Source organism: Nymphalis io, chromosome 16 (genome assembly GCF_905147045.1).
Source record: "Nymphalis io chromosome 16, ilAglIoxx1.1, whole genome shotgun sequence".
In the NCBI taxonomy this organism is placed as follows: Eukaryota; Metazoa; Arthropoda; class Insecta; order Lepidoptera; family Nymphalidae; genus Nymphalis; species Nymphalis io.
This window is the reverse complement of record NC_065903.1, coordinates 3,535,796-3,761,719: the sequence shown is the minus strand read 5'-3', so window position 1 is coordinate 3,761,719 and position 225,924 is coordinate 3,535,796. Positions and strand designations below refer to the sequence as shown.

Genomic DNA, 225,924 nt, shown 5'->3' with positions numbered 1-225,924 from the left:
TTATTAATATTTTTGACGACTTTATTTTACAAAACAGTTCTGTTAAAATTTGCTTTATAGTAAGCATTTAAAAAAAACTACTTCGTAAATCGCTTCCTCGTCCTCTAATGGCCTACACCCGAGTCTGGGAACAGGGTCTAACCCGCGAGGACAAATTGTAGGTGTCATTACGTGCTGTTCAAGTCCTCAGTGCGCCGCGATTGACGGGGGCCGTGTATCTAACATCTTTTGCCCAGGATTGTTAAATAAAAAAAAACGGTTTAATATGTGCAATTAAATTGCCGGGAATGAAGTAACGAAACACGAAATTTAATTTTTAAATTAATTGAAGTTAATGGTGGTTAATATTATTTTGAAAATATGATTTATTATTATTTTGGGAATAAATTTAAATGATAATATCGTGATATTTTGTTTGTGCTTTTAGAAAACTTATTACGTTTTACTTAAACTGTGAGTATACATTTTTCTAAATGATATATTTTAAGTTTTTTTTTTAATTTAACTCTTAACACAATTTTTGATACATTTACAATAATACGATGCTTATGATTGTTAAAATATTTCGCACATTAAAAACTTTTGAAAATAAGTACCAAATATTTCATATTAAAAATTTCATTTCAAATGTGTCATCCCGAAACCATCTTGAGACGCTATAGCACTTGAGTCAATTTAGCTGCACGCAACGACCAAAGAGTCTTGAACTCAGCTGTTACTTTCAAATCCTTCGCCTTCACCCCATTTAATTAGAAATCGCGAGATCAAGACGGGTCAAGTAATACTGGTCATATTTAGCCGACGCGATGTAGTGTGTGTGCACTCTGATTCCATATTTCCGCTGAATACCCTTTGCGAATATTGGGCTTTTAAATTTGGACCCTACATAAATATAAAATAGGTTCAAATTACCATAACAGTTCCTCAAAGTATCATTCGGGACCGGAAATAATTTTTTTTTAGAAATCGTTTAACTCATGAAGAAGTATAAATTACTGTTTTATAAAATGTTTGATATTTTTCAATAGACAAAAATATTGTTTTATTTAACAATAGAAAATTTTGGTTTTTTTAAAAGGTTATTTTTTATTTATTATATCCTTTTATATATTTATTACATTAGGACTCGCGAAACTGTAGTACACAATATAAGTTATGAATTTCGAATTTCAAAATTTGAACAAATTGATTCTGATATGAACATATATTTTTTTATTCGGGTTTCGAACTCGATTCGATTTTCTAAATTCGAATATATCCCATTTTGTACTCGTGAAATGGTCCTTATAAACTTCTATATTAATATTAGTAACGACTAAAATTTCGTAAAAAAATCGTCATAGATGTGTATTGCAGGAAATAGTATGATACCTACATATTAAATAACTGCGTATAAAATCAGTTGATAAAAGTGTTATACTTACAAGGATTTTTATAATTATTATAAAAGATTTTTATATACTTTAATTATAAAAGGAAAACTCCTTATGCTATGCCATAAATGGATTCAATACGTTAAGCCACAAACAAATGTAACTACGTATGAAAAAGACGCGCGGCTTCTATCTATTATCACCGTCTAGATTGTCTCCTGACGTAGAGATCAATTGTCGGCCCTAGATTTGATTGACTGTATTACTTCACATTTGGAATAAGGGTCACTATAAAACGTGTATATTGTAATACATATATACAATATATCGAGAATTTTACGTGGCACATGCCAGTTAAACTACCAGTCGAGTCGGTATGATTTTTTCCGACATCTATAACATTTACTGAACACCTAATGTATTATATACCTAAACCCTCATGAATCACCCCATCCATTGGTGTAAACCAAACCGTATGAAAATCCGTTCGATACTTTTAGAGTTTATAGCGTTCAAGAAGACAGACGCGTTTTTTTGTTTAATAATGTGTATAATAATAAGACTTATAGTATTAAGCATAGAAGCATTAAGCATTCACAAGTAATTTATATTAAGAATATATTAAACACTGACTTGTCTCTTTCTGTCATTATTGATTTGACATTCGAATGAAGAAGACAAAGCATTCTTTAACTAATAACCCGCTAAACAACGTTTATAAGGAAGGCCGATATTTTCCATATCCTAATTAGAAATATACAGCTATGGAATTGTATATGGTTAAGGAAAAAGAAAGATATCTAGATAAGATGCTTTTATAGCAAACATTGAATACGGAATAAATTGTTGTTTAATAAATAATAATAATGTGAATATATGAGTTATTAGTTGAAACTAATAAATTTATATTTACTTATAAAACTCTTAGATACTTCTAAGTTCATCCATACTGATTTGGCATTCACATTTAAAAACGAAGTAACAAAGCGGTACTCCCAAAGACTCGAACGAACTTCGGTAAAAAAATGATTACCTTCGAGGGTGCGCAGATTTATAACAAATTAAATCCTCCAATAATCAAAAATTGTAACTCAACGCAAATGTTTAAATCCAAATTCATGTTATAAAGACCTATTTATAATTTTAATTATGTACACACCTATTACTAACGTATTGTTTACCAGCTTAATTATTATTATTTTTCTGTTTATATTCGTAACGAGATTACCTTTTTTTTATAATTTGATTAATATTATATTACTTTCACAAAATTATTAATAGTACAAGAATGACGAACCTGCATAATTTTCTTTAAAATTGTAAACATTTCTCATGTAAGTGACTGTTTTGTCTTTTTGAGAAATAAATGTCTATAAACTGTGATACCGACATTTAAATAATAGCGATAATATAAAAGTATAGATTGTATTTCAATAAGTATATTTTGTAATAAATTTCAATAGCAAAATCGCTTTTTTTAATAGTTAAGACGTGAAAGCGAAACAAACAAACTAACTTTCATATTATTTATAATATTAGTAAGGATTTTGGATTTTGCCAATGTCTATGAGCGGAGTTAAGTGACAACTTACCATGTACCTTTCAACGATTAAATCATCATCTATGTTCGAAATTCAAAATTCAGTGTGCGTATCTATGGCATATATATTTAGTAAAATTAATAAGTTTCTATCCCCCTTCTATATTATATTTGTAAGACTATTTTCGTAGTTTACACATGATAATCAGAAACAGACTTTTTAATTCTTACAAATAAAACGTAATACTGGTTACGTTAATGTAACTTTTTCATTACTAATAAACGCTGCAACCCGTTTTTCGACTTTCTTAACAAGTCTGCTCGCGTAAACTTAAAGCCTAGTGCTCACTGGCGAACTGTAACATTCGCAAATATGGAGGCAAGATTATACTCATAATGATCGTAAAGACAATACCCAAGAGGTTTCAAGCGCTTCGGTCGCTTTCTGTAAGTATTTAATAGACGAAGTATACTGACAAAATTACATTCCAAAAAATAACGTACGCTTGAGACAAAATCGATATCAGATAAAATGCACATATTTGAAAAACGTGTCACAATAGACTTTTCATGTTATCGTTACGTGAACGCAATTGTTTTAAGCTGTTTAAGGTAAATCCATTCAATGGGTAAATTGTACTTACCAAAACAATTATTGGGTAATAAAACAATATGCTCGTTTGGTGTATTTTAGCTATATTTATAATGTCATGTCTCATAGTATATATATATACTTCAGACATCAAAACGGTATTCTCTCTTACGGTGACGGTGTACTCTTCAAAAAGGAGATGTTGGCACTATTTTTAATCTTAGAACTAAAGACTAACGTCGGGTTGTTTTTGGTATATATATCGACATTAATGTTTTTTATAGAAATTGTGAAACATTATATAAACATGAGAAGTAAAAATAATATTATAACACAAAGCTTAAGCCAACAATTAAATTAAAAACTCATGTATTTTTTTTTAATAAATAAGTCTTATTATTTATGTTGTACAGGATTATATTAAATAACAAAGCTTGGAGTACTGTTCGTCGATGTTGCTTGTGAGAGCGTATTTGAATAAAGTATATTTTGGCTTTGAATAGAAATAATCATAATTGTTACGTAACAAAACAATACAAAGTATTGATGTTTGATGGTAAAATTGATGAATGACCAAGAGCCGGGCGAGCTTAATAAAGCCATTGGTAAAAAATATTTACGCCTTAAAAACATTCCTCTAGTAAAAACTCGCTTTAAAATATATTCAAGTCATTTAATCGCTCACGTAAACTTTATTATCTTATCAACTTTTGTTTTTGCTTAATTATATTAAACATAACTAACCTGACACATTTTCTCCAATAAAATTTAATTGTTTTTAATTTTCTACATATACAATTATATTTATACATGTATATTTAGGTGTTTTGGTATTACAGTAATTGACTCTTGATTGATCTACGTATAACAAAACAACTATTATTAGTATTGTATAATTTGATGATGAAAGGAAAATAATAATTATGTTATTTTGAGGTTGGGAAATAAAGCCTTTATTTTATTTTGTTATTAAACATATTTTATCTCGATTTACGAATATTAAACTTAATGACGTTGATAATAATCATTTTAAGTAAAAGTTTTTAATTAGGCAGAAATAAATAGAAGAAGAAAGGGGGGAAGCAAAACGTCATTGCACGTCATCATTAAAGAACTGAATTATTTGATAATTTTTAATCACATTTTCATATCATGCGAATGATTTATTTCAAAAAGTTTTTATATTTTTCGATAGTACGAGTATATTGCTCTTAATATAATTTTATCAGATAATATTTTACAGATAAATGACATTATTCGAGCAAAATGGGATTGCGGGAAAGACGCGGAATATACATAGCTGTGATATTGATTTCATATGGAATAGCTGATATTGATACAAGTCTGCCAGTAGATTTAGTTTCTGAGGAGAAAGGTAACACGCTTAATAATGTCCTCCAGAACGATTTCGCCCACGGCGGCCAATCTCAAGAGAGATTACCCAACTACGCAGGAGATATTACAGTGCACAAGTGTGCGCGCAAACACAGGTGCACTCTATTCCCTCACTCTCATAATCTGATGGGATGGCAATCCGACACGACCGGAAAGAGTTCAGGCGCAGGACCAAAGGCTTTACGTGCTTTTCGAGGCACGGGAGAGTACACACTTCCAACTTCCAGACTCCGGGCTGCTACTGAGAAATTTCTAACAGAAAAACCCCATAACTTTTTATTGGCCCGACCTGGGAATGGAACCCAGGTCTGCGGCCTTCCTTCGAGCTACTAGACCAACGAGGCATTATTATTACACGCTTAAGATATAACCGAATAAATTAAATCACTAAAATTAGTTTTCTTTATCATATTTGACGATTACGGTTGAATAGATCATAACCCCTATTATTTGAACTATGTACAGTAAAGATTCAAAAAGAATTTTCATATTTTTTTGGTTTATTTAAAGCCTTGACCTTTATAATAATTAAAACCAATTCGAAATCTTTTATTTCAGCGCCACTACAAACAACGTTACCCTTCACTTCGACGTCACCCTTACCTACAACTATAAACATTTCTACCTCTACATATGCTACTGTTATACCACCGATACCACCAAGTGATAGGGACAGGTTCCTAACCTTCGCTGAATCTGGTCACCATCAAACCTTCATGTTTGCTAAAGACAACACGTTCATACAACTTGATGGGGACATCATACAAAGATTTCAATTAAGGTAAGTCGATCGAAGTAGCAGCTTTACTAGTACGTGTAACCGTAGCATGAAACTTTGTTATACTTAAAAAACTTTGTTTTCCTGTGGTTTTAAATGTCACTTCGTAACTTTTGAGAAAGATACCAACAAAAATTTCAGATTATGCCGAGAAATATCGTTCAAGTTTCGTACGAGACTTCCACATGGTCTTTTAGTTTATCACAACGTTAAGAATCCGGTTTTCAAAATGCAACCTTATGCGTTATACGTCATTGTGGAGAAGGGAGAACTTAAAGGTAAATATGCTAATAAAATATCCAATTAAATAAGAAATAATTAGGTTTACTGCAGAGTAAGATTGCAATTTTATTTACAACATTTAAAAAAGATTTAAAGCGCCAATAACGCAATGGGCAAACCATGGCTGCCCAGTGTTTTAAAAGTCGCTGGTTCGATCCTGGCAGATTGGGTTATTGTCATCCCCATTCCTAACACTGCCTGTAGCTTCGCTTACTTGGAATTACGAATATTCCTATATACCCCTATAGGAGTATTAGTAATCCCTTATATACGAACATTGTTTAAAATATATATACATATTTAAATTATTATCGATTTGATTCTAGTGGTCCACGTGTTTGGGAAGCATCTCACTTCTGTAACAGTAGGAAGAGGTCTTAACAGAGATAATTGGCACAGTGTGGTTGTTACTATTGATGTTCATGGAGCGAGGCTTATCGCTAAAGTCGATCAGCTGAAAGAAGAAGTTTATTTGAAGGTATGTTATATTGTACATGTTTTATAAATGGGATAAAGTATTCTGGGTCTTTTGTAAAAATGGGTGTTCCACAGCAATTTTGCGTTATGGAATGATCTTCCAGTCTATGTTAACGGTATTTGTAATATTATATTACTTGTTAATCATACATCATTTTCTTTAAAGTTGACTGGAATTGGTCTAATTATGACGATATTCTTATTAGTGTCTTAGTAAAGCAAGGCATGATACAAGAAAATAACTTCTACGAGAATTATCAGAAACACATACATATTTATAGACAAGAGCTGATCGATCATTTTGATTTGTTTAAGGGCCTAAGCTTCGATACAAATTATGGAATAACGGACAACTTAACATCAGTTATTTTAATAGGAGGTGAGGGTTAAATTAATTAATTTTAAATATTTAAGACAATATCCTGGTATTAACATATTTATTTTGATAACATTCATATAAACTTTTGAGAGCAGCTAGTGCAATATATAGCAATAATTGAAATCTGGGTGAGACTATTAACTTTCCATGTGATTTGACTTTTAGGTCTCAGTTCAGAAGAAAAGCTTCACGGAGTAAAATACATTATAGAATCATTTGTTGGTTGCATCAGTGATATGGTACTAAGTTCAGGCAAAGCCGCTTCAGATCTATTACCAATAGTTCCTCTAATTGCTACCAAACATGAAAATGTAAAAGAAGGTTGTATAGACAAATGTAAGACGATGGAGAATCTCTGCTTCGAAGGGTCTAGATGTATTAATGAGTACAACGGGTACAGGTGCGACTGCTTCGGTACTTTGTACGAGGAACAACTCTGTGATGTTTACAGTAAGTTTTATATCTCTTTATACTATCTGTGACGTTTTTCAATTACTTTTCTTAAGAACATTTTTACTACTACTGAATCAATATAAAGAAATATCATAAAGTTATCATATCCTGCAGCTGCAACAATACTAACATTACGAGGTTCGAGCTACGTGTCATATCGCGTCTATGATTGGAAGGATCGCGTTCACTCCACCAACACAAGAGTCAGCTTACATTTTAAGGTAAACATTTAGATCATCATTCCTTCCAGATCATAAATTTTCTTGTTTGAACGTCATTATGTAAATATCAGGTATATTAATATTAATATATGTCAATTAATATTTTTCTTTATAAGGAAGTAAGATTTTATCGAATAATTCAAAGACAAATAAAAACAATTAATATTTTTAACCTTTAATAATGAATTAATAAATAAAACCATATTTACCGAAATGTTATCGAAATAAAACAACGAACAACGTTTTAATGCAGTGAAAGGATTTTGAAAGAATCGTAAAAATATAATATATTATTAAGTAGTTTAATTAATGTATATATTAAAATTTTTATAAACGCTACATGCAATTCTTTTATAAAATTTAAATGAACCAGAAAAAAGACAATAAAAATGACCTTTAAATAATGATAATAATAAAGCAATTAAAACCGTCGAACAAGTCTCAATGTCAAACGACAAAAGGTTTCGCTAACAAGGCGTCTAGTGATATATTACTTTCAGACCCGTTTCGACGACTCAGCTTTATTTTATGCGAGCGGACAGATTGACGACAAACATCACTACATAGCATTATCAATACATTTAGAAAAAGTAGCTTTCAAAATAGATTTAGGGGACGGTCAAGTCGAAGATTATTTGGGTAAACGAGTCAATAATAACATGTGGCACAATCTAACAGTTATTATACATGAAAAAACAGTTATAGTTTATCTCGATGATATAACCGCTACATACGAAGTACCAGGTGATGCTAAATTCGTCTGTATAGACCCTGAGATTTACATATGCGGTGGACCGGATTTACATAAAATGAAAGGTCTAAAATCGTTCAACAATTTCGCGGGGAATCTTAAGTACGTATATTACAATGATGTTTCGATACTCTACGAGTTGAAGCAAAATAACCCCAAAGTCCACTACATAGGAGTACTCGATCCTGAATTCGTTGATATCGATATAGAAGTTATACCAATCACGTATCCTTTCGCTACGTCCCATATTTGGTGGCCTTTAAACCAGAGCAACAGCATCAATTTGATTTTCGACTTTAAAACCAGCAAGAATATGGCGGTTTTGGCTTATAGCCAGATTACTTCAGGACAAGGCTACTTTGAGGTAAGTTAAGACAATATTTCTTGTAACTTGTATTATTATTAAATAAATCCATTAGGAATGCGAATTTTTTTGTGAATAAAATATCTATGAGCTTGAAAAATTAAAATACATAAATATGGTTGAGTATATCCAAATGAAAATTGTTCATTAGTACCGAAAGTGGTACTGGATATTCAGTAGAATTCTGAACTATATATCCAAGTATACTTACATATTTCTAATTAGCATGATTGTACGGCATTCATTGTGAATAAGGCCCAATATGGCGACGTAACTTTGACGCTGATATTCATAAAGTAGTAAGATAATGCCGTCTAATATACATTAATACAAGGTAAAAAATATATCGTAATAGGTAAATAAATATCGTATAAAGTTTACATATCTACACTGACTACTGACTTTGTGTTACCATACTGAAAAACTGAACGGGCACCATTGGCTCATATCATATCATATTGGCTCACTCCAATTGCTCAATCGTTTGGTTCGAGGCAATTTGGAAGCGGATTTCAAATTATTGTTTGTATTATAAATAAATCAATTAACTTTATGCATTCTAACTTCCAATTATAACAATATTATATAAACGTCTTATAGTGGGTGGGTGGTTATTATTTTATACCATTTTAAAAATATTATCCTCAATTTTTTAGGTATTTTTATTTTTCTTAAATAAAATTAATCATTTTCCTTTTCAAATATTTCCTCAGTTTCATTTTACTACAATTAATATTCTTGACGTAAATTATTTTTTTTATTTTACCATAGCTTAATTGTATATAAAAATAAAAAAAGTAAAATTAATTATAAAAACTAATATTGCTACCATTATTAATTTTCGAACGATATTTATTTAAACAAAATCTAAAGCCTTAGTGTGTTACCTTTCAGGTAAGAATGGTTAAGGAAGAAATAAGATTCGAGTTAGTGCCTGATGTTGGTAAGAATGTGACGGTATTGAAGTCGGTAAAATTCAATGTCAGTAATGACTGGCACACAGTCGAACTCGACTACAGGAAAGGAAGAATCAAGTTGACTGTCGACTATCACAACAAACATGCGCAAATGTTTGGTAAGTTATAGTCATTCTTTTTTTTACAAGATACGTAGAACGGGTAAATAGGCCACCTAATGGTAAGTGGTCACCGCCGCCTGCTGCTGTCGGAAATATTAACCGCTTCTACATCCAATGCACCAACCTTGCGAACGAGGATGTTATGTCCCTTGTTGGTACTCGCTCACTCACTCTTCAAACCGGAACTAAGCAGTATAAAGTACTGCAGCTCGGCAATATGTATTGCATTCCTCTTTATATCTACTCATATCTTTAGTTATTCTTCTTGCACGGACAACATGTGTTACACAGATTAAATGAAAGCTTATGTAACAAACCAACATGGCACCTAAATATTTTTTACTGGTAATTCAATTGCATGACATGATATTAAATACTTGAAAGTTCCAGTCGTCGCAGTCACTTATATTTTCCAATGTCACATTTTAAATGCAATTATAATTACTTTGAATCTGTGATCGTGACGTCAGCATACTTTCGATTATTATGTTTTTGACAATGAAATATTCGCGATATGATCTGTAAAATTCAAAAATCTAATATAGCTGACAACAATAATTGTGTGTGTGATAATGGAAGAGCCTGTTGTTAATTAAACACCATTTTACCGCTAAACAGCTAAGCTACTAAAAATATTTTTTAGTATTATTGTTTTCCGCTTAAAAGGTTTGAGAAATAAACATTAAAACACCACATCTTAAAATAATTTTCAAGGCCATAAAGTATTTGCATTATTATGATATTGTTTATAAGAGTTCCATTTAATTATATTAGCGACTGTTATTCTACATTTTTATTTGATTATAGTATATTATTGTAATGTACTTTCTTACAAATTATAATTTGTAATTAGCTAAAGACACAGTAATTGCTATGACACAGACGATACATAATATTGCATCTCGGTTTTGTCATACCCATATTATTTTAAGTGGAGAGTTTAATTTGTTGTTCTTTATTTTTATGTACATATAATATGTGTTGTATGTATAATATTAAAGTATGTTAATCTTGTTTTCTCAAATATTAGAGTGGATTGTATTCCTTTTTAAAAAATAAATTCTTAAACCGTAAACCGTGAAATAGTTTAACCGTGAAACTGCTAATTTCTTCTCAAATTCCTTAATTTGCTCATAAATAATTCATTTCTTTGAAAAGGTTTAGATTTCCAGCTTCAGGATAAAATAGTTATAGGAAGTGGACTGAAATCAGCTAATTTGGGCTTAATCGGATGTATGAGAAACATTAAGATTAACGGACTGCTGATTGAACCAAGGTACGCTTAGAGTTACCTTTTACTGAGAATCAGACGTCATTGTTAAAATTTATTTAATTATATACATATGTTGTGTTTATTAATTTAAGTTATCATATTTCATATAAGTCCTCTGTAAAGGAAGCCTGAAAAAGGCCTTAGCGATAAGGCCGCCAATATCTACATTGATACATAATTATTGAAGTGTAATAAAAAAATATAATTTCTGCTTGTCCGAATTCGAAAAGAGACTCGCTTGGTATATTTTGGTGCGCAAGTAAGTACGAAAACAAAAGTGCACTCTCTACTCCTTCGCTGTCATAACTGATGACTACAATAAGATAGAACACAAAAAAAAATACTTACTTTTCGAGGCGAATAATTAACCCACACATATTCACAAATAAAATTAAATAAAAGCTTGTAAAAACGAGTCCTCTTACCTTTACAAATGATTACGCTTCGTTTAACACCACTTGCTCATCAAAAGCTAGTCAAACGTAAGATCCTTAAAAGATATTCTTTATTATCTTTGTTAATTTCGTTTTATCTAAATAGTAGCTGTTTATTTTGCAAGCAATTCAAACTTGAACATCAAAACACCCAATTATCATGTAATTTAGAATCATCAAAGGCCAAGTGAAATGATAATACAAATTTTATTATCGAATTTTCTAGTTTACACAAATTTACAAGAACCTCGGATGTTTTAATAACACATAAAATTTCAAAAATTGCTATTTATGTTTATTTTATTAAAGCAGCAGAGTAAAATTATAGGGCCACCGTATCTCAACTGGATGTATCGAAAACGTTTTTTTACTAAGCATCCATCACTCTGGTCCGTATTCGCCCCATCCAATTGCGTGGCGTGGCTGGTCCATCATTAAAAATATTACCACGCCAACTTTGATTTTATATGCGAATAAAAACATAAAAATAATAAATTTTTGTCAAGGCCGGAAATACAGATGTTCCCTGAACGAGTTGAGTAATAGTAGACCGAAGTTTGAAAGTTAGCAGTGTAGAAAGTTTACACTTATATTTGGGAGGATTTTTTTTATATTTGCCGGGAAGGCAAATGACTCTACTCCACCTGATGGTAAGTGGTAGTAGAGACAAAACGCGACGACTGCCAGTACAGTCGGGAAGAATGTTCTTCACTAGCCGCCCCCGCCTTGCCGGCCCACAAGGTGCCTCTTCACGCCTCGTTTGAAGGAACCCGGATGGTAAAAGAAGGGGAACACGTGAGCTGATAAAGAATTACATTTTTTGGAAGTATATGTCATTGGTCCTTGGCTTGAATTCTCTCTAAGTTTTTCGGAAGTCCTATCAGCTTAAGAAGATAAGAGAATACTGTGCACTATACTATATAATATATCCAACGTAGTTGCTTGTCTCCTTTGATATTGGCCGTCTTGACATAAAAAAAATACTATATATCCAAATTTACTTCAAATATATCTCCAATCGGTCCAGATTCGTGATAAACACGGAGCGAGTTGTAGGTGAAGTCGCAATAGATGACTGTCGTTACGTAGACCCTTGTACGCGACCCAACACTTGCGAACACGGCGGCATTTGTTCGATCCGAGAGGATAGAGTGATATGCAACTGTGATAACACAGGTATGTTATGTAATGTACGAACTACATTTAACGTCATTATTTTCATTTCCGTTATTTTTAAATCAACTTAAATATTTTGCCTAGATGTATTCCTGTATTTTGGGACAATTTATTGTTGAGATAAATTGTTGTGCCTTCTACTTAATTCTATAACAAGCTTTTTTATTTATTTGTTTTATTTATTTTTGTTTATATGATACAAAAATTAAAAAATATCATACTGTATTATGTTTTCTTTAAATATGCATTATTGAAATGTGTTTGCAACTATTCGCAAGTTGTACGTATCCAAGAATTACACGATAAAATATTTTTACCAAAAAAGGTCAGGTCAGAAACCAAACCAACGTGTGTCGACAACAGTTTACATTTTTTGCTTTTATTGAGACGATATATACATTATTATTATAAAATATTTTCATGCATTAATGATAGAAAGCGAAAGAGGCGTGCGTACATACATAATATGTATGTGTTAATTAGAAAATGAATTTATTAATTCTCACACATTTCATCTGCAACAGAACAATACTAACAGAAGTCTCAAACAATATCTACTTATCTTCCATATTTCTCAAGGTTTCATGGAATAACACTTGCTATTACTTTCTTACATTACGTTACTTTAAAAGTATCATGGATATTTTATAACTCAATTTCAAAATTTTCCAATTTTTAAGGATATATTGGCGAAAACTGTCATTTCGCTACATTCAGAAAGACTTGTGAAGAACTAGCACTCCTTGGCTATACAAGGAATGATGTGTATTTGATAGATATTGATGGTAATGGAAAGTTTCCACCGGCGCATGTGAAATGCGAGTTTCAGATTGAAGCTGATTCCTCCACAACTGTTGTGGAACACAATCTGCCGAGCCAAGTGGTGAGCATCATTTTATATATTAGGACTGTAACGTCTGACGACAGCTATTTATTTTATATACTGTTATAATTAAAGTCCATCCAATTCGAACAAAACGAAACATTGTTATTTTCAGGATATCGAACTAAATTAAAGTTTTCCTTTGAATCTTACTTGAATTTATCACAAATTGTTATATTATTATGGAAACCTGCATGTGTCTAATTTCATTGAAATTATGCCATATGTGTATTACCATATGTATATTCTACCAATCCACATTGAAGCAGTATGGTTGAATAAGCTCCAAACCTTCTCCTCAAAAGGGAAAAGAAGCCTTAGCCCAGCAATGGGACATTAACAGGCTGTTACTGTACTGTTATATATATATATCTAAATTGCATCTTATATGTTTTCAGGACGTCCGTTCGGCTTCCGGCCAAGACTTCAGCTTTAACATCAAATACAGAGAGTTTACCGCAGAAATGCTCCAAGAATTGATTTCTCATTCGCTTTTTTGTCGTCAGTACATTAAATATGATTGTAATATGGCGCCTTTGGAGTTGCACAGCGCTACTTGGTTCATATCCTCTTCGAATGACACCGTTGATTATATTGGAAATGTAAAAAGGTAAGCTTAGAGTCGCGGAAATGAACTCTACTATACATGTATACAGGCTCTAGTATATAGGTTAAAGTGTTTTAATAAATTCCTAGTTTAGTCTTACTTTACTTTATATATTATTGTACACCACACCACAAAGAGAAAAATACAAAACATGTATGCTGCCTAAATAAATTATGGCGACCTTATCGCTACATAGCGATCTCTTCCAGGCAACCAACGATGTAAGTACAGATAGGATAAGGTGCTTCCATCTGGGATCTCATATAATTGTTTTATATTTTGGTTATTTTATCGAAAAGGGGTTTAAAAATGTTCACACAATAAATTTTTGTTAGTCATTAAATTTAATTAAGGACTAATTCGAATCATACGCCTATCCTTCGTGAAGAATACACACATTTTCATCCATGAAATTTAACAAGAAAATTTCAATTTCAGACGATAAATTATACACATTTTAAAGAACCTGACCCTTGAGAGAGTTAACGTTCAATAGATTACGGTGGGATTAGAAACCTCTATACATTAAACACGTTGTTCCCTAATTCATACCTTTTTGCACATTCATTTCGACCTTAGCTGACCATTTTAGTAAATTACTTTCGAATCCAACGGCCTTTTATTGAAATTTATTGAACGTAATAAATCAGCGTTAATGAGATACCGTTAGTGCCCCAGTGCTGATTTTATTAAATCTTTAAAGTGTATTATAAATCGTTACATTTCATTCAGGCGACGATTATTATTTAAGATTAAGGAGATTTTTTGTCTCATTCTACTAATTTCTTATATTATAGAAATTATACGTAAATATAAATTTGAAATCAGAACTTGGGACAAAAAGCTAGTAACTATCTATGGTTATTAGTTAAACAATGATGTGTCTTTTTTTACAAATTTCAAATCCATAATGACAGAAAGAGGAAATCAATGTCTAACTAAATAGCCGCTAAGCAGCGCTTATAAATAAGGACGTATATACATGTACATCTCCATATCAAAATGAAAATATGCGGATAGATAATATAACAAGAAGAGAGCTGGGTGGGAGTGGCTTTGATGATAGAGCAAGAGGAAAACAAAATGAATAGATTGTTCAAGAAAGGTGTAGATGAGGATTTAAGAACATATAGAGATTATTTATAACAAATATATATACAATGCCCGCATTAAATTAATAAGATATGCTTCTCCTGTCTAAATATATAATGCAATAACGAATAACCTAAGAACTGCTTCACCATAATCACATTTAAAACATATGGAAATAACTTTTTATAAGCCTGATAAATGAAAAATATGTAATAGTAATGGATTCTCTAGCGAAATGTTTGATGAACAACTTAATTATAAAAAAAATCGTAAAATAAAATGGATTAATTTTTTTTTATTGAATAGGAAGTCGGACAAGCGTATGGGCCCCCTGATGGTAAGTGGTCACCAACGCCGATAGACATTGGGATTGTAAGAAATGTTAACCATCGCTTACATCACCAATGCGCCACCAACCTTGGGAACTAAGATGTTATGTCCCTTGTGCCTGTAATTACACTGACTCACTCACCCTTGAAACCGGAACATAACAATACCAAGTACGTTTTGCTTGGTATTGTTATGTTACTTGCTGTTTTGCGGTAGAATATCTGATAAGTGGGTGGTACCTACCCAGACGAGCTTGCACAAAGCTCTACCACCAGTAATTAATAAATAAATAATATTATATTAATAAATATATAATAATTGTAATATTTAAATCTAGAATTCGTGTTTACAGAGGCTATTGTCCTTGTGGAGTGAACGCTACTTGTGTGAACCCAACACAATCGTGCAACTGCGACGCCAACGAGAACAAGTGGCATTCAGATGAGGGTACCCTTGTGGATCCTAAGAGTTTGGGTATCACTGAGATGTTCTTCTTGCAACAGAAGGATTTAACTGAAGAAGCACAGGGCAGGATTACTTTGGGACCGTTGGAATGCGTTGAGACAAGTTAGTTCGGCCCTTATACATCACTATATCATATTTAGAAATGATAATATTCTCTTGTCCTTTCAAATAGTAAAATATAGAAATGTTATTTTATCACAACTTATTTACCAATCAGCTCTTCTATTTGTTCCATTATAAATTCATAACGTAATAAAGACTGAAATTATAACAAATATTTGCTTTTTTTTCCTAACGTCTAATATGGTTTTAGGATCGATTGCTGCGAAATGAAATAGAATAATGTTTCTCAACATATCTGTGATTCCTTTTATGTTTTTTTTTTGTCTAGATATAATATTATTATATAATGGTTCCTCATGTTCTTTTCAGACACACAGCGCTATGTAGTGACGTTCACGACGTCACAATCGTACATCGAAGTGCCAGGATGGAGGAAGGGAGACATCGCGTTCAGTTTCCGGACAACCGGAACAAGTGCGATACTGCTGTTTCAACCGCCAATACGGCCGAACTATCCGTCCTTTATGGTGGCCTTGACGAGCGGTAAATATTTATTAAGATCGTTTAAAAATTTTAGAATTTATGTTTTAAAATGAACTGCTTAAATATGCAGTTAGAGGGTGATGCTTAATTAATGTGATAAATGACTTTAGAAGATTAGGAGCCCAGTGTGCCGTTACTAAAAAAATTAATTATTTATCATAATATTTAATCAAGTATTCATTTTATTTTAGTTTTTTATTAAAATAGGTAGGCAAACGGGCAAATAGGCCACCTGATGGTAAGTCCAGGGCAAATACATTGGCTCTGTTAGAAATATGAACCATTTCCAACATTGCCAATGCGCTGCCAACCTTGGCAATCTAGATGTTATGTCTCTTGTGCTTGTAGTAGACACAACAATACTAAGTATTGCTGTTTGACGGTAGAATATGTGATGCCTTTTACAAAGCCCTTATACCATTTTCATACAATAAAGAATATATGTTCGATTCGAACATAATAAGTATCACACATTTTCAGCTAGCGTATGCTAGGACAAAGCAATGACAATGGGAAATACTTCAATTTTTATAAAAATAAAATTGGTAACTTTTTGTTGGTAATTTGGAAATATTATAATAAATAAACATTTCTTGTTCTCCAATTATGTTTATAACTTCTATTAATCAGCTTTTTTAAACATAACTTCAACAATTTAATTTAAACTAACTTTATTAAGGAATCTATATTTTATTTGTATTTCCGTTCGGATACAACATTAGCGTTTTAATTTTTAATAATATTATTCTGGTAGTAGAAGTTATGAGTAAGGCTTTGTACTTATCTGTTGTTCTCTGTCGCTTAGAAGGGTGTCAGCTTCTATGATTTGCGGCATATTGACGATGTTTAAAATGTGTAATTTATAAGTCAATGTCTATGTATATGTCTAATTATAGTTAATGACCCATTGTGGACACTTACGACCATCTGCTGCATTTGCCCGTCAGCCTTCCTTCTGCAAATAAAATAAAAACTAACTTCATAATTGGTTACAGAACACGAACTAACGTTTAACTTTACTCTAAACACGGGAACTACCAGGAAGTTAGTGATTAACTCTAAAAGGAAACTGAATGGAGGTGAATGGCACAAAATCTGGATAGACTACAACTTCTATCACGTCAGATTTATGCTTAATACTGAGTACCAGATGTTGAATTTTCTCCTCGAGGAAGAATTTGGACCGTTCGAAGGGTCTATGTTTATTGGTGGGGCGACCGCGTGAGTATTTATATGAACGAGATTATATATTTTTATTTATATTTTGCGTTACTTGATGAGTTTGTTGACCTTTCACACAATTTCATTAAACTCAGAAAAACTAGATTCATTTTTGTAAAATGATAACTTTAATAAATATGCTTTGAAATTCCCTATCGATCTTAAACTTTATATAAAATTAAATCCATTTTTATTAAATATTAATAATAATATATTTATCTAAGGAAAACCAAATATAAACCAAACCAAAATATAGTTCACGATACTCACTATTTTGTTACGCAAATAATGCTTAGATTTACTCAATATTATCCTATCCTATCGTTGCAGAATACTGTAAATAAATAATTACGTCATAGGAGTTAAGTAAAGTTTTAAATTTCAGAGAGCATTTAAAAAAGTCTGCAGTACACCAGGGTCTGATCGGTTGCTTCAGAGGGTTAGTAGTGAATGGGGAAATTCTGGATATATATAGTTACATGTCTGTCCATCTGTCTGAAATAATTAAAGATTGCAAGCCGTCCTGCGTCCCCAATCCATGTCAGAACAAGGCTACATGTAAGGAGCTCTGGTCGAGCTACGAGTGTATTTGTAAGAATCCTTGGGCGCACTTGGGAATGCATTGTGAAGAAAGTAAGTTTCTTATATTATTTATTTATTTTATTATTGTTATTTATTTTTATCATATATGATATAATTATAATGTTCGTGTGTTGAAATATTAAATATATTTTTTACCTAAAGTAACAGGTCTATTGTCGACTCAATTATCCAAAACTATAACGCTTAGTAATATTTCAATTATCATAATTTTATTTTCTACATTTGTAATAAAGAGAACTCGAATGTTTAAAATTACAAAGGTTTTCGTCGCTTATGTCGCCGTAAGTTTTCACGATTGTCTTACAAATAAGTAAGTTAAGTAATCTATTAAATAGTATATAATTAATTAGAACAACGTTCGTATATAAAACAAGAAATGAAAGCTCAATAATAATTCTAGACATAAACGAAAAAGCGTTAACATTCCAAACGAAGGAGTCGTATTTGAAGAAGAACTATCTCGTCGACAACGTGACGGACGCTGAAAAGGCGAGATTGAAGAAGATGATGACGGAAGACGTCCTCATGAACCTCCGGACGTACGACGACGACGCGCTCGTGCTGTACGCGAACGACAACCTGAACAACTTCATACATCTATTCATACACAATGGAACGGAAATCATCTATCTGTTCAACGACGAAGATGAAATCGTACAAATGAATGTTACTTACGAGAGAATCAACAAAGGGGAAAGTGTTCAGATTGCGATCATAAGGTCGGACAATACGACGACTTTGCATGTGAACGATAAAAACACGACTATCGATAAGGTTGCCAGGCTTCTGTCTGATTACACTAACAAGCCGTGGGGTAATCCTGAACTCGGTAAGTTCTATACAAATAACAAATTAAAAAAAAGTTCATTTTATTATGTTTACCGTACTTAGAAAAAAAATTATATTGTTGCATTGACGAGAATTATGATGTTGACTGATTAAAGTAATAAAAAATCAAATAAAAGAAGTCACCTTCGAAATCCAATTTAATTATCTAAACAATATGCGTTTTCATCATCTCATCATGTCATGGTTTTTTTAACTGCCTCGTTGGTCTAGTGGCTATATAATTTTAAGTAAGGCGGCAGACTCGGAGGTCCTGGGTTCAATTCCCAGGTGTGGCCAATAAGAAGTTATTTGGTTTTCTTGCTGAAAGTTGGAAGTATGTACACTCCCGTGTCTCGGAAAGCACGTAAAGCCGTTGGTTCTGCGCCTGAATTATTTCTGATCGTGTCGAATGCCGTCCCATCGGATTATAAGAGTGAGGGAATAGCGAGCGCATCTGTGTTTGCACACACACTTGTGCACTATAATATGCGCAGTTGGCTAATCTCTCTTGAGATTGGCCGTTGCGGCCGAAATCGGTCTGGAGGACCTTATTACTATTAATAACGATTTCGAAGAATAAAAAAATACCTTAATTCTCAATATTTGTGTCTATGTCTATTAACTAACTACCTTCTTCTCAAACGTAGAGGAGTTCTTAGCCTACAATATTGTAACAAAATTAAAGTGTAAAACATTTTTATCTTCAACAATATAGCCAGAGATTTATTATGCATGCATTTCATTTAATAAATATTTCCATTAAAGTCTTAAATACAAATAAAAATTAAAAAAAGATTACTGTACAAATCATGACCGCGTGGAATGGTGGCAAGAATGCTAGCAGCATTTCCCGTTTGAATCACAATTCCGGTTCTTTGGGCAAAAAATGAACCAGCCTGATATATGTAATATTATAAATAGTTCCTGAAACTCAAGTAAAGTTAGTTCAAGACTTTTATAACAAAATTTGCGGCAAATTACTTTTTAAATGAATTCTTATTATATTTTAGCCGCATAATATTCCTTTTTCAGAGGTAATCCGGCCGCAGAGGCCGCCAGCCCCTCCAACAGATTATTTCCAAATGAATCTCGGCGGCTACGACCCCTATTCCTTACATTTAGCCCCCCGAGCGATTCAGCTCCCTCAAGGAGGGTATGTGGGTTGCGTAAGGGGTTTCAAGATAGCTGATCATGTTGTTGATTTATCAAAAAAGGCGCAACAAAATATAGAACAAGGTACGAACATTTATTTATTAATAGATAATTCCTTCGCATCTTCTTGGAAGTCATTTGAAAAACATTATTTATTATTTTTTTATTCGAATTTAAATTTTGTAAAGAAAAAGGCAAACGTAGTGTAGGACGCCCTGTGACAAGATGGGCCGACGATTTAAAAAAGGTGGCAGGTTCGGGATGGATGCGGACTGCCCAAGATCAGGATGGTTGGCGTTCTATGGGGGAGGCTTTCGTCCAGCAGTGGACGGCAAAAGGCTGAAAAAAAAGAAAAAAAAAAGAAAAAGAAAAAGCAAATAGTTTGATATACTATTAATTTAAGATAGTTTAACTAAACTTTCAGGTATTATAGTGTATTGACAAGTTAAGTATAATCTATAGTTACTATTAGGCCCTCATCCAAATTGAAATATCATATAAATAATTGTAACACCACAAAAATTAGTAAATACGATATGTATTAAGAATCTTCATCAATTGAACTGACGAGTTTTCGATAATATTTCTTAATATGTTTTTTTTTTTTTAATTTAAATATCGCTGTGTTATAATATTTTGTGAAAAACTCTATAAAATAATGCTCCGGATTCATACAATTTTCATAATATTCAAAGAAACATTTGTTTTGCTTACGAATAATGGCTTTTTCTGCGAGGCTTATTTCAGAGCAAACAGAAAAGTCGCCCAAATACTTAAAATTAAAGAAAGGAAACGAGTAATTGAAATTATTATTATTAATCTCGACAAATTTTCAACATGAAGATCGTAATATGACCTGAAAAATTTCATGACTTAAATAACGGTTTTTTGAATATATAATTAGTAGCAAATATAGAATACATTAACCAAACTTAAACTATTTTAATTCCTTTAAAGGTTTGCCAAATTTAATTTCCAACCTTTATACTTATTTAATTCTACTTCCTTTATGAAAAAAAAATATGAAAATTCACAAAACATGACCAAACAGTTAATTTTTTTAACAGATTTGACGGGCGTCTTACCAGAATGTAACATGAAGTGCGATTCCGAACCTTGCAAGAATGGAGGGATTTGTACGGAAGACTTCACCAACCAAGAGAGTAGCTGTGATTGCGAACTGACGAGTTACTTCGGAGAGTATTGTATGGAAGAGAAGGGAGCTGATTTCAACGGGGAGAGCATTCTTCAGAGGAAATTCGTCTTAACTGGACCGATATTGACGGTAATTCAATAGTATTTATAAAATAATTCAATCCTTAGCTTCTGCTTAATATATGTATAGAAGTTTAAAGTTAGCATTTTTTAAAGACAGTGACAGCTTGTGAATGTCCCACTACTGGGCCATGGCGTCCTCTCCTTTTTTGAGCAGAAGGTTTGGAGCTTATTCGATCACGCTGCTCGAATGCGGGTTGGTGGTTGTGTATCACATGTGGCAGAATTTTAGAGAAATTTGACACATGCAGGTTTCCTCACGATGTTTTCCTTCACCGTCAAGCACGAGATGAATTATAAACACAAATTAAGCACATGAAAATTCATTGGTGCTTGCCCGGGCTTAAATCCACGATCACGCGTTCTAACCACTTGGCCATCTCGGCTCTTAAATAATAAAAATATATTTTTAAAACAAGGCATAATTTACATAATATTTGACATTATCTCCAGTTGAATGGTTTCGTTAACTGTACGTGATATAACATTCAGCTTAACTTCTATCACAAAACTTTAGTAAAAGCCATATATGTAAATATTTGACCAGACACGATCTTAAAAAGCCAAACATTCAGCCAAAGCCGAACCACTGAGAACTCCATGTTCAAACATTCTTGATCAGCGTCAGTAAGATGTCTACTTATAAACAATCATCAGGTACACCCACTTGTAACAAACCCACCTACCACCACCCACCTACCACCAAACTCACTGTCCACTAACCACTATCGCTAGATACAGTAGTGAAGAGTTAAAAGTATATTATATATTAACGTTTGGAAATATTATTTTTCAGGTAAAGATCAAATTAGCATTTTCAAGCAATGACCTTCGTCAAAAGAACACCGTCCTATTGTTAGTCCAGACCGAGAACAAGTGAGTAACTTTAACTCTATATATATATATAGAGTTAATAAATTAAAGTTAGATAATAAATATAGAGTTAATAATTATATATATATATATATATATATATATATATATATATATATATATATATATATATATTAACTATATATATATATATATAGTTAATATATATATAAATATATAAGTTAGCTACCGCTCAATCGATCTCCTAAACTAACAGCCCGATTGATTTGAAATTTGTCACAGTGACTCCTTACCCGACGTAGACGCTCATTAAGAACGGATTTTACGCAAATCCTATCCAAAATACATTTTTCTTCTTATCTACCCGTGTGAAGCTGGGACGATTGGCTAGTACCTTAATATATTTTGAATGAAAATTATATTATAAATGAAAAAAATATGCCAAAATGTTCATCGCCTATCGCCTAATTCACTGTAAAATGAGTTTCAAGAAGCAATGAATTGTGTAAATATCCCATCAGAGCCTGAGTCGCTTCGTATCGTATTTAAAATTCCTAATTTTATTCGCATGCGTAGCTTAATTTAGAATCATCTAAACATAAGTTTAATATACGCTATTATTTAATCCAACTACGGATCCATGACATGACTTTATGCATCTCATCTAGACGTAATTGAGTTTTTCTCTGCAATGAACAAAACTATTATTTTTGGGCCTTATTTATTCACTGATCACCTGTAAGGAAGCCGCCTAGAAGGAGTATTTATTTATATATTTAGAATTACCAACATGATATACAGTAATAATAATTATAAATTAACAGATTACAAATTAGATTTATGGGTACAAGTCGCCTCACTTTGCAAAAGTATGGATAAAAAATAATGCTACAGTTTTCTCTCAATGTCAATATTGCAGATTTAGTCCAGCTAAGTGGGACCTAAAAAAAAAAACAAAAATACTTCATAGTAATCAATAAGATTATTGTTTTCAGACGCAGTTACTATTTATTGATAGCAATAACTCAAGACGGCTATTTAAAATTCGAAGAGGATAGAGAGGATTCGGCTTATGGAGCTGAATTTAAGAACAGGAATTTTCTTAACGGTGAAAAATATAATTATTTATTTCAAAAAAGTCAACTAAACAACAAACTTAATAATTTTATCTAAAGTTGTTATTAAAAACATTCAAATTCTCGTTCCAATTTTAAAACTATTTTGTTTCTTCTTAGGCGCCCGTCACACGGTGTACTATACCAGAATTGGCCAAGACGCTAAACTATTAATTGACAGAATAGATGTACCGTTAGAGAAGTTACCGCCTCAAGGACTTTGGGAAGTGCTGGATGTAGGCTCCAACGAGGTCCAGATCGGAGGTTTGAACACCACTGATCCGAGACTCAAAATATACAAAGGATATAATGGATGCCTGTCCAGTAAGTGATAAATAAAAATGAAAAAAAATTGTCACAAAGGTTAAAACTTAAAATAAATAAATACTGGACTGGTTCAGTCACCGAGTGAGTTCTAAACTTTTCGCAACAGTAACGTCCGCGAACGCGTCTTCCAGATATCTTCGTGGAAGTAAACGAGCACGTGATGAAGCCGCTGGAGGAGTACATGCTGTTCACGCGCTCCGACTCGGAGACCGTCAACGCCGTCAACGCGCAGGGCGTGCGCAGCGCACAGTGCTCGGCCGACTTCGACGAGGCGTGGCCCGACCAGCTCGGCGCCGCGCACAACGGCAGCTTCCTCATCGTGAGTACAGTCAGGTGAACGCGCACTGCTCGGCCGACTTCGACGAGGCGTGGCCCGACCAGCTCGGCGCCGCGCACAACGGCAGCTTCCTCATCGTGAGTACAGTCAGGTGAACGCGCACTGCTCGGCCGACTTCGACGAGGCGTGGCCCGACCAGCTCGGCGCCGCGCACAACGGCAGCTTCCTCATCGTGAGTACAGTCAGGTGAACGCGCACTGCTCGGCCGACTTCGACGAGGCGTGGCCCGACCAGCTCGGCGCCGCGCACAACGGCAGCTTCCTCATCGTGAGTACAGTCAGGTGAACGCGCACTGCTCGGCCGACTTCGACGAGGCGTGGCCCGACCAGCTCGGCGCCGCGCACAACGGCAGCTTCCTCATCGTGAGTACAGTCAGGTGAACGCGCACTGCTCGGCCGACTTCGACGAGGCGTGGCCCGACCAGCTCGGCGCCGCGCACAACGGCAGCTTCCTCATCGTGAGTACAGTCAGGTGAACGCGCACTGCTCGGCCGACTTCGACGAGGCGTGGCCCGACCAGCTCGGCGCCGCGCACAACGGCAGCTTCCTCATCGTGAGTACAGTCAGGTGAACGCGCACTGCTCGGCCGACTTCGACGAGGCGTGGCCCGACCAGCTCGGCGCCGCGCACAACGGCAGCTTCCTCATCGTGAGTACAGTCAGGTGAACGCGCACTGCTCGGCCGACTTCGACGAGGCGTGGCCCGACCAGCTCGGCGCCGCGCACAACGGCAGCTTCCTCATCGTGAGTACAGTCAGGTGAACGCGCACTGCTCGGCCGACTTCGACGAGGCGTGGCCCGACCAGCTCGGCGCCGCGCACAACGGCAGCTTCCTCATCGTGAGTACAGTCAGGTGAACGCGCACTGCTCGGCCGACTTCGACGAGGCGTGGCCGTCACTGTGTGAGCGGAATGTACAGAACATAAAAATACCATCAACAATCGTACCGAATAATTTGAAGTTACACTTTTTTTCAGAGTGTCGATAAAACGTGGGTCGAAGATCCACCGTCAAGGGCGCCTTACGACTCTCTACACCAGCAACCTGACGCTGAAGAAGAGAACACCGACAAGTTCTTTATAGCGCTAATTGTTGTTTTCCTACTCGGATTATGTTATACCGGCTCTCATGTGAGTTTTTCAATACTGAAATATTTAATTTAAATACCCTGAGGTTATCTAATAAAACTCGTTGATCTTACCAAAAAGCAAATCTCAGTTTTTGCGACAGTCAATCATCAGCCAATTCCAGTCTGCTGCAATTGGGTATTCGGCAACTCTAACTTTCGCCTTTTGCGCCAAATCAGATATCACCGATATTTTCAAGTCATACACTTTTAAAGTACTAAATTTATTTTATAAGTAATTTCGTGCTCGGTGGTCAACGAAACATTAAAGAATGAGAAAATCCGCTTACGTCAGATGTCCTTAAAAACAGGAACAGAAACATGTCCTTAAAAACAGAGAGATCACCTAGCAGCTAACATTTCATATCCCGTATGAGATTGCCAGCTTAAAATCACACCCGCTTCAAGGAGACTAGAAGAAATTAAATACCTAAACAGACGTTTAATTTCCATAGATTCTTAAGAACGGCAAAACCTTAGATCAGCAAGACGTGGCATTCATTTAATGTAAAACTTAAAATGTTTTAGATGTGGCGAACACAAAAAGCCTACAAACTGAGACTAGAAAAGGAAACCGATGAAAACATATTGAGAAACAAAGAAAAGGCAACGTTTTTCCAAGAGCCTTCAGTTTCATTTTTACAGGTAATGTATTGTTAAAGATGTATACGCCCGAAGTAATCGTGGAGACCAAATGATGAATGAAATAAGTACTATTTTACACTATTCACGAAACTTTAATAATTTCATGAATGTTGCATATGCATATCAAAACATACATACTTTTACAAAAAAAAATAGACATCGCGATTTAGAAACTTCAAAATAATAATTAACGCCATCTAGTGACAGGCAATAAGAAACATGTATTACTTAACATTGACTCAACAAACAATCCGTGGCTGAATATTAGTTACCCATGTAATTTAAATATATGTTTTATATTCTTTTATGATATTCTAGCTAATTTCAGTCATGCAAAAACTTTATTATTTTTTTTGTAAACAATATTTACTACGTCAGTAAGCTTGAATAAATTTCAACGACAACTTAATAAAGATTCACCTCAAGCGAATGAATTATAAACGAATACGGGACACACAAAGAAAGGTAGCATATTATATTGATAATATAAGAAACTCAGTAGTAAATCATCAATTAAATTACATAATGGTCAGAGCAACTAAATCGTTTTTCATTTCATTACCAATACAACCTATTTCAAAATAAATTTAAATTAATACTTTGTTATTCAGCTCAATAAAGAAAGTGAAGAAAATAAGGATGGTGACAAGAAATCGAATGGTGTCGTCATTGATGTCGTTCCAAGCATAATCATAGAAGCAAATGAAGAAAAACCAGTGAGCAGGCGAGGGTCGATTAGGTTTAGAGGTATTTCCAACTTGCTAAAACCAAATCTTCATCGCAAGATACGATATCGCAGCGTTGCTACATCGTCGATGATTCGTGTCTATGCGTTTTGGCTCTCAAAAATTGGTGATATTGCTCATTAATTGACTCACTGCATTGCCTATTCACCCACCTGCCTTTTATTTATTATTAATAATTCAAATAATCTTACATAAAACAAACTTCAGGTTCGAAAATTGTATTATCGTATTTAAAATGGCTACTACTCAGAACTGATACGTAACTAACTGGTGGGGCTTTGTGCAAGCTCGTCTGGCTAGGTACCACCCACTCATCAGATATTCTACCGCAAAACAGAAGTACTTGGTATTGTTGTGTTCCGGTTTGAAGGGTGAGTGAGCCAGTGTTATTACAAGCACAAAGTACATAATATCTTAGTTCCCAAGGTTGGTGACGCATTGGCGATGTAAGCGATGGTATAACATTTCTTACAATGCATGTATATGTGCGTTGGTGACCACTTACCATCAAATGGCCCATATGCTCGTCCGCCTACCTATACCATAAATATTTTAAAAAAAGTCTTACAAAAGTATACCATAAATAATAAAGTATACCATAAATATTTTGAAAAAAAACTTATTTTAATACTTGGTACAGATATGGTAGATAAAGAAATAGCATGGGAGCCATTAGAAGAGAAAGATGAAACCCTAGAAAATGAGGAAGAAGAAGAAATTGAAGAGAGCTCATCGGAATTCGAAACCGATGATGAACATGAAACAGACGGAGAAGACAACACGGTACTATTTTAACTAAAATAATTATAAACAAAGCAATCCAGGTATAAAATCCTGGTAAAAACCAGCAGGTATAAAATCCTGGTTAAAACATGCAAGTGTGAGAATTTTATCTTATCAATTTTTTATTTAATCTTTATACTTTATCTTGTAAATTCACACTACTTCATGTTTTTACTAATTTTTATAAAAGTAAAACAATCGAGCATTCCTTGACATAATCTATATACTATGGAATACAATTACTATTCCACTACTAAGTCCTAGGTGTTCAACGGACGTACTCCAGTATATAACAAACAATAGTATAAATGTCGCCAATTAAAAATAACTTGTTTGATGGCTGACACTGTCACTTCAAACAAAACTAATCCAATATGACATTAAAATATTCTGAAAAATATATATTATTGTAGCTGAAGATCGAGCATCATCAATCAATGGCATCCATTGGAGAGGCCTATGTCCAGCAGTAAACGACAAAGGATTGATGATGATAATGTTTTTATTGTGTCTTTCAGAGTTCTCCCGTGATCAGTCCAGCCAACGATCAAAATTCGATACAACGAAAGTTGTCAGAGCAAATGCCATATAAAGTAGAGGAAGAGAATACCGTTGAATTAACATCTATTGCATAATTATTAATAAAAAATATTGTTTTTAATACTGATTTCTTATATATAAGACCTATCCTATTTTTATATGAACCGATTATAATTTACATATTTTTCACTTATATTATTATTATTTTACAAAACTGTAATTTAATAAAGCTAATCATATAAATATCAAGCATATCATAATCAAAGCTTGTTTGATACATCATATTAAAAAAAAGTTAGGAGATATTTTGATCCATACAAACAACTTTTTAAGAAAATAAGACGCGCGCTAATTATAAGCCGACATTTTGACGTTGGACAAAAAGGTAAATTAATTAATTATCGGTGCGACTTGTGATTTGTTAAATGTTTTCAAATGTGTTATTTGAATTTTTTAAAAATTGAGTTACACACTCATTTACTTTAATCTATGATTTGGTGTTCTATTTTTAAAAAGACCAATTCGAGTTTCACTTATATAGCATCTACTGGTTGCTAAAAATATTAATAATCATAAAAATAATAATTAAAATTATTGAAATATGGAATGTAAGACAAAATTTAATTGTTTTAAGCCTTATGTACTATATTTGAGTTAACGCAGATTAATATTATAAATGCTATAATATATAAATATAATTTTACATCAATTTTTAGTTTGAAATTAAATAAATACTATAATTTAAATATACGTCACACAATTCTTGCGGCCAGTTTTTTTATATCAATATGAGAAATATTTGATACTTTGTAAAGAATATTTTTGCAGTATTCCAGTGATAACCTGTGAATGTCCCACTGCTGGGCTAAGGCATCCTCTCCTTTTTTATGTGGAGAAGATTTGCAGTATTAAAGTCTTACAATAGCCAAGTTTTTTTTTTTTAATCTTATCTCAAATGTCTGTAGCTGAAAATCATAATGTATCTGTGAAACCTATAAATTACAATATTGACTCTGTATTTGTTTATGGACTAGGATCATTCATTTGTCAGTATTTGATTTCGGAAGTAGGTCCTTGAAGTTTTTCATAATATGGACGAAATTGACAAGGAAAAAGTAGCAGCTCTGCATTCACAACTACTCATCACAACAATATGTCACCCTATGGAGTATGCGAAAGTGCTCATTCAACTGGGATACGAGCCTTTACCTCCGCGGCGTTCAACAACTCTGTTCGGTCGCCCTGCTATGATATTACCTAACGTCTTTCAATATATCAAATATATCAAGAAGTCGGACGGTTTCTTTGGATGCTACAGAGGCTTATCTGCCAAAGTGCTTGGTTTAATTGCGTCCAGTCAGCTTACTTCTAAGGTAATATATGCCTGCGGTATCGATCTGCCCGAAATCAATGATCCTCCTAACATCGTTAACGACGACGAACCTAAAATCGAAGATTATTACAAGCTGTGTCGTCGAGATATGATCATGCACACTGCATCTGTGATAGTATCATATCCTTTCCATGTTGTTTCTGTTAGGATGATGGCTTCATTTATTGGTAAAGAAGAAGAGTACAGTTCTTTATTGGGTACAATTATATCCATTTATCGGGACGATGGTTTACTTGGTTTCCTGCATGGTATTGTGCCTAAACTGCTGGGAGATTTAACTTGTGTTGCCATCACTGGCATAATGGCCTATTTTGTAAACAAATATTTGGTAAAAACGAAAGACCTACGTTATTATACTGTACCATTACTAACATTTGTTACAAGTACTGTGACCTATCCACTAGTGGTTGTGTCTACTTGCATGGCTGTTGCGGGTAGCACCCTACGAGCAGGCAATCCTCCATTGATGCCTGTTTATCCTTCATGGTATGCATGCTGGCGAGAACTTGGTAGAAACAAGCAACACAAACGTGGTTCGTCACTTATCTTTAGGTACTACATTGCTCCAATTGCAGCTATGCAGTAAAACCTCAACCCTAATATAAAATTGCATTTATCCATTTGCGTTTATTTGCTAAGTGTTATTCCACATTCACCAAAGTAGAGATTTTGACCTCTCGTAGAAACAAAATGTGTAAAATGTTTACTGTAAATAATTTAGTATAAATGGTGTATCATGTGGATTCGTTTTGCTAGATTGTTGAGTACAGGAGTGGTTATATTTAATAAATATATTTTGTTCGACACTAGTAGTATTATTTATTTTTTACTATCATAAAATAAAACATTAAGTAGCTGTCAATTTATTTTAATTTTGCTAAAGCTTGACCTTTAATAAAATCATCAACTAAATTCTTTTCTAACATTCCTATAGCTCTTCTATGAATAGCGGGAACAGCTTGAGCGGCACCATTTTGTTGTTCAAAATTTATGTAATCCATCCATACTTCAATATTATCTTTACCATGATGCTGTACTAAGGCCTCGTAACATTTCCTAATATATTTTTGTAATGGCTTGTCTTGAGACATCTCAATTTCTATCATAATCTTGTGAATTTCAGCTTGCGTGGGAGGAGTTTTTATAAAATCTTCATAAACATTTCTTGCAGCTTTTAGTCCATTCTTCTCATATATTTTTTGCAAAAGTTTTGGTTTTAATGACATCACTGCTGCATGGTCACATGCTTGAAATTTGTCGTAACAATTTTTTAACTGAAATAATATATTTATAAAATAAACTAAAATAATATATGAAATATATATATCTTAATTATACATTATTCAAGAAGGCAAATAATTTCAAATTTTATTACTCTATTAAACTTAATATATAAACATATAACTATATGTTATATCCAGTTTGTAATAACTTATTTCATTAGATTCAAGATAAACTTGTGTGTCCTGTAAATCCAGCAAGGAAATCAAATATTTACTTTTTTATCATCTATTAATAATAATATACTACAAAAAAAAAGTATGTCTCAACAAGTTTGCATGAATTATATACAGAATTGTCCCCAAAAAGATTATACAATTATAGAAAAATATCTACTTACCAAAACACTAGACTTAACATTATCAAACAAAAAGTTCCACAGTTCTATTAAGTCTTCAGACTTCAATTGTTTTGAGGCATCTTTAAGTATAGATAAGACTTTATTTTCATCAGATTTATTCAGCAAAATTTTCTCTTCCCACAAAAGCCTATACTTTGGATTTTTTGCCATTGCTTCATCAAGAATCTATAAACATTTCATAATTAGATGCATAATTTATATAATGGGTTAATATATAATACACATGTATTTAAAAGATAAAATAAGATAAATAAAGAATAGACAAAAAAACCTTTTAATACCTCAGTGTATTCGTCTTTAGATATTTCATTTTCCACTTTCAACATTTTAATACCAAAAGTGTACATTTCTTTTGACAGTAGTCCATTATCATGTCCATAGTACCAAGCTCGTTTAACAATATTAATTTTTTGCAACTCTGTACAAAGTTCATCTCTCATACTAATAGCTCCATAAATATATTTCGTACAAAGTTTTTCATCTGGAAACTTCATAATAAACTATATTAACATGTACTTATTAAATAAATATTTTAAATATATAACAATATTGTTATGTAGTATTATTGAAATAAAATATAGGAATATTTTTGTTTCTAATTTTTATACTTTTACTATACATACTTGTTTCAAAGCCTCTTCATATATTGCTATGTAATTATTAATTTCAGTTGGATATCTTAATTCTGCATCAACATATTCTTCAATTTCTAACCAGTGGTAGCCCTGGGGGACAAAGTTAATATTATATATTAAGTATTTTAAAATATTAATACCAGTTCAGAAATTATAATTCATACTTCCAACTCTTTCATGGCTATGTAAGACCACACACCCTTTTCTGATCTTCTTTCCCAAATTTCTTTCTTGATAGAATTTGTAATCTCATCATCAATTCCATATTTCAGTGCTATGTCGCATAATTTAAATAAAAATGCTTCATCTTGTATATTTTTCAAGCCATTTCTCCAAACAACATCCGCCCTTTTGATATATTTCTCCTTAAAATAAAAAAATCATTTAAGTACTTTTTTTAATTCAATTACATTTTTTTTAGATAAAATACCTTTTCGTCGACAGTTTTACAATAGATATAAAGTTACTGATACATAAAACTATACTGTTTTATGGTTTAGTGATTTGATTCTATAGTGGATACTACAACTACAACAAATCTTGAAGCTCAATAATTTCTTTTTTTTTCTTATAATAATTGTTTTACTTATTATGTTTAGAATAATTATATTTATAGTATTATGTTATGATCTTAAACATCTACAAAAATATTTAAAAATGTATACATATAAAGCAAATAGTAAAAAAATAAAAATGAACATCTATATTTAATACCTTTTCTTCCTCATTTTCTGCTTTAAAGGCAATCATAAGCTCAATATCAAATAATTCTAAATAAAGAATGTCAGATTCAGGGTGCCTGTGAATTCCTTTAAGAAGGAATCCTCTAGCATTTTCTAAATTATTTTGCTCTTTGCTCTCCCATTTGCTGGCCATCTGCCACATCTTCGGCTTATCACCGTGAACCTAATAAAACATCGGCACCATGTCAATTTTTATATAACTAACAGTATAAGAACTTCATTGTATATGGTTGTTGAATTTATAATATAATTATACACCAGCATGAAAACTTGAATCTCTTAAAGAGAAAGAATGTGCAAGTAGAATAAGTTACACACTTTGTTACATTAAAAAAAAAATCCTTAGAGAAATCTAAAGATAGAAGAATTATAACAAAAATATCTTTGTTGAGGAATTGTAGGCAATCTGGCTTAGATTTAAGAATTAATAAGATCAAATAAATTAATTTACTATTCATTTTGAAGTATTGCAAAAACATACCTGTAACATCTGGCCTAAAATAGCAGAAACAGCATAATCAAAACCAACACTCCTGCAAAACTTTATATATTCAAAGTATATAGCAACATCATTTTGATATCTATATATGAATTGTTTAAATACTTTATTTAAACGCTTTGTGATAGCATACTCAATATCTTTTTTCTTTTCCATCATTTTAGCTTGTTTTCTTCTGAGTGAAATATCTTCTAGAAGAGTTAGTTCGAAAGCTATATATTGAACGAAGTCATCTTTTTCTTTAATTTTGCGCTGTATTCTATATTCAAATTCTTTACGTTTTCGTGAAATTTCTCTAAAACAATAATTTTGTTGTAGGTGTTTGTTTGTGTCGCAAAGTACAAGCTTTTATCTGCTTGCCAGTTTATAATAGTATTATGAAGTGGCATTTTTGCTTATATATGTATATTTGATAAATAAGCTACGTTATTTATAATAAATCGAAATACTTAGTTATTTAAGTGATTTAAAAAGTAGAATATGCCAATAAATTATAGAAGAAATTTAGAATAAATTACACTTAAATTATATTTTCAAATGAATTTTACTAACTTTATTTCTTCATCCTCGTATAGATTTGTACGTCGCATTTGTTCTAATTCATTTATCATGCCCTCAATACGTTGATTTACTTGTTCCGCCATCGTTAATAGTTTCTATTTAGCAACTTAAGTAATAAAAATGATTACACCTTAAAAAATTAACTGTTACAAAATCCACAATAACAAATATTATAAGCATGTGAAACTGAACTGTCAAAAATTAAGGTTATGTTTATATATCCGTGAAGATCTACTTTTTGTTTGAGGTACTTTGATCAAGGTATAAATTAAACTGCCACAGCTGCCAGAAGCAAAATATTCTTTTATCGATTAAATAAATCAATTATTTGAAGGTTTACTTTCTTGTTATTTTATTTAATATTTTCGACTCAAAATATGAAATAATTAAAAAACCAAGTTTATGACAAAATATTTAATTACAAATATTTACACTAAAAAAAGTCAATTAATATAATTAAACCATTCATATAATATAATAAAAATCATTACAACATTTTTAAATTATTACGGAAACATTATTTTATAGTTACTGAGGCAAAGAGTAGAGCCATCGATTTTCATAAATCCCTCTCATATAATGATTTTATGAATAAAGCTTTAACTTAATGTATGGGCTCAGTTGAAAAAAAAGAATATTTCCAGTCAGCAATTAAAAGCATAGATAGATAACGCTAAGTAGTCACCGCGTCAATTTATTATTATTAAGAAGTAATATTAAGAAATGAAGTATTTTTCCGTTACTACTTTGTCTATGGTGTAAGTTTACAAAATGATTATTAAATTAATTTAATTAAGTTGGGTAACTTGCATTTAGATAACTTGAAACTTATTTGACACTAACATATCAACATCACGATACATTTTAAGATATATTATATCTATAATATTTATTACAAATAGTACACATTTAAGTAGCTGACAGTCAACATTTAGATTTAACAGATTGATATCAGTCAGCCAGTCAATCCTGGTTTCAAAACTACCTTGCTGTAAACTTTGTAACACCTCCCTCGCCATGTTCAATCATACCTCTACCTTTAAAACAATTTAACCAAGTTTTAGAAAACAATTTAAAGCTCTCCCTCTCTTCGTCAGTTTTTGATATTGGAGTAACATTTATTTCTGGAACACATCTTCCGAAGTCGATCGCAGGTAGCCAAACTTTGAAATCGGAATCCGGGGAATATTTGAATATGTCATGGCAGCCCTCAAGATTTATTACCGGCACTGGTGGCTGGCGTTGAAGTAATTTTTTCAATGCGATAAATGTTAAATGATTTTCTTTCAATGTTATTGATTGTAAATTCTTGGCCCGACTGAGACATCTGAAAAATTCAATATACATTAAGATAAGTCAACAATATAAAGCAAGTGTATATTATCATTACTTAAATTGGATAGGAAGCTATTAAAACATTTAACTACTTAATAGTAGTAAGCATACATATAATCTGTTTTACCGAGCTCATGTATGTCACATACTTAAATGGATTATTTGTGATACATTTGATGATATGAATATGTTTTTTATCAAAATGAAGATTAAACTGTATGTGTATTTAATATTTTTAATATATTAAAAAATCAATAAAAAGCTACGAATATTAGTTAACGATAATTTTAGAATGATTTTATAATAAAATGGAAAATCAATAAATACAATAATTCATAATACAAACCTGAAAATTCGCATAAATTGTCCATCGACTAATTTACAATTTGAAAGGCTAAATCTTCTTATTTTCAAATCCTTCGCGGTATCCATAAAGCTAGCTATACACCCAGCCACGTTACCTTCAACTCCCACATTGTCCAACTCTAAATCCGTCAAAACATTTGGATTTAACGCTGACAACAAACAATTAACCATAGCGTGTCTTACTGGGTTATTACTAATATCTAGAACCTCCACGAAATCAAAGTTCACTTGCAACTTATTTGATTCAGACACAGAATTGTGAGTTATATTGCAGCTATTTAACTTCAATATTTTCAATTTTAAATACTGGCTCAATTTCAATATTGCTTTAAATCCATCATCACTAATAGAGTTCCCACTCAAATCTATATCTTCTAATGTTTGACAAACTGGTCTTGTTGCTTTTTCGTATGCGTTTAGTAATATTTTAATACCATCGCCACTTATGTTATTTCTACTAATATCTAATATTGTCAAATGCTTCATTGTGCACATACTTTCTGTTAAATATTTCATGCCTTCATCTCCTATGTTGTTGTTAGGTAACATAATGGCAGTGATGTGAGTTTGGTGTGTAAGGGCTCTGAATAAGGGACGAATTTGTGATGGGGAGAGTGTGTCGGATCCTAATGCAAGTCTTCGGGTGGTATGACTCCTTCCGACGGCTTGCTGAATTTCTTCTGATGGCGCTGTAATGAATATTTATCTGATATATGATATTTATAAGATACCCATAGACCCAAACGTGTGGCTTAATTGTTTGAATAAGACAAGTTGACATGTTACTTTAAAAACAAAGTACTCATTAATCACTTACGTATATCCAAAGCATCACAACACTCAAGGTATCTCTCTTCAGCGGGTGAAGCTTTGAAAGTCGTGATACAAGTATTTAATTCAGGAGATGCAAGAACAAGGCTTAGTGGGTCTTCCTCTGAGAGAATCGCCCCGTCAGACGTCATCAAACTAAACACCGGACGGACCCCTGTTATTCTGAAATATTAGGCAAAACAAATTACGGTCAATTAAGTATAATAAAAGCGAAAGTGTGTTTGTTTGTTTGTTCCGCTTTCGCTTCTTTACTACTTAACCGATCACTATGAAATTTTGCATAAACGTTATCAGAAGTACAGAAAAGAATATGGGGTACCTAATAACTCCCCCCTCCCCCTATATACTTAGGAATTTAAAATAACTTACTTATAATATCGCGATTTAACTTCTTCAACCAGCCAGCTGATTGTTAATTTGTTTATCATATCTAACTTCAATGATATCAGAAGAACTTTGTCCTCAACTTTAACTTTAACAGCGGCTGGAGGCAAAATTTGGGTTTGCATCGCTCTACCGTTTTTAGACTGCATTATACTTATTGGCTGTATCACATTCAATGGTTGCACTATATTAGGATTAATATTTTGCATGATACTGAAACCATCATTGGAATTCGAGTAATTGAAGTTCTCATTCGACGAATGTCTAGAAAACGTTCCCGTTTGGATTCTTTGTTTTGTTTTTTTAGCAGAATATTCTGTATCGCTGCCGCTATTACTTGATTGGTCAATATCAGATTTCTTTCTTTGAAAACCTGCTTTTAATAATGTACTCTGTCTCTTCCATCGTCGTCTCATATTGCCTCTCGTATCGTTTAACTTTGAATCGTCGAATTCTCGAGTTACAATTCTCATTGATTCAATCGATTTCATTGGACAAATATTTTCATTTATTTGAAATTGGTCGGAGTCTGAACTGTTCTCACTGTGATCTATAATTTCACTTATACGCGATTTCTTTGTTGAATGACAATTGTTATCTGTTAAGGGACTGATTTTGTTAATATTGTCTATGCTATCTTTTATACTATCTATTGATGTTTTTTTGGCTATTATAGTTAATGGATCACTAAGTTTTCGTTTCTTCGTCTTGTTCATTATTCCAATGTCATCATCTAACCAATCGTCACCGACCTCGTCTGGATTTAATAAAGCTGGTTTATTTTTGGACTTTTTAACATCGACTTCAGGCAAATCTGCGTTTCTATTTCTCAATGCGGATATCGCACTTCTGTATTCTTGGACTCCTGATGTTTTACTGTTTGCTTTCTTTGAGTTTTCTTCTTCGTCGGAGGAGTTGGAATCCGATGGAAAGGCCGTTTGGTTTCTTACGTTTTGTGATAAGTTTATTTCGTCATCACTTTCGTCGTCAATAATATTACGTCTTTTAAATGCTGGCGAATATAGTTCTTTTATTCTACTAGTCATTTTAGAAGTGCTTGGAGGAGAATTATCTTGTATGGCCTTAACGGGGGTTTTTGATTTCGATCTATTCATTATTATCTCTGAAGGATTAGTTTTGTCTATAAGATTATTTATTTTATTGCATATATTATTATACAATATTTCTTCATCTTTTGTTAGGATCGTTCCTGCTCGCCATTTTTGTAGTACCTGAAGTGGTGTTTCACCGAAGTCTGTTTTAAGGGTCGGTATGGCTCCGTAGTCCAGTAATAGCTGTACGACTTCTAAATGACCGTTACTAGCGGCGTCGTAAAGCGGTGTTATACCTGAAATATTTATGAATTAATTTGTTACTATCATGATCAGACTTTTAAGCTGTTACAACTAACCACAGCAACTAATTCAAAATTGTACAGTGGATAAACTGGCTAGCAGTGGGAGATATGTGTACAAAAGTATCTAGCCAGAGTTTACTCTATGGTAGTATGTGTGAGGGGTCGGTAGCTATTAAATTCATCTCGTGCTTAACGGTGAAGGAAAACATCGTGAGGAAACCTGCATGTGTCTAATTTCATTGAAATTCTGCCACACGTGTATTCTACCAACCCTCATTGGAGCAGATTGGTGGAATAAGCTCCAAACCTTCTCCTCAAAAGGAAGAGGAGGCCTTAGCCCAGCAGTGGGACATTAACAGGCTGTTATTGTTATAGTAGAAGTAGACCGACCGTCGCAGTTGACGCCGCCCCTGTCGTTGACGCTGGCCCCGCGCTGCAGCAGCGCGAGCGCCACGTCTCGGCGCCCGTGTATGGCGGCCTCGTGCAGCGGCAGCCAGCCCGCGTTGTCGCGCACGTTCACCGGGTGACCCTTGGCCAGCAGACGCTCCACCAGCAGTTTATTGCCGGATATGCATGCCTGCAACCATCCACTGTGATTAAGTGCCGATTTGAGGACGGCTTTCCTTGCTGTGGAGGCACACAACAAGGAAAGTCTTTTTATGGTCGGACAGATTAGTCCGACGCCGCGTAAGGTGAGGGGTGTCACGGGGGTCAGTTTTGGGACCGCTCCCGTAGAACGTCGGTTTCGACTGACTTCTGCGAGAGCCGTGCATACCCAGTATTTGCAATTTCGGAGAGGCTTACATATGTGTAGAACGAAAGGCAACTATTGGAAAATACAAGTTATAACACATATACTTACAACATGCAACTGTGTCTCCCCTTTCATATTCTTCTTGATTGCGAATCCTTTGCCTCGTCTGCGAGTTTCGTGTTTAGTTTCCTTCAAATCCTCCTCATTGGTATCAGACAAATCTGAGTAGAAAGTATTAATTCATTTTAAATTGACGTCAGACCGGCTCGAAGGACCAACAAAACAGGAAGTCATTGACATAACATTTGTTTTCAAAAATGAAACTTTGGAGACAAGTTGGATAAATAGAAAAAAAATTTAACGGGCAATAATTTGAAGTAAATAGTCCAACCTGTCAAATCTTCAAGGCATATATCATCTCCGATGTGTGTGTCTTCGTCCCCTCCGCCAACAGAACTCTGTTCATCTTCCGACTGGTCCAGATTATCTAAATCTTCGTATCCTAACGCCCTTAACTCAGATTTCGTTTCCTCCATCTTGTCCGTCTCGCTGTATTCATCTTGATATTTCAAGAGATTCTTTAGGATTCTGATCTCATATTTCTTCTTGTTCCAATCTCTCGCCTAAAAATATACTTATCTAAATAATGTTTAGCATATTGCAAAATTAGCAGGCTGAAGTGGCAGTGGGCTGGTCACGTATGTCGTAGGACCGATGGCCGTTGGAGCAGACGAGTCCTAGAGTGGAGACCACGAATCGGCAAGCGCAGCGTAGGGCGCCCTCCAGCCAGGTGGACCGACGACCTTAAGAAGGTGGCGGGCACCAACTGGATGCGGAAGGCGGAGGACAGGGAGCTTTGGCGCACCTTGAGAGAGGCCTATGTTCAGCAGTGGACAACGATTGGCTCTTGATTGATTGATTGATTGATAGTGCTCGCTCCAATATAATCAAATATTTCCTTTATATATATTTTATTATTTATATTTCATAAAGCAAGGGCACAGCTGATAGCTACCAATTTGTAGGGTTAGTCAGCCACTGATACAGGCATGATTAATATGAAAATGTAATAATACATTCTTTTATTTACAGTTTATAATTCATCTCGTGCTTGACGGTGAAGGAAAACATCGTGAGGAAACCTGCATGCGTTTAATTTCTTTGAAATTCTGCCACATGTGAATTCTACCAACCCGCATTGGAACAGCGTGATGGAATAAGCTCCAAACCTTCTCAAAATGGAGAGGAGACCTTAGCCCAGCAGTGGGACATTAACAGGCTGTTACTGTTATTTACAGTTGTGATATCTTATAAACCAATACTCACGGCATTTTTAGCATCATTACAAGCATTCTCGATCTGATCATAGGGTCTTTTAGCGAGGAACGACACTTCGGCGATATTGTATAGTGTTGTGTAGGCTTCCTTTGGAATATCTTTTATAAGTTCATATTCTTTGTAGTAATATTGTAACGCATCATTGTAGTTCCCCATGTCTTTGTATGTTTGATACAAACTGTAAAAATTAAATAATATTTTCTATTTACTTTATGAAACTTTATATGATTTGCACTTGGTGGTCGTTGTGGAAGTCCATCTGGGTAGTTACAACCTACTCACCACATATTCTACCGCCAAATAGCAATGCTTACAATTGGTGAGTACAAGGGTGAGTGAACCAGTGTGACCACAACCACAAGGGATATAATATTTTATTTCCCAGGATTGGTGGCACATTGATGATAATCGTTTACATTTCTAATGGTATCAATGTTTATGGGCGGTGGTGACCACTAACCATTAAAAGGTCCATCTGTGTGTACATACCTGTATTATAAAAAAATATCCAAGTGATAACTATTGAATTGTCATTTATACAAAACTACCTAGCTGTCAAAAAATTGTTTAGATACAATTCATACAGATTTATCCTTTCTATTTTCCCCTTACATATAAAATAAACCTGTTCTAAATTACAGCTTTCTAGACTCAGTAATATTGGCTGTTATAATATAACTATTTTATAAGTATAAATAAAAAAAATAAATGATTTAAACTTTTTAGATGAGAGGATTTTTTTATAGAAATCCCTCATAAATAATGTAAAAAAAAAACTTAGTATATAACTATAATTATAAAATGTGCCAAGTGACTGCAAAATATTCTATTTAATAAATTTCATAACACTGTGATGCTAAAATATTTTGGATATTTTGGTACCATAACGTACTTATTCAAGAACTAATAATGATCTAATAGTAATATGCAGCTGACTTTTACAGCCAGTCGCCTGCCTGATGCCAAAGCTCCTCCGAAATATGTGGGTTGACAGGTTTCCTATAGCTAATTTGTAGTTAAGATGAATTTGTGATTATAATTCATCTCGTGCTTTACAGTGAAGGAAAACATCGTGAAGAAACCTGTATGTGTCTTATTTCACTGAAATTCTTCCACATATGTATTCCACCAACCCCCATTGGAGCAGCGTGGTGGAAAAAGCTCCACGCATTCCCCTCAAAATGAGGAGAGGAGGGCTTCAGCCCAGCAGTAGGACATTCACAGGCTGTTACGGGGTTGACAGGTTTCCTATAGCTAATTTGTAGTTAATGTGCTTATATGGTCGATGTATAATGGTATGGGACTTGATATGGTGACTCTATATGCACTATGCTGGAATCACATGGCTCCTTTCAATATTATAAACATCTATATACCTGACGTAAATAGGAATCAACGTCTTCCCACAATCTCCAGCCATTTCAGCATGATCCAACATCTTCAAATAGTACTCGACAGCTCCGGAATAGTTTCGCAAGTGGCAAGCACCGTCTCCGAGTTTCTCATAGAGCATCTTAAATGTTTTGTGGTCTGATGGATCCGTGGATATTAATAAGTCCTCAGTGTAACATATTGCGGCGACTGTGGTAAGAAAAAAGATAATTATATAGATAAAATAAATGTAAACAATGTAGTAACAGCTAATATAAGATATTATATATGGCTCCAAGGTCCAGGATTCCAATCAATTTAAATTTAATTAAGTTAACATAAAACATACATACATTTACATATATGATATAGAAATAAGATTAATATATCTTACTTACCAACTTTAAGATTAGATTCAATGTTTTCCTTCTCTTCTTCATCAGGTGTTTTTAATTTCCAGGCTTTAAGGAGAACTTGCTTTGCACTTTGGTAATCCGACATTTTACACAAAATATCTCCCTTAGCAGACAAAGTTTCACATGATTTTAGTATCTGAAAAATATGATTATAAGTCAATAAAGGCAGGCAAGGTCATCTAAGTAATGTAGGAGTTGTAATGCAGGAACCTGCAGTTTTTACATCGGTGGTCGCTTCAACTTTCCACCAGCTAAGACCTATTTACACATTTGCCTTATCTGGATATTGCGCCTTTGACTACCTCGTTGGTTTAGTGGTTTGATGTAAGGCCGCAGACCCGGAGGTCCTGGGTTCAATTCCCAGGTCGGGCCAATAATAAGTTATTGAGTTTTTTCTGGCAGAAAATTCTCAGTAGCAGCCTGGAGTCTGGAAGCGTGTTTACTCCCGTACCTCGGAAAACAGGTAAAGCCGTTGGTCCTGCACCTGAACTCTTTCCGGTCGTGTCGGATTGCCATCCCATCGAATTATGAGAGTTAGGGAGTTACAGAGAGTGCCTGTGTTTGCGCACACCCTTGTGCACTATAATATCTCCTGCATAGTTGGCTAATCTCTTTTGAGAATGGCCACCGTAACCGAAATCGGTCTGAAGGACATCATTATTATTATTATTATTATTGCGCTTTACTAGTTTACAGATCATTCAACAGACAAATTTCTCTAATTGGGACTCCTCTAACATTACTTTTTTTGGTCAATTGGTTCAATTGATTGCCCGAGGGCAAGCACCACTGAAATTTCATGAGCTTAATTTGTGACTATAATTCATCTAGTGCTTGACGGTGAAGGAAAACATCGTGAGAAGACCTGCATGTGTGTAATTTTATTGAAATTATGTCACATTTGTATTTTACCAACCCACATGGGGCAGTGTGGTGGAATAAGCTCCAAACCTTCTCCTAAAAAGTCAGAGGAGGCCTTAGCCCAGCAGTGGGACATTCACAGGCTGTTACTGTAACTTTACTTGATCTTGAGGTCTTGAGGTTTTTAATGATTACTTGGTAAACTTACATTAAAAAAGCCTCCAGCAAAGTTTATTCTTTGCTTTAGTAGAGTGGAGAAGAACAATCTAATTATAACCACAAACCTTGTCCTCGAGTCTACTTGCAACTTCCAAAGCCTTATTCAAACAGTGTAAAGCTTTGGCATAATCTTTTCTTTTATTACTATGCAATAAAGCTTCTGTAGTATAACAGTTGTGTAGAACTTCATAAAGATCCTGATTGGAACAAATTGTTATAGCTTTATGTATGCAGTCTATTGCTTTGTCTAGATGTCCTAAGTGCTCTTGCACAACTCCAATGTTAAGTAGTAAACGGGCTCGCATATCCATTAGTTCTGTTTTGTTTATTTTGCCATTTAACCTGAAGAATATTTTGTAATGAAAAAGAGAGAGTTGTAACTCATTTAAGACTCAGTCACACATTTGATGCAGAATGGTTACTGCAATTACTCTTTAAAAATATAAATAAATTAACTTTAATATAAATTCATTAAAAAAAAGAAAAGTCTGTCCTTTTTTTAAAATTCTTATGTCAATTAGCAGACATTAGTTTCATTAAATGTATGAATTTAAAAATATTTACTGTCTTAATATAGAATCATTTCATATTTTATTAAGAGAGGTTTTATACATAAACTATACATATAATTATTGTAAATAATAAAATTAGTAGAAATACTTTATATTAGAATGAAAACATATTTACTTTTCACAGAGCACTAAGCTCTTCATGAACGCTTTCTCTGCCGCAGTCAAGGATTGTTTAGCTTCCCCATCATCTGAAGAGCTTTGCCCGCGCAGCAAATAAATCCTGCCAAGTGTAGCCATTGCTCTTTGTTCCTCAACCAAATTATTTAATTCTTTTGCTACAGCTGTAAAGTAACAAGTTCTTCTTTTAAAGTGAATTAAAAATATTTTAAAATAAATGGTATATTAATATTTAAACAGTAATTAATAAAATGCATTTTATTAAAGCAATAATTTCCTGTTTAGAATTAGAAAATTTAGTTTAGATTTTATAATCATTGGATTTTATATTAGGCTATTGCAAAATTTACCTAAATGGCGTTCTTCATACTTGAGTGCTTTATCAAACTCAGCCATAAGCATATACATCTCTCCTATCATTCTATTACAAGTGCCCCACTCCATACGAAGCCCGAGATCTTTACAAACAGCAGCCTCATTTTTATATTCTTCTAAAGCGTCACTATAGCGAGTTTGTTTGTAATAATAAGTTGCTAAATCATTGTAAGCTTCAGCTAAAGTACGTCTATTGCTACCATTTAATGCTTTTTTCTTCTTCCTTATAAGTTCTGAAAGAAAATCAAACTTTTAACTCGAGCCAAACTTTTGATTTAATAAAAGTGCGTTATAAATAATTACTTTCTTCTTCCATGACTGAAAAATATGAACTTATTGCATTATATTTAATATTATTATTATTAAATTAAATAAAGCTTCGATTTATTGCTTAATTGTTAAATAAACTTTAAATCTTAAATTTGCGCTTTTTATTGACAGTATTACATGCATTGACTTGAATTTTAATAATGACATTGACAATTTGACAGATGATTTGTTAAAATGGCGGGCGCTATTTTATAGTTTAGTTTAAATCTAAATTCTTACATTGTTCAGTTAAAAAAATGTTTGTTCAATATAATTATATCAAAATAAACAATTAAATTTATATATTTTATATGCAGAGTTTATTTTAAGAACTCTTTTACAAGTTCAAAATATGTATTTTTAAGTATTATATTAGGTTTAAGTAGTATATTAGGTATAAATTTTACAAAAATTAAAATATTTTTTTATAACCATAACTTATATATTTTAAGAAAAATAATTAACGCTACAAGTTTTCTATTTTATGTATTCTATTTTACATATTTGTTCTCTGTGACAGTCTTATTGTCTATGTTTTCACAAGTGAAATGTGAAACTTGCTATTAAGTCGAGGATTCAGATGTCAATTTATAAACACTGTTGTTATTAAAATTTATGAATTATACTTAAACTTTATAGTAAATCTATTTTGATCAGTAGTTTAAAATTTTATAAACTTTTAGGTCGTGTTATAAGTTATCATTTGCAAAGCTGCTGTCATAATAATCATCAAAAGCAGTAAGTTTGTTTATATATAATATTTATTATTTAATTAAGACTTAAAATATAACGGTATTTTGTAGTTTTGGTCATGAACATAATATAATTTAAGGATGAAACATTTAATTTCTCTGTTCTTTAAATATTTCATTAATATTTTATTTTTAAATATCGAATCTGTAAACTATATATACTATACATTTTTTTTTAAAAAAGAACACCTTATTGCGATTGTAGATTTGTCATCTAATAGCTATTTAAATAAAAATGTCAGTGAAAGAATAGTAAATTTAATATAAGTATTTATATTTTATCTATTTATTACTAATAAAATCCGTTTGCTTAGTGTTAAAACGTGATCAAAATTAATTCAAATATCTTAATAAATTCCTTACTGTCGTCACATCAGTTACATAAATATACATATTTATCGTTTTATTCATAGACTTAAGAATATAATACTCGTGGATTTATTATATTAGAAACATTTTACCGAAATATGTACCTATTCAGGGTTATAACAGTAAGCTTCTTTTATAAATATGTTTGTTCTTGGTATGAAATGGACTCGTTTTATTCATATTAGACTTTTTATTACATTGCGCAAATAGGTCGATGACATATCGTTGTATCCTTGCATCTTCTACATTCCGTATCCATCTAGCGACGCCCTGGCGCCGTAAAAGGCGCCACATCGTGACCTTTAATTTTCTATTTATTATGATCACGTGGTCATAACAAGTATTTTTTTTCTAAACCTGGAATAGGAACCGTAAATAATACGATAATTAACCTTGCGATGGTAACTTTGAAATATTGCGTTCAAATGATTTCAATTTAGATTGTTCCGTTTTTAAATACTATTCGTTTATTATTGTCATTTGTCGTAATTAATGCTAAACATTAACTTCACAGTTGCTTAGAGGAGATCTAAAATGGTACAATAAATAAAAATGTAGCAAAATTTTTAGTTTTATTAATTTATTATATTCACGTTAATAAAGAGGAAAATATAAATGTAAAATGTCGTAAAAAGTTAATATAATACCCCATAAATGTCTCAATGTTGCACGAACACTTTCTTATTCCACCACAATGCATCATTGAAGATGGGTATTTGGTACATGGTATATTATATAACAAGTATTGTTTGAATTTAGAAAATGAAAGATAAATACCCAATAATAAAGAAACATATTATTTTATTCATGTAGAGGTATTCTTTCCATGTACTTATAAATATTGTTTGTGAGCTGCAGAAATAGAAAAATCATTCGCTTTTAAATATATCCTCGAATCGGAAGCGACAGCTTCAGGCAAACTTCACATACGATCGACGAAGCAATCCGTTCTGTAATAAACGCGAAAATGGCCGACGAACCGGCAAAAGTGGGACAAGAAAGCATTTCCTCTGAACATTTTCTTCTACACGTTGAAACGTTTTGAAATCTAAATAAAATTTCAATTTTAAATATGATCATAAACATAATACATGATTTAAAATGTTATCTTTTTAAATAAGCGCAAAACCACTAACGCATTAATCCAATACGCTTGTAATCTATAACATCGCTAGCTAATTACGTTCTAATCAGTTAAGTCGTTTAATCTTCGCCAGGATTATCACACCAAGTATCAATTCTACGAATTGATTTTTATTTCCCTAATATGTTTATCAAATTTTAAATGAGCTACCTTCACACGTAGAATGTCCAAAATAGCGAAAGGTGTTTAGCTTAAACTTTATATTGATTGCTATATAAAGCACCAGTTTATGTTGGTCTCTGAGAAGTATAATGTCGAGTGTAAACTTTGGTAAACAAAAGATCTCGCAACAATAGGTGGGTGGGCGACCGGCCATTGATTCACGCATCGGAGTTTAAACGATGCATTCGTGGAACAGTACGCATTCGGTTACATGGAGAGGTGTCCGAACGGTACCACGATTCCGGTTCTAATTAAAGAGGAATGATTCAGCGAACTCGGCTGACGTTGATTTGATTAAAATTTGCATGAGATCTAACAGTATTGTATAAACGATATAATATTGTTTATTACAGCTCAAGTAAATTATTTCTGATTAGTAAATCATAAGAGAACCATATATAATAATGTTATAAGTTACAGTCCTGGCAGCGTTTATTGTTCCGGGATAAACAGTATCCTGTGTGTTACTCCAAATTATACCGAATTTCTTTGAAAACAGTTTCAGCATGCAGAACTTATTATTGGATAACACTACTGATCTATCCCAAAGGAACTCATTTTTCCGAGATAAAGCTATTTTCGGGTAGCATAAATCACTTCGACTTTGGACCGATCCATAAACTATCTCCATGCAAACAATGACGTGGATCCGTTGATCTGTTGTAGCGGGAATAACGGGCAAACTAACGAATACACACTTTCGTGTTTATAAATAAATAATATTTTTAACATTTTAATAAAAACAGGCATTGGCGGTAATGATATTGTATTCATATATTTCTAGATATTAAAAGTCATAAGGCAAAATAATGTAAAATGTTGGAAAACACAACATTGCTCTTTAAATCTCCATTCATTCGGTTATAAATGGCATATCCCAAAAATATTATAATGGATCAATGACCGGGAAACTGAATGGTCTTATTATAGACCTCATCTATTATGCATTTGTTGGTGCCCAATCGCAAGCTAAGGCCGTAAACGAAAATCGTTATTTGTAAAAGTAGAACAGGAGGAACGGGGACGTCGACGAAATTAAACCACATTACGGGCTATGCAAAATGCTTATCAACCCACTCAGGAACTTTAAACCTTTGCTCTATATAGAGCCTAATAGAAATCAGCTTTTTAAATTTAAATATTTCTATTTTTAAATCCTGAATTCGGTCTCCGGGTTCGAGTTTGAATATAGTTTATTTTTCTGACTGTTTCTATAATATATTTATCGTCGGCAACAAAATAAAATATCCTAAAGATCGATGAGCCAAATGTTACTATGGAAACGAACAGCCCATTTTATAAGTTGTATGGTGGGTCTACCCACGCTCGGTGCGTTGGTGGTATACGATGGCTGCTCTCTTTGCCTTCGTCTTCATGACGTATGTTTTCCATAATCATACCTTATTGTTTAATATTTTTTGTTTGTTATATAGCGCTCTAGTAATTTAGAATTTAAATTTTAAATTTAATATAAATAATTGTTGTAAAAGTAATGTATCAGATGTTAGAAAGGAGCGATGCAGAAATTATAAGATAAGATTATTCTACTTTCTAAACATATATTAAGAGTGTTCTGATGCGTTTGTGCAATTATTTTTTAATTACATATTACATTCGATTTTAATTTTATTTTCGTTCAATTTATCTAACATTTCGTAATTAACACTGCTTTTTACTAAGTAAAAAATTTGCAACAAAAAAATAACTTTATATTAAAAATTTTAGCAATATGTTTGTACTGGTTATACGTGTTAGTTATAAGACCTCCAAATTTTTGGAATGCATTCCAGATTTTAATTTAATTATTTCTTGATGTTAAAAATTATTTAAAACATACAGAGGAAAGATGTTTTAAAACTTTCCAATTTATAATACGATATGGGTTCTAACGAATATGAAGTCATTGACACCGCGAAATAAGATTTTGATGCAGCTAAGCGTAAACATTTAGCAGTCCACGAAATTCTTTGCGATTTTACTGCTATAAGAGCAACGGTTGTTCCAAATTTAAATATAAATGATATTGTAGGTCTATATTTCTCTGAGCTATTTAATGCTAATTTATGTAAATATATATATGAAGGAATTGTAACTATTTATTAGTAGTAGTATGTATGTATGTAAATGTATGCACTCGTACTTAATTCACTACCTAACCATTTCTTTCTTCGCATACTCTAGCCTTAAGGTTATCGGAAATAAAACAGTATTAAGCGATAAAAACACCTTATCCTTTTATATGTCTGTTTTATAAAATAGTATAAATTTACTTGACAAAAAATAATACTAAACATTATTAAAATGTTACTGCGGTGTTGTGTGGAATTTTATAATGATAATATTATACAATAATTATTATCAAAAAGGCAAAATTGTAATATTATTTAATATTACAGTTACTCGATCGCTCTGCTAAGGGTACTTTATTTTTATTAGTAATAATAATAATGAACAAGTACCCAAGTTCATATATAATATCCTATACACATATGTCAAAGCAATAACAAGTGTGTACAATGCCCTCGTTGGAAGTCAACTTGAGTGTAATACCGCAATATAGTTTCCACATGAAATAAAACAAGTAAATATATTGTTTAAATGGCTAAACGTATACAAAATAAATTCGTCAGTTATTTGTACTGGAAACTGTATAGGTCCTAGCCTTTCTATCCTCTCTTGTATTCCAGCCTGTTTGTTCTGGGTATGGTTAGATATAACACAGTAGAAACTAGAAAGGACTTACCGCTAGGATATTTCTTCATAAGTATCTGTGCCCGACGAATATATTAATCGTCGGAGACGGCAGTTATTTGTGGGTTAGACTAACTTGCTCAAAAATTCCCATTACTAGGACTGTACACGTCCTCAATCGGATTGCCGATAAATTGTTTATGATTTTTCAATTTGTTCTGAAAACGAAACATAATGTATCTTATGTTATGTTATCAGACTACTCTATCGCATTGGGATTTTTCAGTAATGATAATTGAAAGAAGTAAATAAATAAACAGTAAAAAAAATCTGTCCTGTTCTTTCGTGTAAATTTACATACTGAAGCGATTGTAACTTAATATAATCTTGAAAATTACTTTTCAAATGTGCTTGCAAAAGCATGTTTGATTAAAATACATTTTGATTTTCATGTCAAATTTTAATATTTTAAAATCCATTCGAGTGTGATTGGGTAACAATTATTCGAACACACTAGTTTTCGCATTTCTTGAATGTGAATATTAATGTATTTGAACGATGAATTATAATTTTTTTTTATTTATTTTATAAAATATATATATTTAATATAAATTTATTAATTTATATTTAATAAAATTCAAATACATTAATATTCACATAAAACACATACACTAATTTTCGCATTTCTTGAATGTGAATATTAATGTATTTGAACGATGAATTATAAAAAATAACCTAATTTAGTTTTTCCACTGAAACACTAGGCAATTTGCTTCTGTTGCTTCTGTTTGCAATTCATTAACAATAACACATCTTTACAACATTTTTTGTTATCAATTTGAAAGTTTATAGTTTACCGTTTATCAATAAAGTGTGTTGCTAGCTCATAAGTTGCCAATCTTCCATTTATGGAGACAGCTTAATATGTCATTGAAGTATGTCAATAATACTTTTTTAAACCATTTAAAACATGTTCAATGACCAGATGATGTTTAAAGCACTAACTGAATTGAGTTACAGTCAATAAATTCTCATATCAAAATTTACTCCCTTGACATGAGTTTTTTTTATTATTTGTGTGTAATACTATACGATACAAGTTTAAGAGGCAATGTCATGACTGATTTACTAAATTTAAGGAAATTTCTTCGTCACAGGACGCCCGGCATATGTGAAACATTGAAATTGATGGTTATTTAAAGTATTTAAACAACATCTATACTTTTTTATTATTATAATAATATATAGCAACGGAGTATGTAGTATACGAGCTACGCTAACAGAGGAGAGCGTAATGCCGTTTGCCGTACAGACGAGTCGGTCTCACCCCCAAGACGCTCCTCATCCGTTACATTTTGATGTAAACCATAAAATTGAGAGAAAGCCTTAGGAGAAGAATATATTTATATCATTAATAGACTAATTCCTATTTATCTTGAACTTCTCATGTATAAAGTTGTATATTTTAATCATGACTGGACTATTTCCTTTGCTCAAAAAATAAATCAGTCTTAAGCTATAAGGCCGTCTTTTGATCTATCTATTTTGTTTTCAATATAAATGTTTGTCTTGGTTTGCAATTAGATGTAATGTAGTCGTGATGTTATATTTATAATATTTAAACAAGCCGCAACAGTTTTAATCCCATGGTAAAACTAACTTTGACAATGGTAATTGGTTAATGCCTTTCGTAACGTTAATATATATGACTAAGGTTTATTGTTCCGTTTCTGGAGCATATTCCAATAGCAGGATAAATAAACCAATTTTACTTTGAACTGACACGATATCATTGGTCGAGATCTAAAATATATATGTCATTATGTATTAAAAACAACGTTTTGCACGTCGGCGTAGTTGTTGTCGAAATTTTGGAAGTAAAATTTTTGTTGTTGTTATAAGATTTATATAAGTAGTTTAGTGGAATAAAGACATATTATCAAGAACTGTTTATAATGGCTAATATATGTAACATAGCATTAGTAACTTGCACGAAATATATAAATCTAAGTTTTGCTTAACACTATTTCATCTGTCATTGCACTATATATGCAATTCATACGCTAAACACGGTTATTTCAAATGCGTTATATTAGGAAAACTCAATTTTTTTTACCTTTGAAATCAGAAACGCTATATTTTCTATTTATGACTGTGAACATCGCAAGCATAAACTAGGGCAGACTTGAAATTGTGACGTCATCATGAAACTTTGAGGGCCTTTTAAAAAATCGTAAAATGACTGTATTTAAAGTAGAAATTATAAATTCACTTGTCGTAATAATTTATACCTTTGATATTCTACTAATGTAACACGAATGTTATGCTATATATTATTTCGTCATTAAAACTATGTTAAGCTAAAAGGATAAGGAATGGATATATAATGATTTATACTACACAACGCATTGTTTAAATTTTGTCAATTTCCTAATAGCTATTATATAATCTTATATTATATTATATGAAATGAACAGGTAATTGAGAATTCATACTTGAATAAATCTTATTATTATTCCCAACCTTATCATTTTATACACTATTAATGTAGTGGAATATTCATGTGCTTAATTTCTTTAGTCTTTATAATTTATCTCGTTGTTGACGGTAAAGAAAAACATCGTGAGGAAACCTGCGTGTATTCTACGAACCTGCATTGGAGCAGTGTGGTGGAATAAGCTCCAAACCTTCCCCTCAAAAGGGAGAGGAGACCTTAGCCCAGCAGTGGAACATTAACAGGCATAACAGTTCTTTTCCACTACATTACAGTAACATACTGTAATGTAGTGGAAAAAAACTTACTTGCTGTGTCTTCTCAGTAGAATCTATAGTTCAAATCGATGGGAATTTTACACTTTAATTGTCTTATTAAAATAATTAAGATAATTAAGTTGTCATATTTCTTGATTGACTGATTCGACGGTTTTGTGCTTTTAAGTGTCCTTACAACAACGATTACAATGACCTCAGACCAGTAAATCATTGTGTTTTCTCGTCTAGAGTTTGTCAATAACAACTTGGAGTTTGGAATTTGAGAGAGCCCACATAGTGCTTGCACTTGAAATATTTCAGGTCGTCACGATTTTTCCGTTCCATTGGATTTGAGGGAATAGTAATAGAGAGTGCCCTTGTTTATATGTTACATATTTGTGCACTGTATGTGTCCTGCTTGGCTACTATCTCTTGATAATATCCACCGTGATATAATCGGACAGGTGGAGATCACATATCGTAATTTTTAAAGTCAGTTTTTTCAATATTTTTATAATATAAAAAATATGTTTAATATTTTTCTTTATATTAATATAATGAGTATTTTCAACGAGTAACGACTAAGTAAGCACTTCTAACAGACACTACTATGTAATTCTCGGCAGAAAATCCAATATTTTTTATTGGTTCGTTTGATTCGAATTCACGGCCCTGGGATTTTCGGCCTTATAAGATAGTCAATATGCCAAAGAGGCTGTTGAAGGATGTTAAATTAGTCGTTTGAAAGCAACTTCCAAATTAGTTAAACTTATTTTATTTTATAATCAGTCATCAATTAATAAATTTAAAATATAGGTCTCCAAAATTGCTAATACAATAACGCTTACTCTGTTTTTAATCGATGTATCGGGGCCATCTGTATAGCCCGGTACGAACTTGCATGAATAATCAAAACTTTTACCTCCAGCCGATCAGTTAATCAAAAAATTCTAAGCTGGATTCTGAAACACCTGGCCAAAAAAGCTTTAAAATCGCGTAGCTGAGGTATATAATACGTATGCATTCGACTTTTCTAATATATTGATTTTATCATACCAAAATAGTAGGTACAATATGTCCTGGAATATGTATTGCATTATGAGATTTTATTCTACTTTTTAAGCTTATTGTATTACTTTTTTTCTATGCCTATAAATAATTAATAGTACAATTAATAGACAATATTGAATCACACCAAAATATTATTTAAGTAGGTACTATAAAATTCTAATTAAATTTATAGCTACCAATTGAAAAAAAAATACCCGACAGTGACTTGTTTTTTTTTTTTTTTATAGAATAGGAAGGTGGACGAGCATATGGGCCACCTGATGGTAAGTGGTCACCAAACGCCCTTAGACATTGGCATTCTAAGAAATGTCAACCATCGCTTATAGCCAATGCGCCACCAACCTTGGGAACTAAGATTTTATGTCCCTTGTGCCTGTAATTACACTGGCTCACTCACCCTTCAAACCGGAACACAACAATATCAAGTATTGCTGTTTTGCGGTAGAATATCTGATGAGTGGGTGGTACCTACCCAGACGAGCTTGCACAAAGCCCTACCACCAGTAAAGTTTCTCCTAATTAAAATACAGAATACCTAGCGGTATCTAACCCTATTCCAGCTAATATTATAATTGCTAGTGTACGCTTCTTGTATGCAGCAACAGAGTAACGGATAAACTTGATTTTTTGCGTAAAAATATTATATACGCAAAGATAAGATATCATATGAATTGAAAAGTGACATAAGCTTTTTATCCCAAAAAATTCACGATGTTAAAGGTATTTTTCGAAGTCCTGTAATTCCTACTTCATAATACTTGACGATATGCATACCTATACAGGTGTATTTAAACTTTATACGAATTGGCGTATCATTTATTTGATGAGCCGGTTGACGTGGTTGGTAGATACTTGTCTTTCACGCCGAAGGTTGTGGGTTCGATTCCCACCCAGGACAGACATTTGTGTGCATGAACATGTCTGTTCTGTGTCTGTCTGTCTTTGGTCTGGGTGTAATTAATCTATATAAGTATGTATTTATAAAAGAAAAGTAGTATATGTAGTATATCAGTTGTCTGGTTTCCATAGCACAAGCTTTGTACAAGCTTAATTTGGGATCAGACGGCCGTGTGTGAAAAATGTCGCAGGATATTATTATTATTATTATTATTATTATAATTATATTTGATTGTGTGGCAATATTTTAAAGATAGATTTTTGTAAAACGGTGACATCATACATGCTCATATCAATACCTACCGCTTTGATTAGTGATAATATAGTTTAGGTATATAATTTGGTTTTACTAAAGTATTTGTGGAACTATTTCTTAATTTTCTCAAGATTTCCTAAAGAAAATCTTTACAAAGTACCGTATACATACCCACAAAGATACTTATATTTAGATATTTTTATGTAGGATGTAGATATTTGCCAAAATTTTGAATTCCTCAAATCAAATCTATGACTTCAAATAAGCAGTTAATTATCTAAAAAAAACACGCAACGTTACTGATTACGATTTCACATATGTTTAAAACACAATTAAGGATTCAAGCTTCTTCAATCAATGACACACGATTACACTTTTCATTCATTTCGTTAAAAAAGTTTAAAGAAAAAATTGTAGACGTAAACTTACATTAAAGCTCATAAAAATTATTAACTTTGAAATTATAAAGTAGTATGATTTACTGATGTATTAATGCGTCATAAAGTTTCCAAACACAAGATTATACTGGAATAACAAACTTGATTATGATCATATCAAAAGCACTAAGTCACAAAAAAGTTTGGAAAGGTAAGATAAATCATTTAGCTTACTATGCCATAAAGTTTCATCTTTCGGTCATCAGATTATGTCAGATGGTACCTCTTCAAGCCTCACTGATTATGTTTACTCTTAGACCTCTTTACTTCATTCATTTCGCTAAAGAAGAATTACTTTCACTGGACGCTGTTTGTACAAATAGAATTTGCAAATTAAAAAAATGAACCTTAATGGTAATAATTGTATTTTTTAGATTTTATGAGAAGAATATGGCGTCTGTAGATGGTACTGAAGTAACTTTTATGGTGTGATGTGACAATAAACGTGTCAACCTTTTTTCCACTTACGTTCACGAGTAACCAGCCAACACGATGACAAACTTTGATAAAACAAAGAGAAAAAGTGCTATTCCATGCCCTAAGGTTATCCGAGAATATAACGCTCACATGAGAGTAGGTCTATTATATTCATTAATGGAGCGCTACCATATTACAATGAAAAGCCACAAATGGATGGTCTATTTGAGGTTTGTTCACTTATTGGACCACTGTAATTTAAATTCATGGATAATGAATAAAAAAATGCACCAGTTAAAAGAAAATAATAAGCTTCAGTTCACCGAGTGCAAATTTTGCTTCGATCTTACATTGTTTTATATTAGACTACCTACAAATGGTTCCAACTGTAGCCATCCTGTTGGCCGTAAACAAAACGAAGTAAAGAATATCCGTTCCTAAATCTCTTCTGCATATGTTAGATTGTATCAAACATCACATTTAGCAGTTTAGATTTACAAAGATCGAAAGGTATTGAGAACATAGTGAAATGTAATTGAATGCGTATCACATTACAATAGAGCCAAAAATGCCAAGTGTCGTATGTGACACAAAAGAGCAACTGTTTTATAAACATCAAAATTAATAATAAAATCATTGTAGTTTTATTTAGGCATATTTAATAAAGCTCCAACAATGCTCTATGTCGTACAAACATTCTCATATAAAAAAACTAACTTTAATTGTAACTATGTACTATCGTATTATGTAGCATTTTAGATATCCAGTTCGATTAATTATTATCGTAATCATTGTGCCATGGTTTTAATAATACTGCAAGGTTTTGGACATTGAATTAACATACAGATGAGGGATGAAAGTGCATTTTCATTCGCTGTAACAATATGCAAATTCTCTGCACGCGATGATAATATTAATAATATTAAATATCGTTGGAGCTATATATGTAAGCTTTGCACAATACTGTAAAGGTTTTTATTAAAAAAGTTAAAGCTGTATATAAAATATTTAACACTTTGGGCTAGGGCTTTGTGAGGCCCGTCTGAGTGGCTACCACCAACTCATCAGATATTGTTGCATTACGGTTTCAAGGGTGAGTGAGCTAATGTAATTACAGGCACAATTGACATAACATCTTAGTTCCCAAGGTTGGTAGTGTATTGGCGATGTAAAGAATGGTTATTATTTCTTTCATTGCAAATGTCTATGGGCGTTGGTGACCACTTACCATCAGGTGTCCCATTTGCTCGTCCGCCTGCCTATAAGAGTAAAAAATAATGATTCAAATGTTATATTTTAGTTTGTGTTTTACATTCGTAATTTTTTCATTCAATCCGTAATCTTCCTTTTTGTTTCTTTCTAAAATTTTAAATATAAACAAGTGAACAAATCTTATTAAATTAATATCTTATTAAAGCGAACGAAACCGCAAGCGAATGTTCGTCTGTCTTGATTAAATCATAATATTTAATGATCGTTTATATTATTGCAAGAACGATGAGTAATATCAAGTGTCTCACTGATGGGTGCTCTCAATAAATTTACTCGTTTTTCTGGGTCAATAAGTTCGTACCTCTTAGTGCCTTCTTGAGATATTAACCTAGTTCCTACTTTAGTGGTTACTGGTTACCGTTTTGTTGCCAAATATGGACTTGAAAATTTCTTACAAGTTTTTTTTTATAATTATTAAAGCTATATGTTATATATTACAATAAGGGAAGAAACACATTAATTGCTTAAGAAGTCTACATTGAAATCCAGTCGTAAATATCTAGTCTCTTAACGATTCACCTATCGCGATCAAAATTAAATTCCCGTTGTGATTGCGGTATTGTCCTGTAGGCTTGAAATGAAATGTCGGAAACAAGCGGTGTTTGTGAATTTTCCATCAGAGCTCATTGTCTGTGAACGAGAATATTATTTTAAAAATCAAGTTTATTGTACAAGGTATTAAAAAAATGTTTTGTAAATATAAAATGAAGAAAATCATCATTAGAACATTATTTGTCTCAATGTTACCTTAATGAGCGTTGTTATTTCTAAGACTGTCTTTGTTTGCTACAAACCAAGTTGCCCGTGTCTGTAGTGTCAGTCTAGACAGAACTGTTTGTATTTATGCAGACTTTTAAAACATATATCTGCTGGTATTTTTAAATTTATTCGTCTCTTTGTTAACGCTATAAATAGTAATTTTTTAGTAATATCAATAGCCAGTAATTTCTTTTGTATCTGTTTCTCTACGCAAGTTGTGAAGGTCTATTTTAAACTTTTCTATTAGCTTTATTAATACGATCGTATCTATTATCATACGTCATATAAAATCATTATAAATCTTATTCCATACATCAAATAGATCCAAAACATGGAGATTTAAATCTGAAAGTCGTGAAATTGTTTTGGAAAATAATGACAATATTACCTCAAGAAAGGAACTACGATAAATTACTCGCTAATTATATAATATCTTTATATGTCTAAATTGCAACTGAGATTAGACGGAATTGCATCCATCATTATATTCTATCTAAATATATATAACATCTTCTATATTATCTTATGAGCTATAATCTCAAATCGCGATAATTATATGTAACGGTATTTCAGAGCTAAGAGTAGAAGTTTGATGAATATATTGTTTAAGCCCATAATCCCATTAGAAACAGGTGGAGACGAAGTTTTGCTGCCGGCGCTGCTTACTGGGTCAACGGGTTCACTCAAGTACTAGCTCGTGGACTCAGTCTCTCAACCACTTGCTTAGAAATTCCATATATCTAACAACATATAAAAAAATCTTATATCACGTTATGTTACAAAGGCATTCTTTTTCCGTGTCTGCAGGTAGGCTTTTGCAAGCTAGTTATTAATCAGTACTCGTTGTTAAACGGATGTCAGATGATCTATTGTCTATGACAAATACGTCTGTTAGAGCGTCTGAGAATTCTGTCTGCATAACGCTGTTTCTCAAATACCTTTTTATTTTTTAAATCATACATCTTTTTGACGTACATGCTCTTTGTTTCATTGTTATTTACCGACCATTGTCTTAATGGAATTTGGATTTCGCCAGTTATCACGCTATCAATATGTAGTGCTACAATGGTGAGAATAGTTAATTTCGTTCATGTTGAGTTGCTGCGTTAGCCCGTTCAGTGTATTGATTTTTGTTATTTGCATCCAGTCTGCTCTCGTGTATATCTGCAGCTATTGTTGGGATGTCCAATTACATCTTTTTTATTATTATTACAATTTCGAATAATGTGCAATATACCTTTAAAATTACTAAACTTTCGTAGAAATTAATGATTCTAACTTGCCATTGTAAAACTTTGGACAATACTCACATATCTAAATCAGTTTTCAGTTATTTTATCACGTAGAATGTAATCCCATTAAAGCGAAAGATTAAAAATAAGCGAATTCTGCTATCATTATATTTAGATCCACTTAAAAAACAATAAAACAACACTGAATATATAACCACGGTAATGCAGATTGAAATGGAGGTGCTATTTCGAAAGGTACCTGACATACCTTCCCGTTGTCTGGAAATAGTCGTTCACGTGTGTCAGTATTTAGGTCGCGTCCGTTCCATTTATAATTATCTTTGCTGATGTGACGTTTATCACCCATAAAATATATATCTACGGATGAGGCCCACCATGCTTATAATAATAATTATTATTAGCAAATGATAGTTTAAATTGACGATGTGGACGATCAGGTCTTGACCAGGTTATTACTAAGTGTGACAATACGAAATAAAACATTACTGTATCTTTAACTCTCAAATTTATTTATATTAAATTTATCTTTAGATAGTTATATTGCTAGTAAATCACAGTAATTAATCCTTGAAAAGGCTTCATTAAAATATGGTTTCGGAGCGTGTTAAATAGTCATCAACCTTGAATCCTTGATGTACATGCCATCCTTAATCGCTAAGTGGTTATTTGATAATATCACCTAGTCTCAAGTAAATTGAGCAATTACTTGCTGAGATAACTAGGTAATTTAAGGGGCAGATATCGATCAAGTTTGTAAACATACGATCGTTATATATATTTAGCTACCTTGATACCTTGATACAAGACATCTACGTTCAACAACGTGGCCATAAAAGGATAGATATGTATTAAATCAAGATAACTAATTTTTACAGTTCATTAAATACATGGTTTAAATGCTTTCTCCTGCTTAACAATAAACGGAGATGTTTTTTAATATGTTTGAATTAATTATTCTCCGAATATTATTTTGGTCTGTGTATAATTGATAATAGACGTTAATAATGCGTATACTAGAACCGTAACGGAGTTTAATCGCATTATATTAATTTGGTTATCTGTGTTTTGAAATTAACAAAAAAAAAATTGATTTCATTTATGTAGTAGATCCTTTTTTGTTTGTTAAATGTTTTCACATCTGTGACATTGCATCTAGAATAAAAATAAAAAGATGTTGGTGTAAACCTTCGTTAATCAACATATTTCCTTGTTTAACATTTGATACTGTACATGACCGTATCATTTTCATATTTCGTTTACCCTTACTGATATTTGCAAGAAGCCAAGTAGTTTGAAATATAAGCACAGAGACCTTACATTTACATTATATTTAAGAAAACCATATGGTAAATGTAAATAATTTGCCGTCAGATGCAATATGCCGCTACGTAAATGCTACCCACATCTGTTTGTATTAGTTTCGAACATACTTGTCGTGGGCCCTTCCAAGGGACCCTTATTGAGCACGTGCTGTTTTTATATCGTATACTTAAGATTAATGATTGATATTTGTATGCAAACATTAGTTTTTATGGATATTATTAAACTAAAAAAAATCAATAAAAATTTCTTAAATGGTAACATAAGTTTTAGAAATATTTTTTTTTATGAATATTTAGTTTTACAAAAGTTATTTCTTCTGTTTACTTTATTGGGGTTCATACATTTTACGAAATACGTGACTTGAATATTATTGTGCTGTTTCTTATGATTAGCTCTTTACCTCTCAGTGCATAATTTCTATCTTATAATAGCAGCTTTTACAGCGACCCATTTTCGTACTTAGTGCTCTTATAAGTTAGGTTGTGTCCCACATTTTCATATCGTTATACTTTTGCAACTCTACTTTTATTCTTACCATACGGCCTTAATTATATTATTAATTATAAATACATGTATAATATATTAAATAAAGCAAAAAAAACCTATAAAAAAAGTTGTTAAATTTCATAGCTTCTACCTAAAGACTAATTTATTATAATATATTTGATTAAAAAATCTCATCAGTATTTTTGAATAATAATGCTACATAAACAAATTAAATATATTTTATTTTGAATGCGTTAAATGTTTTCGTACATGTCGTAGGAATATAAAGTGCACCGTGCTAAGCATTGTTGCCTGCCACACACACTGAATGCCTATAAATCTTAACGTTTGCTTATCGAATGTCGTCTGAAAATACAACTTACTAATTCAGGCGGAGGATCGACACGTTTGTGGTGTTCGGGCGTGGCTCTCGGATATTTTTATTACCATACTCAGCCATTGCACGGAACGTTTAACTTTTGCACAACGCCCAATTCTATTTGTCACTTGTTAAGTTTCAATATTTTCAAGTTTGTCTCGCGAGTTATAAATTTAGAATATGAAAAATAGAAATGTCTAACCTTTTTCTTAAGTCGCTGTGAGTGTCGGTTATTTATTGCCGTTTTGGTTCCATTCCATCTGCGTTAGTTGCTCTAACTAAAGTCTTAATGGCTGTGAGTCAATACGTTGAATGATTTATATATTTTGTGTTTTAATTTTTAATTATTCTTATTAAGCTTTGAATATGTATAATAATTATACTAAGCTTTTTTTGAATGTATTATCTATCCACTACTAATTATAATTGTTGCATTACTCACCAAAGTCATTTGCGACTCGAGCAGACCGCTGATTTAACGATCCAGTTTATGATTCAGCAACGACGCATTCATCGATAGACATTACTTTAATTCTGTATAAATATAATAATTGGTTTCCGTACCGTGTAAAATCTGTTTTCTTTTTAACACTTAATATCTGTTCTATTAATATCTGTTGACGACAACGTTAATTCGAAATGACAAACAATATTTATTTATGAAAACGAACTGTGAATACTTATTAATTGCTTCATATGAAGAATTTCTGAGACAGTTATTACGAGAAAAGATTCGATGATTAAAAATTGTTTATGTTTAAACCCATCATTCTACTATAACTATCTGACATTACACAGTTATTTGAAATAGGAACCATATGCTACTTAATTACGTAAGGCGTAACAAAACTATGTCTTATTGTTTACTTTGGCACGAGTCACGATCTTACAGAATGAGGGATCAACTTTTCAGCATTGATCAAGAGAATTAGGAGTTTGTTTTCGGTATCTAATGTAAGCTTGATTTCATTTATAAACATCTTAATGAATACATTCCTATAAGTTATGGTAAGTCTATAACAGCACTTTGCATGTACGGTGTTAAGTCTGAGTGAGCTGGTATAATTAAAGGCACAAGGGACATGACCCGAAAGCTCGACTGCGCTTTACCAATAAAAGGTATGAACATTTACAATGTAATGGTGGAAAGGAATACTAACCATTAAGTTCCTTATTTATGAATGCTTGTAATCCATGATGAATAAATGATAGAAGTAAAGCTAAGGATAACCAACTATCCGCAAATAGCAGATTAGTTGAATTAAACATATATTTCTTAAACCTAACAAACTATTCTTGAATATAAAAATAGTATTGTTAAAATATGTTTTAAGAACAAGTTTATGGATAAAAACAATAATAATAAATCAACGTCCTTGCCATGAAAATAATTTTGTCTTAAATTAAAATGGCCTTTTGTCGTTTAGCAAAAAGTTGTTTAAACTGTAGATGGTACCTACAGAACTTTTATTTTCTTATTTTGTACCTAATTTTTGTTCATATTTATTTAAATCTTGATTTGTTATTAATGTTAATTTTTAAACGATGCTATTACGTTAGTAATATGTGTTACATTTAATTCTACTAATAGCTTTTTGGGTTATTTGTTTGTTTTTTTTTCCAAGTTTAACGAGACTTATGATTTCTCAAAGTTATAAAACCTTATTAGTACACTTGTTACATTAGTTTTTTAGAAATTTTTATATAATAGGTACTTAAAATTATGAATAAGCAATCAACCTAACGACTTAACGTTAATTCTTAAAGACTTCGCCGTCATGTAATTAAGAACCATTTAAATAATCGTATTCAAAAATGAGCGCTAAAAGGAATTTAATATGTATGAATTAAATAAAACTTTTTCAAAGTATATTTTTATAACTGGATTTAAATAAGTTTATAATAAATAAATTTATTTACATTTCTACAAACCATTTGTGATTTAGTATGTTGATATTTTCTTTCCCTACGTTGCATATCGCAACCTTTGTAAACATTCGTTATCATATCAGAGACATACAAAGCTGGTTCGACGCCTCCAAGCGAGTGCTCGACGCGCGCGCCCCCTACTGTGTCGCCCCCCGCGCGTCCGCTGCCCTCGTCTAATGCAGTCTCCATTGTATCGTCTGTCGGATCGCTCGTCTTTTAAGTAAAATCGAAGCTTTCCGATTTCGAGCTTGTTCGTCTAGTTTATAATGAAGTGTTTAATAAATATTTATAATTTGAATTTTATTACTTAAACTTATAACGGCTTATATTTAACAGTGTCAGTGATATTGTGAATGCACATTAAGTTATGTATTTGTCGTTGAACCGTCAATGTTAACGGTAAACTTGTGCGAATATCGTTAATTTAACTAAGTTCGTGACAGTGTTTACGTCGTCGGGATGTTACAAAGTATTTAGTAACTTGGAAGATTTACAGGTTTGTTGCATAATATAAACTTTAATTTTATATTATAATACTAATTTTAGATTTCATACATGACAATGGGCTATTGTTGCGAGTGTTACGCATTCTCTTAGTTCTTTTATTTTTCATTTGTATATGATTTAGTAACGGTATAAAGTTTCCGACCAATTATCTACCTAATTATGTATTTTTAATCATAAATTATTGTCTTATGTTAAATTAAACTTTATTTATGTATATTATATTTCTGCCATCTGTGATGACATAAATATTTAATTATCCCACGATTTTATTAACGGAGGGTGGGACTTGTGATGTGAGGAAACGGGATAGGCATATTCCAATACAGGGGTTGCCACTGCTTTACATTACTCGGATACAATAGGGATATCCAAGAGAGTACTCAGACTGGCATTTAGCGGATTCCTTAAATATCCGATCATATAATATGATGAACCGCTTAGAAATATTCAACAATAAATTAGGATAAATTATGATATGGAATGGTCAATGAATTTGTCGGTAGAATGTATGTATGTTGTACCAAAACTTTTTTCTCTTTGTGTTCTCTCTTGGGGTCTTCCTGTTTAACTTATCGACGTTGTGGGACCCGTATCATGCAAGTTTTATCTTGACTGTACATGTTTGAGCGTTTTGAACAAGTACTGTTATCGTGTGTACCTAAACAAATACAAGATTAATAGTTTTAAGAGGAATACTTAATAATTTGGTAACTTGCTCTCAAGTCATTTTAACTATATTATTAGTAGAATTATATTCAAATGATTATTATGTTATAAATACTTGCTCGATAAACTGTCGTTATATCTTTATTCTTTTATTACTAATTTGCTTAACAAATGACGTCAACGATGTAACATTTGTGAGTAGTACGTAAAATTTCTTTATTCTCTTCGCGTGAAGGCTGAATAATATAATAATTTTACAAAATCAAAGTGATTGCGACAATCGTTTTCTAATCATTATAACAAATTATCCCAAGACGTAAATGTCTTATCGATTAATAAAAATATTTGTACATAATCCTATATGATAATATCTATGCTAACAAAGTTCTAACACAAATTATCGTGTCGATTGTAAGCTGATTGTTAATTGATCTAATTTTTGACGTAATTATAAACATCAAAGAAACAACTACGCTACTGTAAGATGTATAAAAAATATGTCCGACTAACTCACTTATCCCTTAGTAAGATACTTTGAAAGCTAGACTGAAAAGATTTTGTAATATGATATATCTATTTCCAGAATGTATTTTAAGCTTTATTTTATTTGTCTTCATGGATGAGTGCCTTGAGGGGGGTACTCAGTAACTTTAACCTAGTACTTCTAGCGACTAGTTTGTTATAATATAATTGTTATCAATAAATATATTGTTTTTTTTTTTTAATATATTATAATTCAGAACATTAATCAACATTGAGAAAGACACGTATTCAAAATATGAAATTATCTAAATATATATAAAATTAATTAAAAATAATGTTATAAGCTGGTAATAATGAAAATTAATAAAACCGTTCTTTTTATCCTTTACCAAATATGGCTTTGTGTGCAATAAAAACATTGCCGGTGGAGAAAAAGAATATAATTATACTAATATGGGTTTCATCCGGTGAAGCAAGGACAACTTTATATGCACACATTTTTACATTTAATTCTATAGAATTAACGGTCTTGTCCATTTAAATTATTTCTGTTAAATGTTATAACCTTTTAATCGAATAAATATAACAATAATAAACACATATGTATATTTTTGGTTTTATTAATTTGTAGTTGATTTTGTTTTAAATTATTAAACATATTTAAAAAAAAATTCTAAAGCCAGTACACAGAAATTTATATATATACGCGAGTATTTGTTAGTTATCTGTATAAATTCAAATTAACTATGTAATAAAAGTAAAAAACGATAAATTAAATTCAATCGTTTCATATTGATGTAATAATGACGTAACTACAGTACGTAACTCTAGATGCGATAATGTTGATAGATTGAAAACTCGTTGTATTTTTTTGAGCTGAATTTCTCTTAATTTCAATAGTTGTATTCTGTAACGACCTTTTAGTGTACCGTTGCTGTTTAAAGGACTCTGTTCCGAAGAAGATGTAGAGCTTATACCACCACGCTACTCCGATGCACTTGTATGGTATAGTATAATAGATAAATGTATCCATGTGTTATAATTTATTTCATTCTATTTACAGTTATAGTTTTCCTCATTATGTTTTTCTTCAATGCCTAACATGAGAAGTAGGCAAAGTAACAGAAATTAAGCAAAACCTTATTACCTAAATACCTACTTTGTATAAATTCAAATGATATTTTGTGATGTTTAATGAAAACTTAATACCTATATTCCTAATGTTAGTATACTTGCGAACTCTTTGTGTTTAAATGTTTTTTACCAAACACGTTCGCACGGCGTAAATCAGCATAAACATAAGATAAAAATAAACCATTACAAAATCTTTATTTACGGGAAGCTGGGATGGTGGGTAGTGTTGGTGTGAGCACGTTAATCAATATTTTGATTTCAAATCGTGTTTGTCAATTCATAATAAACATCAATTTGTTTTATTGACTTGAGAGCAATCGCTTATAATTTATAGGACATTGACCTAGTATATCTGTACACATTTGCAGTTGTCACTACTCTATATAAAGATATGAGTTCTTCGAATAAGGAAATACAGAAAAACAGTTATTAAGGTCGTTTTAGGTCGTTGTATTTTCAATAATATAAAAGAAGATGAGATAAAAACTATAATATCCAAAGGCCCAAAAAAAGGAGTAGATTTTAACCCAACGTTGTAAATCAGGCTGTTGCTTGAATTTTAAGACGAGCCAAATAACCCAACTTAGACAATTATAATTTCAATATATAGAAAGCTTGCTTCTTTCTATATAATTAAAAAAAATCAACTGGGCGCAAATAAGCCACCTGATAGTAAGAGGTCACCGATGCCAATGTCTGTTGCATTTGCACTGTAAAATAACCATTACGGCCATCAATATTGATATACTGACTATTGGTACTAAGATATCGTCCCTTGTGCCTGGTTACAGTGGTTCACTTACAGTATGAACCGGAACACAACAATACTTTATTGGCGGAATATTGATGGTAGAATAATAATAATAATAAGCGGGTGGTCGAAGTTGCTGGTTGTACATGATCAGAATGTTTTAGATATACCTTATCAGTAGTAGGCTATAGCTTATACTAGTAACTTTTTCTTATTTTGTCGTCTAATGTTTCAATTAAATAATTGTTATTTTAATGTCATTTAATAAAATATAGATTAATTCTTATTGCAACAAATGCTTAGTCATTCAAATTTCATGACAATTTGTGGAAATTAATGATCCTGTGAATGTTTTAAAGGTACCTTAAGATAAAAATTGAAAACTACGGGTGCATTAGCTATGTACATCAAATTATTTAATCCAAGTAATAAGATTTTCAGTGCTGTTAAAATTAAGTCGCTAACTAAATGCAATAAATTAAAAAAGTACATCATATATACTATCCAAAAAGCTTATCTCCATGTGCCGCACAAACTTGAATTCACACAATTATCTTTTTTGCAAACTTACCATGAAATAAAATATCTAAGCATATTTACGGAACACCGAATATTCAATTTTATACACAAAATTTTCTACAAATACTACTCAATACATATAATATTATAAAATAACAGAAAGTCGTCCATATAACGATGATATAATTATTACTTCAGATTATATTGATTACACGTCAATGTTTTGTAAGCTGATGATTCATTTATCAAACAACTTTTAGAACATCTGATTAGAAGTTTTAAGATTGTATGACTCAAATATAATATGTTAAATAAAAAAGAAAGAAGTTAAAGAAGGCCTATCATCATCACGGTAGCATGCGCGAGCGATTACGTGGCGCTCCTCGTTAAGACTGTAAGGGTACCGCTGGTTTTTTACTTGGGTAGTATTTTAGTGGTATTCCGATGTCTGGGATCGACGCCTTGGACACCGCCGAGCGTCACATACCCCGTCACTGTTCCCGTGGGGGAAAAGTTTTTCCAGCGATAAAAAAAAAACCGATCATCATGTGAAGGTTAACTTATTAGGGAAAACCCGTCTGGTTATGTTCCATCCACAAATTCACACGCAAAACAATAATGCTTCGTTTCGCTGAGTTTATATGAAGGGTGATCCAGTGACTAACACCTGGGTAACGTAGCGTTGTTTTTTCTCTCTCAAATAATCGTATCTTAGGTATATCTCAGGCCTTGAGTATATCTTTTCTGTTATTTGGATTAAAATCATTTCGGTGTGTATGCATATTTTGAATCCAAGGCAACGTCAAAATCTTTATTTTTAGATTATTGATGATTACAATTTTTAATTGGACTCTTTATTTACTCGGAGCGTTGTGTGCTAGTTGTTTTCTTTAAAAAGTGATAGGTCTTCGCGTGGTTCTGGTCTCCACGGCTTATCTGGATGGTGTACAGTCATGATCATTTCTATTATTATAGATCGCTAATGTTAAGTTGTTGTCCAGAATCTTGTTAGTTTCCGTTTAAGCCGTCTTAGCCAGTTTTCCCAACGCGTCTTCGCTTTAGACGGTATAATATACGTTTTTTGTGTGATGAAATTTTAAAATACACCGTGGTGAGGTATTAGTAAGTGGCTAGTGCGTTTACGGTCTCGTGTTAAAATTCCGTTCATGATAAATATTTTTATAGGTCATGTGAGTGTTTGTCGTGGTTTTGGTGCTCGCGTTTGTGCTTTTCGTGTTTCTATGCCGGATACTTACAACATTTCCTATTTTATTTGGCGTTTTATAAAATAGAAGTACACAAATATTAAACAATTGTATTTACCTACTGTTGCTATACATATTTTTAGTGGTTACTTAAGGCGCTACTTACTTTATTTTTCATTTAACCTTTTGATTGATGAAATGTTCTTCCTTTGCAATCTGCTAGTTTTTTCCCTTATTCACATTTTAGAGGTGAAACTTGGTCTTCAAATTGATTTGAGAGATATAACTGATCAAATAAAAAATTAAAAAATTATTAGCGTTGCTATGTATTAAGACTCCTTGTTTTTGGAGTCGGCTAATAAAAAATATTTTTTTCTGATTAAATATTTCTTTCACGTTTCCTGACTATGTTATGTTTTATTCATAAGCATAACATGTCTTAAGCATATTAGGCATTTCTAATTACGATGGAGATATGAGCATCGAACAATCGGATCAAAGGCCGCTGACCTTTTTGCGGGTCTACCATTGAGTCGGTGTTTGTCATTAATATTTATAGCTCGCTCACTCTACCATCTAGCTCTTCGGGGAAACTGAGAGTGTCCGTGAAGGCTTATTGATTACTTAATAAAGTTATCATAATTATTAAACAATGATTAAATAATACATCAATCTGTATAAAACTCATGTATTGTAATATACAAATTTTATTTATTTCGTTTTGATACAATAATTTAATATTTTATATTTATTCTATAATTCTATAATCTAAACATTATTTATAGAGAAGTGTTGCATCACAAAGAGGAGTTTTAATAAAATAAAATTATTGCTTTTCCCATCACGCATCCCACTATTATCATGCACGGTCCTTTTTACTTTAATTATTAAACTTAAATTAACTCTCACAATTATAGATTATATAGAGGTTTCTTATATTTGCATGATAGATAGATAGATATCAGTTTCATTGTCACCATTTCCTGCTGCTACTACATCAATTTCGCATGGAAATGATGCTTAACGCAATTGAAGACTTGCGCTTGTCTAAATTCCCCTGTATCGGTTTCAATCAATACTTTATTCAATGGACATAAGGTACAAAATGATTTAATCCTCAAGTTTCATTAGCGATCTCTGTCATATTTGTTTTCTTAATGTGAATATTATAATTATCATCTTAATATTTGACTGACTAATATTGATAAAAATTTTGTTTCTTAATTGTTGAAATGTTCTAAGAAAATTATTAAAGTTTTGTTTGAAATAACATTTACAATCGAACGTCTACGTCTCTTTTTAATGAAGGATAATTTAAAAAAAAAATTTATACAAATACAGTAAAAACATGACTCCTTTGTAAATCTGCGTTTTTGCAAGTATGAAAAGTGAATAAGCGCTTCATTATAAAGAATCAAGACGAGTATTGTCAAGCGGACGTGGGATGTCAGTAACTGTTGCGAAACGAGCTTCCACGAACCATCCTGACCCTGTGCACGTCGTCGGCATAACTAATATTGATGCTTATTGACAAATCAATAAATACAATGTCTTAACTTCGTGAATATATACATATAATTTTAAAACCCATTCCAAAAATTCACAACTGTCGTCAATTTTTTTGTTCTTAAATTAAAAAAAAATATATCCAAAATATTTTTGACATCAAATATAAATAATAAGGTGACATGTGAATTGTTGTTATTACAATTCAATTCAATTTAGTTCATAATAAACGTGTCTAATGATTTTTATACAATAGTCTACTAAGCAAAAAAGCTCTTGCTGTTTGGATATATGAAAAAGATGACCTAAAATCGTCTGTCAAAGATATGGAGCCAAGGCTTTAAGTATTATTGATGTGCTGTCGATTGATTTGGTACACATCATTAACTATAATGTAATGGTTAATGTAGGTCGATCGTATGAGGTCGTTACGGTTCAAAGTTGGCATTGAACACATCGTCAATTCAAATTGTCTGTTGTTCGTTAATTACAAACAACCAAGTCAAAATAAAATTTTTACAAGAGAAACAAATGCATTCAAAAAAAAAAACAGCAACCATACATTTATATGATTAAATTGTACGTGATTTTAATTAGGCTGGCGGTATTTATTCACCGCCCAGAAATCAATTAAGCCGATAAATTGAATTTTTCGCTGAATTCGATACTTTGACAGTTTTTGCACGTTTTCTATAAAAAATATCCAGCAATTAGGTATGTCTAATGGTTTTTGCAAAAAAAAAAACAAGCGTGAGAAATCGTGTAACATGAACATGATGAGATAAATATTTTATATATTGAAGGGCGAATTTTAAACCATTATGTTTTTTTACTGTAATTAAACTGGCTCATTCACCTTATAAAACCAAAGCACTGTAATACAAAGTATTGCTTTGTCTCGGTTCGGCGTCAGAGATAGCGGTATAATTATTGATGCGTTCTAGCATCATTGATAATCTTCTGTTATTTGAGATAAACTCCATCTTAGTAGAGAGGGAGTAAAAGAACTACCCTAAATATAATGCCTAAAGAAACACGTACGAATATGAAACATAAACAACGGAAGCCGGGTTTCCTATTGCACGACGAGAGATTACTGCAATTAAATGTTGATCGTGATGACTTTAGGAACTACAAACAATTACTAGACGCTAGTTAAGCAAATATGATAGTACTGAAGGTCACTATAATTTGTATATCAAGATATAATTAGGTAATTATAATTCATAACCATAGAGAAGCAGTAACCTCTAGTTATACTTTATGCTTAAGTCATGTGTGTATTTTAAGTTTGATACTTTGTTTAGTGATAGAGACATGTTCTAATAATACTGTGAGTAGATTTAAATTACTCATGATTGCGATATAATTATTTTTTCTGTGATCTAAATTCAAGATATAATGTAAAATACTTACTAGTTAAGTCTTATAATCGCGTACACGAAATAACTAAAATATTATATATACTCTGCTAATTTATGGACGTATAAAATGTTTTCAGTGTCCAAAATATGTTGCCGAATTATTTAACCTTGACGGACACAGGTAGTTATTAACCTATAGCGTGATAATAATTTCGCTCCTTGTATATTTTTTTTTTTTGATAAAATCAAAAAAACTACGTAATTTGCTTTGTTAAAGGTTAAGGTTTTGATAAGGCCTCGAAGAAATCGTTCGTTCACCAGCATGCGTAACAAAAAAAAAAACGTTGCTAAGCGCGAACAATAATGGGCTTGTCCATTTCTCCATAAAATGTTTAGAGGCCAACGGCATCATGACTCACTTTGGGAATTGATGTGTGTCAAATGATTCTATCAATTTCTTTCTACTTAACTGCCCGCTCTTTCGAATTTACATAGAATAGCAATAAGTACTTAATTGAGGAAGTTGTTGCCTTCCAAGACGTTTTCTGTAACGCACACTCAAAGGGGCTAAAAACGATGCTACGTTAATATGAAAATCATCAGTCACATAGCTTATTTACGGGTACGGATGTATTTTCTGAAATGTCGGTAAATTGTTGCTAGTTTTATCCATAAACATGGTAATTACTGATGATAAAACGTTCGCCGTGAAGCGATTGGACGCTAGGGCGTACAGTTTCGTTCAATTAACGCTCCAGACACACCTATTAGTTAATCCAGACATCATTAGTGTAATAAAATCAGAATTACGTATGCTGCTGTTTTTATTGGAACACTTTTTTATTGTTTTCATTTTATTACTTACAGTTACAGACAGTTTATTATTAGATGGTTTATAAAACAAATAATTACATTTACTTTAACACTACGAAGATTTTATAAATATTTAATAAATATCGTTTACTATAAATGTTATAAGTATGTATATTCCCAATAATCGACTATCGGGTATTATAAGTACGTTTGACAAGCGAATTATGAATGCTTCTTGGCTTTGTATATTTGGGCCGCCGCTGCTCACAGGACAATCTCAACTACAAAAAATTATGTTCCGGCCTGGTTTACTTAGAGTAGGCGCTCTTTAATAAAGGCCATTGTATATCACAGCCCCCATACTTTTGTTCTTATTATTCAGATGATGTAGCTTAAAACAGCTGCAGAAAATTAACTGTGCATTAAAACAAAATTTTTATCATTTTCGACGTGTTACATTTAGATATATTAAAGGATCGCGTTCACCAAATAGAATATAGTAAATAAAATTTAATTATAGCTTCATCTGAATTTTACCACCGGATCTTGGTAACTTAAAACTGTTGTTTTAAATCCCGTATTGTACTTCCAAAGGGTTTAAAATAGATGCGTTACGCTCGACAGCGTGTATATTAAATGAGAGACGTTAAAAAGAGCCCACTATTCGAGTCATACATCATCTTCGTAAGCCCCACATCAAAGGAGCTGAACGGTTCGAACTATTACGTGAGCGGAGTCGAAGTGCCGAATATTTGCTTGCCCGTTAATTAATACTGCTATGAATGAAACGTTACCATTTCGTTTGATGTCCCTTAAATAGTTAAAAGTTCCAAAAATAAAGAGATGGGGGAGAGTTTTGGTCCCACGAATGGTTACATTAAAATAGACTGACGAATATTTATTCGTTAAATTTAGTGTAGCGGAAAGGACGAAATAAAACTAACGTCTGAACGCTATCTTGATAAGATACCATAAAGTTGAACGACAGTCTGATGTTTGCGGTGCGCTGACCTCGTCAAGTGGTCGTTAAATTAACGAATGCTTATATCGCGGCCCATCCCTTTTCTTTGATTTACAATTTCTTAACCTACAAGAATCTGTACACATGTGCTGTTTTAATGGTGATCTTATTAAAACCGCAGATATTAAAAATATTGCCAAAAGTATTTATAAACAATTCCTATGATTGATAAATAAAAAAATGTAGAGGCTTATAAATAGATAAACTAAATGATTCAATGAAGTAATGGATATAAAATTGTTCGTTTCGGTTTATTAAGCAAACTGTTTCGATACGCATGCAAATTGCACAAACTAATTTCAAAATTAATAAGAACGTTAATTTTGTAACTCGTATTTATAATTTTACTAATATCAACTAACGGAGTTACCTATTGTTTAATAGGCATTTTAATAGTTAGTTTTTTTTTTATTTCGTCGAACTTTTAGAATTTTCTAGAACCTTATATGTTATCTTTCTTCTCCGTTAGCAATGTTTGTGAGATCTAGTTAAACTATGAGTTAGGTAAGCGTTGAATAAATAAAAGTTATTCTGTTTTTTTTCCAAGTTCGAAACAGCTAAGGTAAAAAAGAAACTGTGTAAAATAAAAAAAGCCAATCTGTAAACTTTACGGCATTTATAAAAGTTTTCAAATAATAACGAAGAACTCAAAGAAAACCAGTGTTAGGAAGACCAACGCCTTAAATTCACGACAGTATTAAACGGTTCTAGCCTTTTTATGATTCCTGCTCATACTCATTACGCAGACCTAAATTATATACTAACATTATATACCTTTACTTGCTGTTTAAATAATATGAATACAGTTTTAATGTTTTTTTTTTAATTTCAGGTACGAGTCATGTAAATTTTGTCTGTAGTTGGTAAGTTCTAAGTTTTTGCTGTATACGTAAGTAGTTTGATCATCAAAATCGAGTACGTAAATAAAATTATATTGGTTTTGAAGTCATTCAATCGAATCATATCGTCTTTTTGTGGTTTCATTTTATAAACTATAAAATAAAAAGAAATGTAAGATGTATTCATTTACATGGCAACCCTTGCATGACTGAACTTAGATCATTGACCTTTTATGGTTATAGAAAACCTACGCGTAACTACAATACATGGATATTAGCGGTCTTTGACCTTGGATATTTTTGGTGTAATTATTATATAAAAAAATAAATAAAATATTCTGAATATGGTAAAATTGAAATTGTTATAAAGCTTGTAATTTAACAACATGAGTAATTTATAGGTGACGTAGCACAATTAAAGTAGTTACAATTTCTTTGATCCGGTCGAGGGGTGATACATAATGAACGCCTGTGACGCTGTTGACAGTGTCACTGTTCCCCGTTGGGCGATACGTTTCGATTTAATTCCAGTTATTATGCAACAGACCTAACATTACCTTACATTATTATTAGTTCTTCAATAGAGTAGCTAAATACGTGAACCTTCGTCCCAAAGATTTCTCACATCATGTTAATAGACTCCGAAGTATTGTTTATAGACCTACTTTAGTTGATATTTTTTTATATAATGGAGATTATTCTTTGTATTTTCTATGTTTGTGTTAGCATGTTGGAATCGATACAATAATATCTTATTATTGGCTTCCAAGGTTTTAATGCAGCTTACCTCGCACTCTGCTAAAAGGATTGCTTCACGCCTAAAGACTTTTATCAGCTTAGTATAAAATTAGCACTGATACGACAGGAACGCAAATTAAGCGATATTATATGGCAAATGTTATTGTTATAACTTTTAACTTTTTTATGCCTGAATTACTTAATCTTCTAGGCTTCCTCCTGTCTTATTAAGATATTTAGTCTACGTGGAATACAGCTCACAAATACTGAATATAGATTACAAATTCATCTCGCTGAACTTGTTAAACATAGGCCGAGTCTGGCAGATCAATTGGTCAGGATAAACTTTTCGCCGTACCATTAAGCTGTGAAAGCCCGTTGAGACTCGTTGACCGAATATCGAGATGCCATACGCACAGGCCGCCTCCGGTCACGAACCTTGGTTTGGAATCTTTTCATGTAATTTGTTTCATATTGAGTTACTGGATTTGACTACTGTTCTATTCGGTAAATTAATGTACGCATATCATATGCATGGTGGATATTTTAGGATTTTTTTTAATGGTTAGGTAGACGGCCACCTATTTTAATTGACCACAACTGCCCCATAGATGATAGCACAGAGTTCATAAAATAAAAGAAGTGGTACCTCAATTACAGGTGATAACTGCATGAACAATAAGGCAACATATACATTATAGCGCAAAAAAAACAAATAAAAGACAAATCAAAATTTCAAGTTACAAAACAAAAAAAAATTCACAAAAATTTAATAAACTAAAATAAAAATAAGTATTACTTATTAATGGCATTATGGACCTTCTAAATTTAAGTATATTTTTGGTAAACATGTTTCCATCCTTGCCCATACCTATATTTACTTGTCATTATTCATTTATATTAACCCTCCCAATTACATCGCTAATGCGCCACCAACCTTGAGAACTAAGATGTTATGTCCCTTGTGCCTGTCATTACATTGGTACACTTACTCTTAAAACCAGAACACAACAATACTAAGTATTATTATTTAGCGGTCATATGTGTCAGAATACGACACAAAAGCTGGTAAAGTGTTCCACACCCTATCAGTGCGTAACAGAAACATTAAAAAAAAACAAAAATCAAATATATTTAAATTTTACATCTGTAATGTCAAAGATACTATGTTTTATAATTATTATATTGTACAAAGTCATAAACATAACGTCGATAAAAACGATTGCGAAATTACCATATAATATGAAATGAATAAAAGACATTATAATGAATTTCTCAAATAATTAACGAACACAATCAGTTATTTCAATTCATTTAATTGCATTTAGTCTCACCGTTTCGTTATGACTCACTCTCAAGTGAGGGTATTGTTCGAATATATGAACACCTGTCTTACTAACTTACAAAAAATGAATACATAAATAACTGGGCCAATCGGATGCTAAAGAATGCAGCTGAGCCGCGGTTTGGTCATCTTATATGCTGACGGCATTCCATATCTCTGACAATAAAGGCAAAACTTTTTTCAATCCAATGCATGTTTATTAAGAGTGTCGATCACAATCAGCAGCCAGTAACGTTAGTTTTTCTCCATTTTTTTGGAATTATAATTATATAATAATTACTCTTATAGTTTATGTGTAAATATTTGTGTTGATAGTATGACAGTTTAAATATATAGAATTTAAATTGATGCGAAGGTGAAATTTAACGAAAATTATCGAAATCGGTTCAATTTTCAACCAGAGAACTAGAGATGTGGTTCTACGGAGAAATTACTACTAGCATTAATGCATAAAATAGTGGCAATTCTATCTACTTTATACAGCGGTTGTGGTGGTGGCTTTAAAATTATTGATCTCTATACTAATAAAATGTAAATAAATAAATATATATAATTTTTGATATCATTTTTTAAGAAAATTTAATGATACAATGTTAGTAGACTATGTTTGATAACATTTTATATTAAATATTATTTATTGCACAAACTTTTATTTAACTTAACTCGTATATGTGGGTCAAATCTCGTAGTCGTAACTGAATTTAAAACCAGTTTCACTCAACCGATTGAGCTGAAATTTTCCACACCCATTTTGTTTTAATGAAATTTGGTATACAATATATCGTAAATTGTTTAAAATTGTCGCCAAGTCTTGGACAGCGTTGTTAAAAATAAATTTTCATGGTTTTGAAACAGTTGCAACACGCTCAATGTTTTACTTCCTAGAGTTAATTATCTTTAAAAAAATTGTTTTATTTTATTAATATGACTATTTAAATTTTCACTAATGAAAATTCATTTCTTATAATATATTTTGTATGACAACATAATTTTATCTATATTTCGTGAGGTGTTCCACGAACTTGGCCGATTTTTTACGATAATAAATACCTTTTATTCTTATTTTCTGATCGTTATCAACAACTTTTGAAGTTAATATTTCTATATTATATATCTGTCTTCATTTCAGACTCATGCATTCGCTGAGAGCACATATGCTTTAGTTTGTAACACGCGCAGTGTTATAAATACTTAAGTAATTTAGTCCCAAGTTCAAGGACCTAATAATGTATGACCAGCGCCGCTAAGTCTAGCAAGTCTTAAGTATTTGAATCACTGCTATATTCATATAGTATCTTAAAAAAAATCTCCATGGTCATCCGATATTTGCATAATAATACACACCCAATATTTTTCATAAGATTTAGGGACATTTTGTAGAAAAATCTGTAACTACATATTAGGATTGCGTTGTTTTTTTTTTAAAGTAAAACTGACTTTGTCTGGATTAATCCTACATTGTAAAACAACAAAAAAAGTTATCTTTTAAAACGTTCGATTTTTAAAACACTGTTAAAGCAAAGGTATTAAAAAATCGCTCGTGTTTTAAGCTTAAAACAACCGCGTCATTCCGAAGCCTTTGACAACGTAAAGCTAAAATGTTTCACTGTAGTACCTCACGAGGAGATTTAGCCTGCATTTGCTGACAAAGACTCGCAGTTTTCGAATTTATTTTCAACAAATTTTCATTATTGCCTACGTAGTTTGAATTATTTTCACAATGTATACTATCAGCTGCACAAACGGTTTACGTTTTTATTGTATCAACAGTAAGCTGGTTTCAATCGTCCCCACTTTTTCCCACATTTTCTGAGTTACATGCATAAAATATCTTGTCCTGTTATGGCGAAGCGCTCGCAAACAAGATTGTTAGCGATTTTGTTTCTCGGTACGCAACTATAAACATCATTGAACATATAATCGTGTTGCATATTTCCTTTACGTTACAAATTTTTACAATTCAAATCCATACAATTACGTAAAACAGTATTCGTGCTATTGCGAGAAATTTTCAAGTCAATTTATTTGGTAACAAAAATTATGTATAGCTAAACTAAACTTGTCTCTAAAATGGTGGAAAAACTCTAGTACTCTATATATTAAATAAATTAGTATATACGTTGAAATAAATACATTTCGAAATTGAAGACAATCATCATTATTAAATACATGTTCCCCATGTTGAATATATGAATAAAATTGAGTTCTTCAGTCTTCAGACTTTGTCCAAGTTTATTATTTTGTTTATGTTCAGCCGATCTATCTCATTAGTTTCTACGATGCATCCACAAAGGTTGCATCACGAGAAGGTCTAATCCTCGGGACTGAGGTCCGCGTCGCAAGTGTAATTGAGCGTATGATACGTGCACTGACCGGCTGTGTTCACCGTCTGCAACAGATTGCAGGGCCAAGTCTTACTGAAGTGAAAATCGATTTTATACGTTCACTGTACCTGATAGAGAGCGGCGTAAAAAATCCTTTTGTCACAATAACTATTGCTTACGTTATGTCGACTGTTTGCAGCTCAAAACGACAAGTGAAAATATAATATAAAAATATATCTCTCACTTGTTTATATAGTTGAATGCTATTGATGATACCTATTTGTTTGTTTGGGGCAAAGCCTAATTGTAATAATGTACTGTGTTAACAATATATCTACGTGTGCGTTCAATCAACAGCTGCGCATTGTTGCAAAACACATAGATATGTTTAATGTTATACTGACTATGTTTAATAAGCCAGCCGTCACCACTAAACACGTGTGGTCACGTTTGTTTAGAAATTATATATACGCTTCAGTTTCCATGTTCAGGTAAATGAGCGTAATAAGCACGTAGATTCAAAGGGTAATTATCTCGGACGTTGCATAATTTGTAGATGCTTTGCAGTTTTTCAATGGAATCGACCTATTTTAAGTTACATTTTTACTTGACGTTGATTTCTTTGACGTCTATATAATTTTGTCCCATCAGGCTATATAAATATAGCTATTAAATCTTAAATACTCAATCATGTCATGGTCCTATGTAATAAAAAAATAACGGGGCGTAATAATATAACAGTTCAGGTGAAATATTTGGACCTTTTTGTTGCTTCGGGCACATATATTCGACTTTTTTCCGGCTTCTTTTTTTTTAATTAAAAAAAAAAACTTTTTGATATACAAATGAGTTCGGTTACGCTACATATAGTTATACGCACGATTGACCATAGAAGTAGGAAGCAATAAGCCGTTTGAGTTAAAAGCGTACTGGTTAGTCTACAAAGAAAATTGCCATATCGTCTCATCAATCACTCCTGAGCTGCGGAAACATGATGGAAAATATTGTTTGTATACAAAGATTGAAAGAGTTACATACTGTTTACTAACCACTCAGGCTATTGCTTTTCTGAGATTAGAAACATTTCATTTCATTCTCTTATATTACCATAAGCTGATTTTGTTGAAATGGTCTCATTAATCTAGATCGTTATTCGTTGTCACGTTATCAGCAAACCGTCTTCAATTTGCAAAGTACTAAATGCTATTTGCTTTAATCTTTAAATAATTTAGCTCAATCAATTAAAGTATATGAATTTTTGTTCTGTATTATTATATAGTAGCATAAAAATTATATCATATGTCATTACACGTTTTACATTTAGATACATTTTGCATTACAAAATCTTTTATACTCTTATCTGGCATGTTTGCACCGGAGCCCGACTTGGTTGGTCCACTAGCATTTTTTAAGTTATTCTTTCGCCAAACAGCATTACTATGTATTGCTGTAAAAGGTGACTGAGCCATTGTAGTTCCAAGCATATTTTTTCAAAATTTTAAATCTCGTAGTCTATAGCATTGACATTGTGAGAATTGCGTTATATTTTTATTAATGCTAGTGTCTATGTGATCGGCTGACCACTTACCAGGTAGAAAATTTACTCGTCTGCTACTCCGAAATTTATTAGAAAAGTTAAGTATTATAATTTATTAAATATTCATAAAGTAGTTATTTACCAAGTCTCTAGAGAATAAATAAATGATAATCACAAAATCCTATCTAAGTCCATTGTCATTGTTGTCCACTCCCACGCCTTCATTACTAATAGATTTACGACGTTCAAGCAATTTGAAACTTGTAGTTTTCCATGCATTCATTATTTAGTTTAAAATCTCGTAAACCACCCTGCACTTGTACTGTCATTATAATATGCCTCGTACAATACTGCCTTAAATAGTCTGGAATCATCTCCTTTTTACGGAAGCGCTGTTCTTTTTTAAATGTCTTTTTTAAATATGGAAGCATTACACTTACTTTATTTGTCAAAAATCTATCGGTTCGGAAACACCTCGTGAATTTAATTCCGAATTTAAACCAAAGTCATTCACTTGATTAGTTAAGACGAACTCATTATCGACGCTCTAACCCAAAGGTACTTAAACATATTTCATTATATACCTCTTTTGTAACCATTAATAATGGCGACAGTTTGAAGCTAGTTTCACTTTGCCACTTTATTGCGGGTGTATATACAATTGGTACCATTGGTGAATTCCCATTTCATCTTACACAATTCCATTTCCTTGCGTTATTTACCCACCTTATTAACATGAACCTTCGATCTTCGTTTACTGTCGTGTACTAATCTACTGATCCATCCCAGACTGAAATACGGAACATATCTATACATATTTGACGGGCCGGTTGGCGTGGTTGGTAGATACTTGCCTTTCACGCCGAAGGTTGTGGGTTCGATTCCTACCCAGGACAGCATTTGTGTGCATGAACATGTCTGTTTGTCCTGAATCTGGGTGTTATTATCTATATAAGTATGTATTTACAAAAAAAAAAATAGTATATGTAGTGTATCAGTTGTCTGGTTTCCATAGTACAAGCTCTGCTTAGTTTGGGATCAGATGTGCCGTGTGTGAATAACGTCCCATAATATTATATTATAAAAAAAAACTATATATTTTTTATATTACAGGTATTTTCGTGTGACATATATTACAAGTTTCCGCGTTGTCTCTTTCTGTGCCCCCGATAAAATGTATGCAAAATTTCATGATGGTCGGTTGAGTTAAGAGATAGTTAAGACGTGAAAACAAACAACCAAACTCACTTTCACATTTTCAATATTAGTTGGGTTTTATATTTTAATATAATATATTTAACGTTACGAAAGTAATTCGAACATTTAGTCTGCATTCAGCCGTAATACAATCGCATGACTTACTTCCATAAATGTAACAGACACGTTAATATTGCGTATAATGTAATTCATTATTCATGGTATTGGCCATTATGAAAAGGTTACTTTACAAAAACTGCTAATACTAATGAAACGTTATTACCAATTGTATTCAAATAATTCTGTTATTATTGTAATTTTTAGTTTTTACGAAATTTACATAATTACCGAAAAGTCGTGATGGCTCAGAGCGCAAAAACATAAATAATAATATACGCGCACTTATATGAAGGTCAATGTCATTAATATCGGTATAATAAAAGTTAGTTACCTTAAAAACACATTTTAATATAATTCCTTAATAATAAAATATCTACATTTGTGGATGTGTACCAGATGTAATGCAGATCCCGAGGTCCTGGGTTCAAATTCCCAGGTCGGGCCACTTCAAAGTTATTGGGTTTTTCTGTCGAAGATTCTCAACAGCAGCTTTGGGTTTGGAAGTGTGTACACTCCCGTGTCTCATAAAGCACGTAAAGCCATTGATCCTGTGCCTGAACTCATTCCGGGCTTGTTGGATTGACGTCCCATCGGGTTACGGAATAGTTCATCTGTGTTTGCCCACACACTCGTGCACTCCTGTCGAGATTGGCCGCTGTGGTCGAAATCGGACAGGAATACATCATCATCGATCGCTACGAAAATCACATTTGTATATACACAGGCAGTCAACGCTCGCCAGGTTTCGCTCGTTGTTTATAAATTTAAAACAAGTTTTTAATTGAAAATCAAATAATATTTATATGTTCGCAGTAACGCTTATCGCAATCCTTCAAGGCAAGGATCTTCCTGGTAACCAGAAACGAATTATAATATCTAGTACATAAGTTTTTTGAGTTTATCGATACTTAATAATAATATTGATTATATTTAATTAACAACTTCCGTCCTCCATGTTTCGGTGTTCGTAATTTAAAAAATAAGAATATTATATTTAGTTATTTTTTTTCTATTATAAACCGAAAATTCTTTGAAATATTTGGCATTTTACAAAAAAAAAAACCAAGATGTTTTTAAATCGCTTCCTAGCTATTCATTGTCGTTTACGTCCTCACATAATTAAGTATGATGATACTTTTTGCTGCACCTCCATTTCAACAAAAACCTTTTTTAGTTAATTAACAATGTGCATAAATGAAAACCAGTCGAGTTACATACACGAGCGAAAGTTAAATTTACGTAACGCTATGAAATTGTAAAGGTTTTTTCTTTGCATATGAGAGGTTTGCCTAATTGGAGCATAAAACGCTTTCGACAGCTCTCTAGTATATCACAATGGGTGTTTATATACGGACGAATTAAGGACGACTGTTGTTTGTGTACATTAAACGCTGACTTGAAGCTATTTATATTCTCGTAGATTAATAGGGAAATGGGGTTCGGTATGAATGTGTTGAACGTTTGAATGGTCTTTTGTTCACAGTATAGAATATATATCAAATTGATTTATTCACGAATATATCAAAGATTTTTTTAGTTTATTTATTTACCTTTTTATATAGAATTGGTGGGCGGACGGAGAAATAGTCCACCTGATGATAAGTGGCTACCACCGCCCATAGAGATTGGCATTGTAAGAAATATTAACCATCCCTTATATCGCCAATGAACCACCAACCTTGGAAACTAAAATGTCCTGCCCCTTGAGCTACATTGGCTCACTCACCCTTCCGTAACAGCCTTTGAATGTCCCACTGCTGGGCTAAAGGCCTCCTCTGTTCTTTTTGAGGAGAAGGTTTGGAGCTTATTCCACCTCGCTGCTCCAATGCGGGTTGGTGGGTCACTCACCCTTCAAGATTGAAGGGTGGGTGAGTGATATTATCTAATATATATGTATCATAAAGAATATTAACATATTTTTTAGCATTATGTTCACTGCAGGGCATCTTTTGCGGTGAAAGGCTCGGTGATAACAAATAATTCTTTCACAATATACACATAAGTTTTTAATTTCATTAAAGTTTTGTTTGTTATCTTTAAATACATCTAAATTATACGGTTTAAAGAAGTGTCATATAAATATTGATAATATTTTAAAATGTACATAAGAAATATTATCGTTCCTGCATTTTTGAGATACGTATCATGCAAATGAACCAACAATATCAAGGCTCTACCGAAAAATACATATACAAGATCTTAAATAAATGTGGGAAAGTATTTATCTTTTCTGCATTTTACTGATTAAATCTAATTTGAAATAACGTTTTTACTAATTAATCGAAATATAGTATCGAAAGAAATAATTATGAACTTGTTTTTCGATACGCAGGTGTCTTCGAACGGATGTGTTTGCTGTTAATGAATTGCTCTTATCCAAAACCATTATGACTTTAATTTCTATGTAGCGACATTTAGTTAAAATGATAATTTGCTGTTGCTTCATCAGCTATTGATGCCATTACCTTTATTACGTGTTCTAATTAAATGTACATATTACGGCTAATTAATCATCATTACATAATCCATTTAAGGCAATACTATTTTTTGTTTGTCGCTTAATCAAACATTTTTTATACTCGGTTTAAACGGACGCCAAGAATTCATTTTTAATTATTTTATTCTTAATAAGAAGAAAGGGAAGAAGGCGCTTTACTACACCAAGTTTAGAGGTCCATAAACCTGGAGGAACTTATATATTTCAATGTTAATTTCAGTAAGAACCAGTCGGATTGTTTTTTTTTTCATAAATATTTCGTTTATTGTGTCAGTCTATAAAAGTTCATAATACGACCCCCGAATATAGCAAAATGCATGTCTAGTCTAAAATCGTGGCTGAAATAATGGGGCACAGCTAGTTTTGATATATAACAGAACTTTAAAATAACAAATAACATATCGAGTTTCTTCTTTCTTCTCATGTTTGATTAAACTTTAAGCACAGGCTGTATTTTTAGAATTAAAACTAAATAGACAGATATTTTTGTATCTGTTTAAAAAATAAAAACCGACTACAAATAAAATACGAGCTTATAAAAAAATCATATTTTTACCCCAAGCAGTGTTATTTTCTTTAAATTTAAGTGAGACCTACAAGATTTAATGAGATATACGATATACGAACAGAAAAATAATTTACCAAATTGGTTCCCAAATGACAGAGTTCTGTGGTAACGAATATATATATATATACATAAAAGAAATACAACCAAATTGAGTGCCTCCTCTTTAGAAGTCGGTTAAAAAGAATAATAGTCAGGTCAGATATCTTAAATAAAGACGCAATTCTTTTAAATTTTAAAATATTTCCGACTTCTGCAATGCGGTTCCTTGGTATTGGTGTGACCGAGATTTTTTTTTTTTTTGGCTTCTGTTATTAAAGACAAAAAACCTTCACTGCAATTCTTTCTTCCGTCCGTTCTAAATGAATATAATTACAAGCGGAGTAACTCATTAAAAACATATAAATTATGATTTTATACATTTAAGAATAATTTAAAGACACGGTAAAACCACTCTAAATTAATTTTTTCAAATATCATAACATTTTCCATTATGAAAAGGTGCAAGAAAAATTGTGAACTAGAAATTTCTACAAGTGAATTAGAAACGGCACTTATTCTAATTGTTTTCATTATTTTAATTAATTTATTATTCCAAATGCTACGGGTATTTTTTCTTAATTATCTACTAAATGAAGGTGATGTTCTACATTTGTCTATAAAACTGTCAGAGATAACAGTATTTTGTCGGAAACCTTTTTTTTATCTATAATCGTAGTATTAGTTTACCGTTAAAACTTGTTTTGTATTTCGCGTTTTTGTACTTACGTCGCATTCTTTAGTTCGCCTTTAAAGAACCTTTATACGAGCGTAAAGGACTCTTACCTATACACTAGCTTTTATCAAACTACCCTCCGTTCCCGTCGATACTTCAGACACGTCAGGAAGGTGTAATAAATAGTATGCGCGATACTATGCAATAGGTTTTTTACTGTGTAATTGATATATGATAAAAAGATTTTAAAATAAAAATATATATTTGATCTATTTATGTAAAAATACGAGTGAAAAATTATGGTAATTCTTACTTGTTGCGTGTAAATTTTAGGTTAGGTATTGTAAATATTTAAATTATACTATTCCTTACAATACCTTTCTTCCAAATTTTGTTCGAATTACGTACGTAAACGTATTTCTGATAGACATAAGACTTATTAAAAAAACAATAAAGTATAAATTGATATATTATCTTTCATCTGATTCTTGTACTTCATCTCAATTTTTGGGACTGACAGTAGCCCTAGACAACAATGTATTGGGGATAATTCCAATTCACTAGTTTTCGCCTTTACTTAAAATATTTACAAAGTTTCTGCCAGGACCTAAAAAACAGTAGCCCTTTTAAGAGTAATTCTCACGAGGAACGCGTTACTTTCGATCCAAGTAAAAATACTAAGAAACTTCCGAACGAACAGTAAGTCTCGACGGAAGAAGACGATAAATTTTAGAACTTTCCTCCAGCGACGCCTTCCCCCATGTTCCTCAGACTTTAATTACGTAAATAATTCTCGCTGAAATAATTCATATGGATTAAACCGTGCTAATTAGAGTTGAATCGATTCATGCTATATCACATAAGCAAATTTTTCACTTATCTGAATAAAAATCCATTAGACGTTAGAGTTATTGCATATGTATTCCAAAAAAGTGGAGCTAGCCACATGTGTATTACACATACATTGTATGTATGTGTATTCATAACAAACATATTTTCAAACAGAATTATTTACTTCTATGTAATGCAGTAAAATTTATTCCATAAGATTTGCCCTTCCTTTTTTTTTTCATAGAAAAAAAAAACATAATATATTTTACGTGAGTCGGTTACCGAGTTAAAAAATGAATATTCGATCTTATATAGAAATAGTTTTTGTAGTAAATATTATAAGTGATAGTTTGTAAGAAATCGTAGATATTGCGTAGACTTTTACCACCTTTTACTTCTTTCAATGTTATGAAAGTAATGTTAAAATATACGTGATTCACGTAAGGATTACGTAATGTGCTATTGACGTCATAATAAATAAAAGAGCAAGCAATGATGTGAGTTATAAACATTCTAGAAAAAAAAATCCAATATTTTACTGTTTGTAGGGCTGGTCTGGATAGGTACTACCCACTCCTCAGATATTGTATCGCAAAACAGCAGTACTTGGTATTGTTGTGTTCCGGTTTGAAGGGTGAGTGAGCCAGTGTAATTACAGGTACAGGTACAAGGGACATAACATCTTAGTTCCCAAGGTTGGTGGGGCATTGGCGATGTAAGCGATGGTTTACATTTCTTACATTGCCAATGTCTATAGGCGTTAGTGACCACTTACCATCAGGTGGCCCATATATGCTCGTCCGTATTCAATAGAAAAAATTAAAATTTCTTAACTTAAATATTATAAATAAACTTTTATATAGTACTTATCGTTTTATATAGTATTTGTAACGAGTCAAGTAAGCAATTCACATACCAACTATCTGAACCTCAAGTGAAAATGGTGCTACTAATTTTAATCCTAACGACGCCTCGTTTCCGCAACGATCGCATTCCGAGTCATATTCAAAGAAGATTCTTTCTTTTAATCAATAACATATGAATGCATGACTTAACGAGGAGCTGAATACTACATTCAGTGATAATGTCTTGAATAAATGAGATAAATTGAAGCCAAGCTAGCTCAGTGGCTAGAACATATCAATTTTAACAAAATTCACCCACTCGCATTGGAAAATTACTTGGTGGTAGGGCTTTGCTTTACCCATTCATTACATATTCTACCGCCAAGCTGCAGTACTTAGAATTTGTTGTGAAGGGTGAGCGAGCCAGAATAACAATAGGAACAATGAATATAACATCTCAGTCCCCAAGATTGGGGATGCCCTAGGCGGTAACCTGGTATATTTTAATTAATTACTGTTAATAGAGAGAAGAAGACAAATAACAGAAAGCAGACCTCATTTGTTCGTAAATAAAACACTCAGACTTACATTGCTTAACGGAACAAGCTCTCTTAAGCATCAGTAAAAATGTGTCAAAATGAAGTTTTCTAAAGCAATTTTTTCTCAGTTTTAGTGATTCGAAAACTGATTCAAAACTGACGATCGTGTCAATGCAATTATCTGATATGAACTTCATAGCGATCTAGGTCAGATTCGATGACGCTTTTTCATTGACAGTTTCAATCAGAACCTATTAATTAGAATAAAGCGATGTTTTGCATTGCAACAAAGGTGAAAACCATATATGAGGACAAAGATCTATAGCGTTATTAATGGGATCAGATGTCATAAGTTTAGATTGAATTTTGTGATTAATTTAATGATACGAGTACGCGATGGCACAGTGGTTAGAACGCGTGAATCTTAACCGATGATCGTGGGTTCAAACCCGGGCAAGTACGACTGAATTTTCATGTGCTTAATTTGTGTTTATAATTCATCTCGTGCTTGACAGAAAAACATCGTGAGGAAACCTAGCATATGTTTAATTTCACTGAAATTCTCCCATAGGTGTATTCCACCAACCCGCATTGGAGCAGCGTGGTGGAATAAGCTCCAAAACCTTCTCCTCAAAAAGGGAGACGAGGCCTTAGCCCTGCTGTGGGACATTCATCACACAGGCTGTTACTGTGATTAATTCAAAAGAGTGACTAGTGTTCGCTCACTATTCGAAATAAATCATGGTCGATAATCGTTATTAAAAATTCGAGATTTCATATTTCGAACATTTTTTTATTAATCTTATTTTTTTTTATAGTTCTTCACTGTGTCAAATTAAAAAAAAAATCAATCGACAAATAGACGAGTTTTTTTACTTATTCGATAGCGTTGAAGTCAACTGAAATTAGAAGGAATGAAAACAGCGCCGTCTAGTGACAATAATCGTTACTCCATACAAATTAAAGTTAACGTAAACGCTAATAAATAAGTAAAAAAACACACACTAAGCTCGTCTCGAGTAAATATCGCTACTGTTTATCCACTAACCTACATCGGAGCAGCATGGTGAAATATACTCCAAATCTATTCTTTAAAAATGAGAAATAGTTACTTTTTACTATACGTGGCAATAGTTTATTATATAATTGGAAAAACCTAATTTTGTAGATAAATGTTCAATATTTTAATATTAATATACCGTTATATTATATTGTATGTCTGATATACGCCTCCCCTCACACAAGCTGTTATGCCAAATGTTATTAAGTGGAAGGAAAGTTGTATCACAAAGAAACAAATATGAATTTCCTTTCTCGAGCCGGAACGATCCGTTATAAGGTTGCACCTTCCTTTATAAGCCCTCGAATAGCCGCATGGCGGAGGAATAAAACCGGGGATCCGTCTTGAACAGAATTCATCACGTCACTTTGAAACGCGCACCGCATATCCAAGTAATATACATACATATGGGTTGTTTTTTTTTTTATACGCAAAATTCCGTTTTAATTTTGGAATAATGTTTTTACGCTAGAGAAGTACATATATAATAAGAATCCGTGATGGTTCAAATGGTAATTTTTATCTTAATCAAATGTAGCGCGTTTGAAGCTGGGTAAGAATGAATGAGTTCCTTTTGTGCCAAATATATGTCGGCGATAAATGAAAATGTCGTTATCGATTCTACAGTTGTCGAAGAAAACTGTGACCTCTAAAGCTCTTCCCCCTAAAAGCAAAACGGAGAATTAGTCTTAGCCATGCGTTTGTCAAATTAAATGAAACAATTTGTTGAACGTGTCATACATTCGTTATTGTTAAGAGCTAAAAAATACTACAAGAAAATTATTAATAATTAACTTGCGCGATAATTTTTAAATTTAACCGCCAACCTGTTTGTCTATCTTTAAATAATGAATACGATTACGAATTATCACAATTCTTAAAGTCAATTTCAGAACTGACAAAGAGTTTTAACGATACGTCAAAATAACTAAAGTAATTAGGTTAATTTCAAGTCTATGACGTGAAACAAAATTGATCAAGTTGAATTGAGCCTGTTTATGACATAAACTGTTTGGCTAAATTAATTAATTAGCGTCTATTGTTATTTATACTATAAACGTTGAAATTGTTTTATACCTGGAATATGTACGAGTGTTAATTATTTCATTACTAATATTATATGCTAGTAATGCTAGTCAGTTTGTACGTTGTCAGCAGTACCGAAAAGGATTTAAGGTACATAACACCTGTGAAACCTCCCCCCCCCCTCCTCCGCTAATCCCTTACATGCGGTAACTTTTTAATTATAAAATGAACCAAAATTTATAGTTTTAGTCCTCTTTTAAGAAGTGTATTTAAAGCGTCGGAAACCTTACATATCAAAACGTTGGACTGAAATTCGACCTTTCCTTTCTTCCTATTTCGCGCCCAAAGAAGATTTCTTGAAAAAATATATATACATATATCATACACCAGCTTATTAACTCCAGGCAGACAAATAAACTATTTGACGCTCAGGGAATGGAAAACCTGATATTTCTTTCCACAATTCCATTTCAAATGATTCTTAATACATACTTTGTTATTTCTTCATTTCAATATATATAATATACATTTTGGATTAGGTATTTCGTCATAAGCAAATATACTACTTTGAGTTTTTTTATCAAATCGCTTACGTCATTTTTATTCGTTAAAATACGCGTAGGTACATACTTCTAGAATTTAAATATTGTAATTATATGCGTGTATTATTACCGAATGCCGCTAGGGTTTTAAATGAAAAATTGACATTCACGTGTTTACATTATATATGAAAACTAGTTATTTTATAGTATAATGCTTTAGACGCATGCATATGTGTAGACGTAGTTATCTAGTATGCAGACATGGTCTCCGCCAAAGGCATGTTCCTCGAGTGAAGAGCTCATGGTAACATCACGATTATCATGAAGCTAGCGTCGTGTTTTCAATTTTAAATTCATTTATTTATATTGGTTCGCCAAAACTATTTAAAATTTTTTTACAACATTACACCATTAAAAATTTTACAACATTAAAAATAAAATAAATAAATAAATACACCTTAATAAAAAAGAAAACTTTCCAGTAATATTAATTGTTTTCGTTTCATTATTATTTTGTGTTTCAGATTGTTCTGTATAATTTCTCGGATTCCTTATATAAATTACGTCTCTGGCACAGTTTTATAACTTCAAATTCAAAAACATGCTTAAATAAAACTTAAATAAAAATGATTGAAGCTGAATAGCAATTAAATATATACAACAATTTTATCTTCTATTTACACATGTATCAATTATTTTCACAATTGTATCAAATTCACTTTCGTCGCCCATTAAATTAATTCTATTAAATTCTCCCCTTTATTTCAATTAAATTTATTGCGTATTGTTAATATCGGATCCCTCCCATAAAATAAATGAGACAAAATTCAATTAAGTGTGTGAAAATGTATGCGACATTGTTCCCTGATAGCGATTGCCATTGGACATTTATTTTAATAAGCTGGCTTTGTCCTTTATTATCATACAACACTCAATCAACACGAAGTAACCTAGGCGTCGTTGACAAAAGGTCTTACACGAAATGTCTATTCGTCTGAGTCTGAGATATGAGACTCTAACATGTGGTGAAGAAAGTCGTTAATATTTATTGCAACCAATAGAGATTAAGCATTACAGCAAAGAGCAATAGCTATTATGTAAGAACAAACTTGAAATTCATTCATCATTGCCTATAATTTAAATGTAACATACACGCATCAAAGTATTTGCAGTATTGTCATAAGTAAGTTTTCAACATTTCACGAGTGAGATACTAAATTAGTTCTTAGAGAATTAAACTGCTGTTTACTTTTTTCGACACAAAGTTTGTTGACCTGTTTTGACACGTACATCTATATTTATTTTTACTATTTAATCTATTTGCTTACTCCGCAAAATGCAGTAAACTTGTATGGGAATGGGTCACAAGTTTACAAGCCACTGCGTTGTTCTATCAATTCTCATGGCCCGCGTAACGCCAGCAGGGAAGCCCTGCCGTATTGATCGCGCGCGCCCCACGCTTATGACCACCGGCGACAGGAGGGCGCTCCCGACCTCCCGTAAACATGTGCACTGACAGCTGAGCGCTAAAAATATACCGTTTGTTATGGCCTTATTGGTGTCTATAGGATTAGTTTAAGGAACTCGATGCATGATTGGTTCATGAGTTTTGTAGTAGGTAATTCATTATTATTTTTCGTTTTATTTAAATTATTTGTAACGTGTTTATCTCTTTATTTGATGTTTACAGACATTCTAGGTTACCATATCGTACTGTTATCATTCCGTGAGACAATAATATTTGCTTGTACCAGATAACGAATTTCGTAACATTCAGTACAAGTAATACGACGCCTGAACCACATTAAATTAGCCCTGTAACCGAAAGTATAGATTCAAAGTTGCCCGTAATGTAACTTAAAAATTCCCCGTTTATTCTACAGAAAATTTACTTTCAAAGGATTTTTTCTCATGACATTGGCGTCTCATTTAAAGAAACATTTAAAACTAAATACATAAATAAAATATAAAATGTTAGAACCGTCACTAAAACCACACGAACGCAAATACGGTATGAGTAAACAGTCGTAAGTGAAGAATACGGTTTGAATACAAAACTTCTGTTGCTGGCCATAAAATAATGACGCAAATGAGCGTGGAACAAAAGTAGTTTTGCAAAAATTACTTAGTGTTTCCTCGGTGGTGTTATGTTTGCGCCAACAGGTTTATATTGTAATTCACTGTGAATCTCATTCACGCGTAACAACTTACTTGAAAATCGGTGCAGTATTATGAAATAATATAACTGGTAATACTATTAATAATAACAATATTATTGGTATTGGAAGTAAAAGCAAGCCTGTCTGAGCATCTGTCGCCTATTTATCAACCACCCATTTATTCTATTCTAAAAACTGCAAGTGTAATTACGGGTACAAGGGGTATACGTCTCAAATCAATTGGCAATAAGTATCAAAATTGCCTGTAAATAACTTTTAACTTTAACGTTTCTTCTTGAGAAGGGTTGAAGTTTATTTCTCTAAGCTGCTCCAATGCAATGGTGAACTTAGTACGTTTGTTGATGTCATCATCATAATATCATTCATTTGAATTGCCAACTGACGATAGTTTCTTTAAGTAGAATCGGTGTTCTATTGCTTCAAATCAAAGTGATTAAAGTCGATGAATTAGTCTATATGAACAATCTTTAGGTTAACAATATGAAAACGCAGATAAATATTGCAATAAACGTAAAACTAGCTTTTCTAGCCGGTTGGCGTGGTTGGTAGACACTTGCCTTTCACGCCGAAGGTTGTGGGTTCGATTCCCACCCAGGACAGACATTTGTGTGTATGAACATGTCTATTTGTCCTGAGTCTGGGTGTTATTATCTATATGAGTATGTATTTACAAAAGAAAAGTAGTATATGTAGTATATCAGTTGTCTGGTTTCCATAGCACAAGCTCTGCTTAATTTGAGATCAGATGGCCGTGTGTGAATGATGTCCCAAAATATCCCAAGAAGATACTTTTAGGTAATTTAATCTGAAAAATATGATAAAATAATAATAACTGTTAACAATAGAAACTGTTTAGCTGTTGTGGCGACACTAGTTTCTTAACATCTCAATAGATGTCACACAACCGTTTCAATCTTCTTAATGGTGCCTTGTTCTAATCGACGCGAGTGTGGATTTGTCGTACGCTCGTTTTGTATGTTAACATTGCATCGTGCGTTCTCACATAAACATCCCGTGTTTGAGGAAATGGGTTAACCAAATATAATTTAATCAGTGCGTACATAGGAAACGAGTTTACCAAATAAAATCTAATTTACACAAGCGCATACCGTTTATGTAACCGTTGTGCTAGTAATTAATATAGGAAGCACGTATTAATCATCGTTACGTTTATGGTTGTTCAGTGATGGCATCTTTCGTTTATAATTTAATTATTCGTCTCAATGGTTTCATTGTTTAAAAATAATATTTACTACTAAAGCCGAGATGGCCTAATGGTTAGAACGCGTGAATCTAAACCGATGATCGTGTCGTATCGTGTCGATTAACCGTGAATTTTCATTTGCCTAGTTTGTGTTTATAATTCATCTCGTGCTTGACAGTTAAAGAAAAAATCGCGAGGAAACCTGTATGTGCCTGATTTCATTGAAATTCTGCCACATGTGTATTCTACCAACCCGCATTGGAACAGCGTTGTGGAATAACCTTCTTCTCAAAAGGGAGAGGGGGCCTTAGCCCAGGAGAACATTAATAGGCTGTTCCTACTACTAAAACTAAGCAAATTTAAAGTTCGATTTCAGCAGCGCTATTCTGTAAGAACTCAATGACTGTGATAACGCTGGTTTAATGTGATATATAAGTAATTAATGTCGCATATTACTTTCTGACATTACACGATCGTTCTCAGGTGACTGTGTTGTTCTTTACAAAATAGCGATTCCGTGGAATGTTGACTTTACGATCGTTGTTCCTCTTGTCGTATCGGTTAATGGCTTAATAGGACTCTCGCTATGTTTGTGAATCAAAGGACAAATACAGAAGGCATTATTGCTTGAGAACCTTGGAATTGTACATAACCGCCCATAGTCCGAGTACATCTTTGTTATATCAATACTTTGTATTATTGTGTTCCGATTTGAATGGTGAGTGAACCAGTGTAATCAAAGGCACAAGAGACATCATAAAAAGTGTCTGATGTTCGTACCAATCATGCTCCGATCCGATATATATATTAAAATATTTTTTAATTTTAATTTTAAGTAAAATATTGTTTATTATTTTATAATCATAATGTCTGATAGACAATGAACACGACGTAAAGATCTAATCTTAACTCATAATATAATTTTTGATACACTTACGTACATGTAATTTATCAGACGGTTGTTTATGATTTTAACGTTTCCTCTATATATCAATTATATTTTATCGCTTGTTTTTTTTTATTTTTTTTTATATAATAGGAAGGTGGAGAGCATATGGGCCACCTGATGGTAAGTGGTCACCAAACGTCCTTAGACATTGGCATTGTAAGGAATGGCAACCATCGCTTAAAGCCAATGCGCCACCAACCTTGGGAACTAAGATTTTATGTCCCTTGTGCCTGTAATTAGACTGGCTCACTCACCCTTCAAACCGGAACACAACAATATCAAGTATTGCTGTTTTGCGGTAGAATATCTGATGAGTGGGTGGTACCTACCCAGACGAGCTTGCACAAAGCCCTACCACCAGTAAAGTTAACAAACTGAAATTATATCAAAACATTAACAATATATTTCATGCTATTTAAAACGTGCAATCGTTTAAATATGTTATTTAAAACGGGCAAAGCCAAATCACTAGTCTGTTAAGTTAGATTCAACCACGAGTTAATTATTTTGTACTGGCTGGTCTAACCCTACTTCGAACGCGTAAAATTCTGGTTGTAAATGTTTACGTTCTAAAGTAACCTATGTTCCAAATTTCAGCTTCCTAGGTTTAGTAGTTTAGTTTTTAGTTTCAGTCAGGATAAACAATTTTATATTATTTGTATAACTTTAAATATATTAAAGTCTCTAAGGATTCAGGAATATCGTCAATTGACACTTTAGATAACAAGAATTTTTCTTTATAATTCTGTCCGTCAATATAAAAGTTTTATATAGAATCTTATTCTATTCGTGCGTCAAAGTAATAATCACATATGACAACGCCCTTATTCGAATAAACAGGATGGATATTTGATATGGGGCAACAAGGCTAGCTACCTTAACGGTTACGGTTACAGGAAAACGGAAAAGAGATAGCATATAAATTTTGAAGATGTTTTTGTTGTTAGCATTGCTTCGCAATCACAAACATGTATACAGATTAAAAATATTATACAAATCATGATCGAATGGAATGTAGCAACAATGCTCAGTCCCATTGTATCACAATTTGGATTGTTTGATTAATAATAATGTTTTCAAAACAAATCCATTTAGGTTAGTATTTATACAATACGGATTGAACGGTATCAAATATGAAGGCAACGTCGTTTAGCGACGAGTTAAAAAGATAGTAGATAGTATAAAAAGTCTCCTCAATAAAGAAATACATATATGTATGTCCTATATATAATAATACGATATTTCGTAGCAATAATTTCTTCAGCGGAAATCATTAATATTATATGGGTAATATCTTAAAATCGTAAAAATTAATCAAAAAGAAATTATTTTATTATATTACGATAAAATCTTAATTATCATGATCTTCACGATAATTTGACAATTGATTGAATCACAAAAAGTGACTAAAGTGAGATCTTGATTGAAAACAAAATGGACAAACCGTTTGGATTAAAAAAGACGAGGAAAATTGAATTGAGAGTGATGAAAGAAAATAGTACACAGCACGCATGCCAAAAGAATGAGATAATGGCAAGCAATATAGTTCTAACTTAAGCAGTAGTATCAACACGGTATATAAAAATTGTAGTCTATTCAAACTCCTCTTTACATTTATTTATCTATGTTATATTCAGTCAATCAAATCATCATTTCTAAGTGTTCAACAACTAAACAGGACATACACGAACTACAAACAATCTTCGAGAGTGCTATTGTCTTGCCAACGTGCGAAAACTGAATGTTTTCTTTGTGGTAATCAGAATACAGATACAAATACCATTAGACAACATTACATTACAAACAAAAACTGCAATGCAAGAATCGCTCTTTATATTAATAAATCAATTGAAATGATTCTACATAATCGCTGCACATAATAAATAAATTCAAATAGCAAGAAACATTATCAATAGTTCACATAAGCATTCAAGCATTATCTTTCAAACCATGTACACATTTATCCCAATTGTTAAATCATTATCAATGAAAATATAAAGAATGTCTTACAGATAAATACAGACAAACTTAAATAAGAAGAAGACCATTTACAAGTAATACAAAATGTTATATAGCGACATGTATTGTATTTAACAACAATATACAATTATGATCCTTAAATTATAGTGTAATAGTACTTATATTTGCGAATGCAAGCAATTCGCTTAACAAAAACTTCAACTGATTGTGTTATAAGATTTTGGGTTAAATCAATCAATCGATCAATCGACAGCCAATCGTTGTCCACTGTTGAACATAGGCCTCTCCCAAGGTGCGCCAAAGCTCCCTGTCCTCCGCCTTCCGCATCCAGTTGGTGCCCGCCACCTTCTTAAGGTCGTCGCCCTACGCTGCGCTTGCCGATTCGCGGTCTCCACTCTAGGACTCGTCTGCTCCAACGGCCATCGGTCCTACGACATACGTGACCAGCCCACTGCCACTTCAGCCTGCTAATTTTGCAAGCTATGTCGGTGACTCCAGTTCTTTTCCGGATAATCTCATTTCTGATCTTATCCTTCAAAGATACTCCGAGCATAGCTCGCTCCATAGCACGCTGAGCGACTTTGAATTTGTGGACTAGTCCCGCAGTTAGTGTCCACGTTTCGGCACCGTATGTCATGGCAGGTAAGACGCATTGGTTGAAGACTTTCGTCTTCAAACATTGCGGTATAGACGACTTGAGGACTTGACGAAGGTTGCCAATTGCCATTGGGTTAAATGCTACTAAATAAAATAGTGTCTTATTTGTCATCGGATTTGGTGTAATAAGGTGTCTATTTTACGTGTATAACCTGCTCAGATTTGAAATGACATTTAAATGTACAAAGATTCAAAACCGCAATCGTTATCAATCTGATTTAACAGTTGCTAATGGGGTGAAAAGCGATAAATTTACAGGTTTTGTTTGGCCCGGAACGAGATTGCGTTTAACAGCTTATATGCGGGCACATTGTCGTTTCATTCTATGTACCGGTAGCATCGCGTCAGATAAACAAGATTAAGTAGATGCCTAAATTAATATATCGTATATTATTTTATATCACATCAAAATGAACTTTATTCAAATAGGCTGAAGGACGTTTTTAATCACATTAAATGCTAAGCTATAGCCATAGCTTCAGAATATTAATTTCATAGAAAAAAATCGGCAAGTATATCAGTAATATACTGACTCGTTTTGATATCATTGCAAGTAAAAAATATTATATTGTATAAGAATTTTCAAATACGAATTTACATTTTTTAAATAATATACTTCATTTATAAATGTTATTTTGGTGTAAGCTTTTATTTATTACATAGAAAATTGGAAGTTATCGACGAAATATACCTACGTATTAAAATATTAACATATTCTGTACATGTTCTCTTTCTTTACAAAGGTAAAAAGAATTATGTGTTGATTTATGTGAATAATAAACGGAAATTGTATCAATTTGTAATAAACGTCGATTGTTTTCATTCAACAAACCCTTATCCCTTGTTTATAGACCACAAAGTAGGTTGAAACCTTTCGGTCAGCGGATATTACATAAACCGAGAGGGTTAAAATGGGAAATATCCAAGATATTTTTGTCTTGGGGGAACGATGATTTAGAGCGTGAGATAGTGGGTCTCTCTTGGTTTTTATTTTTAGATTTCAACATCGACAAGGATTACTGAATCCTAACGAAATTCATAGCATGTTTTATATCTAAATAATTCAGTCAAAATAAATGTAGAAAAACTTGTAATATCATTGTCAACGTTATTTGGTTCCTCAACAATAGTATTTCTAACTAGTTGTTATAATTTGTAAAATGGATATGAAATCTGATAGTTGAAGTTAAAAGTTCGAATTGCACGTTATTTTATGCATATTTAGTTTACGTGTAAAATATTATTGATAACGTTACTCCTTACTTTGATTTGGATATACAAACTTTGGACTTTTGGAATACAACATACTAAAAGTATTATAATACCAGGCAAAAATTATTAGCATAGGAGAAGGGTTTACATGTTTTAGAACATCATGTTTGATGACAAATCTTTAACCACCGAGTACGAAATGAAGAACTAACAAAACTTCTCACGTAAAAAAACTTAATACTGAGTTTATTTAATTCGAGTAGGATTTCTATATGTAGTGCAATTCTGTAAGAATTTCACTTCAGTATCTGTGAAACGTTAACAAGTTATTAACGACTTATGGTGACATACTATTTTGATGCGTGTATTCTTGAAATGTTATAATTATTATGGTCAATGTCGCATATTAGTTTCTACGACTGTTACGACCGTTTTCTACGGTGAGTTTCGAGTTTAATTCTTACAGAATAGCCCTTCTGAAACCTTTATAAAGATATATTACGTGTACTATCGTCGTAACTTAATTATAACAATAATAAAACGGTCATAAAATATTCGTTTATTACGCATTACTATAGTCATCGTTCAATACTTGATGTATGCTTAAGCAAGATTCACATAGCAACGGCTTCCGGCGGAAAACGTCTCATAATTCCTCCAGAGTTCCACCGAAGCGTGTACAGCATTTTAATAAGGCATATTATAATCTTGGTACCAAACACTTGTAACTAAACGTTTCCTGCATAATCAGTGGTATTTTTTCCTGGGAAACCTTGCTAGTTTATCATAGCTTGCGTTACGCGCTCCGCTGGCTTCACGGTTGTATATAATGTTACATACGTAGCAATAAATGCTGGTAATATTTACCAATTTCGTTTACGTCATCTTACGATAACAATCGATAATTTACTGGTTCTAGAATAAATCATACATCTTATTTATTTCTTTACCAAGAATTCTATTCACAAAAATATTAAATATATTCTTCATTTATTATATGTGAATAAAAGTTTGTCTCATTATATCAAAACATTTTGACTTCAACATGTGGAAAGTTTTGGCAATTATATACGAAATTGCTTTCGCGTCTGGATTTTTCTCTTGAGAAGTAATTTTTATCGCAATTCGACGTGAGATATTTCACAACTATGTTGTTTTTTGTACAAATAAATTATATAAAACTATTCTATGTTACTTAATAGCTAAAATTAATAAAATCGATAAAATTGTTACTTTGTGTAGGTCAAAATATTTCACACTAAGCATTCTTATAAGTTATAATATACATCATACTGTTAATTGCTTTTTTATGTAAAGCAACAATTTTTTTAACCATTACCGTTACCCACTAAGCTTTCTAACAGATAAGCGAGAAATAAAAGAAATTGTTATTACATTAATATAAATATTTGTTTGAAATGATTTTATGATTTTAGCTTTAAATAAAATGCTTAGACTAGACATGATAAAAAATAGGGGTCAGGATCAAACTTATTATACTCCCATTACTAGGGATACCTATACTATTGAAATACTAAAGCTATCGATTTGAAAAACAAATGATGACTGGTTGACTTTGAAATTAGTTCGCAAAAAATATTTGTTGTAATAGAAACTGTACTAATAAAACAAGCAACATCTTATATACTGTACATATAGTTATTTAACCGTATGCTGTAATTGCGTCGTTTTCGTAATTACGCGATATATTTTACATGAAAGCAAAGCTCCTGCGGAGGTGAGTGCGTTAATCATAACAGCGCTTAGAACAGCTATTGTCTCGCCCGCAGCTGCGCCTGACGGCCGACCGACGTCCTCTAAATACAAATCACTGTCAAGTTCAACAGAACCGACGTGTAGGGACTCGTTAACATATACACTAAAACAATGTAACTTTTTAATTTATGGAACTGTCTGTCTGCCCACTAATTTTGGTAACTTTAATTGTTTTAACTCATTACAGACTTACATTTGTGGAAGTTATATCTGTATGAAAAGTTGTATATGCTTGTAACGTTATGTTATTTATTGGATTATTTTTAAGTTCCTATTGATATTCTCACAGATTTACTGATATTAATGTGATGATATTTTTGATGATAATATTTTTGATATCTACAGATATCAAAAACGTCTGCACCAATATCACATGTTTTCAAATTTAACTTATTTAAATTATTATTTTACCTTTTCCTCAAAGGAGAGGAGGCCTTAGCCCAGCAGTTTAACGTTCACAGGATGTTACTAAAGAACCTATACCTTGATTTATAAAATAATTGCTCATCAAAATAAATGAGGTAATAAAATATAGCATTTTTATTGTCTGAATATATTTTTAAACTATATAATTCGTATCAGCAGTTAAATAACTCGAATGTAACCATCATGTGATCGATCATGTTACTTCCTCATTTTGTGGTATAAGCCATGCTATAACGATGACATATGAGTTTAGATTGCTTGTAAGACTATACGCCACGAGATTGTAAAACCCATGCAAGTTTTATAGAAGTATCGTATTTTTAGATGCCTCGTTATATCGATGGAACATCTTCCTCGAATAGTGTTCGAAATTCAACCATAAACATTATAGATAATTTGAAGAAAACATATATGACTTTGCCTGTTTTGTATGAGGGTATGTTGTCACCACCGCCCATAGACATGGCTTCGTAAGAAATATTAATCATTCCTTACCATGCGCCACTAACCTTGGGAACTAGGATGTTATGTCCCTTGTGCATGTATTTATACTGGCTCACCGTTCCAACCGGAATATACGAAGTATTGATGTTTAGCAGTATTTGATAAGTAGTAACCTACCCAAAGAGCACAAAGCCCTACAACCAAGTTCACTTCAATGCCAAAAAACAAAAAACTGAATTGTTTTGTCTTTGCCTGTGTATATATTGATAATGTTTTTCGTTAATTTAACCTTGATGATGACTGACATAGATCATTTTTCTTTTTTCTTATTATTTTTGGTGAAAATGTTTAATAATTTTATTTAAAATTGTTTTGAGGATAAAAATTTATGTTCTTTATTTACAATCTAGTTCAAGTTCAAGATTCCGCCCACCGGGGTTATTGACCGCAGTCGGTACATGCGCGAAGTACAAATTTGTTATCCTTTAAAAATTTCATGATAATAGTATTTAACATTCATATTTATATAAACGATGAATTTGACAAATTGTTTTCCAATAACACAGAGCCCACATTAAGCCCATGAGCGTTCATTTCGTATTTGCGTATTGATTATTCCTCTTATCTCAATTGCGACTGTTTGAACAGGCTCTCATATGGCCGTTTTTATAACACCATTAATATTATTGGTATTTTCAGATTTAGCTTATGAAATTTAATTTTTTTATTTTATTTATGACGTTTGTTGTCTGTGCCTATTATGTTTTATTTTTCTTCTATCTTCTTTTAATCTATCTTTGCCTCTCTATAATGTTTTATCATCATCAAGAATTGTTGTTTCTTAATTGGATAGTTTTATAAACTAAATTTATTCGTAAAAAGGTTTTGCAAATCGAGAATTTGTAAAGGGATTCGGTTGCAAGCTATGGGTTTTGTCGAATGAGGGTGTATGAGCAGTATTACGTTGATGTTATTGATTGAAGGCAACAGGTCGTTGGGGCGTCCGTCCCCCGCACTACCGGCACCTTCACTTTCTCCACGAATTTGGTTCAAGAGCCTTCCTTAATTTCAGAGTTTGGAATTTGTTATTTGTTTACATATTTGTCGAAATAATAAGCAAGAACATTCAATCAGATATTATCTTACTTCAACCCGACTTAAATTAATCTCGGTATAAATTGTAAATTTATACATATTTATATAAATTAGTTTTGATAATAATAAAGATAATTAAATAGTTTAGATAAAGTTATAATGTTTTTGGATATTGATTCGATTTTAATACAGCTTGTAGCCTGTTTCTATAAATGACATCGAAACTGTTATTATTAATGATATTTCTTATATTAACTTAACTAAATGTCAAAATACTACAATACTCGATTGCAAATAATTTGGAAACCAAGTTTAGTGTTAATACAAATTCAACAACCCCTTTTTTCTGGCGAACACCAGTATATTGATTTGTATTGCTATTGTTTGGTATAAAGGGTGAGGCAACAAGTTTAATTAAAGGAAAAAAAGGTCATAATCATTTAGATACACGGTTGGCTGTTCATTGACAATGTAAGGAATGTTTTATTTATTAAACATTTCAAGCGTTTTAAAGAGCGACCTTTATGCTAAGCGTTCGCTATCAGCCGTCATTAGGATGAGTTCAATTATGAAGGATTGTATTGTAGGTGTGTTAAAAAAATAAATTAACTGATACCTAAAATGTAATTATCAGGGTGTTAAAGTGCTTGTACGAGAACGCCGCCATGTCGATCCGACTCCAGGATCAGAACTCAAAACCTATCCAATTGCAGAGAGGTGTAAGACAGGGAGACGTGATATCTCCGAAACTGTTTACCGCTGCATTGGAAGATGTTTTCAAGCTTCTGGACTGGAACGGACTTGGCATCAATATCAACGGCGAGTACATCACTCATCTTCGATTTGCCGATGACATTGTAATTATGGCTGAGACCTTGGAAGACCTCGGCACTATGATGGATGACCTCAGCAGGGTTTCCCAACAAGTGGGTCTAAAAATGAACATGGACAAGACGAAAATCACGTCGAACATCCATATTGCACCCACTCAAGTCAAGGTTGGAAATTCTGCACTCGAAGTTGTAGACAACTATGTCTACCTAGGTCAGACCATCCAACTAGGTAGGTCCAACTTCGAGAAAGAGGTAAATCGTCGAATTCAACTCGGCTGGGCAGCGTTCGGGAAGCTACACGATATCTTCTCATCCCAAATACCGCAGTGTCTCAAGTCGAAAGTCTTCGACCAGTGTGTGTTGCTAGTGATGACTTATGAATCAGAGACGTGGTCGCTCACAATGGGCCTCACAAGAAGGCTCAAGGTCACTCAAAGGGCAATGGAGAGGGCTATGCTCGGAGTTTCTCTGCGAGATCGAATCAGAAATGATGAAATCCGCAGGCGAACCAAAGTAACCGACATAGCCCGAAGAATTGCTAAATTGAAGTAGCAGTGGGCGGGGCACATTGCTCGCAGAACCGACGGCCGCTGGGGCAGAAAGGTTCTCGAGTGGCGACCACGAACCGGATGACGCAGCGTGGGCAGGCCCTCTACAAGGTGGACCGACGACTTAGAACAAGTCGCGGGAAGCCGTTGGATGCGGGCAGCGCAAGATCGGCCAACGTGGAAATCCTTGGGGGAGGCCTTTGTCCAGCTGTGGACGTCTTTCGGCTGATATGATGATGATGATGAAAGTAATTGAATACATGTTTGCAATTACATACAAACACATATGCATTGATACAAGTATAATCATATTATGATTAGTTAATCATATAATTATTAAGTAATTTTATCTTCTTTTAACTTTTACTGCACTGAATATGTCGTTTGTGTTGGCAGCATATTTTTTTTTTTTTTTATATGTCCGGGATGGCAAATTACTACTCCACCTGATAGTAAGTGGTAGTAGAGTCCAAACGCGACGACGGCCAGTACAGTCGGGAAGAATGTTCTGTACTAGCCGTCACCGCCTTGCCGGCCCGCAAGATACCTCTTCACGCCTCGTTTGAAGGAACCCGGGTTGTAAGAGGAGGGGAACACGTGAGCTGGTAAGGAATTCCATTTTTTGGTAGTGCGACAAAGAAAGGAGTTGCCAAATTTCTTTGTGCGCGATGGAATTGATGTCACAGTTAGGCGGTGACATCGAGAACCAGCTCTCGTGGACTTAAGAAGGAAGGGGGAAGCAGGAATTAGAGAGAATAATTCCTCAGAGCACTCGCCGTGATACAGTCGTTAGAAAGCGCTCAGTGCTGCTATCTCGCGACGCAATTGTAAATGTTCAAGGGTGTTTGTGACCTTTACGCCGCCAATGATGCGTACTGCACGTCGCTGCAACCGGTCCAAGGCCTCCAGTAGGTACTTAGCGGAGCCATCCCAAAGGTGCGAGCAATATTCAACGCAAGACCGTACCTGTGTTTTGTATAACAGGCACAGTTGTTGTGGCGTGAAAAAACGCCGCACCTTGTTCAGAACTCCGAGTTTCCGTGAAGCTGTTTTTATAATAGCCTCGATGTAATCCCTTGGACTAAGGTCGCAGCGAACGTCCATCCCCAGCATGGCGATTTTGCTTTGTATCATCAGCGGTGTGCCACAGAGGGAGGGATGAGGGTAAAATGGTGACTTTTTCGCTGTGAGAGCGCATACCTGTGTTTTCTTGGCATTAAACTCAACAAGATTATCAGAACCCCATTTGGCGATGAGCTCTAACGTCCTATCGAGTTCAATGACAAGATTCTCCCGCCTCTCCTCAGTTTCCGCCCGCCCAGCCACTGCGCGTACGTGGTATCCACCATGCACTGTACTATCATTTATAAGTACAAGGCGTAGATTGAAAAGCCACCTACGACCTGATTGAGTGAGCTGAACGATCTTTCCACCAAACCAATGATCAAATATCACATTGTTAACTCTTTTTTATGGCTTTGTGCCTTAATGTTGGCTTTGTTCCTTAATGTTGGCTTTGTTCCTTTTTGGTGAATAAAGTTATTTTATTATTATTATTATTATAAATATCAATGTATAAATATTACCATAAATCAGTTTACACGCTCATCTGCATTACTACCACTAATAATGTAAAAGTAATGTAAAATTGTACACATAATATGAATTTTACGAATTCTAGTCACTTTTACGTCTTTCTAGTACGCCTATCTAATAAACCAATTACTTCGTTTTACAATTTATAGTATGTAGCTATTTTGAAGACTGCATAAAAATATATAATAAAATAGTCTGATTTTTCATGTTCAATCTTTAAGTTTAATATACTTAGTATCAACCTGATGATGTCCTCCTGACCGTTTTCGGCAACGGCGGCCAATCTTAAGGAAAATTACCCAACTGCCAGGACATATTATAGTGAACAAGTGTGTGGAAACACAAGTGCACTCTCTATACCCTCAATCTCATAATCCAGTGCTGGTAGTTTAGCACTGCGAGTAATACAACATACCTACTTCTTCCCCGACACGGTTGGAATGAAAACTAATAAAGTGATACGTTTAAATCTATGTTAAGTAATAAGTTTTATACCGACTTCTACATATTCCAAATAGCACTTAAAACATAAATTGAACATTTCCCATACTAATAAGAATATATTATTGTAAATAACGATACTATTCAAAATTCAAGGAACGCGTTCTATAAACGGCTTTCTTCGTATCGCACATAATGGAGTTTGTTATCCAATAATACGTTTAGTTCTTTTGTTGTGTAAGGAGCGTGATCAACCGACATGGAATATCAATGAAATTGATTAAATAGATTATAAACATTGATTATTTGGAACAGATGTATATTTACTAATAAGATATATGTAATAAATATAATTTTTTTTTTTTTTATATTAAAGGAAGGCGGACGAGCATATGGGCCACCTGATGGTAAGTGGTCACCAACGCTCTTAGACATTGGCATTGTAAGAAATGTCAACCATCGCTTACATATCCAATGCGCCACCAACCTTGGGAACTAAGATTTTATGTCCCTTGTGCCTGTAATTACACTGGCTCACTCACCCTTCAAACCGGAACACAACAATATCAAGTATTGCTGTTTTGCGGTAGAATATCTGATGAAATGCTATTGATGATTTATAAAGCTATATATATATATATTATTTGACAATCGTTTCTTTTATGAAGATTAAAAAGCAATTTCAATCCAGAGGGGCTAGTATATTTGAATAGTAGTAGTAGAATAGAATAGCTATTTTGAAATCCGCTTCATATATCGCCTCGTCTCAAATATTCATTTCCATACATTTGAGCGTTTTCTATAAACGAAATTACAATCGATATGTGCCGTGGCGTTATGTAGATCCTTAGTGAATATAACCAAACGCAAACATTGCATTTATTTAGCACAAACATTTGAAGATGAATTTAGTGTAACTACAGGCACAAGGGACATAACAACTTAGTTCCCAAGGTGGCGCATTGGCGGTGTAAGGATTGGTTATTCTTACAGCGCCAATGTGCGTTGGTGACCACTTGTTATAAGGTAGCTCGTTTGCCTATCCGCATACCTATTTTAGAAAAAAACGTCACATGTCTGATTGGTTACATAATATCAATAAAATTGTACGATGATAGATATTAAACATGTTTAGTAAAGTATTTAAATTACCGGATTGACACATCAGCGTACCGGGCGTTGTTTTATATTATTCTCACGTTCAGAAATTATTGAGTCAACTTCATATAGTCTGGACAATTTAGTTTGCGTTTTAAGTGTAACTAATTTGATCATAACGTATCGAATACGAGGCGTTGAATAATGTCTTGTATAATTCATGTATGCTTTTATTTCAATATATTATGTTATTATTTATATGACATTTTCATGTACAAACCGGTTAACTGATAGTATACTGTTACTTCCAATGAACTGTACTAAATATTTATTCCAAATTCTAAAACTTACTTTGCAGTAAAATATAGTGGTGGAATTTACACTGAAGTATTTGAAACGTTCAGATATAAAAAACATATAACTAAAACTTTACAACACGGGTTATCCTAGTTTGGGAGTCGTGGGTTATTTAATTAAAAAATATACGTTTCGAGAAAAAAAATATTCATCCGATTACACTTAGTAAAACATTTAAAGTTATTCCAAATCACGAAGGAGAATAATAGAGCTTTAATACTTTTATCGTATTACAAACCATGAATGTGTGAGCAAATCCTAATAATAGAACGATGACTGTAAATAAAGCAACGTCTAAACGAAAGTAAAAGTAACAGCGTCTAAATCTCCCACTGCTGGATCTCTTTTTTGAGAAGGAGATTAAAAGCTTATTCCACAACGCGTCTCCAATGTAGGTTGGTAGATACACATTTGGAAGATTTTCATGTGACAAATGTATTTTTCCTCACTATGTTTTTTTCACCACAGAGAACGAGGTTAATATTTACTATTTATATCTATACTAAAACTATAAAGTGGATAAATTTGTTTGTTTACAATCAATAAGCTCTGAAACTAAATAATATGCAGAAAGTTACTTTAACCAGAAGTAACTTTTGCCATATTATATTATTTCAGTAATAATAAGATTGTAAAGCATGCTAAGAAGAAAAAGCGCTAACAAGCTGCATTATTCGAAAGCGCTTATGTTTGGACGTACTCTTATAATCACAAACTGAATTGAATTAATTAAACGCAAAATTAAGCAACTGAAAATTTAGTGGTTTGTTACCGCGATCTTCGGTTCTAGCCACTGGGCCGTTTAGGCTTATAAATAAATCAATGTCTATCGAAACGATATTCCCGATCACTTATTAATGTTATCGGAAAGAGTCGTGGGAACTTGTTGTTGATACTGTGATAACACGTCGAGTTGATATGGACGTGATTAATGTTGTAGGATCAGATACTTTCGACCCGTTTATCACTGATTTCTCCGTATACTGAACCGATAAGTAACGGTCTGGTGTTTTATTGAAGTTAGTTATGCGCAACATTGTGTATGTGTATGTACTGCTTTATTAATCGCAATTGCTAATTCGAAAGTGGAGTTTTACTAATGATTTGGTCTTTTGGAGAAATATACACGATTTCATTAAACAAACTAGCTACTCGTCCAGGATTCACACGCCATGATTTATTCTGATATTTTCAACGTTATATTCCATCCAATTTACAAAAACCTTATATTTAATTGAATTATAAACATACATGTAAAACTTTTTCATAAATCATCAGCTTATGAAAATCTTTTCGGTAGTGTTTGAGTTTATCGCTTTTATCAGAGACACTTCCCCCGCTGCATGTCTTTGTTTTATAATATTTAGTTATTTACTAATGTTATATTACTATTTAAAATTAGCTTTGTAAAAGTTATACGTAGAAATGGATGTTAGTATATATGTCTGAGATTAATAGACTTCAACACCCTTCATTTTTGATCGATTACCATAAAAGTTAGCACATTTAAGTATATTTTTCAAGGAGAAGGTTCTCCACTTTGCCATAACATGCCACTAGAAGACGGCGCACGTCAATTTTATACCTTTCAACTGATCACCATGAAAATTGGTATGGATATATCACAAAGGCAGGACGTCTGCCGAGTGTTCCTATAAAACATAGTATTATGAAAATTGTTGAAACCATATAGTCAATTGGAATTGACTTTGATTTAAACACATACCAATATAAAAAGTTCTAATGTAGTCAAGATTATTGTAGTTTATTATAATTTATTTAAGAAATTAATAGTAAAGTAATTTACTTCGTAAGACAAAGATTGCACATAAATTAAATTATTGTAAAAGAAATTGAGCGTCAGACGATAAAGATAATTTAAGAGCTGATAATACTTATTGGTTCAGCAGTAAGGATGCATCTCTTAACATTTTAAATTTATTTCATCGTCGGCTGCAAGACGGCTCTGTGGATGGTGACTTATATAAAGACTGCAGGGTTTGTTACGATTTAAATTCATCTCTTATTCGTTGAATAATCATTGTAATAAAACCTGCTTGTATCGGAATTAATTCTGACAGGTATCTATATCCACATGCGTACTGTGTGGCGGAATAAGCTTCTAATCCTTTTACTTAACTGTAAAGAGGGCTATTTAACAAACACTCACTCGTAAATTGTTTGATCAACCGACTCCAATTGAATGAAGTACCTATATTACATGTCATCTTTTTATACGTTTTATTCATATGCTTAATTTATTTTGTTTAGTTGGTGATTAGTTAAACAATTCTTTTTTCCGTTTTCTTTCAAATTTCAAAACAATTACAGACACAAATAATTCTGTATTTAACTAAAAACTATCTGAATAAAATTTATAAGTAAGATCGTTAGTCAGATTGGAATTCTCATAATTGTGAATTTGTTGGAATTCAATCGGTTCAGCTAATACTTCAAGGGATATAGTATTAAAATGCTCTATTATGAAATGTACTCATGTATTAATTGTATTTATCTTGTTGATAGAAGCGGCTTGGCGCGGCGTAGCGGGCGGGCCGCGCCATGGGTAACAAGTGCTGCAGCCGCCGTCACGACCCCGACAGACCCTTAGGTGAGTTCAGTGTTTACCGTTCCTTCACCCCCATATAAGTATCTTGAGATGCGTTCAGACGTTCGCTCGCAACTAACACAGTTTTATTTTTGCCTTATCGTAATGCTTCAGCAGTTGATTTTAAATTGTTAAAAAATTAAAATCAGCCGAATAATAGTAATTTGAGATCTATATTTGTCAACGAATATCTCGTCATATATAAATAGTATATTATTAACATTTCGTTTTTTTTTCGAAGTCAGTTATATTTTATGGACCTTATTAAAGTATACATATGTTGTTATATTTCGAAATATACCCTACATTTTCTTTATTATCTATAAGCGCTCTAAGAAAATAATATATAATATAAAATATACTTAATACTTTTGCTATTCTTAGAGAAACTTATTCAAATACTTTGTCGTTTGCCGTTTCTTGTTATACGTTCGCCACTAATCCTCTTTACGGCGTCCGCTTTAAGTAGCTTCGAGAACAAAACCTGAGGCATCAAAGCCCTTTGAATTGTTAATTTGTAAATTACTCCTAAAGCCCTTTATCAAGTTAATCCGACAGTCAGCTAGCTATAACTATATGATTTTAGCACTAATGTTTTTTTTTAATATCTCGATAAAAAAAAACAGCAACATGATGAATTCACGCTTGTGACGTCAATAGTCTAAATTTAAAGTGGGTGAAATTGCAAAGCTAACTTAAATACTAATATCTTCTACGATTAATGTTGATTTAAATATAAAATATTATTATACGAGTATACATATATTTTACATTTATATAGATAAGTAAGTTAAAACTTGTATCACCTGAATTAAAGACCGCAGTAATTCCAGCCTCGAATACTTCAGCGGAAACAATTTTCTTTGAAAACAATGCTTGCGATTTTTTTCGCACGATTCCGATGTTTAAAGTTAGCCACTTACAGTATGTTTATGTTTAGTTATTCTGCTGTTTTTTTATTATTATTTTAAACACCGGACTGTATTTATTCATGAATATAAACTGTTAAAGTACTCAGGTACAAGTAAAGGTAGGTAAAGGTGTTCGAGTATTACTTTTCGGATGATATTTTTGTGTTTTCGTGTATAGCTTTTGTTTTTTATTATCAATGTTTTTTTATAATATATTAACAGAATGATATATTTAATAACGAAAAGTGCTGTACTGTATCCAGCCACGTATAACGTATTTGAGAATCCTTTGTACATATGTATGTATGTGCTGAAATATGCGGCCATTACTTTATTATATACCATACTATATGGCTTTTATTATTTTAGCTTTTAATATTATATAAAGTCAAATTTAATATTTTTAATTGTACTGTGACATGATAAAAATGTGTATGGTTATAATTTTTTTTTTTGTATTAAAAATTTAGTTTCGGCGAACAGTTAGCGTTTTTTGTTGCAACTGTGTAGTTCCCGCGATACGGTTTTCGAATCCCATGCAACAAATATTTATATAGGCCGAGGCTAATCGTGTCATGATGTCGTATTTTGGATTATGTAAAAACATAAACCCCTCAAAACTGGATGTTCTTGTAGTTTAATATGCGGTGTATATTTGTATATAATACCGATGTATGTATTATGCTTTCCCTAATAAATTAATTAATTTTACAATTGCAATCTCTATAAGCTTTTTAAGAAATAAAATACATTTTTAGATAATAACAAACAAATATAATTTACATGACATTTAAAATGTAAAATGTACTATTTATAATATTAAGTATTTTAATTAGTTTTTGTGGTCTTAAATACTGTGTTCAACTTCTCATCATCATCATCACCCTTTTCGCGTCCACTGCTGGACATAGGTCTCTCCAATAGCACGCCACTGAGTTCGATTTTCAGCTCTTAATCTCCAACCGCTGCTACTTCAACTTCTATTTAGACATAATTTTAATCTTTATCGATGAGAATTGCAATTTTATAAAATTATATCAAGCAACTATGTAACAACACATTACTCTTTTATAGTAAATTAGTTTCCGCTCTTGGCATCACCCGCATGTGAGGGCAGAGGCGCAGGTGTTGAGTAGAAAGTAAGAAAATACTATAACGCACAAATGTGTGCACAAATACAATTGCATGAACTATTCTTCTACTCCCATAATCCGATGAGACGGCAATACGACACGAACGGCGAGAGATCAGGCGCAAGACTCAATGGCTTTACCTCCGAGTCACGGGAGTGTAACACTGTCAATTTAAAAAATCTGCGTTTTGTATTGAAAATTTATTGACAGTAAAACCTTTTCACTGGCCCAGATTTAGACCAAAGAACCTAGCACTGCAGCCTCATAAGCTCAAAATTAAAATTAATGTGAAGTTCATAGAAGTACTAGTTATGATAGACATATTTTTGTATGTTCGAAACAATCAGTGTCGTTAGTACTCAACGACTCATACAGTTGCGATAATAAGGTTGAACAGCGGCCAAAGACCCATTTAGCTCCGGTCAAGTGTAAGTTGCTTTAGCAATATCAATATGCTTGACTCAATAAACGCTCTCCAAAGCGTTCCAGTTACCCGTTATTTTATTTTGTATTTTATTTACTATTTCACTTTTAAAAGGATTGAGGTAAGATATTCTTTGTTCTTTTCAAGTGCTGCGACTTGTTGGAATGGTTTTATGAAATTTAAATCGGCATTTTGCGGAAATGCAAGTTTAGCTGCTGATTTTATTATATTTTTATACGATAGTCTAAAAAGAGTAATGATTTCAGGTTTCGTGTATATATGTGAGTTACTTTAAATACCTGAATATATTTGGATGTGTTGAGTATCGCTAGAATCCTTACATCATACCGAGTGGCACTATAAATTCATTCATTAATTTTTCAGTCGTGTTTTTTATTAATGTTTTAAAATCGATTATTTAATTAAAGACTCTTCTTCCATACATTGTAATATATTCGTTTATCTTCTCTGTTTTGATTTTGTTTTTTTACATACTCAAAAAGTAATTAAGCTATTATGAAACTTTATAACTCCCTTTTATTTCTTCTACGTACGTAGTGTCTAAGAAATTCTATATCCAGTTGATCTTTCAGACGCGTTTCTGTTATAACCAAGCTTGCGAGTATTAATCAATTTTATCGGCCAATGCATATAAATCGTGATAAATTGACAGGAAGACGGCCTGTTTCGTAATATACTAGGCTCGGTTGCATTACACTCTGTACCAATAATATTAGTTTTAACCGATTAAATATAGATCGATAGTAATTAAAAGGAAATCTGTATCCGCATTATATTACCAATATTTTTATAGGGATGTTTGTTCCACATTCAATCTAAAAGTTATGGAACTTTTAAATCATAACAGTTAAAAGTTTCAATATGTTTGTATACATACGACGTAACTTAAATACTGTATGTTTAATAATAAAAAAAGTAATTAATTAATTGTGTTTATATACAAATTTATTTATAATACAAATCTTACGAAGTGAATAAATAAGTCAAAGGAAACATTAATAATATAAAACAATATCGTTGTCATTTTTATTATTATCGAAGTATGAAGAGGATATCTTCGGTCCGGGCACTGAATGTATTGGTTCTGAAGGTCAAAACTATTAAAACATGTTAAAATTTTGTATAGTATTCGTTTAACTTTTATTAATCAAAACCATATTAGCATACACATATAAGGTCGGCAAAGATTTTTCGTATTTTATAAGCAAAAACTTGCAATAAAATCTCTTTGGGTAGTGCTTTGTATTTTGTATCTGGCTGGTTTTGATAACATTAAATAGATGATATTTTTACCTATTATATAATGAAGTTCCAAACAGACCCAAAAATACATTTGGTACATTTATTTTAAAAGTTTTTTCATAGTATACATACGGGAAAAAAAGCGTGAGCATACGGTAATATGCACCTATTTGTCTAAGTACTAGCTAGGGTGGCGGAGTGCCGGTGGAGATCGCTTGACGCGGCACTGTTTGAATAGTAATATTTATTTACATCACTGCTACGCACACTAGATCTAAATATCCCTGAATACAACCAAAATGTTTGTGTATATTAAGGATTTTTTTTTATAGAATAGGAAGGCGGACATGCATAGGACCACCTGATGGTAAGTGGTCACCAACGCCCATAGACATTGACATTGTAAGAAATGTTAACCGTTTCATTTACGACAGTAATAAATAGTTTTTTTTTAATGAAATTTAAATAGAACCTCCACGGTGTTTTTTTTATATTATTGAATAAAACATTTATTATTATTTTTATTTATTATTTTATCTTCGTTAAAAGTAAGTTTGTCAACTTAATTATAAGGAATAAATCTCCGGTAATGGTCAGTCATAATTAAAAAAAATTAAAACACATTTTTGTTCTTATTAACGTTTAAGGCTTACCATAAAGATAACGATGTTTTATAAATACGTGAAAAATATATTTAATAAATAAATGTCAAGATAAATATGCTAGATATATACACATTTCACTCATGAATATTCCACTTTTGGATACAGACCCTTTACTCATTTTAGGATCCTCGGAGCTTTTTCCACTTCACTAGCCTCGTCCGGTTTGGGGAGAAAGGTTTATTTGGCAGGATTTAATTTTTGCTTTTTATCTCGGGTGTGAATTGGTCCACACATTGAATAAATATTATCCTAAGTAATGAAAGGGTACCTTTATAAAGAAGAGCATAATTAAAAAAGTTTATAGTACAGTAACTGTTTACTGCAGAGTACTGCAAATATTCTCTATGACCGTAACTTGTGTCCACGCAAATAAAGATACGGCTACACTAACCGCATATTATAGAACCATTATATTTAAAAAAGCTTTTTAGAGGATCTGTGGAAAATGAACTCTATGAAGATTGGTTAGTATATCGAACATCAAACTATTTATTATTCTTTTTTTTTTATAGAATAGGAAGGTGGACGAGCATATTGGCCACCTGATGGTAAGTGGTCACCAAACGCCCTTAGACATTGGCATTGTAAGAAATGTCAACCATCGCTTACATCGCCAATGCGCCACCAACCTTGGGAACTAAGATTTTATGTCCCTTGTGCCTGTAATTACACTGGCTCTCTCACCCTTCGAACCGGAACACAACAATATCAAGTACTGCTGTTTTGCGGTAGAATATCTGATGAGTGGATGGTACCTACCCAGACGAGCTTGCACAAAACCCTACCACCAGTATCCTAATTATATATTCAAATACATAAAAACTTTCTATTCCAAATATTAAAAATATAATTTTAGTAGCTAATCGCTCCGACGTCGCACGGATACATAAGAAGAAATATGTATTTTGGATAGGGTTTGCGTGAAATCCGTTCTTAGTGAGCGTCTAAGAACGGATGACGTCGGCAAGGAGTAGCTGTGGATGTGCGGATAGTTTAGGAGATCTTGTGATGAGTGGTATAAATTTACGAGTTCTCTTTTTAAATATTTATTTATCGTTTTTTAAACGTCAAAAATAAGTAAATGAAACAGTTTATATTACCATAAATTCGCATTGTAATACTATTGATGATATACATTATTATTAATCTGACGATGGTCAATAATGCGGACCGCAGAACAGAGTTTATCATGTTTAAATGATTGCATATAAATCTGAATACTACGTCTAGACTTATAAATAAAAGCGGAGCTACGATAAACGACAAAGTGAACACAAAGGGTAAGGCTCTAATTCCAATTAATAAAAATAGAAATAAATGGATACTTTTTGGTAGGGTTTGGTAAGTCGCATCTGGATAGACCACAAACTTCTCACATATGCCACCATAGACAGCAATACTTAGTATGTTTAAGTTCCAGTTTGATGGATGAGTGAGTCAGTGTAACTAGTGTAACTACAGGCACAAGAGACATAACATATTAATTTCTAAGGTTAGTAACACATGGAGAATATTAGAGATGGTTGAATTTTCTCAAGGCAACATTTTCTATGGACGGTGGTGACCGTTTATTAGTCTATTTGCGAGACTGCCCTCCTATTTTAAATGAAAAAAAAAACAGTTATCATAATAAACCTTTCTTCTTGCCAAATTTCAAGATTCTAGGTCAACGGATAATACTCTATAAGTTTTGATGGTGTGAAAGACCTTCTTGATTGTTATCTAAAAATAAATAGGTCGGATCTTTTTATAGCATTAAGTTAAACATAATAATGCAATATTCGGTTGAAGATTGTTATAGATTTAAGTATTTTGTATTCTAGATAAACAGTCCTACGTGTCAAAAAATATAATCTTTATGCTATAATAACGACTAAGTGATTATAAACTGTACTGCTTATTTGATACCTGAAATTGTTTTTTTATTATTTCCAGTATATCCAGCATATAAGAAGAACGAAGCAGGGTTTACAACATGTCCTTCGCTAGAGACGAGGTATACGGGCGAACCAAACAACCGCGCTGTTTCGCGCAGACCAGCGGACATCGTGCGCACGCGCAACCCCGGAGCATGTAAGAAAATGAATGTGTTATTAATAATATTTTTTCTTTACCGTCGTAACAATTTTAAAATGAAATTTACTTTAATTATAAAAGTTAGCGTACAAAAGTAACCATTGCTCACGATTGTTGATTTCTCAGCATACTTATATTAAGATGAAGTCATAATTTACTTAGGGAGTATCCACTTCCCTCGGTCAAATATTAAGTTAGGGTTTTGAGCAAACTTAATCGCAAATTGGCACGAAGCCAGAACGCTGCGCCTCCCTTGCCCTTGTCTGGCGACATAGCTTTATGAATATACAAATGCGTAACTTGACGGCTTAATTTGATTTAAAATATTCCGTGTCGTTATTTCTGAAGTTCAAATTAATTAATAAGATTTTTGTAACACATTTCAATTCAAGTGAAATCTATCGGAATGAGATTAATTAAGAATTTCTTCCTTAATTAACAATTTCTCGTACATTATATCGTTAAAAAAATCATCTTTCTCTTTTGTCTTCGTATTTTCTGTTATTTTACTTCACATTTCCGTGATTATATCCTTACTTCACATTCATCCCTTCACGCTACATTGATTTTTGATTTCACGAATAGTATATTCCTATAATGTCATTTCTAACGTTTCTATATATAAATATTTTTAGGTATAACAAACGGCGGACGTCGTGTAGTAAAAGCGCTATGTGCCTACACAGCTCGCGCGGAGTCCGACATATCGTTTCGCAAAGGAGACCGTATGGAGGTCCTGAGCGATGCAGAAACGGATTGGTGGAGGGTTTTACATCTTACCACGAGAAGAGAAGGTCTCGTACCGGCTAATTTTGTCGCGGAGGAGAGTTCTGTAGAATGCGAGGAGTGAGTATATATTTAGAGTTGAATTTACTATTTTAATTGATAGTGGGTGGTGGCATTCCGGGACGGAACTTGGTGTTAGATTCGGCTTCCCTGGAAGCCTAATTCCCGGAAAATGTAATTACTGCCAATAACAACACCAAAAAAAACATATTTTTAACTAAAGCAACATTAAGCCCATTAATACAACAAGTCAGTTATATGTATAAATTATATTATTGTTGAACAAAAAACATTATTTTAAAACTAATTACAAACTTAAAAAAACATGGGTAAGGGAAACCAATAAATAATCTGCGATTAATTACTACTATCTTCTAAGATAATCATTACATTGCAGTTGGTTCTTCCCGCACGTGTCGAGAAAAGAAGCTGATAAACTACTACTAGCAGAGATCAATCCTCGGGGAACGTTCCTCGTCAGACCAGCAGAGCATAACCCACATGGGTTCAGCCTTAGTGTCAAAGATTGGGAAGAAGGAAGAGGGTACCACGTGAAGCACTATAAAATTAAACCTCTAGACAATGGGGGTTTCTACATAGCAACCAATCAGACCTTCCCGAGTTTGCCAGCACTGGTCATGTCTTATACAAGTGAGTTATTTTGATTTTGCTTTTGTATCTTTTATTAAATTTTTAATAGACCATAAAATTTAAGGGTTTGCCAAAGTTTTTCTTTTATCTGTTCTGTCTATTTTGGTAATTGATTACCTATTATTTCAAATAATTTGGGCTATGTCTATGAGGGGCATTTTGTTTTGAACTAACTTCGTTATGAATTAGTGACTTTGAACACGGGATTGGAATTATTTATATAATATATGTATTTATTATTATAGTAATATAAACCGATTTGGCTTATGATTGTACTTATTTTCTTTATGCTTAACTAACCTAAAACAACTCATAATTCCAATGATGTGTACTCACGTATTACAGAAAACGCGCTAGGTCTTTGCCACGTGCTCGCCCGTCCTTGTCCGAAACCAGAACCGCAGATGTGGGACCTCGGACCAGAGCTGCGGGATAAATGGGAAATTCCCAGGAGTCAGATACAGCTCATAAAGAAACTTGGGCAGGGGAATTTCGGTGAAGTGTATTACGGAAAATGGTGCAACAATATTGAGGTAAGTCAGGCAGAAATTATTGCAACTTCCCAACAAGCACAAAAATCATCAGCGGTCTATTTTAATTGTAAAGATAAAATTAGCTTGCATTGAAAAGCTTCAAGTAAAACTTCAGTTGCTGCTACTACTGCGAATTACTGACATAATGGATACTTCGAAAAATATTTGAAACTTGAATTAAATTAACGGTTTTTTCAACTCGTACAAATATTTATACAAGTAATATGTATTTAATTTATTAAATTTATCTCGTAATGTTACATTTCCAGGTGGCTGTAAAAACATTGAGGGAAGGCACGATGTCCAAACAGGCCTTCCTCCAAGAGGCGGCCATCATGAAGAAGTTCCGTCACAAACGCCTCGTAGCACTGTATGCGGTGTGCTCGCAGCAGGAGCCCGTTTACATCGTCCAGGAATACATGTGCAAGGGCTCCCTTCTGGAATTCCTAAGAAATGGAGAAGGAAAGTCCCTCCATTTCGAGGACTTAATCTATATTGCGGCTCAAGTTGCGTCCGGCATGGAGTACCTAGAATCCAAACTGCTGATACACAGAGATTTAGCGGCCAGGAACGTATTAATAGGTGAAAATAACGTAGCGAAAATATGTGACTTTGGATTAGCTAGAGTTATCGAAGATAATGAATATTGCCCGAAACAAGGATCCCGGTTTCCTGTGAAATGGACGGCACCAGAGGCGATAATATACGGACGTTTCTCAATTAAAAGCGACGTTTGGTCGTATGGTATATTGTTGATGGAGGTGTTCACCTATGGACAGATACCGTACCCGGGTCTCCATGGAAAAGAAGTAATTGAGCAAGTGGAGCGCGGGTACAGGATGCCGAAACCGGTCGGTCACTATTTGCCCGACGACATCTATAGACTGATGCTTCAATGTTGGGACGCGATACCAGAAAAGCGACCGACATTCGAATTCCTCAACCATTATTTCGAATCGTTCACAGTGACCAGTGAAATACCGTACAGAGAAGTGCAAGACTAGTGCTGTGATATAGTGAAATAGATTTTTTACGACTTCCAGTCTGGACGCTGCGACTGTAACGCTGTGCGTTTAAGTGATAGTGATGGGCCGTTCAAAACATTTGTTATTTTAATAATGTAGACGAAATAATCGCTGAACGTTTGTTTTGCTTTTTGAAGTGATTTAAAGCTGCTGCGTTGCGACTAAACGACTATATCACATGTATAATCAAACACGGTTAGTTATTTGTAAAAATTACATACTAAACTGAGAATTATATAACATTTAATGGTCCAACTGAGCATTGTTGTGTGTTTGAACAGCGTGAGATAATTTTGTGTAGGGTCCTTAGCGAATAAATGAAATTATGAAAAGTGTGTGTGATATGCAAATTTAAGCGACAAAACATTTGACGTCTTATACTTCAATATTTTGATAAGTGAAGTAATATTTGAAACACACACACTTTTGTATTTTCTAATTTTAGTATTTTTATACTCAAAGCGTTACTAAACTATACAGGAAAGTGTGAGCTTGTCGTTTTTATTCATCGGCTTGTCATATTATTTGTAGTTATGAAAATGAATAAAGAATTTCAACTGTAGCGCCTAAGTCGATACGATCACAGATCTATTTCCATGGCAGAGTTAAATGTAAGTGATTAATAACACCTATTTTCTTATTTATTAGCAGTAGCTTAAGCACATTTAGCGTATTACGTTGCATCTGTACAAAATTGTTCACTATTATAAGCAATAATGTAAAAAATCGATGATAACACAGTATTTTCATATTCTAAACTGAAATGTGATATTTTTTCTTATCACAGCTAAAAGAAGTATCCGTGTCCTTCGCTGCTTTCCATTTCCTGAATGGTGCTAATGCTAAATTAGTCGGCCCTAACATATTGTTATTTTAAACATTACATTACGGTAAAAATATTAAAGTAAAACGAACTATCTCGCGACTATGTTTATCATAGACAAAATAGACTGAGCATTCGCTGTCCCGTTGTGAAGGACAAGTGAGAAAGAGACAAAGTGCGTGCGACTCATTATTAGCTGCGTTATTTTCATTATTGAAATGATGTATCTTGACCATACTTTTGCTCATTCTACTCTTTGTCTTGACAAATTAACTAGCTTGACGTAAAATTGTATGACTTTGACGTTAATACAACAGTCATATCTAAAAAAAAAAATAACGTACACTTGAAATTAATAATGAATAAAATATAATATATACATGAATTTAGTTCAACCAATTTCTTGTAAATCTGACATGATTTGTTTTATTGCTAATAATTGCTATGGGAGTGGGCAACAATACAGATTCAAAATTAATCCTTGCAATACTTACTATTAAATAACTTTTGAGGGCTGACTTAAACTCTTAATTTTGTTTTAATTATTTCTAATTTTGCACACAAAGATCCTACATTTAAATTAAATTGACGTATTCGTTCGTAACTAATACCATAGACAAAAAAAACAACTTGTGTATGATTAAAAAAAACACTGAAATATGAAGGCCGCTTTGAGATTCTTATACAGAGATTATATCAAGAATTTACATCGACTGATTAATTCAAGGCTCCTTTGCGAAGTAATTTTTTATATCTCAAATATCCATAGATAATTCAAATTCCATAGATAATTCAAATTTCATAAGCATATGCAAAGGGGCCAAAATCCTTCAAGTTTAAAATAAATATAGCTTTAGGACCATATACCAAAGAGTTATTGTACATTATGAGCGAAGGATAGTTTTTAAGAGGGGCATATTTAATTTTTAGCATAGTTAGAAATTGTGACCTGTGTATTGTTAATTATTTTGACCAATATCCATAATTTTGAAAAATGTATGATTAAATTGTATAATAAATTTAATTATATTTGTTAATACGACTGATCACTTAAATTTACCACACCATGACTTTATAGCTAATTTCGTCGCCTCATTAAAGTATTAAAGATATGCTTTAATCAATTAATCATTTTCATCGTCCTAGAAATTGTATAAATCAATGAAAAATAGTGTCTTATAACATTCCAAGTAATCAAACACTTTAAATTTGGACACTTTTGTATGAAAACGATTAGATTTATAAGATTTTGTACATACAATGAAATAAATGTCATTGATATATAAAATAGTTTTATTTTTAATTTCTTATAATGTACATAATATTTTCAATATTATTAATTTGACCTTTTTGATTAATATTGCCTTACAGTACCAGCCTGTGATTGTCCCACTTGTGGGGCTAAGGCCTCCACTCCTTTTTTGAGAAGGTTTGGAGCGTATTCCACCACGCTGCTTCAATGCGGGTTGGTGGAATAGACATGTGACAGATTTCAGTGAAATTTGACACATACAGGTTTTCCCTTCACCGTCAAGCGCAGGATAAATTATAAACACAAACACAAAGTGTGTGTGTTGCATCACAATTATGTATATAACTAAACATTCGTATTATTTACGAATTTGGTATAGTCTAATTTTTACTTACAACAAGGCTTACTTATTTCCTTGTGATACAAGCTTTTAATATTAAAACACATGTACTCTTTTGTAAAGTTAAAGAGACACTGATTTTTTATTATTGTACCATAATGAATATATAATAAAATACAAGTTTTATGAATTAATAAATAAATGAGATTAAAAATAATAAAATATTTTGAGCTAATTAATGTCAAATTATTTAACTTTAAAAAACCTATATTATTTATCACATGTAATATAAATTAAGAAAAAAAAAAAAATAGAATTAAATTCTATTTACACTGAATCAGCATACATTTTAGTTTTTATTCTTAGGTATCTATATTCCGATTGGTAGAATGACTGCGTGTACTGCCAACACTTCAGGATTGGGTAAGGAACATAATTTGGATTCTTCTTGCTGTAATGGTTGAGGTATATTGCCAATGCTACCAACATACCGGACCAGGCATACCTAAAATAGATAAATTCTTTTTATTTGCTTGTATTGTGTTATAAGTACACACTATGGCTGATATAAAGTTAACTTATGATACTACCACAAAAATAGTACAATTATAAGATAAAATAAAAAAAAAACTAGTACAGATGAACAGACTTCAGCCAAAGCCAAATTTTTGTAGAAGATAAGACTAAAGGCAGGCTAAGCAAAAATTCGAATTTAAAATATAATAATAAATATATTATAAAAATTTAATGTAAAATTGATTCTATGTTTTTTTTTTATGAATTATAAAGTAACTGTACAACTATTAGAGAGTGCTATAAATGTTAATACCTAATATTAGTAAATGTAACCTAAAATAAGTTACTAAATAAATCAATCAAATCTATGTTATTTACACATTTAACTGAATTGAACAAGTATTAATTCATAAAATATTATAAATAATATAAAATCAGTAAAGCTTATCTGTTTATTGATCATTTAAAGAATAACTCCTAAAGAATCTGAAGATTTATATGCAAATCTTTGCTGAGCTATACCATAAGTTAAAATAGTTAATACAATACTTACTGAAAGACAAATGGTTTGCTAAAAAGCAAAAATGATATGATTATCGAGAGAGCCTTCCTCATTGTAGTAACTGTAACCGCCACTGTAGCACCGCATATACGGACTAATGTTAATACTGCTTGTAATCCCATATACCCGCTTACACTTAGCAGGAATATATTAAAATACATTGTTGTTGCTGACTGGATAACAAAAAAAAAAAACATATTAGATAAATTGATTTAAAAAAAATATATATATAGGCCATTTTAATCAACACAATTTTATACTGTATGAAAAGACAAGAGTTATATTTAAAATAAAAAAATCTAATTTTTGCACTAGTCTTAAGGTCTACTATTATCTTATAGAAACCACTTGTATACTTGTCAAAAAATTATTTATATGATTTCTATATATGAATAGAAAATTGATATTTTGTTATTATATTTTGGTACACATGTACAAAACAAATAATATAAAATTTAATACAAAAAATTAATTCATTTGAGAAAATTATCCTATTAAAAATTTACAGTATTAATGTAAAACTAAATTTATTTTCCCAATACAAAGTTACAATTTACTCAAAATATCAAGTGGACTTAAACTAATCTTCTATGTTATATATTTATATTTATATAACATACCTGAGAGCAATAAACAAAGCCATCAGTTAATATTCCACTGAAACCAGTTATGACAACGAGATAAACACATGCAATTGCATAAGAATAGAACACAACTTCATTGTTGGATGCTTGGAATTGTTTCATAGCCTTCTCTTGAACGTTTCCAATAATCGCATCGCATAACAATGCTAGTGATATTACAATCACACCAATGACATCAAAGTTAGGTGAAGTTTTTGAATCAGCTGAAAATTTCAAAGTGTAAATGTGCATAATGTGAATAAATATATACACTATATATATATATTATACATATATATATATATAGTGTATCATATTTACCACAGATATTCAATGTTTAAGCAAATAGGAAATTAAGAAATACTTTAATAAAGACATGATATATATCTGAGATATGCTATTAAAGATGTCCTGTTATGTATGTAATATGATGCCCAATGAATCCAACAGATATTTTTAAGCAATAAAGTGCAGGTTCAAATCCTTGCATTGTAATTTTTTTTTTTATAAAATAGGAAGGCAGGAAGCATATGGGCCACCTGATGGTAAGTGGCCCATAGACATTGGCATTGTAAGAAATGTTAACCATCGCTTACATCACCAACATCGCCAACAACCTTGGGAACTAAGATGTTATCTCCTTTGTGCCTGTAATTACACTGGCTCACTCACCCTTCAAACCGGAACACAACGATACCAAGTACTGTTGTTTTGCAGTAGAATATCTGATGAGTGGGTGGCCAGTGACCTAGACGAGCTTGCACAAAGCTCTACCACCAGTTTAATATACATCACATGTTTTCTAATGTAACCAGTATGATGGAAAAAACTCCAAGCATTCTTTTTAACACTTTCAAGGACTGAACACTAGACACAATATTTAAGTAATAGTAATAATAGTTTCTACGGACATGTTTAAAGGCACCCCCAAAATGGAAGTATACACAAGAGAATATTTACACACTATTTAAAAAAAATCTACTTACCTAATGTAAACATTGTCAATCCTATGCACATAACAACGGCTGCTACATAATCTAAAAATCCATATCTTTTCCCTAGTATAATAATGCTGCCGATCATAACAGGAATTAGTTTACAGCTCTTGAATATTAGTTGCGTCGGGTAATTCAAGTAACTTAATGCTAAGTTCGAAAATGACATTGTACCTAATGTAAGTGCCGCCAAAATAGCATAGGTCCTTATTGGTACTCTATAATCAATAAAATTAGTATTAGTAATTCTTGTATACAGCAATAAATATAATTGTCATAAATTCAAATGTTCTTTATTACAAATATTAACACTCGCAAACTTTCATTATCAAGATTAACCTGTGAATCAAATGTTCATATTATTTGCAAATTTTTCTTATATAAAATTTAGGTTGATAAAAATATTTACATAATGGATACTATATTTTTTTGATATTGCATGTATAAAGCTATGTAATTTTTATAAAACAATATATTTTAAATTAAAATAAAAGAAATATTCATTTAGAAACTTACTTTCTTTTTATGGGATTTCTTATAATTGATTCAACATAACTTAAAGACATTGTTATTAGAAATTGAACTAGTGTAATGTAGAGGCTCACGGGTTTAACTTCGGGCTTTGAAAATATGAGTTCTAGAAAATATCCATATGCTAAATAACATACAAATACAAAGATAGAACAACAAGCAAATTGAACTAATGGGCTGTATGGTGTTATGTCTAAGCATAGTATATTAATGTCTGATTTTTTATTTTGTCCATTACTGCTCTGTGGTTCATTGATTTTAATAATAGTATCATTTGACTTTTTCATTTTTATTATGCTTTGTTACAGCTAATATTATTGTGGTATTTTCATTCCCATGTTTATCTGAAAGATAAAATAAACGAGTTATTTATATATATTATCTTTTGTAGATATAGAACATTCTTGGTAAAATAAAAGAGTTAAAATGTCCATTAAATTAATAAATGTTGGATCTATAGTTTACATGCTAGTTTCTTCACTTTAATATAGATACTTTATTACTTACATGAACAATAATTAATATATGTGATAAATAAATTAAATTGACAATTTGTTAAGTATGTATCAAACTTTTTAAGTGATTTAAATGTTTAAAAAAATAAACAGTTTCTTCAAATTTTAATCTATTCTAGTATGACTTAAATTTCAAGTTCTTTTTTTCAAGAAATTTTATTTTTTTCTAGTAAAACGTAACTTTACCAAAATTCAAAGACAGATCATTTGCAGCTAAAATCCTAATATTCATTTGTATATATATATACATATTTATTTCTCAAATTCTTATTAAAAAATCAGACACCTACAGATTACTTGTAAATAGTAATAAAGCAACAATGTAAAGTCATTAATACACAGATTTATATTCAAATCATACCTTTAGTTAAGTTTAATGTTATAAATAAATATCTGCCATAATAGAAAATAACCACGTATAGTGAAACAACAAGGATTCTTGGCAGTTTTTTGACATTGACAGCCTTGACAAATTTGTAGTTTATAGATTAATAGCCTTTATTTTTAGGGATTTACGTTTATTATCGAGTTTTGTCTAAGGGACATTGCTTATATTTTTTTGCATGTTGTCATTATAAAATCATTTTTAGCGAGGAATATTAATTATTAATAGTTACGAAAGATAATGAGCTTAAAATTGTTTTATTATGTACAAGCCTATAAGGAAGCAACGGCATCATCCTTGTATGCACTTGTGGACGGTGGACGTTTTAAATTAAATCTTATAATATACTTACTGATATGCTAAATATTTCATAAAACTTACAGTAACAGCCTGTTAATGTCCCACTGCTGGGCTAAGGCCTCCTCTCCCTTTTGAGGAGAAGGTTTGGAGCTTATTCCACCACGCTGCTCCAATGCGGGTTGGTAGAATACACATGTGGCAGAATTTCAATGAAATTAGACACATGCAGGTTTCCTCACGATGTTTTCCTTCACCGTTAAGCACGAGATGAATTATAAACACAAATTAAGCACACGATAATTCAGTGGTGCTTGCCCGGGTTTGAACCCACGATTATCGGTTAAGATTCACGCGTTCTTACCACTAGGCCATCTCGGCTTAAATAAAACTTAGTCCGTAGATTATTACGGGTGGTAATTTAGGATTTCCAATTCTAATCACATTTGTTATTTAACCTTGGTCATTCCAGAATCAAGCACAGATATTATAGATACTATTATATTAATAATAATGTCCTACAGACCGATTTCGGCCAATCTCAAGAGAGATTAGCCTACTACGTAGGAGATATTATAGTGCACAAGGGCGTGCGCAAACACAAGTGCACTGTCTATTCCCTAACTCTCATAATCCGATGGGACGGCAATCCGACACGACCGGAAAGAGTTCAGGCGCAGGACCAACGGCTTTACGTGCTTTCCTAGGCACGGGAGTGTACACACTTCCAACTTCCAGACTCCGGGCTGCTACTGAGAATTTTCTGATAGAAAAACCCAATAACTGTTTATTGGCCCGACCTGGCAATTGAACCCAGGACCTCCGGATCTGCGGCCTTACATCAAGCCACTAGACCAAAGAGGCCGTCACTATTTTATTCTAGTAAAAATATCACAATTCAGTGCTGACTGCTGCTATGTTGCCATGTCTAAGAATATTTTACCCATATATTTTACCCGACTTCATACGTACCCGATAGATACGTATGAAGTCGGAAGATATATATTAAAGCTAAGCACTAATTTTAAACATGAAAATAATTAAATATTTAGTATTATACAAATTATTAAATGTATACATATGTGTATATAATTTTGTTAAAATTAGAAATTAAGTTCTTTTGACGAAAATTATTGTTAAATTAGTATTTTATTTCTAGACGTAATTTTTAATTTTTATAAAGAGAAATATCTAGAATAAGTAAAACAAATGTAAACATCGGATTGTAATATAAGAAAATATAATTATTTATGCCATTATAAATCCGTTGATATTTTTAACACGGGCAATAAAAAATAGGAAAGTGCAATTTTCCTGAGGTGGTCACATTACACTTTTCTGTGACTGTGGTTAACAAACAAATAGATTTATTAGACAGAAATCTTCGTTTTTTTCTTAAAATTCTTGTTTTCTCGCATTCTAGTGTTATTAATTTTTACTACGGTATAACTTTATATTATAAATTTTATTAGTATTACTAGTGTTCGTGAAACTATCGCGTAGTATTACAATACGTCAACTTTCGCAGGTCGCATAATCAAGCAGAAAAACTGGATCGCGAACAATGATGGACTCGGACTCGTCCGGTGCGGATTTCTGTAGATTCTGTAGATCTGAAGCTTCGTCCGATCGACCCTTGTTTCATCCTTGCATATGCACAGGCTCTATAAAGTGGATTCATCAGGAGTGTCTTGTACAATGGATGCGATACTCAAGGAAGGAAATATGCGAATTGTGTGGTCACCGGTTTTCATTTATGCCGATTTACTCACCTGACATGCCGAGACGGTTACCACTTCGTGATGTTGTCGGTGGTCTAGTGACATCGGTCGCATCTGCTGTAAAAGATTGGCTACATTATACCTTGGTTGCACTAGCCTGGCTCGGTATAGTGCCTCTCACCGCCTGTCGTACTTATAGATGCTTGTTCTCGGGATCTCTAGACCCTGTGATATCACTACCTTTTGACATAGTTTCAGCTGAGAATCTAGCTAAAGACGTTTTCTCTGGATGCTTTGTTGTGACATGTACTTTGTTTTCGTTTATTGGATTGGTCTGGTTGAGAGAACAAATTATGCATGGTGGTGGTCCAGACTGGATGGAGAGAGAAAACCTACCTGCCCCTGCAGCTGAAGATATTCCTTTGCAAGATAATAACAATGATCATGTTAATGAGGGTGCAGGAGATGATGGAGGGGGACGTGAAGAGCCTAATGGAGAAGTGGGTGATGATCCATTAGTAGGTGATGAAGCAAACTGGAATCCTATGGAATGGGATAGAGCAGCAGCTGAAGAGTTAACCTGGGCACGTTTACTTGGTCTGGATGGATCTATGGTGTTTTTAGAACATGTGTTCTGGGTTGTGTCTTTGAACACATTGTTTATTGTTGTGTTCGCATTTTGCCCATATCACATTGGCAAGTCAGGTGCTGCATTAGCTGGATTAAATGCTGATGGGCCGTTTGCTGGTCTACTAACAGCTCTATCTGGATATGTTATTGTGGGAGCTATACTGGCAATCTTGCATGGCTTGGCATCATTGCTCAGATTAAGAAGTGCAAAGAAGGCATTAGGATTTTGTTATGTGGTTGTGAAAGTAGCGCTGTTGTCTGTTATTGAGGTGGGTTTTATTGATATTTTGATAATATATATATATATATATATATATATATATATATATATATATATATATATATATATATATATTCCTTTATTATTATAATTCCTTAGTCTTAAAAGTCATATTTATAACACATTTATTTCTAGATTGGTGTAATACCACTCGTCTGTGGCTGGTGGTTGGATCTCTGTTCGCTATCAATGTTTGATGCTACACTCAAGGACCGGGAAATAAGTCTCCATGCTGCACCCTGGACACTCATGTTCATACACTGGCTTGTCGGCATGGTCTATGTGTACTACTTTGCATCATTCATACTATTACTGAGAGAAGTATTGCGTCCTGGTGTACTGTGGTTCTTGAAGAACTTGAATGACCCTGATTTTAGTCCTGTGCAGGTGTGTATTCTTAATAATCTATGAATATAAGTATGTTTATTTAATTACTAGTTGTATGAACTATATATGTAACTGTATATGGGAGTAAATAAAAGTTTTTAAAATATGAAATTAACACAAAATAATTCAAAAATGTCATAGGCCCTGACATGTATGGTTGTGTTGACCAATCACTGGTTTGGATCTGACAAGTTTCCAGAATGAGTCCATATAAAAATGGTTTAAATGTCCATTATTTTGTAGAATACTTTTAAAATGCAATAAAAAAATATTGCTTTTTAAATAAAATTGCAATAAAAACATAAGAATGTATTTAATAACATTACCATGTAAACAACTATTTCCTTATTGATTTGCATTCTACCTTAAGCATGTTATTCTAATAATGGCAAGATTTTTAAAGGCTTTTTCTAAATAATGTTTTTCGAATAGGGAAAACTATTATTTATTTTTTTCTTCGACGGTTTTCAAGGACGTTTTGGACGACGTTTGCAGGCGTATCGTTGTACCATGACGGCTTCGGCGTTTCTGCCGCTCTTTCGCTTTTACTATTCTATTTGAATACCCTCGCGTTCATATCAACAAGAATGTCCAAGGAATGCGTGCGGTTTCCGTTTCTTTTTTGATCTATGATCATTTTCGAATGCAATTCTTCCTTATTCGTTGTCGTTATGCAGCAGTGGATACTAGACATTGTAAATCCGAACGGGAGCCATTTAAAAGGGCATTGATCGCACGACAGTTATAAAAGCGTTAAACTTACTACCACGGTTCCCCGACAGTAGGTAGCAGTCTGGGTATCCACTTTTCGTTCTTTGAGCCCAGGCGCTCGCGTGCTCTTTGGACCCGCATTAGTATTTTATGTACCTGGCTACGAGGACATTTGAGTCACATTGAACGTTACTTGCACGTTCTTGGTGATTTAATTGAATTTTAAAACAGTGGAGCAAAAATTCATAAAACGTTGAGCGCTTTAAGAGACTATTACTTAAATTCCAAAATAAAGGTATTTGTTAGTAATATTACTATTAAATATACTATAACACTAGTATATATTAACGTTTTTGAGACAATAAAACACGATATTTTTTTAAACATGTTTTCCATAATAATATTTCGTATGACATTTTAGGATCATATTTATTTGCTTTTAGTAACTCGAGGTCCCAAGAATAGGTACCTGAATGTATCCATTAAAATATTCAGACTCAGCTCATAGCGTATAAACATTACGATTATGATGTATGCAATATGCTAATAGTTCAATATGACTTTGATTAAATTGACGAATAAATTATGTGTCATACTATAAAAATCTAAATTGCTATTACCTGCTTTAATAATATATTAATTTATATTATTAAAGTAGGTAAAGAAAATAGTTAACCTTGTAAAACGACTATTTAAATTGCTTGTAAAAGTCTGCTTAAATAAAAATTTGGATTTTAATGAAAATAATTTAAAAAAAAAACGAATTATAAGGTTTTTGAGGACAAGAATATAACTTAATTTTAATCTATTTAAGAATAAATAATAACTGCCTTTTAAGTCACCTAATAAGTTATTAGGGTTTTCTGTCAGAAAATTCTCAGTAGCATCCCGGAGCCTGGAAGTTGGAAATGTGTACATTCTCGTTCCTCGGAAAGCACGTATAGTCATTGGTCCTGCGCCTGAACTCTTTTCGGTCGTGTCGGATTGCCGTCACATCGGATTATGAGAGTTAGGGAATAGAGAGTGCACCTGTGTTTGAGCACACACTTGTGCACTATAAAATCCCCTGCGCAGTTGGCTAATCTCCCTTAAGATTGGCTGCCGTGGCCGAAATCGGTCTGGAGGAATAATGTCCTTTAATAATTATTAAAGCCAGCATTATGAAAATTTGCATACGGTTTCATACGGTTACAGTAGGTTAGCACTAAAGAAGAATTTTAACAACATGCAATGCAAAATAAACAGCATTTTACATGCACAATTAGACTTTTAAATACAAGAAAATTGTGAAACCGTAAAACAGAACGTAGATGGAAATACGGAAAGTATATCAAAGATTAATCAGGCACAAAAGCATGATTTTTGCTAATTTAACATCTAAGGTAGTGATTAAGTAGATGGAAGTTATTAAAGTCCTTCATTTTTGGAGAAAGAGTTAAATAAAGTGCTATTAAGAAATTCTGAACTATGACATGAGCGAAGCCGCGAGTAAACTTCTAGTATTGATACATGCGCTTCAATTAAACGACCATTCATTACAAGCGATACGAGACTGCCCTTTTTATATAAGAAAATATATAATATAACAGCGTTTACAAGAAAAAATAAATACATTAACAATATATACTTATTTAAAATGAAAAGTCACGTTATTTGAAATAATATGTACATTTAAATTTATTTAACCCGTTGACGTAATATTGGTCCGGGACTCGGGAGGCAGCGTTGCTTTTGAGGTAGGTATTTGCAGCTGACGGTCGATTTGCTTATTAGCGTTACTATGACTTTTGTATTTGTCCGGACCATATTGGTAGCGCTTCGTTTCTGATGAGGAATACTTTAAATATTTTGAAATGTTCCACTGAATTCCAAGTTTAAAATTTTACTACACTGAGTTCACAACTCACATTTGAATAAGTACTGATTTAAAATATAAATGTGAAATTAAATTTCGGAATGTTTACAGCCAACTCCAAGAGAGTTTGTCACCAATATTGGCCATGGCTTGACATTATGTACATGGGCTCTCTCTCGTTCGAGCGGATTGTATGACTTTGACATTAACCAAAATATAAAATTTTGCAATGTTATAAATGTCATGTTGAATATAAAATAGCCTTGAATTAAAAATACGAAACACGCTTAATGAACGTATATATTAAAATAATTAATTGTATGACAGTCTTATATCGTCACATGAAATAATAACGTTATATAAAACTATTTATTTATCTTATTGATTTTTATTGTTGTTTATTTATAATATGTATTGAGGGACTAGAGTTACGCTGGCCCTGGCCCTCGATCAGGGTAGAGCGAGGTTGTTTTTCAGCGTCCTTTGGTTTATTGTTCTCGTTCAATACCTTTTTTCCTGTCTTTGTCAACCGGTTCCATTTTATTTTGGTAGCCATTTACGAGCCTTAATGTTATCAATAAAAAAAAATATGATTCATATGTATTTATTTGCCTCAAATTTTCAAAAATGGGCGAATACTAAATATATCAAATCAATGATTCATATATTACTGAAATTCTCTCGGTGTGTTATTTACGATATTTTTAATGCGTTTGTTGTAGGAGATGATTCACCTGTCAGTGTGGTCTCATATACGTCGGCTCGTCGTGTCAGCGATGGTTTTTGGTACGGCTGTGCTGTTCATGCTGTGGTTGCCCATCAGGGTTATTAAATATGTTCTGCCTGGGTTCCTGCCATACGCTGTTGCCGTTCACACCGAGGCGCCGGTCAATGAACTCAGCTTAGAATTGTTATTGCTTCAGGTAAATATTAAACAATACGCAATAAAAAAATATTATTTTCAAAATATATATTTATATCGGCCGTCAACCGATGTAAAAATCGCAGGAACGATCAGGATCCTTTGGGTTATTTTCGTCCCCATTCTTAACACAAGCTTTACGGTTAATTGAAGGGGTAAATAGAAGTAGTATTAGTTCCTTAAAAATGAAATTCTGGGACATTATTCACACACGGCCATCTGATCCCAAACTAAGCAGTACTTGTACAATGGAAACCAGACAGCTGATATACTACATATACTATTTTTCTTTTGTAAATACATATATATGTATATATATTGATAATTACAACCAGATTCAGGACAAACAGAGATGCTCATGCACACAAATGTCTGTCCTGGGTAGGAATCGAACTCACAACCTTCGGCGTGAAAGGCAAGTATCTACCAACCACGCCAAGCGGCTCGTCAAAAAAACAGGCATTGCTAGTATTAAAAAAATATAGTTTATTTTCTCTTGAGACCTCTTAGACAAACAAAGTGATTAGTAATTTAATAATACGACTTCCGATTAAAATAACATTTGTTAGAAACAATCAGTACAAACGTCCTTGTAGAAATACAGCTTACGGCGCGAAATACAATAGGCGATAAATCAAAATATCGATTATCCTAGTGCGTAGACACATATATTTGCTTAGGAGCTCAATAGCGGAGGCCAAGTAGTGAATGTTTAGTAATTTTACTAAAAGTTTCTTGTCCTAACCCGGTAAAGTATGAAACAAATAAGAAAACTCGTCTTTTGAGCGTGAACGTGGTTCACGGAGGTCGCACGCGTTGATTCATTATTACGCGCGTGTTTTGCCTCCTTTTTTATTTCGAAAAAAAAAAATTCAACGGAAAATGCTTACGATTTAAAATTCTGATTTTAATTAAAATTATTCACGATTTCTTAGTATAAGAAAAAAAAAAATAATATATATAATTTTAAAAGAACGTTTCCATCCATGATTCCCGTTCCAGGTGATCCTGCCGGCGTTGTTGGAGCAGTCGCACACGCGCACGTGGCTGAAGAGTGGGCTGCGCGCGTGGTTCGCGTGCGCGGCGGGCGCGCTGGGCCTGCGCTCGTACCTGCTGGGCGAGGCGGCGCGCGACGCCGACCCGCACCCCGCGCCGCACCCGCCGCCGCACGCGCCGCACCAGCTCGGCGCCGCGCACCAGGTCACTAGCCCACCGGCCCACCGGCCCACCGGCCCACGAGTGACGCCGTCGGCCCTGTGCTCGATTGTCCGAATCATTGGACTATTAGTGTGAAGGCGTCGACAGTGTACTTACTGTGTTTGCACATCTGAACCTTAATATCACCAGGATAATTGACTAATGTTTGAGTTCGGTCCCCGCGGACGAAATTCGTCGCCGGATCATTTCATATAATGTAATAAGCTATAATATATAACTTTGCATTGTTTGGAATCAGTCTCTGTTTCTTTATTGAAAAAAACATTATAGTCGTAGTTTCAGCTTTATAAATAAATCATAATATTATAAATTTCTTCAAGTACTTTAAAAGTAAAAAATATATCAAAAAGTTATTCTTTAGTGAAACAACTTTGCTACAATTTCGAATTATGTATAATTTAAGATAAAAAATAATTAATACTTGTTTAATGTTTTTGTCTTATAAATGTATATTTTGAACGAGCTTTGTTCATGACGTAAAATACGAGCGTGCCTGTAACGCGCCGTGTCCGCAGGCGCTGATGTGGCGCGACGGGCCGGCGGGCTTCGAGCCGTACGTGCGCGTGTCGTGGTTCCCGGTGCGGCTGGGCGCACTGCTGGCGCTCGTGTCCGTGTCGCTGGTGATGGCCAGCGCGCTCACGCTCGTGAGTCACGTCATGCTTGCGTAACTGTAGGATAGCCTAGTATAGGAGGTTGACTTAAAGTCAACTTAAAAATAAATATAATACTTACTTTAATTGGTGGAAGGGCTTTGTGGAAGCCCGTCTGGGTAGATACCACTCACTCAAATAATATTCTACCGCCAAACTTAGTATTGTTGTGTTCCGGTTTTAAGGGCGAGTGACCTAGTGTAACTACAGGATCATTGGCGATGTAAGGAATGGTAAATATTTTTTACAGTGCCGATGTCCGTGGGTAGAGGTGGCTATTTACCATCAGGTGACCCATTTGCCTGTCCACCTACCTTTTTTTAAATTATTCGTGGCTGTAATTGGTTCAGAAAGTTTTTTTTTTTTAATTATAAATTTTTTTTTGGGTGGAAAAATTTAGTTTAATTATGTTTAATATTTATTATATTATGTTTCATTTTCAGGTAATACCAGTAGCAATAGGTAGAAAAGTAATGGCGATATGGTTACCCAAAGCGTCTGAAGGCGTGCACGAACTCTACACGGCGGCCTGTGGTGAGGAGGACCTTCGATTTATAATTCTAGAATACGCTAATACTTTAATACGTACACATATTAGTAAATGTTGTATTCTGTAAATATCTGTTGTGACTCGTGCACCACTTTTGTACGTTATATGATGGTGTACTGTTTCATATTTATACATTTTGGTAAATTATGTCTTTATTTCGGGCTTTGTCCAAGCCTGCCTGGGTAGTTACTACCCGCTCATCAGATATTCTACTGCTGAACAGCAAAACTTAGCATTGGCGATGTTTGAAATGGTTAATATTTTCTTACATTGCCATTTTCTATGGGCGGTGGTGACCACTTAACATCAAGTGGCTCATTTGCCCGTCCATCTACCTATAACATAAAAAAATGTCTCCAAAGTTTATCAAGTGTGAAACAAACGATAATAACTCAATTGTATCAAACTGTGACGCAGTGTCTAACGCCCGCCAACAAAGCGACATTGTTCTATTATTACAAAACATTTTTAATTGCACAAATATCTACAAAAGAAAGAATAATACACGATAGAATTAATAAAATTAACAAATTACTTGTATACTTAAAATAATTTAACAAATACTAATAAATTAATATTTAGACCAAACTTTGACAGTAGTATTGTGTAATGTTGGACTAGATGGCGTTACTAGTCGATCGAATCACGCTATCGTTTTGCATTTTTAGAATCTTAACGGTTGCGTTCGGGGTAAAATCTTTCATCAAAGAACCGAGACACTGTATGACTAAAATGATTATAATATAATTTACCTATATACTTAATTGAATAATCCCCGCGTGTGCAGGCATGTACGTGTGCTGGGCGGCGGGGCGCGGCGGCGCGCTGGCGGCGGGCTGGGCGCGCGGCGGGCGCGCGGCGCTGCTGGCGCGCGCGGCGCTGTGGGCGCGCCGGGCCGCGCGCGCCGCGCTCGCTGCGCTCGCTCTCCTCGGCCTCGTGCCGCTCATGTTCGGCCTGCTGCTGGAGCTCGTACGTCCCCGCTTTGTTACATAAACACCACCCGCTCGTCAGTTACAGTAACGGATATATTGTGTAATATATTCTAGTAGCGAGGGGAGTAAAGCCGAGATGGCCCTGTGGTAAGAACGCGTGAATCTTAACCGATGATCGTGGGTTCAAACCCGGGCAAGCACCACTGAATTTTCATGTGCTTAATTTGTGATTATAATTCATCTCGTGCTTTACGGTGAAGGAAAACATCGTGAGGAAACCTGCATGTGTCTAATTTCACTGAAATTCTGCCACATGTGAATTCTACCAACCCGCATTGGAGCAGCGTGGTGGAATAAGCTCCAAACCTTCTCCTCAAAAAGAGGAGAGGAGGCCTTTAGCCCAGCAGTGGGACATTCACAGGCTGTTACGGTTACGGAGGGGAGTAAAAGTTACCTTGTACCTCGAACAACCAATTCAAGGTCAAACTTTATCATTACGTTTATTAATCTTTACTCCTGCCTTTGGAATTGGCAATTGAACGGTCTACTGCACCGACAATATTGCAACGTTTTATCATTTAGGCCCATCCTCAATATTACGCAAATTCAATTATTTTAGCTAGTCTACATGTTAGCTGATAGCGCGGTGGACGAGTCTCATACCCATCATTCATTTAGCTTTAGCATGGTTTAAGAATATGAACAATGACTTATTCTGATATTGACTCAAGCTTAATTTCACACACAAATAGATGCTTAGTTAAACAACCGATACAGTAGTTTTTATATTCATGTTATTATAGAATTAAAAACAAATTTATAACCGTAAATATGCAAATGGTCCAAGCATACATTTTCAAAATGATTTCGTGTTTCAGGTGTTGGTGATCCCGCTCCGAGTGCCGCTCGAGCAGTCGCCTGTGCTGTTCGTGTGGCAAGATTGGGCGTTGGGCGTGCTCTATACGAAGATAGTGTGCGCGCTCACTATGATGGGTCCAGATTGGAGCATGAGACGCGCCATAGAAAAAGCGTATAGAGATGGCATTAGAGAAATGGATTTGAAGTAATTTTCAAATATAATTGACATTGACAATAATATCATAAAAAATAGTTAATAATATGCATTAAACTACAATACTTAAACATTAGAGAGTAATGTGGAGCGATTAATGTTATATTATAAGAAACCAACCAAAACTAAGTAAATAGGAAAAGGGGGCAAGCAACCGATGTTGATGTCGCTGTTCGTGCACCAGGTTCATCCTTCGCTCGGTGGCGGCGCCGCTGGTGCGCTGGCTGGGGCTGGCGCTGGCGGTGCCGTACGCGTTGGCGCACAGCGTGGCTCCGCTGCTGGTGAGCGCGCCGGCGCAGCGCAACCTGCTGGCGCGCCGCGTGTACCCCGCGCTGCTGCTGCTGGCGCTCTTCGCCGCGCTCGCGCTCTTCCAGGTCTGCCTTCTGCAAACATACACAATTGACATATTAATTATTATCCAGATGGGAAGAAAATTTAAAAGAAATGAGCCGAGATAGCCCAGTGGTAAGAACGCGTGAATCTTAACCGATGATCGTGGGTTCAAATTCGGGCAAGCACCGCTGAATTTTCATGTGCTTAATTTGTGATTATAATTCATCTCGTGCTTTACGGTGAAGGAAAACATCGCGAGGAAACCTGCATGTGTCTAATTTCATTGAAATTCTGCCACATGTGTATTCCACCAACCCGCATTGGAGCAGCGTAGTGGAATAAGCTCCAAACCTTCTCCTTAAAAATAGGGGCCTTTAGCCCAGCAGTGTTACATTCACAGGCTGTTACGGTACGGGAAGAAAATATTGCTCCATAATAATAAACAGTAACGGCTTACGATCCAGTATTAAACATTTACATGTCAACAACAATTACATGTCATTTGTGATGTTGCGTTTTTTAAATAAATGAATGTTGATGAATATAGGGGACGAGGGAAGCGGAAGGAAGCGTGGATGGAAAATACATGATGTGCCAACCCCCGGTAGTGGGATAAGGGCAGGAAGAAGAAGACGAAATTTTTTTTTCTGATTTATAATAAATAGGTTTTATAGTTAACAGTATTATATTGTTTATATTACTTTAAAATCTCACGTTAGTCTAACAAAATTTTATTTCGCAGATTCGTCAGTTCAGAAAACTCTATGAGCATATAAAGAACGACAAATACCTCGTGGGTCAAAGGCTGGTCAACTATGACCATCGGCGGCATAAACAACAACAACAGAGCACCGTCGCTTCAAGTAACTAGAAAGAGATAGCAACATTGATGTGACCAAGCGTGTGACAGAGACAGCTATATTCTTCTTCTATGCTCTTGTGATACTGTCATGTGAATTTTAGAATAAGGTAGGACTTTTAGTCTAATTAAACACGGCTTGAAGACTTTACTTTGGTCTTTTTTTTGTGAATATGATCAAAAATGTGATAAAGGAATTAATAAGTACGGTATCAGGTATGGTACTGCTCGTTGAACAGATAATAAAAGCAATATTAAATATTGTTAAAAGTGACATTATTGCCTGCAATTTTTATTGTATAAAAGATTTTAATCACAATTTTTTCTACCACTAATTAGTGTGCAATATTTTCGAAGTCTAATGCATCTTCATACAACACATCGGTCTTAGTCATTTTAATTTATTAAAGTAACAAGAGCTATGTATTTTTATAAAAGATCGTATCTCTTGTATTTCTTTCTATTAATGAATAATGTACCTTCTTTTGAATTCTAAATTTTTCATATAATATAGAACAAAAAACTTAATGATCAAAATATTGGATTATATTTCAGTAATGTTTTAGCCAATAAAATAATCAAAATTAAAATATATTTAATGATATAAACAGTACATACAAATGTTTTAATTACGACGAGATTTTATAATTCGACACATAATTTTGAATAATATTATATAAAAAAAAAAAACAATTTATATTATAATATCATGTTTGCATGTTCTTTGTTTATGATCAATTTGAGCATTAAATACCTTAGTTTAATTATAGTATTCAATGTTTGTTCTACACATATGTAATGTCCTTATACATGAGAGTTCAACATAATTGCTATGTATTTTGCTATTAAGATAACATTTATCATGATTGTTATGAGTTTCTTGGATATTTTTATCTGTGTGCCAGAGTACAAATTGAAAACGGAAAACTAAACTGAATATAGACTCTATTCTTATATGCTTAAGGTGTAAAGTTAAATGACGTGTCTGCGTGTAATGTATCGACCAATGAGAGTTGATTCTTAACGCGTGATCGTTTCTATTGGTAAATGAAAATGTATCCAGGTAACTTATGAAAATTGTAGTAATGTATCTGATATTAAATCATGGCAAGAAATAATCTGTACTAACATTATTAATACGAAAGTCCTTTAACGCTTTCAACGCTAAACCAATTAACTGATTTTGATAAAACTACATTTTTTTACCTAATACTCGCCCCTCTCCCACTAGCAATGGAAGCCGCTGGCGAATACTAGTTAGTTATAATTTTTCCTAAAAAATGTTTATGTATTTAGCTAAAATTTGTTATAATATAGTCTAAATAGATATTTAGAGTAAAGTACAATCCGTGACATAAATGATTCATTCGCTGATTCGATAAATTTCACAAATCCGTCCCATAAACTAAAGCATATGATAATGCTGCGTAATATATGAACATCACTTAACACTCACTCACTCACTTAAGAACATCACTCATCAAAAATAATACGAATACTTAATTGATCTAAATACTTCATTTTAAATTGAGATAATTATTGATGTTTTTATTCTAATATTGCAACATAAAATTTTGTTCATAAAACCACATTATATTAATATATAGTCCAATATTTTGTTCCATTGTATTTTAAAAAAAAATATTCAAATGATTAATAATTTTATAAAGCACATAGTAATTTTAATAAATAAAAATGTTCATTTACTTTGCCATCAATATTTCGTTTTAGTCATACTACAGACTATTCTAGTACAGGCATAAATTAAATTATATTCTTTCAACAAACAATATAATAAGAAAACACAGATACAGGTACTTTATGGCACCATTTTCTTGACTTAAATAATTAAATCGCAGTGTGTATTTTAAATTATCATATTTTAAACTTAAATCTCATTTATAAAGTTTATTATGAGTATTCTAACTTAAAACATGTTTTGTCTTAGTCATATAATGATTAGAATTAGTATGAAGGAAGAAGACAACATATATTTTAGTTTATCATGCTTAATAGACGTTTCTGAATGATAGGGTATATTTCAAATATTAGATAGATATTTTTTTTTTTAATTTATTGTAATGCTATTTAGGATTTTCTATCTTTTTAATTCATCAAAAGGAATACGAATCGTGTGTAGGTTAAATTTAAAAATGAAATAAAATTCATCGATATTGCTTGCAGAAATAAAGTAATTTTGAATTCCGTAGATTGTTAAGTAGTTTTATTCTTTATTTATTAATATACTGCTCAATATTCTATTAATATTGTCTTGTTCTGTTCGTCTATAACTTAAAAAATTTGCCAAATTCTATAGCAATTTTAAAAAACATCTTCCAAAGGATGTGGCAACACCATAGGTTTTTTAGTAATTGTAATTTTTTCTTCTGGCATCATTTGATGACTAATTACAATATAGATTTTAAATAAAGATGTCATTAAATTACAATATAATAAATGAATGAATTTAACTTAAGTATTTCATCCGATTTTTTTAAAGGTTTAAAATGCTCTTGTATAAGTAATTTGATTTTAATTTCTTGTGTTCTCATGTACCGTTTTTTTTATATTAAAAATTATAAATGAAAATATAATTGGTTGCGGAGGAAGGTTGACGTGGATAAATGATTTGTAGATGGAGAAAGTTAATTTGTAAACCAATAAAGGGTTATTGAAGTCTTGTCTTTTATTTCAATAATTAACAACTTTAGAAGCTAAAGTAAATCTGAGGTCGATATCTAAGTTAATTTTATCTATATATATATATTTTATAGTCAACTCTCAAGTTCGCGTTTCCACCAGATACATACCTGGGTGCTCATTTTCGCACATCTCTCTCTGGTGGAAACAGCCTAAGGTTTTAATTTAAAAATGCTCTGTTTTAAACTATTAGGTTTTTAAGGGTCCGTTCACACAGACCGGCTCGGAGAGCATCGGCCTGCTTTTTTCTTTTCACACAGACCGGGTCGTATACGCTTGGAATTGGCCGGAGCGGAGCCGCCAACTATTTCACATCGACCGGCTGGAAGAGATCTGAAAGCGGGTGCGAGCGAGAAAGAGCACGCAAGCGGAGCCGGTCGGCTCCTTTTATTACTTCACACGAAGCGCGTTCAGGCATTTTTAATGACAAAAAAGGTGCAAATGCAAAAATAAACTTTACTACAATCACTCAAAACACTGTTTCCAACGTGATAAAAATCTGCTCTCCTCTCCGAGCCGGTCTGTGTGAACGGACCCTAAAAAGTCCTAGAATTAAAGTTAATACTAATGTTGCTATTAATATGGTCCTGCATTTAATGTTTTACAAATTACCCTTTTATATAATACTTTTACCGAGGTTTTTGGGTCTAGTTTTCCTGAGCTTTGCGTACTACCGTAAGGGGTTACGGTGTCAGCGTCTTCTGTTATGCGAACGCGGATCAATATCAATTATTGGTATTGGGGAACAATATGAGCTCGGGGTTGGTTCAAGCACCTAATACTTCGAATCTTGTAGGCAGTTAGTGAAATGCAACACAGACCTACTATCAGGAATCGAGGGTTGAAGTGGCGTCCACCGCTTCATAACTAAACCGCCTGAGCTGATGGCGGTGAGTGGTGATCCGCGTACTGCGAGGATATAACACGAATAGTACGCACGCAAATATATCAAAGACTGCCTGCTGGCATTGGAAATTTAGAGACCGACAAGTCACCTTTTGTTGTTTTGTCATTACATAAAGGGTCCGTTCACACAGACCGGCTCGGAGAGCATCGGCCTGCTTTTTTCTTTTCACACAGACCGGGTCGTATACGCTTGGAATTGGCCGGAGCGGAGCCGCCAACTATTTCACATCGACCGGCTGGAAGAGATCTGAAAGCGGGTGCGAGCGAGAAAGAGCATGCAAGCGGAGCCGGTCGGCTCCTTTTATTACTTCACACGAAGCGCGTTCAGGCATTTTTAATGACAAAAAAGGTGCAAATGCAAAAATAAACTTTACTACAATCACTCAAAACACTGTTTCCAACGTGATAAAAATCTGCTCTCCTCTCCGAGCCGGTCTGTGTGAACGGACCCAAAGGCTGTCGGTCAACATAGTAGTTGTCTTATCTGACAATGGTAGCGAGGGAATAGAGAGTGTACATCTGTGTTTACGCACTAACTTGTGCACTATAATATGCGCAGTTAGCTGCTCTCAGTACATTGTCGCGTTGGACTTTTTTCAAAGATTCTATTTTTTTATCAATTTGCTTTGGTATTGTACACTACTGCGGAATAATAAAAAGTAATAATTTTAATTATTTCGTGTAAATAATTTCGTGAAAATATGAAGCAATGGCTATTTTCACTGTCGTATGTAACATACATACGGCGCCGCAAAAAATACGACTTTTGTTAGACATGCGTTTCTACACGCGACGAATCGTGATACCGGGGCGTTAGGGCGTTTCGCATCCATCTAGTGATATCATAACAATAATAAATATTACACACAGACTGTGTAATACCAACAACATAACGTTCTCGCCCTACTGATGCCGCCAGGGATAGGTACTTACATATTTATGTAAGAATTTAATTCAACAAAACTGTTTAAAATTACTTATAAAATAAGGAAGGTTTAATTAATTATATTTAACACGCGCATACAGGAACGACACTTAAAATGGCGCCCCAGGTCTATTGTTTTGCTTTCTGCTTACTTGCTTACACAATTATTGTGAAAGGTAGCATTGGTAAAGCAGAAGAGGAAGAACTTTTTAAAGTTATTGAATATTGATTTATAGTTGAAGATACTTTTCTACCGTACATTTTGTGAATATCAATGCATGCATTATATTGCATAAATTAGAAAAGTTCATATTATATGAAAGACTTACACATTCGTTTGCCCTTATTTTTCTTGGGAACAGGTGTGTGTTTTTAAGACTGCAAGTGGTTATATTTTTCTCTGCTTTCTGCGTGGTTTCCACGCTGCATTTTTATTCGTTATCAAACACCTTTCAGTATTCCTGAAACAAGGTATTGATTCTAATTTAAAAACTTAAATCATCATTTGTATAAAGATAATATGTCAGTTTTCCCCTTTTACACGCAATTTAACTTTTTTAAGAAAAAGAACAAATACTTTTGTACATTTATAATATCACATTAAGGGAGTTCATTTATTTAAATTAACGATTTTCTCTCCGAGTAAATTAAAGCAATTAGCTTTATATTGTAAAATATTAAATATATTAAAGTCCATGTTTAAATTACAAGATATTATGCGATGAAAGTTTTATTGAATAAGTAGATTATTCGGAAATTAGAAAAAGCACGAAAGCATAACTAATTTTATTATTAGTAAAATATATAATAATTTCATGTTTATATAACGTTGTTTTTTACGTATGTAAAGTCCCTCGTCGTACATTAAGTAGAAGTCGTGTGGTGTCGTTGGCGCCAACACCCCGGAGCGTCGTGCGACCTTTAAATATAACGTTAACAGATTAAGAAAAAATCTTGTGAGAACATCGGGATTGCATTAAAATAAATTTTAAAGGAATAAGAAGAAAATAAATATTAGGGTGTGAACCGGACTTGAAGAAATTTGGTTATAGAGAGAAATGCTTTGTCCAAGGACCACGAGTTTATTTAATCAAAATGTTTAATTTTTTTTTCTCCGTGCGGGTTACTGGATACATTTTGTGACAAAACATCAATTATTTAAGCACATGAAAACTCACGTGGAGCCTACGACCTTCGTTTAAGATCCTCGTATTCTATCCATTGAGCCACTCTGCTTTACTTTGTATATATGGGTCAAATTCTTTAAACAATATTGGTACATACCTTTTTTTTTGTTATTGTGACTTTTCCTTTTCTAATTATACTTACTTTTAACATTTGGAGTAGAAAAACGGCAATTTTTTAGTAATCCTTTCAACTAACCACTGAAATAGTAAGACAGGTGATCAAATTAACAGTATTATTACATAGTAGTAGAATTGGTAGAAGCCGGTGCAAGAAAGGGTTATACCTAAACACATAATAGCATGGTAGCCGATTGTTAATCATTCGCAAACATTTCCATAGTTACCCTATCACGCGTTCCAAGCGTAATAAAACTCCAACATTACATTGATAATTTGAACTTCATTTAGAATCGACATTTCCCTTGACGACATATTTATGAAGGAGCGAGGCCGCGGTTGGTAATCAAGGCCCGCCTGCGATATATCAAGGCTCCGCTTCAATATATTGCGCCTTGTAAGACACACGACCTGAATTCATATCATCTACAACTAAATAATACCGCCTTTGGAACTTTTATGATTGCGTCAGTCACGTCTGTTATAAATTCGAAGTGCGGATCGTTTCCCATGCAATAAAGTCGCTTCATGGGGTCGAGGCTATTTTTACAGGACGGATATTCGGACACAAAACGAACATTGTGCTTGGGTATATTTATTTTTAAAAAATAAAGTAAATCGGTTTTCTTTAAATCTTAAGGACGTAATCACAAATTTGCCACCGATGAACTATGTTATTCAAACTCGGACATTATGTCGACGAAAATGAGTAGGTACCAATTATTTATTATTATCAGACAAATATATTTATATTATGGCTTATTTTTTATATAAAAGAAGAAAGTGTACGTGCAAATGGAACATGCTGTTGGTAAGTGGTTATTACCGCCGCCCATAGATATTGGCGCCGTAAGAAATATTAATCATTTCTTACATTGCCGATGTGCCACCAACTTTGGGGATTAAGATATTTTGACTCTTGTGCCTGTAGTTGGTTCACTCAACCTACAGATCGGATCGGAACACAACAATACTAAATGTTGCTGTTTTTTGTCTGTAGAATATTTGTTGAGTGGGTGGTACCCAACAAGACGGGCTTGCACAATAAATAATGTTTTTCACACTTTGTTAGTGTACTTCAACGCAACAACTCTATTGAATACAACTATTTGTAATTTTTTTTAAATATTAAGAGTAGGTATTATTTTTTCTTGCCACAAAAATGGGCTACATGAAGATACGTGGTCACCAGAGTTCATATATTGGCATTGTAAGAAATATAAAGCACCATGTCTATTGCGCCAGTGATTTAAGCTATCTTGCTCAGACTTTAAACCAGAACACAGCAATACAAATTACTTCCGTTTCCGTTTGGTGGTAGAATAAGAGATGTAAGGGTATTTCCTACTCAGATAAACTTAAGCAAAACCCGATTATCAAATAAAAAATATATATAAAGACAATCAGTCAAAGATCCTAAAAATACATTTGTTAAAATATTATTACTGAACACTTATCAATGTATATTAACAATGGCTGAAGAATTTAATTTCTTTCCTTCTCGCAGTTCACAACTCGAAAGGAACGCATTGTTATTCTACTCGTAAAGCCATATATTATAAATATATATTTCGAGCGGCACTGGATAGGAATATATTAGCATGAATAAAAATACAACCTCAATATGGCAACCCCTTATAATTTTTCTTTCAAGACAGAAACAGTGATTTAACGCCTAATGACGAGTTATATATATATAAATAATTATGTTATATATATAACATAATTATTCAATGTAATAAAAAAAGTAAATGTACTGAAATATTTTAAAAGAAAAAAAAATAGAAATTACTTAGTAATATATTATAAGTAATTTTTACAGCCTGTATTATGTCCCAAATCCCAAAGGTAAACGTTTAGTTATTATAATACTACACTACTCTACGGGGTAGGAATAAAACAACCTTATAAAACGATTAAGAAAGTGGTTAGTTAAACAATGCTGCGCCTTCTTCTTCTTTCGAATGTCAAATCAATAACGACAGAAAGAGCAAAATCAGTGTTTAACTAAATGACGCTAAACTATTTTTATAAGTAAAACCGTAATGCAATATTAATAAAACGTCAATGAAACCGAGGTGACTCAATGGATAGAATGAAGGAATGTACTGAAGAACGCGGGTTTACATCTGTCAAGTACTTCTGACTTTCCATGTTATTAATTTGTGTTTAAAATTAAGCTCATCCTGGGCGGCGAACAAGAACATCGTTAGAAATTTTTCGTGTTTTGGATGAAATTCTGACATATGTACTAAAACCATAGTAAGAGCAGCGTGTCGAAATAAGCACTTAACATTCTCCTTTGCCCAGCAATTTGCCCAGCTGTGGAACTCTTTTTTATTTTTACTATGAATACTTTAAGCGACATAGATATAAAATGTCATGGGTAATAAAAACTCATACAAATTACAGGAAAAAGTACTAATTCAAGTCGTTTCAGAATTTTATTTCTAGTAAAAACACGTTTAACGAGGTTTCTTGTACAAAAGTGATAAGGATTTGCTTTTATTTGTCGTAAATGGAATCCGCTGATTTGAATCGATCACGTCGAGCTGATTGACGTCGATAAAACTCAACGCACCGGCAATGATACGTTTAAGCGGTATACATACATAAAGTTATTTTTATCAACAACATTTAGGACGAACCATTTGTCGCTAAGTTTAATTACTATTGCTTATTTATTAGGGATCGAGATGGCCCAGAACGCGTGACTCTTAACCGATAATCGTGGGTTCAAACCCGGGCAATCATCACTGAATTTTCATGTGCTTAATTTGTGATTATAATTCATCTCGTGCTTTACTGTGAAGGAAAACATCGTGAGGAAACCTGCATGTGTCAAATTTCACTGAAATTCTACCACATGTGTATTCCACCAACCCGCATTGGAGCAGCGTGGTGGAATAAGCTCCAAACTTTCTCCTCAAAAATAGGAGAGGAGGCCTTTAGCCCAGCAGTGGGACATTCACAGGCTGTTACGGTAATTTATTAGGGAAAACTTGCTATTTACTTGCCATCATTATGATGTCCCCCTGACCGATTTCGGCCATGGCGGCAAATTATGAGATAGATTAGCCAACTGCGCAGGATATTATAGTGCATAAGTGCGCAAGGTGCATAGGTACACTCTCTTTTCCCTTACTCTAGTAAACCGACATGATCGGAAAGAGTTCAAGCCCAGGACCCACTGGTGGTAGAGCTTTGTGCAAACTCGTCTGGGTAGGTACCACCCACTCATCAGATATTCTACCGCAAAACAGCAGTACTTGGTATTGGTATTGGTTATGTTCCGGTTTGAAGGGTGAGTGAGCCAGTGTAATTACAGGCACAAGCGGCATAACATCTTAGTTCCCAAGGTTGGTGGCGTATTGGTAATGTAAGCGATGGTTAACATTTCTTACAATGCCAATGTCTATGGGCGTTGGTGACCACTTACCATCAGGTGGCTCATATGTTCGTCCGCTTTCCTATTCTATAAAAAAAAACCGATAACTTTTTATCGGCCCCATCTGATCATGACCATGAAGCATCGGGTTTGAACCCTGATGCTTGGGATCTGCAACCTTATATCTAGCCACTAGACCAACGAGGCAGTCATCCCTTATATATTTTATAATCACTCCTCTGGCCAAAATTTTCCTGGAACAGATCTCTGCTTAGCGAAAAGGACGCTTGTTTCACTTCATGCAATGTGCGTTAAATCAAAGTTAATATTTTAGTTGCCTTGGTGTGCAATAAATAATATAATATAAATAAATTATTAATAAATTAAAACTCATTTTGTAAGATAGTGATTCGACGCTTAAACAATGAAGTGATAGGATTTATGATGTATTTATGTATTAGCACAGTTCAGGCGGAGTTAACGCTTGATTTAGGCGTCAGCCTAATTTAAACTATAATTAATGTTGTTTCTGCGTGTGTATGTGGGTATGTGACGATGATAGTAATTGCTTATGATTATGAAACTGTTAATACAGTCACTATACAATAAATAACCATCGTAAAAGTTAGTATCAAATAGTTTTTATTAACTTTTTATTTATTTTTAAAAATAATAACAGCTAAGAAACAATGTGGTGCTGAAAGTTTCAGCCATCTGCCGCCTGAAGCCACCAACTGAATAATAATTAACCTTTCCGTAACCGAAAGACAGTAAACAGTGTTCTTATATTATACTGTATAAGTAATAACGTCTTATAAGATTATAAAGTTTCTGTTATTTATTTATTGAAGATTAGTTAGTACGGAAAAAGCCTCCTCTCGTTTTTATTTGAGAAGTTTTGGAGTATGTCCACTACGCTGCTGCGATGCGGGTTGATGGATACACATGGGATAGATTTTCATCCACTACATGCAGGTTTCCTGGCATGTTTTCCTTTAATGCTGTGCTCGAGATGAATTATAAGTACAAATTAAACCTACGAATGTTAAGTGGAGCTTGCCTGAACCATCAATCTTCAGTTTTTTTAATAATATGTAGGTGGACGGACAAATGGGCCACTTTGACGCCATTGATGACATTGAAGCCGTAAGAAATTTAAACCATTCTTACATCGCCAATGCATCACCAACCTTGGGAACTAAGATGGTATGTCTCTTGTGTCTCTAGTTACGCTGGCTAACTCACCTTTCAAATTTAAATACAACAATAATAAGTCTTGTTGTTTGGCGGTAGAATATGTGTTGAGTAGGTGGTACAAACTCAGACTAGCCTGCATAAAACCCGTTCACAAAGTAAAGTTAAGTTAAATTTCTCTTTATCTTGTTCTAAGCACTGTGACATCTCCGTTTTTTTATACTAGTATAAGACTTCAATCTTTCAGTGTGAACATCCCTTAAATGCTAGAAAGCCAATAAAAACGAAACGTATGATAGAATGCGTTTATTGTGCCCGTCTAGTTTATTGCTCGAAGTCTATTACCTAAATCGAAATTGATAAGTAATAAATAAAACACAATATAGATAAGTTTGCAATTGGTTAACAATATTCAGATGGGAAATGAGTCATTTTTTTAAGTCGTTGTTCATTTCCTTTATTACATTGTTTGTAAATTTTGCTTGTATTTTTAAAGTAATTATACAATAATAATATTATTCGACAAAAAAATCATTGAATGAGCAATTTAAAAAAAATATTGTACCATAGGTTTTCGCCGTGTCCCTCAACGTTGTTTAATTATTTTTTTATGATGAATGACGTCTAGCAGAATATATTGATTTAAGTGAAAAAAAGATATTTTTAAAATTATTTATAAATTCTCGATTTATTGTTACTTTAGCAAATAAAATTTTTACATTGCTAATGCGCCACCAACCTTGGGAACTAAGATGTTATGTTCCTTGTGCTTGTAACTTGTGTTGTACTAGCACTGGGTGAGTGCATTCTTCAAACCGGAATACAACAATAGCAAATACTGCTGTTTTGCAGTAGAATGTCTAATGAGTGGGTAGTGGGTAGAGCATTCAAAGAGTCCTACCACCAGTTAAAACCCAACGTACCCAGGACGTTGCCATTTTTCGCCTACAACCGCGAGACTTAGTCTTGAGCTAAGTAAACGCCAGCTCTTGGGTTATCGCTGAATAAACATAAATTGAGCGCATAAAAACTCACTGGTTCTTCTGCCTGGATTCAAATACTTCGGATCTCCGTTTAAACCCCACGTTTTAAGTAATAAGGGGAGTTAAAAAGAAGTAATATTAAAGTAATTCAATATAAAAATAAAAATATTCTAAATAAAATTATGCAACATCCAAATGCATTGTTATTAGAAGAATTTATAATTTTTATATATAACGAAAACTAAGAAACTAAAAACATTGAGATTATAACAATATATAAAATCGAATTATTTATATGAATGCGCGCCACGCAGACACAAGTGAGTGAGAAGGCGGCGCAGAGGGTGACGGCATAACAGAGCGTCATACCGTATGCTGTGAAGACAAATGGCAAAATGTTTTATATCAAGACCAACAAAGATCCATGTCAATTATTTTAACTCTGTTCCTTATTTATTTCGCTTATAGTGTAATGGTCAAATTTATCATAACAAAAGTAGTATTTGCACAAAGAATCGTTTTCATAAATTGTTTACGTTAAGATTAATTGACAACCCATCTTGGATTGTAAATTTGATGAGATTATGGTAATAATTATAGACTTCGAAATTTAGTTTAGAGCAAAACATTCCTTATCGTTTTTCATTAAGGGTTGTTTTTCTATAACATGCCAAAGCGTTTGTCACTGCAGTAATTTATTTTCTATGTTATTAGCACTAATGCCAGTGAAAAAACTTGAGGCTTATATCGAAACGAGATAATGAAAATTCTCCAGTTATTTTGTGTAATTACGTTTTTTTATCTTTGTTTCGTAATTAAATTTTTGGGTTCACAGAAATATGTAAATAAAAACTTGGCCTTTGGTGGTTTTAGAGAGACGGGAAATATATTAGAAGTAGAAGTTTTTTAATAATAAGGTAATGCTGAGACACCTTTGTATTAATATTATTATATATATAATCGTTGTTAATATGTGTATATCGTCTGTAAGATAATAATTGGAATTGTGGTTAACCTAATTCTCAAATTCAAATGCTGGGTCTGGTCAATTTAAGTTATTGAGTTTTTCTGTTGTTAGAACTTTTCTTAAGAAATTCTCAGTGACATTGAAGGCAACGATGTTGGCAGATATTGGCGTGCATTGGAAAATTCGTAGTAGAACATCATATTGTGAAAAGAGTGTGCACATGTGTTTGCGTATATTTTTGCACTATAATATCACTTGTGTACTTAGTACTTGTGTCATTGAGTTTGGCAGCCGTGGCCGAAATTCATTCAGGTTTCTTTAAGATTTTATAAAGAATTATTTATTTCTCCAACCTGCACTGAAATATCTCCCTCTGCTAGGTTAAAGTCTCCTCAGAGAGGAGACTTTAACCTAGCAGAGGGACGTTTACAGGCCGTCACTGTATAACCAAATAAATATTTATGTAAATTCAATCCCGATCACTGGTTGTTACAAAATGTTACTTACTGTAAAATAATATTTTCAATGTAAAAAGGAAATGTTAAAATACTTAATACAAAAATTATGTAAGGTCTGTATATTATAACTGACGTTGTCATCATGTTTATAGACGGTAGCGTCCTGAAAAGCTCTCAGTTTCGAAGCAGCGGGTGGTCATGTTTCTTTAATGTAGTAGTACCATGATTTATGTATGTATTGTAAAATTATTCATTTTTACAAAACCTTCATTTATTTGTAGATCATTCAAATTAATGGTCTTTAGTTTTTTGTGAGACATGTCAGGTTCATTAATGAAATATACAGATGTCTTTGTTATAAAAATATGTTTTTTTTTTATTATAAAATATATTTTTCGATTTATGAATAAAGACGTAGCTTAGTTAGGTTCTGTTAAAATATTCATAAATTGAAATTAATTAATGAAATAACACCCATTGTTATTTGTTTATTTTATTAAATAACGTTGGTAATAAAACGGTCTTATTCTTTTGATATGTTAATTAAACTGAACGCTTCATCTAATTAAATTATATTTGAAGTATTGTAGCCATTGTTCTACAAATTAATTTTCTATCTACATACTGTATCGTCCAATTAAATTAGCATATTCAAAAGATAAGATCTTTTTATTCGTTAATTTAAATTAAAATGACAATTTTGTCGGAGTTGAACGTGTATCTCTTTGATTAATTTATACCGTAATATTATTATATAATTTTTAATAAAACAAAAAATATTTAATATTTTTGTTTTACTGAACCGTGGGAGAGTAATTTAAAGAACAATTAATACTTGTATTCTTCGACGGAGTTGATTATAGAAGTCTAAGCTGAATTTTAGGTTATATAATTTATAACAAAAAGTTTAATTTATGAGAAAAGTATGTACGCACACATTCATAATATACATGTATTTAGATTTTTAGTATCTACCTCTTATTTATTTAAATACCTTCTTTTTATCTTCTTGGGTGTGGTGGACGAAATCTGAAGAGATTTCAAGGGATAAGCGTGCTTTTTGTACTTTTTTTTCCATGTGTATTTTTACCGTAGATTAATGTGTTATTAAAATATATTTTTAGTTTTTTATTTGATTATATTAAATGACGTAATAAGTACTATTATGATTGACAATGGCTTTCGTCACATTAAATACAGTTTCTGTGCAGGATCGAGTATTAGGGATTTAGTAAGTGACCTCTTCTAATGTATGTTTGTGGATGTCTAGGTTATAGATACGTCACTCCATCCTAAGTGTATTTTTGCTTTCTTCATAAAGATGAGTAGCACTTGTAAAATAAAAGATAATATTTCTTGTCTGTCTCATATTTTTGGGTTCAATTGGTAAAGCAATCTGAATACATGTTTTTTTTTTATATAAAACAGGAAGGTGTGCATGGGCCACCTAATGGTAAATGGTTACCATCGCTCATAGACATTAGCGATATAAGATATATTAACCATTTCTTACATCGTCAATGCGCCACCACTCTTGAGAACTAAGACGTAATATACTTTGTGCTTTTGGTTACACTGGCTCACCTACCCTTAAAATCGGAACGCAACATTAATAATCATTGCTGTTTGGCGGTTGAATATATTGTGATGAGTAAGTGGTATCTACTCAGACGGGCCCTACCACCAAGATCATCCAATCCGATTGTATTGAGAGACTCCCCCCTCCCCTTATAAACTCCAAGTCCTATCCTAAAGTCGTTTAGCTATAGATTTCTCACACGACATTTAATTACATCTCATGTACATCACTTTTATATATAATATGATTACAAAATAATTAAAGAAAAGATTATTTTGTTATAAATGTATTTTAACATATTGAAAAATCACAATCAACTTTAGTTTTCACTGCGGAGTTAAAGGAGCAAAATTAATAAATATAAAATTATAATTTTCTGTTCAATTGACTCATGATTAATAATAAGATAAATAAAGGAATAATCCATTAAAAACACACTGTAGGGCAAAGGTCATCACCCTTTTTTAGGTATATACATTTTATCCGAAACATGTAGTTTACTTACGATGTTATCTTCACCGAGCACGAAATAAGTACAAAACAAACATACGAAAACTCAGACTAGACCGTCTCGACTCTTGATAAGTCAAAAGCTTAAAACATCATGTTTAATATAAATAAAATTATTCCAATTACAACGTAGAAGACGTGAGAAAATAATAAAATGTACGCACACTAACCATTCAAAATCAAAGTATTGCTCTTACAGGTAGAACAATTTCAAAATCGATGGTATAGGTATAAGGTATAGGTAGGTAAGATGTATAATTTTTCCAAAGGGGTCGGTCGGGGTCTGTCATTCAAATATTTTGAAAAACAGACCCCGATGAATTTTATCTTTCTTACAAATGTTATCTGATAACCAACTTTTACCCAATCACCACATAACTTTAGTTTTATTTGTTTTATGTAAACTATGTTCAATATATCAAGGTAATATGTCTAATGCATTATGTATGAGAATCTTAATGATTTAAACTCGAAATTTGAATTTCGAAAGGAATGATCTTTAATGTGCGAGTTCTCTAAAACAATTAGTCTAAGTTGTAATTAAAGCAACAAGGACACAAATTTGAAAAGGATACGTTATTATGTATTTAATTCGACTTTACGACACTTTTACGGGTCGCGTCGTAAATTATTTTGACGCACAGAAAACATACATTTTATGACTGTACGCCCATAGATTATTTAATCACAGAATCACTCATTGATGTTAAACATATGTTTCTTCAGTATTTGCTCATTATGTATTGAATTGAAACTCCTTCGGTTGCGAAGGTAGTACGAATTTTATGTCACAATTGAACTCAACTTTTCTGTTAACGTTTTATGGAAACACAGAATTGTTTGGCATCTGTAGTTGGTGCTCGGTCGGTTATAAAACAATTTTGATTGACATTTCATATTTATTTGCTCAATAAACAAGTAACAGTCCATAAAAAGTAACACTAAAGCACTGCTGCGCTTCGTCTCTTCTTCGTCTATTCTCAAATGAAGCGCAGGATCTCCTTTGCAAGAATATAGTGTAAAAGTATATATGCAAATAAAGATGCATTCTCTATTCCCTTATTCCCATAATAGATGGAATGGCCATCCGATCCGTCAGAACAGGAGGTATTTTAGGCGAAGGATCAACACCTTTACATGCTTTTTATCGACCCGACTCGTAATTTGTGTCCAGTACCTTGGGAACTACATCCTTAGGATTAAGACACTTGACCAATAAGGCTGAAAATTTATAACAGTAATAAGTACGTTAACTATACATCTTGTATATGTACTTTACGAGTTTAGAGATAAAATTATGAATTCACTACTATTACAACAATAATAAAAATTTACTTTCATATAGAAATTATTGGATTTGCTGTGAAAATCACATTAAATATATATTTTTGATAATTTAAAACAGTAAAATTTACTAACAACAAGGTCATGAAATCTAAATTGTTTAATTACGTGGAAACATTTTCTTCAATCTAAAACAATTCCACTGAACTTGATGAGATTCGTGGTTTTATTCAGCAACGTGGTACAGAATGTGGCGGTTAAGTGTCTTGATATTCATTTATTTCAAAATGTAAAACGAAGACAAAGGAAAATTTAACAAAACTTTTAACGCTAAAAAGAATTCAATTTAATATTATTTGTAATAAATAATATAAAAATGGAAAATTTCTGAAGTAAATCGCAGTTTCATTTTTAGTATTTACTTTTTTTATGTTATAAAATTCACTTACATAACTAAAGACCACAAAATTTTATTATTAAGTTGATTGCTAGACAGCTATACATTTTGTTCATCAAAAAGCGAATACTTTAACCGTTTTTCAAGTTGATTGACAAAGCAACGTCTGAGTGGCGCTTTATCTGTTTGTAAAATATAGACAATGAAATTGGGGATGACAAGGGACTTATACATACTATAACGTATTATGTACTGCTTTATACAGTACTAGCACTTTACCAGTGGTTTCGCTCACGTCATCGTTCAGAATTGCTGAGTACCAATTTACGTAGCTTTTTTTTCAAAAATGGAGGATTTTAATGCAAACTTTCATCCCCTTTACCGTAGGAGTTAATTTTTAAAAACGCTTCATTCTTTAATGTTGTTTATGTAACAAGAATGCGTATGTCAAATGTCAAGTTCATTGGTGTGCGTTGGTATAGTTAGATAATAAAATATGCTTGGGATGGCAGGAAAGAATGTTTTATTTTAATAAAAGATGTAAGTAGTCCAACTGCTGGGCTAAATTCTCTTCTCCTTTTTGAGAAGCTAGTAGTAGTAGTAGTAAGCAGTAGACATTTATGGCCTTACATATAAATATTGCGTATTGTCTATTCAGTTAAACAATTTCTGTCATTATTTGTCATTCGAAGAAGAAGAAACAGCACTATTGTACTAATCACCCGCTAAATTTTTCATGTAAGGCTGCAAGTTGTTTTTGTCTACTTACAAAATTTACATGCAAGTAGTATTAACAATTAAGTGAAATGAAACTTTACATTTTAATACTTTTAACTAGTTCATATGTTTTTTTATTGATCGACTTTTTTTGTTAACCAAAAGAATAAATATAAAAATATTCTCACTCATTCTTTCACCAGGACACAGTAAATAGTTGATGTGTTTTTATGTGATTACTTGGCTTAAGTTTGAGTTAAATCTTTATAAAATTATTTAAAGTTCATAGAAAATTCAGTTGTAAATATTTTTCCCATCGAAAATAAAAATGTTATGTTCTTTAACTCCCGCGTTCTGTAATTGGAGTACGAATTGGCAACTAAATTGCGGCTGCCAAATGTTAAACAACAAGAGTGTAGACAGCGCAACAGATATCTGTTGCTAGTGTCTGACCCACTAGACTGGGTTGCCAATTTACTAAATTACCCTATTTTTAAGAAATATCCTTAACAACAATGAAAATATTTTTTGTAAATTTATTAAATTAGTCTTAACATTGATCAACACTATAGAGAAAAAAATTGTAGCAAAATACAAGTCTTGTTTTTATGCATTTTTATTATTTTCCCTTAATATAAAGCAATTAATCAGTTGAAGTTATTAATCGTTGTTTTAAACAAGAAACACGTATTAATAATAGAATAAAAAAGTTTCTTGTATTTTCGTGTTATATTTTTGTTTTATACTTTTAAAACATGTAATATGTGTGATCATCAACTAAACTGTTATCATAAGATGTTAATTACTTGAAAAATATAACGAAAAAAATCTTGTTTAATATAAGAATAAAAATGAATGAAGGTAATTTAAGATAAGCTGTAGCATCCCCGCCCAGAAGATTGCCCAGTATACGTTGAGCGGCGGTCGTAGACACTCGCTACGTCCTAGCGCGTAGCGGCTACGAGACCGTATCGTAGCTTAGTGAGCAAAAGTGGTTTGATTTGATTACATAAAAGTGGTCTTAAATAAAACTATAATTTAAAAATAAATTATTCGTTGTGGTCGTAAGTAAAATAATATTTATTAGTTGTTCCAAAAATTGGTTAAATCATGTTTTTCTCGTGCTTTGGGAAAAGACATAGGTTAAAATTAAGAGTTACATAAACTTTATATTTGATTATAACAGATAAAAAAGACGAGTCAGGAAGTAAGGATGGTATAATTTTTATACACATTTAAAGATTTAATTAATAACAAATGTACGATAAATATAATAAAAAAAATAACAATTGCTTAAACGTTATTAAACAATTAAAATAAAATAAACAAAACTACAAATAAAAAATAGGCCAGATATATCTGTCTTGCTATTTATAATTTAAAGTTTTAATAATATTATGTTAATATTTCAAATTTTAATTTACTAACGTTAACCATAAGCTTAGGTTAGTTACTAAGCATAGAAAATATAAATCCGCCGTCATATAAATTAAATTAACATAACTTTGCACGGAATTTTAATCGCATAATCGTTATAGTTTTCTAATAATAGTTTTTAATAAATATGTTTTGTTTGCCGTTCGATTCATATAACCTTACGAATTAGTATCACATTTCGCGTGACATAAACAGATAATTAAATAATTATAGACTTTTGTAATAATGGTTGATAATAATCCCCACAAAAAATGGTTACATTTTTAACGGCATAGATTGCCTTTACAGTTTTATGCGAATTAGAAGTTTTTGTATTTCATTTTTAATCGCTGGTACTGGTTGAATTTGATAATTGTTTAAAGTTGATTTATATAATTGATAGAAGTTTTAATTTTAGTCATTTTTATCTCGCTATTTACTTTTTGCTTTTTATTTGTATTTTATTTATTGTTTCTGTGTGTGTACTGGTTATTACCCATATGTATATTTTTTTAATAATTAATATTCATATTAAGAATGTAAATGAGCATATGAGTGATATGATAGTAAATGGTCATCTTCACATCTAGACACTAGTGCTGCTAGTACAAACCACTTCTAACATCATTGATGAGACAGTAACCATGAGCGAGAAGATGTTATATCACATTTATCTCTTATTACACTGGCTCATTCGTCTTTAAATGTCAACCTTATCACCTTTAAATTAAAGGCTATTAAAATTAACGAACAAAACAATATATTCTTGCTAAAATAAATATAATTTGAAAGCTGCTTTTCCGCGTTTAAGTTTACAGTAATAAAAGAAAAAAATGAGGCTAATTACGGCAAACGTTGACGGCATTTCTAGCGTCTTTTTTTGTGTAATTTCTTTCTTCAATCGAGACTTGATGACTTGCAGTTTTAGTGTAAAGTATTATTTGTGATTTTATTCACGCCTTGACATTTATTAGAGCTTGGAAATGGAAGCACAGCGTCTTGTCTCTTGAAAATTGTTTTATTTCACGATTGTTAATAATATACATTATAATTTGAAATCTGAGGACTTTTGAAACCCCGTTATTCTTGAATGTAAATATTTTGCGTTGCGATGTTTCGATTTGAAAGGTGAAATAGTTTTATTACAGGAAAGAATTTGTCTTAAATCTCGATCGACAAGGAATGGTCAATACACGTATACAGGCACAAGGGACATAACATCTTAGTTCCCACAGTTCATGACACATGGCGGTGTAAAGGATAGTTAAAATTTCTTACGGCACCAATGTTTATGGCCGGTGGTGCATTTACCATCTCGTGTTACCAGAATTTAAATTTAATCAAATTAAAAAAAATTAAAAAAAAAAACCGCAATTATCGACATGTTTCTTATTTTAAAATTCTAATTTAAAAATATATATTCATAAGGATATTTTCATAAGATTCTCTATCAAAAATAATAGCGAACATATGCAATAAAAACTATTTTATTTTATAATAATGTAACTTTTTTTTAACGTTTCTTTTGTCACCGCTACCGATCGACGAGCTTGATACCGCTATGAACACGTATAGTTCGAGAAACGCAGACCGATGTAGGTTATATGAAATTCCGTTTGAGCAAGTAATACAAATTCCATGTAGAATTAAACTACTGGCAAAAACTAGTTATTAATAAATTATGCTATGAATGCTATTTGAGTTAATAAGTTTTTAATATGACAAAATAATTTAATCTGTGAATCCCGAATGCATAATATATTAATACTAGTTGTAACCAACTTATTTAGATTGGTATAAATTAAATTATAGTTTTTATTTGATTATAATTAATAAAAAAATACGCCACGATTTATTTCAATCGATTTAAATATCAAGTATCACTCGTTGATCTAGTGGCTAGTTTATAAGGCCGCACATCCCGAGTTCCTCAGCCGTTGGTTCTGTGCCTGTACTCTCCGGTTGTGTTGGAATTGCTATTTTATCGGATTATAGGAGTGAGGGATTAGTTATTGTACTTGTACCGGCACACACACTTGTGCAATATAATATATAATATATCCTGTGCAGTTGGCTTGTCTTTGTTGGTCTTTGGACGTAATTATCAGATAATTCTGTGATTAAGTAACAAACATTTGAACAAAGTTACCCATTTATAAGTAAAGCACTAAGTAAGTACTGTGTTGCTTAAATTATAAAAAAATACACAGAAAAGTAATCATAAGAAGTTATTTTCATACAAGTTTCTGGTTTCAAAAGTATATCAATATACACGTACGTATCCACTTCGCATTGTTTGCCGAATTATATATAACAGGACGTGTTTAGTCGATAGATAGCATGTTGTTTGAATGTCAAAATGCTAGTTTTATTTTGGAATGACGCCGGGGATGAATTACGTTGTTTCAACTGACTTCAAAAAAGGAGAATTCTCGATTCGTCTGTATGTACATATATAGCCGAGATGGTAAGTAATCTTAACCAAATATTATGAAACCCGTCAAGCACCACTGTTCATGTGCTTAATTTATGCCCGTGTGTAAGTCTTCCCAGCAGAGGCTGTGTACACGTTAGTTTTACCTAATTATATATTTTTAGTAAGTTTATGAATAACCTTTTTGATTTATAAAATAAGTACTGTACAAATAGTGACCATGTAGAATGTCGTTGTATCTTCTGTACGAAATAATCAACCAGGCTTATGACAGATGGAAGCAATATGACGGGTTTTTATACGCTGTATAAAGACTATTACTTCAATGTCTTAGTGTTTCAACTGCAAACGGGACAAAGAAGTAATTTGAAATAAGGGACGAATATTTGTGCCATTTTTTCACTTCAGAATTTTCAACGGTGGCTGCTGCTTTTGGCATTGTTTCCCTGATATGAGACCGGGCCAATGTGTCAACGTACATATGGTTTTACACTAGGACCGGTCCCCGTTCCAAAAGGGCCCGCGTCGGTACCCCACGATTCGTTTATAGTTGAATTCAATATAGCTCAAACATATATTTTCATAAACACCATATGTGTAATTCTTGGTTTATTGTTAACTATTGATTGGTAATTAAATAAATTTAGTTTTTGTCAGCGAGGAGAATAAGTTGAGTGATTTGATTTAAATTAATTTTGTGTGACATTCTTATGAGACTTCTCACCAATGGACCGTTGTGTCGCTAAATTCTGAATAATATAGAAGTTCCTGGCCAGCAGCATATAAATGTGAAAAATTAATTAAATTCTTTTTGTTGGCGTGTATTGCTATATATTATTATATAATAATAAGAAAATTATGTGTTTTGTTATACGAAACTATTTATTTTTTATCCATATTAATTTGTTTGTTTTCTTTTAATTACAAATTCTTAGAATAACCTTCAATTTCGATGTTCACTATCTGCCAGGCGTCCCGCGATGGAGAAATTTTTCATATCAAATTGATAAATAAATTACGTCATAAATGAGACAGTACAGTGATCGCTTCACGTTCCAATACAAACTATAAGATAACCAAACAAGTGTGAATAGAAGGTACTCGAAGTGATGAAAAGTTATAAAGGTCATAGATTTCCCAACTGATTCAAAGCAAGATGTCCCTACCTTTTCACGGTATTCGGAGACATGTTCCCAAAGTCACGAGCGACGGAGCGAATATTTTTTAGCGCAGTATACCAAAAGTTATTTGATATTTTATATTTATTTGGAACTCTCATTTTTTATTAAATTATATTACTTTTACTTTACTTTTTGAATTGATATACATAAATCTGGATAGTATAAAAATCAATATAAAATATATTTTATTCAAGTAAACTCATATTTTGAATTGTCATCTTATGTCACTATGTTAAATGTAAATCGTCTAACGGTTCGGTATGTAAATTTTATAGAAAAGCCAATAAGCTTATTAGTTACATTCTTATACTTAATTCTTGTAAAAATATGATTAAATTAATATCCTGCTTGAAAAATCAACAACTAATAATTTTGCGTTTTTTTAATATATAATATTTACATATATAATCTTTGGTTGTAAATAAAGTAAATTAATATAACGCGTTATTAATATTTTTCACATTTTATATATTATAATATTTTACATTTAATAATTTTAAAATATAAAAGCTTATATAATTATATATTATTTTTAACATCGGTAGTGGTAGTAGTACTGGTTAGTGCTTAAGTAACTCCAGAATTACTTAAGCGATGTAGTTCACATTCACAATATTATTTATTATAACGAGAAGATGGTTTATAGTTGGTACACATTGACGGCGCTGGAGTCATGCTATTAACAAATATTTATATTTCGAACAAAATTATTCATAAACCCAACATCGCTCTAGATCGATTTCGGCCACGGTTGCCATTCGCTTGTGCATTCTTTATTCCCTTACTATCATAATTTTACTTGTGGTAGAGCTTTGTGCAAGCTCGTCTGGGTAGGTACCACCCACTCATCAGATATTCTACAGCTAAACAGCAGTACTTGTTATTGTTGTGTTCCGGTTTGAAGGGTGAGTGAGCCAGTGTAATTACAGGCACAAGGGACATAAAATCTTAGTTCCCAAGGTTGGTGGCGCATTGGCTATATAAGCGATGGTTGACATTTCTTACAATGCCAATGTCTAAGGGCGTTTGGTGACCACTTACCATCAGGTGGCCCATATGCAAGGTCACAAAAATCAGCACATTTTTATACGATTGTACATATAAGTATAACGTAACTTTACTTAGTAACCCAAGGATCGTCAGCCATTTACCCCTCAGAGTCGAAAAACACAAGGTTGACTGTTTAACAATAATATTTTTTATATACTAAGAGTACTACTGGATTCCTTCTTACATTTGTTTAGATATTTACCTCGATACAAATATAAGTGAGATACTATAGATCATGTGAAAGTGATCTATAAATAATGCTAGCAGTCGCAAAAAAAGTCCGATGACGTCAGGAAGGCTTAAAAACTCTTCTCTCGAAATGTTATCACGAGCGCCATGAACCGGTTGCGATAACAATTCCAATGAACGATTATCGTTTTTTTTACCGAAACGTCCTTGATACATCGAAATCATCAATTTCTAAGGAGCTCACGTACCACAATAAAACGGCTTATTAAGCTTTTTGGATTAGAATTTTAAGTACAATATTACACGCGTCTGTTCCTGTCGGTAGGAACGTCATTTGATACATTCAATAGTAACGATTTAAGTTGTGTTCCGTTCTGGATACAGAGTAGGTTTTCAGTATTATATAAATTGCCTAGTATATAGAACACTATTTTTTTTGAAGATGCAAGCGCCACTGAGGTTTTTATGTTATTTACTTGTATTTATTTATCTCGTGTTTTACGATGATGGAAAACATTGTAAGAGAAATTGCCAAAAGAACTTCTGCCACATATTCATACCAACTCTTACTAAAGGAGCGTTATTACGCTATCGAAAGACTGGAAGTCTTTTATAGAAGACTGACTGGGGGTCATTTTTATGTATACATATACGTGAGTATGAAGTATGGTGGACAATTTTAAGCGGAAACCAGCTAACTGCAAACAACTGCAACTGACTATTCCTTAACTTTTTCATACTGTGACTGTAATCCACCATGATCACACAGTAATCAGGTGCAGGAGTAAAAACTTCATATGTTATCCGAGGCATAATAGTGCATTAATGCAGATATCCTATAAGAAAACTTTAAAATGTTGACGGAAGCTGAAAATTTTGAGGAAAAAACTTAATACCGTTTATTACTCGACACGAAATTCGAAAACTAGGTTCTAAAAAGCTAGCCAGTAGACCAACGAAGCAGGTGTAATGCTTCTGTAACGTAAAATTATTATTCATGAGACATGATGTGAGTGATACACACGTTCCTTAACATGGTGAAAATATAGAAGTTAATCCCAAAGTCGATGGTAAATCCCATTTCAGTATATTACGTTCGGTTTCTTTATTATACGATGAAATTTAACGGGCGCTAATGTCCTGCTAATGGATCGAGGATGAAGCCAGCTAAGTGTACTCTTAGCTTTTTGAAAGAGTGGAATGCTTTAACCGTAATATAATTTAGGTTTCCTTAAGACTTAAGTCTTACAAGTAATCTTTAAATTTTAGAGAATCAAAGGTGTAAAAGTTATAAAATTGCAGAACGTTAATTGTAATGTGAGAATTCAACATTCTTTTTATCATAAAATCTAAAAGGTTGAAGAACTAATGATGGTTCCTTTAATCTTTTATATTCCAAATTTAAAATTAAAAAAATTTTTGGCTTATGTATCAAATTAACTATTACTAATTTCATTTAAATTTAAATGCAAATGACAGTGACAGTATATATAGTTCTAGACAATATTAAAAAAAATATGTGTTCGATTTTTGTATGTATAATAATATCAAAACTAAATCAACCTTTACATTAAACAAGTGACCGTTTTATACATATATTTTGATAATTCAGTTTTCAGAAAATTAAATCAAAAGATTGTTCAAGTTTTAGAGCATTTCTGTGATCCAACTTGTAAGCGGAATACATATTTAAGATAAATATTTGTAAAGGTCCGTATTATGTTCTAATATATGACCTTCTAAGCCTTCTGGGTATTGTAGAGAAGTTATGAAATAGCTTTGGGATAAAAGATGTTAGGAACAAATTACCATATTATTATTGTATTTACAAATTCAACCATTCATGATAACCTGTGGTCGTAGTTCAACCATGAACTTATTTCCAATTTTTTTTATTGGTAACACTAAAGTTCAGTAGCCTCAATAGCTAGCAAAAAAACGCGTGATTGTTTTCCTAAAATAAATTAAAAAATATATATCTCTACCAGATCGCAATATACAATATACTATACACAGGAATATAAGATATTTTTTTAGTTGAACATAATATAACCTTAAAACGATGCATTAGGCGTATGGTATAACGCATATAAAGATATAACTACATGGTTAATACGCACCGCAAAAAGCTTCATATTTCCTCAAAACCGTGTAGAAATTTCCTTACATTGCTAGCCGCTTTTAAATTATACATTACGCTTTACGCAGAAGTTATGTCGTAAGCTAAAAAAGGTTTTTCGTAAAAAATACTGTGTTCCCCTTGTTTTTAGTTAGCATGATATATTTTTTAATTTATATATCTGTTATGGTTATATTATTAAGTTTTATTATTAGACTGATTGAATTTACTTATGTCCGGTCCGTATATTAAAATCAATCGTCTTCGAGTTGCGGTCGCAACGCTTAAATCATACCTACACGTAGAAACGACTTTGAAATTTACAGAACATTTATATACGTACGCGCTTATATTACGCTTCGTAGACAATTCTATTACCCGTAAATAAAACGCATCGTTTCGCGAATATAGTAGTCGTACATCAGTAACTTGATATTTGGAGGACCTTCGTTACGTAATACAAAGGCGCATTAAAAAGGGCTTATGCAAGACTTTGATTTTATAAGCATTTGCACCACTTGTTTTAAGAGGGGTATAAAACAAAATAGCTTATTGATTTTCTATGGATTAATCCAGGTAAAAATTTACATTAAAATATTGTATGTAAACTATTAATAAGACCACTATTATCTTTTTTATTAGGATTGTACCTGATCAAAGAAATCATAAAAGTTTACAAGTCACGAAATGTCCTCACTTTTACACTCGTCAATTTACACACGTTATAATATAGTTTATTGAGACAAAACTGGATAATTAATTACATTTAGAAATAATCTAGGCCTTTCACTATTGAATTTTTGTAAAACCCTTTCGTTTTATTTTTATAAAGATAAAAAGCTTTCGGCGCGTACTTCATTTTCTCTCCGTGAAAAACCACATCTGTCGCATGTCACCCATACTTCAAACATATATTTGTTTCTTAAATCAGTCACTGCAGCGCTGTGGAGACGAGAGGTCTACGGAACAAAATAACAGCGCTCTGTATTAATTATAATTATCATATTATAGTTAAAAGAACTAACCCGTATTTCTCAATATAATTTTCAAAATATGTACAAGGCGATAATTTGAATACAATACTAATGGTTGTTATAAATAGACAAAGCGTAGAAACGAGATCCCGCCAAGAAAGCCGTGTAAAGGAGACGCTTTTGAAATCTGCAATTTTGCTGGCTTTACGCGCGTCCTCATAAGCAGTTCATCTAACTGAATCGTTCAAATCTGACAAAGAATGTTAGTTTATCAATTAAGGGTATAATTCTAAAAAAATATCTATATTTTACAAAACACACTCCTTTTTTGTTGGCTAATAGTAATATTATTACTGCTAATAAAATATACATGACAATATCAAAACGAAAACTCGTTTGCGTGATTTAATAATATACACAGCTCCATCTATGGAAACAAAAAGGAACTTATAATACCTAAGTAGACAGATTTTAACGTCAGATGTCTTTTAATCGTAATTTAGAAGAATTATTCTTGTACCTCCCGGGCATTGCGCCAAGGGTAATCTGTCTGTTATTTGTTAAGCATCCGAGGTGCCGGTTAAAGAACTGCATTTCACTTCTAGTAGCTATTTCGTTTTCATTTCACCTTTATTTGTGTATCTGTGAATTAATATAAAATAATGAAAATATTTATTTTATTTCTAACAGTTTTAAATATGGTTCAATCAAACGAAGCTGGATCAAGTGATTAACGTAATTTGATTTCAACGCGTTAATTATTACGAAGTCGTCGTCTTTACTTGATGGTAGATCTTTTTATAAGTCCGTCGACTTGTTAAAGTACTACTATCTATTCTATCTAAACTAAACAGCACCACTTACTATCGTTGTGTTCTAGTTTGAAGGGTGAGTGAGCCAGTGTAATATCGGGCACAAGAGATATCTTCTTAGTTCCCATGGTTGACGGTGCATTAAAGATGTAAGTATTGATTAATCATTCTTACAGAGCTGATATTTCGGGCGGTAGCGACCATTTATTATCAAGTTGCCCACTGTTGGCAAGTGGGCAACTTGATGGTAAATGGTCGCCTACTTATTTTGTTAATGGTCTGCCTACTTATTTTAAATTATTAAAACAATCGCGACATTAACATTCATTTTAAATACATAAGCACCATATTTAAAAAAAACCTTAAGTAAAATAAACGTTACCATTAACTCTTTATACAATATAACGCTCACTCTATTCTTGTTCATTGTATCAATTACTCGGAGCTAAAACTATTACTCATCTTAGCCTGGAGAAATGAGTGTAGTCTTAATGTTACTGAATCAAGGCTCGAGTATTTAATACTACTATTTTTCGTCATTTATCTGCGCTAGTTTTGCGCAAAATAATATTGAATTCAACATTGCTTAATCAATATTAATTACACGGGCTAAATTAATTTAACTTACTATTTCTTTCAGTGTTGTGGCTAGCTTATAAGGGCGCAGATCCTACTTTTACATATTCCTAGATTTACTGGTAGGGTTTTTTTACTGGTAGGTACACCTACTCATCAGATATTCTACCGCAAAGCAGCAGTACTTAGTATTGTTGTGTTCCGGTTTGAAGGTTGAGTGAGCCAGTGTAATTACAAGCACAAGGGACATAACATCTAAGTTCCCAAGGTTGGTGGCGCATTAATGATGTAAGCGATGGTTAACATTTCTTACAAAGCCGATGTCTATGGGCGTTGGTGACCACTTACCATCACCTGGCCTAACCGCCTAACTATAAAAAAAATCCCAGTAGGTTCATGTCCCAGGTCGCGCCAATAAATAATATAGGGTTTTTCTGTCGACAAATTCTCAGTAGTAATTCGGACCTTGTCATGGTTTACACTCCCGTGCCTCGGAAAGCACGTAAAGAGTATGTGAATACGGTGTCCACTTTATAGACTTGTGCATTTTTGAACGAACTGCGAGGTTGGCCAGTCTCCCTTAAGAACGCTGAGCCCGAAATTAGCCAATCATTACGAACAACAATAGAAGATACTAACATTAATATATGTATAGAATAAGCTTTTTACGTCTTTATTATATTTTTTAATTAATTCATGCAAATAAATAGGTATTTACAAGGCGTAAATACCTACCTAAAAGGGGTAATAACTGATAAGCCGTGTTGTAAGCTTCAAATTTATACGAAAATAATATCTATGATATAAAAGTAATTGAAAGGACATTATTCATATTGTTTGCACAACAGATTAGATTTTCAAATATTATTGAAAATCAAATTCCATCTTATTACAACAATCGGAGTCTGAGTACTCAATGAATTGAACTAAATTATTATATTGTTTTATTTGCAGGGTACGTAATAATATTTCGTTTGTATTGAATTTTCCCGTAGGAGTACAACTTGGAAAGTAAATTGCTTTTTATATGTAAACCTTAGAGGATAAATAAATGAGTTATATAGCGCGCAATCAAGAGGGATCCGTGAGCAGAAGGAAGAAGGACCTTTAGTACCTATTCTAATTAGTCACTCAATTCTAAGCACATTTACTGGTGGTTGGGCTTTGTGCACGCTCGTCTGGGTAGGTACCACCCACTAATCAGGTATTCTACAGCAAAACATAAGTACTTGGTAATTTTGTGTTCCGGCTTGAAGGGTGAGTGAGCCAGTGTAATTGGCACATGGGACATAACATCTTAGTTCCCAAGGTTGGTGGCGCATTGACAATGTAAGCGATGGTTAACATTTCAGTACAACGCCAATGTCTATGGGCGATAATGCACTTACCTTCAGGTGGCCCATATGCACCACCATCTGCACATTGTCCAGCTACCTATACAATAAAGAAAATCACGACGTATAATAAAGAAAACAAAATAAGTAAAACATCAAAGATTTGACATTGTAACGTACATATTCAAATAGGCATTAAATTATACATATACGGTATTTAAATTATTAAATAGCAGCGGTACTTTTAAATAAAAAAAATGGTGATTTTGGTTTAGGTAACTCACATGGAGCCATATTATATTAAAAAGAAGCAGTGATTTTGAAATCACAGGCAGACACTTCAATTTAATAGATATAAAAACCTTCTCCGAAACGCGTTGCATCTTTTAATTAAGGTTTATGTGTACAGGATTAGTGGTTTTCTCAGTAAGTTATTACAAAAAAATCATCTTCATTTATTAGTTAAGATAAATCAAGACAAAAGATAATTAACTACATATCAGCTGAAATATCCTTTAAAATATCAGTTAAATCATTAAAAATCTAACGAAAATAGAGGATAAAAAAATCAATTAATTTTGTTATTTAAGCCTTTTTAATTAAAGTCAATGAATGTTACATTTTTTAATTAAAAAAAAAAGAAAAATTTCGCGAAAGGCAACATCTATCGTTCACTAGCGTGGGTGGTTTTGCTCTAATCTCTTTCATTAAGGTCATTGCCCGTTCAGGGGAATTAATTAGTTAGGGCTTGTAATATTTATTACTTCCTTTTAAAACTTATTAACTTAATTCTTTGAATATTTATATAGGAATTACACTTTTTAATTACGGGCCATAAATAACGGCTTAGTTACGATGACAATGTATTGAGTAATTTATCTTTAGTCGGAAATGGATTCATCGTGAGCATGATAGTGCTGCGTTATAAAGTATGGAAATTAATCAATGTTTGATAGTAACCGTACATGCCAGTTATATGCCAGTCAGGTAAAGTATCAATCAATCATGTGATCGGTACAAACTTAAGTAGGCCTCTATAACAAATGTACATATATCATATATAAAATAACGTATTAAGTAAATTTGCCGTTGCGGGGCTTGGGATTTAGATTCTGCCGGTAAGAACTGATAACATACTCATTATATATAAAACAGATAAATTTGTTAATTAATTATTTATAATTACCTTATATATAGTCAAGTAAATTAATTTAAATTATAAGCTTTATATTAAAATGTACATCTTACGATATTTTATTATAAAATCGAATACCTTACCACAAAATCAAAATATTATTTATTCAAGTAAACTCTTTTAAGTACTTTTGAAACATGAAACAGGATTCAATTGAATGTAAAACTGCTACCGGTTCAAAGTATAGATTTACCCGTGAAGTACCAGCAAGAAACTTATTTGTTTACCGTTCTATGAAATTTAATATTGATATTTCTTAAAGAAAGCTAAACATATTATTCACTAGAAAACTTTTATATTTTTAAACAAGTTTTATTGTTTTGTTTGGAAGTAAGTTAACTCACAGGTATGATGATAAACACGCATACATACTGTTGAATACGTATTATATTATAATATATTAAAAACCAGTTTTCGTCCGCGTCTTTGGCTGCGTGTTGGGGTCGGAAGAGGTATTTAGGAGTTAGGTATATATAGTTATAACCTACCTTTGGGTTCAAGCATTCTTCGTACCAAATTTCATCAAAATCGGCTTAGTTGTTTAGCCGTGAAAGCGTAACAGACGGCGAGAGTATTTATAATATTAGTAGTAGTAATATTTTGAAGAGATAAATTAATTTCTGTTAAGCCAATTTTAAATTATGGAAACCATTAATATTTCAAGAGATTTCGTGGGAATTTCGGAAGTGGATTCAATAATCCTGATTACATCCGTAATATGATAAGCCAATAACGTACGGATTTAACGCAGTCAATATAATCTGTATATGATTTTATAGTTATTTTTTTTAAATTTAGTTCAGACTTTCGCGTCCATGCTGTTGTTTTTTTTATTACTATAATATAGAACAATGAAATTTTTTATTTATAAATTATAAATATGATTTGTCGACTTTCTCATTTACAACTAAAACACGTTTGTGTCTTTGTAATGCAAACGTTAAAACCGCCAACCATGCTTGCACTAAGTAAAATGTATTAAAGCAACACAATATTATTTTAAGGTTTATTTGAAAGTAGCAAAACCTGCGGCTTTGCTAATGCGGAATTCAGTTTGTGACAAAAATCCTTCAAAACCTTAGCTGTACTTCTAATAACGTGTATGCAAATTATCATGATGGTCAGTTGAGTCGTTAAGACACGAAAGAGTAACGAATAAACGAATTCGCTTTCGCATTTATAATAATAGGGTGAAAAAGTACGCAAATATTTCATTTACATATAAAATAGACGAAGGTTCTAATAATAGGTTAAGCTAAGTGAATATTCTAAGCGTATTTATAAAGCCTATTTGATAGTGCTTACCTTGAGATTGCTTTGCCAACGACTAATTCAATAACTCGATATTGAGAGGGCAGCGGAAACTAAATTTACGTCACTACATGTATCTTTATACTTGTTCTTAGAGTAGGCTTTTGTCAATGTTTAGTTTCAAGATTAATTCTGATAAAGATAAATGAAATTGTTTTATCAATATCCATTTCTCGTCATCCATAGATAATTTGTGTTTGCATAAGGTATTATTTAATCTGCCACAATGTGACAAAATAATATTCTCATAATATTCACAGATTATAAAACTTATATTAATGGTAGTTCTTTATTTAAAAATAGAATATATATATGTGTGTATTCACACATGTAACTATATCACTTTTTAATAATTTTACGCGATCGAAGACGGAGATATTTTAATTTATTCCAAAAACAAAATATATATTCTTGAAACCGATTATTAGATTTGTCATTTTATTATTAAAAATATATCTAAGTCAAAGTATGTTCATTTAACATATTTTATTATTGCCCTAATAATAATTTACTTACGTTTATACCATTCTTGTGTAACGCATTTATCTTTATTTTTGAACATACTCTCAGTTAAAAACTTTCTCAAGCGTTTTGTGACATTTTTGGGGATTCCTCTTGCCTCGTCGACATAACGTTTTATTTCTCTCAATTTACAATATTTAGGTAATAGTTGTAAATAAAACAATATACATACAATTACTTATATAATAAAACTGAAATAGCAACAGTAATCTAACTTTTTCTAAGACCGAGCACAATTATGATAACATTAAGTTGAGTTTTCAACTTCAGAAACAGACTACTAATTGTAGTCAGAAACGCTAAAAGCCAACCGAAATAAAGACAATGAACAAAAAATATCTGGAACGAAAAACAAAAGATTTGCAACCTGTGGCTCTCGCCGTGATGGTAACTGTTTTACCTTCTTACGAGACTTTTCAAGTGTCTGATGAAGGTATTTCGGCTTTCACTATTATCTCATTAATAAAGAGCTTTTTGCTGTGTTACAGCTCGCTTAGTAAGATGTATTAAAGTAAAAAGTTTAGTAAGCATTAAATGGGTAGTTAATAGACGGTAAACCACAGGCAATTTTATTTATTCTATTACCAGTCTATAAGTGCTGTGCTAAAGTTTCCTTTTGAGAAGAATTATTGGATCTTCTTCCACGACTCTCCAATTGGATATACATTTAATAGATTTTTTAAGCGACTTATGCAGGTTTTCTTACGAAGTTTTCTTTCACTGTCGTGCGTAAGATATATTATGAAACCTAGAAGACCAATAATTAAAATGCATTCCTGAATTTCATTTGTAATAAGGATCAAATTATCGATTATTAGCTATATGGTATAAAGTGAATCCTTGGCAAGCGAACTATAAGTTTCACACTAACTCAGCAGAAGTTTTATATTATTTGCTTATGACTTTATAAAGTAAAAGTAGAAAGTACTTTATATCGCGTTCAAAATATGTGCTTAGCTTGTTTTTATAATTCATCTCGTGCTGTGCGACGATGCAGGTAAATATCGTGAGGAAACCTGCATATTTCGGATGAAATTACCGCATTAATTTTCATAGAAGCAGCGTGGTGAAATAAGGTCCAAAGTTTCTCTTAAAGAAGAGATTTTTTCAGTCGGATAGTTACTGTTACTTTACTTATTTATAAAACGAGTAATATTAGAGTGAAGATTTGATTTAAAAAAATATCATATACTTACCAGATGACGATAATGATGATCTAAAATACAATTAAAATACAACGTATAACATTTGTATCTTACAAAACCTTATTTCTCTCTGTCTATATGATAAGTTATATTGTGTTCCGTTTTTTGTTCCGGTTTGAAGGGTGAGTGAGCCAGTGTAATTACAGGCCCAAGGGACATAACATCTTAGTTCTCAAAGTTAGTGGCGCATTGGTGATGTAAGGGATGGTTAACATTTCTTACAATGCCAATGTCTATGGGCGTTGGTGACCACTTACCATTAGGTGGCACATATGTTCGTCCGCCTTCCTATTCTATAAAAAAAATATTATTTAGGAGCTATACATATATAGATTGCTAAAATCAACCAACGCACTTCTTTGTTTAGCCGTAGGCTGATATAAAAGAAAAACAAATCGAGTTTCAACAATCTAATCAGAAGCGCTAATCTCCCGACATTAGTCCTAAAATGATTCCCATACTAGATCATGTTATTTTGATATAGTACATGCGATATTAACTATAATTACATGTTCAGAATAACTCAAGACCATTATGTAAAATGAGGAAATTATTCAATACAAAATGGTGTTTTTAAATTCGAATCTCCAAAATGTGGCTTAAAACGCTTACCATTTTGGGAGGACCGCGGTTACGTCCGGAGCGAAAACAAGCCAATTAAAACTTGTGTGATCGGACCGTCTGTCACTTCGATATTTGAATCGAACACTCGATCCAATGTTGCGATTCTATTTGCAAAGGAATATTCTCTCGGCTCTGGAAATTTCCATTTAGGGCTTAATCTGAAATTCCTTGGGACAGTCTATTTATGGTAATAGGTTGAGCGTATGTAAGTACAAATTGGGAATAGTGAATAGTCAATTTATCTCTTGAAATGGTAACGTCAGCGAATTAACTCTTAGCTTTTAAGAAGACGTTGATTTTTATTTTATTTTTAGTTACGTGTTCAGTTTACTGTAGTTTTATATATTTTTATTATTTATGATAATACAAAAGCTCAGGATATGAACGGAACATAAGAACACAATTAAATAATAACTTTTGTATTGTTTATCTATACTAATATTATAAAAATGCGAAAGTAACTCAATCTGCATCTTTGTTACGCTTTTAAGGCTATTCTACTGAACAGATTTTGATGAAATTGTATGTGAAACTTGAACCCTAAGGATGGACACTACTGTATTATACCATTCCCCTTAAGACACGAGTGAAGCCACTGACGAAAGCTATTAGAATTATAGATATAAGATATTTTACAGGCTATTCATTTTGCTATATTTTTGATTACTATCTAACTTTAGATATTAATAATATTATTTATGCATACTTCTTTGTATGTATATGTATTTTTAGTATCGAAGTAAAATGTGGTTTTTATGTAAATATATTTTCCGTATTTTACTATACATATAACGTACTCGTTATTACCTGCACTTCTGACTGGTCCCGATCACGAGGTCAGAGGTAATCTTATAGCGCAAAAATGTGTGCGACCACAGGTGCACCACTTATTTTCTCAATTCGATACTTCGATGGAACGACAATTCGTAGCGTCTTTAATGAGCTGTACGTGCTTTTCCGAGGCACGGGGGTGTACGACTAACTTTCCAACTCCAGTCGGCTACTACAATTTCTCGGACAGAAAACCTTAATATATGTTATCCTCACGATCCGATTCGAACAGATTCACAATCATAGTTTGTTATTACATCTTCATATTTCGCAAATAAAAGATTATAAAAAGTAAAGCAACAGCTTCTTATATTTGATAAGGTGGTGGAATTATCTCTAAGATAATTCCACCACGTTCCAATGCGGTTTGGTGCAATTTCAATAGTAATTTCCCCGTAACCCGTAATTTTCGATTACAACTCATGTTCAACCGTAAGGGAAAATAACGACTTTATTATAGTTACTAATTTTAATAATGCTCAATTTCACTTCATCTCTTTCGAATAGTTATTCGATATATAACAGCTTACAAGAATGAAGTTTTAATTATGATTTTATATTGTAGCAAAAACGAAGTTCTTAATTTAGTCGACAGCGCAGAACAGTCTCGGTAAATTTTCAAACTAAATTAGAATTTTCTTGTTTACGTATAAAGTCGCTTTGCTGGTCGACCGCTGTTTTAATCGGATTCGATAAACTGCCTGTTCGGAAAATAACAATCCGTAGTTTGTGCATAGTTTGAACAACAGGCTTTCGAAGTCTTTGTTCAATACGCTGTTCTTGTGGTAAAATGATATTGTTGACGTTTGGAGTATCGTTACTCAATAAATATTTCTATATTCACGTAAGGTAAAAATAGACATTATTTTTATAAATGAAACTCCAACCATTTTTTATATGTACATTATTGGAACCTTTCTAATGATATAATCACTGTCCTAATATCATAGTGTAGAAAAACCTGATGAATTTAATTCTCCCAATCCAGTCTTTGAACCCAGGTTTTCGGAAGTAATGAAATTTTGATATTGAGATCAATTGAAGTTGTTATGTCCCAACAGTGTTGTGCTCGTTATTTTACTGGAAAACATCAACCCAAACTATTGAAGTTGAGCTGAAGTCCAAGACTTGTCCAAAACTTAACAATATTCATATTCAAATTCGTTTTTGCGTAAATAGACACAACACTTACTTATTGATCAAGGTAAGAGGTTCTGAAAAGAAAGTACCGTGGAACACGATCGTGAAATGTCAGTGAGTCATATGCGACTTTTACCATAATAACATTTTAAGGATATGCGCATCAAAATAGCGTATCACAATGTCAGTTCTCAACATTTCATGATTAAGATGCGAAGTGAGTTCTTATATAATCGCGTCACGTACTCGGTAGTGCGTAATGCGATTATATAAGAACGTTAAATTAATTTTATTTTTATGTTAATTTACTATTACTTTTATATATACAGATGAATATATTTACCGTAATATAAGGACAGTAACAGCCTGTGAATGTCCCACTGCTGGACCATGGCTTCCTCTCCCTTTTTGAGGAGAAGGTATGGAGCTTATTCCACCACGCTGCTCCAATGCGGGTCGGTGGAATACACATGTGGCAGAATTTCAATGAAATCAGACACATGCAGGTTTCAGTGTCAAGCACGAGATGCATTATAAACACAAATTAAGCACATGAAAATTCAGTGGTGCTTGCCCGGGTTTGAACCCACGATCATCGGTTAAGATTCACGCGTTCTAACCACTAGGCCATCTCGACTGTTCTATAATATAAGGAACTTGCTTGTATTTACTTTACATATGTAGAATTTCTGTATTGTATAGAAAGCTGGCTTACACCCACCACCCTTCACCCCTTATGTGGGGGGTTTCTGGTGTGAAGTACCTTATTTATTTTTCTGTAGCCCTAAATACATTAACAAAAATAACAAACAAATCAACAAATTCACTTTCGCATTGTAATATTAGTTAATTATGCTTAAGCAAATTACAAAATAAGACAAAAAAGCCTCGCTGTGTTTCGTTCGCTAGTTCTGGTATAATGAGTCTTAAGTTCTTACAAAATATCTCTATAGATTTAAAAATTCATTAAAAATATAACCTTATTTGTTACGAAGAAATAATTAAAAACTGTTGTAATTCCTTGGAAAATTAACATTTTTATAGCCGTTCCTGCGGCTTTTGTGTCCAATATATTTTACCCATGTCAAGTATAATGGAGAAGCATTTATATATAATTTTGATTGCAAAAAAAAAGCAATGTCATTCTAATTTTAATATGTCCCATACAAATCGGAATATAGATAATATTCTGCATTGTACTTTTATTCTTTGGTTTTTTTTCTAAATTTCCTCATCATTGGATACATCGATTTTGTCGGGAAATAGTAGGTGCAAATCTGAGCGGGCACCACTTATAATATTAGTGCTTAGCAGATATCTCATAAGTGTTAATACATCTAGTAGTGGCAGTGAAAAAAAACATTGTGAGAAAAAACTAAATGCTGCAGATCAAATAATGCCATATAATTTTATCCACAAAAAGCAGTGGAGCATCTTGAATTAAACTCCAAGCCTTCTCCTTAATAAGGGACTTCTTTTCTATCAGTGGGACTTTATTGATTAAGCATGTTACAGTACTTATCTCTTTTATTATTTATGTACCAATCATGACCTTCAGAAAATCTTACACGAACAAAAATTGTTTGACAAAGAACATTTCTATATAAAAGATTTCTTCCAGCCACCCTGGAGAGTGAGTAATATGAGTTTGTAACTGTATTAATGTAGGTACAGACAAAATAATAAATAATTATTCACAATACTTTAAAACATATAAACGACTAGTTGGATGGTAAACATTTTTACTTGTGATGAAATTATGATTGTGGTTCGGTTAGTACTGAGTGCTATGACTTATTTCCTGACTACCAAAGTCGCGTTGGCCCAACATTAATAAAATTTTTTTCATTTTTCGAGTTATTACATAGCCTATGACACTCACAAATAATGTGACTTTCTATTAGTAAAAGATTTTCAAAATCGATTCAGTAGATCCAGAGATTACCCCCTACAACCTCACAAATTTTACCTCTTTATAATATTAGTATAGAAGAATAAATAGAAAAATATGACTTCACTTAAATAATGTGCTACTTAAAAAATATTCTATAAAATCCATACTTTAAAATCATTCGCTTGATAATTCATCAATTACAGTCGTCTAGTAGCATTCAGAGCATTCTGAATAGTCATCACATATGATAGTTCTACAATTATACAACGGTTTATATTCCATTGTTGTTGGATTTTCCAATCGGTGCATATAGACTCAATGCTATATATGAAGATGAATCACATCGCGCGCTTAATAATCGCGCGCGTTAAATAATCAGTGATTATTGCGATGGCAAATGATGGGAATCGAATCATCATCGATCGTCATTTGCTTGCCTATTCTATTTATTTTGGGGTGGTGTACCTATTTGTCTTTTTTTAATGCTATAGTAGGCGGCCGGGTAAATGGGTCACCATATGTTAAGTGGTCACCACCGCTTATAGACATTGGCGTTATAAGAAATAATAACTATTCCTTACATCGCCAACGCGCCACCAACTTTGGAAACGAAGGTGTTGTCTCATGTGCCTGTAGTTACACTCTCTCTTACTCTTAAAAATCTTCATTATTACCTTCTTAATCGTTTTCTAGATACGTATAGATAAACCCATACAAACTCCTTTCTTACAAACGTCATCCTTTATTTAGTTGGTTTTCTTTTTCCGTTTCATCGTTCTTCGTACTTTTGCATTATAGCCATTTATTTTTGTACATTCACAATACTTTTGTTGTAGCACGATATTTCATGGCATCTAGGCAATTTTTTTCATTTCAGCCATTCTGTCAAGGGCTGAGAGGGTAACGTGACGTGAAATGAAGTTAGAGATAATTTTTTACTTATTTACTAATTTCGTATTTTATTCAAGGTTGTTATAATTCTCACTTTAAAATAAACACTAAAAACCGATTTGTTAACAATAAAATAAATTTCAGTTAAAAAACTTTAATCTGACTCTGCCATCTGCCATTCTGCCATTTCAAATAAACAGTAACATAACATAACCAACAATTTGGAATTTGTGTACGAAATTTCAACTTCGTTTGCGTAAAACTGGCTTTAAATTCAGTTACGAGTTTGACCCTTACATATTATTAATAGGTGTAAAAAACCACCGAAGTTTCTTTTGTTTAGTATGTGGTAAACATTTTATTCAATAACAATTTGTTATAACAAATAGAAAGACCTTAACAAATATAGCTTCCACAGTCATAACGAAAACGAAAAGTTAAGAAAAATAAAAATGATACACTGAATTATACTCTTAGAAATTGATATTAATTGTTGTCGTTTTCAGTTCAAAAACGTTATTTACTTTTCATCATATTATCTGTACAGTTTATTGTTCAGTGTTGCCATTATCAAGTTTCTCCACCAGCGGTCGCAAACAATTGGGTTAATCGAATCGTTAATAAATTAACTAAAACGCTTAGCTGCGGCTTCACGGTGAAAAGCCTAAATACAAAGTAAAATTTATCAAACACTAAATTACATACTTTCGCCTTTTTGTAATTTATCTTGTCGTTCCTTTTTTATTATTTTAGAATATGTTGTTGACACTAACCAAAAATTTGTTTCCAAATTTCAGTCAAAAAAAATTATTATGTACATATATCATTTTATCTTTATGTTTTTTTTTATGATATTTAACTGTTGTCTAATAGTAGTAGACTTCCTGATAGGAATATATATTTTTTATATAAACATTCCATACCCTATTTTTATAAACATAATTTAATAGATTTTGCCCGCGACTTCATCCCCGTGAAGTGTTAGGTATATAAAAGTAGTTCAATGGTATAGCCGTGAAAGCGTAAAAGAGACACAGACAGAGTTACTTTTGCATTTATAGTATTAATACTAATATTAATATCATATCCATACAGATATGATTCGTATTATTACAAACATATATATAGAAATACACACACAAGCACACGTTATCTTTGACAGTAAGATGTTTGTTTAAATAAGATTTTTTAACACATGAAAACGGTTTATGTACTTTTAAAAATCGAATATGTTCGATATAGTAAAATAAAAATTAGGATGAAAAACTAATTTAAGATTTATTTTACCCATTTATCGAATTTTCGTTTCGTTCATAATTATTATGAACGCTCAACCGAACAGTTACGCATGACGGATACTGAATTATTCTCGTATCGCATTCGGAATTAAAGAGCACATTTAAATTTCCAATAAAATTAAGTTTAATATGATTTCTCTCTGTACAAAGTCTGAATACAATACTATTGAATGCAGTTATTTAAAAATATTTTCACTTAACACAATTGAACGATGTTATAATATAATTGATTTCACATAAGGGCTTATACATTTACTCAGTCTAGACAAGACATTTTAGAGTACATTTGGGACATTTTAGCTAGATTATGAGCATAACCTGTGTTAATGATGGCCGTGAAATGTTGGCAACTGACTTGTAGGATATTATTTTGGTGCGTGTATTCTTGTAATGCTATAATTATTATTATTATTGTGTTGCATATCACTTTCTGTCATTTCACGACAAGTTTCGCGATGAGTTTCGAGTTTGTCCTTAAAGAATAGCCGTACAGATAAGTATCTAACTCAACTGTTTTTTCCATAAACAGGAATAATCCAGTTATTTTTACTCTCTACGCGTTCGAATGAGAATGAGATGCTTACGTGGGGATGTGAACTCGGTACATATTGATCATTGCGGAATAAATACATAAGCTAATACATGAACAAAGTGAAACTTAATTATTTCATTATAAAATTATATATATATATATATATATATATATATATATATATAATTTTATAATGAAATAATTATATATATATAATAAAATTAATTATATATATATATATATTACTAACATTTTTATTTGCTACATTACATTACTACATTTAAGTGTAAAACTGGGGTTAGGACAAGGACCCATAGCTCAAGGAATCAGCACCGAACTTGTGACGTTTACATCGCGGGGTGGCCTGAAACTATTACGCTATTGACGCTTCATTCAAATTTTACGATAAATATATTTACTAAAATAAGAGCTATTAGGGGTCCTCAAGACTGAATTCCACCACGGTGGCCAATCTCAAGAGAGATTAGCTAACTGCGCAGGAGATATTATGGTGCACAAGTGTGTGCGCAAACAGCGGTGCACTCTCTATTCCCTAGCTCTTATAATCCGATAAGAGGTATTATATAATACAAGAATATAAAGATGATAAAAAATCACGGAGTTTATTCTTATTATGTATATCATTTTAGAAAAAGAGTACATCTCTTGCGTGCTTGCCTCAGCTTGAACCCACTGGGTTTGAATATGTTTGATTAAAATTCACATGTTTATTTAATCTGTCAGTTTCTTTGAGTATCCATTATGATAACATTAACCCCTTTACGATTAAACTTTATCAACAAGTAATGTAATTATACGAAGTATTCCGAACAAAAACATTAAACCGTTACCATGTAAATTACGGGTTGCTGCTTAAAATCGATCAGCGTTTAAGGGAAATGAAATGTGAATTCTCCCCATGCTAAGCCCTCTATGAATTGTTACAAAAAAGGTCTAACCATCCCAAGTGCTATTACGTGCTAGCAATCACGTGACGAAAAGGGTATTCGTAATTTGCATGAATTATTCGATAGCTTTGATTTTCTAGAAACGGTAAATTTTATGACTCACGTGATGAAACGACTCGCATTAATTTGTTTTAAATATGACAAATGTTTTTTTTTTATTTTATTGAAAGATAAAACAACTTTTTTTTTAAATGGGTCAAATGTCTTGGCATTTATAGGGCTGGTTTTGACATTGTACATTAATTTCAGATTAAAAAAATATATGTTTAAAGATTTGGATGACTATAATATTAACTAATGTGCGAACATTAACGAACATAAGTGTATAAATGTTTCAAAGATCGTATCCAACGGCGTTTTTAGTGATAAACGATGCTTAAAGAGTCAATATATTTAAAATGTTAAACGGGACCTCGGAAAAAGGGGGATTATCCCTCCAATCGTCCCCAGTCAAAGTGTCCCCTTCACCAGTGAGGGCCTCTTCAAGTCCTGTAAGGGCACCGCCATCGCCTTTAAAGTCATCACTGTCCCCTGCGGGAAAGCATAAGTCGCCGAGGCGATGCCAGTTCGCAGCACCAGCTGAAGATACCAGAGACAAGTGTGGCACTTCATGGTTGTGTCGAAGAGGTGCTGGAGCAGATATTGGAGATGATTCTGGAAATGAATCGCCTGGTCCAAGTGCACCTTTGCCGCAGGCATGTGAAGAGTCAGCACCACCACCCAAGAACTGCTTCAGACTGGTAATGTTAGGGTGAGTTACCTTTCTTTTAATAATACCAAAATATAAAAAGACACGCCTTTAAAGTATTAATAGTGTCGTGTATAATTGTAGTCGTTAGTTAATAGTTTTAAGTAACTTAAATCGAAACATCCGTTTTTTAACACATCATTCACATAAATAATATATTAAGACAAGTCGTATCTTAATAGTTTCGTCATTTACAGTAACAGCCCAAACGTGAACGTCCATGTGAACGTCCCACTGCTGGGCTAAGGCCTCCTCTTCTTTTTTTGAGGAGAAGGTTGTAGGAGCTTGGCACGCTGCTCCAATGCGGGTTGGTGGAATACACATGTGGCAGAATTTAAGTGAAATTAGACACACGCAGGTTTCCTCACGATGTTTTCCTTTATCATAAAGCATGAGATGAATTATAAACGCAAATTATGCACACAAAAATTCAGTAGTGCTCAGTTTTTAACCCACGATCATCGGTTAAGATTCACGCGTTCTAACCACTGGGCCATATCGGCCTCGTCATTTATTTTTACATGATTACAAGTTTTTGTTTACCTTAGTGTGAATAGGTTAAATCTTGAAATTGTTGCACCAAAACTATGGAGCTGAAATACCCACACTATTGGTGTTAGTACATTATAATCTTTAGCCTATTCCAATCGAAGATACACAAACCTTATTTACATATTCCATGCGATTTGCTAATAGCTCTACTATATTGCATTCCATACAATTCTTAACTACGTAATTTCCGATAGCAGCTTTGCCAACATCCCAAACGCCATTTTATCACATAACGTAACATAACTATCACAGATCCTTTAAGAATATCATGCCAATTTGATATCATAGTTGTTTATTTTTCTTCACTCCTGTTATGGGAATAGACTATATAAGGTACAGTTATATAAAAAACTAATTCTTAATTTGTTTTATATATATATATATGTGTATATGTAAATAATAAAATAAATTCAAAGATGGTTACTATTATAGTTCGTTCGAGCGTTCATTTCAATTTAAACGTAATGTAGAGCTGCTGTCGTATATTGATTACTGGCGTACCCGAATAACATTTTAGATTGTGTGACACATACGAACGGCTCTTCATACGTCTGGATCTTTCTGTCGGTAATACATCCAAACCAGTGATAAATCAGCGCTGACAATCCGCAACGAACCAAATTGCAAATTCCGTGTTGAAGCGTTCACTCTGATTACCATCTCCGTTGTCGAATATATCACCTACCAGCGCTCTTACTATTGATCCAACTTGATGATTCGATTGTATTACAATAGTAAACTAAATGATCATTGCTAAGTTACATATTATATATAATTTAAAGAAATTTTCTTTATTATTATTATTCAATTAATAGTGACTTATTGATATAGGTTTTATGCTTTTATATAGTTGTTATATAGAATGTGAATAGTATAATGTATAGTTGAATATATAAATGTATAGTTTTATAGTTTTTAATATATAAATGTATAGTTGTTATATAGAAGTTGTTATATAGTCCACGCGTCTTTGAGTATTCATTTTTCTTATATTATATCTTGGGACATTATTCGTATACAGCCATCTGATCCCGAATTAAGCTGAGCTTGTACTATGGAAACCAGACAACTAATCTACTACTTTTCTTTTGTAAGTCCATAACTATAAAGATTTAGAACAAACATGTTCATGCACACAAATGTCTGCCCTGGGTGGGAATCGAACCTACAACCTTCGGCGTTAACCTACCAACCACCTACCTACCTACCTACCAACCACTCCAACCGGCTCATCACATAAGTGCTATAACGCAAATGAATATTGTCAATAGTAGAGGCAATAACAAAGGTGTTATTTTCTTCATCCTTTAAGTGTTAATTATTAATATTATGTACATATACATGTATCACAGTTTATGTTTATTTTCACGTGTATTTGAGTATATATATATATATATATATATATAATATTATATATATTATATATATATATATTATATATATTTAAATAAATAAAAGCCGAGATGGCCCAGTGGTAAGAACATGTGAATCTTAACCGATGATCGTGGGTTCAAACCCGGGCAAGCACCACTGAATTTTCATGTGCTTAATTTGTGATTATAATTCATCTCGTGCTTTACGGTGAAGGAAAACATCGTGAGGAAACCTGCATGTGTCTAATTTAACTGAAATTCTGCCACATGTGTATTCCACCAACCCGCATTGGAGCAGCGTGGTGGAATAAGCTCCAAACCTTCTCCTCAAAAAGAGGAGAGGAGGCCTTTAGCCCAGCAGTGGGACATTCACAGGCTGTTACGGTTACGGTACGGTTGAGTTCGCATTTGTATCGAGTTTACGTGGTAACAAATTTTAACATTTTAACAGTGTTAGCGTTTGCGATGCGAATATTTACGCATCACTCGAGGTCATAGCCAATAGCAAAATATAGAATAAAAACTTTTTGTACATACCACAGGTTTTTTTAAAAAGTTATAAGTTTGAAAGTTATGCTACAGAAATGAATAGAGGCATATTATTTCTTACAAGATTATATAGATTATAAAATACCTTTGATTTTCATGCAGAATACATAAATTATTTTTCATATATTTATTAATACGAGTTAAGAAAATTATGTTTTACATAACATAAAGTTTTTAATAATAAAAATATTAATATTAATATTAATAACGATAACACCATTTGAATAAAAACAAATGCCATACAAAATCCGAGTCAATCAAGAAGAAATTAAAAAAAAAACGTTAATTCACATTACTAACCTTGAATTTTATATTGTAACGCTGGCTGGATATAAAAACAAGCAGTCACATCAAACATAAACTCAACCAAAATATTAAAAAGTTTTGATACCAAAGACACGGACACCATGTTTGTGGAGATTTATTAAAGTACATGGTAACAAGCCTGTCTGAGTATGTACCAATAACACATGGAAGGTAATACATATAGTTTAATAAATAAAATAGCATATAGTGCTTTATTATTTATTCTTTTTGGTACAATCTATACTTCGAACCAATGTTGACATTTTCATTCATCTTTTAAAATGTCAATCAAAAGTGCTTACCTTACCTACTCGAATAAATAAACCTAAATGAACATAACATTGAAAGGCCCGCAACGCAATGCAAACCGGTGTCGTCCATGGGCGGTGATAATCACTTTCCATCAGATGAGCCACCAAATCCATAAACACACATCATCAATCTAACTTAAGCAATTGAAAACGTCAATGTGTGTGTCTATTTATCAATGTGTGTCTTCGTGAAACAGTCTTTATTTAAAGTCTTTAGTCTTAATTTCTATCGAAAAATACAACTTACTATACTTTATCGCATGACGTTAAAATGAAGTTACGTCATAACGTTAAACTATATCACATAATGTAATGACGTAAATTATAGCATCGAATAGATACTCTTTAGTTTCAGATACCTTTGATCGTTGGGGCGAGAAATTAATGGATTACAGGTTCTCTGCTCAGGCTTAGTATTAGTGAGTTCAATTTTGTTGAATGAATTGCTTTATATTCAAGTCGTCCTACTTACGATCTGATATCGTTGTTTAAAATCTGACAAAATAAAAGAGGCCTGCTGACGAATATAAATTTATTGAAATTTCTCTTCATTTAAAAATGTCGACTTCGGAATTAGGTTGAATATTTAAATATTTCTTGAATATATTAAGCGCTTATGATTGCATTGGCTTATCGGATCGGTGATAAAATTGTAAGAAGTCGGTTAATGTCTTATTTCTATCTAAACGTTTTCTTCAATTACAAAGGTTTAGAAATTACTGGGTAGTAGGACTTTGTGCAAGCCCGTCTGGATAGATACCACCCACTCATCATATATTCTACCACTAAACAGCAATAATTAGTATTGTTGTGTTCCGGTTCGAAGGATGAGTGAGCCGGTGTAAAAAGAGACGTAACAATGTTCTCAAGATTGGTGGCACATTGGTGACGGAAGGGATGCTTACTATTTCTTATAGCGTCTGTGGGTAGTGGTGACCAATTACCATCAAGTAGCCCATTTGCTAGTCCGCCATCCAATATAAAATTAAAAAAAAGAAAACATATTTGTTATATACGTGTTGGTGTACATGAGACAGAACTTCAACCTTCATTTTAAGTTTCCTCACGATGTTGTTTTTAATCAATAAAAATAAATTAAACACATGTCAAAGTAACTCAATGGTACTTACTTGGATTTAAGCACGCGAACTTAGTTTAGATACAAATATTCTCTCCACGGAGCCATCTAAGCTTATAATAGTCTTACGATCTGTCTAACTTATGTATAATAGTAAAAAAAACTATTAAATCGTTAAAACCTATGAAAATAACTATACGTTTTAAAAATAAGCGTATTTTTTTGAAATTACTATTTTTTAAATTTAAATTTATATTAATAATGTATAAGAAGACATAATAAATTTAAATGCAGCGAATACAGAGAGCGTGTTAAAATAAGCGTTTAGTTTATTTCACTCTCGAGGCCTTTCATCCACTCAAATATTTATATAGTTTAGACGATATCTAAAACCGTTCCCCACTGAGCTAAAAATTCATATTTCGTACGTGAATCAGGTCGGATGAACAAGGAACAGCAGGAAATATAGTGAATATCTACATAAAAGGGCCGCATACATTGTGCATAAAATATTATTTAAAAGGATCAATTGTTCGTAATATTATTAATCTTAGTTAAGTATCAAGACTAGTCCAGGCAAACACGGTACGGTGACACATAATTAATTGACTGAATCGATTCCTATTGGTTTGAACTGTATTCATATTATGAAAAATGAGCAAATTTTATACCGTATTTGAAAACGAAATGCTCATCAGCTCGCTAACCTTAACAGTATATTGCCACTTTGCAATTTGTAAGTTCCATTCCGTCGAGTTATTCTGTAACAGACAACTTAACAAGTTGTCGTAGAACTCGACCGAGTAATTTAAAAAGGGGGCGGGAGGTTTCGTTCGTAATTATGTTTATATAATGGTTGGTATGGGTTTCTTTAATTCTAATTGTGTTTGATATTACAACAAATTATAATACATTCCAATCTAAAACCCATTCTCACCTTACTCGAAACCGACATAAAATCGAATTACCCAAATTCCGAACTAAGTATGGCACAAAAACTATATTATTTGAAGGAGCACAGCTTTACAACTCATTACCAAAATACGTTATATATGCAAATTCAATCAATATATTCAAAAAAAGATTAAAAACTTATTTACGAGGACAAAATGTAGACTTATAAATTTAAGTGAACTTTGTTCTTTTTTAGAAAATGAATGTCTTAAATTTTAAACCTTGATATATGTATGTTTTTGCAAAATTAGGCAGGTATGGGAATTAATTAATCTTTAAATCTAGTCATTTTACAAGACGTACTACTTAAATTTAAAAGGATACTTCAATAAAGTATTATAAGACTGTACCGTGACATTGTATCCAGGACGCTGGCGGTATTGTCATATTTTACTATTATTTAATATTTTAAATTATTTGATGATATGTGCATCAAAGAAGTTTATCGTTCTAAATTGAGTTTCCGCCTTTTACGCTGACTTTTGCGCAGCAAACTTGTAATACAGTTGTACCCGCTTCTAGCTCATGTTTTCATAAATAAATGTATATGCAGTTAAATAAATAAAAGCATAAATTTTCGGTAATAAAATTATATATATTTCTTTCTATTATAATAATATATAACAACGAAGTATATATAGTATATGCACCATACACACACACAAACTCGCACACACACAAGGGAGTAAAGAGCAGCGGCGGAAAGAGCGTCCTACCGTTTACCGTCACGTAATAACAACCAGTTGCACCCCCAAGCCACTAATAAATATTTCAAATTTATAAATAAAATGTATTCATGTTTATAATAGTTATAATATGCTTTAAAAATCAGCTTAAATACGGAAGAAGTAATCAGGAAGGTAAAATTTCACTCAAACATTTTATATGGTGAAGTTAAGGCTAAAAAAAACTTAGTCATTTATATACTAATAATACGATAATTAACGAAAAACAATCTTGGTGTCGTCTCAGCAGAAACAGTACTAGTTCTCTAGATAAATCTATTATTATCGCTTACCGGAGCAAGGATCATTAGAGCAATTAACGGCAACACCTGAAGCAAAAACCTCAATAAATTGTTTTACAATTTGACCATAAACACCCTTGGTTGCATCATTTCAAGTTTATTATTAATTTATTTCATTAGGTTAATTTATCCTTAATGATTTCCCGTTTTAATTATTTTCGTCACGGCTCCGCAGCGACATAGATTAATTATTATCGGCTATATTACCGAAGTTCGGTAATGCTGAGCTCGGCTCACTCATCCGTCGAAAATATTTACACAAATTACGGGCGATCTTAAAACTTCAAACATTAACGTTTCATCTAAGGCAAAAGTTTCATTTAGACCTAAAAGTTTTCTCATAGTCGTTCTCACATTTAATTTTCTCGGAGAAAAATGCGAATGGTATGAAAATGGTATTTTCGGATATTTCTGATGGGCACTTCAATAGGGCTGCGTCATCAAATACAAATAATAAGAATATATAATTTTAAAATTGAGCTAGCAAATTATAGGTTATACACACTGATTCGACAAATAAGAGTTTTGAAAGTAAAGATAATCTTTCCATTCATCTGATCTTTTATTCTCAAAATAAAGTACAGACGACGTGATCTAAAATAAATAAATATAAGAAGGCCAACCCTAGCATTTCACAAACCCTCCAACCATGTTTAATAGAGAGAGCTCGTACATCGAGGCGTCGATCTACAAACGATAACGTATAAATATGTACACAGGTGACGTAAGTGCACACATTAGGGTTGCCATATTTTAGTAAAGACCTTATCTTGTTAAAAAAAAGTATTTATGAAACCCATTACCAAATGATTGTATTGCCAACCGAATATACAAACAGATATAAAGTTTGTATTATATATGACATTGTTAAAAGTAAGCTATACAATTTCTAAAAACCCTGAAATACCTAGTAGCATAATAGCTTGCTTTTTAGTATGTGGGATCAATAATAACCACTATTTAAGAACAGGTCAACAGTAAGTCGAACGTGTAGAGATTACTATCTAGGTAGGTAGGTAGTACTATCTAGGTACCATCAACTTACATTTTCGTACTTTCGTACTATAAAAATTTGAACAGAAAAATGATTGCAGGCATTAATTACGGTAGAAAACATGTCAAGACTAAAATAAAATCGTTTTAACCTCTACTAATAAATTAGGTAACTTTTTTTAGTAGCACCTATTTAGAAGTATTAAATTTAGAATATTGACGCAATTAAATAAAACAACGACATATGAGAGTGATCCTAAAAATGTTTTTTTTTTCATCAAATCTACTAAACCGTGAAATATATGATACATATATATTTATGAGCACCAAAAGCGTGCGCCAAATTTCAAATCAATCTGTTGGATTGAACTGATTTAAAAGTTAGTAAACTCTACTTAAATTACCACTTAATCCCACAAGTTGTAAGGGTCTTACGTATTTATTGTATTTGAATATTCGGACAAATAGATCGCTTATCTATTTTACTCTTCGATAAATAAATTGAGTTGTAAATAAAAATATTGAAACAATTTAATATAACACTAAAATATTTAAATTTTACATTCCGTATTTTCTATTCGAATTGAATAACGAATGCATAAAATTAAAATAGTGAAATGTTTCGCTTATAACAAAACAAACGTACATTTCAAATACAATTTGCATATTCGATTTCGATCCAATTGTATATAATATCTATTATGTGCATCAAGCTGCTATTGCTTTTAACTGACATAGTTATCTAGGCCTCATTAAAACCAATAAGCCATTCTTCCGTTCTACCTTCCTCAGTTTAACAAAGAATCATGCACTCCAATTATGAAAACCGTTTCGGAATAACAAGAGATAGGTAATACAATATGATTAAAATGAATAACTCCGGGTAGGGCTTCAAGCAAGTTCGTCTGGATAAGTACCACACACACAAGTAAATTATTTTGACACGAAATTGAAATTGAATAGCAACGGAGTGTATTTACAGGCATATGGACATAAGGGTGTGTACAATTTAGCTGCTACGTTACGTGGCTCACGATACTGCTAAGGCCACACATTCGCGAGGATCCGCTTGTTGTTATTTTGTACGCCACGCAGCATTACACTACATCACGCTTCTGTTTTAGTGCATTATTTGATTAAAAGTTATAAATGAATATAAATGTTAACGTTAGTTAAGCTTAATCTTTTAGCACTACAAAAAAAACGGCAACCCATTAGCATTTGCGGAGCAAGGAGCTTTATAACTCGACCCGAAGTTCAAAAGATTGACGGCGAATTGTAAGTGTAAGGAACACTTAATTCAAACAGTGCTTATGTTAGCTTTATTGGTCACTTATAATCAGACGGTGACTTATATCGCCTTGCATTCCCATCACAAAGTAAGTCGTTTATTATAACCACAACATTAAAAATATCGTATGTGTACAAGTGCTTTTGTAATTAGCAAGATAATACATAATGTCTAATAGAGGTAATCTCACACTTTTTCGGCCCAATACACTTTATTGCTCGCAGCAATGACGGCAGACGATAATCATATTTGTTTTTAATTACGTAACATGAAAGTGGTTATCTTTTTAATAAAATGGTCTATAATAGATTATTATAATTATTAAAGATTGTTAATATACATTTGATTTTTTTAAATAATTTATTTGTTTCTGTTTGTGTTAATTGCTAATGAAATAGAAAATAAAATTCATAAAATGCATTTAGAAATGTAGTCATAATCTATGGACTAAAAATAATATAAATACTTTACAATAAAACGAATAATTTTGTTATTTAAATGTTAATTTAATTCTCTTTTTATTCAATTAAATCTTTTAACATTTTATAATAAGATCACAGTTATAATATTAGAAATTACAAACAATAATAACGTTAAGAAACAAGCAGGTAATTGTTTTATGAATTAACTATGTAAAATTAAATATTTGAAACATTTACGAAATTTATGTTGTCAGCATTGCCTACTTATATTTAGGGTACGGGTTAGCGGGGTGTTCATTTTAACAGGCTGTCACGCTAACGATCATGCGATTATTCCCCGTTGATAACACATATTTGTATAGACGATACGAGTGTTTGTATTTATTATATATTTATTTGCCACTTCGTGAAAATATACTACCTGTAATATTATTGCCGCGCCGGTTGGCGTGGTTGGTACATACTTCCCTTTCACGCCGAAGGTTGTGCGTTCGATTCCCACCCAGGACAGACATTTGTGTGCTGGAACATGTCTGTTTGTCCTGAGCCTGGGTGTAATTATCTATATAAGTATGTATTTACAAAAGAAAAGTAGTATATCTGGTTTCCATATATAAATTAATATATGTTCCATATATAAATAAAAACAGTGACTGTTTCGTTATTAAGATAACAATCGTGTTATTCTTATACAAGCAAAATTGTATACTTATACAGAGAGTGTATTAAAGTTTGAGGATTTGTTTAGAGTTGGTCTCTAGCGAAGGTTGAAGCCTAAATAAACACGAAGATTTAAAGACGTAAAGGAGTCCTGCAGGGTGGAACTCTGCTATCGCATTTTATTAGGTATATGTTTATCTCTCTTTGAATTATATAGTTATATAAAAAATAGATACGTGTAACATCTGATAGACAAATCTTATCAATAAACAAAAATTTAATAATAACAATGTCCTTCAGATCGATTTCGGCCATGGCGGCTAATCTCAAGCATACAACCGTGACGTCCCGACGGCCCGTTTCTGCAGGTCTCCAAATTCTAAGGGGTTCTCGGGGTACAGAGACCCACTAGCCCCGGCAACACTTAGGCGGGAGGAGAAGGTGTGCATAGCACCGACAAGAGACATATGCCAACTGCGCAGAAGATATTATAGTGCTCAAGTGTGTGCGCAAACACAGGTGCACTCTCTCTTTCCCTTACTCTCATAATCCGATGGGACAGCATTCTGACATGACCGGAAAGAGTTTAGTTTGAGTGTACACACTTTCAACTTCCAGACTCCGGGATGCTACTGAGAATTATCGGACAAAAAAATCCAATAACTTTTTATTGGCCCGACCTGGGAATTGAACCGAGGATCTCCGGGCTTGCGACTTTACGTCAAGCAACTAGACTAACGAGGCAGTCAAACATAAATATAAAGACACTTACGTCAAGATAATGCAATATAAAAAATATCATGTGACCTTATAATTTAAGAAGTAATTAAACTGAAAAGTTTATTAACCAATAATTGACACCCCTAATCTTTAACACATATATGTAATAAAATGGGTTACATTCTTATTTTCTATTTTATCTATATATTGTCAATTAGTATATTTATTTACCATCCAAAAGTGAAATTAATTTTATAAAAACAGAACACCAAATCATATAAATTGATGTACATAAATTAATCACTCTTGTGAGTATAATACGTATAAGTGTCGATTCAAATGTTAATGCAAGTTATCGTCAATATTTTTTATGTCGTACATGGCAATCGAAAAATACTAACTCCATTTTTATCAACATTACGATCTTGTATCGAATATTATGCCCAATTTAGTTTTTTAACACACAAAACAAATTATGCTTATCGTGAGCTTCCTCCATTCGTGCTATCATTAATGGACTAACGGTATAAAGTTACTATTAAAATAAAAATATAATATTTCTATTTTTATGAGCGAAACAAAGATTTATGAAAATAACTTTTGATATAAAATATGTAGTTATTAAGATGTAGTATAGGCAGGTGGACGAGCATATAGGTCACCTGATGGTAAGTGGTCACCAACGCCCATAAATATTGTAAGAAATGTTAACCATCGCTTACATCACCAATGCGCCACCAACCTATGGAACTACAATGTTATGTTCCATGTGCCTGTAATTACACTGGCTCACTCACCCTTCAAACCGAAATACAACAATACCAAGTACTGCTGTTTTGCGGTAGAATATCTGATAAGTGGGTGGTACCTACAACCAGTAAATTACCACCAGTATCTTGCATAATACGAAATTTTAATACTGTTAACATTTTTATTTGCTTTTGCTACGAAATATCTTTTATGTGTATAAAAAAGGTTTTTAAAACCAAATACAAATAAATTGGAACGCGAATGAAACAAAATTCTCTGTTCTAGATTTATTTAGCTGTTTTCCATTTGTTTCAATTTATGGAATCTAACGAAACGGCCCGCGCAATTCCATTTTGAATTTTGCATACAGAGCAGAATTTCTAGGGTATTAGTACATTTAGGTGAGTACGTTCATTTTATAATGTAATTGGTATTAACGAATGTCTATAATTTAAATACATTTAAATTAACATGAATTGATAGTACTGATATGATTATAAAATATACATATATAAACTCATTTAGAGAGCTGCGTTGTTACAACATGTATGCTTTTTCAATAAATAAGTAGTAATCTACCGGAAAAGATGTTTTCAAATCGAACTGCTAGATCCTGGTATTAAGAAAAACAAACATTCAGCGAATTATACGTTAAACTCTGCTGCTTATTTTCATGAAACTATGAAGTAGTTGACAGTTCGAGGATAATCGAAAGAATAGTTTACATGTGAAATTAATTATACATAGTAAATATTTTTTCAATAATACATTTTTTTTTAATTTTATCAGTTATTCTAACTGTTAAAATTAACAGTTAGAGTAACTGTTAAAATTAAAAAAAAATTAGCTTGAGAACTAATTTACAATACAAGTTGATATGAATTGTAAATATAGTGAGTGAAATACCACTCATCATGAGATCTTCTAAACTATACGCCCGATTCGATAGACGAGACGTAGACGCTTACAAAGATAGGATTTTACGCAAACCCTATCAAAAATAAATTTCTTTCTTATCTACCCGTGCGAAGCCGGGACTATTAGCTAGTAATATTTATAAGACATTTCAATTATCTAATAGGTATACGAAAATACAAATCAAATGAAACCAGTGGTAGGTAATTGTTTAGTTATTACTCATTGATCAAAATTATTCTATAATTAAAAAGAAATTCAATTGATTGATTTAGGATAATATTGAACGATCTATTGATGATTCGATTTTAGACCGAAGTTACAATTATGAATATTCATTAACTTCATGCATCGACTGCCTCGTTGGCAGTGGTTAGATTTCTTCAGTAGATGTAAGTCCGCAGACCCAGAGGTTCTGGGTTCAATTCCCAGGTCGGGTTATTAAAAAGTTATTGGGGTTTTCTGTCAGAAAATTTTCAGTAGCAGCCCGGAGTCTGGAAGTTGGAAGTGCGTACATTCCCGTGTCTTGAAAACCACGTAAAGAGGTTAATCGCATGTATTGATGCGAAGAGCGAATGTTGTCCAATTAACAAATAATAATTACATTTTATACGCAAAAGAAATCGTATTACGGAAGAGCTTATTCAGCTCAATCCATAAACCATTTTATTTAAGAAACTATGATTTACAATTAATTTGTATTACATGACTAAAATAAAGAGTTTGACAACAGACGATGACGTCACAGCTCGTAATCTTATCTTAAACTTAAAGGAGTGAAGAAATTATGGTTAAAGTGTGGGTATAAAATATCACTTGCAATGATAAAGAAGTAAAATGACATTAAAGGAACAAAGTTTTATATGTAACAGTTTTATGGTTCAGCTCGGTTTTATTTATGGGTCATTATAATGGATATTGCACTTTTAGCGTTTGATTTTGATATAACTTTTTTATAGGGATGTAATAGATTTAATGCGTTTTTATTAAACGTCTAAAATTTTGCAGCTTATTGCGTTATTACTGTTTTTGAATTTATTTCGGATTATTTATTTCGGGAGATATTCGGTTATTTATATAAAATTTTGTTCGGTTATTTATGTCTTATGGTAACAGCTTCTAATCCATTGCTGGGGAGACCAACTAAAGTTAATTATTACGGATAAGAAATGACGTAATGTACAGGTTGCTCCATGAAGGTTGCTTTTCAATACTTATTTTCCAATGTATTGTATGATAGAAGACATTTTTTATAGTTGACAACAAACTTATTATTAAATCTTTAAATAAAAATGTTATCAAATGATTTCGGTTTATTGTAGCTTTATTTACTTTTATTAAAGATCTTTTGTGTAAAATAAAGTTTATATTTTCCTGACTAATGTTATCGTTTGCCTTATATCCAGGTCAGCTCGCGTCGGCAAGACATCCCTTGTGGCGAGATTTCTCGGAACGAGGTTCGAAGACAGCTATACACCTACGATAGAAGATTTCCACCGGAAGCTATACCGTATACGCGGTGAAGTGTACCAGCTGGACCTGTTGGATACATCTGGAAACCATCCATTCCCGGCTATGAGACGACTATCTTTCTTGACCGGTAAATAGTTTTTAATTATTATAATTTGGAACTAATATATTTTATTCATTTTATGAAAGTAAATACCGTACTACCACGTTATACTTATTACGTTTTTTATTAATAAACGTATTACGTAGTATTCATAAACATATTATGATACTCATTTTACCTTTGCCAGCCTCTTATTTAGTTGGACCTCCTTGATCGGGCTCCACAAATTTCTGCTGTTGCTCGTCGTGCAGTTGTCCACCGTCTGTGGTTGCCTTGATTTCATAGTAGGAGAGCTTCGTAATTCGTCGTCTATACGACTCGAAATACTAAAATATACGCTTATGCGCACTGGTTAATAGTTGTTAAATCTATATCGTGGTAATTTAAATAAAACAAACTGTCCTAAAATACCAACTCTATTATTTTAGTTTAAAATGTCGAGACCTTATATGTACTTTTCGCCAAATCAAACATTAGCGCTGTCCAGAAATTTAATTTGTAGACAAAATTTTATTGATATTAATTAACTTTCACTAACAACTCATGTATTATAAGTACCTAATTAGAAATATTATTAAATTATAAACGAATGTGATTTATTAAGTTGTTAATTTATATACTTGTATGTAATTATTCATCTATTAATGAAAAACATAATTAACCTATATTTGGATTTATTAAACCTCGCTATACTGGTGAACCAGGTTGTTGGCGAATAGGCTATTTTACAATTGAATCTTATATTTGTATGAACTAATTAACTATTACATTATCATATAAAACAAAATAAATAATACAAGCAAGAACCTCAATAACGAGTCAGTCCCCAACAAATAGTTACTTTAACTTATTTTTAAGAACATCCCCGCTGACCATATTCTAATCCTAAATTTTAGACACTATTTCACTTCCAATAATAGTTGCTGACTTTTGGAAACAAAAAATATTTTCTGCTTAGTTATCTCACGTCATCAATTAGAGCGAAATAGCAATAATGTTGCCGTCTTTGTTTTGCATGTTAATGTTACATTCTACTCGTCTTTAAAGAAAAGTCTCTGATTTATAGGAGTTCGTGAAGTTTTTATTCGAGCACATTTTAAATTTGAGTTCGGCTTCACAAGTACTTTAAACTTTTATCTCATTAGTGAAGAATGGTTTAAAATTTTGAAACGATTTACTTTTGTTAGTTATAAATGAAATTTTTATTATGTGTTGTTAAATTTCTTACCATTATGTAAGAAATTCTTAGAGAGTATTCTTCAATACAATCATCATATATATTATCATTTTACCTTAAAGGAAAAGTTTTATCAAAATAGACGAATATCCCCTCCACTTATTATTTATCATATATTAGTTATCATATTTTTAAAGCTTTTAATTAATTGGTAAATGATAAAGGTTTATATACATTTTAACTTATGAACACAAGTCTTATTAAGATCATACGACTAAAACGCCACAGAATAAACACACAATTATTTTCACTTAATTTAAATGACTTTGCTACTTTTAGCAGTTCAACGAGTACCGCTTATAAATTTACCTGTTAATGAAAATACTGTGAACACATACTTGAAAAAATGAATGCCACGTACGCGTTACTCGGTTTAAAAATTAAAGTGTTTGCAGTTAGTATAAAAAAGGAGGACCATTTGGACAAATTCTACAGCGCAAGCTATATTTACCCTAAAGCTCGTTGAATTTTCTACACAGAATTTTTCTTTAGAAACTATTTTAATGCCTTTTTAGTTAATCCGTTCATACATTTTTTTTTTTCGATTTCTTAAAACACCATTTACCTACTCTATTACATGTGTTAAATTTGCACTTAGTATAAATGGTTCTGTATTTTTTACTTGTTTATTTTGAATATTATATTTTACCACGAAAAACACGGAAGAAAAATTAAAAGCGAATCAATTTCCCGTCATGAAGATCTGTCAATGTTTTTGTTGCCAGATTAAAAATGTAAATTTATATTGTTTAATTTTTTTTTCTTTACTTTAATTTACTATAAGAAATGACCATTTGTAATGTTTAATAATAATTCGTATTACATATAATATTAAAATCTCATTGAGTCTAATAATTTTAATAACATTTGTGATGAATTTTTATTTTTTTTATTTTTTGATTGGTCAAACAGAGTAACGAGTAAATAGTTATGAGTTTCTTGCCGGTTCTTCTCGGTAGCATCCATATTCCAAAACAATGATAGCTTATTGGTAGTAATATAGTATATTATAATTATAATTGTATAATGACGAATCAATAGTGCTTGTTAGATATAGAGCTTACATAAGTAAAGTATCTTTTAACTTTGAACTTTGAATGAAGTAAAGATAGCCCAGTTGTTAGAACGCGTGAATCATAACCGATGAGCGTAGGTTCAAACCCGGGCAACTGCCACTGAATTTTCATGTGCTTAGTTTGTGTTTATAATTCATCTCGTGCTTGACGGTGAAGGAACACATCGTGAGAAATCCTGCATGTATCTAATTTTACTGAAATTCTGCCACATATGTATTCCACCAACCCGCATTGGAGAAGCGTGGTGGAATAAGCTTCATACCTTCTCCTCAAAGAGGAGAGGAGGCCTTAGCCCAGCAGTGGGACATTCAGAGACTGTTACTTATAATGTTTGAAGTAAAAGTATCTGACGCAAACAAGTATTATTATTATATTTTATTTTATTAAGGATGATTTTGCGTTTTGTTGAGAAGTGAGTAGTTGAAATATATTGTTATAAGCATTCGGTTCAAATATAAAATATGAGAAATGAATAATCATAAAACATATTTAGGGTAAAATAATAGAAAACTTTTAATTAAAAACTTCATTTCCGTTAAAGCAACTTTGAAAGTCTCAACACGATTCATTTTCTTGTCTCGGAAATGTAATACGTAGTTATAAAAAAGAAAACTTTAATATAAATAATTTATTATACCATATTTTTACATTTACTAATATAAGTTTGACATTGAGGAGTTAACAAAAAAAACGGGCCGTGTACCGTTTCGAACGAAGTTTTTTTCACTATTAATTACGTTTAAGAAAAACAGAAACTTTGAAATACTTTTTTAAATTTTTAAATTAAACTATAAAGTAATTTGAAAATTTTATTATTATTTATAATAGTTTTATTATATTTTGAATAAAATGTTATTTATTTATAAAAAAAATTGCTATACATTTTATATTATATGTATATGAACGTTTGTACATACACAAGAACGCGATTATCACAAGTGCTCCATACGCGTGTGAGCAGATATTCAAAACCTTTATCTACCCAAGTACCAAACTGAAACCCAAGTTGAAAATCCCTCATAACCGAATGATATGTATGTCCCATAGGATCGGGATATTGTTACGCATTCTAACTGTATCTACTTTATAGCTTTTACTATTTTACTACTATTCTGTTCGCGACGAGAAAGCCTTTGGAAGCAGAGGTATATTGAGTACCTCTTAAAGTATAGTTCGTGAAACGCAAGCGTAGGTGGTTTCGCGACTTTGCGTACGTGCTCTGCGGTATTCTCCGTCTCTCGGTTTCAGTCCTGCAGCAAAGGGCTCGTTGGAGTTCGCGATTCATGGGCGAGTTTATAGTCGATTACCCGAAGCACAAGGATCTAGTTATGAGACAGCGGTAATCGTGCGATCTGCAGTAAGAAACTGCAGTTATATAACCGCATCCTACAGTCGATTGTGGCTTCACCGCGCTCACGAATAGTTCGGGTTAAAGAAACTTTATTTCTCATAAAGAATAATATTCAATTACATGAGAACATTAAATACACAATAGTTGTAAAACGTAACCGTTTTGTTCATTAAAAAAGCGAAGCTTGCCATAACAAATGAGATAAAGAATTACATCATCAAAATGGCAATACGTAGCAGAGATTAGACAGCGATGGAAACGCTTATTGGAGCTGGGATTAGCGAATTTGAACATAGAAGTGCATCCACATATGCAATTATAGTTAATGCTTGTGGTGTAGATACTTGTATTGTTACATTTTTTATAAAGTTGCCTGCAATTCAATAAAAAAAAGTTACGAACGTTGTGGAGATAAGAACAAAAATATTTTAAACAAAAGTCGGTCAACTGCGCAGGACATATATAGTATGTGTGCGTAAGCACAGGTGCACTCTCTATTCCCCAGCTCTCAAAAACCGAGGGGAGGCAATCCGACACTACCGGAGAGAGTTCAGGCGCAGGACTGACGGCTTTACGTGCTTTTCGAGCCACGGGAGAGTACACACAATTTTCAGAGTCCGGGCTGCTACTGAGAATTTTCTGATAGAAAAACCCAATAACTTTTTAGTGGCCCGACCTGGGAATTGAACCCAGGACCTCCAGGTTAGCGGCTTTATATCTAGCCACTAGACTAACGAGGCAGTCAAAATATGTTTAAGTAAAATAAAATAATAATATTTAAAACATAATAAATCAATTATCATTTATTTCGTCATTGACATTGGAATAAACCTATGAAAACAAAAAAGTAAAATAAATTTCAAGGCTTCGTTTTCATCCGTATGGAGTGCAACGTTTGATAGAGAATTTCGTTCCAATGACGCATTGTCTTTACACAATAAGTAGCACACAGTAACAGCCTGTTAATGTCTACTGGGCTTAGGTCTCCTCTCCATTTTGAGGAGAAGGTATTCCACCAAGCTGTTCCAATGCGGTTTGGTAGAATACACATGTGGCAGAATGAAATAAGACATATATAGATTTCCTCACGATGTTTTACTTCACCGTCAAGCACGAGATGAATTATAAACACAAATTAAGCACATCAATATTCAGTGGTGCTTTCCCGGGCTTGATCCCACGTTCATCGATTAAGATTCACACGTTCTAACCAGTAGACCATCGCGGCTCATACCCATCAATAAGTAGCAATAAATATTATATGTCAATAACCGTTCCCGAATAACTTTAAAAATGTAGTTTAAATTTCGAATAATTAATTAAACGTGTACATATTATTTACAGTTTCCGGCTTCCCGTTTTATCCTTACAGCACCAATAGAGGTGTTATCCCGTTAAATGTCATGGATCAAAAGTCATTTGCAATTCCGAATCGGCAATGTATTTAATTACTACAATTTACATTAAGCTTTAAAATTAATTGCCGTGTCACTACAAAGCTTAAAAGCTCGACGAATATTTGGCTGTTCGGATTAATTGTATTTTTGGTAAAATATATTTTTTTAAATATTTTAAACTATGTAACTTTACTATCGTATTTCAAGTATTGGTTTCTTATTAAACGCGTAAATCAACAGATTTATTTATAATATTCAAATGTATACTTTCATATGCCTATAAATTAAATATATAAATAGTCTCGATATTTATCCTTAGTCTCAAAACATTTCAACGATACAAAATATATAAATATAGTTCTAATAAAGAAAGATAATTCGTCATCAATGCTTAAAATATATTAATATATAACAAATATTTTTTTAAATGTAGAAAGGCAGAGAATTGGACCACCTGTACCATGGACCAACTGACCATCTATAATGTTATGTAGAATCTACATGCCGGTGTGACCTTTACATTTAATATTTATGTTTAATATATAATTATAATATGCCGCTGTCTGTACATTATAGATATTGAAAAAAAACCTAACATCTTTATTAAAGCAACAGAAGTCAAAAAAACTGTTTTTAGAATTTTTGTCTGTTTGTCTGTACGTATGTTTGTTTTGCGTAAAAACTATCGCATGGAATTGAATGCAGTTTTCCCCGATGTATTGCTAGAGAAAAGCGTCTAGTATCGTAGCGTTCTAGAAGTGCTGCGTCTAAATCTCAAGAGATTACTTCTAAACGCGAATCGCATCCTAACGCTAAAAAACGCCATAACGCCGCGTCACGTCTGAAGAGAGTGGCGTACAACGTGACAGTCGACTCAGTGAAAACCAGTCTCGCCACGCTGAAGCACGAATTGCGAAAACTCGAGAAGAACATGTAATTCGGTTAAGCTCTGAGATTTACCGATCCGTAGAGACAAATCCCGAACGAAAACAGCGTTTATATGATGAGTCACTGTTGTTGGTGACAGATGATGATGTTTCGCTGGTATACGATTCCGAAGAGTTCCTGCGGGTAGAAAAAAGTGGATTTTATTATGTCTTAATAATAATAAAATATGCCGATTTTACTCATATTGGCTCAATGAACGATATATGCGTGCATTTCCGTGCCTTGAAGTAGCATGAAGAATCCAAAGAAATGTCTGAAAAATATACTTGAAAAAGTTAATTTAGAGTTCAGGTCCAGGTCCATTTTATTGGTATTTAATTCTCAACTGTCTCTGCAAAAATAAAAATATACATACATGATTCTATGTTCCACGCGTACGAAGTCGCGGGCAAAAGCTAGTAATTGATATAATCTTTTAAAATAATTCAAAAGTGCTTATAAGAGGTTAAATCAAGTACATTTTTATTTTGATATCATTTAATACAATCACGATTTAAAAGCGCTTGTTAGTGCTTACTTGAAAAAATCAAAACAAACTACTTTATATTTTATGTTTATTTTCGTTGCATCACTTCTGGCTGAAACGAATCACCCATTAAAACGGATTACAGAAATATAAAGAATATCTCTTGAATGATATAGAATAAATGAGTAGACGCTACTACGCAAACAAGCCTGCATAAAGCTTTTAAATTTGTGTATCATTTAATCAAATACTAATAATTTATAAACAGATAATTGTAAATTCTGTTCTTTAAAATAATCAAACAGATTTAAATTAATTATTATATAAGTCAAAATAAATAATCTAATAAATCAGAAGTTTGACGATAGATAAGTTAATTTATCAGAAATGAACAATTAGCAAGAAATGATTAAATTAACTACGTAGAAGTACTTTCGAAGTAATTCCGCCCCAAAGCTCTCGATTTGATTTGATACTTGATAAACCAAAGCTGACATATAAATACGAGAACTCGAGATTATAACAGACATTATTATTGAACTATGGTTTGACCTTCTTATATATTTTATACCATTTGATTAAATACTGTGTGATGTTTAAATATTTTACTATTAATGAAAATTAAATCAAATACAATGAGTTAGTGTGTTAGCAGGATGAATAATGATTTTCTGATAATGATTTGTAACGTATTGCCAATACAAGAAATATTCTTAAAAAAAACGGGAAGTTGTTTTTTAATCTGGCTACACGCCTAATATTTTAATCAATTGAATAATTGAAATTATCAATTGAATAATATTTTAATCAATTGAATAATTAAATAAATAATTAAATAAACACGAATAATAACATATACACATAGGTAACAAATGAGTAAGCACAGATCGAGACATAGAGGATGTTACGTTCTTTTGAGCTCAGCAGCAAAAGACATCATGACACTGAGGGTCGCATGATGTACATAAAAATTGTGAAAGATGCATGCTGGTATGCGATTTTTATTCTTTTACTACTTTAACTAGACACGTATCACTGGTTTGCACGGTTAGAATAAAGACTTCACAGAGCGTTTTATATTGAATAGCAAACATACAAAGAAAAAAAAGTCATAAAAAGTCATCAAAATTTCATCACAATCGGATAAATAGTTTTGCAACGCAAGACAAACTTAGAAACATTCATTTTGATTTAGATATATAAGTTTATAGGTGTTACTTCGGATCTTATGCACAAAGATTTACAATAATTTCCAGACGAAAAAATAAATAAATAATTTAAGTAAAAAGATCATACAAAATAATGTAAATTTTAATCTTATTATGTTTATATCAATTATAATTATTCAATGGAATTTTGTGAACAATAATTTTGTGTTCATAATTTTCATGAAAAATAATAATATTTGCATAGATAACAAAGGTGTGTTTCAACTATTAATTATTAGTTATTGTAATTGAAGCGTGTTGACTGCCTCGTTGGTCTAGTAGCTATATAAGGCCGCAGACTCGGAGGTCCTGGGTTCAATTCCCAGGTCGGGCCAATAAAAAATTATTGGAATTTTTTGTCAGAAAATTCAGCCCGGAGTCTGGAAGTTGGAAGTGTGTACACTCTCGCACCTCGGAAAGCAGGTAAAGCCGTTGGTCCTGTGCCTGAACTCTTTCCGATAGTGTCGGATTGCCGTCCCATCGGATTATAGAGTTAGGGAATAGAGAGAGCACCTGTGTTTGCGCACACACTTATACACTATAATCCACCTGTGCAGTTGACTAATCTCTCTAGAGATTGGCCGCCGTGACGGAAATCAGTCTGGAGGACATTATTATTATTATGAATTGAAGTGTCATAAATATCTACTTAAAATTTAACTATTTAATTACAGAATGAAGCATTGTTTATTATGGATTGAATTACTAATTACCTAAAGCTTGTGTTTAGTGATTGAAAATAGGTAATATAAATATTATATATAATAATTGAATTTATTTACTCAACTAATTATATATATATATATATTACTGGTGGTAGGGCTTTGTGCAAGCTCGTCTGGGTAGGTACCACCCACTCATCAGATATTCTACCGCAAAACAGCAATACTTGATATTGTTGTGTTCCGGTTTGAAGGGTGAGTGAGCCAGTGTAATTACAGGCACAAGGGACATAGAATCTTAGTTCCCAAGGTTGGTGGCGCATTGGCTATAAGCGATGGTTGACATTTCTTAGAATGCCAATGTCTAAGGGCGTTTGGTGACCACTTACCATCAGGTTGCCCATATGCTCGTCCACCTTCCTATTCTATAAAAAAAAAAAAAAATCCAAATAGCTACCGTAAAAAAGATATTATAGTTATGGTGGTAATATTTAATTGTTTATATTTTGGTATAAATTATTTAGCCCATAATGTCGGACAAACACAATATAAGATAAGCATACCGGATACTGGAAAATACAAAGTTCGATTCACAATTTCACACTGCACGCACCTCTACTTAACGAATTATCCATATGCAATCCGACACATGTATTTTATTACAATTAAAAGAAATTTCCTTTCTACCGTGCATCATGTTCAATGTAAACACATAATTTGTTCTCTGTCTTAAATAAAGGTCACGAATCAAAAACAAAATATACTTCTTGCAGACACGTTTTAATCATCATCATCATCATCATCATTTCTTACAAGTTAACCAATAACCAGTTCAGAATGTGAATTCAACAGAGCAGGAAAGTCAGGGCACAATAACTACTCTTATAATCAATTAAAGAACATATGAGTATTATTTATTATCTCATGTAATTAAAATTCTCATTATGTACGACCAACACTTTTAGGAAAGGTACTAAATTTTAGCAGCTCTACTCAATGTTTATATAACAATTTAAGCAGCCGACAATAAGCCGGCGTTTGAAATAAGATCAAAGTTGCAAAAAGCTGCTATTTGTTATAAAACATTAACACGCCTAGATACAAATAGCGACTAACTCGTACGCCGTGACGGTATGACTATCTTATGCTGTCATACCTTCTCCCTACTTCCTTGTGCGTTGTTATTTATTTCTATATATAACTCAAAATGTTTATTTATTTACTGTTTTACTTTAATTACAACTTTATTCAAGAATCATTAATTTCATTGTTTTTTATTTTTACATTTGCCGGCTATATTATTTTAAATATTCACATTTAGCTGAAGATGTTCTTAGGTACGATACAACCTCGTTGAATTGTGTATTAATATTTCTGCGAGACTGCTGTAACAATGCAGGGTGACAATAAAGGGAACGATCCACGGAAGCGACAAAGGTCGCCTAGCGAAGTAGTTTGCATGCAATCTGTTGTAACATGCGCCATTATAGAGAAATTTAGTGCTTAGATAACTTACCTATTAGTTTGTAAGATGGTTTACGGCGCGGTGATTACAAGCGTCGTAGGCGAGGAATAGTTCTATGTAGTTTAAAATGTTATCAAACTTTATGTTACTCGAATTCAGTTTTAAAATGTTTAATGTAATATATATTTTACATATATTTCATTATTTGTAGAATTGTAAAAAAAAGGTGACTGATGTTCTAAAAACGTATGATGATGTATAAATTCTTATGTCCTTTGGGCTCGTTAAGAGTGAAATTTCAAGATTTCTATATTCACTTAATTTTAATATCCTTACTTTGTATAACAATATAATAGGTATTTGTATGTTCATTTGTATTTTATATGGATGTCTAAAACTATATTTTTTTACCAGGTGATCTGTTCGTGCTAGTATTCGCGATGGACTGTCGTGAATCTTTCGAAGAGGTTATTCGACTCCGCGAGCAAATCCTGGAGACGAAGGCTAGTGCTAGCAGCGGAAGCAGCCGGGGTCGGAAACAAGCCCCCAGGGTGCCAATGGCAATTGCTGGGAACAAATGCGACAGAGACCTGAAGTAAGTTTTTAATATTAAATGTATTTTATTTGAATACATTAGTGTAATTGGACAGGTAAGATACTATCATTCAACTATTTCTTTACGAAGTGGAATTTAGTTATCCGTTACTAATGTTACATTATTTTAATTTTATACAACTAATATAGTTTAAATTAATTAGTTACAACTAGATTGATATTTGTTTGAGAGTCCATTCGATTGTTTTTTTTTTATTTGTATTTTGCAATTGATTTGTTATAGTTTTTAAATAAGCACAGGATTAGCTATCAGGCGGCCACAGAGAATCAATAGAACCTATTTCTCTTTTGAAGAAATGAAAGCGCGGATTTATAAACATTATGTTGCATTACTCTGTGCAGTTCTCACCGAAATCAGTTTTATAATTAAATCATCCGACATATGTATAAAATTAGTTGAATTATGTATAAAAGGAGTTTAAATTTGAGTTAAATTAATATAATTGTAAAACAAACACACGATATTAAAGATAATAATGAATGATGAAACACTAATGAAAATTGCTTGTAACCTTTTTATCTATTTCAAATACTCATGAGCAAAAATGTATCATCAGATATGTACATAGTTGTAAAAATTCAGTTGTATTTTTTATACTGTAAACTAAAAAATTAACTTACTAAATATAAGTATATGGATAGATTTTATCATTAAGAACTTATACATTACCCACGCGACTCGTAATGTTAGCGAAGTTTAATGAATTTAGTTACACTTTTAATTTAATAGTTTTTAGTATGTTCAGTCCCGAGAGGATCACGAAAGCCTCGCCGACAGAGATGGATAGATGTAATTTATTGCGAACTACAATAGAGAAGAGATGATAGATGACCGCACTAAGGCTTCTATAAATTATGTGTTATGACTTAAAAATAGCATTAATATTTTGGAATGAGGATTACTTTAAAGTTTTAAATCTTTTTTATCTTAATTTTTATCGAAAGATAATGTTATCTTTATCTAAAAATTAATATAGTTAAGAACTAATTTATATTTTATTGTCAAGATTATTTTGACATGGAAATTCAATATGATTTAATTTTATTAGTGAAGTGTCATTTTAGTTATTTGTTTATTTCGTTCAGGACTGTACAGCCAGAAGAAGCAACCGCTTACTGCGCAACACAAGATTCGGCCTGCGTGTTCGTCGAAACATCAGCCAAAAGGAATTATCATGTCGACGACCTCTTCTATGATCTTTTTGTTGTGGCGAATCTACCATTAGAAATGGCACCCAACCATCACAAGCGTGTCAGTACCGCGTTCGGTAGCCCCTGTACCCTACCCCCAACGAGCAGTCAAAGTAGTAGAAGTAAGAAATGCACTTTATCGATAAAACGGCGTTTATCAGACGCCTGCGGAGTCGTCGCACCGAACGTCCGAAGACCAAGCATACGCACTGACTTAATGATTATGAGGACGAAAACTTGTGCCAAAGGTGATGGAGACAGCGGCAGTGGAAGTCCGAAGCTCAACTTAAATAGGCTAGTACGATCGAGTACACAAAACGATAAACGATCATGCGCGATCCAGTGATAGTAAAATATATGAATGTAGGTATATAAACGTTGAAAGGATTATTGGACAGGTGCTAAATGAAGTCGATTTGAGGCGATTTAACGTCCTTGTAGATGATCGACTAGATTTTGCGAAAACCCCAACAATAAATGAAAGCACTTACTGGATTTATTTAAAAATATATATATATATATCAGAAGGAATTCAAAGAAATTTTAGTATTATTATTTATCGGTGGATAAAATATAGGATATAAAAATCGATCGTATTCATTAACATTAATGTACTTCATAAATTGGCCGTGTTGCTTCGTTGGATTTTTAAAGCTGTGTTGTAATATTTGTAAGTATATCAAGCTTAGTACGTGTAACCATTGACTACATCTATGTGTTTAAGAATATTATTTAATTGCTTCTATATTATTTGTAAATCTTTCGAATATACATATATTTGTTATAAATATATTTTTCTGTAATTTGAGAGTTTAAATTATAAATCGTTGAAAAGGGACCAAAAATTGTTCTCGCTTTTGGGTTGGATATAAGCTTCTATGGAATAAGCATGATCAAATTGCATTAAAATATAAAAATATTTATTTTATTTTATGTTATTTAATAATTAATTAAAAATAATTGTTATATATGTAATACTACATACGGGGAGAGGAAATAATATATAGAATTTCTCATTACGTATCAATATATCGTGTCCTTTATATCATATTCTCTTGTTCTACTGTGTATCTTTGTTATCTTTACCTATACCTTCTTGTCCGTGCGAAAATAAATATGTTTGTAAAATGTTGGTTGTATTATTTTTATACTAATATTTTATTTGCCAACTTATTCTATCGCGCTGGATCATTGCGGGATGGCTGATTTACATGATTTATAATTTCTCCCGACACTATAGTTCCGCTGCCAAACACAAGATGAATACTCAAGACAAATAAAGTATGTAAATATCAGTGTTGCTTCTTCGGATTTGAACGAATGACGGTTAAGTTCTATCTGTTCTATCCAGCACATCTAACTCGGCTCCAATTCATCAAAACCCAAAAGCCTTCCACATTTAAAACAATAATTTAACAAAATATGCCATCCGCACAGAAAAACCCATTTTTTCAATATCAACTCTGTGTATCAATACTTGTTTTGAAAATGAAACCTGGAAGGTGTTGTCCATTTCCAGCAAGATGGTGTTTGAAATATATAAACACGAGTTTTTTTATAAAATACGTAGACGAACCGGCAAATGGGCTAACTGATAACAAATGATCACCACCGCCCCTCTAGATATTGGCTCTGTAAATATTAATTGTTATTTAAAATATAATTCAATAACAATACTAAGTATTCTTGTTTAGCGGTATAATATATGTAATGGGTAGTAACTATTCAGACGGGTAGTAGAGGATTTAGGTTGAAATGGAATTGTGGGGCAAGAAAATTTTTCGGGGCAAGATGTAGTGACCGAGGTGGCTAAACACCCACACACATTAATATATTTTCCAGGAAGTTATTTAATAAGCGCGGTCTCGTCAATCTCCCAGCAGCCCTAAGTTCTGAAGTTAAGTTGAGAATTTCTCAAAAATTTAGTTTTATTGATAATATTTGTTTTGTCAATTATGTCTTTGTTACTGCGCAGACTCATTCAACTCATAACACAGTATCTAGGTAGTAAACTATTTCGATATCAATGTATATATATTTGTTTTATAAAGTTTTTATCTGTAAATATTTTTATTTCATTTTTCAAACGTGAAAATTAAAAACTTATCAATTAAGTCATATTCTAAAATTACCTTGTACTTTTTGTAAGTTAAACGATAAAATCTATCACGCCATTGGGCAATTTGAAAAAGCTAAAATGAATCATAATTTTTTTAGAACGATTTTAAATTTTAAAAACAGAAAGACGTTACATTAAATCTATTCTTATAATTGTTTTTTTTTTTTAAATATGCATCAATATATTTTACAAATTTTCTGGTTTAATAAGTAAGAGTCAACAAAACACCGGTGTATATTAGTTATTTGTACATATATATTTGTGATTTTCCTTTTAGTTTTACTTAATTATTTTTTCTTTATAACTGTATAGTTAATTACCATATCTATATTAAAAAAAAACTTGAACATGAAATTACGATACAAGTTAAAAGTTATTTTAAATCACTTTTCTATATACATGTTTTCTGTATACTAGGTAATACTGTATAAAGTAATAGGTAACTTGCAAATTTCCTGAGGCTGACAACTTGATGGTAATTGGTCACCACCGCCCATAGACATTGGCACGCAACCTTAGGAACTAAGATGTTATCTCCCTTGCACCTGTAGTTACACAGGTACACCCTTCCTTCTGGAACACAAAACTAAGTATTGCTGTTTGGTGGTAGATTATCTGATAAGTGTGTGGTACCCACCCAGGCGGGCTTCGCACAAAGCCCAGCCACCAAGTAACTTGAACTTGAAACAATGTACGGTTAAGATTCACGTATTAGTATTACGCTGGGCCATACAAGAAAACATAAATAAATTAATCAAAATGCATAGGAAATCATGTTTCACATATAACAGTAATAGACAACCGTACATTGCGCTTATCTCGTTGAGCTCCATCCACTCATCAGTTATTTTAGCGCCAAACGTCAATAGTTTGTATTGATGTGTTTCGATTTGAATGATAAATGAGCCAATGTAATTACAGGTACAAAGAACATAACATTTCGGATATTAGTTTGTACATATTGCAGCGCCTGTGTATATTCACAAAAATAGAATGTCGTGTGCCTACACTCAGAATGATCCCACATCTTAGAAGATTGTGATTAGGTAAGTAGTTCCATATTTATACTATAGAATTTAATTTAAATCTGAGTTTGTTTTGTGGAATATAATAAAATAAATGCGTTTGAAGACGACCTCCAACCAACACGACATTTTTTTTTAAACATACGGCTAAAAAGCTCCAGAAAAAAATCGAGCTTTAGTTTATTTTTTTTTTTTTTTTTTTTTCACACACGGCCATCTGATCCCAAATTAAGCTTGTACAAAGCTTGTGCTATGGAAACCAGACAACTGATATACTACATATACTACTTTTCTTTTGTAAATACATACTTATATAGATAATTACACCCAGACTCAGGACAAACTGACATGTTCATGCACACAAATGTCTGTCCTGGGTGGGAATCGAACCCACAACCTCCGGCGCGAAAGGCAAGTATCTACCAACCACGCCAACCGGCTCGTCAATTTGGTTAATTGGTTTTAGAAAAACTGTTTACAAGAAATCATGTTAAAACAAACTTATTTCTGATAAAATGTGGGATCCCGCTGAGTAGGTAGGCGGACACCAACGCCCATAGAAATTGCCAATGCGCCACCAAGCTTGGGCACTAAGATGTTATGTCCTTTGTGCGAGTAATTAGACTGACTCTTTCGCCCTTCAAACCGGAACACAACAATATCAAATACTGCTGTCTTGCGGCAGAATATATGATGACTGGGTGGTACCTACCCAGACGAGCTTGAACAAAGCCCTACCGCCAGTAAATTCGTAATACATATTGTTAAATATGTTGGTAGTTCTATAAAGATAATAAATAATAAAATTATCAATCTTTTGATATAAACAGTATAATATATTACAATAATAAATAATGATAACAAGCAATTTATTTTAAGTCAGTAGGTATCTCTTGATACCTACTGACTTGATACCTTCTAGTAAATTCTAAGTAAAATTATCTTAGAATACCGTACCGTAACAGCCTGTGAATGTCCCACTGCTGGGCTAAAGGCCTCCTCTCCCTTTTTTGATGAAAAGGTTTGGAGCTTATACCACCACGCTGCTCCAGTGCGGGTTGGTGGACTACACATGTGGCAGAATTTCAGTGAAATCAGACACATGCAGATTTCCTCACGATGATTTCCTTCACCGTAAAACACGAGATGAATTATAATCATAAATCAAACACATGAAAATTCAGTGGAGCTTGCCCGGGTTTGAACCCACGATCATTGGTTAAAATTCACGTGTTCTTACCACTGGGCCATCTCGGCTCTTACCTATCGTTAATGTTATATTTAAACATTCTATAGACAAGAGTATAAAAACCGAAAATTCTGTTAAGTATAGTAGTAATAAGCATAAATTATGTTAAATACATAAGTATACAACATAATATAAATAATGATTGATTTGATTAGGATTAAAAAAAGAATGTTATGAGAATAATAACATAAACGAAAGAAAGAAAACCATGTAGGTAAATAAATGTAACTTCTTATTAAATTATAACTATCTTAATGAAACCAAAAGTATTTTGCTTTAATACATTATATTATTTACAAATACGATTTAAAATTATTGTCAATCATGACTTACGAGTGTGTTCTAGATTTTTCAACAACAAATTAATTAAACGCTTTTGTAGACGATCCGATTCATTTAAAGAAGGGACGTTTTGTTTTATTTTATGATAATTTGTTTTTATATCATCTATAAGCATCATTACTTTAATTTTAAATATTCTAGACTGTTCTTCTGTCATCGTCTCAAATTCTGGCAAGAGACTCATTAGAAAATACCTCATAGATTCTCCACTAGATCTCGGAGGGTCGGGTATAGGATTAAATATTTGTTCTTCATTTAATTTCGTTTCTTTTTGCTCTGATCTTCTGGTTTTACGACTTGAGGCAATACTGCGTTTCCTCTTGCGGATCGGTGAATCCGGTTGAGATGATAACGGGTCGGGGTTTGTTTCTTCATCCGTAATTTCCGTGTTAATTGTGTCTACTATACTTTGGGTATCACCTTCTGATTTCACCGCGCATATAAGAATGTCCGCATCTTTTCGAATATTTCTCGCAGCTCCCGAACTATGAATTTCTTCCTTATATTCAAAGCAATTAAGCGGTTTCATAAACGGTAAAACGAAGTGTAAATACGGCGCTAAGTAATACGGTTTCTTTGTCTTATCACTAGGTTTTAGAGATCTGAGTAGAGAGCTGCGTATATTACGCCATTTCTCTTTACATTCCGTAACTAAAAAAAAAAGTTTATTTAAAATTAATAACAAGTACTTTACAATAAATAAAAATATCAAGTATTACATTTACGTACAACATGTTATCGCAAAATTTGCATTCACATATGCGTGAGCAACGTTGCGTGATTGTGGACTAACAACTTTACTATTATTTTATTTTGTAAAATGCAAATCTATTATATTTCTAAATTAAGTCGATATTTCATGTTAATAATTTACAAGATATAAATAGCTCACAGTCGTAAGCCAATAATAATCATTAATTTTGAATTAAAGCTTTGAACAGTGATCGTTTGACTAAACCACTGTTGTTCCAATATCATCTTAATAACAAACGTAGTAAGTCCATAATCGGTCGTCAAGGTCCGTTGAATGCAGTCTACAGCGCTGTAATTGATAATACAGTATTAATGCAATGCTGTTTGTTTACCTGTTAAATCTGTACTTTGCGATACTTGTGTCCACGCTTCATCTGCTAAATCTTTACGATTATATTCCGGTAAATAGTTGTTGTAGAGACATTCATATTTTTCGATTTCTTGTACTAGGCGTATTTCAGACGCCATGTTGGTTACGTCATGCGGCACGACGCGGTAAAGGCGCGCGGTTGGCACTCAACGTGCGGGTCGACTATTGGTCATGCCGCGAGCGTGCTGCACCCTCCCCGCGCCGCGTCAGGGCCGCGTCTCACTCGAGTACCGTTCGTGTGCGTTCGGCATAGCCGAGGAATTGAGAATGGACCGAACGCGTGACGTAGTCAGTTCGTTGACACTATCAAGGAGAATGAGTGGCATTAATAATAATATGATACAATTGCGTACTCCGTATTAACACGTCCCAGTTTCTTCTACAATGTACTCATAAATGCAGTTATTTTTTTATGTTTGCCGGGAAGACAAATGACTCCATTCCACCTGATGGTAAGTCCAAACACGACGACGGCCAGTACAGTTGGAAAGAACGATTTGCTCTAGGCTTCCCCGCCTTGCCGGCCCGTAAGATGCCTCTGCACGCTTCGTTTGAAGGAATCCAGGTTATAAGAGGAGAGAAGCATGTGAGCTGGTAAAGAATTCCATTTTTTGGAAGGAGTTTATCTATTTATAAAGTGAATTATGTACATATACATATATTAATTTATTGAATCTAATAAAATTACGTAATTAAAAGCGAAAAATATTTATATTGTATTTTATTTTTATATATATACGTCTAGTGTATTTGGATTTGTAAACAAATCGTAAAAAGTGCGTAAAACATTATATATCGAAACCTTATTTTTGTGCACCTGACCCTAATTAAAGAAGGGCAAACACACTTTATTTGCCCAATCGACGAATGCTTTCGACGTAAACATTTTATACCTCTTTAGCACCCTGTACCCTTATACGTACTGACGTAACATTTATCATCGCTTGAATGATTTCTACAAGCATGTAAAAAATTCATTGATGTCAGCGTTCTAAAGCAATTGTAAAAATGTTGGTGCTTAAATATTGATAAGTGTATTTCACATTAACAATAAAACAACTAAATATATAAACGAGTAGATATAGCTACTTGGTTCTATGCCTTAAAATTAGTATTCCGATATGAAGGCTTATGACAGATCTTGTAAGATGAACGCATGTACATGTTGTATATTTTCTGAGATAAAACTAATTATTAACATCAATTGAGATTAAATAGTCGGCCCGAAAGTGTACTGGCGAACAACAAAAAAATGACGAATCTACAGCAGACTAGTCGCCGTAAACTTGCAAATGACACAAAATGTAAACAATAGCAACGTTTGACAAATACTATAGACTGATAGTGATCAAACGTGTATAAAGCTTTCGGTTCACAATGAATGAAGACTATATATATAAAAAAATATATTAAATAACTGTATTTTAAATGATCGAGTAAAATTGACTAGAAAAAAATTTTGTTAAGATCATCTTTTTTAATGCAATTGTTTGGTTTTAGAAAAGGAAATAAATTTAGGTAGAAATACATAACATATGAGTATAATCGTATTTTACTTTGAAATCTCGCAAACGAATATTAGTCTTATAGTAAACATAATATTATCTAATGAAACACAACTTGGCATGTTACGAGTTAATGTTTCTATGTTTCTTGGCACGTTATGACGTCACTCACTTGGCTGGTCACGATTTGTGTAATTAATCAGGGCTCAGTTCGCTTTTATTAATTAAGTTTAATGAAATAACGTAAAATAACTTATATCGCGACATAATCTACTTCTACGGTAAATTTTATTCAAATTTAAATAATCGAATATACAATCTTTTAACTATTGTATTCCTCGCCAAAAAGAAATCTAAGCTGAATCGTAATTTGGGTACAATTAAAAAATTTTACAACTTTTTTCTTTGTTGACTTTCTGCGTTTTGCAAGGGTTAAGGGTTCCGCAGGATCTTCTCCATCATTTAGCATGCGCCAGCGATCCCGTGGCGCTCCTCGTTAAGACGAAAGGGTACCGCTGGTTTTTTAGTGGGTATTCCGATGTTCGGGGCGCACTCGGCGCCTTGACGTAACGAACGTACGGCGAAACATATTTTTCCCGCGTTAAAAAAAAGAAAAAAAAGGAACTCCTCCGACATGGACCTTGTCTATATATATAGACAAAATAATCTTTAACTACTTTGCATTGGGGTCCTTTTGTCTTTGATCCAGATTTAATTTCTTAACAATAGCATTTCTTAGAATTTCCTACCTGGTCTCTTTGTTATCTAATTTTCTCCTGAGTTTATGATTGTTACTGTACTTTTTATGTACCGATGGATAGCTAAGGAAACGCAGATGTTTTTAAAATGATACGCACGATAAGAGCCGTAGTGATTTTTACAAAAAAATTGCGAGTAACTTAAAGAATCAAAATTAAAAATCGAAAAGTTGTACAGTTTTGGATCTGTAATTTAAAAATGCTTGAAGATTGTTTTTGTTTTATAACTGGTTATTATTAACTAGGATGTACCCTAGCAAGAAATACAAAAAAAATAGGGAAAATACGTTGATTTTTTTTTTATTGAATTTTAGAATCTTAAACATCCTTTAAATAAAAAAAATATTAAAAAATTAATAACTCGAAAACGATACACTTTTGCATAAGCATTTTGGGGGTCATTTGATAGCTATTGTCCTGAACTATAACCCTTTAAAAGGATCGTGACATATTACCCTGTAACCCTGTATGTATTATTTTCTCTGCGTTTTTTTTATAACGGTTACAATACGATTTCGATTCTACTTCGACCGAAACGAAACTGGATAGTTCTATTTGAATAAGAAAACGGTAAAGATTACCATTGGATTCGATTGATTGATTGCGATAAAGTTACATTTTCTTTATAGAAGAAAGACTCTGTAACTCTGTAACAACTTGACTTGAATTTACTTTGTAACTTAATTTGAAAGAGTAATATAATAGGCCCAAACCTTTTTCGATAGGCCTGTGACAAAAATAAAAGTTGGTACCGAGTTATCGTTTTAAAATGCCGATAAACAAAATGTTTAATGTTTGATATTATTGGTATTAAAAAAAAATCACTTGCCTACACAGTTGCATGCTAGCTACTTTCATATGTATACGTTAACCGGCATGCCTGTATCTAGCATGCAAGTAGGTTGCACAACATTTGATTACTGGCATGCAAAATGAGGAGGTTGAACGTACGTTGTCTCGGTAGTCGCTGATGCTTTCCATTGAAAAAATATAAAATCTAGGACGTTTAGCTTAAGACTGGCTCGTACTGTTTCATGTAACTTGCAAGTAACAAGCATGGAAGAAAGCAAGTGGCATGCGTGTTGATTAGCAAGTGTACCCATAGCGTGCTAGTTACTTGCTAACATTAATTAGCATGCAAACTACTTCTCCGTCTTACATGCTTATGTATTACCTTAATTTACATATGCAGTTTTATAAAAAAAATCTTGTTTTACGTAATAATAGTCATATGCCGATTTAGTAGTGTTTATTATTACTGGAATTTAGTTTTTTTTCAATGCTAGTGACGTCAAAATAATGAATGCTACCATTACCATATTTTTGGTATTACCATTTTGAACGTACGACTTAATTACAAACATTTTTTTCATTGATCTTCTGCCCAAAGATTGCTTGGCAGAGATAGCTGGTTTAGCGATAAGGTCGCCTGTTGCGCTGAGCATAACTTTATTACGTCCCATAGACAACAATATACTACCTAATCTAACGAGTTTTGCTGATTCAATATTTTTTTAAATAAGTCGTTTATAATTTCAGCAGTTGAGAGTATTTCTGCCGTTTTTGTCTTATTATTAAATCTTGTTAACTGTGTAATTAGAAGTTAATGTTAACATAAAAGTTTATTCAGAAACAGTACAGTAACAGCCCGTTAATGTCCCACTGCTGGGCTAAGGCCTCCTATCCCTTTTGAGGAGAAGGTTTGGAGCTTATTCCACCACGCTGCTCCAATGCGGGTTGGTAGAATATACATGTGGCATAATTTCAATGAAATTAGACACATGCAGGTTTCCTCACGATGTTTTCCTTCACCGTAAAGCACGAGATGAATTATAAAACCAAATTAAGCACATGAAAATACAGTGGTGCTTGCCCGGGTTTGAACCCACGATCATCCACTAACCACTAGGCCATCTTGGCTTCAGAAACAATTGTAGATATAAAATATATGTGCGTAATTAAATATGCATTAGTACGTACGTTCGTTAATATCGCACCTAAATAAATTGTAAAAAATAAACACTTGATTGCCTAAAATTTACGCTTTAGTTTATTTAAGGACGTTTATTGTGAACTTCACAGTGAAAATCGAGTGTGATTTTTCACCTAAATTTCGTATATCCATTTTCCCTCAAGGTTTTAAGTAGAGACAAGTGTACTGGGACACGTTTTCGTATTCACACTGTGCACGGCTGTCAATTGTAGTGATTATAACTTGTATTGTCGGACTACGTGCTCATCTGAGCATGGAGAGGATAATGCTGTCAATAATAAATTCGATTATATACGTAGTTTGTCACCAACCCTTACAGACTTGGGTCCAATGTATTTTATCAACAAAGATAAACCATTTTTTATATACGTATCAATTATTTTAGGCATTCATCAAAATTGCAAATACAATTTTAACTTTATATCTACGGCAAGTAAAAAATTAGGTATGAAAAAAATATTTATAAAAAAATCGAATTAAAAATTTTATTATCTGTGCTGTAATAATTGATACTCTTGATTATTAATATATGCCAATTAAAAAGACGTACTCAAATAGAAAACAGAATTTAACGAAAAAACCTTTAATCAAACCATTTGCGTTTTTCGAATGTATATATCATAATATTTTTGGATTTTTTTATTCTATTATTGGAAAAACAAGGCAAAGTCAAGGTTTCTCAAACAAAACGATTTTGTCACATTATAAAAAACTTATATTTTTCTTCATTTTCTATAGCAGATATTAATAGTATAAATAGTTGTGTTTGTAGTGCCTATATAGGCTTATACATATATAAAATATAAACGTACTATAAATCTGCTCCTGAAACTTAAACGAAAATAATAACTATGAAAGTTCCAGAAAATTAAAATCGTTTTTCATGGATGAGATAATCAAAACAGCTGTTAGAATTACTTTTCTCTCAACTACATATTATTTAGGTCTAAGTGAGGTACGGTTTTAAAGCTGTCCTAAGTATTTTTCAACGTGAATGAGTTCCATTACTAGTTCTTTTTATACTTAACAGATTTATGAACTTAATATAACTTATTTTCGTAGTATTAAATAAACTTTCTTTGCGTGTGATTAGTGTAACATTTTAAGACCGTATTTAAATGCAAATGTAAAGTAAGTCGTTTCGTATGTTTAAAAGCGTGTCATTTCTGAAACAATTGATGCTTGTATGACGTATGTAAGTCATTGGTCCGTGCTGGTGAATTAATCTCCAAATCCTATACCACAACAGCTAGCAGAGCAGATATATATAACCAATAGGAAATCATGTACTAGTTATTGCAGATTATATAATACTGAGAGTTACCCGATCGTTTTCGTTTGCAAGATATACCAATATTTTAATAATAAATTATCAAAAATCAAAATATATAAGAATTATTTCTCTACCGCCTATATCATCTTTATCAGGAAAATAGTATTGAGATTATATAAAAAAAAATATGCAATCACCTGTTCAAATATCAAACTAATTTTCAAGTTCAGTATTCTATAAGAACAAAATCGAAACTCACCTTAGAACAAGACCATATAATGATCATAAAGAGACATTTATTTATTTTAAGTTATATATTCGATAGACGAATCACTAAACACTTGTAAAATACATTTCATCTTAATGCACTGCCCTTTGCCTTTGCAGATATAGAACATTTATAATTAATATAAACAGTTGAAATATGCGGCATTGACAATAATATCACCGTATCACTGTAATTTTGCAGTGCTATTCTATAAGAACTCACATCATCACTCACCCTGTGAATTGTTGAAAATCTACTTACGGCGATTTATTGTTTTGATGCGTGTATTCTTGAAATGTTATAATTGCTACGATCAATGTCGCATATCACTTTCTGACATTTCAGGACTGTTTTCTGCGGTGAGTTTCGAGGTTGTTTTTACAGAATAGCCTTACTGCTTTCAATATTTCACAAGTGATACACGAAGTGGGTTTAGAAGAGAACTACTAATAAAGTTAACTGGCGACGAAAGGAACGGCCCTAAGTCCAATTGAATTTTATCGCATTTTATAACAATGCGTTAAGTTATTCAATGTCTATTAAATAAAGAACATACATACACACACAATTTACCATTTATAATATTAGTTTGATTCTAACATATACCCAAAAAGCACAGAATGTTTGAATAAACCACTATAACAATTTAAAAAAAAACAGTCTAAAGGCGTGTCAACTACAATACCTAACGAACGTAATTAGGAGTTTGAAAACAAAAATACCAGTTACATTCGTAAGCGCATAATTCCCTCAATTCATCAGAGAACTGGGTTAAGACTCTTGTACTGAGTTTCCACAACGTTGGTCTCGGATAATGAGGAATTCGCCGATTCTGTACTGAACTGTGACTATGTCGAGACGGCCAAATGGATCTTTAGATCGAATACATCTATTTAGACAGACCGAATGTGATATGTCAATCGTAATGTTTTATGAATGACTCGTTGTATAAACCGCATGCGTAACGTATGTTATCTCAAATGAACTAATATGACTAGACTACGTGGATTGAAACCAAGTTTTGAGGGTATACGTAACAGCCTGTGAATGTCCCACTACTGGGCTAAGGCCTCCTCTCCCTTTTTGAGGAGAAGGTTTGGAGGTTATTCCACTACGCTGCTCCAATGCGGGTGGAATACACATGTGGCAGAATTGCAGTGAAACATGCAGGTTTCCTCACAATGTTTTCCTTCGCCGTAAAGCACGAGATGAATTATAATCACAAATTAAGCACACGAAAATTCAGTGGTGCCTGCCCGGGTTTGAACCCACGATCATCGGTTAAGATTCACGCGTTCCTACCACTGGGCCATCTCGGTTATAATGAGGGTTTAAGTCCAGACAAAAAACACAGTTGTCTCTACTTAACCTGTGTTTTTAATTCAGCTCGGTGCTCGGCTGTAAAAGTAAAACTAGTGTGTAAGCTACACTGGAGCTGGATGGTAAGCTTTTAAACTTCTCTTTAAACGGCTTCCCCAGATTTTTTTTGTAGAACTTTTAAAACTTTTTAATGAAAAACTCAATCGAGCATACTTAACCTATGTATGAAGGATTTATACTTGACCTCATAAATAAAAAAAATATTAAACTTCCATGTAAGTAATACGCATATAAAATGCTAGTAAGAGAGAACAAAATAAACGCTTAAAGCTTGCGGCGATATATGATATTGTGGTATTATCGATGAACCGATGACCGGCTCTTTGTGGAAGTAAAAAAAAAAAAAGTAAAAAAGATATATCGTGAAAAGTATTATATTTCATTTTGTCAAATCAAATCAAAGTATTATGATTTAATGCTGGATTTCCAGTCCAATTTATACGGTTCGATATTTTATTTTCATTTATTTATATTTATTTCGAAAAATTATTACTTATCACAAACAATATATAGAAACTACATAGTATTACACTGTGTCGTAGTACCCTCCAATTCGACATCTCATTTAGTTATAATTTGCTCTATGTAAATTTTATCAAAATCAATATAATTTAACAAAAATATAAAATTCAAAAATACATATATAGATTGTACCGAGGAGAATCGGGAAATACTTAGTCATTCCCTACACTAAAATTACAAGTGCTTGTTAAATATTAATTTAAATTAATTGTTTATAATTAGATCATGTTGATTGGGCGTGCGTCATACGAATAAGCGAATCCAAACATTACCCTGTAATTTATAGCTTTATTCAAAGTATAATAATCAAATTTACCATATTCAATGTTCAGCATACGATCCCTTTATAACTAGCGTTGTTTTATTTAGCGAAATAAAAGCATATTATTTTCGTTCCATATGTTTACTAGCATCGTCTGTTAACATTTTATTTACAATAAAAATTCAAATAGTTTGTCGCAATGGCAATGCCCTGTTAAAAGTAATTAAAAGTTTTTAAACTCTATTAAGATTATTTTCTTGCTATTGTATAGAATTGCTATAGGTGGGTTTTTGAAAAATACATTCCCCGATTGCGAAAGTTTAAAAATTATCATTATTAAGAATCATGGTTGAAAAATTCAGTGTTTTTATCTAATAGATGTAGAAATCGATTCCTATAAAAAATACTCGATAATTATTTAGAATAGAAGAATATTTAAAGAAAAAACATTAGTTACGACTCACATAGTATAATGCAGTTTAGACATTTAAATATTAAAATTACGATAATTAACGAACTTAATATCTTAAAGAAATTATCATTCAAGTTTATATCTTATAATTATCTAGTAACGATAACTAAAGCGATTTATTTATAAATAAAATAAAACGCTTCGCATTTGTCGGGATTAACCGTTGGGGGTCGAAACAGACAACATAAGCCCGACAGAGTGATCCAATTTATGGTAAGTGGTCACTTCCGTCCATACGCAGGCAAGTGTACACCACTCGCTATATCATCATGTGCCGTAAATGTGCCATTCTTTGTGCCTGTAATCGACTCTCATCGAAACCAGATAACAGCAAAGTTAGGCGGTGAATTAAATAATTATCGAATGTAGGTAGACATTTAAAAAAAACCCTATGTCCGATATATTAGTAAAAAGACCATGATCAAGTTCGCGACTATTAACCAGTCAAGAAAACTATTGCACCAAACCATACTTAAATATTTTATCAGTATAACCTATACTATTATCATTTTTATAATGAATAATCTACCCGATTTATTTTAATTTATATGCTGTCTGTTTTATGGGATTACTAATATTCCGATTTAACGAATTAATGTGAAGCTGGAGGAGAAGAAGTAGAGATGGAGATGACAATAGTTCCACCTGGGCTTGGTCAGGATCAAACTTCAAACTTCCAGATCGCAAACCACACGTAAGCCGTTACACAATTGACGATTAATTAAGTTAATTAACAATAACTATAATGAATAATATCTCCGTGATTAAAATCGTTTATTTTCAGCGGTTAAAAGCTCATCAAAAACTTCATAATTAATTTATCTCCGGCAACCTACGTGTCCGGTTTGATAAGTAAGGCTAACAGCTTCCTGGCCTTCTCAATTGAGTTTCATAATTTAGCGTTTAATGAAAACTTACCCCGTTTTATTATTAAATGCAACTAACACTTCTGCATTTATATTGAGTGAATTGCTTATGTTAATATTTCTAATATGAAAATGTCCGTTGACTGCCTCGTTGGTTTAGTGGCTTGATGTAAGGCCGCAGACCCGGAGGTCCTGGGTTCAATTCCCAGGTCGGGCCAATAAAAAGTTATTGGGTTTTTCTGTCAGAAAATTCTCAGTAGCAGCCCGGAGTCTGGAAGTTAGAAGTGTGTACACTCCCGTTCCTCGGAAAGCACGTAAAGTCGTTGGTCCTGCGCCTGAACTCTTTCCGGTCGTGTCGGATTGCCGTCCCATCGGATTATGAGAGTTAGGGAATATAGAGTGCACCTGTGTTTGCGCACACACTTGTGCACTATAATATCTCTTGCGTAGTTTACTAATCTCTCTTGAGATTGGTCGCCGTGGCCGAAATTGGTCTGGAGGTTATTATTATTATTATTATGTAACGTAAGTATATATGTTTAGTATTATTGTAATAGTAAATTATATAATTTATTTATATAAGAAATATGAAATGATTAAATATATACAAATAAAAATTAAAAATAGCTATTGTACTAATCATGACTACGTGAAATGGTGGCAAGAAAGCTAGCAGCATTCCCCTTTGAAACGGAATTCCGATCCTCTGGGGGAAAAATGAACCAGCTATCCTGCCACAGTAGAGAGAACAAGACAATATGTTATATTTTTATTATTTTTTTATACTATTACACCAATGTCCAAGCGTTTCAACTTTAAACGGAACAAAGGCATAATTTGGAAGAAGAGACGAATTATTGCCACGTTTGTTCGCTTCAGCTTTTAATTTATTCAATGATATGATTGTAATATATTATACAGCTAAACAACTGTGAGTATATCTGATTTTTAGTATAATATGTAATTTAGATTTTGTATAATTGAATGTGTGAATGTCTCTTATTTATTTGTCTTTTAATATTTTTTTCTTGAGAATATGAAGAAAACTATTCAAGAGATAAGAATATCGTTTCTACTAAGTCCTCATTTGTCATTTTATGACAAAAAAACTGGGTCGTATAATAGATCGTTAAATAAAATAATAGATAGTCTTAGAATTATGCGGCCAAATAGAGTTGGTCGTTTAAGGTGAAGTCTACTTGGTTGGAGGGCTTTGTGCAAGCCCGTTTGTATAGGAACCTACTCATTATAATGATATTATACCGCCAAGCAACAATGCTTACTACTGTTGTGTTATGTGTATAAATACAGGCACAACGGACATAATATCTTAGTTCCTATTGGTGCATTGGCAATGTAAGCGATGGTTAATATTTCTTACAATGCCAATGTCTATGGGCAGTGGTCGCCAATCTACCAAATACAATAAAAGAGACAAAAAGTTATTTTGACCAAGGCTTGGCGGCCAATATCAAGGAAGATAATATAGTACAAAAATGTGTGCGCAAACGTAGGTATATAATTATAATTCGATTGGATCACCGTTATTTCTAAGGCATGGGTGTGTAATAAAACTTTCTAACTCTCAACTGTGTCTGCAAAATTCTTAAAAGAAAACTTCAATAATATTTTTATGTTCCGATATTTGAAACCTAGACCTCTGGATATACATTTTTAATGTTTAGCTAGCTAGGTAAACGTGTTTTAGATGACAGCCACATGTTTTGTATAAAAAGCATACTCGGAAACGGTGTGACAATTTGGATAATTTGAACTTTATTTAGAACCGAGATTAGAGTCAGTTCTAACAAAATTATAATTGTAAATATAATGCATCGTTTAAATTGCCCTTACTTTTATTTATTTTCCGCTCCTACATATCCTTGTAAATTGTATTCTTATAACCCATCAAAAAAGTGTATCATCGAAAATTGTTTTTTAAAATTTCACAAGTAAGATGCGAAATGGATCTTTACAGAATAACCCTATTGTCTCACAACAGTCCCAACACGAAAAAGAGTTAATATTTGTCAACTGGTTTCTATCTGACATTACTTTAAAAAGATAGATTTTCTCATTCCTTTATAGGTATTTATTAAGTATACCTAAACAAAACAAACCGATACTGTTTGTTTATTTTTCGTCATCAAAATGGCTTCCCCAAAATAACGCTGACGGCCGCTTTATTTCATGCGAGTTCATAAGCGCTATTGTAAGCATATACAATACTATTGTAGTGCTTAAAGTTTAATAGTTATTTATTTTAAACGTAAAATAGAAAGTTTTAGTCTTATTTTTTAATAATTCAGGTGCAGATGCAGGTTTTATGTATATATCTACGAATTTCACAAATTAAATATTTTAATCACACTTATAATGATAAAGAGCAAATATTATTTTTAATATTGCACTTATAATGTTGGTCATGGCAAATATTTTGCCATTTCATGTACTTTCGCTGCTTCTAAGTGTTGGAACGATATCCCACCTCCGATTAAGAACAGTACGTTTATCTCCTTTTACCTTTTACTGCACTGAATGTAGCGTTTGTGTAGGCAGCATAGGTACAAGGCGTAGACTGAAAAGTAGCCTAGCTGAGACTACGACCTTTTCACCAAATTATGATATTGTTAACTCTTTTTTTATGGTTTTGTACCTTAATTTTTTTGTCTTTGTTTCTTTTTGGTGAATAAAGTTATTTATTATTATTATTATTATTAATTCATCTCATGCTCGACAATTAAGAGGAAACCTTTCACATATATATCTACCAACCCACCTTCGGTAAGAAGAGATTATGTCTATGCCCATGAGTGGGACCTTCCGTGATTTTTTTAATCGTAAACGTACGAGTCAAAATCATCAGCATTCTGAACAACGATCGAACTAAGGCTATCTAACTAATCTATAGTTGAGACAACTCGCTAAAGTTAGACCTGGCTTACTACCGTACAATGTAAGCAAGGATTACTCGGTGCTCAGGTGCAAAATGCGCAGTCGGACGTTCGTTCCGTTTATCTGAGCATCTTATATAAAATAAATTAAAATTTCACTCACGTGCTACGCTATTTATCTTTACTTTGCTAGGCTAAGAGTAACAGATTGTGACACAGTGAGTTCCTGTAAACAGCTTCGGAGAGATAAATGTTACAGAAACAGGAGACAACTCTTAAACTTATGTTTCATCTCAGAATATCTGTAGGAATAATTTGTAATAGAACGATTTTAAAAATTAAAATTTTGAGTGATCTTCGCAATCATTTAATTGTTCAAATTTCCTACCAATATAAAATGAATTAAAAGTAATTGTATTCCTTCAGGTTGAATTATTTATTGAAAATAGATATTATAGAACCGTTTCTGTGAGTTAACAGAGTACAATTGGCTCAGCTGAGCATTGTTATTAAAAGATTTAATATTACGAATATTTTGATAGAACGCTCTATAGTCTAAGTCAGAGATAATGTTCCGGAGTCCCGTTTCCTGTTTTATTTATTACATTGTTCAAGTTTGATATAATTTTATTTACTCAAACTGAGTTTGCTGAGAAAAAGGGCAAATAATTTACGATTGTAACTCATATTGCTACGCTCACATACCGTTGAACGATAGATATTCAATTTTCCTTTTTTTATTTCAAGTAACAATACCCTTTTTATATTGAATATTCTTTATACATTTATAAATATTACATATATAATATAAAACTATACAACCAAGACGATACAACATGTAAATGTATATCGAGAAATAAGTATATTTCAATCGAATTTACCTATTTTAAATTCGTGCAAGTACTACCATGGAATTCATGTGTTTATAAAAATTATTGATCACGTGATCAGCGGTTAACGGAAACGTCATGAAGAAACCTTAAAGGATTTGACAAAATATAGCATAATATGTCTACAATGTTCGTGTACGTTTTCTTATACAAAATACGTTTTAACCCAGTAGTGGAACATAAAAATCATTACTTATAAACGCTGCTAAGTTTGGTTAAACACTGATTTTTCTCTTTCCCTCAGTATTGATTTGACGTTAGAAAGAAGAAGACACAGCATTGTTTAACAAAACGCTAAACAACATAAACGTAACGCTTTTACTATTTAAGCGATTTAATAAAAAATCTGTCACAGAAATATTGCAACGAAAATTTTATGAATTACACGATTTGTCAATACCAAAGCAATATATCGTACAGGTGAGCTTGACACCGAATATTTCGAACGTCACTTAATTGCATATACCTGACACGAGGACGTTAATTTAGGTGCTAGCGGCAATCTAACAGCAATTAACAAGGCCTATTTCGTGCACTACATGATTTCAAAGCTGTTACAAAGTTGAGTTTATGATGTACAAGTAATATATACGATGAATTTACTGGCGGTAGGGCTTTTTGCAGGCTCGTATGGGTAGGTACTACACACTCGTCAGATATTCTATCGCAAAACAGCAGTACTTGAAGGTATTGTTGTGTTCCGGTTTGAAGGGTGAGTGAGCCAGTGTAATTACAGGCACAAGGGACATAACATCTTAGTTCCCAAAGTTGATGGCGCATTGGTGATGTAAGCTATGGTTAAAATTTCTTATAATGCCAATGTCTACGGGCGTTGGTGACCACTTACTATCAGGCGACCCATATGCTCGTCCGCCTACTTACACTATAAAAAAAAAACTTTATTAAAACGTATTATCGTAGGACTAGAGGTTAGTACTTTCGGCTGGTATTTTGTATATAATATTGTTACGTACGGAAGTGGATACACCCGGCAAGAGATCAAGTTACAAGACTAGCTGCCTTACGTGCTTTAATCGGCACGAGAGTGGAACACCGCCAACTTAATAACTTGAGTTAAGAACTTAATAACTTTTATTGGTTCGGTCTAGAATTTTAACCCGGAATCTTATTATTTTTATTTCTATATAATATTATTACTTCCACTGTGCCCAGTGGATATTCAGCCAGAAGCAGTGGAGCTTGTCCCGAATCTGGCAACTTGGCACGAGCTAGACGTTGCAACCACAGGAGAGGAACTTTATCTGGCCGTCAAGAAGCTCAAATGCGGAAAGAGCCCCGGAAAAGACCCCCGAAGTCGTCAAGCTTGAGTGCCTCTTGCCCATCTTTCATAACCACCTGGCTAAGTGCTGGGAAGAAAACTACGTCCCTCAGGATATGCGAGATGCTAACATCGTCACTCTTTATAAAGGCAAAGGCGATCGTGGCGACTGCAACTGTTACCGCGGAATATCTCTTCTTAGCATCGTCGGTAAAGCCTTTGCCAGGGCCATTTAAGGCAAACTACAAAGGCTCGCCGACCGCGTATACCCTGAGGCACAATGTGGTTTTAGGTCCCAACGGTCAACTGTCGACATAATATTTTCACTCAGACAGCTACAAGAAAAGTGTAGGGAGCAACAAACCCCCCTAGTCATTGCATTTGTAGACCTAAACAAGGCTTTTGACTCCGTGAGCAGAGAGGGGTTGTACTCGGTTCTTGTCAGAATTAGATGCCCCCCAAAACTCCTAAGGATAGTGCAATCGTTCCACGAAGGTATGGAAGTCACCGTCCTGCACAATGGCAACACATCCACGCCATTCGACGTACGCCGTAGTGTTCGTCAAGGTTGTGCACTGGCCCCTACCTTGTTCGGAATATTCTTCTCGGTGCTTTTGAAGGTTGCTTTTGGAGATGAACAGCAAGGCGTCCACTTACACGCGCGAACCGATGGTAGGCTGTACAACATCTCAATGCTCAAGTCCAAACGCCACAGGGAGGACCTATTTGTAGATAGTCTCCTCTTCGCTGACGACGCTGCCTTCTTTGCTCATGACCAAGCTCAACTCCAAAGTCTAATGGACAAATTTGCCAGAGCGTGCGACCTCTTTTCAATGTCCATAAACTGCAAGAAGAGTTATTTTAGCGCAAGGATGTTTAGAGCAACCAGTCATCTTGCTTAACGGCGCACCTTTACAGGTGGTTAACAAATTTTGCTACCTTGGGTCGCATTTGTAGAGCAATCTTTCGCTTAATGCAGAGATCGACTTCCGCATCGGCAAAGCAGCCTCTACGTTCGGGAGGCTCTGTACAAG

At 32.7% G+C, this 225,924-nt stretch overlaps 9 protein-coding genes and 1 long non-coding RNA gene across 15 annotated transcripts; 5 read left to right on the top strand and 5 right to left on the bottom strand.

Annotated features, from left to right (window-relative positions):
* The first annotated feature begins 332 nt into the window (after window positions 1–332).
* On the top strand, window positions 333–28,177 carry LOC126774376 (axotactin). Its single transcript, XM_050495870.1, has 30 exons — window positions 333–453; window positions 4,749–4,880; window positions 5,459–5,681; window positions 5,820–5,956; window positions 6,287–6,438; window positions 6,753–6,816; window positions 6,982–7,266; window positions 7,384–7,490; window positions 7,991–8,605; window positions 9,500–9,680; window positions 10,842–10,959; window positions 12,418–12,566; window positions 13,247–13,449; window positions 13,848–14,059; window positions 15,831–16,045; window positions 16,376–16,549; window positions 17,545–17,770; window positions 18,156–18,403; window positions 18,774–19,202; window positions 20,234–20,437; window positions 21,421–21,638; window positions 22,425–22,504; window positions 23,458–23,570; window positions 23,698–23,901; window positions 24,036–24,223; window positions 25,217–25,369; window positions 25,894–26,010; window positions 26,622–26,757; window positions 27,397–27,539; window positions 28,058–28,177. The coding sequence occupies exons 2-30, from the start codon at window positions 4,772–4,774 to the stop codon at window positions 28,172–28,174; spliced, it is 5,520 nt and encodes a 1,839-aa protein (XP_050351827.1). The 5' UTR covers window positions 333–453; window positions 4,749–4,771; the 3' UTR covers window positions 28,175–28,177.
* Window positions 28,178–29,107: 930 nt separating this feature from the next.
* LOC126774422 (mitochondrial carrier homolog 2-like) lies at window positions 29,108–30,278 on the top strand. The gene has a single exon (XM_050495949.1). The coding sequence runs from the start codon at window positions 29,171–29,173 to the stop codon at window positions 30,056–30,058; it is 888 nt and encodes a 295-aa protein (XP_050351906.1). The 5' UTR covers window positions 29,108–29,170; the 3' UTR covers window positions 30,059–30,278.
* A 46-nt stretch (window positions 30,279–30,324) lies between these two features.
* LOC126774391 (U3 small nucleolar RNA-associated protein 6 homolog) lies at window positions 30,325–33,743 on the bottom strand. The gene is made up of 8 exons (XM_050495897.1): window positions 33,544–33,743; window positions 32,974–33,286; window positions 32,464–32,655; window positions 31,914–32,114; window positions 31,738–31,839; window positions 31,396–31,602; window positions 31,094–31,279; window positions 30,325–30,746 (listed from the first exon to the last, which is right to left on the bottom strand). Exons 1-8 carry the CDS (start codon window positions 33,633–33,635, stop codon window positions 30,336–30,338), a joined length of 1,704 nt encoding a protein of 567 aa, XP_050351854.1. The 5' UTR covers window positions 33,636–33,743; the 3' UTR covers window positions 30,325–30,335.
* Window positions 33,744–34,034: 291 nt separating this feature from the next.
* Window positions 34,035–44,290, bottom strand: LOC126774379 (tonsoku-like protein). The gene is made up of 14 exons (XM_050495874.1): window positions 44,152–44,290; window positions 43,824–44,081; window positions 43,472–43,637; window positions 42,850–43,126; window positions 41,687–41,840; window positions 41,294–41,498; window positions 39,906–40,095; window positions 38,971–39,202; window positions 38,688–38,800; window positions 38,216–38,402; window positions 36,454–37,816; window positions 36,071–36,246; window positions 35,234–35,942; window positions 34,035–34,879 (listed from the first exon to the last, which is right to left on the bottom strand). Exons 1-14 carry the CDS (start codon window positions 44,162–44,164, stop codon window positions 34,534–34,536), a joined length of 4,389 nt encoding a protein of 1,462 aa, XP_050351831.1. The 5' UTR covers window positions 44,165–44,290; the 3' UTR covers window positions 34,035–34,533.
* A 465-nt stretch (window positions 44,291–44,755) lies between these two features.
* Window positions 44,756–120,129, top strand: LOC126774397 (tyrosine-protein kinase Src64B). 4 transcript variants are annotated; one of them, XR_007669806.1, is made up of 9 exons: window positions 44,761–44,895; window positions 73,307–73,337; window positions 108,517–108,601; window positions 114,930–115,067; window positions 115,706–115,916; window positions 116,254–116,507; window positions 116,853–117,040; window positions 117,310–118,403; window positions 118,469–120,129. XR_007669806.1 is itself a non-coding variant. In XM_050495907.1 (8 exons), exons 3-8 carry the CDS (start codon window positions 108,553–108,555, stop codon window positions 118,042–118,044), a joined length of 1,563 nt encoding a protein of 520 aa, XP_050351864.1. In that variant the 5' UTR covers window positions 44,756–44,895; window positions 73,307–73,337; window positions 108,517–108,552; the 3' UTR covers window positions 118,045–119,910. The 4 variants fall into 4 exon arrangements, 3 of the variants coding, with proteins under 3 accessions (XP_050351864.1, XP_050351862.1, XP_050351863.1); XM_050495907.1 differs by having other exon boundaries at window positions 44,756–44,895; window positions 116,865–117,040; window positions 117,310–119,910; XM_050495905.1 differs by having other exon boundaries at window positions 117,310–120,129.
* A 556-nt stretch (window positions 120,130–120,685) lies between these two features.
* On the bottom strand, window positions 120,686–125,007 carry LOC126774411 (adenosine 3'-phospho 5'-phosphosulfate transporter 2). 2 transcript variants are annotated; one of them, XM_050495927.1, is made up of 6 exons: window positions 124,989–125,007; window positions 123,693–124,051; window positions 123,168–123,394; window positions 122,179–122,405; window positions 121,550–121,731; window positions 120,686–120,985 (listed from the first exon to the last, which is right to left on the bottom strand). In XM_050495927.1, exons 2-6 carry the CDS (start codon window positions 123,992–123,994, stop codon window positions 120,808–120,810), a joined length of 1,116 nt encoding a protein of 371 aa, XP_050351884.1. In that variant the 5' UTR covers window positions 123,995–124,051; window positions 124,989–125,007; the 3' UTR covers window positions 120,686–120,807. The 2 variants fall into 2 exon arrangements, with proteins under 2 accessions (XP_050351884.1, XP_050351885.1); XM_050495928.1 differs by lacking the exon at window positions 124,989–125,007 and adding an exon at window positions 124,584–124,675.
* Window positions 125,008–126,225: 1,218 nt separating this feature from the next.
* LOC126774383 (E3 ubiquitin-protein ligase MARCHF6) lies at window positions 126,226–139,700 on the top strand. The gene is made up of 11 exons (XM_050495887.1): window positions 126,226–126,347; window positions 126,433–127,524; window positions 127,671–127,922; window positions 131,211–131,411; window positions 132,413–132,610; window positions 133,144–133,272; window positions 133,722–133,812; window positions 134,616–134,797; window positions 135,639–135,823; window positions 136,017–136,206; window positions 136,908–139,700. The coding sequence occupies exons 2-11, from the start codon at window positions 126,469–126,471 to the stop codon at window positions 137,034–137,036; spliced, it is 2,613 nt and encodes an 870-aa protein (XP_050351844.1). The 5' UTR covers window positions 126,226–126,347; window positions 126,433–126,468; the 3' UTR covers window positions 137,037–139,700.
* Window positions 139,701–141,890: 2,190 nt separating this feature from the next.
* Window positions 141,891–177,393, bottom strand: LOC126774438 (uncharacterized). The gene is made up of 5 exons (XR_007669809.1): window positions 177,322–177,393; window positions 171,267–171,410; window positions 170,646–170,665; window positions 142,419–142,474; window positions 141,891–142,016 (listed from the first exon to the last, which is right to left on the bottom strand). It is a non-coding gene; the product is annotated as an uncharacterized LOC126774438 (long non-coding RNA).
* Window positions 177,394–177,586: 193 nt separating this feature from the next.
* On the top strand, window positions 177,587–205,323 carry LOC126774409 (GTP-binding protein Rhes). Of its 2 annotated transcripts, none has more exons than XM_050495924.1 (5): window positions 177,587–177,689; window positions 179,082–179,583; window positions 192,888–193,081; window positions 203,279–203,459; window positions 204,566–205,323. In XM_050495924.1, the coding sequence occupies exons 2-5, from the start codon at window positions 179,231–179,233 to the stop codon at window positions 205,014–205,016; spliced, it is 1,179 nt and encodes a 392-aa protein (XP_050351881.1). In that variant the 5' UTR covers window positions 177,587–177,689; window positions 179,082–179,230; the 3' UTR covers window positions 205,017–205,323. The 2 variants fall into 2 exon arrangements, with proteins under 2 accessions (XP_050351881.1, XP_050351880.1); XM_050495923.1 differs by having other exon boundaries at window positions 177,643–177,705.
* Window positions 205,324–209,356: 4,033 nt separating this feature from the next.
* On the bottom strand, window positions 209,357–210,800 carry LOC126774423 (uncharacterized). The gene is made up of 2 exons (XM_050495950.1): window positions 210,491–210,800; window positions 209,357–210,056 (listed from the first exon to the last, which is right to left on the bottom strand). Exons 1-2 carry the CDS (start codon window positions 210,624–210,626, stop codon window positions 209,386–209,388), a joined length of 807 nt encoding a protein of 268 aa, XP_050351907.1. The 5' UTR covers window positions 210,627–210,800; the 3' UTR covers window positions 209,357–209,385.
* Window positions 210,801–225,924: the final 15,124 nt, after the last annotated feature.

Bases quoted from the DNA above. Each gene is read 5' to 3' on its own strand.
- LOC126774411 (XM_050495927.1), bottom strand. From the start codon at position 123,994: ATGAAAAAGTCAAATGATACTATTATTAAAATCAATGAACCACAGAGC. The intron at 121,732-122,178 runs GTATGTTATATA...TTTGTTATCCAG, and splicing joins GCTTTGTTTATTGCTCTCAG to TCAGCAACAACAATGTATTT. The intron at 120,986-121,549 runs GTAAGTATTGTA...TATCTATTTTAG, and splicing joins AGCAAACCATTTGTCTTTCA to GTATGCCTGGTCCGGTATGT.
- LOC126774391 (XM_050495897.1), bottom strand. From the start codon at position 33,635: ATGGCGGAACAAGTAAATCAACGTATTGAGGGCATGATAAATGAATTA. The intron at 32,115-32,463 runs GTATTAAATATA...TTTTATTTTAAG, and splicing joins CAGAAAATGAGGAAGAAAAG to GAGAAATATATCAAAAGGGC. The intron at 30,747-31,093 runs GTAAGTAGATAT...ATATTATTTCAG, and splicing joins ATGTTAAGTCTAGTGTTTTG to TTAAAAAATTGTTACGACAA.
- LOC126774376 (XM_050495870.1), top strand. From the start codon at position 4,772: ATGGGATTGCGGGAAAGACGCGGAATATACATAGCTGTGATATTGATT. The intron at 10,960-12,417 runs GTACGCTTAGAG...CAATCGGTCCAG, and splicing joins GGACTGCTGATTGAACCAAG to ATTCGTGATAAACACGGAGC. The intron at 26,758-27,396 runs GTATTTCCAACT...TACTTGGTACAG, and splicing joins AGGGTCGATTAGGTTTAGAG to ATATGGTAGATAAAGAAATA.
- LOC126774422 (XM_050495949.1), top strand. From the start codon at position 29,171: ATGGACGAAATTGACAAGGAAAAAGTAGCAGCTCTGCATTCACAACTA.
- LOC126774383 (XM_050495887.1), top strand. From the start codon at position 126,469: ATGATGGACTCGGACTCGTCCGGTGCGGATTTCTGTAGATTCTGTAGA. The intron at 133,273-133,721 runs GTGAGTCACGTC...TTTCATTTTCAG, and splicing joins TGGCCAGCGCGCTCACGCTC to GTAATACCAGTAGCAATAGG. The intron at 135,824-136,016 runs GTAATTTTCAAA...TTCGTGCACCAG, and splicing joins ATTAGAGAAATGGATTTGAA to GTTCATCCTTCGCTCGGTGG.
- LOC126774397 (XM_050495905.1), top strand. From the start codon at position 108,553: ATGGGTAACAAGTGCTGCAGCCGCCGTCACGACCCCGACAGACCCTTA. The intron at 115,068-115,705 runs GTAAGAAAATGA...AAATATTTTTAG, and splicing joins CACGCGCAACCCCGGAGCAT to GTATAACAAACGGCGGACGT. The intron at 116,508-116,852 runs GTGAGTTATTTT...CACGTATTACAG, and splicing joins ACTGGTCATGTCTTATACAA to AAAACGCGCTAGGTCTTTGC.
- LOC126774423 (XM_050495950.1), bottom strand. From the start codon at position 210,626: ATGGCGTCTGAAATACGCCTAGTACAAGAAATCGAAAAATATGAATGT. The intron at 210,057-210,490 runs GTAAACAAACAG...TTTTTTTTTTAG, and splicing joins GCAAAGTACAGATTTAACAG to TTACGGAATGTAAAGAGAAA.
- LOC126774379 (XM_050495874.1), bottom strand. The intron at 37,817-38,215 runs GTCGGTCTACTT...TAAATATTTCAG, and splicing joins GGGCGGCGTCAACTGCGACG to GTATAACACCGCTTTACGAC. The intron at 34,880-35,233 runs GTTTGTATTATG...TGAATTTTTCAG, and splicing joins CAATTTATGCGAATTTTCAG to ATGTCTCAGTCGGGCCAAGA.
- LOC126774409 (XM_050495924.1), top strand. From the start codon at position 179,231: ATGTTAAACGGGACCTCGGAAAAAGGGGGATTATCCCTCCAATCGTCC. The intron at 179,584-192,887 runs GTGAGTTACCTT...CCTTATATCCAG, and splicing joins TTCAGACTGGTAATGTTAGG to GTCAGCTCGCGTCGGCAAGA. The intron at 203,460-204,565 runs GTAAGTTTTTAA...TATTTCGTTCAG, and splicing joins AAATGCGACAGAGACCTGAA to GACTGTACAGCCAGAAGAAG.